Source organism: Oncorhynchus keta, chromosome 36 (assembly GCF_023373465.1).
Source record: "Oncorhynchus keta strain PuntledgeMale-10-30-2019 chromosome 36, Oket_V2, whole genome shotgun sequence".
Lineage (NCBI taxonomy): Eukaryota > Metazoa > Chordata > Actinopteri > Salmoniformes > Salmonidae > Oncorhynchus > Oncorhynchus keta.
In genome coordinates this window covers 21,924,336-22,186,156 of record NC_068456.1, presented here as the reverse complement: position 1 = coordinate 22,186,156, position 261,821 = coordinate 21,924,336, and the positions used below count along the sequence as shown (strand labels likewise).

The following is a 261,821-nucleotide window of genomic DNA, read 5'->3' as shown; positions in this document are numbered from 1 at the left end:
TATAAATACAGGTATGGTGTTAACTATGGATATGACATCAGTATAAATACAGGCATGGTTTTATGGATATGATATCAAAGTATAAATACAGGTATGGTTTTATGACGGTTCATGAATCCACTGCCTCTCTCTTTCTCTTTCTCTCTCTCTCTCTCTCTCTCTCTCTCTCCGTGTTTGTGTGGGCGTGGTTCCCAATCTCGGCCTGATTGTCTGCGCCAGCTGGAACCACTTATCTTCCCTTTATATGTTCTGTAACCAGTGTTTCTTGTTGTCAGATCGTTGTTACTTCCTGAGGTTGTGTCGTGTGTCTGTGCTCTTCTCTCGCCGCCCTTGTGTGGATTATCTGCTGTGCTCCTTCCTACCCATCCGGACACACTCCCTGGATTTCAGCACGCTATCATTGGAAGATGCGCCCTAGTCCCTGGGTCGGATTCCGTCTGAGTACAGTCTGTCTGTCCTGTTGCTGTTGTAAACTGTATTCATTAAACCATCGTTGCTTGCATCTTGCATCCGCCTCTGTGTTGTCACAGAACGATCTGACCAGACCATGGATGCAGCGAGTTCAACGAGTCTGACCGAATTCATTTCCCGCAGTATCACGAGAATGGATCAACAAGAGGAGAACATCTCCAGCACAGGTCGGGCAGTACAAGCCCTTGCGACGCAGGTATCCCAGCTGATCCAACAATTACATCTGAGGGGTTCCGCTGCGCCACCTACACCGGCAGTTCAACCCGCCCCGCCAGAGCCGGATTCCCAGCTAGAGCCACGGCTACCGACACCAGAGGGTTATTCAGGTGATCCTGACTATTGCAGAGCCTTTCTTACGAGATGTTCCATGCATTTCTCGTTGCAGCCACGGACCTTCAACCGTGAACAGTCTAAGGTAGCATTCATACTCACACTGCTATCAGGCAAAGCGGCTCTTTGGGGAACGGCGGTGTGGGCGAACCAGGACCCATGCTGCACCTCTTTCCAGACACTCTCCGAGGAGATGAGAAGGGTCTTCGATCGGGCCGTGGCGGGTAGGGAGGCGGCCAGACTACTCGCTGACCTTCGCCAAGGAGACCGTTCAGTATCGGAATACTCCATCCAATTCCGCACTCTGGCCGCAGAGTGTCAGTGGAACGAGGAGGCGCAGTGGGACATGTTCCTGCATGGGCTGGAGGACCGGATCCAGAAGGAGATTTATGTTCTGGACCTTCCCAGGAGTTTAAATGGACTAGTGGAACTAGCCTTGAGGGTCGACGCCGTCTGAGTCGTATTGGCCCGAGCATGCCCTAACAGACCGTATAACGACACGGAGGGCGGGCATGCCAGCGGCGGGAACACGGCCAGTTCAGCCTCCGCTCACGAACCCATGCAGCTGGGAGAGCTCGCCTCTCCCGGGAAGAGAGGGAGAGGCGGAGATCCCAAGGACTCTGTCTCTACTGTGGTAGAGCGGGCCACTTTATCCACTCCTGCCCGGTAAAAGATCAGGCCCGGTAGTAAACATGAGGCTACTATCGGGTGGTGTCACCACAGAGAAGACCTCATCATCTACTCTCCTCCCGGTAAGACTAAGATGGGCCACCCACACGCACGACACCCAAGCCTTACTGGACTCAGGAGCAGAGGGTAATTTCATGGACTTCAAGCTCGCTCACAAACTCCAGATTCCTATCACCTCACTCACGCACAAGATATCCGTCAACGCTCTCAATGGTCAAGAACTCCCCAACATTTCTCACACCACTGAACCTATCACACTCATCACTTCTGGCAATCACACTGAGACACTATCATTTCTACTCATGGACTCACCCCTTGCACCATTAGTTCTCGGCCACCCTTGGCTCACCTAACACAACCCCAGAGTTGACTGGGGTCATAACTCTATATCCATGTGGAGTAACAAGTGTCTTGAGTCCTGTTTAGTGTCTGCCTGTTCGTCTGTGTCTGATTCTGTGTTTCTAGAGGAGGCAGTGGATTTGTCTAACGTGCCCGTTGAATACCTCGACCTGAAGGAGGTGTTCAGTAAGTCCCGTGCTGCTTCTCTTCCTCCGCATCGTCCCTATGACTGTGCAATAGAATTATTGCCAGGTGAGTCTCCGCCTAAAGGCAAGTTATATTCACTCTCTGTTCCTGAGAGGGAGGCTATGGAGAGATACATCTCTGATTCTCTGGCATCTGGATTCATTCGTCCTTCCTCTTCTCCAGCGGGGCGGGGTTCTTCTTTGTGGGAAAGAAGGACGGATCTCTGCGTCCTTGCGTTGATTACCGTGGGTTGAATAACATCACAGTGAAGAATACCTATCCCTTACCGTTGATGTCCTCAGCCTTTGAAAGGTTACAGGGAGCATCCGTGTTCACTAAGTTGGATTTACGTAATGCATATCATTTGGTTCGCATAAGGGGGGCGAATGGAAGACCGCGTTTAACACCCCCAGAGGGCACTTCGAATATTTGGTCATGCCTTTTGGGCTATCCAACTCCCCAGCGGTTTTCCAGGCACTCGTCAATGACGTGCTGAGAGATATGATTGATCAGTTCATATGTTTACCTGGATGACATACTGATTTTTCTTCTTCTTCTCCAGGAACACGTTCAGCACGTCAGACGCAGTGCTTCAGAGGTTGTTGGAGAATGGACTTTTTTGTCAAGACGGAGAAATGCATTTTTCATGCACAATCCGTTCCATTCCTAGGTTACATCGTCTCGACTGAAGGTATTCGCATGGATCCTGACAAGGTTAAGGCTGTGGTGATTGGCCAAGCCCAGATTCCCGTAAGGCCCTACAGAGGTTTCTGGGATTCGCCATTTCTACCGGCGTTTCGTTCGCAACTTTAGTCAGATAGTCGCTCCTCTTACCGCCTTAACCTCCCCCAGAGTGCCGTTCAGGTGGTCCGATACAGCCGAGGCTGCATTCGCCAAACTCAAGAGCCGCTTTGTTTCGGCTCCCATCCTCATAGCTCCCGATCCCGTCAGTTCGTAGAGAGGTGGACGCTTCAGAGGTGGGGGGTAGGTGCGGTACTTTCCCAACGTTCCTCTTCTGACGACAAGATGCACCCTTGTGCGTTCCTTTCCCATCGGTTATCACCTGCGGAACGCAACTACGACATTGGCAACAGAGAGTTGTTGGCAGTGAAGTTAGCACTGAGGAGTGGCGCCATTGGTTAGAGGGGTTCGGGGTACCTTTTATAGTTTGGACCGATCACAAAATTTGGAATATATCAGAACCGCTAAGCGACTCAACTCCAGACAGGCGCGGTGGGCACTCTTTTCGGACGTTTTGACTTCTCTCCTCGTATCGCCCGGGTTCCAAGAATGTCAAACCCGATTCCCTTTCTCGCATTTTTGACCATTCCGAACGCCATCCACTCCCGAGTACATCCTACCCGGGACCCTAGTGGTATCCACACTCACATGGGAGGTTGAATCGAGGGTCAAAACGGCCTTAGAAGGGGTAACGCCTCCGCCCGGTTGCCCGCCTAATCGGTTGTTTGTGCCGGAGGGGTGTCGGTCCGATGTTATTTGGTGGGGCCATTGCTCCAACGTAGCGTGTCATCCAGGAGTCAGCCGCACTAGCTTTTTGGTTAAGCAACGCTTTTGGTGGCCACTGATGGCTCGTGACATTCACAGTTTTGTCTTGGCTTGCTCGGTTTGTGCCACTGGGAAGACTTCTAATCGACCCCCAGATGGGTTACTCCAACCGCTGTCGGTCCCTTCGAGACCCTGGTCCCACATCGCGCTAGATTTTGTTACCGCCTCCCGCCTCCCAGGGCAAGACGGTGGTGTTGACCGTGGTGGACCGGTTCTCGGCGGCTCATTTTATTCCCTTGCCTAAATTACCATCTGCCAAGGAGACAGCGGTAGCTGTCGGGATCACGTCTTTCGCTTACATGGCCTGCCGATGGACGTAGTTTCTGACAGGGGGCCCCAATTTGTGTCCAAGTTTTGGCAAGAGTTTTGTAGGTTACTGGGAGCGAGTGTCAGCCTGTCTTCAGGGTTTCATCCCCAGAGCAACGGTCAAACGGAGAGGGCCAACCAAGATTTGGAGAGAGTGTTGCGATGTTTGGTTTCTAAGAATCCCTCTTCCTGGAGTCAACAACTCTCTATGGTTGAGTACGCTCACAATTCGTTGCCAGTGGCAGCTACGGGTCTCTCTCCGTTTGAGTGTAGTTTAGGTTACCAGCCACCTATCTTTCCCAGTACGGAGTCCGAGGTCACTGTTCCTTCCGCTCACGCTTTCATCCAGAGGTGCCGTCACGCATGGAGCAGAGCCCGTGAGACTCTTCTCCGGGTGGGGGGCGCGCACCAAGGCTAAGGCCGATCGCCACCGGTCGAAGCCTCCGGTATACGTCGTTGGCCAAAGAGTGTGGCTTTCTACTAAGAACATTCCACTCCGATCCGTTTCGAACAAACTTGCCCCCAAATTTATCGGCCCGTTCAGAGTCACCAGGATCATTAGTCCGGTGGCGGTCCGGCTCAAGCTTCCTCCGGCGTATAGGAGAATTCATCCTACCTTTCATGTGTCTAAAATAAAACCTGTGTTTCAGGCACGCATTAACCCGCCGGTCCCGGTTCCCCCGCCGCCACGACTTGTTGATGGGGAACCCACCTTTTTCTGTCAATTGTATTTTGGACTCTAGAAGGAGGGGGACGGATTCCAGTACCTGTGGACTGGGAGGGTTACGGCCCGGAGGAGAGAAGTTGGGTACCTGCTAGGGACATTCTGGATCACTCCCTTATCGATGATTTCAATCGACAGGTAAATTCGCCTGGGAACGCCAAGAGGCGTTCCTAGGGGGGGGGGTATTGTCACGGTTCATGAATCCACTGCCTCTCTCTTCTTTCTCTCTCTCTCTCTCTCTCTCTCTCTCTCTCTCTCTCTCTCTCTCTCCCGTGTTTGTGTGGGCGTGGTTCCCAATCTCGGCCTGATTGTCTGCGCCAGCTGGAACCACTTATCTTCCCTTTATATGTTCTGTAACCAGTGTTTCTTGTTGTCAGATCGTTGTTACTTCCCTGAGGTTGTGTCGTGTGTCTGTGCTCTTCTCTCGCCGCCCTTGTGTGGATTATCTGCTGTGCTCCTTCCTACCCATCCGGACACACTCCCTGGATTTCTCAGCACGCTATCATTGGAAGATGCGCCCCTAGTCCCTGGGTCGGATTCCGTCTGAGTACAGTCTGTCTGTCCTGTTGCTGTTGTAAACTGTATCCATTAAACCATCGTTGCTTGCATCTTGCATCCGCCTCTGTATTGTCACAAGTAGAGTGTTGGAAGCAATTTTGTAGATGACATCGCCGAGTCGAGGATCGGTAGGATAGTCAGTTTTACTAGGGTAAGCTTGGCAGCGTGAGTGAAGGAGGCTTTGTTGCGGAATAGAAAGCCGACTCTTGATGTGATTTTCGTTTGGAGATGTTTGATATGAGTCTGGAAGGAGAGTTTGCAGTCTAGCCAGACACCTAGGTACTTAAAGATGTCCACATATTCAAGGTCGGAACCATCCAGGGTGGTGATGCTAGTCGGGCATGCGGGTGCAGGCAGCGATCGGTTGAAAAGCATGCATTTGGTTTTACTAGCGTTTAAGAGCAGTTGGAGGCCACGGAAGGAGTGTTGTATGGCATTGAAGCTCGTTTGGAGGTTAGATAGCACAGTGTCCAATGACGGGCCCGAAAGTATATAGAATGGTGTCGTCTGCGTAGAGGTGGATCAGGGAATCGCCCGCAAGAGCAACATCATTGATATATACAGAGAAAAGAGTCGGCCCGAGAATTGAACCCTGTGGCACCCCCATAGAGACTGCCAGAGGACCGGACAGCATGCCCTCCGATTTGACACACTGAACTCTGTCTGCAAAGTAATTGGTGAACCAGGCAAGGCAGTCATCTGAAAAACCGAGGCTACTGAGTCTGCCGATAAGAATATGGTGATTGACAGAGTCGAAAGCCTTGGCAAGGTCGATGAAGACGGCTGCACAGTACTGTCTTTTACATACACTTAGGTTGGAATCATTAAAACTTGTATTTCAACCACTCCACAAATTTCTTGTTAATGATCTATAGTTTTGGCAAGTCAGTTAGGACATCTACTTTGTGCATGACACAAGTCTTTTTTCCAACAATTGCTTACATACAGATAATTTCACTTATAATTCACTGTATCTGTATTTCACTTATAATTCACTGGTTCTGTCTCCTAGAGATGAACGTACTTTGGTGCAAAAAGTGCAAACCAATCCCAGAACAACGGCAAATGACCTTGTGAAGATGCTCGAGGAAACGGGTACAAAAGTATCTATATCCACAGTTAAACGAGTCCTATATAGACATAACCTGAAAGGCCGCTCAGCAAGGAAGAAGACACTGCTCCAACACCGCCATAAAAAAGTCAGACTACGGTTTGGAACTGCACATGGGGACAAAGACTGTGTCCTCTGGTCTGATGAAACAAAAATAGAACTGTTGGGCCATAATGACCATTGTTATGTTTGGAGGAAAAAGGAGGAGGCTTGCAACTTGAAGAACACCATCCCAACCGTGAAGCACGGGGGTGGCAGCATCATGTTGTGGGGGTGCTTTACTGCAGGAGGGACTGGTGCACTTCACAAAATCAATGGCATCATGAGGCAGGAAAACTATGTGGATATATTAAAGCAAAATCTCAAGACATCAGTCAGGAAGTTAAAGCTTGGTCGCAAATGGGTCTTCCAAATGGACAATGACCCCAAGCATACTTCCAAAGTTGTGGCAAAATAGCTTAAGGACAACAAAGTCAAGGTATTGGAGTGGCCATCACAAAGCCCTGACCTCAATCCCATAGAAAATGTGTTGGGCAGAACTGAGAAAGCGTATGCGAGCAAGGAGGGCTACAAACCTAACTCAGTTACACCAGCTCTGTCAGGAGGAATGGGCCAAAATTCACCCACTTATTGTGGGAAGCTTGTGGAAGGCTACCTGAAACGTTTGACCCAAGTTAAACAATTTAAAGGCAATGCTACCAAATACTAACTGCGTGTATGTAAACTTCTGACCCACTGGGAATGTGATGAAAGAAATAAAAGCTGAAATAAATAATTTTCTCTACTATTATTCTGATATTTCACATTCTTAAAATAAAGTGGTGATCCTAACTGACCTGAAACAGGGAATTTTTACTTGGATTAAATGTCAGGAATTGTGAAAAACTGAATTTCAATGTATTTGGCTAAGGTGTATGTCAACATCCGACTTCAACTGTATATGATGGTATGTATAGACATCATGGACAGTATATGGATAGATGATGTAGTATATCTGAAGTATACATGGTTAGAATGGTATATGTACAGCAATAGTTGAATAGGATGGCCTTGACTAGAATAAAGTACTTACATATGAAGTAGGTAAAACAGTATGTAAACCTTATTAAAGTGACCAGTGTTACATGTCTATGAACATAGGCAGCAGCCTCTAAGGTGAATCATAGAGTAACCGGGTGGTTGCCGGCTAGTGACAGTGACTAAAGTTCAGGTCAGGGTACTGGGAGGAGGCCGGCTAGTGGTGTCTATTAACAGTCTGATGGCCTGGAGATGGAAGGTATTTTTCAGTCTCTCGGTCGCAGCTTTGATGAACCTGTACTGACCTCGCCTTCTGGATTTTAGCAGGTTGAATAGGCTGTGGCTTGGGTGGCTGAGGTCCTTGATGATCTTCTTGGCCTTCCTGTGACTCCGGGTGCTGTAGATGTCCTGGAGGGCATGCAGTATGCCCCGGGTGATACGTTAGCCATTCCGCACCATCCTCTGGAGAGCCCTGCAGTTGCAGATGGTGCAGTTGCTGTACCAGGGGGTAACATGTGAGGGATCAATATAGGAAAGTTGTGTGTGTTATTGTAGCAAACATACCCACATATCTACTACTATGAAGATGTTGTACAATGAAAATTTTCACGGCACCTGTCACAAACACTACCCAACAGGATATGAACATTCACATCGTTGAAAAGCACTGCAAAAACACTACAGTCCTGCATTTTTATAATCCATACGCACAGAGGCTTGCTTCTTTGACTCTGCCACTAGTTGTGGTCTACAACACTGGTGTGCAATAGCACACAACAGTTTCTAAGCACATCAAGAACATTCACCCTTTCCCTTTAATGTTGCTTTCTTCCTGTCCCAGCACCTGATTCCCAAAGTGGGGCATCTGTCAGCACAGCACCTGGAGCTGTCATCCCCCCTGGGTCTCTCTGTTGTGGGGGGAGCAGTGGGGGTCCACAGAGATGACAGCCTCACAACAGGGAGATGAAGGTGTGGTTGTCTAGATGGGTGGAGAGAGGGACCACTCTGCAAAGCTGGGCCAAGTGATAAGACACACCACTAAACCCAGTGTTTATGAGGAGGTGATGGTGGGCCAACCAATACTCAGTAATGGGTGTGTTTCTCTCTCTCTCACTTTCAGTGGAACTGCTGCATCCTGGCACTTTCAGAGACACGTCCCAGATGAGTTGAGAGCAGCTGGGACCATCATCAGTCTCTCAGTCTCTCAGTCTCTCTCTCTCTCTCTCTAAACCCCCTGGCTGATATTGGTCATTAGAAGTAGCCTATACTAGAGAGATTTGAAGTTTGAAATGAAATACGTTTCCTAATATGGGTGATAGTTAATGGGACAATTGATGGCTAGAACCATCAAACTACTAGCAGTAGTTTAAAAGATAATAAAATAAGCTGTGGTGCACATTAATGTTATAAACGTATCGTTCTATTTATCGTTATTGCATCAATTCAGGCAATTTATCGCAATATGGATTTTTGTCCATATCGCCCAGCTTTAGAATATAGCTACATTATAGCTACAGCTAGACACAATATAATTCTAAAACATTAATAGGTTTAGGCTATAAGGCCCATGCATGTGACAGAGAGAGAGAGAGAGAGAGACAGAGTGAGACAGAGTGAGACAGAGAGAGAGAGAAATATTATTTTTTGACTGGACATTTTACACTGCTTTGGTGGAATTCTCCACTACAGACAAAACACCAGTTGCAACGTCAACAGTGAAGAGGCGACTCCGGGATGCTGGCCTTCTAGGTAAAGTTGCAAAGAAAAAGCCATATCTCAGACTGTCCAATAAAAATGTAAGATTAAGATGGGCAAAAGAACACAGATACTGGACAGAGGAACTCTGCCTAGAAGGCCAGCATCCTGGAGTCGCCTCTTCACTGTTGACGTTGAGACTGGTGTTTTGTGGGTACTATTTAATGAAGCTGCCAGTTGAGGACTTGTGAGGTGTCTGTTTCTCAAACTAGACACTCTAATGTACTTATCCTCTTGCTCATTTGTGCACCGGGGCCTCCCACTGCTTTCTATTCTGGTTAGAGCTAGTTTGAGCTGTTCTGTGAAGGGAGTAAGTAGTACACAGCGTTGTACGGGATCTTCAGTTTCTTGGCAATTTCTTGCATGGAATAGCCTTCGTTTCTCAGAACAAGAATAGACTGACGAGTTTCAGAATACATTTCTTTATTTCTGGCCATTTTGAGCCTGTAATCGAACCCACAAATGTTGATTCTCCAGATACTCAACTATTCTAAAGAAGGCCAATTTTATTACTTCTTTAATCAAAACAACAGTTTTCAGCTGTGCGAACATAATTGCAAAATGTTTTTCTAATGATCAATTAGCCTTTTAAAATAAACTTGGATTATCTAACACAACCTGCCATTGGAACACAAGAGTGATGGTTGCTGATAATGGGCCTCTGTACACCGAAGTAGATATTCCATAAAAAAAATTGCAGTTTCTGGCTACAATAGTAATTTACAACATTAACAATGTCTACACTGTATTTCTGATCAATTTTATGTTATTTAAATGGACAAAAAATTAGCGTTTCTTTCAAAAACAAGGACAATTGTAAGTGACCCCAAACTTTTGAACGGTAGTGTATATAAATAGGACAAATCTGAAGGGGCATGTGCCCCTGTGCCCCGTATGGGCATGACACCTCTGAGTGTCAGAATGCACTGCTGTATTAAAGTCAATTCAGAACTAACTTGCTGACATGTTCTGTTGCAGATTCAAAGCCAGATTAACTCATTGCAGAATGTATCCATAATCATGAATGAATAAGCATATTTACTTGACAACTATACACCTGCTCACCTATCAATCACGTCAAAAACCTGAAATACAATATCACAATATCAATCATAATAGTAAACAATGCCTTTTATAACATAATATATAAACATCTGACTTGAAGTAAACATTGCATTATTTAATGATCAATGCCACAAACCTGGGACATCGAAGAGTACCATGACTATTATTACTAACCGTGAGCGCACAGATTCTTCTGTTTTTTCCTATTATGCTTCCTTCACTTGTTCTTCTCCTGATTTGATAACATCAAGACTCAGTAAAACGTTTAAAGGTGCTTACACACAGCCAGGTAAACTGGAAATACACCTCAAGAAAATCTCCCTACCATGTGCAGTCCGGGTATTTGTTGTCAGCTCGAATATTGTCATTTAAACATTGTTTGATTGGTTGACAAAATGAACTCTGCTCATTGGTCAACCATAATTCCGTTAATTTAGTCTTTGGCGCCTGGCACGCTGAGCCAGCAGTGCCATTCACGGAGTGTGTGCCACTTGCACAACTGCTTAGGCTTTGCCGCCCTTCTCCCATTCAAGTCTGTGAGACCTTTGCCACTTACTGGGGTCCATATGTAAAAGCCTTAAACGTGTGGTGTTTGTTCTAACTTTCTAACTGTCCTCCTGTTTAATCTGGGTTTCAGACTGAATGCAGTGTTAAATGTACTGCTCACAATTAACAGCAGAAACCAGGACCTGACAAGGGTGTTGATATACAGTGCCTTCGAAAAGTATTCAGACCCCTTGACTTATTCCACATTTTGGTGTGTTACTGCCTTATTCTAAAATTGATTAAATAGTTACCTCCCAATCAATCTACACACAATACCCCATAATGACAAAGCAAAAACAGGATTTTAGCATTTTTGTATTTTTTTTGAAGAAAAAAAAGATGACATTTACTTTACTTAGTACTTTTACTCAGTACTTTGTTGAAGCATCTTTGGCAGCGATAAAAGCCTCGGGCATTCTTGGATATGACGCTACAAGCTTGGAACACCAGAGTTTCTTCCATTATTCTCTGCAGATCCTCTCAAGCTCTGTCTGGTTGGATGGGGAGTGTTGCTGCACAGCTATTTTCAAGTCTCTCCAGAGATGTTTGATCAGGTTCAAGTCCAGGCTCTGGCTGGGCCACTCAAGGACATTCAGAGACTTGTCCCGATGCCACTCCTGCGTTGTCTTGGCTGTGTGCTTAGGGTCATTGTTCTGTTGGAAGGTGAACCTTTTCCCCAGTCTGAGATGCTGAGCGCTCTGGAACAGGTTTTCTTTAAGGATCTCTCTGAACTTTGCTTTGTTCATCTTCGCCTCGATTCTGACTAGTCTCCCAGTCCCTGCCGCTGAAAAAGATCCCCACAACATGATGCTGCCACCACGATGTTTCACCTTAAGATGATGCCAGGTTTCCTCCAGAAGTGAAGCTTGGCATTCAGGCCAAAGAGTTCGATCTTGGTTTCATCAGTGTCACGAACCTCGCTGAAGAGGGTGCCTCTTCCTGTTCGGGCGGGGCTCGGCGGTCGTCGTCACCGGCCTATTAGCTGCCATCGATTCCTTTTCCGTTTGTGTTGGTTAGTGGTTAATTGGGTACACCTGTTTTGTATTAGGGTTTGTTTGTAGGGTATTTAAGGGCACTAGGCCCGCTGGGTATTTTGTGCGGGCTTGTTTTTTGTTACTCTGTGTTTGATGGTGTGATTTGTTTTCTTATCTTTATTCTCTGGTCTATTTTGTCCAGTTGTTTTGGACTGGCAACCTATATACGCCCTGTGTGTTGGCGTGATCATTTTTCGGTTGCACCGGTGTAATAAATTTGATAAACGACAGAACCCTGCTCTCTGCGCCTGATTCCATCCACCACTCTTAGTTTTTCGTAACAATCAGACCAGAAAATATTGTTTCTCATGGTCTGAGAGTCCTTTAGGTGCCTTTTGGCAAACTCCAAGCGGGCTGCCATGTGCCTTTTACTGAGGAGTGGCTTCTGTCTGGCCACTCTACCACAAAGGCCTGATTTGTGGAGTTCTGCAGAGAAGGTTGTCCTTCTGGAAGGTTCTCCCATCTCCACAGAGGAACTCTAGCTCTCTGTCAGAGTGACCATCGGGTTGTTCGTCACTGCCCCGACCAAGGCTCTTCTCCCCCCATTGCTCAGTTTGGCTGGGAGGCCAGTTCTAGGAAGAGTCTTGATGGTTCCTAACGTCTTCTGTTTGAAACCACCAAGACTGTTTTTGCTTTGTCATTATGGGGTATTTTGTGTATATTGATGAGGAGTTTTTTTTATTTGATCCATTTTACATTAAGCCTCTAACGTAACAAAATATGTAAAAAGTCAAGGGGTCTGAATATTTCAGAAGGCACTGTAGCTGTGTTGACCTAGTACTTTATATTACACAGCAGTTGTTTCTCCATTTGTAACTCACACACCAAAAATCACAACATTTTGTGTTATTTGTTTTACATTTTGTGTTATTTGTGCTGGTTTAATTCCTAAAACGGAGAATGATTGAAGGTATGGTGGTTTTATAGAGATAAAATGGAGAGTTTGTAAGTGTCCTAAATTGAGGGACAATGGGGCATAAAAGGCTTAGTGTGGATTAAGGAGTAGGTAGAGAGATGGCTGGCCATGGAATAAACATAAAATGGAGTGCCGATGTGCTTCTGCATGCCATTTTAGGTCACAAATAACTGGCCCATGTCCAGTCATACTCGAGATCCTGGTGTGTCCATCAACGTCATTTAATATTGGTTGCAGTATACAAATTGTATTCATTGTGTGTCTGTGAATCACAACATTAAAGACGATGAGTGATCACAGCATTTCCACAAATTGAGCCATAGACAATGCAACTTATTTATTAAGGACAGCATTTTGTTGACAACATGGTGGTTTACACTATGTCTACCTACTGTGTGTGAATGGTGGCAGAATCTTACCCCAGCTGTAGGTCCATTTGAGTGTGTGTGGTCACTTAGGCCTGCACATCAACCAGTACTGGGACCATTGGAAACTTGGAATGCTTGCTGTAAAAGTGCTGCTTGAATGTCTTTGGGGTCTGTGTCTGTAAAGGTCAAATACAAAATGGAGGATGTTAACAACCTGTGGCTTAGATTGAATTCAAAGAAGACACAAATTATGAACTAGAAATACAATATATACATACGAGTTGGGTAAAACAGTATGTAAACATTATTAAAGTGACCAGTGTTTAATGACTCCATTTACATAGGGCAGCAGTCTCTAAGATGAGGACAGCTAGTGGTGACTATTTAACAGTCTGAAGGCCTGGAGATAGAAGCTGTTTTCAGTCTCTCGGTCCCAGCTTTGATGCCAAGGTGGCGACTACTAAGAAGAAGGGAGCAACTGCGAACCAGAAGACTACAGCAAAAGCAACACTGGTCCACACCTGCCCTGTCTGTCGGGTAAGTAGCATTGGTTGGTACTGTATGTGCCTTTGTGTTCCTCTCAATTTGTAAGCTATTGTACTGGCATGTGTAGTTTTCCCTTACCCTAACCCAAAGCTTAACCATTTTAAAGTTCAACTTCATGGGGTAACATCCGAGTTTGAACTTTTTGAATTGGTCTGTTTAAAATACAAGTTTGAGGTGGGTTTTTTGTTTTGAAGCGTCTTTTTCTCAATTTTATGCTTTGGCCACAAATACAAGTATATGATGAGTCAACAACATTATTTGGGTATGAGTTAACAGAATATTAACTTTTAAAAGTGAGATTTTCACTGGAAAGTTACTTTAAACCCCATAGGGCGGCGCACAATTGGCCCAGCATCATCCAGGTTAGGGGAGGGTTTGGCCCAGGTAGGCCGTCATTGTAAAATAAGAATTTGTTCTTAACTGACTTGCCTAGTTAAATAAAGGTAAATTAAAATGTAAAAAAATGTAAAATGAAAGTTAATCAGATGAGCACAGAGTGCCTTCATTATTGAGACATTTTAAGTTAAAGCTGTTCAATCAGCCATCAGAATATTGCCAACACTTGTCTTAATAACTTAAAGGTTTGCTGTGTTTAGGTAACATGCTATAGATATTTTAATAATACATTTTCTTCTGTGTCAATGCAGGCTTTCGGCAAATTTCCCAGGCTGTTTTCTCATTCCATAGACTCTCCTCTCTGGTCTCCTGTGGAAAACCATGTCCTCCATTTATTTTCTGCCCTTAAAGGTGGTCTAATGTCAGTTTGTTGATTTACTTCATAAAGTTCAAGGTAATGCTGATGGTTTCAGGGGAAAAGACTATATTGCATTTTAGTGGGTAAGATGCTCGCCATCTTTAGAACCACACAAATTAGCAACCTGTCAATCTAATTAATATATTTATATAGCAAGATAATCTTGTTCAATTTACAGCACTATGGTTGTTCAACAGATACCAGCATTGAAAATAACATTTTGTGCTCTATATTAATTTAATATGGTCTGTTTAGCTATCACTCCCATATAGAACCATAAGGTATGACTGTACTGTACATTATAAACACGGTGATTTGAGCCTTGAATGCTGATTGGCTGAAAGCCGTGGTACAGTATATCAGATCGTATTCCATAGGTATGACAAAACATACATTTTTACTGTTCTAATTACGTTGGTAACCAGTTTATAATAGCAATAAGTCACCATAGGGGTTTGTGGTATATGGCTAATATACCAAGGCTAAGGGCTGTCTCCATGTTGCTAGTGCCTAAGAACAGCCCTTAGCCATGGTATATTGGCCACATATCACACCTACTCGGGCCTTATTGCTTAAATATATATCCTCAGCTGGTTTGGTTAGCATGGAGGTTGAGTGGAGAGAGTAGAAGTGAGATCTAGACCACCTTTACTCCACACATAGAGACGTGTACAAAGCTCTCCCTCGCCCTACATTTGGCAAATCTGACCATAATTCTATCCTCCTGATTCCTGCCAACAAGCATAAACTAACGCAGGAAGCACAAGTGACTCGGGTCAATTAGAAAGTGGTCAGATGAAGCAGTTGCTAAGCTAAAGGACTGTTATGCTAGCACAGACTGGAATATGTTCCAGGATTCTTCTGATGGAATTGAGAAGTACACCACATCAGTTAATGGTATCATCAATAAGTGCATTGATGACATCGTCCCCACAGTGACTGTACGTACATACCCCAACCAGAAGCCATGGATTACAGGCAACATCCGCACTGAGCTAAAAGTTAGAGCTGCTGCATTCAAGGAGCGAGACTCTAACCCGGAAGCTTAAAAGAAATCTCGCAATGCCCTCCGACGAACAATCAAACATGCAAAGCGTCAATACAGGATGAAGATTGAATCATACTGCACTGGCTACGATCCTCGTCAGATGTGGCAGGGCTTGCAAACTATTACAGACTACAAAAAGATGCACAGCTGAGAGCTCCCCAGTGACACAAGCCTACCAGACGAGCTAAATTACTTCTATGCTCGCTTCGAGGCAAGTAAGACTGAAGCATGCACGACAGCATCAGCTGTTCTGGACAACTGTGTGATCACGCTCTCCATAGCCGATGTGAGTAAGACCTTTAAATAGGTCAACATACACAAGGCTGCAGGTCCAGACAAATTACCAGGACATGTTCTCCGAGCATGCCATGACCAACTGGCAATTGTCTACACTGAAATGTTCAACCTGTCTGTAATACCAACATGTTTCAAGCAGACCACTATAGTCCCTGTGCCCAAGAACACTAAGGTAACCTGCCTAAATGACTACCGACCCGTATGACTCACATCTGTAGCCATGAAGTGCTTTGAAAGGCTGGTCATGGCTCACATCAACACCATTATTCCAAAAACCCCAGACCCCCTCCAATTCGCATACTGCCCCAACAGATCCACAGATGATGCAATCTCTATTGCACTCCACACTGCTCTTTCCCACCTGGACAAAAGGGACACCTATGTGAGAATCCTATTAATTGACTACAGCTCAGCGTTCAACACCACAGTGCCCTCAAAACTCATCACTAAGCTAAGGACCCTGGGACTTAACACCTCCCTCTGCAACTGGATCCTGGACTTCCTGACGGGCCGCCCCCTGGTGCTAAGGGTAGGTAACAACACATCCGCCACACTGATCCTCAACACCCTTAGAGGTGCATGCTCAGTCCCCTCCTGCACTCCCTGTTCACTTATGAGTGCATGGCCAGGCATGACTCCAACACCATCATCAAGTTTGCCGATGACACAACAGTGGTAGCCTGATCACCAACAACGAAGAGACAGCCTATAGGGAGGAGGTCAGAGACCTGGCCCGGTGGTGCCAGGACAACAACCTCTCCCTCAATGTGATCAAGACAAAGGAGATGATTGTGAAAAAAGGACCGAGCACGCCCACATTCTCATCAACGGGGCTGCAGTGGAGCAGGTTGAGAGTTTGAAGTTCCTTGGTGTCCACATCACCAACAAACTCTCAATGTCCAAACACACTAAGACAGTCGTGAAGAGGGCACGATAAAGCCTATTTCCCCTTAGGAGACTGAAAAGATTTGTCATGGTCCTCAGACCCTCAAAAGGTTGTACAGCTGCACCATCAAGAGCATCCTGACAGGTTGCATCACTGCCTGGTATAGCAACTGCTCAGCCTCCAACCGCAAGGCACTACAGAGGGTAGTGCGTACGGCCCAGTACATCACTGGGGCCAAGCTTCCTGACGTCCAGGACCTCTATACCAGGCGGTGTCAGAGGAAGGCCCATAAAATTGTCAAAGACTCCAGCCACCCTCGTCATTGACTGTTCTCTCTCATACTGCATGGCAAGCGGTACCGGAGCACCAAGTCTAGGTCCAAAAGGCTTCTTAACAGCTTCTACCCCAAGCCATAAGACTTCTGAACAGCAAATCAAAGGGCTACCCAGACCCCTCTTTTATGCTGCTACTCTCTGTTTATTATCTACCTACATGTACATATTAGCTCAATTGCCTCAACAAACCGGTGCCCTCGCATATTTACTCCTTACCGGTAAACCCTGTATATAGCCTCGCTATTGTTATTTTACTGCTGCTGTTGAATTATTTGTTGCTTTTATTTTCTATTTTTTTCTTTTTTCTTAACTTCTTAAAGCATTGTTGGGGGCTTGTAAGTAAGCATTGCACTGTTGTATTTGGCGCATGAAACAAATACAATATATATATATTTTTTGAGATCTATGTGAACACAAGGTGCTTGGCTGATGCAACAGGGACTTTGAAGCTGTACAGGAAATGGATAGGAAAGCACTAACAGCCCTGCATCATGAAAACATCTGTCTGTAGACGTTCCAAACCTCCAAACAGCTGCAGCTCATCTGCTTATTGGTCTGGTAATCAATCACAGATTAAAGCCAAGCCAGCAGTTCAGAGAAATCATGGGTGGATTCACGATTATTAAGAGGGAGTGAGCGCTGAAGCATGGGAACTATGGAAGCTCACTAGGGTAATCCCAATGCACTCACTTTGTGTTTACCTTCTCAAACACTTCAGTTCATGTAGAACTTAGAGTAGAGTTACAAATCACATGTTAAGCTTAGGGTGCTTAACATTTCCTACAAGCTCTGCCATGTTGGTGTGAACGCAGCCAAAATCAAAATTATGTCACATACTGTCTTTGATTCGTGTATCATTGTTTCTAAAATCCATGTACATGACATAAATTGTACAGAACACCATACAACTTCTTATTGCACCTCTTTAGGAAGTAATACAGACTAAATATACAAGGATGTGCTTAGACTACTGTTTCTCAACCAGTGTGCCGTGTCATATTAATACCACTATTTAGATTAGATTAGGTAAGATTAGGTTATTGTCTGCTGATCACAGAAATTGTGCTTGGTGTACAGAAAATGCAAAGGATCAAAACCCAAAACAGGATTGACAGAGGACTACCATTTCTTAAAAAATATACTGAAATAGAACATAAAGTACAGTAGAGCATTGTGAGGGCTGATTCACGGCTAAATGTTTTCACAGTTAAATGTTTTAAGAAAATGCACACGTCTCCACAGTGCTGTGCTCAATCTTTTATGCGTATTGACACTAGGCTCCAGGGAGAATCTCGGCCATCTATATGTAACACGCTCTGGCTCAAAGAAGAAATTGAATAGAACTTAGCCCTTGTTTCCAATGTCCTCTCTGACATTGTGATCAGTCAAATCCCTGACCGGTAGAATGCATGGCTTTATCCCCCTCTGAAATCCATCAAAAAATATGAAACTTTCTCTCTCTGTGTGTGCGTGAGTGTGTGTGTGTGTGTGTGTGTGTGTGTGTGTGTGTGTGTGTGTGTGTGTGTGTGTGTGTGTGTGTGTGTGTGTGTGTGTGTGTGTGTGTGTGTGTGTGTGTGTGTGCTCTAGCAGACCTGCCTCTGAGCATAGTAATCCTTTCCATGTGCTTTACACAGCTCTCAACCCTGTCTCTCCATCTCAATCTGCTTCAGGTCTCGTTTCGTGTTAGAAAACAGAATCAAACATCCTGTGGCAGGAGAAAAGCCAAACACACCACACACTGAGTCCCACATGCCAAAAGGGAGAGAAGGGTACCTATCAGCATGTCATTCCTTACCAACCTGTCATCACTCAGATTTCAACGTAGCCAGTCTGCCAGGACATATGAGAGCTGCTGAAAGCAGGTGGACATGATGCAAGTTGTTTCCATTTGGAGTTGGGCTCCAAACAATGCTCCTCCTAACAAAGTGTTACATATGGACACATGTCTGCTACATATGTAGGATCTTTATTACATTTACATTTACATTTAAGTCATTTAGCAGACGCTCTTATCCAGAGCGACTTACAAATTGGTGCATACACCTTATGACATCCAGTGGAACAGCCACTTTACAATAGTGCATCTAAATCTTTTTAGGGGGGGGGGTGAGAAGGATTACTTACCCTATCCTAGGTATTCCTTGAAGAGGTGGGGTTTCAGGTGTCTCCGGAAGGTGGTGATTGACTCCGCTGTCCTGGCGTCATGAGGGAGTTTGTTCCACCATTGGGGGGCCAGAGCAGCGAACAGTTTTGACTGGGCTGAGCGGGAACTGTACTTCCTCAGTGGTAGGGAGGCGAGCAGGCCAGAGGTGGATGAACGCAGTGCCCTTGTTTGGGTGTAGGGCCTGATCAGAGCCTGGAGGTACTGAGGTGCCGTTCCCCTCACAGCTCCGTAGGCAAGCATCATGGTCTTGTAGCGGATGCGAGCTTCAACTGGAAGCCAGTGGAGAGAGCGGAGGAGCGGGGTGACGTGAGAGAACTTGGGAAGGTTGAACACCAGACGGGCTGCGGCGTTCTGGATGAGTTGTAGGGGTTTAATGGCACAGGCAGGGAGCCCAGCCAACAGCGAGTTGCAGTAATCAAGACGGGAGATGACAAGTGCCTGGATTAGGACCTGCGCCGCTTCCTGTGTGAGGCAGGGTCGTACTCTGCGGATGTTGTAGAGCATGAACCTACAGGAACGGGACACCGCCTTGATGTTAGTTGAGAACGACAGGGTGTTGTTTATTTCAGCCAGTTTGTTACAGCAGGAAAACAATCCTGCAATAACAGGAACTGTGAATAATTATGTGGATTATAATTAATGGCCATTTTTTGTAAAGGTTGATACATTTTCCATATCAAGTCTGACATTTCAAAGTGGAAAATACAAACTTTAGAAGCCGTTTTAAAATGTAAATACACTACTAGTTTGCATTTCTCAGCAACAAAATAGTGATTAAATGAAGATCTTACATCTGTATTCAATCTGTATGGGAATAGCTAGTTATGGGAAGACAGTGAGGGGGAGGGGGTTGGATTAATGTACTACCGTAAAGCAGTAGAGTGGCTGGATTTGGGGGAAACTGATGGACTTTCCTTAGTTACTCGGCCTCCATACCATCACTTCTCATCTAGCTAATTTACAAGGCATTCTCAGCATCCCAAGTCAGACACAAAAGGAGTAGGAGGAAAAGAAAGACCAGGAAGTGGGAGAGGAGGGTGGGAGTTGAAGGTGTGAGTGTGAGATAAAACAGCTGTCATATTCACACACTTCCACTCCTGAACTCTGTTTTGTATGTTGGGCAGTCATATTCAATATAATTTATCTGTCTCTTTACTGAAATCCATTTACTTTGCCAATAATGTTTAGCTACTATCTGTAAGGCTTTGTCTGGGGAAAAATACATCCGTAACTGTTACAGGGATCTTATCGTCCTTCCTCGGCTAACCTTTGTGCACTCGAGGAGTTAAATAGTTTGTTGTATTTTTTAAAATTAAAACAGTTATTATCCTGTGTGATCTAAATTATGATCTGGAAATGCAGGCTTCAGACAATCTAAAAGACATGTGTAATGATCTAAACCTAACCCAGCTGGTAACTAAGCCGAATCATGCTCCCTTGGAAAAAATAAGGGTTAAAAGTCGATTGAATGCCTGGTACACTCCGGAATTATCAGAAGTCATTCATAAAAGAGATAATGCTTGTGTCAAGGCCAGGAACACAGGCTTAGGACCGGACTGGTAAGCTTTTATGCAACTGAGGAATCATTGTGTAAGACAAATCAGAAAGGCTAAATCTGATTATTATGTAACTGCTCTATCGGATTGTAATGGGAACCCGACAATTCTGGAAAACTGTAAATCTCTGAAGGATTCTACTTCCTCTTCTCTGCCACAACAAATTAATTCAGAGACTGGCCTCATTATGGGAAAAAATGGCATCATTGAAGCATTTAATCATCATTTTATTTCAGTGGGCTATCTCTTTGAAATAACTTCTAAGCCAATTCACAATGATATTAGACTGGATGCTGATAGGGGAAACTTCCTGAATGATCAGAATTATAGTCAAAGCTTTTATTTTAGGCTATTTAAAGAAAGCAATAGACAACCATAAATCCACAGTGGCCCACCAATTGTTGGCTTAATAACCACATTTTTAATTTAACATTGTTATCAGAAAACATTCCAAAGGTATGGAAATCCGATCTTGTTTTGTCAATTCATAAGAGAGAGGATAGTAGTGATCTTAATCATTATAGCTCCATTTCAAGGCTTCCTTGTCTAGCAAAGATTATTGAATCCTTGGTAAATTTACAACTTTGTTCTTTTTTTATCTGAGAAATTGTCATGCCCTGACCTTGGAAAGCCTGTTTATTTCTCTATTTGGTTAGGTCAGGGTGTGATTTGGGTGGTCATTCTAGTTTTCTATTTCTTTGTTGGCCGGGTATGTTTCCCAATCAGAGGCAGCTGTCTATCGTTGTCTCTGATTGGGAATCATACTTAGGCAGCCTGTTTTCCACCTGAGTTTGTGGGATCTTGTTAGTTTCTTTTGCACAGAATCTGTATTAGCCCTGCAGAACTTTATCTTTTGTTTGTAGTGTAGATGTACACTTTCCATGCTGCACTTTGGTCTCATTCTGACAACGGACGTAACAGAAATGTATTTTGAATGTAAACCAATCAGGCCTGGGCGTAGCACTATTACAGCAACCACTTAGTTGTTACTGATCTTGTCAATACTTTAGACATTAAAATGAAATGTGCAGCTTTGTTTGTGGACCTGTCAAAAGGTTTTGATACTGTTGATCATGATATTTTATTGAACAAGTTGTCCTCGATAGGCCTGAGCTCTGACGCCTGTTCATGGTTTCATGATTATCTAAGTGACATAACTCAGGCCATCGTGATTGATCGAGTTAAGTCTGAATTTCCTGAAGTACATAAAGGTGTACCACAGGAGTCGATTTCAGGAACTATTTTCTTCACTATTTATATTAACAGCATTGGTCAATCTGTTAAAAATGGATAACTTAATCTATATGTATGCTATTATGTATGCTATTGCCCGACTGTTGATCTGTCTGTGTCAAAACTACAGTCAGATGTTATAGCAATGCTGGAATCCCTTCGCTGATTTAAAATGTATGCTTAATAATATGAGCAAAACAAATTACATGTTGTTTTCAAACTGTCCTTAGATGGTTCTCAAATTGAAATTGTTCCCTCGTATAAATACTTAGGCACATTTGGATTGATATGGATGAGCTGGTTAATAAGAAGCTATGTTGTAAAGTTGGCTTTTTCTACAGAAACAGATCGTGCCTTCCTCTAAGCAGTAGGAAGCAGATTATTAAGCCTACGTTTTTATCCGTTCTTGATTATGGTGATATTATTAATCAAAGTGCAGCTACTACTAATCTTAAACCTTTGGATGCTGTCTACCATAGTGCCCTTTGTTTTGTTACAGCTGACAGTTTTGATATTCATCACTGCATCCTGTATCAACAGGTAGTCTGGACTTCGCTAAAGACCAGTAGATCTCTATATTATTTCAAAATATATTTTATCTTAATGTTCTGGTGCTGTTTGGGCAATTTAAAGCATTGATTAGGGACTTATTTGCGAAGGAATGTAACTTGTTTTTCTGGGTGATTTGTGATGTTTTATCTGTGATTCCCATGACTGTGTTGTTTTTTTCGTGTGTGTATATACACCGTGTATAGGTTGGGCATAATGTGTGTATTTATGTTGTGTATATACAGGGTGCATGTGTTAAATAGACCTACAGTGAATTCTGAAAGTATTCAGACCCCTTGACTTTTTTTCACATTTTGTTACGTTACAGCCTTGTTCTAAAATTGATTAAAATGTTTTACTCCTCATCATTCTACACACAATAATCCTTCACGACTGTAGGTCTCAATATGTAGGATCTTACACTACATCACCAACAGTATGTGGACACCCCTTTAAATTAGTGGATTCGGCTATTTCAGCCACACCCGTTGCTGACAGGTATACAACATCGAGCACACAGCCATGCAATCTCCATAGACAAACATTGGCTGTAGAATGGCCTTATGAAGATTTCAGTGACTTTCAACGAGGCACTGTCATAGGATGTCACCTTTTCAACAAGTCAGTTTGTCAAATTTCTGCCCTGCTAGAGCTGCCCCGGCCAACTGTAAGTGCTGTTATAATGAAATGGAAGCGTCTAGGAGCAACAACTGCTCAGCCGCGAAGTGGCAGGCCACACAAGCTCACAAGAACGGCGAGTGCAAACTGTCTCAAATGAAGATCCTACATCCTACATGTTTTCAGAAGTTTTGTATCTAAAAAAATATTTGTTATATTTTATATTTTTGATGCAGACTCTGTGTTGTCAAGCCCTACTGGATGATTTGGAATGTCTTTGTGACTGTGACTGATTCATTATCTCAAATTGGCGTGTGGGGGAGAGCACAGACCATCAAGCACACAAACCATCATAGACGACATAGGGAATGACAGATCTAGAACAAACATGTTAGTTAGGGTAGTGAAGCCCACACAATTTTAATTCATCATTTCAGAGAAGAAGAAAGAACAAGTTCAGCATGACTCAGACCTGCCATCCTCCCCAACCTCCTACCTACTCTGCAACCCACCCCCCATCCAAACTTCTTTCTGTGGCCGACAGTGTCCTACTCAATCATGTCTTCCTTTGCTGTCACTTCCCCACGCTACATCCCACCATTGATGCAGGCAAAACATGCTCTCCTGCTTTTGCACTCTCAAGCAACATAACAAAACCCCAGAAAAAAATTCTCACCGTGAACACGTTGCAAAAGTACATCATTCATGATGTGCTGTATTATTGAGGAATTCCAAATATTTTTGCGGGGTAGGGGCAAACTAAAATGGAGGCACTGTAATTGTGTTTAGCTCTTATCTTCATTGTCAGAGACAGAGGTGAGGCACAGCAAAGTGTCAACAGTGTTTAGAGTGGAGAAATGTACATGGGAAATCAGCAGGCTCACAAAAGCCGCTATTTGATGTAATTTGGGGATAAGGAGAAGTGGTGTTTTTCTGTCGTTTGAAAAATGACTCTGATTTAATGAAATTCTTCTCTCATTACTTTCCGCTATCTTGCTTTTATCAAGGTGCTCACAAATGTTTATGTTGCTCTTAGCAGCCGCACTCGCAAGCAAAAGTCGGCTTTATGTGTGCAGTAAAGAGTGAGCAAATAGAAAGGCTATTTATCTAATTCTATCATTGCTTTACTCATGGAACACACTGTTTGCCCCCTCAAGGCTTCTAAATTGAGAACTGGAGTGGATGAAAAGCAGTTGCCTTGTTGTGTTGTAGAGCTGTGACTGGTGTGGGGTTTAACATTGTGTTGGTGCTGCAGGTTAATGTTTCCTGTGTGTTTATTTCACTTATTCAGATCATTCTTAATGTTTTATTGTCTGCCTTGATTGCTATAAGCCTAAACAAGGGGTTCTATAGGGTCAATTGTGTCATCAAATTGTGTGCCTTAATTATATACATTTAGGCTGGTGCTACTGTTCCATTCGAATAACACTGTGGATACAAATGTAGATATTTTCTCAAATTGATCACCATACATAACATCACTACTGAGCATGTTCATAGGGAAAAAGTCAAAGGGGGATTTAATTAATGCAGACTGTCTTTTGTCCCAACTTTGCTTTGTTGCTGAATTGCTTTCTTTCTTAGATAGTGTGTTTTCTCCAACAAGTGCTCCTGCATAGAGGATTAGCTAGTGTGTTTTCTCCAACAAGTGCTCCTGCATAGAGGATTAGCTAGTTTGTTTGCTCCAACAAGTGCTCCTGCATAGAGGATTAGCTAGTTTGTTTGCTCCAACAAGTGCTCCTGCATAGAGGATTAGCTAGTTTGTTTGCTCCAACAAGTGCTCCTGCATAGAGGATTAGCTAGTTTGTTTGCTCCAACAAGTGCTCCTGCATAGAGGATTAGCTAGTTTGTTTTCTCCAACAAGTGCTCCTGCATAGAGGATTAGCTAGTTTGTTTTCTCCAACAAGTGCTCCTGCATAGAGGATTAGCTAGTTTGTTTGCTCCAACAAGTGCTCCTGCATAGAGGATTAGCTAGTTTGTTTTCTCCAACAAGTGCTCCTGCATAGAGGATTAGCTAGTTTGTTTGCTCCAACAAGTGCTCCTGCATAGAGGATTAGCTAGTTTGTTTGCTCCAACAAGTGCTCCTGCATAGAGGATTAGCTAGTTTGTTTGCTCCAACAAGTGCTCCTGCATAGAGGATTAGCTAGTTTGTTTGCTCCAACAAGTGCTCCTGCATAGAGGATTAGCTAGTTTGTTTTCTCCAACAAGTGCTCCTGCATAGAGGATTAGCTAGTTTGTTTGCTCCAACAAGTGCTCCTGCATAGATGATTAGCTAGTTTGTTTGCTCCAACAAGTGCTCCTGCATAGAGGATTAGCTAGTTTGTTTTCTCCAACAAGTGCTCCTGCATAGAGGATTAGCTAGTTTGTTTGCTCCAACAAGTGCTCCTGCATAGAGGATTAGCTACACTGCAAAAAGTCAGCTCTCAAAAACAAGAAAAAAAAAGAAAATGGGGAAAATATTACTTTAAAAAAAGATCTGCCAAATATTTCACTTGCCAAGATTTTTTTAAATATCTAGTCTCAAAGACTGCACTGATATCTTAAAACTAGTGTGGCTAGACTACAAACAAGTCATTTGTCTGGATGCAAAGAAAATATTTAAAATCATTTTCTCTATGTAGAAAAACGTGCATAAATTTAGAAAATGCTAGTGCCATTGTCACGTTCTGACCTTTATTTCCTTTGTTTTGTCTTTATTTAGTATGGTCAGGGCGTGAGTTGGGGTGGGAGGTCTAGCCAGGAGCCACCAGAGTCGCCTGTCACCCCGGCAATGCCGGAATTGCCTTTCACTCCGGAGCTGCCGGAGCCTCCCGCCTGTCCGGAGCTGCCGGAGCCTCCCGCCTGTCCGGAGCTGCCGGAGTCTCCCGCCTGTCCATTCGGGACCCATGGCTAGGGTCCCCAGTCGGAGGTTGGCGGCTAGGGTCGCCGCTCATAAGAGACCACGGTGGCGGTTGAGGAGGCAGACAAAAACTGTGGTGAAGTGGGGTCTACGTCCTGCGCCAGAGCCGCCACCGCGGACAGACGCCACCCGGACCCTCCCCTATAGGTCCAGGTTTTGCGGCCGGAGTCCGCACCTTTGGGAGGGGTACTGTCACGTTCTGACCTTTTATTTCCATTGTTTTGTCTTTATTTAGTATGGTCAGGGCGTGAGTTGGAGTGGGCAGTCTATATTTGTTTTTCTATGTTTGGTTTCTGTTTCAGCCTAGTATGGTTCTCAATCAGAGGCAGGTGTCGTTAGTTGTCTCTGATTGAGAATCATACTTAGGTAGCCTGGGTTTCACTTTTGTGTTGTGGATGTTTGTTTTCCATGTGTGTGTTTGTTGCCACATGGTACTGTTTCGGTTTTGTTCGTTTCACGTTTATTGTTTTTTAGTGTTCAGTTTATGTCTTTTAATAAACGTTGTGGACACTTACCACGCTGCGCATTGGTCCTCCGATCCTTCTCGCTACTCCTCCTCCTCCTCAGAGGAGGAATGCCATTACAGCCATCATCTTGAAATAAGGCTATATGTTGAGTAAACATATCTTAACACCAGTACAGCTACACTAAACACAAGTACATTTGTCTGGATATAAAGAAAGATTATTTTCACAATTTGTAGGAAAATGTGCTTAAATGTAGAATCCAATGCTATTGCAATTGTCTTGAAATAAGGCTACATACACTGGAATTTATAGAAAAATTGCATATTGTGCTTAAAATAAGTAATCCTGACTAAGGTAAATGTACTTGTACTACTACTAGAAATTAGATTGGCTTGCTTATAAAAATAAATAACGAATCTAATTTCTTTTCACTTCTTTATTGAGGACTCAGTATATCCAAAGGCTGATATGGGCAGAACAAATGATGCAAAAACAACAACAACAAAGCCCATTGGTGGTCAAGGTGAAAGGGAAAATGTAAGACCTATGGCAAGATAACAAACGTAGCAGTGCTTTAAACCTTCATATAATAAACAACAAACGCCCTGCCTATTTATTAAAGGTTATCATTTCGGCCGATACACACAGTTCTGTTATCAGGACCGGAAATGAAAGAATTGTATCGTGCAACCCCAGTCAGTAATGAACTTTTTCCACTCGGCCATAGCCTTTTTACATGAAGAAGTCATGTCCTGGTCGTGGATGGCGTCCGAGAGGACTTCTGTCTGCAGCACAGAGAGGAGTGTCACAACGCACTTAGGATATGTGAGGTGAAAAGGCGTAATAACACGCCATGAGATACGTTATGCTGGCATAGATGTTCTCTTTTGGGAAGGTCACCACAGGCATGGTACCAAAAGCCAGTATGCATTTGGTTTCGCAGACAATCACGACAGGGCTGAAGAATGGTCTTGCCTGAGGTGTTGGGGTCTTCTGCAGACTGACACAAACACAAAGAGAAAATCAAATATGACCACAAAAACAATTCACACTCTTTTTATGTTATGGTCAAGTAATATGATTTTCTTATACATGCACACATTTCTTACCTCAAGGATGTGAAGTGTCATGACTGTCCTGATCAGATCAGGTTACAGGAGACCACAACCCTACAGATTATCTCTCAACCCCAACAGAGGAGGAGAGATCTAGGGGTTTGAAGATGTGGGGGTTTTATGACCCCTCACGCCCCTGGTAAATCTTAGGCCACAGACAACATCCCTTTGTCCCCTCACTATGGAGAACCAGCCTCAGAACATTAAACATGAAATAAAGGGACTTTGGAACAATGGTTTCCGTCAGGCACAATGGTGGTCATGACGATTGATGGAATATGAAAAAGTATGTAATTTTTGTTTTGTTATTAAAGGTTAATAGATTACGTTATTACGGAAACATTGTAACTGTAAGAGTTTTCCTAAGATATGCTTGGTAGGATATGCTTACATTGTACGCTGTGTGGAAAATGTCCAAATCAAGGAGAATGTTTTGGTAAAGATGAAATGTGAAGTTAGTTGTCTAAAATTGGATTTGAGTAAAATCTAGACATTGCCTCTTAACTTGGTACGCCCAGAGAATTGCCCTAAAGGTGGTTTGACCCCACTTCTGACCCGAGGGTATAAGACATGTGAGTTAAGAATTAACATATCAGACTAAGTGACCCGAGCTGCAGCCGAGGTCTAAAAAGTCAACGAACCCAAAACTCAACCCAAGGTTGAAGACAAAGAAATCTTTTTCTACCCATGCTACTGATGAGTAGCTGCATCTAAGCAGGTGAATTCAAGTCGGACCGCCTAACCTCCACTCTCCATCGAATCGTGACATCTACACTGTTTCATTCCTACGCTGTGAGCTCTGAGCTACAGGGCTTTCTGTCCTCAGAAGACCCCTCCCAGAGCAAGGGCGAGGAATCAGACCAAAAGGACACTGACATCGTGAGGACAACCAGACAGTTGCGCCGGAGAAGTGAGTCATTGAGAAGCCTAAACGACCCACGCGGAGCTTCCCATCTGAGACCTCCAGCACGTAATTACATCATTATATTCTGACCCATATGAGCGGCAGTTTGCTCTTATGGGTCAGGGTTAGGGTAGGGTTAAAATAAGCATAGCTGACAAATGCACCCAAATGTATATTTCTCTCGTGTACTTTCTCTTTTTCTCTCTCTTTTAAATCCCCATTTTGGGTAACACGCGGCATAATGTGTTGGCCTGTTATACTAAGTTCTAATCAATATCCTAGAATGTGTTTTTGTGTATGTGTATCTTTTATCATCATTTTAGCTTTCTCGTAAATAAATACTCAACTAAGATTGGTGTGGTATGAACTCATTGGTGAGACCCGGGTCCGTGCAGATTCCCGGATTATGCGAAGTTCAGAATGAGACTGTAGAGGAAACGGATTAATTAGCGACTGTTGTAAAATCGATATTCTGATATTCTTTGAGTTAATTTGGGAAATAGAAACTCAATAAAACTAATTTTCCCATGTTGCCCCAGGTTAATGAGTTAATAATTGCTTGATTCAGTTAATCACGCAATTAGAAACCTTTAATCATTCAATGAGCAACAGTAGTCACATGAACAAATCCAACGTCACGACAGAAGCATAGTCTCACTTGCATGTCCTAACTTCTTCGGTGGAGCCACAGCTGATGGGACATGTCTGGTGAAGCCTTCATCATTGTGATTGATTGCTTCACTTAAAAAAAAAAATGAAAATAGTCTCATTTGATTTACAGCAGCCAGTTATTTAAACAAACATTCTCCATTGTCAACAGAGCCAGTTATTACCTTTGTCCAGCAGCGGTGGCTTCATGACCTTTTTGAACACTCCATAAAACTGTGCCTTGTTGTAAAAGGTCCCCCAGCAGGTCTTCAGTTCAGGTACGAAGCGGGAGTTCATCCATAAAAAACACACACACACACACACACACACACACACACACACACACACACACACACACACACACACACACACACACACACACACACACACACACACACACACACACACACACACACACACACACACACACAGAGAGTCTTACACTATCCAGCTGGAGGGTACGGACTTGTAACCGGAAGGTTGCAAGTTCAAACCCCCCAGCAGACAAGGTACAAATCTGTTGTTCTGCCCCTGAACAGGCAGTTAACCCACTATTCCTAGGCTGTCATTGAAAATAAGAATTTGTTCTTAACTGACTTGCCTAGTTAAATAAATAAAAAATATTTAAAAAAAATAGAAAGCATTAGCCTGGTTACTTACTTCCAGACCGAATTCGCGCGAGCTCACTGTTTTACATTTGCCCGAAGTAGTTTACCCCCGTCCCCGCTATGGCTTTTCACGCTGCTCAGTTCCACATTGTATCTAATTTGAGATTTGGTCTGGTGTTAACCAGGCTAAGGAAGCATAGGCCTACTTAAAAATAATACATTTGCTTGCATGATACAGTTCTCTGAAGCAGGGATACGCTTGAATTATCTTGGTAGGCCTGTCCTGCTCCTTAGCATTAGAGTCGATAAAGGCCCGTCTGGCTTGGAATTCAAGGTCCAGGAGCTGGGAAACATCCTTCTGGTTGGGTCTGACCTTGGTTTTGTAGAGTTTTATAATGTCTCGCCTGGTTCTGTAGGCTGTCAGTAGTTTCTGATGCCAGAAAACATAACAAACACAACCAATTAACATTTAAAAATGTAGACTGAAATTAAGACCAATGTGTCCGCTGGGACTACCCCACCAAACCTCTCATTCCACATGAAACACTGAAGACTAAATAGTAACTTTGTTTCTAGTTCCTCGTTTAGAGTAGTAGTAGATGTTGCATTTATACGGAAACACTATCCACCATTTCAATTTTTGTACTTACCCCCCCAACTGTTCAACCTCTGGGGTGCCGCATCTAGATTGTGGGGATCTCACCAAGATCGAAGTTGAGAAGGTGTACTCGTCAGTCTCATCAGTGGACATCTCCTGGCTGCTCTTACAGCTAAGGCTTCGTGTCCTCTTTCTTGAAGGGGTCACTCCCTGCTTCTTTTTGGGGGTTGTCACATTCTGAATATTTCAAAAGCTCCTTCTTCACAGATTCCTAACAAACAACAACAAATTGTTTGTGTTATAAATCACATTAAACAAAATCAAACCCAGAAGTGAAACGATACAAGCAGACACATGTTGCCCTGATTGATCTGGATGAAGCACATCCCTCCTATTTTGAGTGTCAGATGTTTGCACTTTGTCTGCCAGGTATCCAACAGCGCTGCATTTGGAAACATGTGTTGAACACCTGAGTTGTGACTTACCCACTCAGCTCCACTGGTTGCAGATCTGTCCCGCTGCATTGGGTAGTATTCTATGAGACGCTTTTCCATTACAGTGAGTTCACGGCTGTATGGATACTGGAAGTCATCCCCTGCTGCTCTCTTAATGGAAATCATGCTTGTTACTGTATTCCTGATTCATCGACAGCGAAGATCTTTGCAAAGGATCTTTGGAAAGGGTGCTTCTTGATTGCTCCAACTCTGTGTTTGTGTATAAGACATACTCTGGGCTGACAAGCTGTATGGTTCTGGTGGCACCATGTTGGTCTCTTGGGTTTGGAGATGGGGGGGGGGGGGGGGGGGGGGGGTGGAAGAGGTGGAAGGGGTGGAAGAGGAGGAGGGAAAGAGGGTGGGAGTGGGGCTGAAATCACAGGTCCCAGAGGAGGTGTCTGGTCTACACAGGTCTGATTCTTCACCCTGTGTAAGATGTATATTTATTCAATGGTAATTATAAAGAAAAAGGAACACCACAACCTAACAGCCAACACCAAAACAACTACATCTTCAGATACATGTGTTGCAATGATGGCTAGGAAATGCTTCTTTGATAACAGGAAACACTGCCTGCATGGCGAGATTAAATCTCTCCCAAATGTCAAAATCTAACATGACCTAATTTTCACCATGAGTAAGTCTCCAAATGGTTCTCCTTCTGAAGAAGTGCTCTGGCCCGGTAAAGAGATCACGTAAACCCTCCTTAAAGAGCATGTCTGTGCTTATATTAGCAGCTGAAAAAAAACATTTAACCACATAGTTAAATAGTTAAGTAATTAGCAATTAATATATAGTTTATAGATGCAAAGTGTCAGATTGATATAGGTTATGAGACATTAGCACACTGTCTTCCCTTTCCAGTTAATGCAGGAATGATTTACCTAGCTTGTCACACCCTGATCAGTTTCACCTGTCCTCTTTATTGTCTCCACCACGTCCAGGTGTCGCTTGTTTTCCCCAGTGTATTTTTCCCTGTGTTTCCTGTGAGTTCCTCTTGTATGTGTAACGGCGTTCGTCAGTTGAAGGAGAAGCGGACCAAAATGCAGCGTGGTGGTTGCTCATGTTCTTTAATGTAGAATCGACGATACATGAAATAACATAATATACAAAAAACAACAAACGAAACGCGAAAACCTATTACAGCCTATCTGGTGAACACTACACAGAGACAGGAACAATCACCCACCAAAACACTCACAGAATATGGCTGCCTAAATATGGTTCCCAATAAGAGACAACGATAAATCACATGACTCTGATTGAGAACCGCCTCAGGCAGCCCTAGACTAATTAGACACCCCACAAAACCCCAAGAACAAAAAACACACCACAATAGCCCATGTCACACCCTGGCCTGACCAAATAAATAAAGAAAACACAAAATACTAAGACCAAGGCGTGACAGAACCCCCCTAAGGTGCGGACTCCCGGACGCACCTCAAAACCATAGGGAGGGTCCGGGTGGGCGTCCGTCCATGGTGGCGGCTCCGGCTCGGGACGTGGACCCCACTCCATTAATGTCATAGTTCCTCCCCCTCGCGTCCTGGGATAATCCACCCTCGCCGCCGACCATGGCCTAATAGTCCTCACCCAGAACCCCACTGGACTGAGGGGCAGCTCGTGACTGAGGGGCAGCTCGGGACTGAGGGGCAGCTCGGGACTGAGGGGTAGCTCGGGACTGAGGGGTAGCTCGGGACTGAGGGGCAGCTCGGGACTGAGGGGCAGCTCGGGACTGAGGGGCAGCTCAGCACTGAGGGGAAGCCCAGCACTGAGGGAAAGCCCAGCACTGAGGGAAAGCCCAGCACTGAGGGAAAGCCCAGCACTGAGGGAAAGCCCAGCACTGAGAGGAAGCTCAGCACTGAGAGGAAGCTCAGCACTGAGAGGAAGCTCAGGCAGGTAGTTGGCTCCGGCAGATCCTGGCTGGCTGGCGGATCTGGAAGAGTCTGGTTGACTGGCAGATCTGGAAGAGTCTGGTTGACTGGCAGATCTGGAAGAGTCTGGTTGACTGGCAGATCTGGAAGAATATGGCTGACTGGCGGATCGAGCTGCTCTGGCTGCTCCATGCAGACTGGCAGCTCTGGCTGCTCCATGCAGATTGGCAGCTCTGGCTGCTCCATGCAGACTGGCAGCTCTGGCTGCTCCATGTAGACTGGCAGCTCTGGCTGCTCCATGCAGACTGGCAGCTCCATGCAGACTGGCAGCTCTGGCTGCTCCATGCAGACTGGCAGCTCCATGCAGACTGGCAGCACTGGCTGCTCCATGCAGACTGGCAGCTCTGGCTGCTCCATGCAGACTGACAGCTCTGGCTGCTCCATGCAGACTGACAGCTCTGGCTGCTCCATGCAGACTGACAGCTCTGGCTGCTCTATGCAGGCTGACAGCTCAGGCTGCTCCATGCAGACTGGCAGCTCAGGCTGCGCTGAACAGGCAGGAGGTTCCGGCAGCGCTGTAGAGGAGGAAGGCTCTGGAAGCGCTGAACAGGCGGGAGACTCCGGCAGCGCTGGAGAGGCGAGGCGCACTGTAGGCCTGATGCGTGGTGCTGGCACAGGTGGAACTGAATAGAGAACACGCACAGGAAGCCTGGTGCGGGGAGCTGCCACCGGAGAACTGGTGTGTGGAGATGGCACTGGATAGACCGGACCGTGCAGGCGCACTGGAGCTCTTGAGCACCGAGCCTGCCCAACCTTACCTGGCTTGATGCCCACTCTAGCCCGGCCAATACGAAGAACTGGTATGTACCGCACCGGGATATGCACCCGCACTGGAGACACCGTGCGCTCCATAGCATAACACGGTGCCTGCCCGGTCTCTCTAACCCCCCGGTAAGCACAGGGAGTTTGCGCAGGTCTCCTACCTGGCATAGCCATACTCCCTGTAAGCCCCCCCCCAATACATTTTTGGGGCTGACTCTCAGGCTTCCATCCGCGTCGCCGTGCTGCCGCCTCATACCAGCGCCTCTCCGCTTTCCCCGCCTCCAGTTCTTCCTTGGGGCGGCGATATTCTCCAGGCTGAGCCCAGGGTCCTCTTCCGTCCAATATCTCCTCCCAAGTCCAGAAGTCCTTTGATCGCTGCTCCTCACGATTAACAGGGGGAGTTGGCTCAGGTCTGAACCCTGACTGCCACACTCTCCCTGAGCCCCCCCCCCCCAATAAAGTTTTGGGGGTGACTTTCGGGTTTCTTTCTGCGCCGCCGTGTTTTCTGTATTCTCCTGTAGCCCTCTTCGCACTGCTCCAGCGAATCCCAGGCGAGCTCCGGCACTCTCTCTGGGTCGACCGCCCACCTGTCTATTTCCTCCCAAGTCATATACTCTATACTCCTGCTGTCCATCACGTCCTCACATGTCCATTCCTCCTTTCGCTGCTCCTGCTGTCGCTGCCTGTTACCACGCTGCTTGGTCCGGGTGTGGTGCGTGATTCTGTAACGGCGTTCGTCAGTTGAAGGAGAAGCGGACCAAAATGCAGCGTGGTGGTTACTCATGTTCTTTATTGTAGAATCGACGATACATGAAATAACATAATATACAAAAAACAACAAACGAAACGTGAAAACCTATTACAGCCTATCTGGTGAACACTACACAGAGACAGGAACAATCACCCACCAAAAACACTCACAGAATATGGCTGCCTAAATATGGTTCCCAATAAGAGACAACGATAAATCACCTGACTCTGATTGAGAACCGCCTCAGGCAGCCCTAGACTAATTAGACACCCCACAAAACCCCAAGAACAAAAAACACACCACAATAGCCCATGTCACACCATGGCCTGACCAAATAAATAAAGAAAACACAAAATACTAAGACCAAGGCGTGACAGTATGTTTCCAAGTCAAACAGCGTTTTTCCCGTTCGACTGCTTTTTGCATTCTCCTTTTTCTAGTCCTCCCGGGTTTGACCCTGGCCTGTTTCTGGATTTTGCACCCGCCTGCCTGACCGTTCTGCCTGCCTTGACCACGAGTCTGTCTGCCACTCTATACCTCCTGGACTCTGATCTGGTTTTGACCTTTTTGCCTGTCCATGACCATTCTCTTGCCTACCCCTTTGGATTAATAAACATTGTAAGACTCCAACCATCTGCCTCCAGTGTCTGCATTTGGGTCTCGCCTCGTGCCATGATAAAGCTAGCTAATGTTAGCTAACAAAATTAGAATACCAGTATATCTTTGACGTTAATTACTTTAAACCAAAATATAGTGCAAGCTTATGAAACTAACATTAACTCTAAATTGGCGGCCATATTGAAAATCTTAGTTATGTTAATCTTTGCTTGCCTAGCTTATATTGTAGACAATGACTGATAATTTAGCTTCGCCATCTTTGGCGCCCTTCCTATATATTTTCTATTGTCAACAGAAAGGGCGCCAAAGACAGTGAAGCTAAATAATCGACGGTGTCAGTCATTAGGGCACATTTACACCTTATTAACACTACTTTAGGCCATAAACACTATCAATCAAACCAAAGTTCAAGTGTTTTCAACAAATGGCATATCTGCCGTTATTAACTGCTAACAGTCAACGTTGCCTCGTTAAAATTAGCATTCTAACTTGGTTTGCCAACTTTCCAATTCAAATGAATGTTAGCTAAAGTTATCTTGCTAAGGAGAAAGGTAGACGGGTATAAACAAATGAACTTGACCTTTTAATACTGCGGTTGATATATGATTCATGCCCGAATATGTGTCATCCATTCCATCTTCATTCATGGTGTTGTTAGATGACTCAAAGATTTGGACCGTCTTTGACTTTTTATTTATAGGCCTCCCTTATGTAGCTAGATAATGTGATGACCGTACATCAGTTAAGCAATATCACACGAGAGGGAGTGCTGAACATCAGCACTGCTGTGATTCAGACGTAGGTCCGAGGCCGCAGGCCGAGTGCCGAAGATAATAATATTCAGTATAACAGCACGACCTCGAGTGTGATATTGCTTTTATGCAACAGTTCTACAACAGATTATGATAAGCGACAACAGATTATGATTTGTTTATTTATTCAATCATTTATTTGGCTCTGCCAACATACATATTTCCCCAACTGGACTGGGGCAGGACTGTTGCCAAGCACCAAATAAACATTTTCCTGCACACTAGCTTGCTACTTTGTGTAGGTCTACACGTTACCGTCCTTTCCTGATGACCATTCATCATTTAACTCAAATGTTATTTGTGGAAATATGTTCATCTTTGCGCTGTGAAGTTTGTTACAATCTAAGATAGATAACGATCGTTAATGTAATTAACGGTTCTTGGAACACCTGTAAAGCGGAATGATACATGCATAGTCAAAAGTGCGAGTGCTGTTATACTCTACTCCAATCAAATAACTTGGTTGTATTATAAATACTTGTGAACATAATTTTCAGTTCTTTCCGCCCTTGTCATCGAAAGCAGTGGGAACGTTTTACTTGAGTTTGCTTTTCGTAACGTTCAAGATGCTTTGGCGGTTTATCTGCTGCGTATTTGTTACTTTTTCATTGAAACTGTTATTGAGCCATATCAATAGATTGCACAGCCCTGATTTTAGGTTGCTCTGTGGTGTTGAAGGATGCACTGAGGAATATAGCGTGTACAATTCCTTCTATCATCATGTAAAGAGAAGGCACCTGACCAGGTGAACAGCCATCGGAGGAAAGCCAAGTACCACCGGAACAAGTAAGTAGCTAGCTAGGATTTGATTTTGTTTTCTGGATTAAAAAAATTATAATTATGAATGGACGGTACACGAACCAAAGTCATACTGTCCATAGGCTATTTGATTATTTTAGCTATAATGACTCTTATGGCTAAAGCTGGGTTAATGTGAAAATAATCAACGATAAATAGGATATATGGTACACAGGACAACATTCAACCCGATTAGCTTCTAGCTAACTCCAGCATCACTGATCAGCAACTCCATACACCTGACTCAGATGAAGGGAAAAGGTGCATTGACCAACATGGAGCTGTCACAGGGCAACATAATGTACCATTAGTCAATCTTACTTAGATTTCAATTTTTGCAGTGTAGTTTGTTTGTAGTTCTCTTGCATAAACGATTGGCTAGTTTGATTGTCTCATCCACAACATCTCCAACCTTTACATATACATTTAATATTAAACACACATGGATGTTCACGACCATGCTCACATGCACACACAGACACTCTGTTTCTGCCTCTCTCTCTCCTTTACTGTAAAATGTATCTAATTGGAATGCAACCTGAAAAAACGTGTGGTTTGAGATGAATCAGACATGGTTTTTGGACAAGTGTGACATTTCACAATAATTTTTCACAAGAAAAAATCACGTGAGTCAGACACATGGTATTCAGACACGTGTACATTTCACGTGCATTTTTCATATGTACATTTTTCACGACTCAGGCACATTGTTTCCCAACAATTCACATGTGATATTATAAGTTACACAGGTGTGCTTTTGTAACAGCCAGAATCAGAAGTTAGAAAAGTTTGATTTTCAGATGTGAATGTTTCATACATATCAAATCAAATGTTATTTGTCACATGGGCCGATTACAACAGGTATAGATAGACCGTACAGTGAAATGCTTACTTACAAGCCCTAACCAACAATGCAGTTTTTTTTTAATCAAAAAATTATAATAAATAAATAAGAAAATATTGAAATAGCAGCAGTAAAATAACAATAGCGAGGCTATATACAGGGGGTCCCGCTACAGAATCAATGTGCGGGGGCATCGGTTAGTCAAGGTAATTGAGGTAATATGTACATGTAGGTAGAGTTATTAAAGTGACTATGCATAGATAATAACAGAGAGTAGCAGCAGTGTAAAAGTCTGGGTTGATTAGATGTTCAGGAGTCTTATGGCTTGGGGGTAGAAACTGCTAATTTGATTTTCACCTGTGAACTTACAATTTCACATGTGGAGTTCTTACATGTGAAACTGCAAATTAGATTTTCACTTACAGTATGACTGTTTTTCACATGGGAACTTGCAATTCCACATGTGAACGAGTGATTTTCACATGATTTTTAAAAAAAATGGCTAACTACAAATTTGATGTGTTTTTTTTGTAAGGGTGTGACTACTAATTGATCAGAGTATGAACAATACTCAACTTTTGTCACGTTCTGACCTTTATTTCCTTTGTTTTGTCATTATTTATTATGGTCAGGGTGTGAGTTGGGGTGGGCAGTCTATGTTTGTTTTTCTATGATCTGGGTATTTCTATGTTTCGGCCTAGTATGGTTCTCAATCAGAGGCAGGTGTCATTAGTTGTCTCTGATTGAGAATCATACTTAGGAAGACTGGGTTTCACTGTGTGTTTGTGGGTGATTGTTCCTGTCTCTGTGTTTGTACCAGATAGGGCTGTTTTAGGTTTTCACGTTTCTTGTTTTATTAGTCTGTTCATGTGTAGAGTCTTTATTAAAGAACCATGACTAGAAACCACGCTGCATTTTGGTCCGCCTCTCCTTCAAGTCAAGAAAACCGTTACAACTTTACAGTTCATTCTCCTCCCCCTCCCCTATCCCTCTCCTCCAACGCAACATGTTAGCATAAACGCACGGATGCTCAAATCCATGTAAATATACTCACACAACGACAGGGAGGTAAAATATTTCTGTTATTCTGGTGAGCTGAACTTTTTATTAGGGGGGCCATCAATGATCCCCTACTGTTGTCCTTCCCCAGTTTAAGTAAGGCAGCTTTTTGTCAACTTCATGTCTTTCCTTCTTATCAACAAGGAATCTTGCATTTGTGCCTGATTCGCTTTGTGATATAAGTGGATCTTTTAAAGATGTTTGAAAGTAGTGCAGATCAACTCAAAGGCGCCTTTATAGAGAGATAAAAAACAGCTTGTTCAAATGGGAAATGTCGTGTAAATACGGGAGTGCGTGTAGACGTTGCTCATCCTTGATCCTCAGCAGCCTGGACTTTATGGTTTAGGAGATAAGAGAGAGAAGGGCAATCGTTACTGACAAGCTCACCTTGAGGCGGTGAGCATCTCACGATAAATCCTCTGGCTCCTCATGTCGTGGCAAGTAGATGTTGGCATCTTTAAGTGAAATGAATGGAAGCAATTATGACTGGATGAGTTTGGGTTTTTCCCCCCTCAAAATGTTCAAAGGACCAGGTAGTTTAGGGAAACCAGCCCCTCATGGTTAAAACATGTCTTTTTAACTTTTCGTTTGAAGGGTCTGGTTTTGTTAATAACCATACAGTGTTTTGATTGGCCTGAGCTGTGTCAGGATATGATATTCCTGGAGTGATAGACCACAGCAGTGCAGCACTAGATTAATTGCCAACAGGCATTACATAGGGAAAAGAAAGCCCAAGTAGCCTTCAGAGGCCTACAGTCAGAGTTCAGGGAATGGAGGGATCATTTTGGGTCGTAGAGTTTATATAATTATTTTAAATCCCATTGACTTAAATATTTAGTGGTCTCTTGAGCCACATCCCCTCCCCCTCAAAAGCATAACGGTAAGCAAACACACACAAAAGCATTTAGATACCCAGATGCACGGATGTAAGAGAGCACGGTCGGTCTCCTTTCCCCGACCAGAAGCGTCTGAATGTACCGTTGCCAGTTATTGATTTTTTTTTAAAGCGGCCAAGCACTGCTATTCTGGTCTGAGAGGAGTTGTCAATACAAATCTTATTGCTGCATTGACAAAGCAAAATAATTTCATTCAATCTACGGGAAAGCAGAAGGGAGAGCAATCTGCTCTGGCCCGAGTGTGGACAGAGCAGTGTGTTTTCACTCAGACTGACCATTATCTGACTGGTTGTGTAAGAGGGGAAATTCTGCAATCTTGGCAAGATAAATGATTAGAGTGAGGATGTAAATTATCCAATAAATACCATTCTTAACCAACAAATGTTCTATATCAGAAGTGACAATAACACAAATATGATTAAAACACCCATTATTGGGGCCTCATTATTGGTATTAGAGATCACATGTGAATATTAATAGGATTTGAAGCCAAGCTTATGATATTTCCAGTGGCTTTAGGGTGCTATTTTTATGCTCCAGTTGATATCAATGAAATAAATCAGTCATTATACCACTGCTGCCTCCTTTGGATGCCTGACCTGGATCGCATAACCATTGGTGTTGAACTGATAAATACCAAAGTGCTTTCAGCATTTGAGGAAATCACAATCATTTCAGGAGTTTTGTTTCATTTAATTTCCTCTGAGAGGCAGTTAATTTAGGAAACAGATTTGGTCTCCTTTAACACACAAAACCCAGTTGTCAGGCTTAACATTTCTAAAACCCACAGATACAACTGTCTCCAAGGACACTCCAAGGACACTGTAAATTACTACATATAACTGCCATAGTTTAAACAGTGAATAAACAGTGAATAAACAAAGTTTGAGTAATAGCGGTCCTTCAATGAATTGAAGGTTTTGCAAGTAAATCCAATCTCTCAAAGTATCATAATGTCAACCGAATCATGTCACTGGTAAGCCATGTTTGTGACATGGGACAATATAAATGGTTTGATAGAGCTAACAATTATTAATGAAAAACAAGTTTATGATGGGAAGTGGGAACTGTGGTGATTTGAAAGACAACAATATTAATAGCAATTCCAGGATTGAGAGTGTGCTCAACTCATATTGACTGATCATTTTTTCAAGGCTAGTATTTTATTCTCATTAGCGTCCTTCCATTAAATTTCCCTAAAAGAACGTTAATGCAAAAAAAAAGTGTCCAGCTGTGATGGCTCGATAGCTGTGTCAGAATTGTAGTCAATTTGAGAAACACATTTTTTTCCAGAGATTTGAGTCTCACTACTGTATTGGTTTAATGAAACAAACAACATCCATTTCCCTTCCCTTCTCTCCCCCTCAAACCCCAAGCTATTCACACTTTCAACACCCCCCCATCTGATCCACCCTCTTTGCAGCTTTACTGCTAGTACCCATGGAATGTCCTACCTTGGTAGCGCTGAGCCAATTAAAACCTAGCTGGACAGGGGAGAGCACAGAGTAGTGCTAGGGAACAATATAGGGTCAGCAACTCTGTCATAGTCAGCCAGCTACTCACTCATAGTCAGCAATCTACTCAGTCATAGTCAGCAAGCTACTCAGTCATAGTCAGCAAGCTACTCAGCTGCAGTCAGCCAGTCAGCCTGATTCTGCTAGGTACTGTATTGGCTTGTATGTCAGCCCTGCTCCAAACTCTCCACAACACCCAGTCATTAGCCACACACTGAGTAGAATGAACTCCTTGTTTACAATCCTCTCAATAGCAATGAGTTAGCTGATTTACACACAACACTCAGGACTCCTTCATAATTGACACATACTGGATATATATATATATGGAATGTGTTACTTGATCAGAGATAATGTTAATGTAGGTACTACTGGTAGGCAGGGCAAACCCTTTTTTGTATATTTCTGGTATATCATCAAAATAAATAAATCGCAGCATGTTTTTACCTGATTAAGTACAATACTATTGGAAATGAATGTTGAAAGTTCCATTTACATGCCTAAAACTCCTGTTGAACATGATGCTGTCACTGCTTCCTGTTGACAAGACATTTTGATAAATAGCCCAATGTAAGACAAAGTTTTAACTTGTCCAAATCAATAACCAATAAACAGAAACAGTTTGTGATATATTGAAAACCTAAACATGACATGTATTATCTACACATACAAATGCAACAATAGTAATCATATTACGTAAAAAATAGTTTTATATGTGCACCTTATAAATTGCACATGCATAAAAACCCTGTTGTTTTGACCAGTGGTGTGAAGTGCTAAAATAAAAATACTGTAAAGTACTACTTAGGTAGTTTTTTTGGGGTATCTGTACTTTACTATTTATATTTTTGATTACTTTTACTTTTACACCACTACATTACTAAAGAAAATATGCAACTTTTTACTAGTTACATTTTCTCTGACACTTAAAAGTCTCATTACATTTAGAATATTCAACCAGGACAGAATTAGGGCACCTATCAATATAACACTTTGTTATCCCTACTGTGGAGAAATCGGGTTGTACGAGCTGTTGAAGCTAATGCAAAAAAAAAATAGCATGGGAACTGGAGATATTTTTTTCACAACTGGTTAGAAAACAACCTGTATAAGACAGTGAGCTACATTTTGGAGTGATGCATTTTGATTTGGGGGTCACCAAAACGGAAAGATAAATGCAACACTTATCTTCCCGGTTACGACCTGCCCTGAACCTGAGCCTGCCTGCCGTTCTGTCCCTTGTTGACACTGCCTTGGATTACGAGCCACAAACGTGCTCCTTATTCCAGGGCCTGGTTGCATAAAACATCTTAAGTGTTCCCCTTTACCTCAAGGAATAATGTTCCCATACCTAAGGGAATTGTTTAAGGGTGTTGCATAGAGCCACTCAAACACTTCCTTAGGTAAGGGCATAATTTAAAGTGGAACTGACAGCGTATTAGCAACATGAAATATGGTTAAACTCATATATACTTTTTTAGTTTTTTTGTCATTTTCTGACAAGTGAGTGCATAGATATGGTCATTTTCACGTTTTCATAAATTCATAGAATTACATACATCCTAGTTAGGCTACTAAGGCATTTGAGAAAATTCTATAGCAATATAGAGTGGGAAAACGGAGGTGCGTTTTGACAAATAATATTTACACTGCAGAAAATACAACCGAATAAAAACATGTCTGGTCCAGGACCGGTGTCTACGCAGACCGGTGCGCCATATGCAAATAAGCCATTTGCCACATGCATATAAGCCATTTGCCTTCCACCATTCACTTTGAATTGGACTGTGTGTTTACAGGCAGTACAAACTGTGCAACTTTAGATCATTAGAAAGCATTCACCAAAAGCCACAAAATACACCTGAGTGGATTTCTGCAAATATGTAAATACCACGGGAGTCCTCTTACATTTGGGAACTTCACAATCCTATTGATCAAACAACCATGAAAGGGCTTGATATCTCCCTCAGTCGCCTATACACATCAACAAGATCAACTAATGCTAGCCATGCTAGAGTGAGATGAGCTAAAAATCTAACGAGGGAACACTAGATAAACCCTCAAAATTGCACTGATAAATAATGGTGAATGGACTGTTCGTCCTTCTGCAGTTTGCCTGCCAATGCATGCTTTTCCTAACCCATGTTTTGACAACTGAATGGGAACTTGCCTGCTTGCCAAATACATTTGAGTGACAACTAAGAGATACATATGCTAACTGGATAACGGTCGTTCAATTCAGCATAGCTAGCTAGCTAACCAAGCGATTCACATTTCTGGCTCGCTAACCAAATGACACCTGCATCTCTAGCCACTGAAAAAACATATGAAGGGAAAAAGTCAGTCACCCCAATGACATGAGTGGCCTACATGTTTCTCCTTTGCATGGTGTTTTGAAGAAAGGTTTAGGTTTTCGGTTATTAATTGTCAGGCTTTAATTTCAAAGCTAGACTCCAACATTTTAGTAGCCTAACTAGGATGTGTCTGTACACTTTCCCTCCGCTGCGCGCTATGAGCAGGACACACGAAAGTTGAATTCACCAATGCGAGCGCATCAGGCTGTAAATTCATAAGAAGATGACTCAACTGTTGACACAATTACACTCACTTGTATGTCCTAATTGGCTCACGGACATTGTGTTTGACACATGTGCAATAGCCTATTAGCCACGTTGTGCCAGACTTGTGATCAAATCAGATCAAAGTTTATTTATCACGTGCGCCAAATACAACAGGTTTTGGTAGACCTTAGAGTGAAATGCTTAATTACAAGCCCTAACCAACAGTGAATTTTTAAGTAAAAAATAGGTTTTTAGGTAAACAATTGATATGTAAAGAAATACAAAAGAAAAAGAAAACAGTAAAATTAAAGTGAAAATAACAGTAGCTAGGCTATATACAGGTGCTACCTGTACAGAGTCAATGTGCAGGGGCACCAGTTAGTCAGGCTAATTGAGGTCATATGTACATGTAGGTATAGTTAAAGTGACTATGCATAGATGATAAACAGAGAGTAGCAGCAGCGTAAAAGAGGTGTTGGCAGGACACAATGCAAATAGTCCGGGTAGTCATTTGATTACCTGTTCAGGAGTCTTATGGCTTGGGGGTAAGTAAAAGTTGTTGAGAAGCCTTTTGGTCCTAGACTTGGCGCTCCGGTACTGCTTGCCATGCAGTAGCAGAGAGAACAGTCTGTGGCTGGGGTCTTTGACAATTTTTAGGGCCTTCCTCTGACACTGCCTGGTGTAGAGGTCCTGGATGGCAGGCAGATTAGTCCCAGTGATGTACTGGTTCGTATGCACTACCCTCTGTAGTGCCTTGCGGTTGGAGGCCGAGCAGTTGCCATACCAGGCAGTGATGCAACCATGCTCTTAATGTTGCAGCTGTAGAACCTTTTGAGGTCCTGGATGGCAGGCAGCTTAGCCCAAGTGATGTACTAGGCCGTATGCACTGCCCTCTGTAGTGCCTTGCGGTTGGAGGCCCGAGCAGTTGCCATACCAGGCAGTGATGCAACCATTTTTACATTTTACATTTAAGTCATTTAGCAGACGCTCTTATCCAGAGCGACTTACAAATTGGTGCATTCACCTTATGACATCCAATAGAACAGTCAATTACAATAGTGCATCTAAATCTTAAAGGGGGGTGAGAAGGATTACTTATCCTATCCTAGGTATTCCTTAAAGAGGTGGGGTTTCAGGTGTCTCCGGAAGGTGGTGATTGACTCGGCTGTCCTGGCGTCGTGAGGGAGTTTGTTCCACCATTGGGGGGCCAGAGCAGCGAACAGTTTTGACTGGGCTGAGCGGGAACTGTACTTCCTCAGTGGTAGGGAGGCGAGCAGGCCAGAGGTGGATGAACGCAGTGCCCTTGTTTGGGTGTAGGGCCTGATCAGAGCCTGGAGGTACTGAGGTGCCGTTCCCCTCACAGCTCCGTAGGCAAGCACCATGGTCTTGTAGCGGATGCGAGCTTCAACTGGAAGCCAGTGGAGAGAGCGGAGGAGCGGGGTGACGTGAGAGAACTTGGGAAGGTTGAACACCAGACGGGCTGCGGCGTTCTGGATGAGTTGTGGGGGTTTAATGGCACAGGCAGGGAGCCCAGCCAACAGCGAGTTACAGTAATCCAGACGGGAGATGACAAGTGCCTGGATTAGGACCTGCGCCGCTTCCTGTGTGAGGCAGGGTCGTACTCTGCGGATGTTGTAGAGCATGAACCTACAGGAACGGGCCACCGCCTTGATGTTAGTTGAGAACGACAGGGTGTTGTCCAGGATCACGCCAAGGTTCTTAGCGCTCTGGGAGGAGGACACAATGGAGTTGTCAACCGTGATGGCGAGATCATGGAACGGGCAGTCCTTCCCCGGGAGGAAGAGCAGCTCCGTCTTGCCGAGGTTCAGCTTGAGATGGTGATCCGTCATCCACACTGATATGTCTGCCAGACATGCAGAGATGCGATTCGCCACCTGGTCATCAGAAGGGGGAAAGGAGAAGATTAATTGTGTGTCGTCTGCATAGCAATGATAGGAGAGACCATGTGAGGTTATGACAGAGCCAAGTGACTTGGTGTATAGCGAGAATAGGAGAGGGCCTAGAACAGAGCCCTGGGGGACACCAGTGGTGAGAGCGCGTGGTGAGGAGACAGATTCTCGCCACGCCACCTGGTAGGAGCGACCTGTCAGGTAGGACGCAATCCAAGCGTAGGCCGCGCCGGAGATGCCCAACTCGGAGAGGGTGGAGAGGAGGATCTGATGGTTCACAGTATCGAAGGCAGCCGATAGGTCTAGAAGGATGAGAGCAGAGGAGAGAGAGTTAGCTTTAGCAGTGCGGAGCGCCTCCGTGATACAGAGAAGAGCAGTCTCAGTTGAATGACTAGTCTTGAAACCTGACTGATTTGGATCAAGAAGGTCATTCAGAGAGAGATAGCGGGAGAGCTGGCCAAGGACGGCACGTTCAAGAGTTTTGGAGAGAAAAGAAAGAAGGGATACTGGTCTGTAGTTGTTGACATCGGAGGGATCGAGTGTAGATTTTTTCAGAAGGGGTGCAACTCTCGCTCTCTTGAAGACGGAAGGGACGTAGCCAGCGGTCAGGGATGAGTTGATGAGCGAGGTGAGGTAAGGGAGAAGGTCTCCGGAAATGGTCTGGAGAAGAGAGGAGGGGATAGGGTCAAGCGGGCAGGTTGTTGGGCGGCCGGCCGTCACAAGACGCAAGATTTCATCTGGAGAGAGAGGGGAGAAAGAGGTCAGAGCACAGGGTAGGGCAGTGTGAGCAGAACCAGCGGTGCCGTTTGACTTAGCAAACGAGGATCGGATGTCGTCGACCTTCTTTTCAAAATGGTTGACGAAGTCATCTGCAGAGAGGGAGGAGGGGGGGGGGGGGAGGAGGATTCAGGAGGGAGGAGAAGGTGGCAAAGAGCTTCCTAGGGTTAGAGGCAGATGCTTGGAATTTAGAGTGGTAGAAAATGGCTTTAGCAGCAGAGACAGAGGAGGAAAATGTAGAGAGGAGGGAGTGAAAGGATGCCAGGTCCGCAGGGAGGCGAGTTTTCCTCCATTCTGCTCGGCTGCCCGGAGCCCTGTTCTGTGAGCTCACAATGAGTCGTCGTGCCACGGGGCGGGAGGGGAGGACCGAGCCGGCCTGGAGGATAGGGGACATAGAGAGTCAAAGGATGCAGAAAGGGAGGAGAGGAGGGTTGAGGAGGCAGAATCAGGAGATAGGTTGGAGAAGGTTTGAGCAGAGGGAAGAGATGATAGGATGGAAGAGGAGAGAGTAGCGGGGGAGAGAGAGCGAAGGTTGGGACGGCGCGATACCATCCGAGTAGGGGCAGTGTGGGAGGTGTTGGATGAGAGCGAGAGGGAAAAGGATACAAGGTAGTGGTCGGAGACTTGGAGGGGAGTTGCAATGAGGTTAGTGGAAGAACAGCATCTAGTAAAGATGAGGTCGAGCGTATTGCCTGCCTTGTGAGTAGGGGGAAGGTGAGAGGGTGAGGTCAAAAGAGGAGAGGAGTGGAAAGAAGGAGGCAGAGAGGAATGAGTCAAAGGTAGACGTGGGGAGGTTAAAGTCGCCCAGCACTGTGAGAGGTGAGCCGTCCTCAGGAAAGGAGCTTATCAAGGTATCAAGCTCATTGATGAACTCTCCGAGGGAACCTGGAGGGCGATAAATGATAAGGATGTTAAGCTTGAAAGGGCTGGTAACTGTGACAGCATGGAATTCAAAGGAGGCGATAGACAGATGGGTAAGGGGAGAAAGAGAGAATGACCACTTGGGAGAGATGAGGATCCCGGTGCCACCACCCCGCTGACCAGAAGCTCTCGGGGTGTGCGAGAACACGTGGGCGGACGAAGAGAGAGCAGTAGGAGTAGCAGTGTTGTCTGTGGTGATCCATGTTTCCGTCAGTGCCAAGAAGTCGAGTGACTGGAGGGAGGCATAGGCTGAGATGAACTCTGCCTTGTTGGCCGCAGATCGGCAGTTCCAGAGGCTACCGGAGACCTGGAACTCCACGTGGGTCGTGCGCGCTGGAACCACCAGATTAGGGTTGCCGCGGCCACGCGGTGTGGAGCGTTTGTATGGTCTGTGCAGAGAGGAGAGAACAGGGATAGACAGACACATAGTTGACAGGCTACAGAAGAGGCTACGCTAATGCAAAGGAGATTGGAATGACAAGTGGACTACACGTCTCGAATGTTCAGAAAGTTACGCTTACGTAGCAAGAATCTTATTGACTAAAATGATTAAAATGATACAGTACTGCTGAAGTAGGCTCGCTGGCAGTGGCTGCGTTGTTGACACTACACTAATCAAGTCGTTCCGTTGAGTGTAATAGTTTCTGCAGTGCTGCTATTCGGAGGCTAGCTGGCTAGCTAGCAGTGTTGTTTACGTTACGTTGCGTTAAAAGAACGACAATAGCTGGCTAGCTAACCTAGAAAAATCGCTCTAGACTACACAATTATCTTTGATACAAAGACGGCTATGTAGCTAGCTGTGTAGCTAGCTACGATCAAACAAATCAAACCGTTGTACTGTAATGAAATGAAATGAAAATGTGATACTACCTGTGAATGCGACCGGGTTGTTGAGTCCTATTCGGTAGACGTTGGCTAGCTGTCGGCTAGCTGTTGGCTAGCTGTCGGCTAGCTGTTGGCTAGCTGTTGGCTAGCTGTTGGCTAGCTAGCAGAGTCTCCTACGTTAAGGACGACAAATAGCTGGCTAGCTAACCTCGGTAAATTAAGATAATCACTCTAAGACTACACACTCTAAACTACACAATTATCTTGGATACGAAGACAGCAAGACAGCTATGTAGCTAGCTAACACTACACTAATCAAGTCGTTCAGTTGAGTGTAATAGTTACTACAGTGCTGCTAATCGCTGGGCGTTTGCTAGCTGGCTAGCTGGCTAGCTGCTGGGCAAATAGCAGTGAAGACTACGTTAGGACGACGAAATACGATAATTATGCAATTATCTTTGATACAAAGACGGCTATGTAGCTAGCTAAGAAGAAATTGCTAAGATTAGACAAATCAAACCGCTGTACTATAATGAAATGTAATGAATGTAATGAAAAAGTTATACTACCTGCGGAGCGAAGTGCCGATGCGACCGCTCGCTCCAACCCATACAACCATGCTCTTAATGTTGCAGCTGTAGAACCTTTTGAGGATCTGAGGACCCATGCCAAATCTTTTCAGTCTCCTGATGGGGAATAGGTTTTGTACGACTGTCTTGGTGTGCTTGGACCATTCTAGTTTGTTGGTGATGTGGACACCACCAAAGAACTTGAAGCTCTGAACCTGCTCCACTACAGCCCCGTCAATGAGAATGGGGGTGTGCTCGGTCCTCCTTTTCCTGTAGTCCACAATAATCTCCTTAGTCTTGATTACGTTGAGGGATAGGTTATTATTCTGGCCCACCCGGCCAGGTCTCTGACCTCCTCCCTATTGGCTGTCTCGTCGTTGTCGGTGATCAGGCCTATCACTGTTATGTCATGTGCAAACTTAATGATGGTGTTGGAGTCAGGGATCATTGCCCTTGCTAGCATGATTGTATTGACATTCCAAGCCTTAGTTGCAGCCATCCGTTTTTGTTCAAAATATTGATTCATTGAAATGGAAACAGTGCATTCCGAATGGGTGGAGGCAGAAAAAAATGTACCAGGCCAGCTATGATTTACAACCTGATAGCAATATTTTTGGGACTACCAAGAAATGTATTGGTGAATTATATTAATCATGCATTGAACTGCATCCACCTATTCTACCAACAATGCCTTACTATATGTCATTGAATGTTGAGTAAAATATCACCTATTTAATAAAAATAAAAAAACGTATTAAATAGTTTTTGTAGAATAAACTAGGAATTTTATATTTCTGACTGATATTGTGATTGTCTGTTTCATATCTGCCAAGTAGTTAAAACGCTGTCAGTTCCACTTTAAGAGTTTATGGTCGTTGGAAGGCATGCATGGCAGAAAGAGTCTCTTGTTAACATGGAGAGGACCTGATTCACTGAGTGAATAGCTAGTCAAAGAGATCTCATTTATGGAGATGGCAGATGAATGCAACATTCACCTCCACAAATGCTGTTTACATTGAAATGCATACTGAATGAAGCCGTTAAGGTACCTCATGGGCACCCTTAACTGTTTCACTTAATTTAAGGGGGAAATTCTCCTTAAAAGGTTTAGTGCAACTGATTTAAAGTTAAGGAAAGGGGAATGATTATCTTAAGGTGTTTTATGCAACTGGGCCCATTACTTTAGCGACTTCTATCTTGATTTTGACCTCAGCACATTGTTATCGCCAAAGAAATATAAGTTAGGAGCCAAAGTCTACGCCCCTTCATCGGTGATTGGTCAGCACTAGGGATTCTTCAGTCTTTGTTGTCATTCAACTATAGACAAATTGTTATCGTACACATGTTTTCATTGAGAAATACTGCATCAAACGTCTTAGTTAGATGTAAAATTGTGTGACTAAGATCTCCTCTGCAAAAACGTCAAAATGAATGACTGTTCCTAATTGAAGCATGCTGACGCCTTAATGGATTGACTGGCAGCCATTTTGAGTGTACTCATGCCTAGGTTGAATAGTTATCAACGACGCCATGAATTTGTTATTTTTTAACGCTGCCTCATGGAATCATTACATTGTCTTAACCTGTACTTTTTCAACCTAGACCCATGACAGGAAGTAAATGCTGTAACGATTCTCCTCTTCTTCTGACGAGGAGTAAGAGAGGTTGGAGCAATGTGCAGCGTTGTAACTGTCCATTTTAGTTTATTAAACTGAACCCTAAAGAATACAAAATAACAAAGTGAATGATACAAACGAAAACCGAAACAGTCCTGAAATGTGAAACAAACATTACAACAGGAAACAATCACCCACAACTCAAAAGTGAAACCAGGCTACATTAGTATGGTTCTCAATCAGCTGCCTCTGATTGAGAACCATACCAGGCCAAACACAGAAAACCCAAAACATAGAAAAAGGAACATAGACAACCCACCCAACTCAGGCCCTGACCATACTAAAACAAAGATATAACAAAAGAACTAAGGTCAGAACGTGACAAATGCAGTAAGTGTACCCTTCAATCTGTGCTGTGATTTGTCGAGTCAACTAAACTAATGTTACAAAAAACAAGGTGTTCATGGTATTCAACTTGTCAGTTGGAGCTGGAGTTGGACCCTGAAAGTGACGAACTTCCAAAGGTGTGTAGAACACTTTATTCTTCAAAATAAAAGGCATACACAATGCATCTTAATTTGCTATATCATTGCTATATCATTGTTGAACAGCCTGTTTGCAGGGTGGAGAATCCTGGCCTCTATACCTTGTCTTCCGTCTATTCATTGCAGAATGGAATGATTATCTGCAGGCAGACTATAGTATACTTAGTATTACTTGCTGTGTTTGGCCTCTGAGATGCAATGGCCAATGGTATAATCTTCAGTACCATCACAAAGTCTAATTAATAATTTTGCAAAGTACACTTTGTGATGATACTGGAGATGATAACTTATAAAATAAATTCTAATGAGTAAACAGTCTTGAATTCTGTTGTTGAAAGTAAATAAAGAAACCAGACTGCAATGAAAGGTTGTTGTCATTCTTCATAAATTCTCGTCAGTTATTTACATAACACAATAAACAGATGCAATGCAATTTAGTTTTCTTTATTGCGGTAGCGGTGCGTGGGTAAAATCACTGGGGAAGCCAAGCCAGAAAATAAAAGCCATATTACAATGTGTTGTGATAATTGTGTTTTTTGCTCTATAACCTGTTAGTTCATATGACTTGCGACCGTGATATATAGGCCTAAGGCAGAGACAATAAGAAGACACAGTGGTAGAATAAATTCAACCACACCTTTGTTTTATCACAAGACCGGAGAGCAACATCTGTCCAGCGAAGTCCACAAAGCACTTTGCATGTTAACAAACAGTTAATCTGAATCCATGCTTCAAGATTGTTTTGATCTCAATCAGCATGAAAAAGAAGGGTCAACACTGCAAATATTGACTCTTTGCATCAACTTTATGTAATTGTCAATAAAAGCCTTTGACACTTATGAAATGCTTGTAATTATAATTCAGTATTCCATAGTAACACCTGACAAAAACATCTAAAGACACTGAAGCAGCAAACTTTGTGGAAATTAATATTTGTGTCATTCTCAAAACTTTTGGCCACGACTGTTTAGGGGATGTTGTTCCTCCTGCGATGACTAAAACCTATCCAAACCAAAAAATTAGATAGATGGCAGCATTCACGCAAAATTGAAAGTGGGAACCACCACATTTAACCAGTGCAAGGTGACTGGGAATATGGTTAAGTACAAACAGTCCAGTTATACCCTTCGTAAGACAATCAAACAAATAAACTGTCAGTACAGAGACAAAGTGGAGTCACAATTCAATGGCTTGGACACTAGATGTATGCGGCAGGCACTCCAGACAATCACAGGAAAACCAGCCATGTCTTGCTTCCGGACAAGCTAAACACATTCTTTGTCCGCTCTCGTGGACTGTGAGCTCTCGTTCTCTGGGGCCTATGAGTAAGACATTGAAGCGTGTTAACCCTCACAAGGCTGCCGGCCCAGTCGACATCCCTCGCTGCGTCCTCAGAGCATGTGAAGACCAGCTGGCTGGAGTGTTTGAGGACATATTCAATCTCTCCTTATCCAAGTATTTTGTCCCCACTTGCTTCAAGATGTCCACCATTGTTCCTGTACCCAAGAAAGCAAAGGTAACTGAACTAAATTACTTATGTCATCATGAAGTGCTTTGAGAGGCTAGACGACACAACCATGGTAGACCTGATTACCAACAATGATGAGACAGCCTACAGGGAGGAGGTGGCAGGAACATAAGCTCTCCCTCAATGTCAACAAAACGAAGGAGCTGATTGTGGACTTCAGGAGAAGCATGACACCATCCACATCGACGGAGCCGCAGTGCAGAAGTTTAAAAGCTTAAAGTTCCTTGACGTACACCTCACTGACCATCTGAAATGGTCCACCCACACAAATGCTGATGCTCCAGATAAATCACAGTCATTGTCAACAGCAAGCACAACATCACACCTCTTACATGCTTGACGGTGGGAACCACAAATGCGGAGATCATTTGTTCACCTACTCTGTGTCTCACAAAGACGATGCGGTTGGAATCAAAAATCTCAAATTTGGACTCCAGACCAAATTATAGATTTCTACCGGTCCAATGTCCATTGCTCGTGTTTCTTGGCCCAAGCAAGTCTCTCATTTTATTGGTGGCATTTATTAGTGTTTTGTTGCAGAAATTTGAACATGAAGGCCTGATTCACACAGTATCCTCTTAACAGTTGATGTTGCTATGTGTCTGTTACTTGAACTCTGTGAAGCATTTATTTGGGATGCAATCTGAGGTGCAGTTCATTCTAATGAACTTATCCTCTGCAGCAGAGGTAACTCTGGGTGTTCCTTTCCTGTGGCGGTCCTCATGAGAGCCAGTTTCATCATAGCGCTTGATGGTTTTTGCGACTGCATTCGAAGACACTTTCAAAGTTCTTGAAATGTTTCTGTATTGACTGATCTTCATGTCATAAAGTAATGATGGACAGTCATTTATCTTTGCTTATTTGAGCTGTTCTTGCCATATTATGGTCTTGGTCTTTTACCAAATATGGCTATCTTCTGTATACCACCCCTGCCCTGTCACAACATAACTGATTAGCTCAAACACATTAAGGAAAGAAATTGCACAAACTAACTTTAAACAAGGCACACCTGTTAATTGAAATGCATTCCAGGTGACTACCTCATGAAGCTGGTTGAGAGAATGCCAAGAGTTTGCAATGCTGTCAAGGTGGCTACTTTGAAGAATCTAAAACTTTTTTGATTACTACATGATGTGTTATTTCATAGTTTTGATGTCTTCACTATTATTCTACAATGTAGAAAGTAGTAAAAACAAAGAAAAACCCTTGAATGAGTAGGTGTGTCTAACTTTTGACTGGAACTGTATATATATACGAAAGCTCCACAAATGATTATGTTAGGTCACCACCAACTCACAGAAAAACACAGCCATTTTTCCAGCCAGAGGAGTCAAAAAAGCACAAATAGAGATAAAAATGAATCACTAACTTTTGATGATCTTTATCAGATGACACTCATAGGACTTCATGTTACACAATACATGTACGTTTTGTTCGGTAAAATTCCTATTTATATCCAAAAGACTAATTTTACATTGGCGTGTTACGTTCAGTAGTTCCAAAACATGCAGTGATATTGCAGAGAGCAACATGAATTCAGAGAATACTCATAAATGTTGATGACAATTCAAGTGTTCGACATGGAAATATAGATTTCTCCTTAATGTAACCGCTGTGTCAGATTTCAAAAAACTTGACAGAAAAAGCATAATCTGAGAACGGCGCTCAGAGCCCAAACCAGCCAGAGAAATATCCGTCATGTTGGGTAGTCAACATTATTCATAAATAGCATTATAAATATTCACTTACCTTTGATGATCTTCATCAGAATGCACGCCCAGGAATTGCAGTTCTACAATAAATGCTTGTTCTGTTCGATAATGTCCATAATTCATTTATTCATTTGTTCATTTATGTCCAATAGCTTCTTTTGTTAGGGCGTTTGGTAAACAAATCCAAAAGCGCAATCTGGTCCAGTCGCACAAAAAGTTTAAAAAGTTATATTACAGGTTGAAGAAACTTGTCAAACTAAGTATAGAATCGATCTTTAGGATGTTATCATAAAAGTTCAATAATGTTCCAACCGGGAAGATTCCATTGTCTGTAGAAAAGCAATGGAACGAGTGCTACCTCTCATGTGAAAGCGCGTGACTGAGAACGAGGCTGCAGGCAGACTCCTTAGTCAAACAGCGCCCATCTGGCCCCTCTTCACATGAGAAGCCTCAAACTAACCCATATCCCACTGTGTATTTGATAGGGGTGAGGTCAAAAACGGCAAACCTCAGATTTCCCACTTCCTGTTTGGATTTTTTATCAGGTTTTTGCCTGCCATATGAGGTCTGTTATACTCACAGACATCATTCAAACAGTTTTAGAAACTTCCGAGTGTTTTCTATCCAATACTAATAATAATGTGCATATATTAGCATCTGGGACTGAATAGGAGGCAGTTTACTTTGGGCACGCTATTCATCCAAAAGTGAAAATGCTTCCCCCTATCCCAAAGAAGTTTTAAACAGGTCAAGGCAGACAGGGGTCAATTATCCAGAGAGGGTGTAAGGCACCGGAACAGCAGGTGGGCTCAGGGTCAGGTCAGGCAGAGGTCAGTAATCCAAAGTAGTTGGGCAAAGGTACATGACGACAGGCAGGCAGGCTCAGGGTCAGGGCAGGCATAACGGTCAGAACAGGGAAACTAGAAAACAGGAGTAAGGAACAGGGGAGAGCAGGGAAACAAAAGGCTGGTAGGTTCTACGAACAAAATAAACTGGCAACAGATAAACAGAGAAGACGGGTAAAAAAATACACAGGTATAAATACACAGGTGATAATGGGGAAGATGGGCGACACCTGGAAGTGTGGAAGGGGGTGGAGACAAGCACAAACAGATCAGCGAGTATGTACTGAACAAAATATAAATACAACATGTAAAGTGTTGGTCCCATGTTTCATGAGCTGAAATTAAAGATCACCGAAGCTTATTTATCTTAAATTGTGTGCAGACATTTTCTGACATCCCAGTTGGTGAGCATTTATCTTTTTCCAAAAAATCCACAGGTATGGCATATCAAGAAGCTGATTAACTTCTTGTGTAGGGGGCAGGATTTTCGTTTTTTGCTAAACAACGTACCCATTTGAAACTGCCTATTTCTTAGGCCCAGAAATTAGAATATGCATACAGTATAATTGATTAGGATGGAAAACACTCTAAAATTTCCAAAACTGTCAAAATATTGTCTGTGAGTATAACAGAACTGATATTGCAGGCAAAAACCCAAGGAAAATAAAACCAGGAAGTGCTGTTTTTCCTGAAAGCTCTCTGTTCCATTGGATGCCTTGCCTCCATTTAAAGGGATATCAACCAGATTCCTTTTCCTATGGGTTCCTCAAGGTGTCAACAGTGGATAGCTGGGTTTTCGTATAGTTTTGCTTGCGCAACAGAGTGGGGCAGCCATTGTCTCTCCCTCTCCTATTGAAAAAGAGACAGTCCTGGTTGATATATTATCAATGATATATTTTAAAAAACAACCCGAGGAATGATTATAAAAAATGTTTGACATGTTTCTGTGAACATTACGGATACTTATTTGGAATTTTCATCTGCGATGTCGTGACCACTCGAGCCTGTGGATTTCTGAACATAACGCGACAAACTAATGGAGGTATTTTGGATATGAAAATCATCTTTATGGAACAAAAGGAACATTTATTGTCTAACTGGGTGCAAACATCCGAAGATCATCAAAGGTAAGCGATTTAATTTATTGTTTTTCTGACTTTCGTGACCAATCTACTTGGCTGCTAGTGTTTGTAATATTTTGTCTACTGAGAGAGATGTTCATACATAAACGCTTGCTTTGCTTTCGCCCGAAAAGCTGTATTGAAATCTGACACGCCAGGTGGATTAACAACAAGCTAAGCTGTGTTTTGCTATGTTGCACTTGTGATTTCATGAAAATTCAATATTTTTAGTAATTTAATTTGAATTTGGCGGGTTTTGATAAAAATGATCCCGCTAAAGGGATGGGTGAGTCAAGAAGTTAATCAGAATGATCATTACAAAGGTACACATTGTGCTGGGGAAAACAAAAGGCCACAATAAAATGTGCAGTTTTGTCACACAACACAATGCCACAGATGTCTCAACTTTTGAGGGATCTCCTCCAGAGCTGTTGCAAGATAATTTAATGTTAATTTCTCTACCATAAGCCACCTACAACACCATTTTTTGAGAATTTGGCAGTACATCCAACCAGCCTCACAACTGCAGACCACGTGTAACCACACCAGCACAGGACATCCACATGCAGCTTCTTCACCTGCGGGATCCTCTGAGACAAGCCACCCTAACAGCTGATGAAACTGAGGAGAATGTCTGTTTGTAATAAGGTCCTTTTGTGGGGAAAAACTTTTTCTGATCGCCTGGGGATGTGGCTCCACTGTGGGTGGACCTGGCTCCCAAGTGGGTGGGCCTACGCCCTCCCAGGCCCACCCATGGTTGTGTCCCTGCCCAGTCATGTGAAATCCATAGATTAGGGCCTAATGAATTTATTTCATTTGACGGATTTCCTTATTTGAATTGGAACAATCGTTGAAATTGTTGCGTGTTGATTTTATATTTTTGTTCAGTATATATATATATATATATATATATATTTATATATATATATATATATATATATATATATATATATCAGGTCGCAATTGTAAATGAGAACTTGTTCTCAACTTGCCTACCTGGTTAAATAAAGGTGAAATAAATAAATAAATATATTTTACTCTGGACTCTGGACTTTTACTCATTGCTCATCCTAATATTTCTAAATTTCGTGATTCCATTCTTTTACTTTTTAGATTTGTGTGTATTGTTGTGTATTGTTAGATATTACTGCACTGTTGGAGCTAAGAACACAATCATTTTGCTACGCCTGCAATAACATCTGCTAAATACAGTGCCTTGCGAATGTATTCGGCCCCCTTGAACTTTGCGACCTTTTGCCACATTTCAGGCTTCAAACATAAAGATATAAAACTGTCTTTTTTTTGTGAAGAATCAACAACAAGTGGGACACAATCATGAAGTGGAACGACATTTATTGGATATTTCAAACTTTTTTAACAAATCAAAAACTGAAAAATTGGGCGTGCAAAATTATTCAGCCCCCTTAAGTTAATACTTTGTATCGCCACCTTTTGCTGTGATTACAGCTGTAAGTCGCTTGGGGTATGTCTCTATCAGTTTTGCACATCGAGAGACTGAATTTTTTCCCCATTCCTCCTTGCAAAACAGCTCGAGCTCAGTGAGGTTGGATGGAGAGCATTTGTGAACAGCAGTCGTCTGTTCTTTCCACAGATTCTCGATTGGATTCCGGTCTGGACTTTGACTTGGCCATTCTAACACCTGGATATGTTTATTTTTGAACCATTCCATTGTAGATTTTGCTTTATGTTTTGGATCATTGTCTTGTTGGAAGACAAATCTCCGTCCCAGTCTCAGGTCTTTTGCAGACTCCATCAGGTTTTCTTCCAGAATGGTCCTGTATTTGGCTCCATCCATCTTCCCATCAATTTTAACCATCTTCCCTGTCCCTGCTGAAGAAAAGCAGGCCCAAACCATGATGCTGCCACCACCATGTTTGACAGTGGGGATGGTGTGTTCAGGGTGATGGGTTGTTGACAAACATAACATTTTGCATTGTTGACAAAAAGTTCAATTTTGGTTTCATCTGACCAGAGCAGCTTCTTCCACATGTTTGGTGTGTCTCCCAGGTGGCTTGTGGCAAACTTTAAACAACACTTTTTATGGATATCTTTAAGAAATGGCTTTCTTCTTGCCACTCTTCCATAAAGGCCAGATTTGTGCAATATACGACTGATTGTTGGCCTATGGACAGAGTCTCCCACCTCAGCTGTAGATCTCTGCAGTTCATCCAGAGTGATCATGGGCCTCTTGGCTGCATCTCTGATCAGTCTTCTCCTTGTATGAGCTGAAAGTTTAGAAGGACGGCCAGGTCTTAGTAGATTTGCAGTGGTCTGATACTCCTTCCATTTCAATATTATCGCTTGCACAGTGCTCCTTGGGATGTTTAAAGCTTGGGAAATCTTTTTGTATCCAAATCCGGCTTTAAACTTCTTCACAACAGTATCTCGGACCTGCCTGGTGTGTTCCTTGTTCTTCATGATGCGCTTTTAACGGACCTCTGAGACTATCACAGTGCAGGTGCATTTATACGGAGACTTGATTACACACAGGTGGATTGTATTTATCATCATTAGTCATTTAGGTCAACATTGGATCATTCAGAGATCCTCACTGAACTTCTGGAGAGAGTTTGCTGCACTGCAAGTGAAGGGGCTGAATAATTTTGCATGCCCAATTTTTCAGTTTTTGATTTGTTAAAAAAGTTTGAAATATCCAATAAATGTCGTTCCACTTCATGATTGTGTCCCACTTGTTGTTGATTCTTCACAAAAAAATACAGTTTTATATCTTTATGTTTGAAGCCTGAAATGTGGCAAAAGGTCGCAAAGTTCAAGGGGGCCGAATACTTTCGCAAGGCACTGTATGTGCATGCGACCAATACAATTTAATTAGATTTTGATTTACAGCATGGCCAAGACAGTTAATGTTTCCGACATTTTTGGACTACTAAACAACCATTATTTAAAGCCATGGAGAGTTACCGCAACTCGAAAAGAAAACAGAAGCTGCCTCCACTATTCCAGTAACATTTTAACTTCAATATTTAAATATAATCAAATCAGGGCCTCCGGGGTGTCGCAGTGCCACCAGAGACTCTGGGTTCAAGCCCAGGTTCTGTCGCAGCCGGCCGCTACCGGGAGGCCCATGGGGCGGTGCACAATTGGCCCAGTGTCGTCCGGGTTAAGAAGGGTTTGATAGGCAGAGATATCCTCGTCGTGCACTAGCAACTCCTGTGTCGGGCAGGGCGCAGTGCACAACGAGGATATCTCTGCCGGCCTGCTCACTAACAGGGATGTCAGAACATTTCTGCACACAATTTAAGATAAATAAGCTTCGGTGATCTTTTATTTCAGTGTTTCCCCCGACACATCGGTGTGGCTGGCTTCTGGGTTGGATGTGTGTTGTGTCAAGAAGCAGTGCAGCTTGGTTGGGTTGTGTTTCGGAGGACGCATGGCTCTCGACCTTCGCCTCTCCCGAGTCCGTACGGGAGTTGCAGCGATTTGATTGATTGCACCAAAACAAATTACAGAAAGCATTGAGTCAAATAAATCAAATCAAATCAAATCAAATTTTATTTGTCACATACACATGGTTAGCAGATGTTAATGTGAGTGTAGCGAAATGCTTGTGCTTCTAGTTCCGACAATGCAGTGATAACCAACAAGTAATCTAACTAACAATTCCAAAACTACTGTACATAAGGATATATGAATGAGTGATGGTACAGAGCAGCATACAGTAGATGGTATCGAGTACAGTATATACATATGAGATGAGTATGTAGACAAAGTAAACAAAGTGGCATAGTTAAAGTGGCTAGTGATACATGCATATTACATAAGCATGCAGTCGATGATGTAGAGTACAGTATATACGTATGCATATGAGATGAATAATGTAGGGTAAGTAACATTATATAAGGTAGCATTGTTTAAAGTGGCTAGTGATATATTTACATCATTTCCCATCAATCCCATTATTAAAGTGGCTGGAGTTGGGTCAGTGTCAATGACAGTGTGTTGGCAGCAGCCACTCAATGTTAGTGGTGGCTGTTTAACAGTCTGATGGCCTTGAGATAGAAGCTGTTTTTCAGTCTCTCGGTCCCAGCTTTGATGCACCTGTACTGACCTCGCCTTCTGGATGATAGCGGGGTGAACAGGCAGTGGTTCGGTGGTTGATGTCCTTGATGATCTTTATGGCCTTCCTGTAACATCGGGTGGTGTAGGTGTCCTGGAGGGCAGGTAGTTTGCCCCCGGTGATGCGTTGTGCAGACCTCACTACCCTCTGGAGAGCCTTACGGTTGAGGGCGGAGCAGTTGCCTTACCAGGCGGTGATACAGCCCGCCAGGATGCTCTCGATTGTGCATCTGTAGAAGTTTGTGAGTGCTTTTGGTGACAAGCCGAATTTCTTCAGCCTCCTGAGGTTGAAGAGGCGCTGCTGCGCCTTCTTCACGACGCTGTCAGTGTGAGTGGACCAATTCAGTTTGTCTGTGATGTGTATGCCGAGGAACTTAAAACTTGCTACCCTCTCCACTACTGTTCCATCGATGTGGATAGGGGGGTGTTCCCTCTGCTGTTTCCTTGAAGTCCACAATCATCTCCTTAGTTTTGTTGACGTTGAGTGTGAGGTTATTTTCCTGACACCACACTCCGAGGGCCCTCACCTCCTCCCTGTAGGCCGTCTCATCGTTGTTGGTAATCAAGCCTACCACTGTTGTGTCGTCCGCAAACTTGATGATTGAGTTGGAGGCGTGTGTGGCCACGCAGTCGTGGGTGAACAGGGAGTACAGGAGAGGGCTCAGAACGCACCCTTGTGGGGCCCCCGTGTTGAGGATCAGCGGGGAGGAGATGTTGTTGCCTACCCTCACCACCTGGGGGCGGCCCGTCAGGAAGTCCAGTACCCAGTTGCACAGGGCGGGGTAGAGACCCAGGGTCTCGAGCTTGATGACGAGCTTGGAGGGTACTATGGTGTTGAATGCCGAGCTGTAGTCGATGAACAGCATTCTCACATAGGTATTCCTCTTGTCCAGGTGGGTTAGGGCAGTGTGCAGTGTGGTTGAGATTGCATCGTCTGTGGACCTATTTGGGCGGTAAGCAAATTGGAGTGGGTCTAGGGTGTCAGGTAGGGTGGAGGTGATATGGTCCTTGACTAGTCTCTCAAAGCACTTCATGATGACGGAAGTGAGTGCTACGGGGCGGTAGTCATTTAGCTCAGTTACCTTAGCTTTCTTGGGAACAGGAACTATGGTGGCCCTCTTGAAGCATGTGGGAACAGCAGACTGGTATAGGGATTGATTGAATATGTCCGTAAACACACCGGCCAGCTGGTCTGCGCATGCTCTGAGGGTGCGGCTGGGGATGCCGTCTGGGCCTGCAGCCTTGCGAGGGTTAACACGTTTAAATGTCTTACTCACCTCGGCTGCAGTGAAGGAGAGACCGCATGTTTTCGTTGCAGGCCGTGTCAGTGGCACTGTATTGTCCTCAAAGCGGGCAAAAAAATTATTTAGTCTGCCTGGGAGCAAGACATCCTGGTCCGTGACTGGGCTGGGTTTCTTCTTGTAGTCCGTGATTGACTGTAGACCCTGCCACATGCCTCTTGTGTCTGAGCCATTGAATTGAGATTCCACTTTGTCTCTGTACTGACGCTTAGCTTGTTTAATAGCCTTGCGGAGGGAATAGCTGCATTGTTTATATTCGGACATGTTACCAGACACCTTGCCCTGATTAAAAGCAGTGGTTTGCGCTTTCAGTTTCACGCGAATGCTGCCATCAATCCACGGTTTCTGGTTAGGGAATGTTTTTATCGTTGCTATGGGAACGACATCTTCGACGCACGTTCTCCTAATGAACTCGCACACCGAATCAGCGTATTCTTCAATATTTTTATCTGACGCAATACGAAACATGTCCCAGTCCACGTGACGGAAGCAGTCTTGGAGTGTGGAGTCAGCTTGGTCGGACCAGCGTTGGACAGACCTCAGCGTGGGAGCCTCTTGTTTTAGTTTCTGCCTGTAGGCAGGAATCAGCAAAATGGAGTCGTGGTCAGCTTTTCCGAAAGGGGGGCGGGGCAGGGCCTTATATGCGTCCCGGAAGTTAGAGTAACAATGATCCAAGGTTTTACCACCCCTGGTTGCGCAATCGATATGCTGATAAAATTTAGGGAGTCTTGTTTTCAGATTAGCTTTGTTAAAATCCCCAGCTACAATGAATGCAGCCTCCGGATAAATGGTTTCCAGTTTGCAAAGAGTTAAATAAAGTTCGTTCAGAGCCATCGATGTGTCTGCTTGGGGGGGGATATATACGGCTGTGATTATAATCGAACAGAATTCTCTTGGAAGATAATGCGGTCTACATTTGATTGTGAGGAATTCTAAATCAGGTGAACAGAAGGATTTGAGTTCCTGTATGTTTCCTTCATCACACCATGTCTCGTTAGTCTTACATATGATATGGAAAGACATAAACAAGTAATATAATAAGTAATATAATATTACTATAACAAAAACTAATAAGGATAGGGGAATACATTGTCTCATTCAAACTTGAAAACAAAGTGTAAGTTACCACACAAATAAACCACGTCATATTCTCCTTTCTATCTTTCCTTTAACAAAGCCAACAATTTCTAGAGTAGTCCTCAAATACATTTAAGTCTCACTCTTTCTGTTCTGAAAATCTGCCAAATGTTAGCTTGGTCTTTGGTCTGTTTTTGTTATATAGCCAACTAGTATGTATAGTCAAGACAACTGCTATGGTAACATGGCATGACAACTATCATGCATTAGTAGTTAGCAAGACAACATAAACAGTTCTGGGACCAGGTTATCACATTTCTATGAACTTGCCAACATACAGACTCAAATCTCTGGCTACCTTAACACATTTAATAAATAGATTTAATAAAGGTATCACTAGTCACTGTAAATAAAGCCACTTTATTTATGCCTAGATATCCTACATTACTCCTACATTATCATATGTATATACTGTATTCTATACCATCTACTGCATCTTGCCTATGCCGCACGGCCATCGCTCATCCATCAATTTCTATGTACATATTCTTATTAATTCCTTTACATTTGTGTGTATAAGGTAGTCGTTGTGAATTTGTTAAGATTACTTGTTAGATATTACTGCACTGTCGGAACTAGAAACACAAGCATTTCGCTTCACTCGCATTAACATCTGCATGTGACAAATTCATTTTGATTTGATTTTGACTTGCACCACCAGCTTCGTATGTACAGCAACCACCAGCAGCATCAACTGGGTTAGGGGGGGAACCAGTTCAGCTGCTTCTCTGCAAGTCGATGTTCACCTATCTGTCCTGTCTGTGTGTGTGGGTGTGTCTTATACTCTTCGTCCTAGTCTTCACCAAGTAGCTCCTCATCAAAAGCATCTTCCTCCAAGAAGTCCATAACCTCATGGTCCTCCTCATCCTGCAGACCTTCCTCAGACCTCCCTGGCCCTTTAGCACATAAGAAATCATCATGAATGGAAGGAAATTGTCTAACTACAAGGTATCAACCTGTGGGCAAGGTGACAAAGTTATATTGCAAAATTCTAATTCATGTAGCAAAGTCAAACCAGCTAGATCTCCAGCCTGAGCTTTCATAAGTCATATGAACTGTCATAAGGCTTATACATGTATTATTGCATTTAACAGCCAAAATGCTTACTATTTCATAGGAATCATATCACAGATAAGCATACACTTAATGAGATATCTAGCTAGCCAATACTAATAATAGCTTCTCTCCTTCTTCTGGCTGGCAGGCTAGTAGCTACAAATCTAATCACAAGCTAGTTCGTTTCAGCTCGAATACCTAATTCCAAATACTCTTCAAATTGTCAATATGAGCATTTTATTCAATTTTGTACAGTCGTCAAAGAGAACACAAACATAAAAAATACAAGACACAAACTAAATCAAGTAGGCTACCATGTTCCGTTTTGGGTGACTGATTAATGTAGCTTGAATAACAGTCAACAGGCTAGCTACCATTAGTTAGCTCACAGACTTTGGTAGCTAGCAATCTAGTTAACATTATCTGAGGAGACACCATAGAGCCCTGCAAATACAATGGCATTGCTAAAGTAGGCAAGTAATTAGTAGAAAACAACTTTGCGGTCAAATTTATTTTAGAGAGATGGCAATTGCCATAGCTGGAAAAGTTAGTAAAAAATAGCTTGCTAGCAATGCTAACGTTAGCTAACTAAAATCAGGTCCTGTCCCTCAATCTTAGCTAGCTAGCTAAAGTTATACCCCATCTAAAATCAGTCTGGCAACATCACAGTGATGACAAAAGGTTTTCCTACTAATGATTTGCCTCCTTTAGAAATGTCATTGTTTTTCCAAGTCGATATAATCACTTTAGACTAAATCTTCATCAGCACATGGCCGCTCAGAGAATGAGTAGCCAGTAGAATGTTCATTCGGGCAACAATCTTCAATAGAATGTTCAGAGAAATATTGTGACGAAGCATGTAACACATGAATAGCATGTCCTTTACTTATAATTAAAACAATAACTAACTTACTTCATGAATGGTTGCTGCTGGCGATTTCAAAATCCATGCGATGCTTGATGGAGCTGCTGGTAAATCCACGTGTACTTACATTGCCTGATTTGCAATGTAGTCTGATGCAAAGTGTCCTGTGCAGGAGGTTCGACTGAACTTCTCTGACAGTTGATTATGAAAAACAAATTGCAGCCAAATCAGACAAAGTGATTGTTCAGCTGGAATACAGTGCAAAAGCAGTCATACTGCAAAATTACGCTTGCTTTAGGGTGGGACCAGTACCAAAACTTGGAGGGAATATGTAAATAAACTATAAACGTTAATTGGTTGTTAGATGAATTTAGTTATTATGTGTTCATTTTGGGGATAGGGCTGTCTACTGCCCCCGCTGGAGTAATTGCGTGCCCATAGTAAACTTAATTTGTTTTTGTCAAAAGTTGCTAATATATGCAAATAAAAAAATATTATTGAATAGAAAACACTCTAAAGTTTCTAAAACCGTTAAAATTATGTCTGTATGTAAAGCAGAACTCTCAGGGCAGTCATTCTCCCAAACTCTCTCTTGTCATCAGAAAAGTTGGCCCAACTTTGACGTCATCGCCCCACCCTTCCCAAGCACTTACAGGTCTGGGAACAGTCTCTTTGTCTTCAGCGCGATGTCTGCTTTCAATGGGGCTTCTCATTGTGAGAATCGCGCGCTCATGAGAGTTTTGGCGGGCCGAAACCTTTCGGTCACACGAAAAAACAGGTCACTCTCATGCGCGCTCTGCTCCGGTCCTGTCTTTTTTCCAAGATCGATTATACAATGCATGCGTTTCTGTTCGTCCTCACGATTGCTGTACACCTTTATAACATGTTAAAGCTTGATTATGAACTTAGTTTGACAAGTTTAGTCGACAGATAATATGTAAGTTCGACGTTTTGGTGCGCATCCACTTGACTTTTGGCTACATTTCAGCCGAAATGTGTCGTGTTTGAGAACCGAAAGACAGACTGCAAAACTAAACGCTGTTTTTGGTAAGTATAGTTCCTTCCAGGTCTTCTGATGGAAGAACAGCAAAGGTAAGGGAACATTTATGTGGTAAATTTGGGTTTCTGTGGACTCCAAGATAGAGGAGCCATAATGCTACTTTTTGAGCGCCGACTCATAGTATAGCCTAGTGAACGAAACCTGTAACGTTAAAAATAAATGTAACACAGCGATTGCATTCAGAAGAAGTGTATCTAACTATATATATGTAGAACATGCATATTTAGTCAAAGTTTATGATGTGTATTCCTTGTTAGCTGACGTTATCTGCCAGAGCTATCGTCATTTCTCAGGACATTTGAGTAGCATTTTTTGAACATGCATCATTGTAAACAGAGATTTATGGATATATATAGCATATTATTGAAAAAAACATAAATGTACTGTGTAACATGTTATATTACTGTCATCTGATGAAGATTTCAAAAGGTTAGTGCATTATTTTTCTTTTAATCCTGCGTTTGTTGATTGCATATTTTTTTCAACTTGGCTATGCAAATTAGCTGTGTCTTCGGTGGTGGTTTGACATAAATATGTGCTATGTTTTCGCCGTAAAACATTTTAGAAATCTGACTTGCTGGGTAGATAAACAAGGTGTTTATCTTTCATTTGAGCCATTGGACTTGTTAATGTGTGGAGGTTAAATATTTTTAGGAATATTTTTGCGTTCCATGCGCCACCTTCCAGCTGAACGTGGGGGGTGTTCCCAAATTGGAACCCTAGTCCCCTTCTGGTTAACCAATTCAATTTAAAATACCCTGTCTGTTTCTAAGAATTTGTAAGATCCTTATTTGCATAAAATGGACAGAGACCAGTCAACCGAAATTAGCCAATAGCATTTATTCTCGAGAGCGCTGCTCATAATAAAATGTACATTGGTTTATATATCTCACATTTCATTATAGCGTCTTGAAGGCTCCTCCTTCTCTCCGACAAGGACAAAGCTACTTCTAAAGTCCATTCCAACCCACTAGCACACATACATGACACACTATATCTGGCTTATCTCCTGAAGTCTCATCACAGTTTATTACCACTTAGCTGACAGTTCCAGTCCCCCCCAGATGCGGAAAACCCGGAGGGGCTCATGCTGTCTTATTTTATCGCCACAGAGTTATAGCCGGGTAGGTTCAAACATAGGTTAAGGATTCTCTTTGCTTACTTTAGACATACACATACATTCCTTCTTCCACAATGGTTATCATTTCCAATTACCCCTTGTCCATGCCACATAACCTCTTTCTAACATTAATCAGATATAATAAAACAGGGTCAAATTCAATTAGTTATAGTTAAATGTATATATTGTTTCGTCATTATTCATCAAATTCACAGCATTGATCTATTATAATCAGATCGCCAGGTGATGTTATGCGGTGGGAGAAAATGACATCTTACCAGAACAGGGAACAATTCCAGGCGTCTTTTTCTTTTCAAACAACGTTTACACAAAAAGGCCACTGTCATCATTTCATAGTTTTAGAGTTTTATTTCAACCTCATAGTGTGGAAATATCATTAAAAACTATAAATGAACTGTACTGCCCCTTTAAAGCATTCTCAAAATATTCTCGATGACCACACTTTCCATGTTTGTCTTTCACCCTCCGAGTTCTCTCTTCACTGGTATTATTTCTGTTTGTGACAGTGTTAGGTTTTCCCCTTTTCTGTAAGCCCGGCTGGTACAGTATGTAACATTGTGCTGTGTTTGTTTCTATTTCTGACAGGGTTAGGTTCTAGCCCTGTCGGTTCTGTCAGAATGGGCAACAGCACCCAGTAGCAGAAGCCAGTTTATGACGGATGTTTTATAATCCAGAGAAATAACCATATTGCAGTAGAGTGAGTGGTCTGAAGACAGAAAGGAAAATGAGATCGCTTTCCTGACAGACTAACTAGAGAGGCCTTTTCCACAATAATGAACTGTCTATAGCCTACAGGTACAATAAAATAGAGCTCACGAGACTGACATTGCTGGGCTCACAGAATCCATTCAGATACACCAGAGAGAAATAAGACAAACCAGCAGAGAGTGTAAATTGTTGGTGATTGAGCATTCCCCTCAAATGAAGAGAATTGAAAAAGTTATTGTACATTATTAATGTACATTATCAGCTTCATTGGCTTTACACAGTTAGGCAAAAAAAACATATCCCAGCCACTCTACCCATTTCAGATCAAAGCCATGTTTGAAAGTGGTACAGCAGAATGGATGAATTATTCTTGTGTAACAGCTCTTCTGGGCTATTACAGGCTTTAGTCTGCAGTCTGAGGCAAGTTGTTGTGCTGTCATAAAACATGTCCAGGGATGTTCTCTCCATTGGCTGTATGTAGCCTACAGGTGTTGAGCTTGTTATCTTTTGTTGTCAACTATTTTAATGGCCTGGTATCATTTGAACCACACTGTAAAACGTTTCCCTTTAACTTTATAGCATTATACTGGCACCTCTGTTGTCAGTTTAATACTGTAATTTTGTTTCACAGCAGTGATGCTGTAATATAGTTTACAGTATGATTTTCCTTACTGTAAAACATATTACAGCATCCCTGCTGCAAATTTATAGGGAAATAACTACAGTAATATACAATAATTTTACAGTACTAAGCAGGATTGCAGGTTGTCTTTAGAACATAGCTCCCTGAAATGCAATATTGTAAGAAAAACAAGGTGTGTAAATATATATATATATATATATATATATATATATATATATATATATTCACATTCATTAGCTGCATTTTTCATGAATTGCACTTTAACCACAAAGAACAACACTTGAAAAGAGCAACATTACAACTCCAGATAGTAGGGGAGAGAGAGACAGGGAGAGATATAGTGATAGGAACATTGATAAATACTGGCCAATAATGTACCTCACCATACACAAACCAAGACATCAGAATAGGTAATTCTTGAAAATACAGGATTATTTTAAATCTAAACAGATCAATGAAAAATCGGAAAATAACAATTGAACAGGGAGAAATATTTACAAAAAACTATAAGAAGAACTGCTTGCCTGCCTGTCTTTGAGAGAGAAACAAGAGAGAGATCGAGAGAGAAAGGGGCTGAGAGAGAAGGATGGATAGAGAGGAGTGAGCAGGGCTAGATTGGAGCCAGAGAAGCAGGCTACCTCAAGCCAAAACAGGCTCCGGGATGGCGCAAGCAGATCATTTGCTCAACCAACCCGTATGGCAGGATTTCTGAGAGAATGACAGATGCAAACAAGTCTAGAATAAATCTCAATGGCTTGCAGATTATCACCCCAATCTTTGAATCTCTGATCCTCCTTAGCTCTGATATGTCAACTAGGACAAACATGGACATAGAAAGAATAGAAAGAGAGAGATTACTTGCTGTGTAGAAAGGCAGATGACAACTGACAAATAAAGTTTGTGTTCATTAGGTGTGTGTTTTTGTACTTACATGTTGTAGTTTTTCCACTCGAGCTCCTTCAGGTCAACCAGAAAAACGTGTAACGTGTGGGTTAATTGGCAATGGCTTCCTCTGAACGACCTTTCCGGTCTTGCGGCTCACTCTTGCTTTTGCTGTGCAGTTTGGTTCCTTCAGGGAACCCTTCCTTATTCAAACCAGGAACCTGCACAACCCAACATAGAATATAATAAATCAGTTTAGGCATTGAAAAAAATAACAATTTGTATTCATTTATTTATTTTTCATTTCACCTTTATTTAGCCAGGTAGGCTAGTTGAGAACAAGTTCTCATTTGCAACTGCGACCTGGCCAGGATAAAGCATAGCAATTCGACACATACAACAACACCGAGTTACACAGAGTTACACATGGCATACAGTAGAAAAAACAAAAGTATATATACAGCGAGTGCAAATGCGGTAAGATATGGGAGTTAAGGCAATAAATAGGCCATGGTTGCGAAGTAATTACAATATAGCAATTAAACACTGAAATGGTAGATGTGCAGAAGATGAATGTGCAAGTAGAGATACTGGGGTGCAAAGGAGCAAGATAAATAAGTAAATACAGTATGGGGATGAGGTAGATAGATGGGCTGTTTACAGATGGGCTATGTACAGGTGCAGTGATCTGTATGCTGCTCTGACAGCTGGTGCTTAAAGTTAGTGAGGGAGATGTGAGTCTCCAGTTTCAGTGATTTTTGCAGTTCATTCCAGTCATTAGCAGCAGAGAACTGGAAGGAAAGGTGACCAAAGGAGAAATTGGCTTTGGGGGTGACCAGTGAGATATACCTGCTGGAGCGAATGCTACGAGTGGTGCTGCTATGGTGACCAGTGAGCTGAGATAAGGCGGTGCTTTATCTAGCAAAGACTTGTAGATAGCCAGTGGGTTTGGCGACGAGTATGAAGCGAGGGCCAACCAACGAGAGCGTACAGGTCGCAGTGGTGGGTAGTGTATGGGGCTTTGGTGAGAAATCAAATAAAAAATTATTTGATTTGAAAACGGATGGCACTGTGAAAGACTGCTTCCAATTTGTTGAGTAGGGTGTTGGAGGCTATTTTATAGAGGACATCGCCGAAGTCGAGGATCGGTAGGATGGTCAGTTTTACGAGGGTAGGTTTGGCAGCATGAGTGAAGGATGCTTTGTTGTGATATAGGAAGCCGATTCTAGATTACATTTTGGATTGGAGGTGCTTAATGTGAGTCTGGAAGGAGAGTTTACAGTCTAAGCAGACACCTAGGTATTTGTAGTTGTCCACGCATTCTATGTCAGAGCCGTCCAGAGTAGTGATGCTGGAAGGGCGGGCAGGTGCGGGCAGTGATCGATTGAATAGCATGCATTTAGATTTACTTGCATTTAAGAGCAGTTGGAGGCCACGGAAGGAGAGTTGTATGGCATTGAAGCTCGTCTGGAGGTTAGTTAACACAGTGTCCAAAGAGGGGCCAGATTTATACAGAATGGTATTGTCTGCATAGAGGTGGATCAGAGAATCACCAGTAGCAAGAGCGACATCATTGATGTATACAGAGAAGAGAGTCGGCACGAGAATTGAACCCTGTGGCACCCACATAGAGACTGCCAGAGGTCCGGACAACAGGCCCTCCGATTTCACGCACTCTATCAGAGAAGTAGTTGGTGAACCTAGCGAGGCAATTATTTGAGAAACCAAGGCTGTATAGTCTGTCAATAAGAATGTCGTGATTGACAGAGTCGAAAGCCTTGGCCAGGTCGATGAATACGATGGTGGTTATGATGTCGTTTAGGACCTTGAGCGTGGCTGAGGCACACCCATGACCAGCTCTGAAACCAGATTGCATAGCGGAGAAGGTACGGTGGGATTCGAAATAGTCGGTAATCTGTTTGTTAACTTGGCTTTCAAAGACCTTAGAACAGTGGTTCTTAACCTGGGTTCGATCGAACCCCAGGGGTTCGGTGAGTCAGTCTCAGGGGTTCGGCGGAGGTCAAGACAAACATCCGATTCATATGATTCGTGATGACACGCTCCGCTTGGCCATCATTGGCTGCAGGTGATCACGCTACATCGCTTGGCCTATCTGTGCTGCAGGGAATTTGATGCGCTCAGTAGTCGACATGTGACTGTCGTGATGGTATGTCTTGTGATTTCTTTCTTAATATTTTAATCCCTTCATACTTACTATGTCGAGCAAAAAAAGAAAGTGGTCGGACGAATATGTACAATATGTATTTACATGTATAACCGAACGTGATGGGAGTCAGTGTCCTAACTGCATGATTTGCAATGCCAAGTTGAGCAATTCTAGTCTCGCACCGGCAAAACTAAGAGAACACTTCCTTATGCTGCATGGAGATGGAAAATACAAGAACACAACGCTCGCTGAATTCAAGGTGAAGAGAGCCAGATTCGATGAAAAGGCTACTCTGCCTGTTCTCGGCTTTGTACCCATCAACAAACCGAACCTCACAGCATCGTACGAAGTTGCTTACCTGATCGCAAAGCAGAGCAAACCACACACCATTGGTGAAACACTCATAAAACCAGCTGTGTTGAAGATGGCGAATAACATGCTGGGTAAAGAGGCCGAAGTTAAGTTATCCCAAATTCCTCTTTCAAATGACACCATCAGCGACAGAATAGAGGACATGAGCAAAGACATCTTGGCTCAAGTAGTTGCAGATCTGATTTCAAGCCCGGCAAAATTCAGCCTTCAACTCGACGAGACCACAGACGTTTCCAATCTAAGCCAGCTTGCTGTATTCGTGCGATATGTGAAAGACGACGTGTTAAAGGAAGATTTTTTTATTTTGTAAGCCTCTTACAACAACAACTAAGGCAGCCGATGTGAAGAAACTTGTGGATGACTTCTTTAAAGACAACAATCTTTCGTGGGATATGGTTAGCGAACATGGCTGGTATCTTCGCAGCTCTCAATCATCTCAATCAAAAGATGCAGGGCGGTGGAGTCAACATCATCGAAGCGGAGGAAAACCTGAAGGCTTTTCAAAAAAAGCTACCGTTATGGAAACGATGAACAGAGAACAATAACTTCGCAAACTTTCCCCTGCTGGACGACTGTGTAAGTAAGATCGAAGATGTATCTGGAATCTGAGACATTTCTGTACCCGCGGAACTGAAGCAAGCAATTGCCACGCACTTAGATGAGCTTGCAAAGTCTCTCGACGGATACTTCCCTACAAGAGAGTCATATCCAGCATGGGTGAGACAGCCGTTCACGTTTAGTGTTGAGACAACAGATGTCAATGATGAATACCTCGATGAAATCATTGAAATTCAGCAGAGCCAGGTTAAACAGCAACACTTCGGAACCAACAACGCTTTCAATGTTTTGGTGTCAACAAATGGTAACGTACCCTGTTATTGCCAAGAAAGCTCTGGAGATTTTCATACCGTTTGTTACAACATATCTTTGCGAGCAATCCTTTTCGAGGATGCTGGACTTAAAAATGAAGAAAGGGAACAGACTTTGTTGCGAAAATGACATGAGAGTGGCACTTGCCAAGGTGAAGCAGCGCATTTCTGAACTGGTCTCTGAAAGGCAACAGCAGAAGTCACACTGATTTGCAGTAAATATTCATTATTATGTTTTTGTTTTTGTGTGAAAATGATCATCTGTGTGAAAATGTTTTGATGATTTTGTTCTTTGAACACAGTGATGTTGATGCACGGTTCATTTTGTGCACCAGTCAAATATATACCTATGTTTTGAATTTGATTTTTTTTTTCAATTAAGAAGGGTTCGGTGAATGCGCATATGAAACTGGTGGGGTTCAGTCCCTACAAAAAGGTTAAGAACCACTGTCTTAGAAAGACAGGGTAGGATAGATATAGGTCTGTACAACAATAAGAAATATCATTGCAATGTAACTAACAAATGCTAAATGTAAGTGTCGGATCAGTGAATGTTCAATGCTTGCCTCTGTATCAGCTCCAAGGTTGCAGAGCCCGACCCCTGTTAAGGTAAGTTAAAAACATAGAGCGTGTTGAAGAACACAGAGGGCAGCAGCAAAGTTGGACTCACTGTCCAAAACACAGACCACTCTCCCCTCGATTGATACCATTCATTTTGAGGAATATAATAGAGTATTTCCTGAAATACACAAAAGTAAGGGTGTTAGTGCATTCCTACTAGATATTTCTAGATAGGTACCACAATACTATATATTTCTGTTCCTCCTTAAATCAAATAAATGCATTACTAAGCATTATCAAACTTGGTGTGTCTGGCAAAGGAATTTACGCCTCTACATCAACCCGAGTTGCAGTGACCTAAAACCACAAAGCATACATATAAAACATATTCAAATCATATGTAATAGTACAGTATAAACACCATTAATCATATAAACGTTCTAAGTATAAAAACACTATTCATTACATCTGCCAAGAGGAACAGAGATTCGTCCTTCTCTTTGAAGTGGGTCATCAACAAAAGAATGGCAGCAGTGGCTGTTAGATCGTCCTTGCCTTTGATGTAACTGTCGATATCATTCAGCAGGCACTGGATCTCTCTCCGCAACTTGGTCTTTTTTTATGTTGACAATTATCTTACCTTTATTCAGGAGAGCTTGAGTCAGGCGACTGTCAATCACGATGCCAGTGAGGGTATTGAAGTGGTCTCATAGTCATAACTTGGTGAAAAGCTCTGGATAAGAGCGTCTGCTAAATGACTTAAATGTAAATGTAAAAGGAAAGGCCACTGTTCCTGATGTCACTGATGCTTGGAGGAGAACAAGTGTCCTATCTATTGTTACAGATCCTATCCATTTTTTATTTTCTTAAAATACATTTTTTAAAACTGTTTGGCTGTGCTCTGCACTCCATACCAGCACAAGAGGACAAACAAACGATTTACAGATACATGAAAGTACAAAAATATACAAATGTATTTTTGTCATTACTGTCCCTTTTATTGCATATGCATCGGTCCCTCATAGAATAAACCATTTATTTTGAGGGCAAACAAATAAACTATTTACATAACCTTTTTAACCTTGTGTGTGTGTACACTTTTAGAAAAAAGGGTTCCGAAAGGGTTCTTTGGCTGTCCCCATAGGGGAACCCTTTTTGGTTCCTTTCCTCTGTGGAAAGGGTTATACATGGAACCCAGAAGAGTTCTACCTGGAACCAAAAGGGTTATACATATACCTGGAATCAATAAGGGATCTTCAAAGGGTTCTCCTTTGGGGACAGCCAAATAACCATTTTAGGTTCTAGAGAACACCTTTTTTCATAACTATGACATAAATATGTTACATTTATCAATCCAGATCTCACCTCTTTGCTTGAAGGACTGAAGCAATTCCCGGCACTGTATTGGCGTCAAATGGTCTTTTATGTCCTCTGGCTGAACATATTCAAGGTCTTTAATATTCTCCACTCCAACATTTGTCCTCAGATTCTTCCGACAAAGATCTCACCGTCTCGGTCTCCAACTCGGGCAATTGTTGTTTAATTGCATCTTGGTTAGAGTACACTGGTTAGAGTAAAATACTACTTGAGTCTAAAAGTATTTGGTTTTAAACACACTTACGTATCAAAAGTAAATGTAATTGCTAAAATATACTTAAATACAAAAAATACAAGTAAAAGTACAAATAATTTCAAATTCCTTATATTAAGCAAACCAGATAGGACATTTTTTTAAATATATTTTTTTAAATGGAAAGCCAGGGGCACACTCCAACACTCAGACATAATTTAGAAACAAAGCATGTTTGTTTAGTGAGTCTGCCAGATCAGAGGCAGAAGGGATAACCAGGGATGTTCTCTTGATAAGCACGTGAATTGGACTCTTTTCCTGTCTTGCTAAGCATTCAAAATGTAACGAGTACTTTTCGGTGTCAGGGAAAATGAAGGGATTAAACATTACATTATTTTCTTTAGGAATGTAGTGAAGTAGAAGTACAAGTTGTCAAGAATATTAATAGTAAAGTAAAGTACAGATACCCCAAAAGACGAAATAAGTAGTACTTTAAAGTATTTTTACTCAAGTACTTTACACCACCGACAATAGGGAGTAATGAGAAACATGACATGTTTATGAAGAGTGACACCTATGTCACATACACTGTAATCTGGAACAACTCAAGTCAGTGAGTAGCCAATGGTACACAATATCTTGAGGCTTGAAGAGAGACACACAAAGACATTCAAGGCTCAAATGACAGACCCTCACAAACAGTTTACAGTGATCTTTAGACGGTTCTTTGTTCTTTTGACATTTCCCTCAGTGTCTCATGAATGCAGAGCCTTTTTCTGAGCCTCCAAGCAAATCAAGATCTCCAGCCGGTGCAGCAGGGGAGCCTCTGTGGCCTCTTTAAAGATGGTGGATCAGTAGGAGTGTAAGAGCGGACATGCTCCTGAACGTTAATTATGGTGATTGGTAGAGATTAATAATGCATGACCCTGGAGCTGCAGACCCCACCGTCAATGCTACGCTAGCTGTGTGCTGGCTAAATGTAGTGTGATCTCTTATAGTCCTACAGCAGCATATTGTACTGTACACACTATAGACGTAGAATACACACATATGGACAAGCTCACGCACATATGCATGTTAGACACCCAGCATAGACGGAAGTGAGTTCAACGTGAGTTGACACGCAAAAGGAGACTTATTGTCATCAACCACCTAAACAGCAAGACGTGGTAAAAATACAAGAACAGGACAATGACAATGTTTCGGAACATGATTCATGATCTGCTGCTTCCTGTGTGATCAATAGGCTAATTATTCAGTCAATTAAACCTCCACCTTATTGGCTCACTCTCTCTGCTGCTGATGCTCCCCACTGGGCACAGAGGTCAGTTCAACGACGAGCTTTGATTTACATTTGGTTGAGTTTTCAACTAATGTGAATTCAAATGTGAAATCAACACCAATGTCACCATTTTAGATTACATTTTTCCCCAATTGTTAAAACTTCTTGACGCACCCATCCCTTTAGTGGGATCATTTTCATCAACACCCACTGAATTGCAGAGCGCCAAATTCAAATTATAGACTCAAAATATTTAATTTTCATGAAATCACAAGTGCAATATAGCAAAACATGTTGTTCGGACATCAGGTTCTGTGAGGTGGAAGGAATTCCTTTGTTCTCTATGACAATTCACTCTGTCTCTATACTGCAGCCATGAGGAGATCATCTCCTCCAGGAATTTACGACCTCTCTCTGACCACAGCAGCCTGTGTGTAGGGGACAGGGAGAGGGGAGGTGGGGCTTGCCAAAGCACGTCATGACAAAGCACACACAAACTAACTGCCACGACTTCTGCTGAAGTCGGTTCCGCTCCTTGTTCGGGCGGTGTTCAGCGGTCAACGTTACCGGTCTTCTAGCCATCGTCGATCCATTTTTCATGTTCCATTTTGTTTGTCTGATTGTCACACTCACCTGGTTTCAATTCCCTAATTACATGTTGTAAATGTTCCCTCTGTTTCCACAATGCCCTTGTAGGGAATTGTTCATTGTAAGTAAGTGTGCCTTTTGTGACTGGTGCGAGATGGGTTTTGTGCCCATGTGTTTTTTGTGATTTTTGTAAGCCGGGAGTTATGTGCGTTAAACGGCTCCGGCCATTTACCAAGTTCTGCTCTACTGCTTTTGACTTCCATGCCACCAGTTACGCACCAGTCACAAAAGGCACACATACTTACAATGAACAATTCCTGACAAGGACATGGGGGACAACTATAAATGGGCAGATAATCGAGAATTTCAATAAGATTTTTTCTCCTGATGGCCATGCTTTCCGCCTGGCTATCCCTACCCCCCACAGCAACTTGCCCAAGCCTCCCCACTTCTCCTTCACCCAAATCCAGATAGCTGATGTTCTGAAACAGCTGTAAAATCTGGACCCCTACAAATCAGCTGGGCTAGACAATCTGCACCCTCTCTTTCTAAAATGATCTGCCGCAATTTTTGCAACCCCTAATACAAACCTATTCAAACTCTCTTTTGTATCATCTGAGATCCCTAAAGATTGGAAAGCTGCTGAGGTCATCCCCTTCTTCAAAGGGGGAGACACTTTAGACCCAAACTGTTACAGACCTATATTTATCCTACCCTGCCTTTCTAATGTCTTCAAAAGCCAATTTAACAAACAGATCACCAACCATTTAGAATCCCACCGTACCTTCTCTGCTATGCAATCTGGTTTCCGAGCAGGGCATAGGTGCACCTCAGCCACGCTCAAGGTCCTTAACGATATCAAAACCGCCATCGATAAAATACAATACTGTGCAGCTGTCTTCATCGACCTGGCCACAGCTTTCGACTCTGTCAATCACAACATTCTTATTGGCAGACTCAACAGCCTTCGTTTCTCAAATGACTGCCTCGCCTGGTTCACCAACTACTTCTCAGACAGAGTTCAGTGTGTCAAATCGGAGGGCCTGTTGTCCGGATCTCTGGCAGTCTCTATGCGGGTGCCACAGGGTTCCATTCTCGGGCCGACTCTCTTCTCTGTATACATCAATGATGTCGCTCTTGCTGCTGGTGATTCTATATATAATATAATAATAATATAATAATAATAATAATATATGCCATTTAGCAGACGCTGTCATGTGTGCATACATTCTACGTATGGGTGGTCCCGGGGATCGAACCCACTACCCTGGCGTTACAAGCGCCATGCTCTACCAACTGAGCTACAGAAGGACCACATTCTCTGATCCACCTCTACGCAGACGACACCATTCTGTATACTTCTGGCCCTTCTTTGGACACTGTGTTAACAAACCTCCAGATGAGCTTCAATGCCATACAACACTCCTTCCGTGGCCACCAACCCCTCTTAAATGCAAGTAAAACTAAATGCATGCTCTTCAACCGATCGCTACCCACACCTGCCGGCCCGTCTAGCATCACTACTCTGGACGGTTCTGACTTAGAATATGTGGACAACTACAAATACCTAGGTGTCTGGTTAGACTGTAAACTCTCCTTCCAGACTCACATTAAGCATCTCCAATCCAAAATGTAATCAAGAATTGGCTTCCTATTTCGCAACAAAGCATCCTTCACTCATGCTGTCAAACACACCCTCGTAATATTGACTATCCTAACGATCCTTGACTTCGGCAATGTCATTTACAAAATAGCCTCCAACACTCTACTCAGCAAATTGGATGTAGTCTACCACAGTGCCATCTGTTTTGTCACTAAAGCCTCATATACTAACCACCACTGCGACCTGTATGCTCTCGTTGGCTGGCCCTCGCTTCATATTCATCGCCAAACCCACTGGCTCCAGGTCATCTATAAGTCTTTGCTAGGTAAATCCCTGCCTTATCTCAGCTCACTGGTCACCATAGCAGCACCCACCCGTAGCAGCGCTCCAGCAGGTATATTTCACTGGTCATCCCTAAAGCCAACTCCTCCCTTTGCCGCCTTTCCTTACAGGTCTCTGCTGCCAATTGCAAAATCACTGAAGCTGGAGTATTATATCTCCCTCACTAACTTTAACCATCAGCTCTCAGAGCAACTTACCGATCATTGCACCTGTACACAGCCCATCTGTAAATAGCCCACCCAACTACCTCATCCCCATATTGTTATTTATTTTGTTGCTTTTTTGCACCCCAGTATCTCTACTTGCACATTCATCTTCTGCACATCTATCACCAGTGTTAATGCTAAATTGTAATTATTTCGCCACTATGGCCTTTTTATTGCCTTACCTCCCTAATCTTACTACATTTGCACACGCTGTATATATGTCGATTCTTCTATTTTGTTATTGACTACGTTTGTTTATCCCATGTGTAACTCTGTGTTGTTTGTGTCACATTGCTTTACTTTATCTTGGCCAGGTCGCAGTTGTAAATGAGAACTTGTTCTCAACTGGCCTACCTGGTTAAATAAAGGTGTTCTCAACTGGCCTACCTGGTTAAATAAAGGTGTTCTCAACTGGCCTACCTGGTTAAATAAAGGTGTTCTCAACTGGCCTACCTGGTTAAATAAAGGTGAAATAAAAAAATGTTTTAGTAAGTGGTGTGGTTACGGGACGTTTCCAAGTGTCCCTAAACATCTCCAAAGTGGTATATTTCTGTAAATTAGATCATTTCAGTGCTATTACATATTTACAATCCCTAAATGCTATTTGTTCAGTATAAAAACACAATTTCTAACATATCAAACTCACTCAAACGTGGTGATGTTACAGGGTATCCAGGGTACATTCAAGTTTCCTTTCATCCTCTCCAAAGTGTCAGAATGTGGTAATTGCACTGGTTTTGCACACGGGATGTGCCTATTGTTCACTATACAAAAAACATTTTTACAACACCAACCTCTCTCAAACATTGTGGTGGTGTCGGGGACAGACAGGGGATATGGATGCCTACAGCGCGTAAGGAGGCAACATCATATTTTTAATGCGCAAAGATCACAGGTAGACATTCGATGTTGCCATTAAGTCATACATCATCAGATAACATTGGCAATAGGCTAGAATTTGTTCCTACCAACCTAAGGATTAATTTCATACTCGCCATGTAGCTATAGCTCAAACACAGACCGAATCGAAGCTTACCTTGTAAGATGTTTCCTGTTTGGTGAAAACCTTTGGTGAAAAAATAAAATAAATATTTTCACTGTTGGAGCTGGTGATCAATAACGGTAGATCACAGGCAGACAAATAAGATATCCTCATGATGTGTGGACTCCCGGGTTTTGGTGTGTATCAATGTATTCCGTGTTTAATTAGTTTATTCTTCACAACGCTAACCGGAATGTAGGTAGCAGCCATCTTGAAACGAGATCATCGTATGCCCATGTATAGTAATAAGTCATACCAAAGATTTGAAGGCACCAATCAATAGCCAAGTGACTCAGTTTCCCGCAGACACCCTGCTTTTCTCATACCAGGCTGAATTTAATAAAATTTTAAAAAGAGGGTCCCCAAATATGGGGACTTTACATTTAAGAGGCTCGCTTGCTAGCTAAGATTTTGAAAGTATGATGTTGATATGATCAGTCCAATCAAAGCTACGGTATAACGTGATTTGACTTAAATTTATCTGTGATTTTGCAGTGACATAGTGTCCCCATGAGTGACAGAACATTGAGCCAATCACAGAGTAACTAGAGAACATGAACCCCTACGCCCTGTATTTTCTGCTGGCTGCCCCACCAACACAGAAAGCACTGAGCTAGGCTGGAACACCTGCATTTGGAGCTGCCTTACTCAAGAAAGCAACATTTTTAAAATAACATGCGAAACAGGCAACAACAACTAAAAAACATAAACAATTTTGCTAAACAGGTGGGTCAGAGCTTCACCTGGCCTGAATGATGGGTTGCCACTGTTTGTACTGTTTGTACTACTGTACTGCATGTTAAACCAATTGTACTGAATAAATAAATAAACTGTCAAAATACAGTAAAATCTAAATCATAAGTCAAGAAACAAATGCTCCATTGCAAAAACAGGACTCTGCTGGAATGTCACCTCAGGCCTCCACCATTACCTGGAGAAGGGCCATACGGTCATGGGGTTTGCGATCATACATCTTCCACTGCCATGCTGGAAATATCTTGAGAAATGGGGAATATGGTGGGAGATGGATAATCGTAAACCTGTCATGATCATGGAACCATTTGCAGACCTGAGCAGCACAATGGAAACTAACGTCCCAAATTGGAACATACATTTTCTGCTCAGGATCACCTGACCCTCTCTGCTCTGGCTGAAAAACATTGTCATGTAAGATGTTCAGGGAATTAAGGAGATGGGCAGTGTTGTATGGTTTTAGGGTGGCATGGGGGTGGCTCATAGCTGGGCATATGGTGACATTTCTACCACACTGACTAGGTACCTCAATGATGGCGCGTTGACCAATGATGTTCCTTCCTCTCCTCCTCTTCGCTAAATTGAATCCAGCCTTATCTATGAATATGAGTTCCTGGGGGATGGGACTTGCATCCAACTCCATGATTCTCTGAAATGACACTAAATACTGTAATTGCTTTATAATAAAGTTTAATACTAGTACATTTACTTACTTGCACATATCCATATTGTTTATCCTTCACTCTTTGAAAATTCCTTTCAAAAGGGTCTCTGTAGATTTGCTTCATCCAGAGATGGTGTTTCTTAAGGATGCGGGCTGTGTTTGATAAGCTCACTCTGATGTTATGGAAGATGACAGGGTTTTCAATAATTTGTTGTATGATTTCCCGCAGTCTTATGGCGTGGCGTGGTGGTCGTCTTTCAGTTCTATAAAAACAAAATAGGATACAGTACAGTACACACTACAGTAATGCAGTATACAAGATAAACATGTTATCAAAGTAGTATTGCTCCCAATTTCATACATACAGTAAGTAATACATGAAACATTTACTTTGTTTCCCCTTAGTGTGTATTGGAATCGACAGTCTTCACTGTGCTTTATGTTGTACTACTGTCAAGTAGTAAAAGTAGTAGAGCCAATATCTGCAGTACATACTGTACCTATTCTCATTTTGGAACGATCCAGATGATGGATGCTACGGTGAAGCGGCTCAGATTGGGCTGCACTCTATGCCCAGCCTCTCTCATGGTCAAACCATGGTTGAGATTGGGCTGCACTCTCTGCCCAGCCTCTCCCATGGTCAAACCATGGTTGAGATTGGGCTGCACTCTCTGCCCAGCCTCTCTCATGGTCAAACCATGGTTGAGATTGGGCTGCACTCTCTGCCCAGCCTCTCTCATGGTCAAACCATGGTTGAGATTGGGCTGCACTCTCTGCCCAGCCTCTCTCATGGTCAAACCATGGTTGAGATTGGGCTGCACTCTCTGCCCAGCCTCTCTCAAGGTCAAACCATGGTTCAGATTGGGCTGCACTCTCTGCCTAGCCTCTCTCAAGGTCAAGCCATGGTTGACCACATGGTCCACCACAGTCACCCAATTTCATCAGAGATTAGTCTTCTTGTTCTTGGTTTTCCTCCACCTCCACCTCTCTTTGCCTAGTTTGCTTCCATTATTTTCCAAACACAGGAGTACTCACCTGTGACCTTTTTATCCATACCAAAGATCTGATTGCAAAGTGAACATTTACGCAATTAGTGTTTGCATAGTGAAAGTGATCAATTTGTAATTGAACTTAGCTTGTTGAACAGTGTTGCTTTTCATTTGCACACAAGAGATTTTAGTTGTGAAGGTTATGCCAACGGTAGAGAATTGTGTGTTGTGTTTGGCCAAATGCTTGTTATAGAATTGCAATATGAGTGTAAAGCAAAATATGTGCCAGTAGTATTACAGATTTGATGTATGTTTCTGCTAAAGGAGTTACAGGTTTGTGTCATTGTGCCTCATGGGCCAATTTTAGTGTGGAAACAATTGGGAAAAACTGTAAAAGAAAGAAGACGAAATTCCCTTACGTTGATTACTTTTTGCAAATCCAATCAGTTTTCATGTTGATTCAATGACATCGCACTGATTACTTTAGTTGAAATTACGTGGAAACAATGTTGATTTGACCAGTTTTTGCCCAGTGGGTTGTGAAATTTCGAGGACAATTGTGAGGGTGTCTGGACTTATCTCTGTGCCGAATACGTCACTGAATGTCACAGGACAGGAGCGCTCTTTATGAGGATGAATTGAATGGCAGTAAGGGATCGACCATAAACAAACAGAGAGGAATTGATTTTGTCTATGAGGAATGTCAGGCTATGTATGTCTGTTCGCTTGAAAATGCACTGTGACAAGCCAGGGGACTGATGTGGTTTTAATCACATTTATATACCACAAAAGTTATGTTTATAACTTAAATCACAATCGGTTGGTGTCAATACGTAAGAACTTTTCTGTGTCCACAGTGCAGTATATGGGAATGTAAGATATGTCTTTTAATCTGTACTGTAGAATCATCACCTAACCAATCAGCTCAGTGTATATCAGGTCATTGTTGTTTAGATCATCCTTTAGCTGTGTTCAATCAGATTAAAGGCCCAGTGCAGTCAAACATGTGATTTCCTGTGTTTTATACATATTTCCACACTATGAGGTTTGAATAATACTGTGAAATTTAGGAAAATTACCATAATGCCCTTTTAGTGTAAGAGCTGTTTGAAAAGACCACCTGAAATTTCTGCCTATTTTAATGGGATGGATATTTGGCGTCCTATGGTGATATCACGAGACTGCCAAAGTGATAAATTAGTTAATAGACCAATAAGAAAGCGAGTTCCAAACCTAGTTTTCAGTTTTCCCCTCCCCACTCAGACCACTCCCAGACAGTCCTAGCAAAATTCTTGCTTGAGAAATCTCTGCTAACAAGCCATTTTTTGTTGTTGAAAATGTTTATTTAAAACAATCACAGTAAGGCACTTAATTGGTACCCAGAAATTATTTGATATTGAGATAAAAACAAAACAGCTGCATTGGAACTTTAAAATATTTAAGGCTGCAATTTTACGTCCCTCTCCTCCCATGATGTTGTATGTTAGCTGTTTGGTTTCATTGTACTGAGGGAGACAGTGAGAGAGTGGTGGACAGAGAGAAAACAAAAGAGAAAGCAAAAGAAAGAGATAGATAAAGAAAGAGAGAGAGAAGGAGAGCAATCACAGGCAGTAACATAATACATTTACATATCAAGGGAGATGGGAATGGTTGAGAACACCCTCCTTCCATCTTCAATTTAGCACAGATGGGGTGGTTGCTGAAACCGGCAGTGCGGTTTATTCTCTCTCCCTCTTTCTCCCTCCCTCTCTCTCTCTTTGTGCCATCATCTCTCTGTCCCCGACACTCCCCCCTCCCTGCCTCTCTCTCTGTCTCTCTGCAGTATCTCTCTTCCAGTACAGAGGATCAGCTTGGGTTCACAGTGCTCTGTGGGCATGTCCATTAAAAAGTAGTGGTGCCATTAGCGATGCGGTTCATTTACTATGGCAGGGCTGTAAATCAGCCGTCACAGATGCCAGAGTCTATACAGAGTTTCAGTTCCGGCCATTAGACCAAGTCCTAGAGCCCATCCCTCCCCTGCTTTACTGTATGCCTCTCTCTATTGCTCTCTGTCCCCCCTCTCTCGCTCTCTGTCTAGGGCACTGAGATTTACCTAGCGTTATGATCCGTTTCCTCCCTTCTTTGCTCTGCTGAAGCCTGATTACTATGCCAGTACACCGGGTGGCGCTGTAATTCTTGTATTGTGTTACCCCTGAATCCCTCCAGTGAACAGATCTAATGGTGTCTACGTGTGGTAATGACTCGCTCTCATCATACTTCAATAGACCTTTATTGAGACAAACATAAATATGTCACCCCCTGTGATGCAATCATAGTAGCATCAGTAAATTAGTAATTTGACCTTGAGAATCTCAAAACAAGAAGAATAGTGTATGTATTCGCCTGGCAATTTTCCTGTTCTCTGCAGACATAATTATTTGATTTCTGAGTAACAATAAAGGATGAATGTATACAGAGGGAGTCAGTGTTCTGGAGCCGCTGAAGGTTACCGCTGGAGTGTCTGCTTGATTTACAGCGTGGTTTGGCAAAGAGCTATTGGCACTGCCAGCCCACCTCTCCATATGCACAACCTTCTCCCTCTCCCGTTCTAAGCCCAGGGACTGGCCGTTCTGCTCTGTTCCTCACCACTCACTTCATTATAATTTTGCTCAGCGGTCGATGCGGCAGTAAAGCAGTTGTGAATATATGGAGTACAGCTATGACCGGAAGTGACTTTTCGTAGCAGGTAGGGTAGCCTTTTAACTAAGCTTAACCTAACCTTAACCTAATTTCCCTGACCTGACACATTAATTTCCCTAACCTGCTGCTTAAGTTCTCCTAACCTGCTACAAAAAGTCACTTCCAGTCGTAGCTGTATACCACGTAGTCAAAACCAAGTGGGGCGAGGCACGTTGGAAAGGTGAAGCACGTTGAAGAAGACGAGCTGCAGACTGATGGCTCTGTGATCAGGTGCTCTGACCTCACTGGTTAGAAGCCCCTGCCAAAGCAGATGCCACTGCCATGAATCACACTCATTTGGGATGGTTGGCCCCACTCTCTGTGGTTACGTGATTAAATCAGAGCCCCGCAACAGCTTGTTTGAAACTTAGGCCCATTGGAGAGGCAGGCAGGTATCTGGCTCACAAGTTTGTACACACAGGTATGAACAGATGCCTTGACTTCACATGTGTTTGTTTTGGCATAGGGGTCCTCCAATATCAAAAGCTGTTAGATGGAATGGCTGCCCTGATGGTGATGCCTGCCATCTATCACCTTATCCCTTACCTGGTCAGTGATGCTCTTCAACACAGATGGTACACTCAAACAATGAAGCATTGCAAGGGGCATGGCATAAGAACGTGTTCATACCACCCCACCTGTTACATAGGACCAGTCAGTATCAGTCTTATTAAAATACTTTTTTACGCTGATCCTAACTTTTTTTTACATAATGTCTCCATCGTCATTACCTATGAACGAAAGCATCTTATGGAGATCGGAACAGCGATCACGATTTGGATAACAATTTCAACTTCAATGAGTCGGCAACTCTAGATCTTCTGCTTACTCCGGACCAGGCCCTAATCCCTGGGACTCGAAAGAGGAAGCGACGGTGCAGAAAAGGCGATACAGAGGGTAGTGTGTACAGCCCAGTACATCACTAGGGCCAAGCTTCCTGCCATCCAGGACCTATACACTAGGGTGTCAGAGGAAAGCCAAAAAAAACGTCAAAGACTCCAGTCACCCAAGTCATAGACTGTACACGGCATGCGGAACCAGAGCGCCAAGTCTAGGTCCAAAAGGCTCCTTAACAGCTGCTGCCCCCAAGCCATAAGACTGCTGAAAAATTCATCAAATGGCCATATGGACTATTTGCATTGACACCTCCACCCTTTGTTTTACACTGCTGCTGCTCGCTGTTTATTATTTATGCATAGTCGCTGTCTGTGTGGGTGGACCACTTCAGTTTGTCCGTGATGTGTACGCCATGGAACTTAAAACTTACCACCCTCTCTACTACTGTCCATTCAATGTAGATAGGGGGCTGCTCCCTCTGCTGTTTCCTGAAGTTCCTGACACCACACTCCGAGGGCCCTCCTCCCTGTAGGCCGTCTCGTCGTTGTTGGTAATCAAGCCTACCACTGTAGTATCGTCTGCAACTTGGTGATTGAGTTGGAGGCGTGCATGGCCACGCAGTCGTGGTTGAACAGGGAGTACAGGAGAGGGCTGAGAACGCACCCTTGTGGAGACCCAGTGTTGAGGATCAGCGGGGTGGAAATGTTGAGATCAGCATATTTGTCAATGTTGTTGTTCGCCACAATTCCTCACATATCACAGTCCACATGATCGAAGCAATCTTGAAGCGTGGAATTCGATTGGTCGGACCAGCGTTGAACAGACCTGAGTGCAGGTGCTTCCTGATTTAGTTTCTGTCTATAGGCTGGAAGCAACAAAATGGAGTCGTGGTCAGCTTTTCCAAAGGGAAGGCGGGGGAGGGCCTTATGTGCGTCGCAGAAGTTAGAATAACAGTGGTCTAGGGTTTTGCCATCCCTGGTAGCACAATCGATATGCTAGAATTTGGGGAGCCTTGTTTTCAGATTAGCCTTGTTAAAATCCCCGGCTACAATAAATGCAGCCTCAGGATATGTGGTTTCCAGTTTACATAGAGTCCAAGGAAGTTCTTTCAGGTCCGTCGATGTGTCTGCTTGGGGGGAATATACATGACTCTGATTATGATCGAAGAGAATTCTCTTGGTAGATAATGCGGTCGGCATTTGATTGTGAGGAATTCTAAGTCAGGTGAACAAAAGGACTTGAGTTCCTGTATGTTGTTATGATCACACCATGCCTCGATAATAATAAGGCATGCACCCACGCCCTTCTTCTTTCCAGAGAGATGCTTGTTTCTGTCGGCGCTGGTGTTGTTAAGGAAGTCTCACGTTTTTGCTTGCCCGAGTTAGAGTACCTCATGATAAGCTGCAGACCATACTATTTACCAACAGTTTTCAACTATAATGTCAACACGTTTTTAGACATTTTTACAAATTCATTAAACATTTAAAGTTGAAATGATTTTAGTCAATAAGTATTCAACCCCTTTGTTATGGCAAGCCTAAATAAGTTCAGGAGTAAAAATATGCTTAATAGTTCACATAATAACGTGCATGAACTCGCTCTGTGTGCAATAATAGTGTTTAACATCTCTATACCTCACACATACAATTATCTGTACGGTAGCAAATAACATTTGATTTGATTAGCAAAAAGTATTTGGGTGCCGGGTTCAAAAAGCATACGCTGAAATATTCTTTACAGTTCTATGACTTTTTTTTAGCAGTAACAGTTGTCAGAGAAAATGGACACATTTTGGTGACAGCCTTCGTCAGCATTTCATCCATACGCTAATGAAGGCTGTCACCACAAATCACGACCGTTTGCTACATTTAAAAAAAATGCCATTTATTGGTGGATACTTCCGTCTTAAAGGCTCTGCGTGGTCAATCCAAGGTCTGAAGTAGCAGTACAGCATTTACTGCAATGCCGCCTTCGCAGACTTCAGGGTTTTCATACATGCACTTACAGTAGCATAGCAGAACAGAGCTATTGTGAAGTAAGTTGTCAATGAAGTGAGTTTGTGTTTATACAGGACGTACCGCACTCACCTACGTTCAACCAATCATGTGAATGTGGAGCGGAGAATATACGGAGCCCTCCGCATTGTTATGGAATTTGAGAGGCACATGGCAATGCAGTACGGAGATTGATTGGGCCTCTGCATGCCCCCGGAGGCTCCGAAATTGTGTCATTCCCTCCATTTGAAGCCTCCGGACACGGTTTTGTATCAAGCATAAATTGTGTTTATGACAGAGCTCTCCAACCCTGTTTCTGGAGAGATAATGTCCTCTAGGTTTTTGCACCAATCTAGCTCACCTGATTATAATAATTAGCTGGTTGATAAGATTAATCAGGTTAGTTACAGGTGTAGGAGCGAAAACCTAGCTTTCCAGGAACAGGGTTGATATTGTATAAATGTGATCTTGTTGTGAATCACACTGCAATACTCATGAAATTGAATGACAGTTTTTTATAAAGGGGTTGTGAATGTCTTACTGTATGCTCAAGGACAGACAATTCCAGGAAGATGCTATTATATTATAATATATGCTATTAAGTATAAACTTTTAACCAAAGCGACTTACAGTCATGCGTGCATACATTTGACGTATGAGTAGACCCGGGAGTCATACCAACTACCCCGGCGTTACAACTACCATGGTCTACCAACTGCACTAAAAAGGGACTCCAAAAGGACCACAAAGACCTCAATGTTAGTAGACAACAGGATGCCTATTGAAGTATAAAACATTTGTATAACAATCGAGCAGGAAATGCAGTGTTAAGGTCACAGGAAGTGTAGTCATGACGTATAGTCATGACTATTAAACAGGGCAAGGGGTCCCGGGGAGCACAAGCATATAGTTCAAAGGGTTTCCTGTTTGTTGCTCCTGTTGGATGTGTGTCTGCTTCATTATCAAACCCACTAATTATCCAAGAGAGACACCTCTTTGTCTCCCTGTGAACTGGAGCAGTAAGGACTGTTAGGGATGTGTGCACCCCTCCCTAATTAACAACAGACTGACTGACGGTTAACTCGCTCCTTTGTTGTTTGCAGACTCTCAACTAATGCGTCTGTCTCGGCACTCAGCATTCATAGCTCATTATTATGCTCCGTTTGAAGAAAAAAACATTATCAGGGGTTCACAGCTAAGCTGTAAAACCTATTGTTATTGTTAGATTTTTTTTTTTTTTTACTTTCTAATTTGGCACATAGAAACTAGAGGCCATGAGTAACTTGGTTGAAAAGAATGGCACCGAAAAGTGGCACTGTTATAAGCAGTCTCACTTTAAACCCTCATATCTGCCGCCCAGTTCGGTGTAGGACCAAAAACATGATGAGCCATGTTAAGTTTGACATTGATATCTTAAAAACTAAAAACAATGATACATTTAGACTATAACGCTAATGCTTAAAATAATCATAAAAAAATTCTCATGGACAAAAATTCACTCCAAATTTGGTCTTTGGACTCATCACAATAGTCCCTAAAGAGTTTGAGAAAATCACATTGATGCATTCAAAGATGGCCACACTATTCCATATGCTAATATAATAAAGTATGCTAAAAATACTTTGCTGCAGGACATGTGTTTTTGGAAGATGCTGGGTTATTGCAGTAGTTACCACCAACTTTAATGACAGTTAACTTAAAATTTAAAGACAAATCTAACATTCCCACATTTCAATAACATTGGTGCTGAGGAACAGTCGAGCTACAGTGTTTGAGTCGTCTCAGATGTTTTCTTGTAAAACAGCTCAGCTAACTAGCGAAATGCTAATTCACAACGCTAGCTAGCTAATGCGTTAGCTAGAGTGCTTTTTGACTCTGGAGCCCATGGGGGCTTCAGGAGTCAGTTGGCTAGATGATTCCACCATGGGCAACAACTACGGCCTACTGGAACTGAACCGATGGACATGGGGCAATGAAATTTGGTATGTTAACATTATGTATATGTCCTTAGAAGCTGTGTGAATAGAATGTCACTGAAACATTAACTGTTGCCCAATTATGTGGTCTGAACATAGTGAAAATAGGCACAACATTTTTTTATCTGTAAAATGAAAAACTGTAAGTCCTGCCGGCTGTGCAGTCAGTGTATTACAGATGTGAGAGTGTATTGAAGTATTTTGGAATGCTAATGTGGAGTGTAACAACTGACATTGAAATCAACATGGTAATGCTTTCATTTATTTACATTTTTGCTGTTGCTGACTTTCTAGAACCCTGAAGTTTTGAACTAAAGATATAGAGATTTCTGAGCATGTGCAGGATCTTCTGCATGCCTCCCCCTCCGAGTCCTTTCAGCTGCTGCTCAGTTCTCACTCAATCTGTGACTCTGCTGCCTTTTGTTCAAACAAACTTAGTTATTTGTCTGTTGTTGGAGTAATCAAAGCAAACATAAGCACGACACAACAGCCAGTCTAGCGATTTCATGTATTTTTTTTAGTAGAGGAGGTAGCCTACATGCAGATATGTAGGCAAGCTATATGTACACAGTACATCAACAAGCAAGATAGGGCGATTCCCTGATCCACCTCTACGCAGACGACACCATTCTATATACTTCCGGCCCGTCCTTGGACACTGTGCTGTCTAACCTCCAAACGATCTTCAATGCCATACAACACTCCTTCCGTGGCCTCCAACTGCTCTTAAACGCTAGTAAAACCAAATGCATGCTTTTCAACCGATCGCTGCCTGCACCCGCACGCCTGACCAGCATCACCACCCTGGATGGTTCCGACCTTGAATATGTGGACATCTATAAGTACCTAGGTGTCTGGCTAGACTGTAAACTCTCCTTCCAGACTCATATCAAACATCTCCAATCAAAAATCAAATCAAGAGTCGGCTTTCTATTCCGCAACAAAGTCTCCTTCACTCACGCCGCCAAACTTACCCTAGTAAAACTGACTATCCTACCGATCCTCGACTTCGGCGATGTCATCTACAAAAAAAAAAATCTACTCAGCAAACTGGATGCAGTTTATCACAGTGCTATCCGTTTTGTCACTAAAGCACCTTATACCACCCACCACTGTGACCTGTATACTCTAGTCGGCTGGCCCTCGCTACATATTCGTCGCCAGACCCACTGGCTCCAGGTCATCTACAAGTCCATGCTAGGTAAAGCTCCGCCTTATCTCAGTTCACTGGTCACGATGGCAACACCCACCCGTAACACACGCTCCAGCAGGTGTATCTCACTGATCTCACTGATCATCCCTAAACCCAACACCTCATTTGGCCGCCTTTCGTTCCAGTTCTCTGCTGCCTGTGACTGGAACGAATTGCAAAAATCGCTGAAGTTGGAGACTTTCATCTCCCTCACCAACTTCAAACATCTGCTATCTGAGCAGCTAACCGATCGCTGCCGCTGTACATAGTCATACCTCATCCCCATACTGTTTTTTTTAAATTTTATTTTCTGCTCTTTTGCACACCAATATCTCTACCTGTACATGACCATCTGATCATTTATCACTCCAGTGTTAATCTGCAAAATTGTAATTATTCGCCTACCTCCTCATGCCTTTTGCACACAATGTATATAGACTCTCCTTTTTTCTACTGTATTATTGACTTGTTAATTGTTTACTCCATGTGTAACTCTGTGTTGTCTGTTCACACTGCTATGCTTTATCTTGGCCAGGTCGCAGTTGCAAATGTGAACTTGTTCTCAACTAGCCTACCTGGTTAAATAAAGGTGAAATAAATCAATAAAAAATAAAATAAAAAGTAAATTACGATTTAATGTGCAAACATTGGCTATTGTGAGGCAGACAGATTTTTTCAGCAACTCTGGCTACAGTATATGGCAGCATATAAGGATAAAGATTACATCACCACAAAACACTGATTGTGTGTAAAATGTAATTAAATAGCACATTCGGATCCTTCATTTTGAGGAATACATTTCCAGAGGGGAGGGACTGGGGCGGGATGGGGAGGGACTGGGGCGGGATGGGGGCGGGGCAGGCCGCAAAAACGACGTATTCGTAGCCTAGGCCTTCACTGATTGCACATAAAGGAAGATAGTTCATACATGATAGTGGTTGCTTTGTTATTCAACTGATCTTGAGTCCTTTCTGTCATCCTATGAACCCCGTTCACTGCTGCTCGCAGCTATATTTTGGGAGATGTTACTCTTTTCATGTCCAGGCTCTTTACTGATCTGTCCCATTGTAAGACATTGGGGGCTCGACTTCCCGTTTGTGCTCCAATAATACTTTGCATCTTATGTGATTGAAATTCTGCCTTTAATGCGGGTGATGTTGTCTGACCCAATGGTGGTGTAGAATTTGTTGTGCTTTCCGAGTTCATCATTAGCTGCCGCTCTGCCTGATATAAATCGCTCGACTCTGAGGCTCTCATTTGAAGCTGAGAGGCAGAAGAGGGATAATCCCGGGCTAGCCAGAGCTGCTCAGATTAAAGTGATGCTCCAGAACCTTTGTTCCAGTAGTTTTGAAAATCAGGGCCGGAATAATGCAGGAGTTTACAGGGCTGAGGCCCCTGGGCCCAGGCCCGTAGGGGACCCGAGAGGCAAAAAATAAATTAAATAAATAAATATATACCGTATACACGGAGTGTATAAAACATTAGGAACACCAGCTCTTTCCATGACAGACTGACCAGGTGAATCCTGGTGAAAGCTGTGATACTTTATTGTTATCATTTGTTAAATCCATTTCAATCAGTGTAGACTAACGGGAAAGTACAGGTTAAAGAAGGATTTTTAATCCTTGAGACCATTGAGACTTACTGTAGATTGTTTATGTGTGCCATTCAGAGGGTGAATGGACAAGACAGGAGTTTTAAGTGCCTTTGAACAGGGTATTGTACAAGGTACAAGGCGCACTGGTTTGAGTGTGTCAAGAACTGCAACGTTGCTGGATTTTTCACGCTCAACAGTTTCCTGTGTGTATCAAAAATCATCCACCACCCAAAGAACATCCAGCCAACTTGTCACAACTGTGGGAGGCATTGGAGTCAGCATGGGCCAGTATCCATGTGGAACGCTTTCGACAACTTGTAGAGTCCAGCCCCAACAAATTGAAGCTGTTTTTAGGGCAAAAGGGGGTGCAATTGAATATTAGGAATGGTGTTATTAATGTTTTGTACACTCAGTGTATATTTCAGGAATAGTACAAGTCATACAAAATGCCTTGTGAACTTCCATTGATACATGGCAATAGATATGACAATTAACCTTAAATCTTTCTTCTGAAAAGTGAATTTGTTTTAGATACAAGGTTTTTCCAGGACGCCGACAATATGCCTGGTAAGTTGTAAAATTCCATGTCAGACATTGTGGAAATCAACGTTTCGTCTGGTCAAATTAGAAGGACTGTGGCTGCTATTCCATGCTATAGTTAAACAAAATAGCAATGTGATACACACGCACATCACAATGAAAATATTGTTTTTATTGTTGGGGAGCATGAAGTCATACATGCCTATCTAGTCACACTTGATCTGTTTAGTTTGCTGTCAGAAGTAACATTATTCATTTTAGGGATACACAATGTAAGCAAAAGATTATGAAGAGAGAGCTGAAAGTGGCTGGAATAGGCCATCACACTGGGACTCTTGCCATGGTGTGTGTGTATTTGTGTCTTTGTGTTTCTGCATTGTGTGCATGTGCGTACACATCTGCATGTGTGTAAAGCTCACTTTTTTTGTAGTGATTTGAGCCCAGTTGAATGTCACATCTTCAGCTATTAGTAGATATCAACTCTGACAGTGGCACGTCATCCCTTAAAGGAGATGAGAGAAAGGGGTGAGCCATTAGGAGATAGGGGGACAGTGGCACGTCATCCCTTAAAGGAGATGAGAGAAAGGGGTGAGCCATTAGGAGATAGGGGGACAGTGGCACGTCATCCCTTAAAGGAGATGAGAGAAAGGGGTGAGCCATTAGGAGATAGGGGGACAGTGGCACGTCATCCCTTAAAGGAGATGAGAGAAAGGGGTGAGCCATTAGGAGATAGGGGGACAGTGGCACATCATCCCTTAAAGGAGATGAGAGAAAGGGGTGAGCCATTAGGAGATAGGGGGACAGTTGCACGTCATCCCTTAAAGGAGATGAGAGAAAGGAGTGAGCCATTAGGAGATAGGGGGACAGTGGCACGTCATCCCTTAAAGGAGATGAGAGAAAGGGGCGAGCCATTAGGAGATAGGGGGACAGTGGCACGTCATCCCTTAAAGGAGATGAGAGAAAGGGGTGAGCCATTAGGAGATAGGGGGACAGTGGCACATCATCCCTTAAAGGAGATGAGAGAAAGGGGTGAGCCATTAGGAGATAGGGGGACAGTGGCTGAGTAAGAGCTGGGACTATGGAGCCTTGCGTGCTACTCAATCCTGTTCTGAGGGGACCAACTGAGAGAGAAATCAATGTCTCTTTGTTCAAAACCCTGGATACTGTGCACACGGAGAACAAAGAAACAATGATGTACTTGACTTAGCTGCAGGTTCATAAATGGGAAAGGTACTTCCAAAAGAATCACCTAATTTTATTTTGGTTTGGTTTGATAATGTATTTCAGCTGCCTTCCCCAGAACAGAATGTGTTTTTTGAATGGCGTGACTTTTGATAGATGAAAGTATACTGTACCTCACCCTCATCTGTATTCAATTAAATTACTAAAAAGTTTGTGGCCAACGTCTACTAGCACTGAATTCTCCCTCTCATTTCACACCTATCTGTCTGTCCTGATGGTGGAGGCCGGTTGGATGTACTGCCAAATTCTCTAAAACAACATTGTAGTCGGCTTATGGTAGGAAAATTAACATTCAATTGTCTGGCAACAGCTCTGGAGGACATTTCTGCAGTCAGCATGTCAATTGCATGCATCCTAAAAACTTGAGACATCTGTGGTTTTGTGTTGTGTGTCAACGGAAAATATTAGAGTGGCCTTTTATTGTCCCCAGCACAAGGTGCACCTGTGTGGTATGCCACACATGCCAGGTGGAAGGATTACCTTGGCAAAGGAGAAATTCTAACTAACAGGGATGTAAACACATTTGTGCATTTAAACATTTAAAATAAATCATATTTTTTTTGCATATGGTACATTTCTGGGATCTTATATTTCAGCTCATGAAACATGGGACCAACACTTTACATGTTGCATTTATATTCTTGTTCAGTGTATATAATGTATACATACATATGGGGAATAGTCAGGTGCAATCTAGCAATCTATCAATCTATGTTGGTTTATCTGATTATGCGTGACCCTCAGCACAGTGTTATTACATTGGCTTATTACTCTCGGCGGCAGGAGCAGGTGTTGCAGTTGGGGATGTAGGGAGTAAGAGCCATGTACACATTTGGGCATGTGTGTGCGCGCCCCACCCACACGCACAAACACACACACAGTGGATCTTTTCAGAACTTTTTGCCATACAAGGATTCACCAGTGGAAACCATAGCTAGCAAGAGAAGGAAAACATTAAATTGAATCAATGATTACATCACACATACTGTACTAGTAGCTACACCCATAGAGGGGTGAGCCCGTATCACAGAGAGAGTGTCCATCCTGACTAGTTTATAAAGGTAGAGGGAGGCAAACAGCCGTTAATGAAAAAAGGCAGCTGCCGTATCATCAATTACGGCTGTGTTCTGCACCATCTCCCAGACAGAGGCGGTAATAATATACATTAAGCCACCACACGTTTGGGAGTTTCCCAATTCACACTCGGCCCAATTGCCGCGCATTTGCATACTTGGGAGGGTCCCGTTCCACAAAGTGGCCCTGTGCAAAACAGATAAGGACATTAAAAAGCCAGAGAGCCAAGGTTCCTCTCCCTCTCCACACATGAATATTTCCAGGCCTTTTCATCTCTTGACTGAACCATGTGTCTGGGGATAGGGGTATTAAACTTATCTCCACAATTACCACTGAACCCCCCGAATTGTATCATTTCTCAGAGTAATAGAGAGCAGGCGGAGGAAATCTCCAGAGTTTTTTTGTGTGCATATTCCTGCAGTGTAATACCTTGGGGTGCGGAAACATGAATGCATTAAAGCATATATCCTTATGAAGACATCTGTGCTTAACCCCAATACCTTCCAGCCTCTCCAGAACCACACAGGAGCACAGGATGGGTCACTGAGGGGGAGCCAGGCCATGTATAGTGCCTTCAGAAAGTATTCACACCCCTTGACTTTTTCCTCATTTCGTTGTGTTGGATGAAAATGCATTTAAATTGTAATTTTTTTTGTCAATGATTTACACAAAATATTATGTAATGTGGAAGTGGAAGAAGATGTTTAACGTTTGTAAATAATTAATGAAAAATAAAACACTTGTCACACCCTGACCTTAGTTATCTTTGTTCTCTTTATTATTTTGGTTAGGTCAGGGTGTGACGAGGATGGTATGTGTGTTTATGTATGTTTTGGTATGTCTAGGTATATGTAGGTCTATGGTGGCCTGAATTGGTTCCCAATCAGAGACAGCTGTTTAATGTTGTCTCTGATTGGGGATCCTATTTAGGTTGCCATTTTGATTTTGTGGGTTATTGTCTATTTGTAGTTGCCTGTCAGCACTTGTGTTATATAGCGTCACGGTCATTTTGTTTAGTGTTCTTCGTTTTAATAAAGAAGAATGTATTCACATCACGCTACGCCTTGGTCTCCTCGTTACAATGAACGTGACAACACTAATATATCTTGATTAGATAAGTATTCAACTCTGAGTCAATACATGTTAGAATCACATTTGGCAGGGATTACAGTTGTGAGTCTTTCTAGGTAAGTCTACACCCGGATTGTGCAACATTTCCCCATTACTCTCTTCAAAATGATTCAAGCCCTGTCAAATTGGTTGTTGATCATTGCTAGACAACCATTTTCAGTGCTTGCCATAGATTTTCAAGCAGTTTTAAGTGGAAACTGTAACTCGGCAACTCAGGAACATTCCCTGTCTTCTTAGTAAGCAACTCCAGTGTAGATTTGGCCTTGTGTTTAGGTTATTGACCTGCTGAAAGGTGACTACATCATCCAGTGTCTGGTGGAAAGCAGACTGAAACAGGTTTTCCTCTAGGACTTTGCCTGTGCTTAGCTCCATTACTTTTATTTTTTATCCTGAAAAACTTCCCAGTCCTTAATTATTACAAGCATACCCATAACATGATAAAGCCACTATGCTTGAAAATATGGAGAGTTGTGCTTAATAATGTGTTGTATTAGATTTGCCCCAAACATAACAATTTGTATTTTGGACAAAAAGTTAATTGCTTTGCCTCATTTTTTGCAGTTTTACTTTAGTGCCTTGTTGCAAACAGGATGCATGTTTTAGAATATTTGTATTCTGTACAGGCTTCCTTATTTTCACTTTGTCAATTCGGTTAATATTTTGGAGTAACTATAATGTTGTTCATCCATCTTCAAAGTTCTCCTATCACAGTCATTAAACTCTAACTATTTTAAAGTCACCATTGGCCTCATGGTGAAATCCCTGAGCTATTTTATTCATCTCCGGCAACTGAGTTGGGAAGGACGCTTGTATCTTTGTAGTGACTATGTATATTGATACACCATCCAAAGTGTAATTAATAATTTCACCTGTTCACTAATTTCACCATGCTCAAAAGGATATTCAATGTGAGTCATTCAAAAGTATTAACCCTTGCAAGACTGCTGGCCCGGACGGCATCCCTAGCCACGCCCTCAGAGCATGTGTAGACCAGATAGCTGATGTGTTTTCTGACATTTCTCTCTTGCTCAGGCCATTATCCCCACTTCCTGACAGGCCACCCCCAGGTGGTGAAGGTAGGCAACATCACCTCCTTCACACTGGTCCTCAACACGGGGGCCCCACAAGGGTGTGTCCTCAGTCCCCACCTGTACTCAAATCAAAAATCAAATCAAATGTATTTATATAGACCTTCGTACATCAAAGTGCTGTACAGAAACCCAGCCTAAAACCCCAAACAGCAAGCAATGCAGGTGTAGAAGCACGGTGCCTAGGAAAAACGTCTTAGAAAGGCCAAAACCTAGGAAGAAACCTAGAGAGGAACCAGGCTATGTGGGGAGGCCAGTCCTCTTCTGGCTGTGCCGGGTGGAGATTGTAACAGAACATGGCCAAGATGTTCAAATGCTCATAAATGACCAGCATGGTCAAATGATAATAATCACAGGCAGAACAGTTGAAACTGGAGCAGCAGTATGGCCAGGTGGACTGGGGACAGCAAGGAGTCATCATGTCAGGTAGTCCTGAGGCATGGTCCTTGGGCTCACGTCCTCCGAGAGAGAGAAAGAAAGAGAGAATTAGAGAGAGCATACTTAAATTCACACAGGACACCGGATAGGACAGGAGAAGTACTCCAGATATAACTGACCCTAGCCCCCGACACATAAACTACTCCCTGTATACCCACAACTGCGCAGCCTCACACACTTCCAAATCCATCATCAATTTCGCTGACGACATGACAGTAGTAGGTCTGGTTACCAACGATGAGATTGCCTACCTCCTCTCTGTAGGCTCTCTAACGGAATGGTGCCAGACGAACAACCTCTCCCTCAACTTCAGAAAAACAAAGGAGCTGATTGTGGACTTCAGGAAAAACCAGGCTCAGTACGCCCCCATCCTCATCAACGAGGCCACCGTGGAGACCATCAAAACGTCAAGTACTTTGGTGTACACATCTCAGAGCAGCTGAACTGGTCAAACCACACAGACACCGTAGTGAAGAAGGCACAACAGGGACTCTTCAACCTATTACAGAGGGTGGTATGCTCAGCAGAACGGACAATTGGGTGCACATTGCATGCCCTCCAGGACACCTACAACACCAGGTGTTGCAGGAAGGCCAAGAAAATCATCAGGGACCTCAGCCACCCAAGGCACGGCCTGTTCTCTCCGCTTCAATCACTCAGACGCAGACAGTATAGGAGCATCATGGCAAAAACTGACAGACTGGCCAATAGCTTCTAGCCACAGACCATCAGGTTGCTGAGTAGCCACCACTAGTCAGCTACCCGCTCCCCTCCCTGAAGTCAACAATCAACTCCTTTGTTTTGCTGATGTTGAGGGAGAGGTTGTTGTCATGACACCACAATGCCAGTTCACTTACCTCCTCTATATAGGCTGACTCGTCATTGTTGGTTATTAGGCCTACAACTGTTGTGCCATCAGCAAACTTGATGGAGTTGGTGTCGTGCAAAGCCACGCAGACATGGGTAAACATGTTAAGTAGAGCAGCACAGGGGAACCCAAGAGCAGACTCAGATAAGGAAACAGATGAATGAAACAATGTATTTATTGTAACACAGGGAGATATGGAGTGCAGATCCGGGGAAGCTTGGATGAGTTGTAGGAAACCAGATGTGGAGGCTGAAGTTGGAGTGTGCTGGGTTGGGACAGGGTAAACGGGTCTGAAGGGGAACCCAAGGGAGTGGTGGTGTGGTGTGTCCAGAACAGGGCAGCAGGGTGGTGAGATGTGGAACAGGAGACAGGAGCCAGAGTCAGGGCGGCAAAACTGCATTGAGAGGATAAACAGTGTCACTCAGGGAAACAGGTACAGCAGGGTAACAGGATCTTGAATAATAATAATGGCTAAAAGCATAAACTGACTGAGCAGAGATTACGATCTGGCCGAGTGGAAGTGGCAGAACTGAGTATTTGCAGAGGTATTGATAGTGGAAAGAGTTACAGATGGTAGGGATCTGCTCTGACTCCAACACACCTGTCTCCAACCACACAATCACACACAAACAGAAAGGGAGGGGAAGAGAGAGAGAGAGAGAGAGAGGATGTACTGGGGGAATGGCTGCAGGTCAAGCACGCACCGGATGACCACTAGGGGTGTGGCAGGAGCAGATGTGACAAAACAGGGAGTGCAACAGAGGACTAAGGTAACACCCCGGGTGGGCTCTGTGTAAAGATTCAGTGTGGAGGCGGTGTTGTTGCCAATCCTCACAGCCTGTGGCCTGCCCTGTCAGGAAGTCCAGGATCCAGTTGCAGAGGGTGGTATTGAGCTTGGAGGAAACAATAGTGTTGAATGCTGAACTGTAGTCAATGAACAGCTTTCTCACATACTGTAGGTGTTTATTTTGTCCAGATGTGTTACGGTCATGTGAATAGTGATGGAAATGACATCTTCCGTGGATCTGCTGGAGTGGTAGGCAAATTGGCATGGGTCTAGTGTGCTTGGCATGCTGGCCTTGATGTGGGCCATGACTAGCTTCTCGACACACTTCATAATGACAGAGGTGAGCGCAATGGGGTGATGGCGGTCTTCTTAAAGCAGGTGGGGACTACAGCCTAAGACAGGGACAGGTTGAAGATGTCCCTTTCTGGGGTTATTGTCGGAAGGCACCACAGTGTCTCCCGACCCTTCCTGTCTCAGCCTCCAGTATTTATGCTGCAATAGTTTGTGTCTGGGGCTAGGGTCAGTCTGTTATATCTGGAGTATTTCTCCTGTCTTATCCAGTGTCCTGTGTGAATTTAAGTATGCCCTCTCTAATTCTCTCTCGCTTTCTCGCTCGCTCTCCAGCTCTCTCTCTATCTCTCTGAGGACCTGAGCCCTAGGACCATGCCTCAGGACTACCTAGCCTGATGACTCCTTGCTGTCCCTAGTCCACCTGGTCATGCTGCTGCTCCAGTTTCAACTGTTCTGCCTACGGCTATGGAACCCTGACCTGTTCACCGGACATACTACCTTAACTCTCTAGAGACAGCAGGAGGGGTAGAGATATTCTGAATAAACGGCTATGAAAAGTCAACTGATATTTACTCCTGAGGTGCTGACCTGTTGCACCCTCTACAACCACTGGAATTATTACTATTTGACCCTGCTGGTCATCTATGAACATTTGAATGTCTTGACCTTGTTCTGTTATAACCTGCCTGGGAACGAGGTTCCGCTAGCGGAACCCCTCGCCAACAGCCAGTTAAATTGCAGGGTGCCAAATACAAAGCAACAGAAATCTCACAAATCTAATTTCTCAAACATTCAAGTATTAGGCACCATTTTAAAGATAAAATTAGTGTTAATCCAGTCTGATTTAAAAAATGCTTTACAGCGAAAGCTCCACAAAAGATTATGTTAGGTCACCACCAAGTCACAGAAAAACCCAGCCATTTTTCACAAAAGGTCACAAAAGGCACAAATAGAGATAAAATGAATCACTAACCTTTGATGATCAGATGACACTCATAGGACTCCATGTTACACGATACATGTATGTTTTGTTCGATAAAGTGCATATTTATATCCACAAATCTCCTTTTACATTGGCGTGTTATGTTCAGTAATTCAAATAAAATTATATAAAAATATAACTTTCATTAAATCACACATGTATGATACTAAATTAAAGCTACACTCGTTGTGAATCCAGCCAACATGTCAGACTTTAAAAACGCTTTTCGTCGAAAACATAAGAAGCTATTATCTGATGATAGCACAACAGTAAACAAAGAGGGTAGTATATTTCAACCCTGCAGGCGCTACACAAAACGCAGAAATAAAATATAAAACATGCCTTACCTTTGATGACCTTCTTTTGTTGGCACTCCAATATGTGCCATAAACATCACAATTGGTCCTTGTGTTCGATTAATTCCGTCCATATATATCCAAAATATCAATTTATTTGGCGCGTTTGATCCAGTAAAAAACAGCTTCCAAATTGCACAACGTCACTACAAAATATTTCAAAATGTGCCTGTAAACTTTGCCAAAACATTTCAAACTACTTTTTTAATACAACTTTAGGTATTTTTAAACGTTAATCGATCAAATTGAAGACGGGTCTATCTGTGTTCAATACAGTAAGACAACAAACCAAGCTACTTTTCAAGTCTTGCACAACTCTCAACAGTGTTACGCAGTTCCTAGATGGCAATACTTCTTCATTGCACAAAGGAATAACCTCAACCAAATTCCAAAGACGGGTGACATCCAGTGGAAGCGGTAGGAACTGAAAACAAGTTCCTAAGAAATATCGTTTCCCAATGAGATCTCACTGAACAGACAGAGACATCAAAAAAATACATTCTGAACGGTTAGTCCTCGGGGTTTTGCCTGCTACATAAGTTCTGTTATACTCACAGACATGATTCAAACAGTTTTAGAAACTTCAGAGTGTTTTCTATACAAATATACTAATAATATGCATATCTTATATCCTTGGCTATTTGTCCAAAAAAGCATAACATGCAATAATCTAAGTACGGAGCTCAGAGACCAAACCAGCCAAAATAATTATACGCCATGTTGCGCAGTCAACATTAGTCAGAAATAGCATAATAAATACTTACATCAGAATGCACTCCCAGGAATCCCAGTTCCACAATAAATGTTTGATTTGTTTGATAGTTCATAATTTATGTCCATATACCTCCTTTTGTTAGGGTGTTTGGTAAACAAATCGAAACGCGCGTGAAACTTCCAGCTGTAAGGTCGGAAGAAAATTCCAAAAAGTTATATTACTGGTCGTAGAAACATATCAAACAATGTATAGAATCTATCTTTAGGATATTTTTATCATAAATGTTCAATAATGTTCCAACCAAAGAATTCCATCCTGTAGAAAAGCAATGGAATGGGAGCTACCTCTTATGTGAATGCGTGTGACTGAGCTCGTAGCTGCTGGCAGACCTCTGACTCATTCCCCTCTTATCCAGCCCCCCTTCATAGTAGAAGCATCAAACAACATTCTAAAGACGGTTAACATCTAGTGGAAGCCTTAGGAAGTGCAACATAACCAATATCCCACTGTATCTTCAATATGGGCTGAGTTGAAAAACTACAAACCTCAGATTTCCCACTTCCTGTTTGAATTTTTTCTCAGTTTTTTGCCTGCCATATGAGTTCTGTTATAGTCACAGACATCATTCAAACAGTTTTATAAACTTCAGAATTCTTTCTATCCAATACTACTAATAATATGCATATATTAGCATATTGGACTGAGTAGGAGGCAGTTTACTCTGGGCTTTTCGACGCTTTTCATCCAAAAGTGAAAATGCTGCTCCCATAGCTCAAATCGGATAATCTCCACACGGCACAGCCAGAAGAGGACTGGCCACCCCTCATAGCCTGGTTCCTCTCTAGGTTTCTTCCTAGGTTCCGGCCTTTCTAGGGTGTTTTTTCCTAGCCACCATGCTTCTACACCTGCATTGCTTGCTGTTTGGGGTTTTAGGCTGGGTTTCTGTACAGCACTTTGTGACATCAGCTCATGTAAGACGGGCTTTATAAATACATTTGATTGATGTCCGAGAAGACATCTGCCAGCTGGTCAGTACACACTCTGAGGACGTGGCCAGGGATTCCATCTTGGCCGGTGGCTTTGTGAGTATTCACTCTTTTAGAGTTTTCCTCACATCAACCTCAGAGAGCGAAAGCACCTGGTTGTCCGGAGCAGCAAGAGTCTTCCGGGTGGCATGGTAATATTTGAGGCGGCAAGGAGCCTAGTGGTTAGATCATTGGACTAATAACCACAAGGTTGTAAGATTGAATCCCCGAGCTGACAAGGTAAACATCTGTTGTTCTGCCCCTGAACAAGGCAGTTAATCAACTGTTCCTAGGCTGTCATTGTAAATAAGAACTTGTTCTTAACTGACCTGCCTTGTTAAAACATTTTTTAAATATATATATTTTTTAAATCTGCCTCTTAGCGGGCATATAATGTGTTAAGCTCGTCTGGGAGGGAGACTAAGGTGGGTGCTGGATTTGCCTTCATAGTCTGTAGTCCTTGCCACATGCGACGTGAGTCTGAATTGTCGAACATCAATTCAAGTTTGAGTCTGTATTGTCTTCTTGCATTCCTAATGGACATTGAATGCTGCAGAACGGGCTCTCAGCATTGTACAGATATGTCCGTTCTTCTAGGGATTTTGGTTTGTGTATTTCCGAATTGTTATTGTGGGTACAATATCAACACATTTCCTCATGAAACCTGTGACTGAAGATGTATGTTCCTCAATGTTGATGGATGAGTCCTGGGTGGATGTATCTTTGAACATATTCTAATCAGTGTTCTCAAAACAATCCTGCAGCATTGAGTCTGCCTCCTCTGTCCAGCCCCTTACTATTCTCTGTGTTGGGGGTTCCCTCTTGAGCTGCTGCTTGTAGGCGGGGAGTAGAAAAAATGATCTGATTGGCCGGAGAGGGGGCGGGGGATGGCTTTGTACGTGTCACGGATGTTTGTGTATACATGGTCAAGCACGTGGGATCCTCTTGTGGGGCAGGATAGGTGTTGGGGATATTTTGGAAAAATGTGTTTTAAACAGGCTTGGTTAAGTCACCCGTGACATTAAAGACTACTTTGGAGTGAGTGGATTCTTGCTGGTTAATGATTTTTCCTTTGTCTTCTTCGTCGCTGGCGTTGCCTTCGGTCATCTCGGCCAGGAGTAACAGGTAGGCCCGCTATGCGGGGAACAAAGTAGCTGATGTAAGATTCCAGATCTGGGAGGCTGAGAGAGAAGTGTGTAGCTTCCGATTCTTGATCCAGAAGTGTTTATCGGCAGTAAGACATTATTGCACGAATATTCTGAGCAAACAGATTAATAATGAACGCAAAGATAGTTGAGCAGGAACCGACAAGAAGCGTGCACTCCTCATTGCCGCCATCTTGTGTTTTTTCACAGGTTGACATAAGCTTAAAGATAATTTGTTAAATTCACACAGGACACCGGATAAGTTAAAGGAAAAAAAATGAGCAAACACATTTGGTGTTTGCCAAAAGGCATGTGGGAGACTCTCAAAACATATGGAAGAAGGTACTCTGGTCAGATGAGACAAAAATTGGGCTTTCTGGCCATCAAGGAAAACGCTATGTCTGGCGCAAACCCAACACCTCTCATCACCCTGAGAATACCATCCCCACAGTGAAGCATGGTGCTGGCAGCATCATGCTGTGGGATGTTTTTCATCGGCAGGGACTGGAAAACTGGTCAGAATTGAAGGAATGATGGATGGAGCTAAATACAGGGAGATTTGCGACTGGGACGGAGGTTCACAGCAGGACAATTACCCGAAGCATACTGGTAAAGCAACACTCAAGTGGTTTAAGGGGAAACATTTAAATGGAATGGAATGGCCCAGTCAAAGCCCAGAACTCAATCCAATTGAGAATCTGTGGAATGACTTAAAGAGTGTTGTACACCAGTGAAATCCATCCAACTTGAAGGAGCTGGAGCAGTTTTGCCTTAAAAAATGGGCAAAAAATCACAGTGGCTAGATGTGCCAAGCTTATAGAAACATACCCCAAGAGACTTGCAGCTGTAATTGCTGCAAAATGTGGCTCTTCAAAGTATAGAATAGTTATGCACACTCAAGTTTTCTGTGTTTTTGTCTTATTTCTTGTTTGTTTCACAATAAAACTGATAGAGGAATTTCTAAATTCCTTATTGTTTTACAGCCAAAACCAAATTCGCACTTGTTTCTAATTCATTAATGAGGTGTAAGTTCATTAATTATGCATGAAGTAGATCGAGACCAGTCTTAAAAGTCAGGTAAGAGCGTTTAATTCCAGAGAGTACTAACTACATACACAGATTTCCACAGGTTATAAACTCAAAATGACATCATCAGTTTCCCACGATAGCCCCGTTGTTTTTTGTTTAGGTCCGGAGATGCTTTCTACTCCCCTCATAAACCAGACATTCCAATCTGTCTAAAACATATACTTTTCTCCCACCAATGGAACATAACCCAAACATTCTTATCTTGTCTGAAAAGCTATATCATCTCTCCCCCTTAAACTCCCAAGAGGCACAGACAATTAATTCGTTCTGCTTACATTTTCAGTAACAGCTCAACCAAAAACTCATACTTTTCATACCATAACATAATAGTATTAGTATAAATGGTTCTAATCAATAATGTATACATCATTAATAATTTCAACTATAATTTCCTCTATCAAAAACATATTTTGCATCTTCAAAGTGGTAGGCATGTTGTGTAAATCAATCGATACAACCCCCCCCCCCAAAAAAAATCTATTTTAATTCCAGATTGTAAGGCAGCAAAATTGGAAAAATGCCAAGGGGGTGAATACTTTTGCAAGTCACTGTATGTTACATGAAGCCGTTATAAGTTGTGGTTCGTGGGACCCCCCTACAGCAGCGGTACTTCAATTTGAAAAAATAAATGCTTATCTGGTTGCACATTTATTCATTTATTTCCTATGTTTTTATTTTCAGACAATGAGGTCGTATTTTTGTATTCACTATAGGCAAAAAATAAGAACTTTAATATCAGTTGAATGGCATGTCAGTTTTAAAAGCATTAATATCATATTAAGTACTGTACGTACAGTATATGGTCAGTGAAAACTCTAAGTTTATACTTGTGAAATGTTTGCACGGGTATGCTATTTCCAGAGGGGAATGACAGCCTAAAACAAAGATGAACCTATCTATTTTTAGCTTTGTTTGAAGGTCTTTTCCTCCCTTCATCTGTACTTCACCTTTGTCCGCTTCCTTTCATTTGAATTCCTTCAGGATAATAAGTGCTGCGAACTTCAGTTGTATTTTATAAATCAGGCCCTATGTGCACCATAGCTGTCATGGATCCCTCCTGAACTGTGTCATTACGCACACCTGGTCCCCATTTCCCTGATTGTAATTGTATAAATGGTTCACCATTGGGCTGTCCATAATTGTTCCCATGTCCGTTGGTCGTGTGAGTACTTATGTGTTGTCGCAGTCTGTGCTGCCTGTTTTGTGCATTGTATATTACTGGTCTCGTTTCATTCTGCGAGGTTTACCCTCGCTCTTTTGTTGTTTGGGTACATCCCAGTGTTTTGTAGGCGTGTTTGTTTGGGTTTTTTAAAAACCCAGATGATATATCTCTGCGCCTGTCTCACGATCCTTTATACCAACGTGACAGAATAATCAACCATTGGCCCATCTAACGACGCTGCGACTGGTCCGTCCGGGCCCGCCGCAGCTTCAGCAGTATTAGACGTGTATTAAAAACCCCAGATGTATTCTTGCGCCTGTCTCCAAATCCTTTATACCAGCGTGACAATAGCAAGCCTATCAGAATGATGGTGAATCACTGTACCTTTCTGTGTTTTCTGCGATGCCTGACAATGTGAATCTGCTATGCTAAAGTAATCACAAGGCAATTTTGTGCCTATGTCTTGATTCCTTTGACGATAACATAAAATGAAGTAATGAGAGACATGGGATCTGTGCAACGTACAGTATTTGCAGCACTACGATGTCCTCAGTCAATACGATTCTGTGATAACTTCACAAGGTCAGCAACAAGGTCAAGGGAAGCAACTATGTATCTTATTCAATCTCAGTCTATTGATTTGTGTCTATCCTGTTGTAATGGGGACAATTTTAGTCACAAGACCAGGAGAATTCCAGCTGAAATGGAAGCTATGAAACAGTCACAAAACAGTAAAAAAAAAAACATAAATACTTTCAATTGAATACCCCATATTGTACTGTAACTCTTAAGCTGTTATCTACTTAACAAATCCTCACCTGGACACAATTCAACTAGATGTAATTTGTATATAAACAAATTATTCAAATGTATTTTAGTTGACTCCATAAAATTATAAGCACTGTGAAAACTAATGTTAGGCTATGAGTTATAGTTGACTAAAGTTGTGTTCCTCTGTAGCTCAATTGGTAGAGCATGGTGCTTGCACTGCCAGGGTTGGAGATTTGATTCATGGGCCACCCATACGTAAAATTTATTTACGCATGACTGTAAGTCGCTTTGGGTAAAAGTCTGCTAAATGGCATTATATACAGTGCGTTTGGAAAGAATACAGACCCCTTGACTTTTTCAACATTTTGTTACTTTACAGCCTTATTCTAAAAATAGATTAAACATCTTCGTCCTTATCAATCTACACACAATACCCCATAATGACAAAGTGAAAACAGGTTGTTTGATAAAAAAAGAAACATACAATATTTACATAAGTATTAAGACCCTTTGCTATGAGATTCGAAATTGAGCTCAGGTGCATCCATTTTCCATTGATCTTCATTGAGATGTTTCTACAACTTGATTGGAGTCCACCTGTGGTACATTCAATTGATTGGACATGATCTGGAAAGGTACACACCTGTCTATATAAGGTCCCACAGTTGACCGTGCATGTCAGAGCAAAAACCAAGCCATGAGGTCGAAAGGAATTGTCCGTAGAACTCCGAGACAGTATTGCATCGAGGCACAGATCTAGGGAAGGGTACAAAAAGGATCTGCAGCATTGAATGTCCCCAATAACACAGTGGCCTCCATCATTCTTAAATGGAAGAAGTTTGGAACCACCAAGACTCTTCCTAGAGCTGGCTGCCCGGCCAAACTGAGCAATCGGGAGAGAAGGGCCTTGGTCAGGGAGGTGACGAACAACTCAATGGTCACTCTGACAGAGCTTAAGAGTTCCTCTGTGGATATGGAACAACTTTCCAGAAGAACAACCATCTCTGCAGCACCACACCAATCAGGCCATTATGGTAATGTGGCCAGAGAGAAGCCACTCCTCAGTAAAAGGCCCATGACAGCCCGCTTGGCGTTTGCCAAAAGGCACATAAAGACTCACAGACCATGAGAATCAAGATACTCTTGTCTTATGAAACTAAGATTGGCCTGAATGCCAAGCATCACATCTGGAGGAAACCTGGCATCATCCCTACGGTGAAGCATGGGTTATGGCAGCCTCATGCTGTGGGGAGGCTTTTCAGCGGCAGGGACTTGGAGACTAGTCAGGATCGAGGGAAAGATGAATGGAGCAAAGTACGGAGAGATGCCTGATGAAAATCTGCTCCAGAGCGCTCAGCACCTCAGACTGGGACGAAGATTTACCTTCCAACAGGACAACGACCCTAAGCACAAGCCAAGATAACGCAGGAGTGGCTTTAGGACAGGTCTATGAATATCCTTGAGTGGCCCAGACAGAGCCTTGAACCCGATCGGTCATCTCTGGAGAGACCTGAAAATTGCTCTGCAGCAACGCTTCCCATCCAACCTGACAGAGCTTGAGAAGGTCTACAAAGAAGAATGGGAGAAACTCCCCAAATAAAGGTGTTGCAAGCTTGTAGGATCATATCCAATGACTCAAAGCTTTAGACACTATCATAGGTGTTTCAACAAAGTACTGAGGAAAGGGTCTGAATACTTATATAAATGTAATCTTTCAGTTTATTTTTTTATACATTTGCTAAAGTTTCTTAAGACCTGTTTTTGTTTAGTCATTATGGGGTATTGTGTGTAGATTGATGAGTGATTTAAAAAAACATCTATTTTAGAATAAGTCTGTAACGTAACAAAATGTGGAAACAGTCAAGGGGTCTGAACACTTTCCCGAATGCACTGTACAGGGGGCAAAATATTATTTAGTCAGCCACCAATTGTGCAAGTTTTACCACTTAAAAAGATGAGAGGCCTGTAATTTTCATCATAAGTACAATTCAACTATGACAGACAAAACGAGAAAAAGAATCCAGAAAATCACATTGTAGGATTTTTAATGAATTTATTTGCAAATTATGGTGGAAAATAAGTATTGCAAATATTAACATTGTAAAAGGCATTAATTCCAATATAGGCAAAATAATAATGTTACAAGGCAAGGCATGAAGCATTAAATCTATGGTGATAGCATGAAGCTTTAAATATAGGGTGAAACAGGGTGCTTGTCTATCATCATGAATAAAGACAAGGAGAGGCATACTGTGGCCAGTGGCCGAGTAGCCTAGAAGAGAAGAGTTTATCATACAACCTTTCTGAGAGTTTATATAAACTGAGACTCAAAAAAGAGGTGACCAACCACAAACCGATCCAACCAAGACATCCATTCAGATCAAATCAAGCAGCTTCTTCTGGGAGTGATAGCCTGAGATGGTGGTCTGAGGAGGTTGCCTGAGTACAATACACTCTGAACAAATACAAATTAACACAGAGATATATTACATCCAGCGGTGAAAATAGATTTAGTTTCTTACTGGTACGGGACCATTTTTCATAGAATTACATATACTGTAGAATCCCAAGTCATTTACATAGGATGTCTGTGGGCCTAATAGTAAAGATCCGTCATTTAACTTTTTAAATGCATTATCTTTTAATGTAGCTTGTGGCATAAACTTAAACATTTGATTGTCAAACAACCACTTCAAAGGTCACAAAATGATTCCAGCATTCAAACAGTGCACTGCGCACCAGCAAGTTGATGAATGGGAAAAAAAAACATCTGTTACGAAAACACCAAAAAGTGTAATGACATTCAGCGATTGTCATTAGGCATGCGTAGCCTGAATTGATGCGTCCACTGCTGTCCGTCGCGTCTTTGTCTCGGCCACGCATCTTTGCCTTATTCTTGTGATACCACACTGCATTTTGGAACGTACACCACCCGTTATCAAGCCCAGTCTCTAACTTTTCATGCACCTGACATTTTATTTATCCCTTATTTTACCAGTTAAGTTGACTGAGAACACATTCTCATTCACAGCAAGTATTCTGCTGACATGTGGTAATGATAAATACAGTTTTCTTGGCAATTTTGTATTTATTATTGTTTTGGCTCATGTATGGCATACGCACACTATTTATTTTGCTGGTACGCCGTACCAGACAGTGCCAGCTTAATTTCACCCCTGATTACATCCATATAGATGACATCAAATATCTCCTCAGTGAACAAGGAAGGATGCAATATAATTATTCTAACACACATTCATGTTGGAATGTACTGTAAGTGAGTTCAAGAGACCACTTATTTTCTGTTTGGCCATTTGCCATTTAGCCCCAGGTCAAAGAGCACGTACTGTAGGTGGGGGCAGGGCCTACACCTCTGTCTGATTCCCTCTTCTACAAGCAACCACTTTATGACAATCACTCTGAAACTATCCCTATGTAAACATCAGTGTACTAATTAAAGATTAACTCAGGGTAAAAAAAACATACCAGCATCAGCAGTAGACACAGAGGTAATTGGTTTTGAGCCCATATTGTTTACCCATAGATCTCATTGCCTCAGATTCTTCCTAGATCGTCCCCTAGAAAGAAACAGGGCTGTTAATTAAGACTTAAAGATGCATACTGGGATCTTAAGCACATCAGATTCACAACATACCATACCAATTGCGAGAAAAAATAATGGATGACGTAGTACACAATTGGATATCGTGGTACACAAAATACAGGGACCCCGTTTTGGCTCATGAGCAACACTTTTAAACAAGGCTGGATTAACATATCATAGACCCAGGGGCTTTTGTTTTCTAAATTGAGATGTTTGCCACCGGCATACACACAATACCCCATAATGTCAAAGTGGAATTATGTTTTGCGAAATGTTTACAACTTAATTAAAAATGAAAAGCTGAAATCTCTTGAGTCAATAACTATTTAACCCTTTTGTTGTGGCAAGCTTAAATTAGTTATTGAGTAAATATTTGCTTAACAAGTCACATAATATGTTGATGGACTCACTGTGTGCAATAATAATGTTTAACATGATTTTTGAATGACTGCCTCATCTGTGTACCCCACACATACAATTAGCTGTAAGGTCTCTCCAGTTGAGCAGAGAATTTCAAACACAGATTCAACCACAAAGACCAGGGAGGTTTTCCAATGCCTCGCATAGAAGGATACTTATTGGTAGATGGGTAAAATAAAAACATGGTGAAATTATTAATTACACTTTGGATAGTGTATTAATACACCCAGTCACTACAAAGATACAGGTGTCCTTCCTAACTCAGTTCCCAGAAAGGAAGTAAACCACTCAGTGATTTCACCATAAAGTGAAGTTAATGGTGACTTTAAAAACTTTTAGAGAGTTTATTGGCTATGATAGGAGATAACTGAGGATGGATCAACAACATTATTTTTACTCCACAATACTAACCTAATTGACAGAGTGAAAAGAAGGGAGCTTGTACAGATTAAAAATATTCCAAAACATGCATCCTCTTTGCAATAAAGCATGAAAGTAATACTGCAAAAAATGTGGCAAAAAAATTAACTTCTTGTCCTGAATACAAAGTTATGTTTGGGGCATATCCAGTACAACACATTACTGAGTACCATTACATATTTTCAAGCATAGTGGAGGCTGCATCATGTTTTGGGTACGCTTGTAATTGTTAAGGACATGGGGAGTTTTTCAAGATAAATAAGAAAAATAATGGAGCTAATGTCACGGTTGTTGGTGGTGGAAGAAGGCGAGGACCAATGCGCAGCGTGGTAAGTGTCCATCTTTTAAATAAAGTAAATGAACACTGAACAAAAACAACAAAGTGAACGAACGAAACCGAAACAGCTCTGTCTGGTGCAGATACAAACACTCAACAGAAAACAATCACCCACAACTCAAGGGTGAAAACAGGCTGCCTAAGTATGGTTCTCAATCAGGGACAACGATTGACAGCTGCCTGTGATTGAGAACCATACCAGGCCAAACACAGAAATACTAAATCATAGAAAAAGGAACATAGACAACCCACCCAACTCACGCCCTGACCATACTAAAACAAAGACAAAACAAAAGAACTAAGATCAGAACGTGACAGCTAAGCACAGGAAGAATGCTAGAGGAAAACTTGGTTCAGTGTGCTTTCTACCAGCCACTGCGCGATCAATTCACCTTTCAGCGGGAAAATAACCTAAAAGATAAAGCTAAATCCACACTGGAGTTGCTTACTAAGAAGACAGTGAATGTTGAGTGGCCAAGTTAGTTTTGCTTGAAAATCTATGGAAAGACCTGAAAATGGTTGCCTAGCAATGCTCAACAACCAATTTGACAGAGCTTGAAGATTTTAGAAAATAATAGCAGGTAAATGTCAGACAATCAGGTGTGGATAACTCTTAGAAAAATACCCAGAAAGACTCACAACTAATCGCTGCCAAAGGTGTTTCTACAAAGTCTTGACTCGGTGGTGTAAATTAGATATTTCTTTGTCAAGATGGGTGATAATAATATTTTTAATCCATTTTGAATTCAGGCTGTAACACAACAAAATGTGGGAAAAAATCAAGAGTTATGAGACTTTCAGAAGGCACTGGTAATTTAACTACATTTTGCAGTAGCTTGGTGGTAGTTGAACTAAATTCAAATCTAGGTAGTGTTTTCAGTCGTTCACTTTTTTGCCGTGTAGCTAACAATTGGAACTACACACCATACTTTTTAATATAAAAATGAAATATGGTTGACCAAGGAAAATCTTGTCATTTCTTTTTCTCGGTGTCAGACCTGCCTAATTCTCACCTGAAGCATTTTTGTGTTTGATAGACTAAATTGCACAGTCTGTTTAAATACGACCACAATGTGATCTGTTTTTGCAATTCGTAGTCATTGACTTTGCAGATTTACATACAACGCATTCAGAGAGAATTTAGACCCCTTGACTTTTTCCACATTTTGTTGTTACAGCCTTATTCTAATATCAAATAAATTATTTCTCCCTGTTTTCAATCTGCACACAATGCCCCAGAATGACAAAACAAAAACAGGTTTTAGACATTTTTGCAAATTTATAATAAAAAAAACAGATCACATTTACATAAGTATTCAGACCCGTTATTAAGTACTTTGTTGAAGCACCTTTGGTAGCGATTACAGCCTTGAGTCTTCTTGGGTATGACGCTACAAGCTTGGAACACTTGTATTTGGGTAGTTTCTCCCATCCCTCTGTGTAGATCCTCTCAAGTGCTGTCAGGTTGATTGGGGAGCGTTGCTGCATAGCTATTGTCAGGTCTCTCCAGAGATGTTGCTTATCAAGACTTGTACCGAAGCCATTCCTGCGTTGTCTTGGCTGTGTGCTTAGGGTTGTTGTCCTGTTGGAAGGTGAACCTTCGCCCCAGTCTGAGGTCCTGAGAGCTCTGGAGCAGGGTTTCATCAAGGATCACTCTGTACTTTGCTCCGTTCATCAACTCCCTCAACCTTTGACTAGAATCCCAGTCCCTGCCACTGAAAAACATCCTCACAGCATGATGCTGCCACCACTATGCTTCACCTTAGGTTTCCTCCAGAAGTGACACTTGGCATTCAAGCCAAATAGTTAAATCTTGTTTCTCATGGTCTGAGAGTCCTTTAAGTGCCATTTAGTAAACTCCAAGTGGGCTGTCATGTGCCTTTTACTGAGGAGTGGCTTCCGTCTGGCCTCTCTACCATAAAGGCCTGATTGGTGGAGTGCTGCAGGGATGGTTGTCCTTCTGGAAGGTTCTCCCATCGCCATAGTGGAACTCTGGAGATCTGTCATTGGGTTCTTGGTCACCTCCCTGACCAAGGCCCTTCTCCCTGGATTGCTCAGTTTGACCGGGCGGCAAACTATAGGAAGAGTCTTGGTGGTTCCAAACTTCTTCCATTTTAGAATGATGGAGGCCAGTGTGTTCTTGGGGACCTTCAATGCTGCAGAAATGTTTTGGTACCCTTCCCTAGATATGTGCCTCGACACTTATAAAGACAGGTGTGTGCCTTTCCAAATCATGTCCAATCAATTGAATTTACCACAGGTGGACTCCAATCAATTTGCAGAAACATCTCAAGGATGATCAATGGAAACAGGATGCACCTGAACTCAATTTCGAGTCTCATAGCAAAGGGTCTGAATGCTTTTGTAAATAGGGTATTTCTGTTTTTGCTTAGTCATTTTGGGGTATTATGTGTGGATTGACGAGATTATTATTTTAAATCCATTTTTGAATAAGGCTGTTTTACAATAAGTAGTTTGAATGTAGTGAACTACTTTTGTCAATTAAACAGTTTTTAAGGGTAGCTTTAATGTAGCTTAACTCATTCCATTGTGAGGTAATTGGTAGCTTTGCAAACTTTACTGAACAAAAAGATAAATGCAACATGCAACAGTTTAAAAGATTTTACTGAGTTACAGTTCATAGATGGAAATCATTCAATTGAAATAAATTAATTAGGCCCTAATCTATGGATTTTACTTGACTGGGCAGGGGCGCAGCCATGTGCCTGGGAGGGAATAGGCCCACCCCCTTGGGAGCCATTGTCACACCCTGGTCTTAGTATTTTGTGTTTTCTTTATTATTTTGGTCAGGCCAGGGTGTGACATGGGTTATTTATGTGGTGTGTTTTGTCTAGGTTTTGTAGGTCATGGGATTGTGGTTAGTGGGGTTGTCTAGAAAACTCTATGGTTGCCTGGAGTGGTTCTCAATCAGAGGCAGGTGTTTATCGTTGTCTCTGATTGGGAACCATATTTAGGCAGCCATATTCTTTGAGTGTTTCTTGGGTGATTGCTCCTGTCTCCGTGTAGTTTCACCAGATAGGCTCGATCACTTTGGTTTTTATTTTTACTTGTTTTGGAAGAGAAGAGAAGAGAAGAGAAGAGAACGAGCGCCATTCTCCTTGCGGAGATGGTGCTAAATACATCAACACGGTCGGTCCCTGGGATTGGGCTGGCCAACACGATTCGTTTTGCTTGGAAGGAAAAGGAGTTGGAGCCTTTAGGAGGGGAATCTTTTGGAAGGATAATATTGATGGGGATTCTAAAGCTGACGGTGAAGGATGTGTTTTGTTTCCAAGGCAACTCGTTGGAGGGAGCATACGACGTGGCACTATATACAGAGGAACAACACGATGATATCCTGAGAAGGGCAAGAGCAGTGGGAGGTGAGAGGCCGATGTGCCACTACGAAATAACAAGCCTGGCGAAGAATAACTTTAGGGTTGTAACTGTCAACACTCATCGGGGGTAGGGATTTTGTGTGGGCACAGGGAGGTAAAAGTGGAGGATTATTTTGTGGTAATGCAGGGGAGGGTTATAGGGGTGGATGTCACGATAAGGGATTGTAAATTTAGATTAGTGGTGGTGTATGGGCCACAGGTGGTGGCAGACGGGGGAGATGGTGGACTGTCTGACGCCCCTGTGTGTCACAAATAGGAAATTAGTGATAGGGGGGATGTTAATACAGATTTAGGAAGAGGGGGGGATAGCAGTGCGGGCACCATTGCCGGGCTAATGGCTTGCCATGGTGTGGTAGATGGTGGTCTGCACACTACTCCGAAAATGGACGGTCCTACATGGCGCAACTCCAGGGGGGTTGAGCGGAGGCTCGACTATTTTTGTACCCAGGTCTTTGGGTAAGTTGTCTGGGCGGCTGTTGCCTGTTTTCTTTTCGGATCACAACGGGGTGCTCCTGCAGGTGGGGTCGCCAGTCTGCCTCTTTGGTACGGGGTACTGGAAGCTAGATCGGGATGTGATGGAGGAGCAGGCTTTTGTTGACGGGTTTCATGGTTTATTTTGGAGGCTTGAGGGCGTCCGGTCCATGTGCGAGGGGGTGTTAGAGTGGTGGGAATTAGTTAAGGTGAGGATTAGGGCTTTTATAATAGGGTATTGCAAGAGGAAAAAAAGGGAGGAGAGGAGGGAGGTGGATCGTATCCAAAGGTTAATTGAACTCGAATACGAGGCAGGCAACCTCGGCGGGTCGTTTGACTGGGAGAGACCGCAACCCTAAAGGCGCAGCTCAGGGAGTTGCAGGAGCGGAAGGCTCGAGCTTTCCTGGAGCGTGCGCATAGTGGCTTTCTAGAACATAATGAGACTTGTTCTGCTATGTTCTTTAAGTTGGTTAGGGCAAGACAGAGTAGGAAAGTAATGCATGGTGTTAGGGAAGAAAATGGTAGTATAGTTAGAGAACCAGAGGATATGGTCAGGGTGACAACTGATCATTTCCAAGGTTTATTTAAGGAAAGGAAATAGATGTAGAGCAGGGAAATGTGTTTTTAGAACACTTGTCCAGGCGGTTGCCGGAGGACATTAGAGAAGTGATGGAGGCCCAGATCTCACTAGAAGAGGTTGAGAGCGCTCTTAGGAGGATGGGAAAAGGGAAGGTGCCTGGGATGGATGGGCTGCCGGCTGAGTTTTAGCTCAAGTTTTGGGGTATACTTGGACCAGTGGTCCTCGAAGTCTTGAAGGCCATCCTTGACACGGGGGTCCCGGGGGGATCAATGGCTGTTGGTGTGCTGTCACTTTTATATAAGAAGGGGGAAGTAACAGACCTTGGCAACTGGCGGCCGTTGACCATGCTGTGTGTAGATTACAAGCTACTTGCAAAGGTTTTAGCAGACCAGTTGCGCACAGCCCTTCCCTATGTTGTTCATGAGGATCAGACGTGCGGGGTAGAGGGCCACTCTATTAGATCGAACCTACAGTTAATCAGGGACAACATCGCTTGGGTTGAATATAGAGGACTGCCTTTAATGGTAGCAGCGCTAGATCAGGCGAAAGCCTTTGATCGCGTGAATAGATCCTTTTTATTCAGAGTGTTAGGTCGATTAGGATTTGGGGAGAAGTTTATAGGATGGATTCGTACATTATATGTCGGAGCGGGGTGCCGAGTTAGTGTAAATAGTCACTTGGGTGACGTTTTTGACCTCTCGTCTGGGGTCAGGCAGGGGTGCCCACTCTCTGCTCTCCTCTTCGTTCTGTACATGGAGCTTCTGGGGGCTGCCATTAGGGCAGACACAGGGGTGGAAGGTTTGCTGATCCCTGGAAGTGGTGGGCTGCGTGTTAAGATGACGCAGTACGCCGACGACACTTCCTTGCTGTTGTGCAAGGACTCGTGCCTGACAAGGTCCCTTGCCATCTTTGGGGATTTCAACCGAGCGTCGGGAGCAGTTCTGAACCATGCAAAGTCTTCCGTCAAGTTTTTCGGGAGATGGCGCGGTAGAACGGATGTGCCTGGGGGGTTATCTCTCTGTGAGGGGGCCCTGAGGATTCTCGGGGTCCATTTTGAGACCTCCGGCTCAGCGACGCTAAACTGGAACATGCGTATCGCAGTGGTACAGAGGAAGCTAGCAATGTGGAAGGCTAGGTATTTGTCTTTTATGGGCAAAGTCCTGGTCCTAAAGGTGGATGTGTTGCCGTCTGTATTTGGCCGTCTTTTGTATTTGGCGACATCTACCCATTGCCGGCTTGTCTGAGGAGGCCTCTAGTGAGGCTTGTGTTTCAGTTTATGTGGAGTTGCAGGTGCGAGTGGGTTGCCAGGGCACGCATGATCTGTCCCATCGGGGAGGGAGGTAGGGGGGTACCACATTTCCCCCTCAAGCTGGACACAATTTTTGTTTCTTTCTTGTTAACGGAGCTTGCTCAGCCAGTGATACACCCGTCCGGTTACCTCCTGCGGGTGTTTTTCTCGTATCAGGCGAGAAACATAATGGTGTGGTCTAACACGGGTCCTCGGGCGGAACAGCTGCCGTGGCACTTTGGTCATGCGGTCAAGTGGCTGCGTGCGCACCCTAAGGTTGAAGTTGCCCGAGTAGGTTTAGATCATAGGCACCTGTACGAGGAGGTCAGAAGGGCAGGGAGTGTGTAGTGGGCATCTCGGAAGTGGTCTGGGAGGGAGTGCAGGCGCGGGGTCTGGACAACAGGCTCAAGGACCTGAATTGGTTGAGCCTTCATAAGTGTTTGCCGGTACGTTCCATCTTGTACCGGTATAGTTTGGTGCAATCCCCCACCTGTCCAAGATCCTCTTGTGGCAGAGAGGAGACTGTGCGCCATGTCTTTTGGGACTGTGCCTTTGTCGGAGTAGCATGGGCTAGGGCATGGGTGTTGTTAGGTTTGGTAAAGGGGGATTTTGTATTGACGTGGGCCAGGTTAGAGAGGGGTGTAGGGAGAGCGAGAGGGACGGATAGGGACAGGTTTCTGCTCTGGCTTCTCATGAGTCTCTTTAAACGGGGGCTGTGGGAAGCAAGGCAGAACATGGTGAAGACAGGGAGAGACTGGGGGGTGGAAGGGATAGTGAGGAGGGTGGAAGGAGATTTGAGGGGGAGGATGAAGAGGGAGGAGAGGAAGTGGGGGCAGCATGCTGCTCGGGAGAGGTGGAAGGGGGGTTTACGGCTGGGTGTCATTTAGATTTCTAAGAGGATAGATTAGGGACGGGGAGATGCTCCCCTGAGGTTTTGTTTGGGGTTTATGTTTAGTTTAATTAGTTTAATTAAAATACCATTATCTGAGTATGTATGTAAATTATGAGTTGTAAAGAATGAATGGTATTGAAGATAATAAATTATTTTTTATTTAAAACAAAAATAGGGCTGTTTCGGTTTTTCACGTTGTGTTTAGTATTGTTCGTGTATATCTTATTAAAGATGCATCGAAATAACCATGCTGCATTTTGGTCCTCCTCTCCTTCATCGGAAGAAAGCCTTAACAGCCATGCCTATCTCACTGGGGAGCCAGGTCCATACAATCACAATTATATTTTTTCCCCCACCAAAGGGCTTTATTACAGACAGAAATACTCCTCAGACGACCCCGCAGGTGAAAGGCGGCTGTGTGGAGGTCCTGGGCTTGTGTGGTTACACGTGGCCTGCGGTTGTGAGGCCGGTAGGATGTACTGCAAAAATTCATTAAATTGTCGTTGGAGGCAGCTTATGGTATAGAAATGAACGGCTCTGGTGGACATTACTGCAGTCAGCATGACAATTTCACTCTCCCTCAACTTTTGTGGTATTTTGTTGTGTGACAAAACTGCACATTTTAGAGTGGCCTTTTATTGTCCCCAGCACAAGATGCACCTGTGTAATGATCATGCTGTTTAATCAGCTTCTTGATATGACACACCTGTCAGGTAGATGGATTATCTTGGTGAATGAGAAATGCCGGCCACCGCCCGGTACTTTGCCCAGCACTTTAGACACTGAAACTAGCACCTTAATAAGACTGCTCCCCCATGTATATAGAGACATTAAACACTGGTTACTTTAACATTGTTTACATACTGTTTTACCCACTTTATATGTATATACTGTATTCTAGTCATGGCTCATCCTATATAACTACTGCTGTACACAACCTTTCGATTAAAATACTCTCTATACACACCATTTGTTTATATATACAGTGGGGCAAAAAAGTATTTAGTCAGCCACCAATTGTGCAAGTTCTCCCACTTAAAAATATGAGAGAGGCCTGTAATTTTCATCATAGGTACACTTCAACTATGACATACAAAATTAGAAAAAAAATCCAGAAAATCACATTGTAGGATTTTTTATGCATTTATTTGCAAATTATGGTGCAAAATAAGTATTTGGTCACCTACAAACAAGCAAGATTTCTGTGTCTCACAGACCTGTAACTTCTTCTTTAAGAGGCTGTATTAATGGCACCTCTTTGAACTTGTTATCAGTATAAAAGACACCTGTCCACAACCTCAAACAGTCACACTCCAAACTCCACTATGGCCAAGACCAAAGAGCTGCCAAAGGACACCAGAAACAAAATTGTAGACCTGCACCAGGCTGGGAAGACTGAATCTGCAATAGGTAAGCAGCTTGGTTTGAAGAAATCAACTGTGGGAGCAATTATTAGGAAATGGAAGACATACAAGACCACTGATAATTTCCCTCGATCTGGGGCTCCATGCAAGATCTCACCCCGTGGGGTCAAAATGATCACAAGAACGGTGAGCAAAAATCCCAGAACCACACGGGGGGACCTAGTGAATGACCTGCAGAGAGCTGGGACCAAAGTAACAAAGCCTACCATCAGCAAGGGCATTGAAAATTAAACATGGCTGGGTCTTTCAGCATGACAATGATCCCAAACACACCGCCCGGGCAACAAAGGAGTGGCTTCGTAAGAAACATTTCAAGGTCCTGGAGTGGCCTAGCCAGTCTCCAGATCTCAACCCCACAGAAAATCTTATACCAGCAACAGTGTGTGAAAACCTTGTGAAGACTTACAGAAAACGTTTGACCTCTGTCATTGCCAACAAAGGGTATATAACAAAGTATTGTTATAACTTTGTTATTGACCAAATACTTATTTTTGCACCATCATTTGCAAATAAATTCATTAAAAATCCTACAATGTGATATTCTGGATTTTTTTTCTTCTCATTTTGTCTGTCATAGCTGAAGTGTACCTATGATGAAAATTACAGGCCTCATCTTTTTAAGTGGGGGGATTTGCACAATTGGTGGCTGACAAAATACTTTTAGTCCCACTGTATATTCTGGAATCTAACATTGCTTGTTCTGATATTTCCTAATTTCTTGTTTTTTACTATTTGAATTATGTGTTTATTGTTACTGTATTGCTAGATTTTTCTGCACTGTTGGAGCTAGTAACATAATGATATCTCTAAACCTGCCATAACATCTGCAAATCTGTGTACGTGACCATTAAACTTTGATTAGATTTTGTTTTGAAATAGCAATTGTCTGCAATTCTATTACAAGAACAGGATGGACCCTTTCATTGATTTCACCACTCGGTCAACATTAGAGGAGCAAATCTATAGACCTGATAAAAGAGATGATGAAAATCTAATGGTGAAATCATTATACTTTCTTTGTTTAGTCCGTTGCAAATCTATGGTCTTACTTGAAAACTCTTGGCATCTATCACATCCATCAAATGCATCATCATGATTAGAGGCTGTGAACTGTTGCTCTCAGGGTAGCACACTGTATTCATATTATGTTCACACAATCAGTGGCCTTAAAATCTATTTTCAAGATGTTTTCGGGGAAATAAATGTCCCAAGGAAGAAAACAATTAACTTTGTCCAATTTTACCAATACAAAAAAGTTCTTTTTTTGAACTAGCCAAGTCAGTTATGAACAAATTCTTACTTACAATGACAGTCTACCAGGTAACAGTGGGTTAACTGCCTTGTTCAGTGGCAGAATGACAGATTCATACCTTGTCAGCTCATGGATTCCATCCAGCAACCTTTACGGTTACTGGCCCAACGCTCTAACCACTAGGCTACCTGCCGCTCCCATGACTCAATTACGTGGTTGAAGTGTTCTTGTGGTTGAATTGGAATTTCTTAGCAAAACACCAATTCTGTGACATCCAATTTTCTGATGTAATAATGCAGACAGATGATTCATTATTCAGATAAGAAATGATGCCTTCCTAACACATTTTGGAATACATGACATGGCCAGTATAGGAAACGATACAGTGCCATTTGACCACAGCACCAATCTTTTTGCAGCGTCAAAGTATCTCTAAATATGTGCTGAGCTGCTCCTAAAACATCCATTCAAATCAGAAGCCAACACTGCTTTTCATCTTCAGAAACACTTATTAATTTGTATCTGCATGAATCTGTGGCAGACTATGTGACGGTTTGTTTTGGATGGCTTGGTCTCTTCTCGTCTGCAGAGTGTGGGGCTTTACTTGATCAGCATTCCTGCTGCTATCTCATTAACTCTAGAGCTGCAGGGGCTGCTGATCCACCCCACAGGACCATGGGTAACAGCAGGCCTGCAGAAGTGATTTCCATCTCCCTGCCCTGCTCTGTTCCTGCTGGCCAAGGCTCTGCTGCTGCATGTGGCTTCTGCTCAGGCTCCAACCCAACGTGTGGCTACATTAACCCTCAGGCAATGAGCCTCGCCACATGTTAACATTGGCATATGTAATGTGTAGGATTATATGGGCAGTTGTATTTTTTATTCAGGGTTTAGTTCCTTACAATGTAGGTTTGAGCATGTCCACCACACCATTATGAGTACATTAGTCATGGCTGAATAGAGAGCCGACAGCTAGAAAAAATCCACAGAAAAATACAATTTATGTGCGTATGTAATTTTGTTTTCCCCTGTTTGCCACATTCTGTGCTTCATTTCCAATGTTATGTTATTGGACAAGTTGACATAGTACCACCCCTAATTTCAGCCCGTTTGCCTCTTTTTTTTTTTTGTCTGGGGAATACAACCCTGTCCCTGGGATTTCATGCAGTAATCCCCACGCTTGCTGTGATAGGTGGATTAACTTTTCAGTCACAGTGGTATCCTAGCTACAGCCTACAGAGCCTCATCAACCACACCTCCGAACAACTATGTTTGGTTGCACCAGCACCTCATTGTTTGACTCTGCACTTGGTTTCTTTCTTTGCCCAATTGATCCAATCTATAGCTAGCTAACAAAAATATTCATGCTAGTTTTACTAGCCTAGCTAGAGCGCTAGTTAGCTAACATTAGCTAGTGAGATTGATGCAATCATGCAGGCAGCAGCTAACTTTAATAATTTAGACTCACTGAATAAATGTGTTTGGCAGAGGATTAAGAAGAACAAACGAGCTGCTGCTGCTACTCAAGGCCAACGGACACTGAAGTTCCTGAAAAGGTTAGTCAGTCAGTTTGTTAGTCCAGTAATGTCGGTATATTATTTTATTTCCACTGCTAGTGATTATTTACAAATGTTTTTGGCGCAAATGTCAATGTCTTAAAAGTAAACCTACAAATCCCACCACAAAGCAGTCTACACAGACAATATGAACACATTTGTCCAACCATAACAGATGGATGGCTAATGCAGAAAGAGAGACTTGATGGCAACAAAATACATTTAAGAAATGTAAGAATCTAGCACCACCATACATTTTTATAAATGCAGAGACAGGCAGCCATCATGGTGTCAGTCTTTTTCGACTAGCTAGTATTGCATAGTGACACCTACTGATATGAGCTGGTTATGCAGTTTTGGTTAGAATTAGGTGCAATGGAATGACTGACATTCAATAAAATCTACTTCATGCAATGGGGGATATTATTTTCAGTTAAACTGTTGAAAGTACACTGAACAAAAATATAAATTCAATATGTAAAGTGTTGGTACCATGTTTCATGAGCTGAAATGAAAGATCCCAGCAATGTTCCATATGCACAGATTTTAGTAAGAATGTCTTCTTTGCTAAGATAACCCATCCACCTGACAGTTGTGGCATACCAAGAAGCTGATTAAACAGCATGATCATTACACAGGTGCACCTTGTACTGGAGACAATAAAAAGCCACAATAGAATGTGCAGTTTTGTCACACAACACAAGCCACAGATGTTTCAAGTTTTGAGGTAGCCTGCAATTGGCATTCTGATGTCAAGAATATCCACCAGAGCTGTTGCTAGAGAATTGAATGTTAATTTCTCCGGCTCCAACATCATTTTAGAGAATTTGGCAGTATGTCCAACCTGCCACACAACTACAGACCACGTGTATGAAGTTGTGCGGGCGAGCAGTGTGCTGATGTTAACGTTGTGAACAGAGTGCCCCATGGTGGCGTTGGGGTTATGGTATGGGCAGGCATAAGCTATGGACAATGAACACAATTTCATTTTTCGATGGCAATTTGCATGCACAGAGATACCATGATGAAATCTTGAGGCCCATTGTCGCACCATTCATCCGCCACCATCACCTCATGTTTCAGCATGATAATGCACAGCCCCATGTCACAAGGATCTGTACAACATTTCTGGAAGCTGAAAATGGCCTGCATACTCATCAGACATGTCACCTATTAAACATGTTTGGAATGCTCTGGATCAACGTGTACGACATCGTGTTCCAGTTCCCGCCAATATCCAACAACTTCGCACAGGAGAGGAGTGGGGCAACATTTCGCAAGCCACACTCAACAGCCTGATCAACTCTTTGTGAAGGAGATGTTTCGCACTGCATGAAGCAGATGGTGGTCACACCAGATACTGACTGGTTTTCTGATCCACACCCCTACCTTTTTCTTGAGGTACACTATACTGTATATATACAAGTATGTGGACACCCCTTCAAATTAGTGGACTCGGCTATTCCAGCCTCAATTGTTGCTGACAGGTGTATAAAATCGAGCACAAAGCCATGCAATCTCCATAGACAAACATTGGCAGTGGAACAGCCTTACTGAAGAGCTCAGTGATTTTCAACGTGGCACCATCATAGAATACCACTTTTCCAACAAGTCAGTTCTTAATATTTCTGCCATGCTAGAGCTTCCCCCGGCCGCGTAGTGCGTAAAAATCATCTGTCCTTGGTTGCAACGCTCACTACCGAGTTCAAAACTGCATCTGGAAGCAACTGTTCATTGCGAGCTTCATGAAATCAGTTTCCATAAATTAGTTGCGGCACACAAGCCTAAGTGCACCAAGCTCAATGACAAACGTCGACTAGTTCAAGCTCGCCGCCATTGGTCTCTGGAGCAGTGGAAACTTGTTCTCTGAAGTGATGAATCACGCTTTACCATCTGGCAGTCTGAGGTTGTTTTTCATGGTTCCGTGTAGGCCCCTTAGTTCAAGTGAAGGGAAATCTTAATGCTACAACATACAAAGACATTCTAGAAAATTCTGTGCTTCCAACTTTGTGGCAACAGTGTGTGGAAGGCCGTTTTCTGTTTCAGCATGACAATGCCCCGTGAACAAAGCGAGGTCCATAAAGAAATGGTTTGTCGAGATCAGTGTGGAAGAACTTGACTGGCCTGCACAGAGCCATGACCTCAACCTGATCGAACACTTTTGAATTGGAACACTGACTGCGAGCCAAGCCTAATAGCTCAACATCAGTGCCTGACCTCACTAATGCTTGTGTGGCTGAATGGAAGTCCCCGCAGCAATGTTCCAACATCTAGTGGAAAACCTTCCCAGAAGAGTAGAGGCTTTTATAGCAGCAAAGTGTGGGGGGGCAACTCCATATTAAGGCCTATGATTTTGGAATGAGATATTCAACGAGCAGGTGTCCACATACTATTGGTCATCCAGTGTATCTGTGACCAACAGATGCATATCTGTATTCCCAATCGTGAAATTTATAGATTAGGGAGAAATTATTTCCTAATATGAACTGTAACTCAGTAAAATCTTTGAAATTGTTGCATGTCATGTTTATATTTTGGTTCAGGATAGTTAATTTAATGATTGAATATATGGATTTGACAGAAAATCAGTCACAACAGTGACTGCCAGGATACCAACCGGGCCAGATGAAGACCAGGACAACTACACATGGTTAGTGGTTTTATGAATTACACATTAAAAAAAACATTACAAAGTCTACTCTGTATAGTGTTAAATGTTTATTTTTTTATTTTTATTTATTTCACCTTTATTTAACCAGGTAGGCTAGTTGAGAACAAGTTCTCATTTGCAACTGCGACCTGGCCAAGATAAAGCATAGCAGTGTGAACAGACAACACAGAGTTACACATGGAGTAAACAATTAACAAGTCAATAACACAGTAGAAAAAAGGGGAGTCTATATACAATGTGTGCAAAAGGCATGAGGAGGTAGGCAAATAATTACAATATTGCAGATTAACACTGGTGTGATAAATGATCAGATGATCATGTACAGGTAGAGATATTGGTGTGCAAAAGAGCAGAAAATTAAATAAATAAAAAATAAAAACTGTGGGGATGAGGTAGGTGAAAATGGGTGGGCTATTTACCAATAGATTATGTACAGCTGCAGCGATCGGTTAGCTGCTCAGATAGCTGATGTTTGAAGTTGGTGAGGGAGATAAAAGTCTCCAACTTCAGCGATTTTGGCAATTCGTTCCAGTCACAGGCAGCAGAGTACTGGAACGAAAGGCGGCCGAATGAGGTGTTGGCTTTAGGGATGATCAGTGAGATACACCTGCTGGAGCAAGTGCTACGGATGGGTGTTGCCATTGTGACCAGTGAACTGAGATAAGGCGGAGCTTTACCTAGCATGGCCTTGTAGATGACCTGGAGCCAGTGGGTCTGGCGACGAATATGTAGCGAGGGCAAGCCGACTAGAGCATACAAGTCGCAGTGGTGGGTAGTATAAGGTGCTTTAGTGACAAAACGGATGGCACTGTGATAAACTGCATCCAGTTTTCTGAGTAGAGTGTTGGAAGCAATTTTGTAGATGACATCGCCGAAGTCGAGGATCGGTAGGATAGTCAGTTTTACTAGGGTAAGCTTGGCAGCGTGAGTGAAGGAGGCTTTGTTGCGGAATAGAAAGCCGACTCTTGATTTGATTTTCGATTGGAGATGTTTGATATGGGTCTGGAAGGAGAGTTTGCAGTCAAGCCAGACACCTAGGTACTTAAAGATGTCCACATATTCAAGGTCGGAACCATCCAGTGTGGTAACCCTGCCTTGTTATTAAGTCTATTGTGTATAGTGTTAAATGTAACCCTGCCTTGTTACAACGTCTACTGTGTATAGTGTTAAATGTAACCCTGCTTTGTTAGTCTACTGTGTATAGTGTTAAATGTAACCCTGCCTTGTTACAAAGTCTACTGTGTATAGTGTTAAATGGAACCCCGCCTTGTTACAAAGTCTACTGTGTATAGTTTTAAATGTAACCCTGCCTTGTTATAAAGTCTACTGTGTATAGTGTTAAATGTAACCCTGCCTTGTTACAAAGTCTACTGTGTATAGTGTTAAATGTAACCCTGCCTTGTTATAAAGTCTACTGTGTATAGTGTTAAAGGTAACCCTGCCTTGTTACAAAGTCTACTGTGTATAGTGTTAAATGTAACCCTGCTTTGTTAGTCTACTGTGTATAGTGTTAAATGTAACCCTGCCTTGTTACAAAGTCTACTGTGTATAGTGTTAAATGTAACCCCGCCTTGTTACAAAGTCTACTGTGTATAGTGTTAAATGTAACCCTGCCTTGTTACAAAGTCTACTGTGTATAGTGTGAAATGTAACCCTGCCTTGTTATAAAGTCTACTGTGTATAGTGTTAAATGTAACCCTGCCTTGTTATAAAGTCTACTGTGTACAGTGTTAAATGTAACCCCGCCTTGTTACAAAGTCTACTGTGTATAGTGTTAAATGTAACCCTGCTTTGTTACAGTCTACTGTGTATAGTGCTAAATGTAACCCTGCTTTGTTACAGTCTACTGTGTATAGTGCTAAATGTAACCCTGCTTTGTTACAGTCTACTGTGTATAGTGTTAAATGTAACCCTGCTTTGTTAGTCTACTGTGTATAGTGTTAAATGTAACCCTGCTTTGTTAGTCTACTGTGTATAGTGTTAAATGTAACTCTGCTTTGTTACAGTCTACAGTGTATAGTGTTAAATGTAACCCTGCCTTGTTACAAACTCAAATCAAATCAAATTTTATTTGTCACATGCGCCGAATACAAAAGGTGCGGCGGACCTTACCATGAAATGCTTACTTACAAGCCCTTAATCAACCATGCAGTTCAAGAAATAGAGTTAAGAAAATATTTACTAAGTAAACTAAAGTAAAAAATCAAATTAACAGGTAAATTGTCCAGGTGGCCAACTTTGAACATTTCTTCAATTGCAGTTGCAAAAACCATCAAGCGCTATGATGAAACTGGCTCTCGTGAGGACCGCCACAGGAAAGAAGACCCAGAATTACCTCTGCTGCAGAGGATAAGTTCATTAGAATAACCTCAGATTGCAGCCCAAATAAATGCTTCACAGAGTTCAAGTAACAGACAAATCTCAACATCAACTGTTCAGAGGAACATTGCGTGTTTTTATAGAGTGAAATGTATATTTAGAGACATTGTAACCATTCTTTGCATAATGCTCAGCCCTGCTATAGTAGTTCACTAAACTACAGAGTATGTTGTCCTATGAAGTTGTTGTCTCTGGCTCTTTTGATATCAGATTCAGAATGAATAGTAACAAGGTTTGTGATGGTTTGATCCACCTTAGGCCAGGAGTCTTTCCAATTCACATGACCCGACAATAACAAAAACAGACCTGTAGTCATAACACAGAAGAAAAGGGAAGCGATCTATAATAATAATATTTTGTCATTGCCTACGAATAGGACAAGATATTTACCTGACCAGGCCATGAGATCAGGAAAAACTCCAGGCCTTACACATTTTGACAAACCACTTTTGAACCTGTGGTGCCACCTGTGGTGTGTGAGTGTGTGCAGACCTGTGTCTGAGTATTAACCTTCAGGTTAAACAGATTGCCCTGTCTTATAAAACCCTTTCCAGGTCATTACAGCTGATATTTAGGAGGTGGACAGAGCCCATATGTGGTCATTACAGTAATATCCTCCAGATCGAGCCTGTATATTTTCTTTAACCACCAGCCAGCAGCAGGGCAACGCGAGGGAGCTGGCAGAGGGCCACTCTCACAGAGAGTGAGTCCAGCAAACTTATTATGTGGCTTGTTAAGCACATTTACACTCCTGAACTTATTTACCATAACAAAGGGGTTGAATTCTTACAGTATGGACTCAGGACATTTCAGCTTTTTAATTAATTTTAAAAATGTCAAAAAACACAATTCCACTTTGACTTTATGGAGTATTGCGTGTAGGCCAGTGACCAAACACCTCAATGTAATCCATTTTCAATTCACACAATGTGGAAACACAATTTGGAAAAAGTCAAGGAGTATGAATACTTTCTGTTGGCACTGTAGATTAATAACCTTATTTATTTGTCCTTTTTTTAACCTTCTAACACTGTGTATGTTAAAACCACTTGCCGCTCAGATTCCTTTAGAGGGATCATTTTTGTCAACATCCGGTGAATTTCAGAGCGCCAAATTCAAATTAAATTACTAAAAATATGTAATTTTCATGAAATCACAAGTACAATACACCAAAACACCGCTTAACTTGTTGTTAATCCAGCCGGCATGTCAGATTTCAAAAAGGCTTTACGGTGAAAGCAAACCGTGCGATTATCTGAGGACAACTCTCAGCAGACAAAACATTACAAACAGCTAGCAGCAAAGTCAGAAAAGCAATAAAATGAATCACTTACCTTTGATGATCTTCGTATGTTTACACTCACGAGACTCCCAGTTACACAATAAATGTTTGTTTTGTTCTATAAAGATGCTCTTTATATCCACAAACCTCCATTTGGTTGGCGCTGAAGTTTTTCAGCCAAACATCAAAATACTGCCCCCTAGCCTAAAGAGGTTTTAAGGTATATGTATATTGCTATATTCATTCACTCATTTTTCAGAGACCTTTCATTGTCATTGGGGATGGTATACTCTTGGGAGTTTGTTAAGCTAGTGGAAGGTAGAATGAAATCACTGAAGAAAACCTACGTCACTAATGAGTATGTTCTTGAAAGTTTGATCAATTCCCATGTTTGAGATTTTATTTTAGTGTACATACTGTATATGTTCCATTCTTCAATAACTAGACTTTCAGTTTCCAGCTTCCCTCTCCCTTTTTATCACATTGTGTGATGCCCTGACCTTCGATATCTCTGTTTTTATATATATTTTGGTTAGGTCAGGGTGTGACTAGGGTGGGTACTCTAGTTGTTGTCTAGGGGTTTTGTATGTCTAGTGGGATTTGTATGTCTATGTTGGCCTGATATGGTTCCCAATCAGAGACAGCTGTTTATCGTTGTGTCTGATTGGAGATCATATTTAGTTAGCCATTTCCCTCATTCGTGTTGTGGGATCTTGACTATGTTTAGTTGCCTGTCTGCACTAATTTGTATAGCGTCAAGGTTCGTGTGTTGGTTTTGTTGTTTTGTTAAGTGTTTCATTCATTAAAAGGAGAATGTACGCATACCACGCTGTGCCTTGGTCTCACTCATACGACGAACGTGACACATTGCCACTTTTCTTCTTCCATCTTCCCTATCTATCTTACTCTCTCCACCTTCCATTGAGAAAGTGCTGTAATTAATTTCTCTTCCTACATCAAAATGGTTTAGAATTAGAGTGCTCATCCCTGAAGATCCCAGAGGTGCTGCCGCAAAGTCATAAACCCCATCAGAGGGTCGTCACTAGTTCCCACAGCCACAAAGTCATAAACCCCATCAGAGGGTCGTCACTAGTTTCCACAGCCACAAAGTCATAAACCCCATCAGAGGGTCGTCACTAGTTCCCACAGCCACAAAGTCATAAACCCCATCAGAGGGTCGTCACTAGTTCCCACAGCCACAAAGTCATAAACCCCATCAGAGGGTCGTCACTAGTTCCCACAGCCACAAAGTCATAAACCCCATCAGAGGGTCGTCACTAGTTCCCACAGGCACAAAGTCCTAAACCCCATCAGAGGGTCGTCACTAGTTCCCACAGCCACAAAGTCATAAACCCCATCAGAGGGTCGTCACTAGTTCCCACAGGCACAAAGTCCTAAACCCCATCAGAGGGTCATCACTAGTTCCCACAGCCACAAAGTCATAAACCCCATCAGAGGGTCGTCACTAGTTCCCATAGCCACAAAGTCATAAACCCCGCCTATTTCTACAATTGATCTTCTTAAAATGTGACCTAACCTTAACCATGTTGCTAACCTCAAGTACATTTTTGTTTTCATGAATTTGTACTATATTTAGCCAATTTTGACTTTGTGGCCCTGCTATCTTGTGGAAACCGGGTCAGAGGAGATGAAAAAAAAAAAAAAAGAATTGCACACACAATCTCTCTATCACAGTTGTAAGTCAACAGAAGATTATGTAACTTGTTTATTGACATAGAAAGTGTAGTTACTGTACTTCCTATTTCAAACATCTTGGAAGACAATGGTGGTTAGTTTCTAATGAGGCTGTTGTTCATAAACAATATTTTCTGGGTCACGTGAGACTCTGCAAGTAAAAGAATCTCATACTTTGTAAATGTAATCAATATGCAATGATGAACTTCATACATGGGAAGTAACTGTTTGTAGTCAGTGTTGTCAGATGCAGCGTGATATACATCACATGTAAATGTAATAAAGAATGAAGAATGAGTTAAACATGTATTTTTCATGACAACACGCCTGGGAAAGAGGTCATCATTTGGTTGTTATCTGTTTAGAGCAACGGCAGATCACAACAATGTAAAGACAATTTCTATATTTATTAACAGCATAGTAAATTGGCAGCTCTCACTAATGTCAACACACAGTATTTAATGCTTAACCTGTCAATGGGTCATTTTAAAAAGGTAGGTATCCCCCCCCCCACACAGACTTACTGTGAGCACTCAGAGAGGCATCTCTGTACTTTGTATGACAATTACAACATATTATTTATCGTCTGGGGAACATGCAGATGTAAAGAGGATGTACTCTATATTGCATTTCCAACGTTCTATGAGAGCAGCATACATATTGTCAGGACCTGATATACCAGGCATGCAGAAGAGATGTAACCGGAGATTTAATGAAACCATTCGTTTTGAACCGAAGGATAAATATTAATATACCCTAATGTGAAATAGTGCATCTCACCTTCCACTGACTGCAATTCTCAGAAAGCAAAAGGTACTATAAGTGATTTTGTGTGAATAATGTATAAAACAGGTTATATTGACTGTGCTTAAGAAAACATTCAAAGCAAGAAAGCACATGAAGTGGCAGTTATGTAAGGGGTCTAGGTGCAGCTACTTACTGCAGTGTGCTTTCTGCTAGAGAGTGTGAAACACTGGTATGCTGCTACAGTAGCATCATAAAAAATAGTAAACAGTGCAGGTCAACGTATAATATCTTCCTCTATGCAAAAATGAAACAGTTCTATATATTGTTTTTTATGACTTTAGACACAGCATTACATTAAAAGTTTGAATATGTTTTCAGAAAAATAGTTTGTATCTTTGTTGACTCTCACTTCCCACCCTCAAGAAACTAAGAGGATTAAGTAAGTAAGGCGATAAATGGTTCCAGTTTCAGATAGTAATGACATCACACAGACTCCCTGGTCTGACCTTCATCTCTCCAAATACCTAAATGGTCTGACTTCCAAAGCAGGCAGGCAAACGTTGTGGGGAAAGGTCTGACACAAGTCGGTCACAGATTAAGACTGAGGAGTTACTTCACTTCCTGGCTCACAGGAGGAAGGCTGACTCTACAGGCTAGAGGTTATCTCAAAGTCCAGTAACTTTGAGGCGGATGACGACTGGAAAAGACACAGTGTCCCTTTTATGCCTATTACACAGCCTAATGCTGTCCCATCCACTCCTCTCTGACAGAAGAAACCTATCACCAAGAGAATCACCTAGAGAATCATCTAGAGAATCACTTAGAGAGGTGTGTATTTCCTCTCCACTTACTAAGCCATATCGTAAGGGAACATAACCTGCCTAGCTGGTGGCAACAGCTGTTGGGCATAGAGTAGTGACAGTAGCAAGATTGCCAAAATTGCCAATTAGTTGTCCAGAAATCAGGCCTGAAATTGGAATGATGTAGAAATTGACTTAATACTTGATGTGATTTCACACATGCCATCAGGGAAAGTAGCCATCCAGCCAGTGTGTGTTTTTGCCTGTCTTCAATCAAGGTGAATTTGTTATTTTCGGTTATGGTCAAGATTAGCTATTTGATGTAGCCTACTGTTCAGTGCTTGTAACACTAATGTGTGTGCAATTGGGCCATAATATTGGTCAAGTGAATTTGAACACCAAGGCTTGTAATCTTCCCATATTCACTAATGCTGTTTTTTATAAAACGTGCTTCTGAGCTTTCGTTTTAGTGCACATATAGGATGTATGTGAATCTCTAATGTTAATAGCAAAGTCCTAATGGTCACCAAGCCATTCAGATGACCATTAACAAACTCATGGTGAGAGATATCATCATGAAAAGAGGGGAGAGAGAAATAGCGGGAGTTTTCAGTGCTGATTAACTTGATGATAGCCTCATTAATTCTCTGGTCCATTCACACACCAGCCCATTCCAAGTCTGCGGGGGGATGATTGTTGAAGCATTTTGCATTTGGCTCAGTCAAAACCATGCCTAGGCCCTGGAGAGAGAGTCAACCCAGCGCTGACCCCGTTTAGCACAGTGGGGGAGTGCAGTGACAGGATGGATGTTCTATGCCACCCCCCCCTCCCCCAACCCCCCAGCAATGCATGGAGCTGGCTGAAACAGTCAGCAACCACCCTTCTCCCCATCCACAATGTGTCAACTTCGTATGTCACTTTATAGGGACAGTGGGCGGGTCCTTGTCGGGTATCGCTTCCTGTGCCTGTGTCATATTTGAATGGGAGTGGCGACCCTGTCAAAGTTCAAAGGCCGTCTAGAGCTGGTCCATTGTGTCAAAGTATATATTCCACATTTCCCATCTGTTTATCTGTTTGTGATATCATAATGATGATCAGAAACAGTTACCTTGAACTTTGCTTCAGAATATGTGATTACATCTGTCATATTCATTCATGATCATCATTCATATAATTTTCATATAACATGTATAACATCTAGATACTAGCGTCTGTACAGGAACATCAAGTACACAGTTATTTCAACACCACCCAGTGACATTATTTCAGTGATAAGGTTGTAAATAGAAAATCTAAATCTCTTCAACATTCATATTCAGGTATCTCATCACCATCGCAAAGGGGAAGAGGGGTTGGAAGTCAGACATGAGCATTTGGGCCCTATGCTGATTATTATTTGTCCATTCGGGATTTAGTGTACAGCTTGTGACACACTTCTCATTTGTGTGTGTGTGTGTGTGTGTGTCTTTGTGTCTATGTGTGTACAATTGACAACTCCTGGGAGGAATTCTCAACTGTCACTCAACCACTATCAACCTCTCTAATGGGTGACAGAATGACAAGTGTTTGGAAGAAGAGGAGGGTGGATGGGGGGGGGCAGAGGATGTTGTAGAGAGCACAGATGAACCATCAGCTGGAACAGGAGACTTGTCACTTAGCCCTGTGTAGGCAACACCTACTAAGGCACGTTATGTTGGTGTTTCCTTTATTTTGGTAGTTACATGTAGACCTATACGTGTATACTGTCCACCTTGCCAACATTAGAATGAATCATTCATCAGAATCTAAAGGATATTCACACATCAATGTCACAATTCAGAGTACAGTTGTACTATTGTGGTCTAAAGCAAAATGTCACATGTGATTAATAGCATAGTTACAAATAAGTTTTTACCTAATGAAGTTTTATTGCTTTGTCCACCGAGGCAGCTAACTCCATGTCCACAACAAGTCTTGGTCTCCTGCGTGCACTGTTCAATAATATACTTTAACAATTGCATATATATTTTGTCTCTTCCAGGGAATACAATATAAAATAGGTTCTGCTTCTATATTCACTTTGATATGTAAAATAATTTGTTCTAAGTTACAGTTGTACACTTGACACTTGTTGAGTAAGCATACAAACATTTTAAATTCAACCTAGCTCTTTCAATTCCTGCAGCGTAATCTTCTCTATGCACAAAGACTAATCCTGTCCTCATTGTAGGAAGTGCACCGAACATGCTTGTCCTTATTCAAGAAGTTTGCTCTTGTTTACGTCTGAGCGTTGATGTTTTATTTATTTCAAGGAGTACTGCATGTCTAATATATCCTACATACTCCATTCATAATAGTTGCTGTGATTGTTGCAATCACCTTTCCTTCCCTCACACACTGCAAGGTAGATGGGCTGCTCTGCAAATATGCCACCTACACAGTAGTCTTGAATCTATCCACATTCTGCCCTAATTGTAAGGTGAACAGAATGTGACACAGGATTCACAGTGCGTTATGTCTTGTGAAGTACAGTATATTATCTCTGTGTGTGATTTGTGTGGTTCCCTGGCTCTTCCCTCAACCATATCAAATTGATATGCATAAATGTTTTCCTACCCTTGTGGAGATGCCTTGGTCCCTCCGGGGAGCCCGTGTGTGTCCGTGAAAGAGAGAGACAGAGAGAGTTCCAAGCTCTCCAATCACTACTCTGTATGTGCCCGTGTGTGTGTGTGTGTGTGTTGTGAAGGGGGCTGACGTACTCTCTTCTCCCTGAGGGACAGCAGCAGCAGCAGTGATGCGTAAAGAGGTCACGCGTGTCCAGGGCTTTGCCCCTCCACGCTCTCCTTCTGGCAGACATCCCAGGAAGCTGGCACTCAACCCACGTCACAGCTGGACTCACAAAGAGCAATGGAGGACGGGGTCCCATGACCTTTGACCCTACATAATACTGTCCAAATCCAAAAGATGACAGAACACATACAGGCCTCCAGGAGACAGAGGATCACTGGCTTTAATCCACATGCAGCAGTTCCTGTTATTATGGCGTCAGGATCACTGCACTTGTTTGTTTTTCATCTCTTTTTATATAATCACAACATTATACGTAAGCAAAACAATATGATTAGTGAATTGGGAATCATACGAAGAAGTTTTAGAAACCGCTGAACTGACATTGAGGACATGAGGCCATAAAGAATTCATGCATTTTATCAAGTAAAATAGTGCCATTGTCGTTTCCATGGTATACTGTAACTGCCAAGCATTAGAAACCTGGATGAGTACTGTTAACATCTTGCTCATGTTAACAGAGGGTGTACAGTATACAACAACCCCCATGAAGTTGTGACATTTTAGCAGAATTCCTGTGGAATATGTTCCATCTGTCTGCCATCTGTTTTTAATCTGGTAATTGTTACTTTTAGGATGGCCTGTATTACAAATGTTCTCATGTAATGGCAGGAGACTATTAAGAACCACTGAGAAAGGTTGGTATGAAAGCTCTAGCACATTCCAAGTTCAGAACTGTCGCGGGAGTTCAAGTGTTAGTTATTATTATAGTATAGATGTAAGATCTTAATATGAGCCAGTTTTATACAGCAGGAAATTAATCCTGCAGCAACAACAAATGTGAAATATTTTGTAGGGTTTGATACTTAACTTTACTTAATTATTAACTTCAGAAGCCATTTTAATACCTCAAATACACGACACGTTTAAAATGTCCTGCATTTCAGTAAAGTTCTCCTGCAACAAGGTGATCCAATTAAGATCCTACATATGTACTCCTTTCTATGACGTCAACTGCTGATGTTCAACACCAGGGTCCTCTCAAACATAACTGAACATGGTGTAGGTTATGCATATTGTGGTACTGGGCATTCATTTAGGAATGGAAGGCCACATACTGTATTTGTATTTATTATCGAACCCTATTAATTCCTGCCAAGGCAGCAGCTAATCTTCTTGGGGTCCAGCCAATATTAAGGCAGTTCTATACAAATCAAAACATTACATTACACAACGATTTGACAACACATTAAGTGTGTGTCCTCAGGCCCCTACTCTACTACTACATATCTTTAACTCAAAAATAACTAAAAAAGTGTGTGTGTGTGTATAGTGCGTATGTTATCATCACTGTGTGTGTCTGTGCCTGTGTCTTTTCACAGTTCCCGCTGTTCCATAAGGTGTATTTTTATCTGTTTTTTTTTATTCTGATTTTACTGCTAGCATGAGTTACTTGATGTCGGTGGTGGAAAAAGTACACAATTGTCATACTTGAGTAAAAGTAAGATACCTTCACTCAATAAAAGTGAAACTCACCCAGTAAAATAGTGCTTGTCTAAAAGTATTTGGTTTTAAATATACTTAAGTATCAAATTAAATATAATTGCTAAAATATACTTCAGTATCAAAAGTAAAGGTCTAAATAATTTCAAAGTCCTTATATTAAGAAAACCAGACAGCACAATTTGTTTTATTTTATTTACAGACAGCCAGGGGCACACCCAAAAATAATTTCTCACATAATTTGCAAACAAAGCATTTGTGTTTAGTGAGTCCGCCAGATCAGAGGCAGTAGAGATGACCAGGCATGATCTCTTGATAAGTGTGTGAATTGGACCAGTACTTTTGGGTGTCAGGGAAAATGTCTGTAGTAAAAAGTGCATTATTTTATTCAGGAATGTAGTGAAGTAAACATTTTCAAAAATATATAGTAATGTAGTAACCAAAAAAAGTGATAAACAAATCTAAATATATTTCATATTTGAGATTCTTCAAAGTAGCCACCCTTTGCCTTGATGACAGCTTTGCACACCCTCAGCATTCTCTCAACCAGCACACTCTTGGCATTCTCTCAACCTGGAATGCATTTAAATTAACAGGTGTGCCTTGTTAAAAGTTAATTTGTGGAATTTCTGTCCTTCTTAATCGTTTGAGCCAATAAGTTGTGTTGTGACAAGGTATGGGTGGTATACAGAAGATAGCCCTATTCGGTAAAAGACCAAGTCCATATTATGGCAAGCACAACTCAAATAAGCGAAGAGAAATGACAGTCCATCATTACTTTAACACAAAAAGGTCAATAAATATGGAGCATATGCATATCAATATGGAGTTTCTTCAAGTGCAGTCGCAAAAACCCTCAAGCGCTGTGATGAAACTGAATCTCAAGAGGACCGCCACACGAAAGGAATATCCAAAGTTCATTAGAGTTTACTACACCTCAGATTGCAGTCCAAATAAATGCTTCACAGAGTTCAAGAGACATCTCAACATCAACTGTTCAGAGGAGACTGTGTGAATCAGGCCTTCATGGTCGAATTGCTCCTAAGAAACCACTACTAAAGGACACCAATAACAAGAAGAGACTTGCTTGGGCCAAGAAACAGGAGCAATCGACAAATCTGTCCTTTGGTCTGATGAGTCCAAATTTGAGATTTTTGGTTCCAACCATTGTGTTTTTGTGAGACGCAGAGTAAGTGAACGGATGATCTCCGCATGTGTGGTTCCCAATGTGAAGCATGGGGGAGGAGGTGGGATGGTGTGTAGGTGCTTTGCTGGTTACAGTGTCAGTGATTTATTTAGAATTCAAGGCACACTTAATCAGCATGGCTACCACAGCATTCTGCAGCAATACGCCATCTCATCTGGTTAATGTTTAGTGGGACTATCATTTGTTTTTCAACAGGACAATGACCCAAAACACACCACCAGTCTGGGTAAGGGCTATTTGACCAAGGAGAGGGATGGAGTGCTGCATCAGATGACTTGGCCTCCACAATCACCCGACCTCAACCCAATTGAGATGGTTTGGGATGAGTTGGACCGCAGAGTGAAGGAAAATTGGCCAACAAGTGCTCAGCATACTTTGAAGAATCTAAAATATATAATATATATCTAATTTGTTAAGAATTTCTTAGGGCTGGGATCCCGCTAACGGGATCGATATGACAACAGCCAGTGAATGTGCAGGCGCCAAATTCAAAACAACAAAAATCCCATAATTAAAATTAAAATTCCTCAAACATACAAGTACAGTATTTCACACCATTTTAAGGATACACTTCTTGTTAATCCCACCACAGTGTCCGATTTCAAATAGGCTTTACGGCGAAAGCACCACAAATTATTATGTTAGGTCAGAGCCAAGTCACAGAAAAACACAGCCATTTTTCCAGCCAAAGAGAGGAGTCACAAAAATTAGAAATATAGATAGAATGAATCACTAACCTTTGATGATCTTCATCACTTGACACTCATAGGACTTCATGTCACACAATACATGTATGTTTTGTTCGATAAAGTTCATATTTATATTTAAAATAAATCTCAGTATACATTGGTGCGTTATGTTCAGTAGTTCCAAATGCATCTGGTGATTTTGCAGAGAGCCACATCAATTTACAGAAATACTCATCATAAATGTTGATGAAAAGTGTTATACATGGAACTTTAGATACACTTCTCCTTAATTCAACCAGTATGTCTGATTTCAAAAAAGCTTTATGGAGAAAGCAAACCATGCAATAATCTGAGTACGGCGCTCAGAGCCCAAACAAGCCAAAAAGATATCCGCCATATTGTGCAGTCAACAGAAGTCAGAAATAACATTATAAATATTCACTTACTGTGGGGAGAACAAGTATTTGATACACTGCCGATTTTGCAGGTTTTCCTACTTAACCTCTTCAGACTCTAGGGGCAGTATTTCATTTTTGGATAAAAAGACGTGCCCGTTTTAAGCGCAATATTTTGTCACGAAAAGAAGCTTGACTATGCATGGAATTAGCTTTGGAAAGAAAACACTCTGACGTTTCCAGAACTGCAAAGATTTTCACTGTGAGTGCCCTAGAAAAAAAGCTTCAAGCAAAACCAAGATGTTTCTGCAACCAGGAAATGAACAGGATTTCTGAGGCTACGTTTTGCATTATCTCCTTATATGGCTGTGAATGCGACAGGAATGAGCCTACCCTTTCTATCGTTTCCCCAAGGGGTCTGGAGCATTGTGACGTATTTGCAGGCATATCATTGGAAGATTGACCATAATAGACTACATTTGCCAAGTGTCCGCATGGTGTCCTGCGTGGAAATTGGTGCGCAAAACTCAGCTGCTGGTATTTTTCCATGGGATTCTGAGAAAAACCATGTTTCCACGAACGGCATATCAATGAAGAGATATTTGACAAAACACCTTGAGGATTGATTCAAACAACGTTTGCCATGTTTCGTCGATATTAGGGAGTTAATTCGGAAAAAAGTTTGACGTTTAGGTGACTGAATTTTCGGTTCGTTTCGGTAGCCAAATGTGTAGTAACAAAACGGAGCGATTTGTCCTACACAAAGAATCTTTCAGGAAAAACTGGACATCTGCTATGTAACTGAGAGTCTCCTCATTGAAACATCTGAAGTTCTTCAAAGGTAAATTATTTTATTTGATTCCTTTGCTGGTTTTTGTGAATATGTTGCGTGCTAAATGCTACGCTAAATGCTAAGCTAGCCATCAACACTCTTACACAAATGATTGATTTTCCTATGGTTCAAAAGCATATTTTGAAAATCTGAGATGACAGTGTTGTTAAGAAAAGGATAAGCTTGAGAGCAGGCATATTTATTTCATTTCATTTGCGATTTTTAGAAATCGTTAATGTTGCATCACATTTTAAAATGACATTTTAACAAAATGGTGGGCTGGGCCAAGACTGATCAGCTCAACTAACCATTAAAAAGAATATTGTAAGAAGAGAATAGTTTCAGTCAATATATGGTCAATGCAAACACACAATATGAAACTAATGAGCTTGAGGCTCTAGTCACGATACCGGATCCGGGATGGCTAGGCGCAAGAGGTTAAAGAGCATGTAGACGTCTGTAATTTTTATCATAGGTACACTTCAACTGTGAGAGACGGAATCTAAAACAAAAATCCTGAAAATCACATTGTATGATTTTAAGTAATTGTACCTTTGATGATCTTCATCAGAATGCACTCACAGGAATCCCAGTTCCACAATAAATGTTTGTTTTGTTCGATAATATCAATCATTTATATCCAAATAGCTCCTTTTGTTAGCGCATTTGGTTAACAAATCCAAACTCACTAAACGCGTTCACTAGGAGCAGATGAAATGTCAAAAAGTTCCGATACAGTCCGTAGAAACATGTCAAACGAAGTATAGAATCAATCTTTAGGATGTTTTTAACATAAATCTTCAATCACGTTCCAACTAGAGAATTCCTTTGTCTGTAGCATCACGAGCTCAAGGCATTCTGCCAGACCTCTTGACTCATTCCCCTCTCATTCGCCCCCACTTCACAGTAGAAGCATCAAACAAGGTTCTAAAGAATATTGACATCTAGTGGAGGCCTTTCCCACTGTATTTTCAATAGGGAAAGAGTTGAAAAATGACCAACCTCAGAGTTCCCACTTCCTGGTTGGATTTCTTCTCAGGTTTTTGCCTGCCATATGAGTTCTGTTATACTCACAGACATCACTCAAACAGTTTTAGAAACTTCAGAGTGTTTTCTATCCAAATATATGAATATATTATTAGTACTGTATATTTGGATAGAAAACACTCTGAAGTTTATATATACTAATAATATGCATATATTAGCAACTGGGACTGAGTAGCAGGCAGTTTATTCTGGGCACATCTGGGCACCGTATTCATCCAAGCTACTCAATACTGCCCCCAGCCATAAGAAGTTAATATTTTTTAGGTTATCTCATGATTCCATATGTGTTTTTCCATTCAATGCAGAAATAGTACAAATAAATAAAAACCCTTGAATGAGTAGGTGTGTCCAAACTTTTGACTGGTACTGTAAATGGTAAAGTAAATTACAGATACCCCCCAAAAAACGACTTTAAAGTATTTTTACTTAACCTCTCTGCGCACCGAACCTGTTAGCGGGATTAAATTCGACAACATACGGTGATGGCTACATAAATAGTCATATTAAACATTTATGAAAATACAAGTATCTCACATGGTTCGAACGCCTATAATCTTGCTAATCCAACTGCATTGTCAGATTTTTTAAACGATTTATTGCGAAAGAATACACTGTGATTATCTGAGCACAGACCCCCATATCAAACTACTTATTCAACCAGCACTTGCGTAACAAATTCAGATTGCATTGAAATAAATCGTTTGAAGATCTTGCTCTGGTTGCAATCCCAAGGCTCATTGTTACACGATGAATGGTCTTTTGTTCAGTTAAATCAATTTTTTATAGCCTAACACGAAACATTTTTTGCTTATCTCATTGAATTTCGTGTCATTCAATTTTCGACGTAACATCCAACGTAAAATAGACAGACTTTCCCTAACTTTATCCAGTCATGTTTGGTTTCCTTACAATCAACTGTTTGTTTGTAACACAACCAAAATGATGGGTGATTTTGCAGGACGTATTGACCCGGAAAAAACGATTGGAAGACAACAAGTGACAAGCCCATTGTGCACCAATTATATCACCACTGTCTCGTTGATTGACTGTATTTTAACCCAATGACTACTGATCGTCTTGAAATCTAGCTGGGTAGATATCCAATGAGCAGAGGTAAACGGCAATATCCCATGGTTCTTTGTTGTAAGACAAACCTTTCCATTGAACGCTGGCGTAAGGACCGTTCTTTCGCCATTGCCAATTCAACTGTGAAGGAGCGACGCTTATTACGCACAGCAGTATTTGGGTGACTTGCACCTTCAGCTGTTTATTTATCCAACATCATGGCGATTAAGTCAAGGAGAGCTAATTCTAAGACTAGATATACGAATGTAGAAACAATTTTAGAGGAAAGTGAGACAGATCTGCTTTTTGAAGACTCCATGTTGAAGACTCTGAAACTGAGGCATATTTTTTGAACGGAGAGGACATTGTTTTGGACTGGTAAGTTGCTCTCATGCTAATGCCGTTGTTTGAAATGAATATAAAATATTATTTGTGATTGTTTTTACATTTTATTTGCAACATATAAAGATGTAATGAAATGGGTAAAGTACACGTTAGCTAGTCATTGTGAGTGAGGGTCTGTTTGTTTGTATGAGAACGACCATAGCCTATGTGTGTGTGTGTGTGTATGTATGTATATATATATATAAATGGTATGGTGTAGAATTTGTAGAATGCAAACCCATACATCTCAACACATCCAGCATGCTTCCTCCTATCAATCTACATTAGAGGGAGCATCAAGGATCTTGCTGGCTATAGCACCACTGCACCAAGCCCTGTCCCTTCTGCTCCTGCCACAAGTGTTCATCTGCCCAAATATATGTGTGCAGGCATGGATGTGCCTAAGGGCACAGTATGGAGGTGTTGTTGTGTTGTTTGCAAGATGAAGTCTTCCATCACATACACCACATGCTCAGTGACCCTCTGCTTTACATCAGAAAGTTGGTGGGGTTATATGGCAAAGTGGGTGGGGGCTAGGGTCAGTATGTTATATCTGGAGTACTTTTCCTGTCTTATCCGGTGTCTTGTGTGAATTTAAGTCTGCTCTCTTTCTCTCCTTCTTTCTCTCGGAGGACCTGAGCCCTTGGACCATACTTCAGGACTACCTGCCATGATGACTCCTTGCTGTCCAGTCCACTGTGATCTCCACCCGGCACAGCCAGAAGAGGACTGGCCACTCCTCATAGCCTGGTTCCTCTCTGGTTCCTCTCAAGTTTTTCCTAGCCACCGTGCTTCTACACCTGCATTGCTTGCTGTTTGGGGTTTTAGGCTGGGGCTATATAAATAGATTTGATTTGATACAGGACTGAGGGTCTTCCAAATATTGAACGTGTGTAAATAGTTTCCCATGTTATTTTGTAAATGTATATATATTTTTATTTATTTATTTTTTAATCAATAATTTAAAAAAAATGTTTTAGGGTGGGTGGGTGTTAGAATACCATTTTGGTATTTTGTATATAGTTATTTGTTTCAAAATGTATACCGTCACCAATTTGGCCACTTGGGTACATTTGCGCTACTTGTGTGGGACACCTGGGTGACTTCATGATAAATGTCATGTAAGCACACTCATTTTAGAAGTTATCATTCTGAAACTTTGCACAAGTACTGTTGCCCTCTTATATTTTTCACTAAAATTGTCACCATCATCCTATCTGAATGTTTGTTTTATCTTGTTCATTTTAAAGATGGGGCGACAGGGTAGCCTAGTGGTTAGAGCGTTGGGCTAGTAACCGGAAGGTTGCAAGTTCAAATCCCTGAGCTGACAAGGTACAAATATGTCGTTCTGCCCCTGAACAGGCAGTTAACCCACTGTTCCTAGGCTGTCATTGTTCTTGTTCTTAACTGACTTGCCTGGTTAAATAAAGGTAAAATAAAAATAAAAAGATGATGATATAAAATTTAAAAAACGTATGTTTTTTTCCATTGATTTATCTAAACTATTGTGTTATATTCTCCACATTCAATTCACATTTACACAAACTTCAGAGTGCTTTCTTTGAAATGGTACCAATAATATGCATATCCTTGGTTCTGTGCCTGTTCTGTGCTGTTAGATTTGGGTATGTCTTCAGGTGGAAAATGCACAAAGTAGGGGGAGCTCTAAGAGGTTATTAAGTATGTTAAACCACTGCTTGATGTGGAATAGAGTTCCATGTAGACATGGCTCTATGTAGTACTGTGCACCTACCATAGTCTGTTCTGGACTTCAGGACTGTGAAGAAACCTCTGGTGGCATATCTTGTGGGGTATGCATGGGTGTCTGAGCTGTGTGCTAGTAGTTTAAACAGACAGCTCGGTGCATTCTCACAAATAAAAGTAGTGATGAAGTCAATCCCTCCACTACTATGAGGCAGGAGAGATTGACATGCATATTATTAATGTTAGCTGCCCTGTTCTGGGCCAATTGTAATTTTCTTAAGTCCCTCTTTGTAGCACCTGGCCACACGAGTGAACAGTAATCCAGGGTTACTGCAAGCAGTTTAGTCTCTTTAACTTGCTCAAGTTGCACATTATTCATTACAATATTTAGTTGAGGTTTAGGGTTTACTAAACGACTTGTCTCAAATACAATGCTTTTCGTTTTTAAAAATATTTAGACTAACTTATTTATTGCCATCCATTCTAAAACTGACTGCAGCTCTTTGTTAAGTATTGCAGTGATTTCACTTTCTGTGGTATCTGACCCTGACACACAGGCTTTAGTCAGAGCCAGTGGCAGTTCATTAGTAAAGATTGAAAAACTAAGGGGCTTTGAGAGCTGCCCTGGGGAATGCCTGACTCTACTTGGATTATGTTGTCTTCCATTGAATAATACCCTCTGTGTTCTGTTAGACAAGTAACTCTCGATCCCCAATATAGCAAGGAATGTTTTAGTAATAAGGCACGAGGGGGTGTGGTATATATATATTTTTTAAATTTTACCTTTATTTAACCAGGCAAGTCAGTTAAGAACATATTCTTATTTTCAATGACAGCCTGGGAACAGTGGGTTAACTGCCTGTTCAGGGGCAGAACGACAGATTTGTACCTTGTCAGCTCAGGGGTTTGAACTCGCAACCTTCCGGTCACTAGTCCAATGCTCTAACCACTAGACTACGCTGAAACCTTGTATATAAGACCGTATACCACGCTTATGACAAAACATGTATTTTTACTAATTACATGGGTAACCAGTTTATAATAGCAATAAGGCAACTCGGGTTTGTTGTATATGGTCAATATACTACAGCTAAGGGCTGTTCTTAAGCGTGATGCAACGTGGAGTGCCTGGATACAGCCCTTAGCCGTGGTATATTGGCCATATACCACAAACCCGAGTTGACTTATTGCTATTATAAACTGGTTACCCATGTAATTAGTAAAAATACATGTTTTGTCATAAGCGTGGTATACGGTCTTATATACCACGGCTTTCAACCAATCAGCATTCAGATCTCAAACCACCTAGTTTATACAAAGCCATAACACATACATTTTTTTCAGCAGCATATTGTGATCAATAATGTCAAAAGCTGCAAAAGAGGTCCCACAATCTTTTTATTATACATTTCTCTGAGCCTATTAATTATCAGTCATTTGTGTAAGTGTTGAATGCCCCTCCCTATAAGCTTGCTGAAAATCTGTTGCTAATTTGTTTACTTTGAAAATGTATTGCATCTGGTCAAACACCATTTTTTTGACAAAAGTTTACAAAGGGTTGGTAACAGGTTGATTGGTTGGCTGTTTGAGCCAGTAAGGGTGCTTGCTATTCTTGGGCAGCGGGATGTCTTTTCCTTCCCTCCAGGCTTGAGGGGACACACTTTCCTGTAGGCTTAGATTGAAGAGATGGCAAGTAATGTTTCATCCAAGTTGTCAGACGATGGTGACTTGTTAGACAACAATCATTTTTTCACCTCTTCCACACTCACTTTACGGAATTCAAAATGACAATGCTTGTCTCTCATAAATTGGTCAGTTATGTATGGATGTGTAGGTTCATAATTTGTTGTTGCCATGTCCTGTCCAAATCCTCATTAATCCACAAGGATGAACCGTTTTTACAGTCATTTTCTTAATGGATGCTGCTTATTAGTATCTGGAGTAAGCTATTTCATAAATGTGTCAAGCACAGCGTCTGGTTGCTAGTCATTACACACCACAGACCAGCAAACTTAGGAATCAATATAAAATGTATTGTATGACTTCTTATACACTGTATTAAGGTTAGCTTTAGGAACTTTGGTTTTCCTAGATATGGCTACTTTATTATGATCACGACATCCGATGGATTTGGATACTACTTTAGAGCACATTTCTGCAGCATTAGTAAGATGTGATCAATACACGTGGATGACTTCATTCCTGTGCTGTTTGTAAGTAGTTTTATTGAGTGGGCCGCTTGATGAAAGCCAGTCAATATTTTTCAAACATTTTATTTAACATTTATTTAACTAGGCAAGTCAGTTTAAGAATAAATTCTTATATACAATGAGAGCCAAAACCTAACCCAGACGATGCTGGGCCAATTGTGCGCCACCCTATGGGACTCTCAATCACAGCCGGTTGAAATACAGCCTGGAATCGTACCAGGGTCTGTAGTGACGCCTCTATCACAGAGATGAAGTGCCTTAGACCACTGCGCCACTCGGGAGCCCATATTTAGGTTACCCAGAAAATGTACCTCTCTGTTGATATCACATACATTATCAAGTATTTCACACATTATCCAGATACTGACTGTTAGCTCTCGGTGGTCTACAGCAGCTTCCCACAAGAATGGGCTTTAGGTGAGGCAGGTGATCCTGTAGCCATAATACTTCAACAGCATTTGACATGAGATCCTCTTTAAGCTTTACAAGAATTTGACTCAGAACATCAACTGCAACACCTCCAGTATTGTATTCCTGTCTCTTTTGAAGATGTTGAAACCATGTATTGCTACCACCGTATCATCAAAGGTATTATCCAAGTGAGTTTCAGAGATAGTAAGTATATGCATGTTGTGTTACTAGCAACTTATCGATGTCATGAACCTTGTTTCTTAGGCTGCATATGTTAATGTGGGCTATTTCTAGCACTTTTCTGGGATTCTTGATTGTATTTATTGCTTTACTTGGAGGCTTATCAGAGGTAGACATGACAGTGATGTTTATGTATCAGCTAATGGGATATGCTTAAGAAAATAAATAGCTTTAACTTATAAAGGAATGAGGAATGGGATATGATAACTGTAGTTGTATGGATTGTATCTGTAAATGTGAAGAGTGTCTTGATGTGCTTGGTATAGAGTCTTTATACAGTTCAGTTCGGTATAGGTGAATGTTAGTAAAAAAAATGCTCCTGGGAATGATTCAAACTCTTTCAAAGTCCAAGGTGCTGGACTATACTCATTCACCCTGAAAGACGTGATCCTGTTGAATGTCTGTACAGACAGACCTCCCCACACTCATCTACAGCCATTCATTATTCATTCCACAAGGGGGCACACTTCAAAACAGCACAGTTAAACTGAATAATACATAAAACAAATTTGGAAAATATGATTCATAACAAATTCAGTATGAAGTTGTCTGATGTCTCTGATGAAGGCAGGTAAAAGACAAAGTATACCCAGATTCCAAATCTGGCGCCCTGTGGAGAGGCTGAATGGGCAGAGGGCAGGAAGTGTTGCATGATAAACAGAGGGGCTCTGAGTCAATGGGGTGTAAGTGTGTTCATGGTTGGGAGTGGAGCCTGTTTCCTCGATGCATCTTCTGTACGGAGCTGAGCTAGACTGTATACAGATGAGGTACTGAATGCAAAGCTAGTCAAATTGGATCAAAGATGCACCCCATAGACAACCCATCAATATTCTCATCACATCACCCCGTCTACCAAATTTCAGACTGCCAGCCAAAAGCTCCCCTGTGAACAACCATCAAGCAAAGGGTAAGGTCTCTCACTCTCCTTGCCTGACACGCACATATGCATGTTGATACACACACACACACACATCCTGTTTTGTGGAGTTTAAAAGTGTTCCAGGAGGTGTGCCAACATGGTTAAATGAATTCATGATGTACATATCCTTAGTCACTGTTTAACTAGAGGCAAAAGGTACGTAACCAGGTTTGCTATACATATACAACCATGAATCAGTTGCCCCAAAACCACCCCCTGGGCTTTTTAAGGAAATAAACAACAAAACATGTGCCGCTTTGTAGCAGACCTTGGTTTAAATACTATATTTAGGGTATTGAAATTACTTTCAAAGTAATTTGGAAGTAAGTAGTTTAATATTTGAATGTATTTGGAAATAGACTTGGAAAGTACAGTATAGGCATATATTTGAAAATACTCAAATACATAGTATTTATACAATTACTTGAATTCTCCCATGCATTTGGACCAGGTCTGTTTGATATTTGAAGTAATGTATTTGGAAAATACTAAAATCTACAGAAAATACATATTTAAATAACAAATACACATGTATTGAACCCAGATGTGGTGAACCCAGGTCTGCTTTGGTGCCATGTTGTGGTTTGGTTTGAGAATGTGATGTAATTTGTGTGTGCCAGAAGTTTTATTCTAACATACCGCACTCCCATGTTTTCTACGTTTCAGTTCAGTCTTTCCTGCTCCTTCACCTGATGTTGGGAGCTGTGAGAAAGATGTAGTCGGTGACTGCAGAGAAGACTGCCACAGCGATCACTAATGACTTTTGTATGCATACCTGTGGGATAGTGTAGGCTCTATGTGGGAATGTTACAGAGAAATATTTCCCCAATAAGTTCAGAGTCAGACAGAACCTCAGGAAGGTGCCAACATGGAGCAAACTGGTGCAGATCTGTGTGTGACATACCACACACCAACATCGCTGTGGAGTTGGATCCATGCACACTGTTTACTGATCTGGAATGCCTTGATGCTAGAGTGGCTCCCATCTGTCTTTGAAATGCTAATTTCCCTTGACACTGATGCTATTGACCTGTATAGGGTTAGTCACTACTCAGTAGTTTCAATATAACAGGAAATGACTGTCATCTTGAATAGCATATAGTAATAATCTGTGGTCATTTCAGTTGTATTCAAAGGTTGGCAGTACACGTAAAAGGCTATATGTATGTCAATTGAAATGAGTCCTTTCAGAAGAGCAGGTGCTCTCCTATCCTCCTTAGCAACATTTGTTCTATAAATGCTACATTAATCCCTACAACACCATATTTAGTGAACAAGCTCAACGCAGTATCACAGATTACATTTACATTTAAGTCATTTAGCAGACGCTCTTATCCAGAGCGACTTACAAATTGGTGCTTTCACCTTATGACATCCAGTAGAACAGTCACTTTACAATAGTGCATCTAAATCTTAAAGGGGGGTGAGAAGGATTACTTATCCTATCCTAGGTATTCCTTAAAGAGGTGGGGTTTCAGGTGTCTCCGGAAGGTGGTGATAGACTCCGCTGTCCTGGCGTCGTGAGGGAGTTTGTTCCACCATTGGGGGGCCAGAGCAGCGAGCAGTTTTGACTGGGCTGAGCGGGAACTGTACTTCCTCAGTGGTAGGGAGGCGAGCAGGCCAGAGGTGGATGAACGCAGTGCCCTTGTTTGGGTGTAGGGCCTGATCAGAGCCTGAAGGTACTGAGGTGCCGTTCCCCTCACAGCTCCATAGGCAAGCACCATGGTCTTGTAGCGGATGCGAGCTTCAACTGGAAGCCAGTGGAGAGAGCGGAGGAGCGGGGTGACGTGAGAGAACTTGGGAAGGTTGAACACCAGACGGGCTGCGGCGTTCTGGATGAGTTGTAGGGGTTTAATGGCACAGGCAGGGAGCCCAGCCAACAGTGAGTTGCAGTAATCCAGACGGGAGATGACAAGTGCCTGGATTAGGACCTGCGCCGCTTCCTGTGTGAGGCAGGGTCGTACTCTGCGGATGTTGTAGAGCATGAACCTACAGGAACGGGCCACCGCCTTGATGTTAGTTGAGAACGACAGGGTGTTGTCCAGGATCACGCCAAGGTTCTTAGCGCTCTGGGAGGAGGACACAATGGAGTTGTCAACCGTGATGGCGAGATCATGGAACGGGCAGTCCTTCCCTGGGAGGAAGAGCAGCTCCGTCTTGCCGAGGTTCAGCTTGAGGTGGTGATCCGTCATCCACACTGATATGTCTGCCAGACATGCAGAGATGCGATTCGCCACCTGGTCATCAGAAGGGGAAAGGAGAATATTAATTGTGTGTCGTCTGCATAGCAATGATAGGAGAGACCATGTGAGGTTATGACAGAACCAAGTGACTTGGTGTATAGCGAGAATAGGAGAGGGCCTAGAACAGAGCCCTGGGGACACCAGTGGTGAGAGCGCGTGGTGAGGAGACAGATTCTCACCACGCCACCTGGTAGGAGCGACCTGTCAGGTAGGACGCAATCCAAGCGTGGGCCGCGCCGGAGATGCCCAACTCGGAGAGGGTGGAGAGGAGGATCTGATGGTTCACAGTATCGAAGGCAGCCGATAGGTCTAGAAGGATGAGAGCAGAGGAGAGAGAGTTAGCTTTAGCGGTGCGGAGCGCCTCCGTGATACAGAGAAGAGCAGTCTCAGTTGAATGACTAGTCTTGAAACCTGACTGATTAGGATCAAGAAGGTCATTCAGAGAGAGATAGCGGGAGAGCTGGCCAAGGACGGCACGTTCAAGAGTTTTGGAGAGAAAAGAAAGAAGGGATACTGGTCTGTAGTTGTTGACATCGGAGGGATCGAGTGTAGGTTTTTTCAGAAGGGGTGCAACTCTTGCTCTCTTGAAGATGGAAGGGACGTAGCCAGCGGTCAGGGATGAGTTGATGAGCGAGGTGAGGTAAGGGAGAAGGTCTCCGGAAATGGTCTGGAGAAGAGAGGAGGGGATAGGGTCAAGCGGGCAGGTTGTTGGGCGGCCGGCCGTCACAAGACGCGAGATTTCATCTGGAGAGAGAGGGAGAAAGAGGTCAGAGCACAGGGTAGGGCAGTGTGAGCAGAACCAGCGGTGCCGTTTGACTTAGCAAACGAGGATCGGATGTCGTCGACCTTCTTTTCAAAATGGTTGACGAAGTCATCTGCAGAGAGGGAGGGGGGGGAGGAGGATTCAGGAGGGAGGAGAAGGTGGCAAAGAGCTTCCTAGGGTTAGAGGCAGATGCTTGGAATTTAGAGTGGTAGAAAATGGCTTTAGCAGCAGAGACAGAGGAGGAAAATGTAGAGAGGAGGGAGTGAAAGGATGCCAGGTCCGCAGGGAGGCGAGTTTTCCTCCATTTCCGCTCGGCTGCCCGGAGCCCTGTTCTGTGAGCTCGCAATGAGTCGTCGAGCCACGGGGCGGGATAAAAGTGACATTTTTTTGTGTGCAGTACACAATTTTGTACACAGTGCATTTCGATCACAGATCAAGACAGTGGGTTACTTAAGACAGAACCGATAGGAGGTTGGTCAGGGAGGATGGGTGTGTGTATAACATGAATGTCTAGCAACCCGAAAGTTGTGTGTTTTAATCTCATCATGGATAACTTTAGCTAATTAGCCACTTTGAAACTACTTACTACTTTTTGTCTACTTTGCATCTACTTAGCATGTTAGCTAACCATTCCCCTAACCCTAACCCTTTAACCTAACTCCTAAATGTTAGCCACAACAAATTGGAATTTGTGTAATGTACACAAATGAGTTATGAAGAAAGAAAATTGAGTAATACACACAAAATTATTTCTGATGAAAATCATGTAATACACATGGGCCTTTCATGAATTTCGAATAAGTAATTTGTGTCTATTTCACATTATGTTGTGATAGTGTGTTGAGGAGCTAGTTACTTGTCTCAATGTCAACTTAAGACTCAACAAAAGACTAATTTTCTTACTTAAAAATAAATATGACCAGATCTAGTTGTCCAATGTGTGCATAGGCCTGAGGAAGAGTATATATATATATATATTATATACTTTTTTTTCTGTTGATAATGGGGATTCAAAAGCAAAATGGCTAATAGCCCGAGGACACACAGCAGAGGGGTCAACATTAAAGTATCCATGGGAGGAAAGCCCCCTCAGCCATTCCCTGCATAGCTATTGAACATAGTGTATGTCTGTAAATCAACCAGGATACCTATCATTCAGCTTCAGAGAATTGAGAAGCCAACACTGGATTCCATAGACAGTGCCTTCAGAAAGTATTCATACCCCTTACTGTATTCCATTTCTTTTGATTCAGCCTGATTTCAAAATGGATTCACATTTTTTTTAAATGCTCACCCATCTACATCTGAGTCAATACATGTTAGAGTCAATCTTTTTGGGAAAGTCTGAGAGCTTTGCACACCTGGATTGTACAATATATGCACAGTAGTTTTGACTTAAATCAACTTGGAGCCTTCAAATTCTTCAAGCTCTGTCAAGTTGGTTGTTGATCATTGCTACATAGCCATTTTCAAGTCTTGCCATAGATTTTCAAGTCGATTTAAGTCAAACACCTGTATAACTATGCCACTCGGGAACATTCAATGCCATCTTGGTATGAAACTCCAGTGTTTATTTGACCTTGTGTCATTGTCCTGCTGAAAGGGGAATTTGTCTCCCAGTGTCTGTTAGAAATCAGACTGAAGCAGGTTTTTCTATAGAATATTGCCTGTGCTTAGCTCTAGTCTTTGCCGATAACATTGCGTGACAACCATTTTCAAGTCTTGCCATAGATTTTCAAGCAGATTTAAGTCAAAACTGTAACTCGGCCACTCAGGAACATTCACTGTTAACATCCATCACTGTCATTTTGTGTGTACGTGTATACTTGTTTCATGTACAATACCATTTTCACCCAAATTGTTTTTCAATGGCAATTTAATGGATATCGACTGTTTATGAGTGTTAAAGGGATAGTTTGGGATTTTGGCAATGAGTCCCTTTATCTACTTCCCCAGAATCAGATTAACTTGTGGATACAATTTTTTACGTCTCTGCATTCAGTTTGAAAGGAAATTGCTAATTTGCGTTAGTGCAATTGCAAACAAGCCTTAGCGCAATGACTGGAGATAGCATGCTAGTTGTTCCTGTAGACTTCCAGTTATTGAGCAAATGCTGGCTAGCACTGGCTCGCAAAATGATCTCTAACTTTCTTCATACTGGACGCAGATACATAAAAGGTGTATCACTGAGTTCATCTGATTCTGGGGAAGTAGATGAAGATACGATACAGAACTATCCCTTTAATGAATGTTTGAAGTGCAAATACTATGAACACATTCTAAAGATGTGTTCATACCATGTAGACTAAAATGGAATGGTACTTTTTTGTTGGATTTGCATCTGAGAATTGACAAGCAAGAATTGACAAGCAACAAAAGGATAATGGAAAGAAGTGAAGAGAGGACACCAGTGGGAATACCAAGTCTGTCAAAAAAAATCATATTCAAAAAGCAGTTGGGGACCATTCTGAACGTTTGTCCTTTTTGTTGTTGTTGCTATCCTAAAGTAAAGGTGCAGAAAGACAACAAGAAAGGGCTGGCATGGAGGCTTACCATGACAACAAGAACAACAGACAATGTCAGCTAGAATAGCTTGTTATGTTTGTAATGCTCTGTTGATTTGAATGGGAAGCAGAGCTCTCGCAAAGCCATCAACAGAGAGCATTCTCTATTCTTTTGTGCTTGAAAAGGAGTTTCTTCGTGGTTTTTGAATAGCACTCAGTCGTATAGGCTAAGCTCCACTAGCTAGAAGATAAGAAAAGAGGATCAATGCAGGTGAAATAGAAGGATAGAAAATGTTTTCTATTTCTTCAGATGCAAGACGTTGAGTCAATGATTTAAAGGCCTTAAGGATAACGGCCTTTATGAGGCCTTCCTATCATTGACTCAGCGTCTTGCATCCAAAGAAATAGAAAACATTTTATGAGAGCTGAATGGCACCTCGCGGAGGAGGGAACAATTGCCCATGACTTAGCCAAGACTGAAAACCCCTAAAGATATTCATCATCCAGAAAGAACAAATGCTGGTAAACAGTGTACTGCAGGCTACGATGGAGAGAGCGATGCAAACTCCACATATAAGTGTGCAGATTAGTCATGGATGGTATAAAATCCAAGGACCTTTCTTTGCTTGCTTTCCACATTGAACTCATTCAGAATGTATAACTTGAATGTCTATCGCTGTTTGCTTTATGGCCCGTTATTGTTGGCTGTTATTGTTGGCTGGTCATCAAATGTGAACGAGCCTAACTGTACACTTACTGTATACACTGTCTGAATGAACATAGGCTCAGAGAGAGGATCATGGAGAGGTCAAGAACGTACAGACACACCTGGGACGACTCACATGCACCAGGAATTATTCTCGAGAGATACTCAATAGAAGACTTGGTACTATACAATGGACATTCAGGATGTCCCCTTGGGTATGTAATGCTTTCATGTTGTCAAGGCAGCATATTTGAAGGCAGGTCTATGAAATAACAGCGCAGGGATCACGGAAGCATACAGCTAACAGCAGCATGACCAGCTTTATTTCCTACCTTTTCTTTCATTGTGGAAACTAGGCCCCACTCCTCTGTACCTGAATGTCCCTGCAAGGGCTCTGGAGAGGAGAAGCAATTTTTTTGTCCCCATATTGCTGTGCTGCCCTGTGCCTGCTTGATTGACAGGTCAATGTGAGAGTGGCATATAGGCCCAGTCTCACCCCAGGACAAGCTGCCAATCAGAGCTGTGGAGCAAGACAACCCGTCTGGTGTTGCTGAGCATTGAGCTGCCTGTTGTCTGCCCACACCACCAATACCGTATGCCTTGACTTTCCTCACTGGAGAAATACACACAGTACATGTCCAGCAGAAAAGCCTGCATTTGTTATTGTCTTATTCTGTCATTGATCTGTATGGCTGACCGTGTAAGACAACACATTTCACTGCACCTATCTGTTGTAACCTTTCTAAGATATGTTCTGTTTAATGTGTAACTGATGACTGCTAGTCCAAAACAGACAGTCCCTCATAACGGTAAAGCAGTGAAGGAGAACTGCAGTTAGTCAGGGTTGCCAGGTACACTCTTGAGTGGAATCTGAGATCTCAGTAATTACTGATGCTCAATTGCCTTATTGAAATCAATTACATCAGAAGGATGGCATGAAAGTTTTGAGAATTACAGTGATGGGACCTTTTGGGGCATTCATCAGGACTCAGTGAATATCTGAAGGGCAGGTTTAGACAGTACACCTTGGAAATGGCTGCCCTCCCATTTCAGCCTGTCTAGACTGTCCCCTCGCATTATTGCCAACATCTTTACAGAGGGCGCCAGAAAGGGAGCTGCATTGGCATTAAATATTAACAATGTTTTCAGGAATTGGTCAATGTGGCAGGGGGAGGTGGAGGGCAAAATGATTTGTCTTCCTTTTTTAAGTATGGGAAGTTTGAAAGTGGCTCAATTTATGTAAACTGCTATTCATCTTTCTGGGGACATTGTGCAGAATGATTTTCCTGCATTGCCCAGAGATTTCAAAGATCAAAGTGGGTAAATGTGTTTGCTTATTAAATGGGTTTATTAAGCAAAGTAAGCAAAGCATACTGACTTTGGGTGCTTCAACATCATGGCTTGCTTTTTCACCACCCCAATCGAAATGTTATTGAATATTGTCAATATTGTCAAACATTCCAGGATTTTTTTCCCGATAAAAAATGGGGTTTAAGGGGTTGGTGTGCCAGTGGTGTGGCCATGGGTGTGGCCAATGGTGTGGTCATTGATCTAGCAGAGGCCCCCCTGTTGGCCACGGTGTAGCTGTTTTAAAGCAAAATTCCTGTAATTCTACACATTTTGCCATGGCTTATACTATCCGAGCGACAAGCCAAGAATTTTAGATTCTTCCTGACTGTCTAGCTTTTATTTTGGTGATTGTTTGTTCTCAAATATGATCTTATTTCAAAATATATATGGTAGGTGTAACGTCGGGTGAGTGATGAGTGAGGAGTCAAATGCAGAGAGCGAAGTGAACGGGAAAAACGCTTTAATGTCCTTCAAAATGTAACAGGTCCTAACATGGGTGAATGCCCTAAAACACTGGCGCTAAACAAAACCCAAAACCTAGTTACAAACACTGGACAGCGAAAACCCAAAACAAACACGATACATCACCAAATGTAACAAACCAACAAGCCCGCACAAACACCAGCGGGCAAAACTAACTTAAATAACACCCATCCCAAAACCCCAACAAGGAACAGGTGAAAACTATTAGACAAAAACAAACGAAAAGGAAAAAGGGATCGGTGGCAGCTAATATACCGGCGACGACGACCGCCGAGCGCCCCCCGAGCAGGAAGGGGAGCCACCTTCGGTGGTATTCGTGACAGTAGGTCCATTATCTTTTCTACATACTTTTTTAATCTGGTTTCAGTAACTTTTTAGAAAGGAATAATGTGAGTGAACACATGTGCATACTTATGTGCTTGCTTGGGTGTATTTGTGTATACTTGTGGTACAGAAGTCCCTAACCCTACATGACTCCTTGCTAGGGTGGATTAGTTGAGCGCTTCCTGAATCTGATGACATGAGCTTTCTGTACCATGGCTTATGGCCAAGTAACATCTCTAAGAGGGAAAGGAAATGCTTCAAGGAATGGCTTATCAGAATATGGAACTTTGACTCATTCAGATAAGAGTTCGTTCAATAAGTTTCAAAGATTCCCCCAACAAACTAGGACAAAAATAAAATAAGCCCTTATAGTAAGGTGTGAAGACATAGGACCCTGCAGCCTATTTAGTTGGTGTGGGGGAAAAAGCTGTTCAATTGTTGTTGTTGAATTTGTTGAATTGTGAATTTATTTGACAGTGCAAGTGATGATGAAGACTGGATCCAGAGTTTGTATTTACAACCTGAGAGAAATGAAGCAAAATTATGAACTTACTTACTTCAACTAAATTCATATTATAAAGCCCTTTTAACATCAGCAGTTGTCACAAAGTGCTTTACAGATACTCAGCGTAAAACTCCAAAGAGCAAGTAGATGCAGAAGCACAGTGGTTAGGACAAACTCAGTAGAACAGTGGTTCCCAAACTTTTATAGTACCCCTTCAAACATTCAACCTCCAGCTGGGTACCCCCTCTCGCACCAGGGTCAGCACACTCTCAAATGTTGTTTTTGCCATCATTGTAAGCCTGCCACACACACTATACAATATATTTATTAAACATAAGAATGAGTGTAAGTTTTTGTCACAACCCAGCTCGTGGGAAGTGACAAAGAGCTCTTATAAGACCAGGGCACAAATAATAAAATAATAATCAATCATTTTGCTTTAAGCCATCTTACATATAAAACCTTATTTGTTCATCAAAAATTGTGAATAACTCACCACAGGTTAATGAGAAGGGTGTGCTTGAAATGATTCACATAACTGCAATGTTGGGTTTTATTGGAGAGAGTCTCAGTCTTAAATAATTTTCAAGACAGTCTGAGTTTAGTTTTAATGCTAGTGAGGGCTGAGAATCCATTCTCACATACAGTAGGTATGTGGTTGCAAAGGGCATCAGTGTCTTAACAGCGCGATTTGCCAAGGCAAGAAACTCTGAGCACGGCCCTATCCAGAAATCTGGCAGTGGCTTCTGATTAAATTACATTTCCACAGAACTGCTTGTTGCAATTTCAATGAGGCTTTCTTGTTCAGATATCGATAAGTGGACTGGAGGCAGGGCATGAAAGGGATAACGAATACAGTTGTTTGTGTCATCCGTTTTGTGAAAGTACCTGCGTAATTGCGCACCCAGCTCACTCAGGTGCTTCGTTATATCACATTTGTCATTGTCCGTAAGCTTGAGTTCATTTGCACACAAAAAAGAGAAAAACTTCTTAATCATAGCCTCAATTTTGTCCCGCACATTGAATATAGTTACAGAGAGTCGCTGTGATACTAGATTGAGATCATTCAGGGGAGAAAAAACATCACCCAGATGGGCCAGTCGTGTGAGAAACGCGTCATCATGCAAGCAGTCAGACAAGTGAACATTATGGTTAGTAAAGAAAACTTTAAGCTCGTCTCTCAATTTAAAAAAGGTGTTAATACTTTGCCCTTTGATAACCGGCGCAATTCTGTATGTTGTAGAAGCGTTACATGGTCGCTGCCCATATCATTGCATAATGCATGAGTTCAGGTGCCTTGCTTTAACAAAGTTAATCATTTTCACTGTAGTGACCAAAACATATTTCAAGCTGTTAGGCATTCCTTTGGCAGCAAGAGCCTCTCGGTGGATGCTGCAGTGTATCCAAGTGGCGTCGGGAGCAACTGCTTGCACGCACGTTACCACTCCACTATGTCTCCCTGTCATGGCTTTTGCGTCATCAGTACAGATACCAACACATCTTGACCACCAAGTCCAAAGCTGTCCAGTACTTTGAAAATATACTCTCATGTTGTCCTGGTTTCCAGTGGTTTGCAGAAGAGGATGTCTTCCTTAATTGACCCCCATAAACGTAACGGACATATACCAGAAGCTGTGCCAGAATCGCCATGTCTGTTGACTCATCCAGCTGTAATGCTGTTACGCAGGAGGGAACGCAACACCCTGCTACTCTCAACTCCCCGTTAAGTGAAAGAGGTATGGGATTGCAGGTGCGGGTAAGGATGACAAAGGCAGAGCATTTTACCGTTAACAGGGAATTTATTCATTCACTCAGTAATTTTGGGAGAAAGAGGCTGGATGGAACCAAAGCAAAGAAAGTTAAAGTTAAAGAGCCCCCTCTCCTACCTACCCACCCACAACTTATTTAACTAGCACCGACTGGCGCACTAACCAAAATACAGGGGATGGTCCGCCCAGTTCTTACAGAGTGTACATAGACAGGGTGCATACTACGGGTATATGTATGCCCGCAGGCCTCTTGCCTAAGCACTCCCAAGGTGACTTCCCCTTCCCCCTGGGGACAAAAACAGAATAATTACAGCCGTAAGTAAACAATTTCAATAATCAAAACAATTGTTTTGGCATACACGTCTGCAGGACCTGCTACAAAATACTTCACAAAACCTGTCTCTGAGTAACAACCAACATAGGACATCCAAGCCGCGCTCTCTGCACAACAACCAACACAGGACATACCAATAAGCTCTCTCCCTGAGCAAAGGAACACTGGCTTTTATACAGCTGGAGAAGGAGTCTGCAATTGAAGACAGCTCTATCCCTTAACGAGAGGACAGCGTCAGCTCCAATCTGCCATGGGGCCGACCAATCAGCTGCTTGGGGGAATCCAGGAAGCCATTTCCTGAAATACATACACATACTGTACATACAAACCCACAACAACACAGAAACTGGGGAGCGTATCACGCCCACCCCAAAACCTGCAAACTCCCAGTTTGCAACAACAAAATCCAACACACATCCTCAGTTACTAAACACATGGCAGCGCATCAGCGATCACATTCGTCGAACCCTTCACATAGTGAATCTGTACATTGTATCCTTGTACAAACAGAGCCCACTGCATAAGGCAGTGATTCTGATTGTACATTTGCTTCAAAAATACCAAAGGATTATGGTCCATGAAGACCAGTACAGGCAAGGCACTAGAGCCCACATATACTTCAGAATAGAGTAGAATAGAATTCACTGGCTTGTATGTGAAGCAATAATTGTTTCAAAACATCTCCTGCCATGTCACTGATGCGTCATGAAACAGTGCAGGTGTAGTACTGCTGGTAGTAGCAGTACTACCAGTAGAGCTGGTATGTCGGTCTATGGACGGTGGGCCTTGCTCTTACTTTTTTTTAACCATTTATCAATTTTCGAGCAAACGGAATGAGCAGCAGCTACATTTGGCTACATATGGACCGTTAATGGAATTTCCCGCAAGAGAGTAAGAGTTAATGTGATTGGATGTTAATTATTTGCCTAGGCTACCTGTATTTGACATTGTGTTGTTATTTTGCTGAACACTAGATTTTATTTTTAGTAGAGAAACAAGGCTACCCAGGTGAGAAAAAAACATTACCCACATGTATGGCCCTGTTGGAAAATCTAAATGTACTGTTCGAAAATGTGAATCACATTTCTATTTGGCGTACTCCCGATGGCATTGTGTGTACCCCTGACTCCAGGACACAGGCAAAGTGCTTCAAAACAGGACAAAACATCCATAAACTCATATGTCAGGGTATATGGCAGAGCTAAAGTTGACCTGGACAAGCAGCTCTCCCTCAATGAGGAGAGAGGGTATCCTAAAAGTAATGGGTTTGCAAACGAAGGGTGAAAGAGCCGTTCATTTGCATACTAGGCCTAATATTCTGCTTTTTGAGTTCCAAATACCGGTTATCTGCAGATATGTTATAAAATCATTGGACGTGTCCATTTTTGCATAGCCCGGTGCCCAGGTGGGTGGAGATATCATTTAAAGGGATACTTTGGGATTTTAGCAAGGAGGCCCATTATCAACTTCGCCAGAGTCAGATTAACTCTTTGATATAATATTTATGTCTCTGCGTCCAGTTTTAAGGAAGTTGCTGACTATCACTAGCTTAATTGCTAACTAGCGTTAGCACAATGACTAGAAGTCTATGGATACCTGCTAGCAGATACCCATAGACCTCCAGTCATTGTGCTAACACAAGTTGGCATTGGCTCACAAAACAACCTCTAACTTCCTTCATACTGGATACAGAGACACACAAATGGTATCCATGAGTTCATCTGACTCTGGGGAAGTAGATAAAGGGCCACATTGCAACGGGCCATGCACAACAAACTCACACTCTCTGAAGTTGGTGAATCCTCACTGCAGGAATAATAAATAGGGAGGAGAGCGCCGCAATCTGGTCCACGCTAATTTTTGCAGTGTTAAAAAAAATGGAATTGGGTCCAAATAAAATGTATTTGAACTCACATTCCACAATCTGACATAATGGTAGGCTACTTTTAATGCCTCATATTCGATATTTGCAATGTTTTCATGGATCTAGGTACATTTTTATGCCCTACTGAATAAAGAGCTGTTTGGGAGCCACATGAACAGCTCTTTTAGGTGAGCAGAGACAAATGATACTGGCTCACTGAAAAGGCTCTGAATGCCCATCACTACTTCACATAAGTTACAGGAACATCATCACACACATAATGTTGTTCTCTACCATAGGTTATGAACAAGAAGAGTTTTGATTTTATATACCAGATTACACTGACTCGACACTTTTATTTTCATACAGCAGTAGTGATGGGTCGATCGCAAACAAACAACTCTTTGAACAGATATTTTGGTGAACGTCGCGAACCGTATTGCATCTATTAAAGAACCATTCATTTGGCTCCCCAATTTGCATACTGCTATTTCCGCTTTTTGATCTCCAGACAACCATCACCTGTAGATGATGTAGAAGTTATAAAAAAAGTATCTGGTAATTCCTCACTGCAGCAACAATAGGTAATAGGGAGAGAGCCTCATTCTTGTCAACACTCATGTTTTCAGTGTGCTCACACTAACAATGACACCGTGGTAAAAAAGGATCAACAGCGCCTCTACAACCTCAGGCTGTTGAAGAAATGTGGCATGGCCCCTAAGATCCCCATGCATTTTTACAGATGCATCTTTGAAAGCATTCTTTCGGGCTGCATGACCGCCTGGTAAAGCAACTGCAGCCCCCTCAACCGAATGGCTCTCCAGAGGGTGGTGTGGTCAGCCAAACACTTCACTGGGGGCACGATGCTTGCCCTCCAGGACATTTATAGCACTTGGTGTCAAAGAAAGGCCAAGAAGATCTTCAAGGACCTCAGATACCCGAGTCACAGTCTGTTCACTCTGCTACCATCTAGCAGACAGAGTTGGTATTGTATTTGACACCTTTAAAGGTTTAGTCACGTTGATTGACAGTTAGTGTTCTATGTAGCTACACTGGAAAAGTAGTTTACTTTGCAAATCAAATTGCTACTTACACAGATTTGCATGTGTTATAGCAGTTGCACATATGCTACTGCAGTGAAGTAGAATGTCTCACAAAAACAATACAAATAGACAAATCAGGAGACTGTTACATTATATTTTGCACTGTTAATGAATCAACATGATGATGAGCTTGTAGGGAAGTTAGGCGGGGGTGCAACCCAATATTAGGAAAGTGTTCCTGTTGTTTGGTGTAACCGAGTCAGGTTTGTAGGCCTCCTTGATCGCACACGCTTTCTCAGTTCTGCCAACACATTTTCTATAGGATTGAGGTCAGGGCATTGAGATGGCCACTCCAATACCTTGACTTTGTTGTCCTTAACTTAGCCATTTTGCCACAACGTTGGAAGTATGCTTGGGGTCATTGTCCATTTGGAAGACCTATTTGCGACCAAGCTTTAACTTCTTGACTGATGTCCTGAGATGTTTCTTCAATATATCCACAAATTTGCCTACCTCATGACGCCATCTATTTTGTGAAGTGCACCCGCCCCTCCTGCAGCAAAGCACCACCACAACCTGATGCAGCGATCCCCGTGCTTCACGGTTAGGATGGTGTTCTTTGGCTTGCAAGCCTCCCCCTTTTTCCTTCAAACATAACGATGGTCATTATGGCCAAACAGTTCTATTTTTGTTTCATAAGACAAGAGGACATTTCTCCAAAAACGATGATCTTTGTCCCCGTGTGCAAACCCGAGTCTGGATTTTTTATGGTGGTTTTGGAGCAGTGGCTTCTTCCTTGTTGAGTGGCCTTTCAGGTTATGTCAAAATAGGACTCGTTTTACTGTGGATGTAGATACTTTGTACTTGTTTCCTCCAGTATCTTCACAGGGTCCTTTGCTGTTGTTCTGGGATTGATTTGCACTTCTCACACCAAAGTACGTTCATCTCTAGGAGACAGAACGCATCTCCTTCCTGAGCGGTATGACTTCTGCGTGGTCCCATGGTGTTTATACTTGCCTACTATTGGTTGTACAGATGAACGTGGTACCTTCAGGCATTTGGAAATTGCTCCCAAGGATGAACCAGACTTGTGGAGGTCTACAATTTTTTTTCGGAGGTCTTGGCTGATTTCTTTTCATTTTCCCGTGATGTCAAGCAAGAGGCACTGAGTTTGAACGGGGGCCTTGAAATACATCCACAGGTACACCTGCAATTGACTCAAATGATGTCAATTAGCCTATCAGAAGCTTCTAAAGCCATGACATCATTTTCTGGAATTTTCCGAGCTGTTTAAAGGCACAGTCAACTCAGTGTATGTAAACCTCTGACCCACTGGTGCCATTGTCCTGTTGTAGTAGGAAATTGGCTTAAATTAAGTGCCGTCCACAGGGTATGGCATGGCGTTGCAAAATGGTGTGATAGCCTTCCTTCTTCAAGATCCCTTTTATCCTGTACAGAGATCCTACTTTACCACCACCAAAGCACCCCCAGACCTTCACATTGCCTCCACCATGCTTGACAGATGTCATCAAGTACTCCTCCAGCATCTTTTCATTTTTTCTGCTTCTCACGAATGTTCTTCTTTGTGATCCGAACACCTCAAACTTAGATTTGTCTGTCCATAACACATTTTTCCAATCTTCCTCTGTGCTTTGTCTGTGTTATTTTGACCATCTTAGTCTCTTCCTTTTATTGGCCTGTCTGAGATATGGCTTTTTCTTTGCAACTTTGCTTAGAAGGCCAGCCCTCCAGAGTCTTCTCTTTACTGTTAATGTTGAGACTGGTGAACAAACGGTGTACTGCAGTATCGCCTTATTTAACCATGACTGTTGAGTGAGTGTTTGAACCTGTTGCACACTCTATTTACTTTTCTCTTGTTTTTTTGCTCTTTTTGGCGCCTATAAACAAACAAACAGGCAAATAGCCAATGCTACAAGCAGATTCAGCACAAAGGACATTGATTGGAATCACCACAATTTGACAGTTAGGTCTAAAAGGTAAAAGTAGAAGAAGATATTTTTTTTACTAAATTATCACAGAAAAACGACAAGCACTTTATTGTAATAATTTGATGTTCCTAAAAAAACTTCATACAGTCAATGACACCTTTCACTCAATGGGCATTGCACAGAGATCAAATGAGTCCAAACCTTTCACAGAAGCTGCATGGGCAAAAATAATGTCCACTATAAAGACAAAATTGCAATGTCTGTTGACTGTTTTACTGCTCGTTATATTTGAATAAAACATTGATTATAGGCTACTAATTAGGCTACCATGAGCCTTCACTGGCAAAATCGATGACATAACCAATTGCGTTACCAGTTGTGCTGCTTGAAATTGACACATTCACACACACGTTTTATAAGAACACAGCTCAAATATTTCCACCCCTCCCATTTCAGTGCAAGCATACTGATTGATATAAGACATAGCAGAGCATTGGCTTTTACAGTCTGTTTGCCAGAAAGTGTGCATTTGACACTAGCGCCGCCTTAACGCCAGACGGAAATAGAGCCCTGAGGGTGCTATGGCAACCACAGCAGCACATCAGTGTGTGTTGCATGAAAGAGAGAGGGAGAGAACAGAAGAGAGAGAGAGTGTTGTTAATTGACTACCTATGAGGATTCTTTCACTGATCAATAGAAGCGATCAGTCATCACCAAATGCCAGGAGTCTCTGTGATGTTAATTAATCAACTACTGTGGTAGTCTAGAACTCACCACACCCTTATTACAATCCAGCCTCGTTCTCATGTCACTGGCTGTGTCCAAAATCTGGCTTGCCTAACAGTTATTTACTGTATACTGTGTGCTAATAGTACTACTAGTATATATAGTACCTACAGAAAGTATTCACACCCTTTGACCTTTTCCACATTTTGTTGTGTTACAGCCTGAATTTAAAATGGATTAAATTGACATTTTGTGTCATTTTAGACATTTTTACAACTTAATTAAAAATGAAAAGCAGAAATGTCTTGAGTCAATACGTTTTCAACCTCTTTGTTATGGCAAGCCTAAATAAGTTCAGGAGAAAACATTTGCTTAACAATTCACAGAAGTCACATAGTTCTAGTGTTGTCACAATACCAACATTTTACTAACGATACGATACCACAGGGGAACATTTTCTGAGTGGCCAAACATCTTGTTTGTCCCAGTCCCCCAGACACTTGTTCTCGTTTTCTAAGTTATGTGCATGTGCTCCCGAAAAAAACCTGTCACTGATATTCACACTTCTACTCAGTACAACACATTGAATTAACTTCACACTTTTCACTGTATAATAGAATATTGCATAGAATGGCTGATTTTCTCATACTTGCAAAGGCCTACCTGTGATTTGGCTGGAGGAATGGGAGAAAGGAATATGCTGTGCATTCGGAAAGTATTCAGACTCTTTCCATATTTTGTTTTTTACAGTCTTATTCTAAAATGTATTAAATTGTTTTTTTTTTCCCCTCATCAATCTACACACAACATCCCATGATGAAAAATAAAAAACAGGTTTTTATCATTTTAAGCAAATGTAAAAAAAGTTCAAAACTGAAATATCACATTTACTTAAGTATTCAGATCCTTTACTCTGTACTTTGTTAAAGTACCTTTGGCAGCGATTACAGCCTTGAGTCTTCTTGGGTATGACGCTACAAGCTTGACACACCTGTAGTTGGGGAGTTTCTTCCATTCTTCTCTGCAGATCCTCTCAAGCTCTGTCAGGTTGGATGGGGAGCCTCGCTGAACAACTATTATCAGGTCTCTCCAGAGATGTTCAATCGGGTTCAATTCCTGGCTCTGGCTGGGCCACTCAAGGACATTCAGAGACTTCCCCCGAAGACGCTTTTGCGTTGTCTTGGATGTGTGCTTAGGGTTGTTGTCCTGTTAGAAGGTGAACCTTCACCCCAGTCTGAGGTTCTGAGCACTCTGGAGCAGGTTTTCATCAGTGATCTCGCTGTACTTTGCTCCGTTCACCTTTGCCTCGATCCTGAACTAGACTCCCAGTCCCTGAAAAACATTGCATGATGCTGCCACCACTATTTTTCACCTTAGGGATGGTGCCAGGTTTCCTGCAGACGTGATGCTTGGCATTCAGGCCAAAGTTCAATGTTGGTTTCATAATACCAGAGAATCTTGTTTCTCATGGTCTGAGAGTCTTTAGGTGCCTTTTGGCAAATTCCAAGCGGGCTGTCTTTTACTGAGTAGTGGATTCCTTCTGTCCACTCTACCATAAAGGTCTCATTTGATTGGTGGAGTGCTGCAGAGATGGTTGTCCTTCTGGAAGGTTCTCCCATCTTTACATAGGAACTCTGGAGCTCTATCACCTCCCTGACCAAGGCCCTTCTCCCCCTATTGCTCAGTTTGGCCAGGAGGCCAGCTCTCGAAGAATCTTGGTGGTTCCAAACTTTTCCACTTAAGAATGATGGAGGCCAATGTGTTCTTGGGGACATTCAATACTGTAGGCATTTTTTGATACCCTTTCCCAGATCTGTGCCTCAACACAATCCTGTCTCAGAGCTCTGTGGACAACTCCTTCAACCTCATTTATTTGAAAAGGCAAGTCAGTTAAGAACAAATTCTTATTTACAATGATGGCCTACGCTGGCCAAACCCTAAGCCGGACGATGCTGGGCCAATTGTGCGCTGCCCTATGGCACTCTCAATCACGGCTGGTTACAATACAGCCTGGAATCGAATCAGGGTCTGTAGTGACGCCTCTAGCTCTGAGATGCAGTGCCTTAGACCGTTGCACCACTCGGGGGGCCTCATGGCTTGGTCTTTTCTCCGACATGCACTGTCAACTGTGGGACCTTACATAATATAATATATGATAATATATATAATAATATATTCCATTTAGCAGACGCTTTTATCCAAAGCGACTTACAGTCATGTGTGCATACATTCTACGTATGGGTGGTCCCGGGAATCGAACCCACTACCCTGGCGTTACAAGCGCCATGCTCTACCAACTGAGCTACAGAACCACACATGTATATCATTTTACAAACTATGTTGTTTTAATAAAATCCTGGGTCGCTAATTATTGGTTTGATAACAAACAACGTTGTTCAGTCATTTTATCTAGATAGCTACCAACCTGCTAACTTGACAGTAGGTCTAGGTAAATTTGATTTGACACAGGATGAAAGCAAAAGGGTCTGCTACTCATAAGATGTGCTTCAAAAGGTAGGATTCATATAGGCCTAATATAAGTCTAAACTATATCAAAAATCTATTTCTGGTGCTCCTTAAATTCTGCTTGGTGCCTAACGTTTTAAATGTTAGGAGCATTGCTTGCATTCGTTTGTGGGAGAGAGATAGAGAGGTTTGTGTGTGTGTGTCTATGAGAGAGGGAGACAAAGAGAGTCAGTGAAGTGTGTGTGTGTGTGTCTGTTTTAACTGAAGAGTGAAGAAGGTTTGATGCAGTGTTTTCCCCCAATGACATGCAGATTATTATGCATGTACAGCGCATTTGGAAAGTATTCAGAACACTTGACTTTTTCCACATTTTGTTACTTTAAAGCCTTATTCTAAAATGGATTGAAGAAAACATTTCCTCATCAATCTACACACAATACCCCATAGTAATAAAATGAAAAGAGGAAATAAAAACAGCCATCTTCTTTGCTGTAACGCTGTAAGGATGACTGTCGCTCAGAGACTGAGTGACAGTGAATTTGCAATTGCAAAGTCTACTCAGACTGGCCTGTTTTCTTGGTTTAAACAGGTGATTAAATAATAGCTTTTGGTTTTAACAGGCAATTAAATTATACAATTGATCAACTTTGCTCGCTCTGCTCCAATCTATCGAATGTACATGTAACAGCAGAAGATTCTGCATCCCCGCTCGCCATCACATCAACATTATATTTTTTAAACTGATGGAGAAATGGATGCGCAGGAAGAGCAGATGGAAGCAGGTGAGTGATGGCTGGAAGGGAACGTGGCTGGCTGATCATAGTCGTCATACATAAGATGCGCGTGAAAGTGAAGTCGACATTATTGGACTGGCACACAAGAGTCTACTTTCTGTAGCTTAAAACATTTAACATAATATATAAATATAACTAACTTCAAAAACATTGTATAACAGGCACCAGCTGGTTTATTTTGATTGATAGGGATGAACATTTGGTAGTATCATTTGAAACGCTTCTATTGTATTCTAAAATGTTGTCGTAAGAATCATAACGTTTTGGTACCGTAATATCACCATATAGCAGCAACACTAATAAGTTGCATGGACCCAACATATAAAATTATCTCTATGGTCCATCAGATGAGCTGTGAATTTCAAACACAGATTTAACCACAAAGACCAGAGAGGCTTTCCGATGCCTCTCAAAGAGGTGCACCTATAGGTAGAAGGGTAAAAGGGTAAAAGGGTCAAATACGATAAAAACAGACATTGAATATCCCTTTGAGCATGGTGAAGTTGTTAATTACACTTTGGATGGTGTATCAATACACCCAGTCACTACTCAGATACAGGCATCCTTCCTAACTCATTTGCCGGAGAGGAAGGAAACCACTCAGGAATTTCACCATGAGGCCAATGGTGACTTATAGCTGTGATAGGAGACAACTGAGGATGGATCAACAACATTGTCGTTCTCAACAATACTAACCTAAATGACAGAGTGAAAAGAATGAAGCCTGTACAGAATAAAAATATTCCAAAACATGCAATAAGGCAAAGAAATTAACTTTATGTCCTGAATACAAAGCATTATGTGTTGGGCAAATCCATTTATTTTTTTATCTTTATTTAACTAGGCAAGTCAGTTAAGAACAAATTCTTATTTTCAACGACGGCCTAGGAACAGTGGGTTACCTGCCTGTTCAGGGGCAAATCAACAGATTTGTACCTTGTCAGCTCGGGGATTTGAACTTGCAACCTTTCAGATGCTAGTGCAACGCTCTAACCACTAGGCTACCCTGCCGCCCCACTACATCACTGAGTACCACTCTATATTTTTAAGCATGGTGGTTGCTGCATCATGTTATGGGCAGGTTTGTCATCGACAAGGCCTAGGGAGTTCTTTTTAAGATAAAAATACATTCAATAGAGCTTAGCACAGGCAAAATCCTAGTGGAAAACCTGCTTCAGTCTGCCTTTCAGTAGGACAATAACCTAAAACACAAGGCCACATGTACACTGGACTTTCTTACCAATATTACATTGAATGTCCCTGAGTGGCATAGTTTATAGTTTTGACTTAAATCGACTTGAAAATCTATGGCAAGACTTGAAAATGGCAATTGTTTTAATAATAATGTGCAAATATTGTACAATCCAGGTGTGCAAAACTCTTAGAGACTTACCCAGAAAGACTCACAGCTGTTAGGTGATTCTAACATGTGTTGACTCATGGTTGTGAATAGTTAGATATTTCTGTATTTCATTTTCAATAAATGTGCATACATTTCGAAAAACATGTTTTCACTTTGTCATTATGGGGTATGGTGTGTAAATGGGTAAGAAAACAAATGTATTTAATCCATTTTGAATTCAGGCCGTAACACAACAAAATGTGGAACAGTACTATTTAGAACATACTGTTTAGTAAAAAATAATGCAGAAAGCAAAAAATAACAACATACTAGGCTCACTTCGACTATGACAGACAAAATTAGTTTTTTTTTCTCCAGAAAAACACATTGTAGGATTTTTTTATGAATTTATTTGCATATTATGGTGGAAAATAAGTATTTTGTCACCTACAAACAAGCAAGATTTCTGGCTCTCACAGACCTGTAACTCTTCTTTAAGAGGCTCCTCTGTCCTCCACTCATTACCTGTATTAATGGCAACTTGTTATCAGTACAAAAGACACCTGTCCACAACCTCAAACAGTCACACTCCAAACTCCACTATGGCCAAGACCAAAGAGTTGTCAAAGGACACCAGAAAAAAAATTGTAGACCTGCACCAGGATGGGAAGACTGAATCTGCAATAGGTAAGCAGCCTGTTTTGAAGAAATCAACTGTGGGAGCATTTATTAGGAAATGGAAGACATACACACTACGCCGCCAGGGACTCAAATCCTGCAGTGCCAGATGTGTCCCCCTGCTTAAGCCAGTACATGTCCAGGCTCGTCTGAAGTTTTCTAGAGAGCATTTGGATGATCCAGAAGAAGATTGGGAGAATGTCATATGGTCAGATGAAACCAAAATATAACTTTTTGTTAAAAACTGAAATCGTCGTGTTTGGAGGACAAAGAATGCTGAGTTGCATCCAAAGAACACCATACCTACTGTGAAGTATGGGGGTGGAAACATCATGCTTTGGGGCTGTTTTTCTGCAAAGGGACCAGGACGACTGATCCGTGTAAAGGAAAGAATGAATGGAGCCATGTATCGTGAGATTTTGAGTGAAAACCTCCTTCCATCAGCAAGGGCATTGAAGATGAAACGTGGCTGGGTCTTTCAGCATGACAAACACACCGCCCGGGCAACGAAGGAGTGGCTTCGTAAGAAGCATTTTAAGGTCCTGGAGTGGCCGAGCCAGTCTCCAGATCTCAACCCCATAGAACATCTTTGGAGGGAGTTGAAAGTCGGTGTTGACCAGCAACAGCCCCAAAACATCACTGCTCTAGAGGAGATCTGCAAGGAGGAATGGGCCAAAATACCAGCAACAGTGTGTGAAAACCTTGTGAAGACTAACTGAAAACGTTTGATCTCTGTCATTGCCAACAAAGGGTATATAACAAAGTATTGAGAAACTTTTGTTATTGACCAAATACTTATTTTCCTCCATAATTTGCAAATAAATTCATTGAGGATTTTTAATGTGATTTTCTGGATTTTTTTTCTAATTTTGTCTGTCATTGTTTAAGTGTACCTATGATGAAAATTACAGGCCTCTCTCATCTTTTTAAGTGGGAGACCTTGCACAATTACCACGTTCATTTTTGCCCCACTGTGTATGTTGTTAAGCAGTTCATAATAGCAACAAGGCACCTCTGTGGTTTGTGTACAGTTGAAGTCGGAAGTTTACATACACTTAGGTTGGAGTCATTAAAACTAGTTTTTCACCCACTCCCCAAATTTCTTGTTAACAAACTATAGTTTTGGCAAGTCGGTTATGACATCTACGTTGTGTATGACACAACAATTGTTAACAGAGATTATTTCACTTATAATTCACTGTATCACAATTCCAGTGGGTCAGAAGTTTACATACACCAAGTTGACTGTCCCTTTAAATAGCTTGGAAAATTCCAGAAAATTATGTCATGGCTTTAGAAGCTCTGATAGTCTAATTGACATAATTTGAGTCAATTGCAGGTGTACCTGTGGATGTATTTCAAGGCCTACCTTCAAACTCAGTGCATCTTTGCTTGACATCATTGGAAAATCAAAAGAAATCAGCCAAGAACTCAGAATGAAAATTGTAGACCTCCACAAGTCTGGTTCATCCTTGGGAGCAATTTCCAAACACCTGAAGGTACCACGTTCATCTGTACAACCAATAGGACGCAACTATAAACACTATGGGACCATGCAGTGGTCATAACGCTGAGGAAGGAGATGTATTCTGTCTCCTAGAGATGAACGTACTTTGGTGCAAAAAGTGCAAATCAATCCTAGAACAGCAATGGCCAATATACCATAATAAGGGTTGTATCCAGGCACCTGCCATATACCACACCCCCACAGGCCTTATTGCTTAAATAACTACTGCTGTACACACCTTTTCTATATATATTGCCCATAATGTCTATACACACCATCATATACATACTGTATACTGTATTTTTATATTCCGGACTCTTACATTGCTGTTTCTGATATTCATTATTTGAATTTTTGGGGATTTGTGTGTATTGTTTTGTATTGTTTTGGTATTACTGCAACGTTGGAGCTACAAACATTTGCTGCACCTGCAATAACATCTGTAAAATATGTGTATGCGATTAATCAAATTGGATCGATATGATCCTTCTGAGAATGCATAATCTAATGTGCAATTGCGTTTATTTTTACCATTCGTTCATTTTGGTACAACGTGTCCCGCTAGCTGATAAACCATGAAGGGTTCACACATAGGCCTAAAGGAATCATTCTGTACCACAAACATGTTGGAGTGATAAAAAAAGATGATTGACATTTATCAGAGGCTTTGTGAGAAAGCCTGCCCCCTGTTGTTATTGCAGTACCATTGCACTTGTCTGAAGTCCCCTTGCAGCCATGTGTTTAGGAGGCAGAAATGTGAGACTGCTGTTAGAATATACTTGTGCTGTTTACTGAGAAGTTGGCAGTTGCCTTTCTACTGTGTGCTTCAGTGCAAAAGAAACTAGTAACGGCCTTGAGAATACTGTTAAGCCTTGAATATACCATCAATGTGGAATTCAATTTTCTTTTTCCGGAGGAAAAACTAGGCTAACCAGCCTTCTCCTAAGTCAGATACATTTACTAAAGCCCCTTAGTAAAGACTGTGACTTAGGTTGGATTCCGGGCAAATGGAAGCTATAGAGAAACATTTCTGTATCCATATACTTCTCCCTCATATTACACATTTATTGGGTAAGGTCCATATCATGTAATTCGATTTCTAATTATATGGTCCATATGTCCTTGTGGGTTATTGTGGGTTTATTGCCACCCATAGCTGTGTTAGCAAAGCATCAGTACATGGCTGTATTTGTCTGCTCTTGCAAAACTCCTTACATCCTCAACTGCTCTCTCTTCTTCCTACCATCTGCCTTCACTTAGCTCCTCCTTCTGTGTGTCTGTAAAGACATATGTTCATTCGATGTTACTCCATTTTGCTTAGTCCGTATCTATCTTACTGGTAAGTCATTAATCAGGTTGTACAGATTGCAAAGCGCACAGGTCAGCTATTCATTAAGAACTGATCTGATTGAACTGCTGATTATTTATTCAGGGCTGAATTAAAAATTACTTTGAAAAGGGCATATTTGTTTTTGGTAAGGAGATTAAAATCTCTGTATTTCTCTCCCCACCAAAAGGACTTGTTTTACCTATGACTTTGCATCTATTTGCATGCGAGGGGTTTCACAAAATGGTTCCAAAACCACTGATGGCATTTTAGTTTTAGCTTGTGAGCTGTTGATTGGCAAATAGAGTAAATGAAAAGAGATGATTGATTGTGAATAGCTTGTGAATGCCAGGTTGCATAAACCAAGGGGACGGTCTTTCATCACGGTACATTCACATGGCTTAAACAAATGATTAAGGAGTTTCAGAGAGAGAGAGAGAGAGGAACATATCCCATAGATCCAATTTTCCATTTTAGAGTGTCTAATCAGAGATACAATAATAATAGTGACTTCAGGCATCATCAGTGTTCAGGGCTAATGAGATAAGATGAGATAAGGACAAATATACACAAACACGACCATCCAATGAGGAAAACTGTTGAGATGCTACAAAACAAACTCAGAAGTCCTGAAAATGCATAATCAGCAATAACTTTGCTTGGCAGAATAATTGCCTATGTCTTTTAAAGAAATTGTGATGTGCAGTAAATAAATGAACAGATAGTTAACAATAAGAGGAGTTTACATGGGCCAGAATATGTTGCATAAGATTTATGCAAGTGTTTACGTGGGAACCTTACCTAACACAGCGTCAGTAAGTGTGGCTGAGACCCCTGCATCGTGTCTGCTTTCACATGGCTTCTCACCTCAAAGTAAACCTTCTACTGAAAGGTGTTTCAGCATCATGCATACAAGTGCTAATGTGGGTCAGGGAAGGTGCAGCTTCAGTGTACAATAAGCCAAAGGCATACACTAAGGCCTCATGTTGTACACATCTGTTGAGACATCATGCACATGCTCCACAAACATTCTTTGCTTGCAGAGAGAGAGAGAGAGAGAGAGAGAGAGAGAGAGAGAGAGAGAGAGAGAGAGAGAGAGAGAGAGAGAGAGAGAGAGAGAGAGAGAGAGAGAGAGAGAGAGAGAGAGAGAGAGAGAGAGAGAGAGAGAATTATTTGGCATGGAATACTAGTTGTAGATCAGTGATTCTACACCTCACCTGGCTCAAGCTGATCTTCCCCAATGGACTTGGAAGTTGTAGCTAAACAACAACATTAGGGGCAGTTAAAGGGGAGGGTCAATGAAACCAAAGATTATATATTATATTGGCAAGATGGCCAACTGAACCTATTTATGACCTATCTTCTCTCGTCCATCTTTGTTATATCCACCTACAGAGCCATGGCAGTTACCTCAGTGTTCTCTGGGCCTTGGCCCTCTGTGAACTTCTGTGACCTTGTCATAGTCCCACTCCTTAATTCAGAGATAGATCACATTTTAACAGTGGAGCTGAATAGTGTTAATCTCTCATCCCTAGGGCTATAACTTCAATGAAATGTAATTATCTTATCTCTTCTAGCTTATTATTACCATTGTAATATGTATCTTTGCCATTCCAGATAAATTATATATTTTTTTGTCGTTTCTCTCATGATATGACCATCTTCCAAAAAAGATGACTGTAAGCTATGGGAAAGGCGTATGCTTGCTCACACAGGGTCAATAGACCAATGACACTTATTGTCATTAGTGTCATTTCAGACACTTTGAAGTGTATACCTCTTGAGGTTAATGTTGTTTGCTGCTCAAGCTGCAATGTCACTCAAATTATTTCAAAATAACTTGAACATTTTAGGCACATTTGTAGCACCACAGCTGCATTACTGTTTTGACAAATGATCTAATGGGATCTTTGGAGAGCTAACATTTGCTTGAGTTTTCCTTGTCGGCTTTTGATTTGGGGCAGGTTTCCGCTTGAATGCACCAGCAATGTGTTTATGTGCATTGTCAAAAGATATCTAGGCATCAGCGGGGGCAGGACTGTGTGAAATGCCTGTTACTGTGTCTGCTGCTGGACAAACTATTTGTGTGTGTGGTGTGTGTGTGTGTGTGTGTGTCAAAGTCAAATGAAATGTTATTTGTCACATGCACCGAATACAACAGGTGTAGACATTAATGTGAAATGATTACTTACAAGCCCTTAATCAACAATGCATTTCAAGAAATGGAGTTAGGAAAATATTTACTAAATAAACTGAAGTTAAAAAAAAATAAAGTGACTATGTATACATAATAAACAGCGAGTAGCAGCAGTGTAAAAACAAAGGGGGCGCCTTCCTCTGACAGCCTAGTATATAGGTCCTGGATGGAATAAAAAAAAATATATATAGGTCCTAGATGTCAGGAAGCTTGGCCCCAGTGATGTACTGGGCCTTACGCACTACCCTCTGTAAGGGCCTTATGGTAAGATGCCGAGCAGTTGCCATACCAGGAGGTGATGCAACTGGTCAGGATGCTCTCGATGGTGCAGCTGTAGAGCTTTTTGAGGATCTGGTGGCCCATGCCAAATCTTTTCAGTCTCCTGAGAGGGAAAAGGTGTTGTCGTGCCCTCTTCACGACTGTCTTGGTGTGTTTGGACTATGGTAGTCTGTTCGGCCCTCCTTTTCCTATAGTCCACGATCAGCTCCTTTGTCTTGCTCACACTGATGGAGAGGTTGTTGTCCTGGTACCACACTGCCAGGTCTCTGACCTCCTCCCTATAGGCTGTTTCATCATTGTCGGTTTTCAGCCTACCACTGTTGCGTCGTCAGGAAACTTAATTGTGGTGTTGGAGTCGTGCTTGGCCATGCAGTCGTGGGTAAACCGGAAGTACAGGAGGAGACTAAACACACACCCCTGAGGGGCACCAGTGATGAGGATCAGTGTGGCAGGTGTGTTGTTGCCTACCCTTACCACTTGGAGGCAGCCCGTCAGATAGTCCAGGATCCTGTTGCAGAGGGGGGTGTTTAGTCCCAGGGTCCTTAGCTTAGTGATGAGCTTTGTGGGCACTATGGTGTTGAACGCTGAGCTGTAGTCAATGACATAGGTGTTTCACATAGGTGTTTCTTTTGTCCAGGTGAGAAAGGAAAGTGTGGAGTGCGATTGAGATTGCGTCATCTGTGGATCTGTTGGGGTTTTCTTGGGCACAGGGACTATGGTGGTCTGTTTGAAACATGTAGGTATTACAGATTCGGTCAGGGAGAGGTTGAAAATGTCAGCGAAGACACTTGCCAGTTGGTCCACGCATGCTTTGAGTACGCGTCCTGGTAATCCGTCTAGCCCCGCGGCTTTGTGAATGGTCTTGCTCACATCGACTACGGAGAGTGTGATCACAGAGTCATCTGGAACAGCTGATGCTCTCATGCATGCTTCAGTGTTGCTTGCCTCGAAGTGAGCATAAAAGTCATTTAGCTCATCTGGTAGGCTCGCGTCAAAGGGCTTCCCTTTGTAGTCCGTAACATTTTTCAAGCCCTGCCTCATCCGACGAGCGTCAGAGCCGGGGTAGTAGGATTCAATCTTAGTCCTGTGCTGAAGCTTGCCTGTTGATGGTTCGTCTGAGGGCGTAGCGGGATTTCTTATAAGCGTGTGTGTGTGTATAGTATGTGTATCTGGCTGGTTAATTATTGAGTTGATGTAAACTGGCAGCTTGATGCGTCCTAAATCAGACAGGTACAAATACGTAGCGTACTGTCAGCTATTAATGAGCAGCATTAGGCTAGATACATGAGTGATGAATAAATAGACGCTGGGAGGGTTTGCACACACTTGTGTTTAGAATGAGGAATGGGCTCAACTTATCCCCTTGCTTCTCCCATTGGCTCTCTGTGGTGGATCGGGTTAAAAGACACAACTTCGTAAATATCGTTCTAGAGCAATTTTTCGCAAGATCTTCATACATTAAAGCTATGCTGTGCCATCAAGGACATAATTTGAATCATTAAACTGGATCGAGAAATCATTTTTAGCGCTCAAATAATCTTTGTGGAAAGTCGCACCCTAAAGAGACTTCATTTGATATTAGCTGCAATAAAATATAATAAAATTTGATGAGATGAGATGCCTTTATTGTCAATTCACATGGTACTTCATCTTGCTCAGATAAGCATATCCAATTGTAATGCAACGAAAAACGCTTCAACAAATGCAACCAACACATTGACATATTTCTCTGGCATGATGCTACGTTTTCATGACAGTACAGAATGCAGTACGCATACTTGACTGTTAGGTTGTCTTGGTAATTCAAGATGGCTGTTGTAATTATTGAGAGAATGAATGAAAATAAAGTTGAAGATATACATTAACAGTCTGAATAGAAAACGACAGACAGTATGTTGGGGAGTTGTGTACTGGATAACATGTTACAATGACTCATCGACTGAAGACAGAAATAAAGTAAAGAACACACAGACTTTTTTTGATCAACACCCAGGGCACTACGTAGTTGATCAACAGCATATTACATACTACTTAAACCTGCATTTTACTATGTAAGTCATATAGTTGAATTAATAATTCATTATTATTTATTACCTGAAAGTGTTGATAGGTCTGTATTGTGCTGTGTCCGTTTTATGTATGACAGTGTCAGTATTGACATTTGTCTCTGCAATGGCGTTTAACAGCCTTTGTTTGACAACGTGATGGTATATGTGCATGTCTGAGAGGTGTAAAACTTATCTCTCCACATTCCCCTGGGGACCCATAGGAGGAGCCTTGTGACTGGTTGTTATCGTTGCCCTGTGAAAGAGGAGGCATGATGGGGATAGCAGGACAGACATCGTAACAACATCTAACTGGAAATATAGGCTTCTGGTCTATCCCCAAAACCACCATCTCCTAGATAACCACTGATCAATGTTATGATGCTTTTTAATTCATGTCACAAACCTTTCTTCTTCAATGCTTTTCTATTGAGCTATATCCCCCCCTCTTACCCTCTCAGCCTCATCCTTCGTTCCTCCTCTCTTTAATTTCAATTCCCTCTTTGTTTCAGAGACATAACTGGGAGGCCTATGTGAGTGAGTGACAGGTCCTGTATTGTGACTCTGCTCTGCCGGTGTTGCTGATACTAAGATGCAGCCTGTTCTGTTCTGGTAACATGCGTCAGTCTGCTAATACTGCAGAGCTTTGCCCAGGATTTGTGCATGCATTCTTCATCTCTCTCTCTCTGTCTCTCTCGCTCTCTCTCTCTCTCTGTCTCTCTCTCTCCTTCTCTCTCTCCTTCTCTCTCTTCCTCTCTCTCTTCCTCTCTCTCTTCCTCTCTCTCTTCCTCTCTCTCTTCCTCTCTCTCTTCCTCTCTCCCTCTGCCCCTCCCTCTTTCTCTCTCAGAGGCGGGCAATCTTCCAAATGCTGGTGGAGATAGCAGGTGCAGCCTCGTTTCTCTCTCTCACTTCCCTCCCTCTCTGTCTCTCTCTCCCTCTCGCTCTATCAGTGTGCACATTCTGCTCAGTCCCTGCTTTTTTCTCTCTCTCTCATTTGCTCTCCCTTTCTCTCTCTCAGCATCGGCAGCAGCAGGGCAGGGAAGCAGCTGTCTCCCTGATTCGAATACCAGAGCCACCGGTCTGCTGGATCAGCATCCTTGGCTAAAACCACAGGAGGGTCAGGCTGTAAAGCCGAAGAGTCTGTTCTGGAGATCTCTAATCATCCTGAAGCAATCCCTGGAGAGACAAAAACAGCAAAAACTGCAACAAATCCCAACATTGACTGGAAGGCTGCCATTCCTCATACAGGGACCTGAAGTAGAGGAACAGGGAGAGGAGTGGTACAGGGTGGTTTTCAACGGCTCCCTCTCTCTTTCTACATCTCCTTTACTGTCTTTTTCTGAGAGGATCCTTATCGTCTCTCTCTCTTCTTCTCTTTTTCTCAGTACGCGAATGTAGTTGGCGGATAAGGGACAGGTTACCTAGCTCTCTGCTGCATTAACAGGCAGTGCACAGACACGGCGGGGCAGAGAGTGGACAGCTTGGAGAACCTGAGCTATGGTAGGAGAGGAAGGGGACAACGCATCGCAAATGACAGAAACACCCTTATTCTGCCACCATTCACCCATCCTTTTCTCTCTCTCTCTCTAAGCTCCAAGGTTGTTTTTTCTCCTCGTTGTCATCAATGGATTCTGTCTTTTTTTCCCACTGGAGAATAGCAAACAACTCAGTGCTGGGAGTTGGCTTGGTTTTGCTCCAAAACTGAAGAAAAAAAGCATAAAAAGAGAATACCTTTGCGGATGTTGTAGAGAGCGGGTGGTCTGAAGAGGGAGCAACAGCGCACCCAGGGCAAATCTCTTTTCTCTCTGACGGGAGGGACAGCTTTCTGTATCTGGGGCTGAGAAGCTGACTCAGCTACGGTGAGATAGCTGCAGAAACTCAAGGATCCTGTCTGCCTTGCCTACTTACTGTAGGTGAGGGATTCAGAACAGCCCCTGTAAGTTTTTCTCATCAGCATCAATAACTCAAACGCCCCATCTTGGAATATTGACCGAGGGAATGAGAAAGGGTGTGAAATAAAGAGGGCTATTCTATTCTCCTCTTATCTATTTTGTCTGGATCGTCCTCAGAGTTGGAAATCTTGGTCGCTTTTGGGCAGGATTTCAGTTGGACTAAAGATCATTCCAAGTTCCAACGCATCTACATTGGCTTTTTCCACCTCTGTTGGGCATCTCTGAGTGTGTCTGAGTGTGTTTGTTTGTACGTATCTGTATGTGTGTGTTATTGTGTGTGTGTGTATGCGTTTGTGAGCATCTTGTTGCGTGTGTTTCCTTCTTGATGTCCAGCATTGTCGGTTGCCATTCTGCCTCGTGCTGCCCATGCCCGTCACGCGCCTGGCCCCAAGGTTAACCCTTGCTAAGCCGCGTGCAGGATGAGCGAGAGCTCCGGTGCAGTCACATCCGGGGCGGTGATCCTGGAGGAGTGTCCAGAGGGGAGTGGGGAGCGAGAGCAGGTCCAAGCCCAAGAACCAGGGCGCCTGCGCTGTGGAGGCTGCACCCTGTGGCCCCGCCAGCAGACATGGCTATGTGTTGTCCCTCTACTCATAGGCTTCATTGGCTTGGGACTAAGCCTGATGCTGCTCAAATGGATTGTGGTGGGCTCTGTTAGGGATTACGTGCCCACAGACCTGGTGGACGCCAAGGGTATAGGACAGGACCCCATGTTTCCCCCCCATCTCTCCAAGCCCAGCGCCTTGCCTAAGAACTCAGACACCACCAGTACTACCATCACGGCAACCATTACTACCGTGGCCAACCCCACCACAACCACCATCACGGCAGTAAGGGGCAGAACTCGAACTGTAGTCTCCAACCACCCTGGTGGCACCACTACTACAGCCAGGGTGGGTAGTGCATCAGGCAGCCAGGTTACACCTCGCAGCACCACACAGCGCCAAGGCAACTCTGGGGGCGGAGGACCACAAGGCCCCCTTATTACTACAACCACCGCTGCACCAGTCGCCGCCTCCACTTTTACCACCTCCATTCCTAAACCTTCTAACCCCACTGTGCTGCACGACTCCACACAAATGTGGACCCATGAACACACGACGGAGAGGCCTGCCTCCACTCCCACATGGACCCATGTGAACCGAAAAACACGTGAGTCACCACTATCTGTAATTACTGCTTGGTTTGAGAAGAAGCTAAGGTACTGACTAGTCACTATTTCTTTCTAATTTGCGATTAACTATTTTTTTTTATCAAGACATTTAAATGCTTCCAGACATTGGCTGGTTTTGTGTTGCAAATCTAGAAAAAACGTCAAATGTGACTTGGTTGGGTGATTTACCATTAATTTATATATATATATATTTGGAATGAGATGTATGTGGGCACCAGCCCGTCACACATCTCATTCCAAAATCATGGGCATTAATATGGAGTTGGTCCCACTGTTCTGGGAAGGCCTTCCATTAGATGTTGGAACATTGCTGCGGGGACTTGCTTCCATTCAACCACAAGAGCATTATTGAGGTCGGGCACTGATGCTGGGCAATTAGGCCTGGCTCACAGTCTGCATTCCAAATCATCCCAAAGGTGTTCAATGGGGTTGAGGTCACGGCTCTGCGCAGGCCAGTCAATTTCTTCCACACCGATCTTGACAAACCATTTCTGTATAGACCTCAGTTTGTGCACAGGGGCATTGTTATGCTGAAACAGGAAAGGGCCTTCCCCAAACTGTTGCCACTAAGTTGGAATCACAAAATCATCTAAAATGTTATTTTATGCTGTAGTGTTAAGATTTCCCTTCACTGGAACTAAGTGCCTGAAATGAAAATCAGCCCCAGATCATGATTCCTTTTCCACCAAACATTACAGTTGGTACTATGCATTGGAGCAGGTAGCATTCTCCTGGCTTCTTCCCAGATTCGTCCATCGGACTGCCAGATGGTGAAGTGTGATTCACTGCTCCAGAGTCCAATGGTGGCGAGCTTTACACCACTCCAGCCGACCCTTGGCATTGCGCTTGTGTGCGGCTGCTCGGCCATGGAAACCCATTTCATGAAGCTCCCGACAAACAGTTATTGTGCTGATGTTGCATCCAGATGCAGTTTGGAACTTGGTAGTAAGTGTTGCAACCGAGGACAGACGATTTATACACGCTACGCGTTTCAGCACTCGATGGTCCTGTTCTGTGATCTTGTGTGGCCTACCACGTCGTGGCTGGCCGTTGTTGCTCGTTGACGTTTCCAGGTCACAATTACAGCACTTACCGGGGAAGCTCAAGCATGGCAGTGTAGCTAGCTACAGTAGCATGCTAACCTTATCTAGATTTAGATGCGAGCTGTCTTGCCAACCTTATCTAGCTAGCTAATATTATCTATTGTTGCTGGTTTTTTTTTAAACTTACATCATATTCAAATGATTAGCTAGCTGGCTCTGTGGCTGGTTCTGGAGTTAATGTACCTGTATTTGGAACTGGATTTGTCGTACGTATTGATTTAGGGAAAACTTTGCCACAAATGGAAACCACTGGCCTATCTTTGACTTATCTCCAAAGTTTTGGCATTTTCTATGAATTGCAGCTGCGAATCTGCTGTAGAAATAATAAGTTGTAGCTCTGGTTATATGGGTAACTTTTGAAAGATAGCTGATATGCATTTTTCTACATTGTAATGGACACAGTGCAATCTTTGGTAGTTTGCTGGCAGGCTTTGGCTACGGTACAGCAAAGTCAATTCAGCCCATATTCATGGTTCTTACAGTGGAAGTGGCATGATAGACTACAATTATTTTTGCATGGATGGCATCATGCATGGCACAAATGACAAGTTCCTTGAATTTCCTTGAATTTTCATTCATGGGTTCCTTTTCATTATCTGGATAGATACTTGTGATTTCTAGCTAACGTTACACCAATCAAATCAATGGAATGTGTAGTGAAACAAAACTTTAGTGGTCAAAACCATTCATTTTGGGGTGATGGGGGAGCGGGTTTGCAAAATGCTATCATATCACAAATTATACCATTTATAAAATTGTTATATAGATTTTTTTAAATACAGACTAGCTAAAAAATATGTCAAAATGGACAAATTATCCAATATATTACGATCATTTTCTGGCAGAAAAATTGAAGGTGAAAAATCATATGTTTGCACCCCCTATTTTTATTAGCTCCATGGCTCAGGCGGCCAAGTGGACAGACGGCTATTTGGCTCATCTCAGTCACGTAGAGGAATAACTTTGCAGCTGTTTCTGAAATAAACAATGCCATGCTTGTGGGTGGTAACAGTCATATAAAACCCAGGCCTGAAACAAATGTGGGCTGAAAATTATTTGAATGTCATATCATAGGAAAAGACACCACATTAACACGGATTTGCACATAGACATCTGCCAACTGATATTTACACTTGTAGTTTTGTAGAAATGTTTCTGCCTTCTGTAAGTTTAGGAAACATTGCCTTGAGCCTTGAAATTCTCCCTCATGGGGATGGTCCCGTGTGGCTCAGTTTGTAGAGTATTTCCCACAGGGGACCAGTACGAAAATGTATGCATTCACTACTGTGAGTCACTCTGGATAAGAGCTTCTGCTAAATTAGTCAAATGTAAATGATGGAGGACAATGAAAGTTCACAAAAGTAAAGGTAGACACATCAATTATATAGTTAGTGTTTTTACTGATACCAATTCCGTTACCAAATCGGAATTCGAATTTCTGAAAAATCGGTAATAGGATTTCTGCATTTGAATTGGCTACAATGGGAAGTCATAGTAGTCACACACCACAGCTTGGTTCTCAAGTTTGGACAGCTCAGTACAGAACAGTAAAGTAGAGTTCAGTACTGTACACAGTAGAGCACACTAGAGTTGTGTACACTATACTCTACTGTGGTCTACTGTACTATACGTAACTCTACTGTACTCTACTGCACTGAACTCTACAGTTGGCAAAGTGTCATGTCATAGTTGACACTTCATTCTTTCAGCAGACCTCGTTGAATCTTAGAGTTTTTGGAAAATTTGGACACAAAAAAATGAGGTAGATTTTACCAAAATTCTGTTACCAAACTTTGCATCTGCACAGTAAATGTGTTAAAAGTTAAAAGTTGTCCTTGTGCATAGAATGGTAGGGTTTGTTAAATTTTGAAATCAATGTTTTTTGTTTGGGATACATTTTAAGTGAAAAATCTGAGCAATTCTGTTACCATGAAACTGCCTATTTACTAGGGCTGTGACAATACCAGTATCGCAATATATTTTACTTTGCAAAATTATGAAAACACGAAGCCGACCAAACCATTTGGTCCTTTAAAATCCTGCTGTATGTAAAATATTGTGTGCTACAGCTTGGAAAATAAATACATGTGAGTTTCTTTTCAACATTAGTGCTGTTTCCTAAATAAGTTAAATCCACTTTGTGTTTAGTTTCCTTGCAATGGTACTAACGAGGATTATGATACTGGTATTGTCTTGGTCTTACTATCTACTGTATCAAGACTGGATTAATCTGAAAACAACAATGTTATGCTCTTCCAGTTCTATCCACTGCTGTCCTAGACTCCAGTCATTGGATCACCATAGCCTATTGATTTGTGCAGGAGGGATTTTCTTGCAGTGATCAATCAACTTTGTACCTATGACTCCATTACTCCAATGATAGATATCATTTTTCCATCACATTGTCTATTATGATCCTTGAATTACACAAAGCTGAGGCATACATCAAATTAGCAATACATACAAACTCAATTCCCTTGTCTGTCTTCTGATGGTGTCCAAAGTAATCAGAATTTACTCGATTAGAATTAAGTGTGCTCTTTGATCATTAGAGTCAGTAAAAATGTTGCATTATTTCATAAGCAAAGAAAACACCAGGTGCCATTCATCACACATTAATTTATTAATTAACCATTTTAAGAATGCCATTTCGGAGCAAGTGCTCCTGAAAACCATTAGGCCCCAGTGATGGATATCCCATGGAATATGTCACTTCTCCAGCATGCTGCAGCAGCCAACTCTAATCCCACCCTCCCCTCCTTCCTGTATCCAATCTTCCATTCTCCCACACATTGTTTGCAATTTCAAAAGGGCATATTTTCCTTAACTATCAATTACATTTAGATTTGCTTTAGGTATTTATTGAATTATCCTAATTAATGTACTACCTATCTTTACTGAATTATCCTAATTAATGTACTACCTATCTTATCACTTATGAAATAAATGATACCAGACATTTCATTTACACAAAAAGCTTATTTGTCTCACATTTTGTGCACAAATTTGTTTACATTCCTGTTGGTGAACATTTCTCCTCCTTTGCCAAGATAATCCATCCACCTGACAGGTGTTGCATATCAAGAAGATGATTAAATAGCAGGATCATTACACATGTGCACCTTGTGCTGGGGACAATAAAAGGCCACTCTAAAATGTGCAGTTTTGTCATACAATAATCCCACAGATGTCTCAAGTTTTGAGGGAGCGGGCAATTGGCATGCTGACTGCAGCAATGTCCACCAGAGTTGATGCAAGATAATTGAATGTTAATTTATCCACTATAAGCTGCCTCCAACGTTCTTTTAGAGAATTTGGCAGTACGTCCAACCGGCCTCAAAACAGCAGACCACGTATAACCACGTGTCACGCCCTGTCCTTTGTTATCTTTGTTTTCTTTATTATTTTTGGTTAGGTCAGGGTGTGACAAGGGTGGTTGGTTTAGTTTTTGTTTATCTATTGGGTTTTAGCATGTCTAGATATATGTAGGTCTATGGTGGCCTGAATTGGTTCCCAATCAGAGGCAGCTGTTTATCGTTGTCTCTGATTGGGGATCCTATTTAGGTTGCAATTTTCCATTTTGTTTTGTGGGTTATTATTCTATGTTTAGTTGCATGTTTGCACTAGTCATATTGCGTCACATTTTGTTATTTTGTATAGTTTTGTTCAGTGTTGCATTCATTTAATAAAATAGAATGTACGCTTTTCATGCTGCGCCTTGGTCTCCTCCTTATGACAACCGTGACAAAATAACCCACCAAACCAGGAGCAAGCAGCGTGAAAAGGAGAAACAGCGCTTTAATGGGGAAATGGACCTGGGAGGAGATATTAGATATCGCCATCCTAAGGAGGAGATGGAGGCAGCGAAAGCGGAACAGCGATACTATGAGGAAAAATACGTGAGAATCGGTACAAGGCTAGCACAGAATCCCGAGAGGAGTAGGCAGTCTGAGACCTGAGCCTACTCCTTGTGCTTACTGTGGGGAGCGTGTTACTGGTCAGGCACCTTGTTATGCAGAGATGCACACGGTGTCTCCAGTGCGCTATTCTAGCCCTGTGCGCTCTATTCCAGCTCCTCGCATTGGCCGGGCTAGAATGGAAGGAGGGTGCCGGCTCAGCACTCCTGGTCTCCAGTATACCTCCTTGGACCAGGATATCCTGCGCCAGCTCTGCATACTGTGTCTCCGGCGATAGTACCCAGTCCATAGCGTCCGGTGATAGTACCCAGTCCAGAGCGTCCGGCGACAGTACCCAGTCCAGAGCGTCCGGCCACAGTACCCAGTCCAGAGCGACAGTACCCAGTCCAGAGCGTCCGGCCACAGTACCCAGTCCAGAGCGTCCGGCGACAGTACCCAGTCCAGAGCGTCCGGCGACAGTACCCAGTCCAGAGCGTCCGGCGACAGTACCCAGTCCAGAGCGTCCGGCGACAGTACCCAGTCCAGAGCGTCCGGCGACAGTACCCAGTCCAGAGCGTCCGGCGACAGTACCCAGTCCAGAGCGTCCGGCGACAGTACCCAGTCCAGAGCGTCCGGCGACAGTACCCAGTCCAGAGCGTCCGGCCACAGTACCCAGTCCAGAGCGTCCGGCCACAGTACCCAGTCCAGAGCGTCCGGCGACAGTACCCAGTCCAGAGCGTCCGGCGACAGTACCCAGTCCAGAGCGTCCGGCGACAGTACCCAGTCCAGAGCGTCCGGCGACAGTACCCAGTCCAGAGCGTCCGGCGACAGTACCCAGTACGCTTTTCACGCTGGAACCTCCAACGACGGGCCACAGACCGGAACCTCCAACGACGGGCCACAGACCGGAACCTCCAAAGACGGGCTACAAACCGGAACCTCCAACGACGGTCCCCAGCCCAGGATCTCCAGCGATGGTCCCCAGTTCGGGGTCTCCAGAAAAGGTCCCCAGTCCAGAACCTCCGACAATGATCCATGAGACAGTGCTACAAGAGCAGACTCAGTGTAAAGAAGGGGCCACCGAGGTTAGATGCCCAGCCAGCCCCTCCCATATAGGTTTAGGTTTGCGGGCGGGAGTCCACACCTTTGGGCGGGGGGGTACTGTCACACCCTGACCTTAGTTGTCTTTGTTTTGTTTATTATTTTTGGTTAGGTCAGGGTGTGACGATGGTGGTATGTGTGTTTTTGGCTTGTCTAGGGTTTTTGTACATCTATGGCGTTTTGGTATGTAGGTCTAAGGTGGCCTGAATTGGTTCCCAATCAGAGGCAGCTGTTTATCGTTGTGTCTGATTGGGGATCCTGTTTAGGTTGCCATTTTCCATTTTGTTTTGTGGGTTATTATTCTATGTTTAGTTGCATGTTTGCACTAGTCATATTGCGTCACATTTTGTTATTTTGTATAGTTTTGTTCAGTGTTGCATTCATTTAATAAAATAGAATGTACGCTTTCCACGCTGCGCCTTGGTCTCCTCGTTAGGATGAACGTGACACCACGCCAGCCCAGGACCTCCACATCGTCTGATACCAGACACCTGGACAGCTGATGAAACTGAATTTATGTCTGTAATAAAGCCCTTTTGTGTGGAAAAACTCATTCTAATTGGCTGGGCCTGACTCCCCAGTAGGTGGGCCAGGCTGCCAAATTGGTGGGCCTATGCCCTTCCAGGCCAACCCATGGCTGCGCCCCTAGCCAGTCAGGTAAAATCCATAGATTAGGGCATAATGAATGTATTTCTATTGACATATTTCCATACATGAGCTGTACTCTAACTCATTTTAACTGTTGAAATTGTTTCATGTTGCGTTTATATTTTTGTTCAGTATAAATAAAACTATAAAGAACACAACTTAAGTCAGTGCAGTTCCTGCATAAGTCTTGATCTGGTTATTTTCCAGTTCTCGAAGGATGTGCTACCCACAGAGGGACATGTTTCTATTGACTTGACAAGAGTGTATATTTGCTAGGATTACTTGTCAGGCCCAATTACCTCTGCCATGCAGATGGTATATATTCAGGTGGCCTTTCTACAGTAGGGGAGAGTAGGTTAAATGTATTACAGTATTCTTTCTAACAAAGAGATCTAAATATATTTTCAGCAGGATGTGTATCCCTGGAAAAAAATCAGAGTTCATGTAAACGTTACAGTTTTTATAACACAGTTTGTCCCCAAAATTTGGACTCTTGGCACAATTTACCCCATGTATAGGGAAACATTTAGCCATGGGAACAGGGTAAATTAAGCTGCCTACAAATGTCTGTACTGAATTAAATATTACCACTACCTTTTTAAAACCAGGTATATCTTTATTTCCCAAATGCAATTTACCCCAAGGCAAACATTTTGACTATATTAGCCCACACTGCTACAAGGATACACGTTCATGCTAGGTTGAGGACCTCATATTAAAACTGATAGAGACCCCAACTGATGTATGGAACAATCTTAAAAATGTAAATTAATTTAACTTGTTGAAAATCATTTTTTGGGGGGATTTAACTTGCTTACTATTTTTTCCATGTGGTTTCTTCCTTCACAGACTCTATGAAATGATGACCTCTTCCTAAATATTTGGCCATAAAATACATTTTGTGTATAGTTTCCTAGAAACAAGGGTGGCTCAATTTATCCCTTTGGCTCAATTTACCCCACTCTCTCCTAATACAATTTGAAAGGGATGTTACTTTGTCTCAGGCATTGAGTATTGAATAAGGGTGTCAAGCAGCCATGCTTTAGCATCGTTCAGTGGCACTATGCTAGATTACTTTTTACTCAAGCCATCCTTAATCCAGATTAATTTCTCATCACTCTGGAGGAGCACATAAACAGAATTATGCACCTATCATTAGTCACACACATGATGCGGATCCAAGCATCCCAGTGATTGGGATTGTATTGATAGACAGTATTCTGTACCGTATAAGACTGGGTAATATGTTCATTGAAATGTTGTCACTTATTAGATTCTATGAATAAGCCATTTTTCATACAATACTCATCAAACAAGTGTGTTGTTTTTCAAGTGAAATACAAACGTGTTTGTTTCACATATAAAGTTTCAAGTTTTAATGTCACATGCACAAGTACAGTGAAATGTCTTTCTTGCAAGGCCCAATGTATCATAAAAAATAACATATAGTAGAACAAAAACAATAAATAAAAAGACCAAGAGAAAGCAAGAAGTTACACACAGGGTCAGTTCCAACAGCATATTTACTATGTGCATGATACTGGAGTGATAGAAATAGATATGTAGTGGCGTAATGTGACTAGGTATCAGGATAAATGATAAACAGAGTAGCAGCACCGTAAGTTATGATTGTATGTGAGTGTGTGTGTGTATGTCTGTAGAGTCAGTTAAAATGGGTGTTCATGTTATGTGTGTGTTAGTGTGTCAGTATGCGTGAGTGTTTAGAGTATTGTGAGTGTGCACAAAATACAAATAAAATACAATGGTCAGCTCAGAAAGCAGCTACTTAGCGGTCTTATGTCTTGGGGATAAAAGCTGTTCAAGAGCCAGTTGGTCTCAGACTTGATGCAGCGGTACCTCTTGCCGTGCATAAACCAGAGAGAACAGTCTACGGCTTGGGTGGCTGGAGTCTTTAACAATTATCTGGGCCTTCCTTTCACAACACCTGATATAGAGGTCCTGGATGTCAGGGAGCTCGGCCCTAGTGATCTATTGGGCTGTCCGCACCCCGCTCTGTAGCGCCATGTGATCGAGAGCGGTGCTGTTGCCATACTAAGAAGTGATGCAGCCAGTCAAGATGCTCTCAATGGTGCAGCTGTAGAACCTTTTGAGGATATGAGGGTCCATGCCAAACGTTTCCAACCTCCTGAGGGGGAAGAGGTGCCTTCATGATTTAACATGACCCAGTCACTACAATGATACAGGTGTCCTTCCAAACAAAGTTGCCGGAGAGGAAAGAAACCGCTCAGGGATTTCACCATGAGGCCAATGGTGACTTTAAAACAGTTACAGAGTTTAATGGCTATGATAGGAGACAACTTAATGGCTGTGATAGCTCAACAACATTGTAGTTACTCCATAATACTAACCTAATTGACAGAGTGAAAATAAGGAAGCCTGACATAATAAAAATATTCCAAAACATACATCCTGTTTGCAATAAGGCACTAAAGTAAAACTGCAAAACAATTGGTAAAGCAATGAGCTTTATGTCCTGAATATAAAGCGTTACGATACAGTATGTTTGGGGCAAATCCAACACAACACATCACTGAGTACCACTCTTCATACTGTATTTTCAGGTATGGTGATGGCTGCATCATGTCATGTGTATGCTTGTCATTGGCAAGGACTAGGGAGTTTTTTTAGCATAAAAATAAATGGAATAGAGCTAAGCACAGGCAAAATCTTAGAGGAAAATATGGTTCAGTCTGCTTTCCAACATGCGCTGGGAACAAATTCACCTTTCAGCAGGACAATAACCTAACACACAAGGCCAAATATACACTGCAGTTGCTTACCAAAATGATATTGAAGGTTCCTGAGTGGCCTACTTACAGTTTGTCTTAAATCAGCTTGAAAATCTATGTCAAGACTTGAAAATGGCTGTCTAGCAATGATCAACAACCAACTTGACAGAGCTTGAGTAATGTTTTTGAGAATAATGTGCAAATATTGTACAATCCAGGTGTGCAAAGCACTTAGAGACCTACCTAGAAAGACAGCTGTAATCGCTGCCAAAGGTGATTCTAACATGTACAAGTGTAAATACTTGTACATGTGTAAATACTCCAGAAATACTAATATCCATATTTCTGGATTTCATTTTCAATAAATTTGCAATATTTGTTAACTTTGTAATTAGGGTGTATTGTGCGTAGACGTGTGAGAAAAAACATATATTTAATCCATTTTGAATTAAGGCTGTGACACAAAAAAATGTGGAATAAATCAAGGGGTATAAATACTTTCTGATGGCACTGTAGGTGGGTGAGAGCAGTGTGAAGTGCAATTGAGATTGCGTCGTCTATGGATCTGTTGGGGCGGTATGCAAATTGGAGTGGATCTAAGGTGTCTGGGATGATAGAGTTGAGATGTGCCATAAAAACAGCCCAGCCACTTCATGATTACAGATGTGAGTGCCACAGGGTAGTAGTCATTGTGGCATGACGTCATCTTAAGACATGTGGGGATTACAGATTGGGACAAGGAGAGGTTGAAAATGACAGTAAATATGCCTGCCAGCTGATCTGCGCACGCTCTGAGAACGGGCCCTGGAATACCTTCCATTAGCCCATGTTTCATTGAGATCATTTACTGCTGTATTCTATTGATTTGACAGTCCGAAGTGGAATCAGAGCCATTTAGGATCTGATGGGGGCTATAAACAAGATTTATTAGGAATTCTTCAATCCTGGTGCCTCTAGTCTAAGATTAAAGTGAGCCCATATCCATGTTTGGCGGGCCTATTCCCTTTCATGAGGCCTTAGGCAACTCAATGCACTGTACCACACCCAGCTACAGTACAGCGATAGTGAACATTGACCTATTCAATAAATGACATTAATTGATGTGTTGTCTGTCTGATTTTAGGTCATATTTAAGAGTGTACTGTGCATGCTTGCCTATTTATGTGTGTGTGTGTGTGTGTGTGTGTGTGTGTGTGTGTGTGTGTGTGTGTGTGTGTGTGTGTGTGTGTGTGTGTGTGTGTGTGTGTGTGTGTGTGTGTGTGTGTTTGCGTGTGTGTTTGCGTGTGTGTTTGCGTGTGTGTTTGCGTGTGTGTTTGCGTGTGTGCCGACAGGGTGGGGATGGGGTGGCCTAGATGTGACCCAGTTGTGACACCCAGACTATTGAAAGCTGGGATTCACTGCTCATCCTTGAAATCTGATTGCTTCCCACCTCTAAGAGGATTTATGGGCAGAATTACAACTCCTGGACATGCCCCTTGTTTGGGGTTTGGCGGTCAAATCATCATGTTATGTTTATCAGTATATTACTAGAATCATGTCCCAAAATATTTTGGTCCTTGGTATTAAATATCAATGCAATAGCTTGTATTGCAGTATTCAGAAGGAGATGTTGAAAGAAGGTTTGCATGGGTGAAGTCATTGCCAAAGTCAGAAATTCTAAGATTCTTCCCAGACTGCTTTTCAAAATGTGACACACTGTGAATTTGCACAGAGATTTTGGAATTAGATCAAAGTACAAGTTGAATCAAAGCTGGGCCATCAGACATGGCTTCAGTCTCATCTACCACTGAGCTAGTTCATCAGTTAGACTAACAATATATGATTATTAACTGGTATGCCTACCTATCTCTGTTAGTTATTGATAGTAGGCTATATAAGCCTAGCTCAAGGAGTGTTTAGATGGGTGGTTGCTACACTGGAACTAGAGAACTATGAGTGAGGTGTGGGGACATCATTCAGGGTGACACCAGATGTAACATGTGTATAGTGCACTCAGAATGTATTCAGACCCCTTGACTTTTCCACATTTTGTTGTTACAGCCTTATTCTAAAATGTATTAAATTGTTTTTTCCCCCCTAATTAATCTACACACAATACATTTTTATTCAAATGTATTAAAAATAAAAAGCTGAAATATCACATTTACATAAGTATTCAGACCCTTTACTCAGTACTTTGTGGAATCACTTTTGACAGCGATTTCAGCCTCAAGTCTTTTTGCGTATGACGCTTACAAGCTTGGCACACCTGTGTTTGGGGAGTTTCTCCCATTCTTCTCTGCAGATCCTCTCAAGCTCTGTCAGGTTGGACGATGAGTGTTGTGCACAGCTATTTTCATGTCTTTCTGGAGATGTTCGATTGGGTTCAAGTCCGGGCTCTGGTCAAGGTCATTGAGACTTGTCCAAAAGCCACTCCCGCATTGTCTTGGGTGTGGTCGTGGTCGTTGTCCTGTTGGACAATTCATCCCAGTCTGAGGTCCTGAGCGCTCTGGAGACGATTTTCATCTGTACTTCGCTCCGTTCATCTTTACCTCGATCCTGACTAGTCTCCCAGTCCCTGCCGCTGAAAAGAATCCCCACTGCATGACGGTGCCACCACCATGTTTCACCTTAGGGTTGGTGCCAGGATTCCTAAAGACGTGACACTTGATATTCAGGCCAAAGAGTTGGTTTCATCAGACCAGAGAATCTTGTGTCTCATGTTCTGAGAGTCCTTTAGGTGCCTTTTGGCAAACTCCAAGTGTGTTGTCATGTCAGCCTTTTACTGGCTTCCGTCTGGCCACTCTACCATAAAGGCCTGATTGGTGGAGTGCTGCAGAGATGGTTGTCCTTCTGGAAGGTTCTCCCATTTTTTATTTTAATTTGACCTTTATTTAACCAGGCAAGTCAGTTAAGAACATATTCTTATTTTCAATGACGGCCTGGGAACAGTGGGTTAACTGCCTGTTCAGGGGCAGAACGACAGATTTGTACCTTGTCAGCTCGAGGGTTTGAACTCGCAACCTTCCGGTTACTAGTCCAACGCTCTAACCACTAGGCTATGCTGCCGCCCCATCTCCACAGAGGAACTCTAGAGCTCTGTCAGAGTGGCCATCGGGTTCTTGGTCACCTCCCTGACCAAGGCCCTTCTCCTCCTATTGCTCAGTTAGGCCGGTTGGCCAGCTTTAGGAAGAGTATTGGTGGTTCCAAACTTCTTCCATTTAAGAATGATGAAGGCCACTGTGTTCTTGGGGACCTTCAATGCTGCAGACATTTTTTGGTACTCTTCCCCAGATCTGTTTCTTGACACAATCCTGTCTCAGAGCTCTACAGACAGTTCCTTCTACCTCATGGCTTGGTTTTTGCTCTGACATACACTGACAACTGTGGGACCTTATATAATGTAAACAGGTGTGTACCTTTCCAAATCATGTCCAATCAATTGAATTTACCACAGGTGGACTCCAATCAAGTTGTAGAAACATCTCAAGGACGACCAATGGAAACAGCATAGGGCCTGAATACATACCGGTTTTCAAGGAAAATATTGCAGACAGCTAAATAAAGTTTAAAAAGGAATGGCGTATATACTGACAAGTATATTCAATTACTGTATTAAGATTTTCTCAATCACCAAGTCTTGAAAATGGCTCCCCAGTAACAGTCATGATGGCAAATCAAATGGCAATTCACATGATTTATCATCACTAGTCTAGCAGGGGTTATCAGAAAGCTGTTTTGGATTTACATTTCAATCAATTTGAATATTTCTGACCCTGCATCTCTAACAGAATGCAGAAATACATTCTCATGCATTGCCATTAGATTGAATTCCTCTCTGAAGCATTCGCAATAAAGCCTCATGTTACTTTGATTTATCCTGGTGAAATGTCCTAAGGAGGGAAGAGCCTTTAAATATGTATGTGCAGAAAAGGAAACATGTTCAATATGTAGAGGAAAATGTGAATAATTGACGATGCCCTATGACAAACTCAAAACCAGAGTGAAACATGGCTTATGCTTCATGAATTGGATAGAAGAGATACAGACATAAGCCAGAGATACAGGGTGACACAGGGTGAAATGCTAACGGTCGAAGAGTTGACAAGGTGTGTTCTTGAGACTTTTCACCAGGAGATGCTCCATTGCTTCTTGGAAAGTGGGGCAACCCTGGGTAGCCTAAATGGAACACAGAAACGACCTCCCTCGGTCCAGTAACATGTCTCGCAAACCCATTGCTCCCAAAGGTGACGGAGTACAAAGTGGCTGAATGCTAGAGATGTATCCTTTTTATCAGAGGGGCTTTTGATAATGAATTCCGTTGTAAGCAGGCCTGAGATGAGGTTCCTTAGATGTCTATGGCGGGGAGATGTGAGATCAGTTTATATATTTTGGATTGGCTTTCAGACCCCAGCTCCACTTGTCCTCCAGAGATGGATTGCCACTTTACTCAGAACATGGACGACACATAAGTGTTTAGTCCTTGCTGATGACAGTATAAGGACTTGCATTAATAGTTACCTACAGCAAACTGGCTTGAACTGATTCAATAAGTGATGCAATGAAAAATGCGAGCACTTGCCACCTGTCACTTCGAACTTTGCAGAACGAAACGATTTGTCTAGCATTCCTGGAGCCACCAAACCTCATATTCTTCTTGGGCAGCAAAATGTCTGGTTTGAACTCCAATTCCAATACCGATCTCCATTAAAAAAAAGCCTTGCTATACACAGGAATGACAGGGACATTTATGAGTTATTGTCCTATTATCTACAGCAGGCATTATTAATAATGAAATGCTTGCGTTTGCGGTGCAGTAGTTCATGTGATTTGGTTGAGCAGCCCATCATTAAATAAGATAGATACAGTATAATCTTTATGTAATGGGTATCATGCTTCTATGGAGATGGTATAGGGTTTGTCAGAATGTGTAGAATGGAGGCTTGACTTAGGAGCTTGTCTTCATTATCAGCATATCGGTCTATGTCACAGCTGCTCTCAGCCAAAATATGCCTTACACTGAATCATCACGGGCAGTATAACACATCCATTATGTGCTATTTTGTAGATATTTTGTTATCTGACATTTCCCTCATCCTGCAATTCAATTGTTCTTATGAATGACGACACCCAGGAAAGGTAATGTACTGATGTTCCACTAGACCTATCAATGTTCACAGAAATGTAGCATGTACAGTACATTCCTTAAATATGTTCTCTAATGTGTTGTATATATAAATTCATTCTAATTGATTTAAGCTTGAAAAGGAGTGATTATCATTTTGCCAACTCTCCCTTGCGCCTCTCTTTTCTATATCCTCTTGCAAGTAAACTGCAAACCGTTTATTAACATCAGTGAGCAAACAAACGTCACAGCGCTTTGATTTTAGCCACGGTCAGTAGCTGGTGCTGTGGTTTGTAGCCTATTATTCTGTAGCAGCTTCAAAGGAGCTGAGCAGTGTGACAAATGTGGGCCATAAACCTCCAGCAGCTTGGCAGGACGGCCGGTGGACGCTGGCCAAGATCAGACCAGAGAAATAGCCTACTGAGGAGGAGGAAGAATCCTCTGGTGGCAGCCAGACCTTACCCCAAAACACACCCCAAAACACACCCCAAAAGGAAAAACACAAGTCTAGGTAGAGCTCATCAAGGCAAAACATGGCACAGTATGTTCTGTCCATTCTGGCTGATAACCATCCTGGCTGATAACCATGCTGCTAAATACAGAATACAGCTGCTACCGCCATTGTTTAACCTACAAAGAGGGGATTATTTAATTGATTCAAGTCAAAGGCAAGTCCATTTACGCTCTGCATTGATTCAGTATCTCCCTCAAGGTCAATTTAGGATTAAATTCAGTTTCCTTTGATTCCACCACTGAGTAGAATGTCACCTGACTGGAGAAATTGCTTCATGGTGTGTGCACGGAATGTTTTGGCATGGTGCATGAGAGAGTAAGTGTGCACATTTGAATGATCACTAATTAGCAGTGTATTTGTGTTGCAATGGCAGTCTTCTGGAGGTTGACTGTCTCCCCCCTTCTGTTTCCCCACTAATATGGTTCTCCCCTGGGACTTCTTCTCTAACGAACAAAAATATAAACACAACATGTAACAATTTCAAAAATGTTACTGAGTGATAATTCATATGAAGAAATCAGTCAATTGAAATAAATAAATTAGGCCATAATCTATGAATTTCACACGACTGGGAATACAGATATGCATCTATTGGTCAAATATATATTTTTAAATAAAAAGTAGGGGCGTGGATCAGAAAACCAGTCAGTATCTGGTATGATCACCATTTGCCTCATGCAACACAACACATCTCCTTTGCATAGAGTTGATCAGACTGTTGATTGTGGCCTGTGGAATGTTGTGGCACTACAATGGGCCTCAGGATCTCGTCACAGTATCTTTGTGCATTCAATTTGCCATTGATAAAATACAATTGTGTTTGTTGTCCGTAGCTTGTGCCAGCCCATTCCATAACTCCACCATGGGGCACTCTGTTCACAATTTTGACATCAGCAAACTGTTTGTCCTTACACCGCCATACACGTGGTATGCGGTTGTGAGGCCGGTTGGACATTACTGGCAAATTCTCTAAAACGACATTGGAGGCTGGTGACGGTAGAGAAATTAACATTCAATTCTCTGGCAACAGTTCTGGTGGACGTTCCTGCAGTCAGCATGCCAATTGTATGCTCCCTCAAAACTTGATAAATCTGTGTGTAACAGTACTCTTCTGGCGTTGTGTACATCAGTCATCGACACGGAACTCCAATATGTAGCACCAATCATGTAGCTTTATTCTGATAAGAACGACACAAGATTGCACGTCATGCAATGCCCGTCTCACCATCCAACTCTGCACTCACGCACTGTACAAAATATATGAACCCCCCCCACCAGACACAGTAAGTTGCTAGCTAATACTGGCGTGAATTCTCTACAACAAAATGCACAACAAATATTCTCCAAAAACCCCTGCATCTTATGTGTGATGCTTGAATAACATTTACGAACTATTTGATATAAATTGTACATTTAAATCATCACTTGAGAGCATAAAATCACTTTTGACGTACGGTGCTTTGCAACCAACAACTTACCGCTGGTTTGGTGCTTGTTCACTGGGACGATTCTAACTGGAACATCCCCCCTCGTAAGCAAGCTACGCAAACCAGCCAATAAGATGCCATGTTGAGTAGGTGAAGGCAAGACAAACTCAAACCAAAAACCCATTGGCTTGACAATAAAGTGGCAAGGGGAATCACCAATATAACCCTGTTACATGTGGCATTGTGTTGTGTGTCAAAACTACACATTTTTGAGTGGCTTTTTATTGTCCCCAGCACAAGGTTCACCTGAGTAATGTTCATGTTGTTTAATTAGCTTCTTGATATGCCCCACCTGTCAGGTGGATGGATTATCTTGGCAAAGGAGAATTCCTCTCTAACAGGGAATTTGTACACAACATTTGAGAAATACGGGTTGTATATGTATGAAAAATGTCTGGGATCTTTTATTTCAGCTCATGAAACATGGGACCAATACTTTACATGTTATGTTTATATTTTTGTTCAGTGTATTTTAATTCTGTATTCCCATTCTCCCTGTTTCCCAATCATCATCATCTTCCATGGACACCACATGTTCTCAATGTGTAATGACATGCCCTGAACTATTGAGAAGCATCGTAAAATGTGTTTTTGCTACCAATCATTTAAATGTTTTATTTCAACCATGCAGATTCAATTGCTGTTATCACGAAGATACTGTACATGTCTTCCATTAACTGAATGTGCGTGTGTCTGAGTGCCTGAGTGCCTGCATGCTTGTTTGTGTGAGTGTAGGTGCATACCAGAGGAGGCTGGTGAGGGGAGGACAGCTCATAATAATGAATGGAATGATGCTACAGTATCAAACACATGGAAGGGGTTTGATGTGTTTGATACCATTCCATTTTTCCCTTTCCAGCCATTACTATGAGCCCGTCCACCCCACTTGAAGTGCGACCAGCCACCACGGCTGCATACTCATCTTTGGGTATGTGTTTATACACATTATGTGAGCCATCTGAGGAAGAGAAGGGCCATCTTGTGTCCCGCATGAGATATTGATTCCAGTATTATTTTGCCTTTTTTCCTCTCAGCAGTTTAGCAGAGCCCTGTGTTCATGCGTAGGCTCTGATTATCTAGGTGCAGAGCGTTTGGCTGCTGTTATTTTTAGCTTTTAAGATCCGTTTGAGCTGTGCAGGCTGTGGGGGCCTGGTTTTCTGGCACAGGACTCCTTTCCTTCATCTCTACCACACATCTCCCTTTCTGTCAGCCAAAACCCATTAAGTCCTGATCAGAAAACTGGCTTGATTGGTGCATATAATGTCTTAATTGTTATTTCTGCAATACATTTTTGATATCAGTGTGTTGAGCTGATTCAGAAGTATGTTAAACGGTTGGTATGTCAGCGAGCACTCTGAGCCTCATATACACACCCATTCCACTCTCTTGGTGTCATTGAAATGGCTGATGTAAAATTTCACATAAGGGCAATGCAACCTTGATGGAACCCCCCCCAATCTACGACAAAGAGAGAGAGAAAAAAACCAAATGCTTAAGTGCAATGCTCTGCTACACAATAGCGCTCCGGGCCCTGCCCTTGGGTAGTCTGTTACATGGCTTTACTCTCTAATCATGACATGGAACAACCCGCTCAGAGTGTGCCAGGGTACTCTCACAGAGTGCAATGTTAGGCTATCAACACTTCCCCTTTCTGTCCCCTCCATGCTTATTACGGTGGCACACGTCTCAGAGAGACACTCTCTCTGGTTGTGACAGGCCTCAGCCCTGTGGCTCTCTGCTCCATGGCAGAGTTGCGGTGGAGAGTGACTCTACACAGCCACCGAGAGGAGAGGCAGTCATCCATCTGCACTGGACACTATCACTTCATCGTCCCTTCCACAGCCTACTCAATGCATCTACATTTATATTGGCCCTGCTTCGAGAAATCCACCAGAAGGCATTTAGATTGAAGGTGATGTATAGTGGATGTGTGCTGTAGGGTAGGATAGGAAGAGGTATGGTCAGCTTTTTGGTAGCTACTGCATTGAGGAACGTGGGGCCAGTCAGACATGCTTGGTTTACACTGAGATGAACATGTCTGTGATGAAGCTGTCAGAGGCCTGTCCGCCACCTGTCAATAGTGAATGATGGCTCTCTGTTTCTCTAGCTTTAGGCGCAGGCATACAGGCAGACTTTAGGCTCTGTTCAATCAAATCCGCTTTTGTCGATTTTTCAATTTGAGCGTAATAATTATTTTTTTATATAGCCTACACTTTCTCGTTCTGAACACCAGTGGGAGGGATGCGGCTTCCTGATAATAATCACAAGAGTAGCTGCTCACCGATGTAACAGCTCCAATGCAGTTCCACCTCCTACACCACCAAAACATCAGGCTTTCGCCTGTTAACGCTTGATCTGATTCAATCTAGGCCTTAGTGGAGGACACTGAGACAAGGAGTCATGGTGGCAGTTTAGTATGAAGTACTGTACAGCTATCTTTCACCAATATACCAGGGCTGTACTCGGTAGTTGTCTCATGTTTCACATATTTTATTATGCGTAATCTCAAGTAAGATATTGCTGACCCTGTTTTAGAGTCAGGTCAAGGTAGCTGTGGGCTAATTGTGGTGTGATCTCAGCAGGTGTGAAGACAGCTCTGCCTGTTGAGCCCCACAAAGGAGGTGTTATAATACCCATAAAACCTAGCGGTCAAACAGGGAAATGGTTCCAATTGCTTTCCTTGAAAAAGAAGAAGCTCCGATGCAATCATTTAATAACCAACGTTTCGACAGACAAGCTGTCTTCATCAGGGTATAATTGTTTTTCTAACATTCATTTTTACCATAGAAGATTTTAGAAACACTTAAAATAAGGGTTGTTTCGGGTAGGCTTACCCTGGCATAACATTTTGATAAAATGTAAATCTCTTTCGGACAAGTTTACTTTTATCAGTATATTCGGCTCTATTTACTCTAGACTCAAATGATAATTAGCATCAAAGTAGACATCATGCAAACTACAAGTCCCTGTAAGCTCCTGCAAGTCATCTTTAGCTGACACCTTTTTAACTTTTCAGATAGTTAATCCACATTCTTATCTTTACCTCGATTTGGCAGTCTCGTCCAGATTATCATGGCATTTGTAGTTATTCATGATAGGCACGTTAGCAGTTAATTAGCATTTCATTTTGGGGAGTAAATACTGTCACGTCTCGTCGGAAGGCATGGACCAAAGCGCGTGGTAAGCCGAACAGTTCTGTAAGGCAAATTAACTATACAGAAAACAACTACCCACAAAACACAGGTGTGAAAAGGCTGCCTAAGTATGATTCCCAATCAGAGACAACGATAGACAACTGCCTCTGATTGGGAACCACACTCGGCCAAAAACAAAGAAATAGAAAACATAGAAATAAAGAAACTAGAATGCCCACCCTAGTCACACCCTGGCCTAACCAAAATAGAGAATAAAAGCCTTTCTATGGCCAGGGCGTGACAAATATAGGCGAATATATTGATAAAAGTCACCTCGTCCTAGAGGGATTTACACTGTTATCAAAACCTCATGCCACGGTAAGCCTACACGAAATACAGCCCTTATTTTAATTGTTTCTAAAATCCCGTATTGGAAAAATGAATGGTGGAAAAACTATTGGAACCATTTTACTGTTTGACCCCTAGGTTTTATGGGTATTATGACTCGTACTGTGGTACAAGCCAGTTTGAATTATACATCAAATGTATGTGCACAGCTTGGACAAATACCTTTTTTTTCCACATTTGATAACGCCCTGTTAACAATTGATATTACGCTTGCGAAGAGTGGCATTGTACAGGCGAGCTGTCTAAAATATAAGTGAGAGCATTGCAGGCAAGTGACGGAGCAATAGCAATCGTGTCATGGCAGATGTGAATTACAACCCTGGCACTCTCTGCTGTTATGTGCTATTAAAGCGCATCAGAGCGCACACAAAGGTTACATACTACACACTGCTGTTCTATTCAAAATGGTGGCTGTGCAGATAAAGTACTGCTGAGAGAGATGGAGAGCATTTTAGATCTAATTCTTTTGTGTGTGTGCTTGTGTGCCCCTATTTATATGTTTAAGTTGGATGTTATTTTCAGAGGGTGGTGTTTCATACAGTGGAAGGAGCAGCGATAGAGGAAAGGGACCTTGTTGGCCTCACCCTTCTACTGGACGTGGATGACGCATCCCTCGTATTAGAGACAACTGCCATTAATGCACAGGCTTGGGTCTCTATGGGATTAATGGGATTTAGACTCTTTTGCCCTCTTTATCTCTCTGCCTCTCTCTCTCTCTCTTTCTCCCCCTGTCGCTCTCTGTCCTGCTCTCTTTTAATATATATATATATATATATATATATATATATATATATATATCTCTTTCTCTCACTCTCTGTCTCTATCTCTCTCTGTCAACACACAGGATTGCGTCAGAAAATCTACTCATTCTCTCAAAGCTAAATCCACATAATGGTATTGGGAGTTTATCAGTCTCTAAACTCCCTCCCCTATAACATCTGTCACTCTGTCACGGAACTCTGTCTCCCCTTCTGTCAATCATCCCCCATTCCCAGAGTAGTGGTACTCTCTCTACCACTCTGGCAGTAAGTAAGATGGGCTTCCACAGTCTCTGTGTAGTTGACTTGCCTCCCTCTCTACTCTAGTCTATCACTGAATAGTGGGTTTCTCTCCCTTACCTTAACTGTTCTATTCTGAACTGTCACTGCAGTGGACTTTGTAATGGACTTCTCACCCCACTGTCCCTCTGGGTACTGGATTTTTCTCCTCTGCCATTAGAATTCAGGGAAAATGCCATCCACTTCTGGAACCTTCTCACCCTCATTAATGCGGCCGGACCTTCAGGCGTCCAGATCTAAACACATATTAACCTTTAGCGAAATGCTTTCTTCCAAACCTCCAATTTGCTGTGCTTTTCCGCATACATTCAGCGCCAGATAGCATTATTTTGGGCGGTGTGATGTATGGCCCTGCATACAGGCCTAGCCGAGGCAGTTATTGCTCCTTTGTGACAGAGAGGAAAAAACTGCTCAGGTTGTGCCCATATCTCAGGACCAACACGTTAATAAATAATGAGTTTACAATGATATATGGGTGTACAGGTGTGCATAATGGGAAGGCTCTCATTGGATATAGGATGTGTTTTTGTCTGGGTTCGCGCTCATAAACCACTCTAATTACTATGTAAATGCTATAAAGACTTTATATTTATTTTTGCTATGTTGTAAATTACACTTGTTTGTACCGTCCAAATTGCTTACACATAGTAGTTTACCTCTTGAACTGACTGGAGATCAGTGGACTTCTCTGCGTCTCCATCCTCCATTTTGAGGGTATTGTGCGCATGTGGCTGGATCTGTTCACACAGACAGCTAATATTTGCCTTTGATCCCTGCAGGACATCTTGCAGTTCTGATGCATCACACATTGTAATGGGCTTGCTGCAACTAGGCAACTATCACGTACATATTTTTACTGAAGTCTTTAAACAGTTTTTTTATTTAATTAGGCAAGTCAGTTAAGAACAACTTATTATTTATAATGACGGCCTAGGAACAGTGGGTTAACTGCCTTGTTCAGGGGCAGTTACCTTGTCAGCTTGGGGATTCGATCTAGCAACCTTTCTGTTACTGGCCCAATGATCTAACCACTAGGCTCTCTGCCGCTCTTAAGTGTTGGCTGGCTTTGGTCATGTGTCTTTGCTACAAAAATACCCTACATCCAATTATAGTGAGGTCCTATCTAGATCAACAACAACAGACCCTTTAGTCAAAGACGAGATTGGGGACTAAATGTAGTCTAGATGTTGCTATAAGGAATGCATACAACATCTTCAAATAAAATTCAGCAGATGTAAGGTTATGCTGTGGATCTAGATAATAAGTTCCAAGTTCTGCTTAGTAAGGATGTTTGGTCCTGGATGTGAATGAATGTTACTTGTGTACTTGTGAACCAGCTCCTCTCCTGGGCTTTCTGCTAGGAGATAAATGAGTTTCAATCCCTGAGTCATTGTTTACACTGGCATTATTCCTACTTAGTCCTGATTGAGTAGAAGAAATTAGGAACCTACCTTAAATCCCTTCAAGATATATTGGGAACACTTTAGCGAAGGACACTGTTTAAACTATTAAAACCGTGTTTTATGACAGTAAATTCTCCAACTCTGGGAGACACTAGTGGCTGTTCTCACTGTAAATTGTCATGTTTTCAACAACCGATATGAAGGATTTCAAGGTATTTTTGATACAGTGCATTTATCGCCCATACTCTGCTCCCAGTAGTACATGCCTGAGTTGTAGCTAAATTGCTCTAGCCAAGCTGTCTTGACCACTGTTTTCTGGGCTGGACTGTGGAGATTGAACTGTCAGACTGGACAGTAATGGACTAAAATCCTCCAGAGGAGAGCCCCTCTACCTTCTCTCCTCTCACGTGCCAGGTTATATTGACCCTACCTCGGGCGTGGCTGTGCTTCTATACAATCCTTATTTGTGAGTGTTTTTCTGCATGGCAGTGGAAGGGTCCGGGCCATGGTGTGATGGATGGCAGGACCGATGCCCGTTCCTCACTCCTGGGCCCAGCTTTACCGGTAATGGGTTGCAACACGATAGCAGTATAACCTGAGGACAACCCGGGGGGAAAAAGGAAGCCCAGGCTATTCCTCCAAAGCCCAAATCCGACAGAATAAAGCACAGAGGTTTTCTGAAACGTGAAGGTGATTTACAATCTCGCAGTGAGGGAATGGAATCATGGATCATTTCCAGGTACCTAAAGTGTTTCTTTCTTCAATTGTTCAAACAAAGATGCATACACTTGCTTTCACAGTATCACGGTGCAAGGCAGCCAACAATCCTCAGTAAATTGTTTTGTCCCATGATGACCTAGAACTTCCTCATACCCCTTAGTATTTACAGTATGTGATTAGCCTATAGGGAGACGGCAGTGGGCATTAAAATTCATGGACCGAGGACACTGCAGATTTACATAAGAGTGTGCTTGACAGTTTAATTGCATCATGAGTAGAATAACAAATGTCATGGAAACCACTTAGCATGGAAATAATGCATTTCCGTTGACCTATCAACCCCTCCTACTATTGGTTGTATGAGTTTTACTTTTTCATTCAAACCACCCCTTTTGTGTTCTGTGTCATATGTCCCTTCTTTATTGAGTACAGGTTAGGGAGATTGAGCTGTATTTTGAACAGGAAGGCACAGAGGAAGGAGAAATAAACACGTGAAAAGGAAGTATTGACGTGCTGAAAGTTCAGCCAGTTAACACACAGCTTACATCCCCATACATAACCCACAAGACATGCAATCAGGGGTCACTTCACAATTCCCAAGTCCAGAATAGAGGCTGGGAGACGCACAGGTTCTTTGGTCATGGTGTTCTTTGGTTGTGATATTCTTTAGTCGTGGTGTTCTTATTTTGGATGTGTGTTGCTGTTCCTGTCCATTAGAGTTCTGTATTTTGTCATGTTCTATGTTTTGTGTGGACCCCAGGAGGAGTAGCTGCTGCTGCTTTACCAGCTAATATGGATCCTAATAAAAATAATCAATCGGAAATCATAAAGGCTTGATAAGGAGCACTAGAGGAGTATACACAAAATGGGTTGAAGAGGCTCGGTTGGAGATTGGGTAACAATGGCAGACTGGTCGGTGAATGGTAAACTGGAGACTGATTGCTCTTACTGTGTACCAGCACCTCACTGTGGGATCTCATATTGTTCCTGTGTGTGAGAGGAGATGACTGTGTCTGTGTTAGTATTTTTCACAGTATCTGATTGGGTCTATCCAATTTGACACCAGCAGGCTGAATGAACAACCCTCGTCCAGCACTTTATCATGAGCTGTAATTATATTTAACATACAGTAGAACACCTACTATGGGGGTTTGTTGGACTCTATATATAGTATAGCATATCCATGACGGATATCTCTAACCCTAGCTTTGTTGGCTATCTCTTTCCCTAGCTTTGAGCAAAGGGTTTTATTTTATATTTTCCTATAGAGTGATATAGAGTTTTCCTATAGAGTGAAAAGAGGACTATGGGCAACCATGGACACATTCAATATTTAGCTAGACTTGTGTATGCACATATGCACATACACCCATACACAATACCCAAACCATTGTGGACACTGATTGTCTTATTGAATGTGCCGTTTTGTCTCTTCCATGAACTGAATGTCTGATGGTTGTTGTAGCTTAAGCAGTAGAGTGGAAGACAGGGGATTGGCTATGCAGGTAGCTATATCTATAGATGTAGGATCTTAATTTTATCAGCCTGTTGTTGCAGTAAACTAGTGTATTTGAGGTTTAAAGTTATAAAGTGTGTAATTTCCACTTAAAAATGTCAGACTTGATTTGCCCTACAAAAATGTCCATTAATTATGATCTACACAATAATGAACATTTCCTGTTTTCCAGCTGTGAGAGACTGGTCAAATTAAGATTGTACAGTTCAGATCCAATCATTGGGCTAGTTTGAGGGAAGGCAAATTGGAAAATGGAAGCAGCAGGGCAACAAACAAGCTATTTACGCCAGGATTATTCCCCATCACAAAGACGCCTTCTGTCAAAATGTTCTATTTTCTTTGGTGTCAATTGTCATGTTTCTCCCATTTCTACAGCCCCTCTATCATGAGGGACTAATATTTTTTTCCCAAATTGTCAAATCATTACAGTTTTGTGTGAACATGCATTGTATGCCTGAATCAGCTCTCTTTTGTTGACTCGTTCTATTTTAAGACGTGTCACGTTGTATAAATGATTGGAGGCAGGCACAGGAATACTTAATAGGGGGTTTTAATACTCCACCCAAAAATACAACATGCAATGAATAGGCACAGGGAAGAAGTCCAAAACAAACACGTATACAAAACCACAGGGATGTAACCCAAACAAAAGAGGGAGGTTAAACCTCTAATAAATACACGGGACGAGAACCATAATAACAATACACGGGACGAGACCTGCAATACACTTACACTGGGCGAGACCCATAATGACAATACACGGGACGAGACCTGCAATACACTACACTGGGCGAGACCCATAATGACAATACACGGGACGAGACCTGCAATACACTACACTGGGCGAGACCCATAATGACAATACACGGGACGAGACCTGCAATACACTACACTGGGCGAGACCCATAATGACAATACACGGGACGAGACCTGCAATACACTACACTGGGCGAGACCCATAATGACAATACACGGGACGAGACCTGCAATACACTTACACTGGGCGAGACCCATAATGACAATACACGGGACGAGACCTGCAATACACTACACTGGGCGAGACCCATAATGACAATACACGGGACGAGACCTGCAATACACTTACACTGGGCGAGACCCATAATGACAAGTGCACAATACACGCAGCACGAAAGCCGAAATAACAAAGCACAGGTACTCACAAGACCAACCTACATGGGAACAATAACCCGACAAGGACAATGGGGAACAGAGGGCACATATATAACATACTAACAAGGGGGAATGTGAACACGGTGTGTGTAATGAGACAAGACTGTCCGGGGTTGGTGGTAATGACTCCAGTTCAGTGACGCCCAGAAAGCAGGTGACGTAGACCTCCGGAGCTGGTGCACTGAATGAGCAGCAGTACCGGAGGAATCCGGGACATGTTTTTTTGTTTGAGATCATCTTATAAAGCTACTGATGAATCAGGAATGTGCTGCTCTCTACAGGTACCCAACCACAGGTCCTCAAACCCTTCTCTCCATTAGCTAGGACAACTGTATCAGCTCTGCAGTTAGGACTAGAATCAAAGTTTAATCAATGATCATTAGAGATTTACCATTCAGAGTCTATGGAGAAGCCCTTGTTTTATAGTCAATGTTTGTCTCATCTAACACAGCCAGCTTCAACCTAGCAGAGTAGGACACACAATCCCTTTCTCCCTCTCTTGGTCATAGTGAGATGACTGTGATAGGATCCATATTGAGACATATTTCCTGATTCTTAATCAGCAGCAGCTGTAGTTGTTTTAGCTGTGGTTATGGATGTTAGAGGATGAGGTCAGATTGTATGGTGTATCATGCTCCAGATTTCAATGTCTGGGAAAAGATCCACATCGGGCAGCAGGTGAGTGTGTCCGAGAATGTGGTGATGAGGCTTGTGGAACCTCACGTTGGCAAGAGGACAAATGTCACCATGGACAATTTCTTCATTTCACTGTTATTTCGGCGAACAAGTTGTTTGCCATGAACAAAGTGAGACGGGAGCTCCATCCCTCAACATAAGGCACCTGCACAGCCGCTGTACTCCGCAATGGTGCTGAAGAATGACAAGATGACGGGGACACAATAACAACCAGAGGTTATTACACACAACAATCAAACAAAGGTATGTCAAAGTGTGTTAAGCAAATGAAAGTTATAAATATTTGGGTCAACTGTTAGGACAAGGCATAACAGCTAAATTAAATCCAACTGATGCCCTTGGGTGAAGACGCACACAGTGCAAGCACGAGCTGACAGTAATTGACTATCTTTGACAATCAAAGCATTCATTATAATGCCATTGTTGTTTTTCTGCCGAGTTTCACTATTTGTCAAGGCCACATGGCACTTCTAAGGATGTTTAGGCTACTGATGTTTTCATCATTTGACCATGCGTCTTCTTGACCGTACGTCTTGGTGATTGGGGTCTTCATTTTATTTTGTCATTTGAAAAATAAGCTGTTACCGTGTTCCAACACAAATGTTTTCCATTTCATAGTTGTAACAAAGGCACCCCCACAAATAACTTTATGAAAACACTTGAATTTTTTAATATATATTTTTACATACTATAGCCTACAGTAAAATAAACTAATGAACATGCTATTGTGTTATTTGAAATAAAATAAAAATCGTATTCTAATGTTACCCAAGGCCTTCATAAACACAACCAAATGATTATTATTGTGATAGCTTTTACATGAAATGTATTCATTTCACTGTTAGAATGGGGGGGTCCCTCAAGGCCCAGTGGTACCAGTGTTAATGCCTGCTCTACATGGGTGAATCAGTCAAGAATCACTCTGCAGTGGTGGCTGAGGCACATACTGTATGACGCATCAGGTACACTAAGCCTTCACTTTAGCTTCTCTTATGGAAGACCCTCAACAGACGTTTCTGTACAGCCCCTCCCTCCCCTGGTCACAACGCTGTACACACGTAGTGTGTATATACACACACACACACACACACACACACACACACACATGGGGGTTGTTGAGGGCATGGGATACTCCAGTACAGGCATCTATGACCAACTGATTCCAGGGATCAGGGGGAAGAGCTACTGTAGCAGAGCAGTAGTCTCATTACAAATCCTGCCATCGCACATCAAAGAACGCACTTACTGTTCTGGAGAGAGCTTGGGGATGAGGGAAAATAATTGTGTGCAAATATTCTGCACACACACACCCCTGGATGTTGACTGCACAAATTGTGTGTGTGTGTGGTGTGAGTCCGTGATTGCATGTATCGAGCCTATATGAGTACATTCAATGTAAGTTTGCGGCGTGGGTGACCAATAGAAATACCCCATTCTCCAGTCTATCAACACAGTAGTGTTCAACCAGGGCTCAGACACACCAATAGCGTTTGCTGGCCAAGAGTACTTAGCACCTCTGAACGTAATTAGCGAACCGAGTGTGCACCAATTTTACATGTAGATGTCAGCAGTCAGATGTCTACAGCGGGTGGTCCCTAAAACACAGCGCACTGAACGACAGAAGAACACTGGATCCACATTTGATGCGATGTGTGCAAGCCTTAAAAGCATCAGGAAGTTATCTCACATAGAGCAGTAGAGGTGGACCCTCTTGGGTCCCAGTACATTACATCTCCAGCCTTACCCTCTGTCTCTCTGTGTAATCTCCTGATGTCTGCTACTTTAGACCAAGACTGGCTCTGAGAGGGTCAGGCATTAGGTTAATGAAATACTCTTCCCACTGCTGAAATGCTTAGATAATATATTTTTTTGTTAGAGATGTTTTTCACAATTTTCCTGCTTATCAACCATTCTGTTTTAAATGTCATCAGGCATTTGCTTTGGGCTAGCCCGGCAAGACATTTTAAGTTTGAGGGATCAGAAGCGTTTACATTTTGCTGCTAGTTGTCTGTGTAAATTCGGTATGGGTTAATCTCTCGTGGGCAGATGTGACCGGTGTAGATTGCCTCTGTGTTGTGTTTAAATCGGCTTACATATAACCATAGGATCAGAGTTGGTGTTGATCTTTTATTCTCTGATATTGACAGGAAAAGCAAATGTTCTGCTGGCCTTTTACGCCAATTCCTCTCTTCCACATTTCTACAATAGAAATTAACAACAATGTTTTTTCACATAACAATGCAAATGCAATGTACAGCACTACATGTCAGTAGAGTATTACATGTCAATGTACAGTTTTACATGTAAATGTACAGCATTACATGTCAGTAGAGTATTACATGTAAATGTACAGCATTACATGTCAATGTACAGTATTACATGTCAGTAGAGTATTACATGTCAATGTACAGTTTTACATGTAAATGTACAGCATTACATGTCAATTTACAGTATTACATGTCAGTAGAGTATTACATGTCAGTAGAGTATTACATGTCAATGTACGGTTTTACATGTCAATGTACAGGATTAGATTCGGCATTAGGGTTAGTAGTGTGGGTAAGGTTAGGGTTACAGTTGGCTTTAAAATCTGATTGTTTGACTTTGTGGCTGTGCCAGCTAGTGACCACTCCAGAACAAGATTAATAACTATAAAACGCTAACCTGCTGTTGAACTTTTTGGGCATGGTATATTTTCTGGATGGAAGTCATTCCATGTTCTTAATAAACCAGGGGTTTTGATGTATTTGGTCACAGTTTGGTATCGCAGGCCAATTCATCAATTCCTCCCGCACCCTCGGCAGGGAAGCACAACACACAAATCTCTCCCCTTCCCCCAGGAAGTGGTGCTGACGGCAGGGGCCTACGTCCAAATGCCGAGATTTATGGGGCGTAAAACATCTTGGGCGCACTACACATCTTCTCCATTGGGTTTGGGCAGGGGGCAGGAATGTGGCATTCAGGCAGCTACTGACAGGCTAGATTCCCCTTTAGAGGCTGGAGTCTGTGTTTAGTGACTGATAGTCCGCTTAGCTGCTCAGGTGCTTGTGCTCTTACCGGCACCTGTTTTTGTAGGGGTGCCTGACTGGGACTCAAGAACAATGTGGCTGCTAAGTAGTTTGTGTGTGCGTCAGTAAACTTGAAATTTGTCATCATTCTGTATTGCCTGTTGTACTGGAGGACAAATTCAAAAGGGGTTTGGGTGGGTTTTCTTTCTCGTCTTGAGAGTTCAACCTCTGTGTCTCCCTGGTGTTTTTTTTTGTCGGAGTAGAGATTTATACTAACTAACGAAAAACTTAAATTAAATGCAGGGTCTTGAACAGACGCTCATCCCTTTTAATAGCCAAGCAATGGCACACATTTCAGAAAATAAGCGGCTGTTTCAAATAAACACGGGGTCCAAATGAATTGTTAACGAGGTTAGCGTGAATTACCATTCATTGTTTATGAGGTTTAATGTTTGGTTTGTTACATTAAATAATTCAGTAATGACTCAAAAACATTATGGCAATCATCTGTTTTTATCGCCAGTAAGAAACTGCTAGCCATTGGCAGCTAACAACTGAGCACTGCGAGCTAACTGACAAGCACAAAAACAGTCAACAACTTTGGGAGTACAGACCCCCAGAAACCGTGACAAAGTAAGAACCGCCGAAAATACACCGTCAAAGAGAGAATAATTATTCTGTCAAGGAAGTTTTACCTTTTTAAAAAAAAAAGCATACTAAGACAAAATAAATGTGACTGTGTTTTAAAAATTGTATTTTATCTTTATTTAACAAGGCAAGACAATTAAGAATAATGACTGCCTCGGAGCAGCGGGAAAACTGCCTTGTTCAGGGGCAGAAGGACTTTTACCTTGACAGCTCAGGGATTTGATCTTGCAATCTTTCAGTTACTAGTCAAACACTCTAACCACTAGGCTACCTGCCACAAGGTAGGTGTAAATGATAACACAGCGCAGGGAATTAAGAAATTGATTCAAATGCTGTTAGTGAATGCTGGAATTAAACATTAAACTATGCAAATGAGCCAAAGATGTGTGTATTAAGGAAATAGATGCCTAGCTCCAGTAGAAGCATGTCTCTAACATATTCCTGTTGTTTTCAATGATTTAAGCAACTAGCTATTAATTGAACCAAATCAAATCCAAATAAAATTTTATTAGTCACATGCGCATAATATAACAGATGTTGACGTTACCGTGAAATTCTTACTTACAAGCAGTTAACCAACAATGCAGTTTTAAGGACATAGATCTAAGAAAATATTTACTAAATAAACCCAAGTAAAAAATATTTTTTAAAGTAACAAAATAAAATAAAAATAATGAGGCTATGTACAGGGGTCCCAGTACCAAGTCAATGTTGGAGGGTACAGGTTAGTCCAGGTCATTTGTACATGTAGGAAGGTGTAAAGTGACTATGTATAGATAGTGAACAGCGAGGAGTGGCAGTGTAAAAACAATGTAAATAGTCCTTATAGCCGTTTGATTGTTCAGCAGTCTTATGACTTGGGAGTAGAAGCTGTTATGGAGCCTTTTGGACCTAGACTTGGCGCTCTGGCACAGCTTGCCGTGCGGCAGCAGAGAGAACAGTCTATGACTTGGGTAATTGGCGTTTTGGACCATTTTTGGGGCCTTGGGGCCTTGGGGCCCTGACACTGCCTGTTATATAGGACCTGGATGACAGGAAGCTTGGTCCCAGTGATGTACTGGGCCGTACGCACTAACCTCTGTTGCGCCTTACGGTCAGATACTGAGCGGTTGCCATACCAGGTGGTGATGCAGCCAGTCAGGATGCTCTCGATGGTGCAGCTGTAGAACCTTTTGAGGATCTGTGGACCCATGCCAAATGCTCTTCTCGTTATCCCCATCAATCAGAGCTGATTAGAAAACTAGTACTGCTAGATTATCAAATCTTGGCAATGCCATTTCTGAGGAAAAGCCATAGGTTGTGATCCAAAACTGATATAGGATGTTTCTCTCATTGACATCAAGTGTTAATTTACATAAGAGCATTTGTAAAATTCAAAGTTAAAGGATGTGCACCAAAGTACAAGGTATGTCCGAACTTTAGGTTCTAATTCATGGCTACAGTAGCTCAAACCTGTAACTGATTTAAACAGTAATTAAACAGGAACTTATTCTCATAGACCAGCGGATAGACTGGTTGGTTGGTTCTTTTTTCATTTTATTCACTACAAGAAACACGGGGAGACATGACTTTGAAAGTTTGTATTTTTCTTATAGTGTAATATGTGACATTTCTGCAATCCAGTTGGAAAATAGGGCACATTAGTTATTTCTGCTAGACACAAAGGAACCACTCAAACAAGAAAGGAGACAAGATAAATGCCATAGTGGACTTCAAATGAATACTGTAAGTTACTGGTGATGACTTGTAATGAAATGCTGGTGCTGATTAGCTCATCAGTTTTTGCATTTAAGAGGTTTGAGATGGTAGTTGAGTTGAATTGAGTTCAAATCGAATCAAATCATATTGTATTTGTCACATGTGCCGAATACAAGAGGTGTAGTAGACCTTACCATGATCTGCTTACTTAAACCTTAACAAACAATACAGTTTAAGATCATATTTACTAAATAAACTGAAGTAAACAATAAATAATTGCTTATTGAACAAAAGAAGAAATTAGAAAAATAACAAATAATTAAAAGCAACAATAAAATAACAGTTATGGGGCTATATACAGGGGGAACCGGTACAGAGTCAATGCGCGGGGGCACAGGTTAGTCGAGGTAATAGAGGTAATATGTACATGTAGGTAGAGGTAAAGTGACTATGCATAGATAATAAAAAGAGATTAGCAGCAGCATAAAATATGTGTGTGTGTGTGTGTGGGGGGGGGGGGGGTCAATGCAAATAGTCCGGGTAGCCATTTGGTTAGCTGTTCAGGAGTCTTATGGTTTGGGGGTAGAAGTTGTTAAGAAGCCTTTTGGACCTAGACTAGGGTGGCTGGAGTCTTTGGCAATTTTTAGGGCCTTCCTCTGACACCGCCTGGTATAGAAGTCCTGGATAGCAGGAAGCTTGGCCCCAGTGATGTACTGGGCCGTATGCACTACTCTATGTAGTGCCTTGCGGTCGGATGCTCTTGATGGTGCAGCTGTAGAACTTTTTGAGAGGACCCATGCCAAATGTTTTCAGTCTCCTGAGGGGGAATAAGCGTTGTCGTGCTCTCTTCACTATTCTTTTGGTGTGTTTGGACCATGCTAGTTAGTTGGCGATGTGGACACCAAGGCACTTGAAGTTCTCAACCTGTTCCACTACAGCTCCATCGATGAGAATGGGGGCGTGCTCTGCCCTCCTTTTCCTGTAGTCCATGATCATCAAAAATTGTCTTGATCACGTCGAGGGAGTTGTTGTTTATTCTGGCACCACACTGACAGGTCTCTGACATCCTCCCTATAGGCTGTCTCATCATTGTCTGTGATCACACCTACCACTGTGTGTCATCAGTAAACGTAATGATGGTGTTGGACCATGCAGTCATGGGTGAACAGGGAGTACAGGAGTGAACTAAGCACCCACCCCGCGTTGAGGATCAGCGTGGCAGATGTGTTGTTACCTACCCTTACCATCTGGGGGCGGCCCGTTAGGAAGTCCAGGATCCAGTTGCAGATGGATAATTGATGCAAAGAAAATCTAATTCAAGAATTGTAAAATCAGAAATAAATTGTATTAATTAGGAAATTATTGAATGGGAATTTTTGTTCTTCTCCTGAGTTGACCTAATTTAACTGGAATTGGACCCCCACTGTGCCAGATGGAAGACCCTCAGCGAGAACACCATGTGCTTTCCGATTGATATGTTTACATGTGCAGTGTTCTCTTACATGTATTATTATGTTTGACTTCAGACACACGGTTTTGTCTGGACGTGTTTCTATGTGTCTTTGTGTATTAGTCTGAGGTTTTAGCATTTATTGAGTTTCAGCATCTACATCTGTCCTCCCCGCGCCATTAGATTTACTGCGGGTTTCCTCATCAATGCTACAGTATTCTGCCTGTCTCCTGCAGCCACTATCTCTCTCCCTCCCTATCCCACTCCATACAGAGAGAGAAGTGTGCTGCTCTTTAGAACACGAATAGCAGCCAGTCAGTCTCTCAAACACTGACACTGAAGTATTAATGTGACCTGCCTCTTCTCAGCCCCTCAACTTCCAATAAAAATATAAAGAATTCTCACAGTATTTGCACTTTCAAGTAAACTGCAACCAATGGAGGTCTGTCCTGAACAATGATTGGCTAGATCATTCTGACCCCCTGCAACTACTTAGTGATCTACACTTCGGTACCAAACAACATTCTTGGAGCTGTCTGATAATAGGCATACTAAACCATGGGATTTGTTGCATGAAACAAAAACAAGTTTGCATCTGCTTGATAAGGAACAATAGAGTATTCTGAATGATCTTCAAAACAAGTCTGTACACTCTGGGAAATATATGTGAAGAGATATCTTCTCTGAGAACCACCAATGTAAGTAAATTGCATATTAGTCGTCTGTCATTCCGTTTATATTGCTTTCTGCCTATTTCAGACATTTTGCTCTTCTGTCTCAGCATACATGTTGCTTTTGTTGTCCCCCATGATGAAATGGGGGAGGAGACTCTGGAGCTGTATCCGTCCGGCCGTACGTTTGTTTGTACGTTAGTCACATGCGATATCTCAAACAGCACTGGCCCGATTTTGACGTAATTTGGGTGAATGATACGTCTTCCCATAGAGATTGGCCAGATGGTGGCGCTATAACAAGAGATTGAAAATGAAAACTTTGAAAGGTCAGGCCCCTCGCCCCGTTTGACTTCAAGTCAAGACATTTGATACATAGGTCCCTATCCTCACAAGGAACACATTTTCCTAGGTACACACATAAGGTCTGCCATTTAGAATTTTGTGATAACACTTAAAACGCTACTCTTCTAGCACCGAATGACCGATGTGCACAAAACCTTATATGTGGAATCTATAGACAAAGGTCTCTCTACACATTTTTTCTGACTACTACCTAAAACACCATGGCTGATATTGACCGACAAACATTCACGTGGGCGTGGTCTGGCACATAAATGGATATAAATCAGTCAAGGATATTCATATTGCAATACAATATGGTACACATGTTGCAAATACTGTCAAGACTCAACTTATGCAATAGTATTTAGATCTACCACACAGTGGCGCTATAATGGACACATTTATATATCTCTTGATCTGTTACTCTGAAATTTGGCACACGTGCTCTGTATACAGTAGTGACTATGATATTATTTAAGATTTTTTAAAAATATATATATAAAATAGATATACAGTACTAGTCAAAAGCTCGGACACACGTACTCATTCAAGGGTTTTTATACATTTTTATTATTTTCTACATTGTTGAATAATACTGAAGACATCAAAACTATGAAATAGCACATATTGTCACGCCCTGACTTTAAATCAAATCAAATCAAATTTATTTATATAGCCCTTCGTACATCAGCTGATATCTCAAAGTGCTGTACAGAAACCCAGCCTAAAACCCCAAACAGCAAACAATGCAGGTGTAAAAGCACGGTGGCTAGGAAAAACTCCCTAGAAAGGCCAAAACCTAGGAAGAAACCTAGAGAGGAACCGGGCTATGTGGGGTGGCCAGTCCTCTTCTGGCTGTGCCGGGTAGAGATTCTAACAGAACATGACCAAGATGTTCAAATGTTCATAAATGACCAGCATGGTCGAATAATAATAAGGCAGAACAGTTGAAACTGGAGCAGCAGCACAGTCAGGTGGACTGGGGACAGCAAGGAGCCATCATGTCAGGTAGTCCTGGGGCACGGTCCTAGGGCTCAGGTCCTCCGAGAGAGAGAAAGAAAGAGAGAATTAGAGAGAGCATATGTGGGGTGGCCAGTCCTCTTCTGGCTGTGCCGGGTGGAGATTATAACAGAACGTGGCCAAGATGTTCAAATGTTCATAAATGACCAGCATGGTTGAATAATAGTAGGCTCCGGTAGATCCTGGCTGGCTGGCGGAACTGGAAGATTCTGGTTGACTAGCAGATCTGGAAGATTCTGGTTGACTGGCAGATCTGGAAGAGACTGGTTGACTGGCAGATCTGGAAGAGACTGGTTGACTGGCAGATCTGGAAGAGACTGGTTGACTGGCAGATCTGGAAGAGACTGGTTGACTGGCAGATCTGGAAGAGACTGGTTGTCTGGCAGATCTAGAAGATCATGGCTAACTGGCGGATCCTGGCTAACTGGCAGATCCTGGCAGACTGGTGGATCCAGGCTGACTGGTGGATCTAACTGATCCTGACAGACTGGCGACGCTGGGCAGACTGGCGGCGCTGGGCAGACAGGCGGCGCTGGGCAGACTGGCGGCGCTGGGCAGACTGGCGGCGCTAGGCAGACTGGGAGCACTGGCGGCGCTGGGCAGACTGGCGGCACTGGCGGCGCTGGGCAGGCGGGAGACTCCGACAGCGCAGTAGAGGAGAAAGGCTCTGGCTGCGCTAAACAGGCGGGAGACTCCAGCAGCGCAGGAGAGGAGAAAAGCGCTGGCTGCGCTGAACAGGCGAGGTGCACTGCAGGCCTGGTGCGTGGTGCTGGAACTGGTGGTACTGGATCGAGGACACGCAGCCTGGTGCGTGGAGCTGCTACCGGAGGACTGGAGTGTGGAGGTGGCACAGGATGGGCTAGACCGTAAAGGCGTACTGGAGATCTTGAGAGCAGTGTTGGCACAGGACATGCAAGGCTAGGGATGTGCACAGGAGGCTTAGTGCGTGAGGCTGGCACATTTTTCACCAGCCGACTAACACGCACCTCAGGACGAGTATGGAGTGCTGACCCAGGTGCCATTAAATCCCCGACACGATCCGTCGGTCGAATATCGTATCTATAGCACCATACTAGCAACTCCCTCATTACTCTCTCCTCCACTTTCCCCATTAACTCCTTCACAGTCTCTGCTTCGCTCACCTCTAACACCGGCTCTGGTTCTGGTCTCCTCCTTGGCTCCTCACAATAAACAATGAGAGTTGGCTCAGGTCTATCTCCTGACTCAGCCATACTCTCCCTGAGCCCCCCCCCAATACATTTTTGGGGCTGGTTCTCAGGCTTCCATCCGCTACGCCGTGCTGCCTCCTCGTATCTGCGCCTCTCAGCTTTTTCCGCCTCCAGTTCTTCCTTGAGGCGGCGATATTCTCCAGGCTGAGCCCAGGGTCCTTTACCGTCCAGTTCTTCCTCCCATGTCCATTTCTCCAGGTGGTGCAGCCTCTCCCACTGCAGCTGCTCTTCACAATTAACAGGGAGAGTAGGCTCAGGTCTGACTCCTGACACTGCTACTCTCTCCCTGAGCCCCTCCCCAATAAATATTTGGGGGTTACTTTCGGTTTTCGCTCTGCGCCGACGTGTCTTTCTTTTTGACTCCATTCGCCTATAGCCCTCTTCGCATTGCTCCAGAGAATCCCAGGCGGGCACCTGCACTCTCTCTGGGTCGGCCGCCCACCTGTCGATTTCTTCCCACGTCGTATACTCCATGCCTCTGCTGTCCATAACGTCCTCCCTTCGCTGTTCAAGCTGTCGCTGCCTGTTAACACGCTGCTCGTTCCAAGTGTGGTGGGTGATTCTGTAACGGCGTTCTTCGTTTGTCAAAAGAGAGTCGGACAGCGTGGTAGTTACTCATGACTTTAATGAATGAAGAGCGTAACATGAAATAACTATAACATATACAAAAACAACAAACGGAACGAGAAACCTATTACAGCCTATCTGGTGAACACTACACAGAGATAGGAACAATCACCCACAAAATACACAGCGAAACCAGGCTACCTAAATACGGTTCTACCTAAATACGGTTCCCAATCAGAGACAACGAGAATCACCTGACTGATTGAGAACCGCCTCAAGCAGCCAAGCCCATACAACACCCCTACTCAGCCGCAATCCCAATAATACAAAAACCCCAATACGAAATACAACAACATAAACCCATGTCACACCCTGGCCTGACCAAATATATAACGAAAACACAAAATACAATGACCAAGGCGTGACACACACGTGGAAATGATCCTTTCACCTACTCTGCGTCTCACAAAGACACAGTGGTTGGAACCAAAAATCGCAAATTTGTCCACCAGTCTAATGTCCATTGCTCGTGTTTCTTGGCCCAAGCAAGTCTCTTCTTATTATTGGTGTCCTTTAGTAATGGTTTGTTTGCAAAAATTCGACAATGAAGGCCTGATTCACAGTCTCCTCTGAACAGTTGATGTTGAGATGTGTCTGTTACTTGAACTCTGTGAAGCGTTTATTTGGGCTGCAATTTCTGAGGCTGGTAACTCTAATGAACTTATCCTCTGCAGCAGAAGTAAGTCTGGGTTTTCATTTCCTGTGGCTATCCTCATGAGATCCATTTTCATCATAGCGCATGATGGTTTTTGAGACTGCACTTGAAGAAACTTTCAAAGTTCTTGAAATTTACGGATTGACTGAAGTAATTTAAAGTAATGAATGACTGTTGTTTCTCTTTGCTTTTTTGAGCTGTTCGTGCCATAATATGGACTTGGTCTTCTGTATACCACCCATAGCTTGCCACAACACAACTTATTGGCTCAAATGCATTAAGAAGGAAAGAAATTCCACAAATTAACTTTTAACAAGGCACACCTGTTAATTGAAATGCATTCCAGGTGACTACATCATGAAACTGGTTGAGAGAATGCCAAGAGTGTGCAAAGCTGTCATCAAGAAAAAGTGGCCACTTTGAAAAATCTCAAATATAAAATAAATGTTGATTAACAATTTTTGGGTTCCTACGTGATTCAATATGTTTTTTTTCATAGTTATGTTGTCTTCACTATTATTCTACAATGTATAAAATAATACAAATAAAGAAAACCCCTGAAATGAGTAGGTGTGTCCAATCTTTTGACTGGTACTGTATATTTAAAAAAATTCACTTTCAATAAACTGGTCAGTGATGTCATTTGGCCTGTGTGTTTGTGTGTGTGCCTATCTGTGTGTGTCTGTGCCTATCTGTGTGTGTCTGGGCCTATCTGTGTGTGTCTGTGCCTATCTGTGTGTGTCTGTGCCTATCTGTGTGTGTCTGTGCCTATCTGTGTGTGTCTGTGCCTATCTGTGTGTGTCTGTGCCTATCTGTGTGTGTCTGAGCCTATCTGTGTGTGTCTGAGCCTATCTGTGTGTGTCTGGGCCTATCTGTGTGTGTCTGGGCCTATCTGTGTGTGTCTGGGCCTATCTGTGTGTGTCTGGGCCTATCTGTGTGTGTCTGGGCCTATCTGTGTGTGTCTGTGCCTATCTGTGTGTGTCTTTGCGGTGATGCCTGCAGTGTGTGGTGTAGCGTGGGCGGCAGCAGTGCATTAGGAGTGCATATGTGACACAGTCCCCCACAGCGCATGGCAGTTCCAGAGTTACTACTGCCAGGCACATCATCATTGAACATCTCACCCTTCAATGACTGTGGTACAAATGATCACTCAGGAAGGGAGAGCAAATGAACGTTAAGGGAGCAGTGGAGTGGGAGAGAGAGGGAGAGGGGGGGGGGAGGGAGAGTGAGAGAGAGAGGGTACCCACACATCAACAAAAAAAACTCTGTGATAATGGATGGGTAGGCCTGTAACTCCAATGCACTTAAATATTGGGTAAATGTGACTGATGGTGATGATTTAGTCAGTGATTACGCAGGCCTCCATGCCCACACTAACACCTCTGGTTTGGCATTGTCAGGGCTTGGTGGGAGCCATAGGCTCCTCTCAGGATACCTCCAACTAGCATCATCAACCATTCCAGCCTTAATACCTACTGTGTGTTCATGGCATGGGTGATATATTGCTAGAGCTATTGCCATAGGCATTGTGCATGGGACAAGACCCCTCTGTTACGCTGGTAATGCTTTTGTTAATGGAATTCTGACCAAGGGTCATACACTTAATACCCTCCTGGTTGTGTTTTGTTGTGTATGTCTTATGTGTGGCCACGTGTTGTGTGTGTGTGTGTTTGGGTGGGTGGGGCGGATTCTGCGGTGGCTGCCGCTGCAGCGTCCCATAGTTTGGTGCTTGTCAGTGGGCCCCTGCTGTGTGAGTTATAGCCGTGCTGGCACGCAGGAAGAAGTAATCGATATGCGCACAACGTTCACTCCATTACAGCCTAGGCGCGGCGGCTTAAAAAAAACATTGATCGATTTACAGCAAATTTTTATTCCAGATTTCTGTTCCTACTGCTTTCCCTTCCATTCTCTCCTGATCTAGCGATCCATTTTCTCCTTGCTTCCCCTGTTATCCTCTTTGTCTCTCTCTCTCCTTCCCTCCTTCTCTCTCTTGCTCTCTCTCCCTCCTCCCCACCCCCACTCTCTCTCTGTCATTCTAACACATCCATACTGTAGTTTTTCTTCACCAGTAAGCCCAAATGGTTGAGATAAATAACGAGAAAATATGCACCTGCTGTGTTCCGCTTTAGAATTGAATATTGTTTATGAGAAGCGTGCTGAAATCAGTAAACTGATATAATCTGAGGCTCTGCAGTTTACTGAGAATTTGTCAAACATCGACCAAAATAGACTAAGAATGAGGGATATCGGATGAAATTAGATGACAATTAATATATATTGCACAACATCTGCAATAACAAATCCAGGACATCACTTGTTGCGTGCAAATGATGGTAAATGTTATGATTACACAATAACTAATTCAGAGATCAGAAAATCCCCAGAAAAGCCCTTGTCAGTGGAAAATCACTTGTAGATTTTCACTAGAAGCAGCCACTCTTCACATTAAGTCCAGATTTGGACGGTTTGCTTTCATGTCAAAATTAATCTTTGCTATTGCACTATGTTGAATATACAGTAGCTTTTGTGACATCTGATAGCATAGATAGTGTTTTTCTGTACTGGTATGCGTGCATGTCAAGCCGTGTATGTAACAAATCCTATCACTGTGCTCCAAACCTAAAGCCAAATCCCATACTGAACCAGGTCCCACAATATAATTTCAGAGCAGAGCTCTCAGCCATTGTCATGTCAGTGTTCTAATCAGGGATAAGCTAGCTAGAGGTTAAGTGGAATGGGATGCCAAATATGGTTGATTCGAAACAAGATACCCCAAAAATGGAATACTGCAAGCCTAAATGGCTATTAGTGCTAAAAGCATGTCGAGGAGCCATCCCACTGGGCACAGATGTCAATTCAACGTCTATTCCACGTTGGTTCAAAGTAATTTCATTGAAATTACATGGAAACAACGTTAATTCAACCAGTGTGTGCCCAGTGGGAAATTACATTGGATTTGCAAGAAGTCATCAACTGTTGTTTTGAGGGTGTAATTATGTCATCTGCTAGCCAATTTTCAACGTAGACAAACCTTTTATAAAATATGTTGAATTTGTACCTTTTGAAATAACATCAGATCTTCAATGTTACATCCACTATCAGAAGAATATACTATAGGCTGGGCTCCACCTCCTACAGGAGAGTTGATTTATCGACAGATGTCCCTTTGGTCTCCCATCCAGGGTTTTAACCAAGCCAAGCTTAACTTTAATATTTGTCACAGACTACTACCAATATGCTATCATGAGAATGGTTATTGCAAGATCGTTTAATAACTAAATAGATTCACTGTTGCAACCTAAGTCATTCCAAATGGTATGTTTAACAGAGCAAATGAAATGTAACCAGACTTTATCAATCATATATCATCAATAATACTATTTAGGTCTATATAGCATTTACAAAGTCATCAACAGATGTTGTTTCAATTAAACTCAGAATTCAACTAAACATAGACACATATAAGCCTAGGGTTTCAATTCAACTAAACAGAGACACATATAGGCCTAGGGTTTCAATTCAACTAAACATAGACACATATAGGCCTAGGGTTTCAATTAAACTAAACAGAGACACATATAGGCCTATGGTTTCAATTCAACTAAACATAGACACATATAAGCCTAGGGTTTCAATTCAACTAAACAGAGACACATATAGGCCTAGGGTTTCAATTCAACTAAACAGAGACACATATACTCATAGGGTTTCAATTCAACTAAACATAGACACATATAGGCCTAGGGTTTCAATTCAACTAAACATAGACACATATAAGCCTCGGGTTTCAATTCAACTAAACAGACACATATAGGCCTAGGGTTTCAATTAAACTAAACAGAGACACATATAGGCCTAGGGTTTCAATTCAACTAAACATAGACACATATAGGCCTAGGGTTTCAATTAAACTAAACAGAGACACATATAGGCCTAGGGTTTCAATTCAACTAAACAGAGACACATATAGGCCTAGGGTTTCAATTAAACTAAACAGAGACACATATAGGCCTAGGTTTTCAATTCAACTAAACAGAGACACATATAGGCCTAGGGTTTCAATTCAACTAAACATAGACACATATAAGCCCAGGGTTTCAATTCAACTAAACATAGACACATATAAGCCTAGGGTTTCAATTCAACTAAACAGAGACACATATAGGCCTAGGGTTTCAATTCAACTAAACAGAGACACATATAGGCCTAGGGTTTCAATTCAACTAAACAGAGACACATATAGGCCTAGGGTTTCAATTCAACTAAACATAGACACATATAAGCCTAGGGTTTCAATTCAACTAAACATAGACAATATATAGGCCTATGGTTTCAATTCAACTAAACATAGACACATATAGGCCTATGGTTTCAATTCAACTAAACATAGACACATATAAGCCTAGGGTTTCAATTCAACTAAACATAGACAATATATAAGCCTAGGGTTTCAATTCAACTAAACATAGACAATATATAGGCCTAGGGTTTCAATTCAACTAAACATAGACACATATAAGCCTAGGGTTTCAATTCAACTAAACATAGACTATATATAAGCCTAGGGTTTCAATTCAACTAAACATAGACAATATATAGGCCTAGGGTTTCAATTCAACTAAACATAGACACATATAGGCCTAGGGTTTCAATTCTACTAAACAGAGACACATATAGGCCTATGGTTTCAATTCAACTAAACATAGACAATATATAGGCCTATGGTTTCAATTCAACTAAACATAGACACATATATAAGCCTAGGGTTTCAATTCAACTAAACATAGACAATATATAGGCCTAGGGTTTCAATTCAACTAAACATAGACACATATAGGCCTATGGTTTCAATTCAACTAAACATAGACACATATAAGCCTAGGGTTTCAATTCAACTAAACAGACACACATATAGGCCTTTGGTTTCAATTCAACTAAACATAGACACATATAAGCCTAGGGTTTCAATTCAACTAAACAGAGACACATATAGGCCTATGGTTTCAATTCAACTAAACATAGACACATATAGGCCTAGGGTTTCAATTCAACTAAACATAGACACATATAAGCCTCGGGTTTCAATTCAACTAAACATAGACACATATAGGCCTAGGGTTTCAATTAAACTAAACAGAGACACATATAGGCCTAGGGTTTCAATTCAACTAAACAGAGACACATATAGGCCTAGGGTTTCAATTCAACTAAACATAGACACATATAAGCCTAGGGTTTCAATTCAACTAAACAGAGACACATATAGGCCTATGGTTTCAATTCAACTAAACATAGACACATATAGGCCTAGGGTTTCAATTCAACTAAACATAGACACATATAAGCCTCGGGTTTCAATTCAACTAAACATAGACACATATAGGCCTAGGGTTTCAATTAAACTAAACAGAGACACATATAGGCCTAGGGTTTCAATTAAACTAAACAGAGACACATATAGGCCTAGGGTTTCAATTCAACTAAACAGAGACACATTTAGGCCTATGGTTTCAATTCAACTAAACATAGACACATATAGGCCTAGGGTTTCAATTCAACTAAACATAGACACATATAAGCCTCGGGTTTCAATTCAACTAAACAGAGACACATATAGGCCTAGGGTTTCAATTCAACTAAACATAGACACATATAAGCCTAGGGTTTCAATTCAACTAAACATAGACACATATAGGCCTAGGGTTTCAATTCAACTAAACAGAGACACATATAGGCCTAGGGTTTCAATTCAACTAAACATAGACAATATATAAGCCTAGGGTTTCAATTCAACTAAACATAGACACATATACTCCTAGGGTTTCAATTCAACTAAACATAGACACATATAAGCCTAGGGTTTCAATTCAACTGAACATAGACACATATACTCCTAGGGTTTCAATTCAACTAAACATAGACACATATAGGCCTATGGTTTCAATTCAACTAAACAGAGACACATATACTCCTAGGGTTTCAATTCAACTAAACATAGACACATATAAGCCTAGGGTTTCAATTCAACTAAACATAGACACATATACTCCTAGGGTTTCAATTCAACTAAACATAGACACATATAGGCCTATGGTTTCAATTCAACTAAACAGAGACACATATACTCCTAGGGTTTCAATTCAACTAAACATAGACACATAAGCCTAGGGTTTCAATTCAACTAAACATAGACACATATAGGCCTAGGGTTTCAATTCAACTAAACAGAGACACATATAGGCCTATGGTTTCAATTCAACTAAACATAGACAATATATAGGCCTATGGTTTCAATTCAACTAAACATAGACAATATATAAGCCTAGGGTTTCAATTCAACTAAACATAGACAATATATAGGCCTATGGTTTCAATTCAACTAAACATAGACAATATATAAGCCTAGGGTTTCAATTCAACTAAACATAGACAATATATAAGCCTAGGGTTTCAATTCAACTAAACAGAGACACATATAGGCCTAGGGTTTCAATTCAACTAAACATAGACACATATAGGCCTAGGGTTTCAATTCAACTAAACATAGACACATATAAGCCTAGGGTTTCAATTCAACCAAACATAGACACATATAAGCCTAGGGTTTCAATTCAACTAAACATAGACACATATAAGCCTAGGGTTTCAATTCAACCAAACATAGACACATATACTCCTAGGGTTTCAATTCAACTAAACATAGACACATATAAGCCTCGGGTTTCAATTCAACTAAACATAGACACATATAAGCCTAGGGTTTCAATTCAACTAAACATAGACACATATAAGCCTCGGGTTTCAATTCAACTAAACATATACACATATAGGCCTAGGGTTTCAATTCAACCAAACATAGACACATATACTCCTAGGGTTTCAATTCAACTAAACATAGACACATATAAGCCTAGGGTTTCAAGCTTTGGTTGATTTCAGTCAATAAGTTAATAATTTATTTGTAGGATTCACGTGTTTAAAGTATCCAACCATTGGCTACATCTCCTTTAAATGTTGATATTTGGTTTGTCAACCTAACACAATTCAATATGGCTTTTGTAATACAGTAAATCACCTAAAGTTAAGGCTGTCTTACAAACTAATGTAACTGTTTTTATTCAACCTTGAAACAAGTAACACATCCATGGCCACATGTTGAGGTTACTGTCACAGTAAAAGTCTTCTTATGTAATCATAGAAAGTTCAAGATAGCATGCAAAGGTTGCAGGTCTGTGGAGATCTTCACTATATAAATATATGCACAGAATTACCAACAGCATTTATGACTTGAACTATGTACTTTTAATGTAATCTCAACTACAATCCTGGCCATTTGACTGTTCTATTAGATGAAGCACAGTGAAAACGCATTAAGTTGTTGTATAATTTTTACATTTTTACATTTTTGTCATTTAGCTCATGCTCTTATCCAGAGCGATTTATAGTAGTGAGCACATACATTTTCATACTTTTTCGTAATTTAAAATAGCTGACTTTGTATTTCCATTGGAATTTGGTTGTGCTTTTAGGTGGGTGAAAGCATAGTGATAAAAATGTGTGAATTCAACAAATTTCTGGCTGTCTTTTTGAGTGGACGAATAAAGGCTGAAATCGAATTGATCACCATCTCACCCAAAAATTACACACATTTCCATGTTAAAATGATTGGGTTTGCCCAGTGGGATGGCTCAGTATAAAGGAAACATGCTTATCCGGGAGCAACAAGTTACTAGTTTGGTTTCATAGAAAATGTAGGCCTAGTATTTTGAGAGTGCATATACATTAGAATTTGAATAACAGTAGACTATGTCTCACTCCTCCTTGTCCTAGGATTGGGCTTAGATCTAATCTGCATATTGTGTGGGATTAGAATCAACTAATCTCTACTGTACAAGCCTGGTTAATTTTACCGCCCAATTATGATGTGTTGTGTCATGCTAGTGATGTTGCATGAATATCCAGATGATTTAATCAATTGCCGGAAGTGCCTTGCAGCTGTGCCACACATAATGTTTAATTTCCACTTTGTGTTGAATCATTTCACCTTCAAGCAGATTTCATCTTCTATTTCTTGTAGGTAAGTGTGGGCATGAACGTGAATGTTAAAAGAGTTGTGAGATGAAATGTGGATTGCGAAGGTCATTTTCCCATTGAACATAATGGACACATGTGGGAATATTATGTTTAATGAGCCATCAACAGAATCTTGTATGTGGTGATTTCAAGTGGTTTGGTCTACCATTTCCTTTTGTTTGAACACTGCGTATCTTACTATAGATTGCCTTGTAGTTACCATAGGGATAATCAACTCTGTCTACCTCACCATACTGGGCGCTCTCAGATGTAGAATCAGAGAGGTGTATAGAGCTAAAGGCAGGCTTTCTTCTTATCCCCTCTATCTCCGGTCGAGGTTTTAAAATGTGCTCTTTGAATGTGTTGTCGGGGATGAAAGGGTATTAGTCATACACAGGTTTCGCTCACACTCATGACTCCGCTCCAGAAATGGTTCTCCATAGGTAGTGGGTGGAAACAGGGTAGCGATGTGGGTGGTTTTCACCCTTGGATAACGATTGCATGCTTAAGTGTTTTATATGGAAAATGTGTGAATACATGCCATGCACTAACAACATTCATGTTAAAATATGCGGTATGGTACCACATAGCTGACTACTGTGACATGGTATGGTCAGCTTATATACAGCACATGTTACAGTACATGACATGAGGCTCATATGAAATCTGATTCGTACCGATAATATATTAGGCTCCTGCAGTGCATATGGAGGTAGCATGTTGTGAGAGAGAGCCACTAACGTATAATAGATTTTAATTAGGAGGTCTGGGTCGGTTTCATCCCAAAACAGGAATAACACATTCTTGGTCATTGACTGATGTATATTCGTCTGAAGTTTAGGGATTCACACCCTTCATAAACACTAATATGTACTGTATACAGGCAATTCCGCAATGAGACTCCGATATTTAACTTAAAATGTATGCCAAACAAAAACCATTGATTTCGAAGTTTAACAAACCACACAACTCTATGCACAAGGACTACTTATACGAATTTACACTGAACATTTTGAAAAAACACATTTACTGGATGTGACGTAGAAGTCCGTCACTGGCCGCGGGCAGCATTTGGTTCTTTAACGCACACACATATTCATCACTCCTCCCTGCGCCATTATAAGATAAGTTAACAATGTGGGTCGACACACAAATTAACTTCTGTCTTGGTGCATGCATTTCACACTTGTCAATGTTCATATTTGAGAGATACAATAATTATTATACTTATCAATGTTGTGGATGAGCGCATTGTTTGTTTGTTCTGTTCCTCTCTCTCCATCTCTGTAGCTTCCGGGTATGCTGGAAAAGGACCCGAGCTAAGGGAATTTGGTTGGCTTTATAGTGCCTGTCACAAATGGCTCATTAATGCATATGGGCATATTGAAAGATATTGTCAGTAGTGATGTAATGTTGTAAATGTTATGTTGTGATATTGTTTAAAATCGTGTTGCAATGTATATCCTTTAGTATGTTTAGTTCATGGAAAATGTAGGTTTGTATTGTTAATTGATTAATTAACTAGGGTTAATTGTTCTGAGGGGAGGGGCTAGCCCTACAAAAGGAGCCTCTCTTTCAGTCATGGGAAGTATTTTTTTTTTGGATTGAGCTGTGGATGGGGCAGCATTGTTTTTAAGCTGTCCCATAAGGTAGACGTGGATGGCAGTACTATTGTTTTTTTGTTCCGGAATCACTTGTAAATAAACACCTTTGCACAGAATAACTTTTGCGGCTCCGCCATCTTTTTATTTTTGATAGAGGTTAGGTTATCCAGTTTAGCCTTCTGGCCTACTCTACGTGACAAGAACTGTGCAGATGCAAAGTTTAGCAACAGAATTTCGGTAAGATCTCCCATAGTTTTGTGTCCACGTTTTCCAAAAACTCTTCTAAATATCTGCTCTGAATTAACATTCGATGATATCTGCAGTAAGAATGGGGTGTCAGCTATGACATGACACAATGACTTTGGAAAAAATGCTTTTGGTTATTGAACTACAGTAAGTGAGTGGATTTACACCTGCTAATGGAATTGCGGTAATGGAATTTCATCATGGGTCCCTGATCTGTACTACACAGAAATGCATAATAATCATAGTGATGTATCCTGAATAGGTACACAAAGGTAGAAATATGTAATATCCTCCTTTGCATTTTGGGGTATTATTCTACACACTGGATATTATTTTAATGACCTAAATCCCCAAACAAGACCAAATTTGATTGGTCTGGACCGGAACAAATATGAACCAATCATGTCTATGTTTCACAAGTTTGGTCATCAAAGTACAGCACAGTAGATATCAGTAGAGTGAATTAAAGTACAGCACAGCCCATAACAGTAGAGTACAGTTCACTACACTACAGCATAGTTCAGTTCAGTGCAGTTGAATAGAGTATAGTTCAGTACAGTACATTATAGTGTACTCAACTCTAGTGCGCTCTACTGTGTACTGTACTGAACTCTACTCTACTGTGCTCTACTGTACAACTATACTCTACTTTCTTTACTGTACTCTAATGTGCTATATTGTGCTGTCCTTTGCTGGGCTGTACTGAACTACACTCTATTTTGCTTTACTGTACTTTACTGTGCTGTGTTTTCAAAACTTGTGAACCCAACTGTGGTTTGTGACTATAATTTCCCATTGTAGAAATTGCAGAAATCTTGATACCGATTTTACAGAAAATATGTTACCAATTTGGCAACAGAATTGAGTTAACGTCTATGTTTCACCAGTTTGGTCGTCAAAGTACAGCACAGTAGAGCTCAGTAGAGTACATTAGAGTACAGTAGAGTTGTCACAACTTCTGACGAACATCACCGGTCTTCTAGCCATCATTGATCCATTTTTCATTTTCCATTGGTTTTGTCTCGTCTTCCTACACCTGTTTTCAATCCCATTCATTACCTGTTGTGTATTTAAACCTCTGTTTTCCTTCATGTCTTTGTCAGAGATTGTTTTTATTGTCAGTGTTGTTTATTTGTTGTGTTGGTGCGCGACGGGTCCTCGTACCCATGTTTGTTCATGTATGTACTTTTAGTGTTATGGAGCATGTTCCGTGGACATTTATTAAAAGACTCCATTTACACTCCATTTTGACTCTCCTGCCACCTATTCACACTGCGCTGACAAGAGTACAATAAAGTAGAGTAGAGTATAGTTCAGTCGAGTGAAGTAGAGTACAGTAAAGTAGAGTAGAGCTCAGTGGAGTACAGTAGAGTAGAGTAAAGTAAAGCACAGTAGAGTACAGTAGAGAAAGTAGAGTAGAGCACAGTACAGTACAGTAGAGTCCAGTATAGTAGAGCTCATTCGAGTACAGTAGAGTCCAGTTGAGTCGAGCTCAGTAGAGTACAGTAAAGTAGTTGAGATTGAGTAGAGTAGAGTAGAGTAGTTGAGCTCAGTAGAGTAGAGTAGAGTATTTGAGCTCAGTAGAGTACAGTAGAGTATGGTAAAGTACGGTAAAGTAGAGTAGAGCTCAGTAGAGTACGGTAAAGTAGAGTAGAGCTCAGTAGAGTAAAGTAGAGTAGAGCTCAGTAGAGTACAGTCGAGTACAGTAAAGTAGAGTAGAGCTCAGTCGAGTACAGTCGAGTACAGTAGAGCTCAGTAGAGCTCAGTAGAGCTCAGTAGAGTACACTATAACTAACTGACATGTCTACCTTTGCTTATTACTTCTGGGAACCTTCATTATCCCTCCTCCTCATGAGGGAGAGAAATGAGAAAATATCTTGAGGAAATGTGGGTTTTTGGTAACGGAATTAAGGCACAAGGCAATGTTTCCTAAACTGACAGAAGGCAGAAACTAAATATGTGTTGATATTAGTTGGCAGGGGTCTTTCAACATTCTTGTGTATTGATTCATTTGTAATTCCTTTTAAGACTTTTTCTGGCAGATGTTTTCTAAGACGCTGTTTCCGTCTGTTTGACCAGAAATCAAAGCCTTTGCTTATAAAAGATTTTTAAGATGGAAAATGTATATGTATGCCTTCATTTCTAAAACATATAGACTCTTAGCTTTTATTTGACACTCAATTTGACATGTTCCTATGAACTTCACGTGTTGGTGCTCATGGGTCCTCATGGAAATGACCATAGCTGCCTGTCTAGCGAGCTGGACCTTTTTATGCCACTTTAGACTGCTGTTGTGCAGCCTGAGCATAGAATAAAAACAGCATTTCTAGGCGAGTTGAAGTAAATGAAAATGCGTTTTTGCCAATGGGGGATTTTATATCAATGCGGCACTATGGCAACGCCATCTTGCCAAGGACAGTGTGAGCCCTAGATACAAGCCTGGTGTTAAGAAGCGTGTTGGAGTAGTCCTATTTGTGGAGGCGTTAAGTTAAGGGGGCCTGGGTATGTTTTCTACATTGGCAGCAGGAGAAACAGGTTGGGGAGCTCACAGAGAGCCTTACTATAGCTCAGCTTGATATCTGTCCAGGAAAGCAGCAACTCCCTTTTTGATTTATTCATGTGCATTTATAACTGTACGTGTATAACCATGAAGTCTTTAGAGGGCGGCAGGGTAGCCTAGTGGTTAGAGAGTTGGACTAGTAACCGAAAGGTTGCAAGTTCGAATCCCCGAGCTGACAAGGTACAAATCTGTCGTTCTGCCCCTGAACAGGCAGTTAACCCACTGTTCCTAGGCTGTCATTGAAAATAAGAATTTGTTCTTAACTGACTTGCCTAGTAACATAAATGTAAAATAAAAAAAACAGGAGCTCAGAACCTATATTTAGTTGATTTGTAAGTTTGTTTATGCATCATGGCAACATTGCCAAATGGATGGGAGAGAACACTTGGCATAATACAGGCAACAGCAACATAGAATAGAACGACGATTTTACAGGCCAAATGTCATTTGCAAACCTTTCAAAGTCCTTCCTCGACTAGAGCAACAACCGCAAATCAGGCCACCAGATCAAGAAAATTGCAGATTGACACTATATTGAGTGGAAGTATTGCTCAGAGCTCGTGACTACATGGTGTGAATAGTGGAGCGGCGTGGTAGCCAGCACGTGAAATGTCATCTCGTAGGCAGAGGAGTTGTGGGTGACGGGGTGATACTGAGGAGATGGGATCCCTCCTCACTCCCTCTGCTTCACTCATGAACTCCCAGCTGAAAATCTTTCAGGCAAATAAAAAGTTATTTCAATCGTCTGTCTCTCTGAAACAAGAAATAAGAAACTGGGACCTACTAAATAACGTAGGTAGAAAACAGCACACAGTGCAGAAGAAATATAGCACACAAGTATACGACATGTGTGGCAAGGTTAATCGCCTGTTAACGATTTCATTCATTCAACCCTAATTACCACTGATCCATTTTCTCAGAGGGGGTGATTCAGCAATACTGTGCTGTGTGACTTCGACATTGGGCCACCTGCTATTGATGCAAAATTGGTCTATTGTAGTCATAATTGTGTGATAGAAAGGCTCTAATGCATGTTTGAATTCATACTGTGTATTTTGCTGTCATAATGAAGTAAATTGAATAATATCTCCCTCTAGCTTGCGTCATACATTATGTGATTGTTAGATTTGAGGTTGACTTCACATTTACCTGTGCTGTCGATAGCTAATCCTTATTTTAATTCTCCTGGTATTATTATCTTGAATCTATTGACTGTGATGCGTGCATGCAACGATTGGAACACATGATTAGAATCTAGTGGTCTAATCGAATCTATATTGCTTTGTATTGGCACATGCTCTGTCAACAACTGCTGCTCTACCAATTAAGATTGGAAGCTGTTAAAAGGCTTTGCAAGATAGAGAGAGTACAGGAAATAAGAGCTGAAATTTAAGATGCCACAAATTTTCTATACGGACAAATCTTATTTCGCTCATTTTGTGCACACATTGTTTACATCCCTGTTAGTGAGCATTTATGCTTCGTGAAGATACTCAATCCACCTGGCAAATGTGACATATCATTACACAGGGGCTTCTTGTGCTGGGGGAAAACAAAATGCCACAGATGTCTCAAGTTTTAAGGGAGTGTGCAACTGGCATGCTGACAGCAGGAATGTCCACCAGAGCTGTTGGCAGAGAATTGAATAATAATTTCTTTACAATGCTTTGCCTGAAATGTCATTTTTGAGAATTTATCAGTACGTCCAACCTGCCTTACAAGCGCAGACCACATGTAACCACGCCAGCCCAGGACCTCCACATCTGGGTTTTTCACCTGCAGGATTGTCTGAGACATGACACCTGGACAGCCGATGAAACTGTTTGTTTGCACAACCAAAGAATTTCAGCACAAACTGTCAGAAACCGCTTCAGGGAAGCTCATCTGCATGCTTATCATCTTTACCAGGGTCTTGACCTGACTGCAGTTTGGAGTCGAAATTAACTTCAGTGGGCAAATGCTCACCTTTGATGGCCACTGGCATGCTGGAGAAGTGAATCCCGGTTTCATCTGTACCTGGTAGATGGCAGACAGTGTGTATGGTGTCATGTGGGCGAGCGGTTTGCTGATGTCAATGTTGTAAACAGAGTGCCCAATAGTGGCAGTGGGGTTATAGTATGGAAAGGCATAAGTTACGGACAACAAACACAATTGCATTTTATTGAATGCACAGAGACAGTCACGAGATCCTGAGGCCCATTGTCATGCCATTCCTCCACTGCCATCATCTACTGTTTCAGTATACTAATGCACTGCCTCATGTACCAGTTCTTCCATGGCCTGCATACTCAACAGACATGTCACCCATTGAGCCTGTTTGGGATGCTCTGGACGGACGTGTACAACAGTGTGTTTCCGCCAAGATCCAGCAACTTTCCACAGCCATTGAAGAGGAGTGGGACAACAGATGCGTATTCTCAGTCATATGAAATCCATAGATTAGGACCTGATGAATGTTTTTACATTGACTGATTTTCTGAAATTAACTCAGTAAAAGTTTTGAAATTGTTGCATGTTGCATTTATATTTTTAGGTAGTAAGTAGGAGAGAAAGAGGGCTCTGTGCTTGGTGGAGTTCCTCTGAGTGCTCAGCTGTGGTAGATGATGCCAAGAGGGTGAGAAGCCCTTGTTTCAATTGCAGATTAAATAGCTTCCCGTCTCATCTCTGGTGCTCTCTACTCCATTTGCCATGTTCTCAAGGTCAAATCCTTGATCTACGATTTGCTCTATCTCTCACTCTCCCTCGCTCCCTGTGGAAATATATCCTTCTGCTGTTCTCTATCCTCTCTCCTTCCCTCTCTGCCTCCTCTATCCCTTTCTATCTCTCATTTTCTCTCTCTTTTTGTTGTTGCCTCTACATAATGATACAGGCTCAGCGTCTCATGTTAAATTAGTCTGAAAGCTCGCCACCAAATCTCTTCCACCGCACACACGGTGGCTGTTGTTTCTGGGGGCGTGTTTGCATAACCTGCCTTGCTGTAAACTCACAGCTCTCTCATGGTGTTGGAAAGGCTGTTGTTTGTCTCTTTATGTGTTTGTTCTTCCCCTCTCCCCACTCTTCGCTATCTTTTTTCTCTCATTGAGTGTGCTCTTAAGGGATGATGCTGCTTGCAGGTCTTATGTGTTTGGTGGCCCCTAGCCCAGTCAAAAGACTGTGTGAAATGTTGAGGGAAATATTTTATAAACACTTCCTCATACATGCGCTCCCGACTGTTCTATTGGTTTTCAAATCAACTTTATTTCATTGTCTATCAGCCAAAGGCATTATCCCAGTCATATTAGCAAAGCATGATAGTTGTTGCATCTTTAGATCTCTCCCCTGTACATTTCTAATGGATTTATTCCATCTTTGTCCATGAAACCGGTGTGGTGCACATTTTTGGAACATTCCCACATAGGGCCTACCTCCTTGTGCACATTGCAGTGCTTAAAATGTGAATAAATAATCGTTTATCAACATTTTTAGCTAAACATTATGATATGTTCAATCAGCCTCATTCATTGCTATGCCTTAGACCTCCACTACACTACTTTGATACTCATCAGTTGGTATTATGCAGTGACTATTGCAATGCCCATTGAAATAAAAGTGGGTATACAGCGTACAGCATTGTGTGTTTGTGTGTGATTTGTTTTGCCTTAATACTCTGTGTGTATGTGTTTCAAATGTTTTTTGTGTTAGCTCTATGAGCTTGTTTTGTTGTGTGTTTGTATATTGGTTAAGGTTAGTGTTGGTGTCCTTACAGAGAATATAGTGATGCTGAATGTGAGAGGACAGCCACAGGGAGCTGTCCGATGTAGTTGGTAACAGGAACACACAGGCCTGTCCGCTGTCCACGGATGACAGTGCTGAATCAGCAGGGAGGCAGACGGAGCAGTCCAAAGGCCCTAGTGCTGAATCTCTCTAAGGCTCTAATGGAGCTGTCCATTGAGGGTGGTGCTGAACTGTTGGCTGTACAGGGAATTAATTCATTTGTGCAGCTGACTTTGGGCTAAGTAATACTAAATTCTCAGTTCTCAAAACACATGTTCTTCTGGACTACTGAGATACTACTATCACTACTATTTTTTAACGATGGATTAGAATTTTCAAAACTGGGATTGCTATCTGTTATTAGCTTTCAGTTGCTGGCATTTAAGTCCATGGCTGGTGTGCCATAATCCATGATTGGGTATCAATTCCAACTACAAGTTAAGAGGCTTTGACCTAGTATCAACATCGACTCTCCTCTCTGGCACGACGTCTAAGAGTCTAGCTGCTTGGGTGCTATGATCTAGCTGCTTGGGTGTTTGGCTGGAGATTTGTCCTCACCAAGAAACCAAGACTGTCTTCGCCAATCCTTAATTAAATGAATAACATTGTGAAAGTTCTCTTTAGCTCCCAAGGTCTTCCTGAGTGTAGATGTGACCCATTAGAAGGGATTGACGGCCTTATCCCCAATTCCCTCTGAGACTGGGCTTGACTGGGCTTGGGAGAGGCATGCGCAGTGTTAGTGTGGGTATTTATCTTTCCTCCCGGGGAAGAGGGAGAACAAAAAAGAGAGAGAGAGGGGTAAGAAGGGATGGCTTGTGTTGAGGGTGAGCACATTTGGATTTGCTGCTTCGCTGCTAGGCTCAGCCTGGCTCCAGAAGCAAATGACTGTCTAACTTGCTCAGTGTTGCAGGTAATTTTTTTCATTCACTGGGTTTGTGCTGATCTGAAAGTGGCTGGAGGCTAATCAATCCAGCTTAAGATCAAAAGAGACCCTACAACAGGTCGGGTTTGTGTGTGCGTGTGTGGCTGTGTGTGTGTCCGTGCGTGAGTCAGGGAGATCAAAGAAAGAGCAAAATAAGTAGGGGTCATTTTAGGTAAAGAGAAGTTCAAGACACTGAGCCCCAAGGGATTGTGGTCAGTAGTAGTGCATCATGGGAAATAGCCTTGGAGCAAACGCTGGAGCATGTGGCCAAGAGAGAATGTACATGTGAAGCAGCAGGACTAAAACTTCTGGACTCCTCAGAGCTGCTGGGCTGTTGGCAGTGGTGGTCTGCTCTCCCTAGTGGTTGACTTCACCCACCTGGCAGCCCTTACAGCGTGAAGAAATCATATGCACACACAGTGTGGAGCAGAGCGTTCGACATGCAATTAAATATTAATGAAGTTGCAGCCAGTTCTCTAATAGCCATCCTTTACTATTCTTGGCAGGCTATTATTGTGTCGCTCTGGTAGCTGCAGGCAAGGAAATGGTTAAAGGGCAATTGCACCACTTTTTAAACTCATTTTCATTATCTCCAGCAGAATACAAGTGTCTACATATGTGAAAACGGCGGTTTTCAACTTTTTGTAGAAAAAAGTTTAAAAGTTTAAACATTTTAAAAACAGTGATTTTTAAACACTATGAGATTTGAGGTGACGAGGGGAGCAGAAAAATACCTCCCTCTGGCTAGAAACGACCCTTTGATGTCACAGAGAAGCACTTTTTTAGGACTTTTCTTCTTATCTTTTTGACCGCAGATCATAGAAACACGTTTTCACATGCACTACATTACCAAAAGTATTTGGACACCTGCTTGTCAAACATCTCATTCCAAAATCATGGACATTAATATGGAGTTGGTCCCCCCATTACTGCTTAACAGCCTCCACTCTTCTGGGAAGGCTTTCCACTAGATGTTGGAACATTACTGCGGGGACTCCCATTCAGCCACTAGAGCATTAGTAGGGTTGGGCACTGATGTTGCGTGATTAGGCTTGGCTCTCAGTCGGTGTTCCAATTCACCACAAAGGTGTTCGATGGGGTTGAGGTCAGGGCTCTGTGCAGGCCAGTCAAGATCTTCGACACAAATCTCGACAAACCATTTCTGTATGGACCTCGCTTTTTGCACGGGGGCTTGCTGAAACAGGAACGGACCTTTCCCGCAAAGTTGGAAGCACAGAATCATTTAGAATGTCATAGCATTAAGATTTCCCTTCACTGGAACTAAGGGCCCAAGCTTGAACCATGAAAACAGATCCAGATCATTATTCCTTCTCCATCTAACTTTGCAGCTGGCACTATGCATTGGGACAGGTAGCGTTCTCCTGGCATCTGACAAACCCAGATTCATCCGTCGGACTGCCAGATGGTGAAGCGTGATTCATCACTAAAGAGAAAACGTTCCATTGCTCCAATAGTGGTGAGATTTACACTAATTCAGCCGACGCTTGGCAATGTGCATGGGGATCTTAGGCTTGTGTGCGGCTGCTCGGCCATGGAAACCCATTTCATGAAGCTCCCGACAAACAGTTATTGTGCTGACGTTGCTTCCAGAGGCAGTTTGGAACTCGGTAGTGAGTGTTGCAACCGAGGACAGACGATTTATACACGCTACGCGTTTCAGCACTCGATGGTCCTGTTCTGTGAGCTTGTGTCGCCTACCACTTTGCAGCTGAGCAGTTGTTACTCCTAGATGTTTCCACTTCACAATTACAGCACTTACAATTGACCAGGGTAGCTCTAGCAGGACATACATTTGACAAACTGATTTGTTGGAAAGGTGGCATCCTATGACATTGAAAGTCACTGAACTCTTCAGTAAGGCCATTCTACTGCCAATGTTTGTCTATGGAGATTGCATGGCTGTGAGCTCAATTTCAAACACCTGTCAGCAACGGGCATGGTTGTAATTTGAAGGGGTCCACATACTTTTGTATATATAGTGTATGTAGACATGGTATGGTGCTGGAGATAATGAATATGAGGTTGAAAGTGTCAGGAGTTGCCCTTTAACAACCACACATATCCCCTCAGTGCTGACATGGATCGGACTGCCTCTTCATCTTATTCTCCTTTCACTGGTCACATGATGTGTCTCTCCTGTGGATTTAACTGCATTAACACATAAACGTCTAAGCCCTGTCTGAGCCGGGGGGGGATGTATGGAATTGTTTTAAGAAGGTCATACCAAGGATCATTTTGCTATTTGAGTTAGAATTTTAAGACCCTTTGAATTATCCCCAAAATATATACTTTTTGGGGGGGTGAAAATGTTTTTGGGGCTTACTGCTATTAGCCCATACAAACACATTGAATAACCGATTCACAACATGGACCTACAGATAGTCCCCCCAAAAATCTAAAGGAAGTTTGTTCTGATGTGTCTGTCCTATATCTGAGAGACATAAGAAAGATCAGAAACATTTGTTATTTTTTTCCCAACGCAAATAAACAGATATCTCTAGCTTAAACTGACAGATTTCTATGGGGATTTTTTTATTATGCTAATTAGATTCCCGCGGGAGTGCGGACATCAACTCTAGACGTTATCCTAATGAGTTTCCTCTGAGGAAAAATGTTAGTCAGAACCAAAGATAATTTGATGGGGAAAATATTCTGAATAAGACAAACAACCCTGATTGCTTTAGTAGGAGGTGCTTTCGTTATAGCACGGCTGTTAGTTTGTCATGTATCGATGTCTACGAAACATATATAACGTCAAAGTGTAAGGATCAAAGGTTAGATTAATGTGGGCTCACAGGATTTATAAGTCTGGCATGAGTTAGGTCAGAGTATTTCATGCCATCGCAGAGAGACAGGCTGAAGGGAGATTATGTGACATATGTGAAAAAGCTGAAGAGAACATTGTAAATAAGAATTTGTTCTTAACTGACTTGCCTAGTTAAATAAAAGGTCAAATAAAATCTCTGCTGTGACTAAAACATCAACACCCCACCTTTTAAGTCCAGCTAAAGAGGAATAGAGCAGTTAATGTTTCTTTGGCATGTTTGGTAAACATAGTGCCAACTCAAAGATACCCTTCAATAGTCAGGGTCTATTTGTAGGTTTCTGACACAGAGCCTGTCCATGGGAAGCTATCGATGTTGTGAACATGTCAAGTGAAGCAATTGTTGTTTTTATGCAGCCCTCAAAACAGGGAAATAGAATACAGGAAGTAAAGGGCTGATCAACCAACAAGAGAGCTGAATCAGGTGAGAAAGGCTTTGAGGGCATGATGATTGGAGAGGAACAACACCTGCTGACAACTTCAGAAGCATGACGTAACCAATATGCTGAAAACATCCCTGCACTGTCCTCTCCACATTATTTCCTAACAATGGCTTAGAAAGAGAAATGAATAACGTTCTGAGAGGTAAGGTCAGGTGCTTTAGCTCTGCTTCTCTCATCTGTAATTAGAAGTGGAAACCTCAGGCCATTCGTCCCAATAGAGATAAAAGAAAAACTCAGTGCAGTCATAAAAAGAGACAGAGAGAAAAACCTAACAGTCTTTCTGTATGAAGACACCAGACAGAGGCACGGCAGACATCCTGCTGGACATTACCAGGGGGTTATTACCAGGGGGTTATTACCAGGGGGTTATGGGCTAGTAAATACTCTAACCATAGTCTACGTGGGCCAGAACTCCTAGGAGGAGGAAAGGGGCAGGAGGCCTTAGGTTCATTTTCTCCCCCCTTAACATAAATTGTCTTCTCTTCTCACTGGTTCATGACCTTCACCAAATATCAATACATTAGCCAAGCTGAAATACAAAGGATCTTTAATTTGTATGTCATTAGCGGGACCAATACTTATAATCAGCACAAAAAAACACTGAGGCTCCGGCAAACACAAATGCGCACACACTCTTGGGTGAATAGGCACACAAGAACAAACCAAGTCCTATAATGCCTTTTAACAGCTTTCGAAATGACTGTATTTTCCAATTGCAAACCTTGGAAGACAAATGGACTGTGCCATACACAGGAGTGTCTGCTGAGAGGTAATTATTGTCCCCCACGGTGAAATCGGGGAAGGGACTGTGGATCTGTCTCTGTTCGTCCATTAGTTTGTATGTTAGTCACACGCAATATCTCAGACAGCACTGGACAGATTTTGACAAAACTTGGGTACAAATGCGTCTTACCATAGAGATCCAGCATTTACAAAATTACATTGGTTGGCCCAAGGCAGGAGCTACAGTAATTAACTGAAATTTGCTAGTCACACGTTATCTCAGTTGGCCCAAGGCAAGGGGGTGCATAATTGTGGGGGACGACATGTTAACTGTTGCCTTGTTAAATTACTGAACCAGTCAGGGTATTTAAAGTTTCATAGCCAGGCATTAGCATCTTAGACAGCAGGCCTGGTGCACTGGCTAGCAGGGGGGCTGAGGGACTTGCGGCGAACACCAACACATACAGTATCTGACCTAGATAGAAGCCCAGCACTGCACCACTCCAACTCCAACCGGACTGCACAGGTAGAGCAAAGTCAAGGCCAATAGGGATTTGGAGAATAGAATATTACGTCAACCTAGGAGCAAGTTAGGCACAACAGTTTCCACATGCCTGCCAGCTTCACACGCAATAGCGAGGCCAATAGAACGGACAACATAGGGAGGGCTGTTGATAATTAATGACCATGCATGAGCGTGTATAGGGACAAGGGGTGTAGGTCGAAGGGTGTCATGAGTGTAAAAACATGTTCTTATTATGGTGTTGAGGTCTAGATGCCATCACCTTGTTGTGGAGATGACTGTGCCCTAAAATAACGTATGCACTCCTGCTCTCCACTGTTTAAGCACTTAATAATGGAACGTAGAAGGGAAGTATGACATCACCCCCAAACTCTGCCTCACTCTAACACTCTCTGCAGGATAACCTTTTCAGGTTTAACTTGCGCTTTGACACTTTAACCAGTCACATTCCAAAGGCCTCTCAGATTCCGACTACAGAAAACTCAGATTATGCACCATCCATTCTGTCTGACCGTGTTTGTGCTTTTCTGAGGTCTGCTCACTTTGCTATTATTTTTGTATCCTCCAGAAAACGCCCTCCCTGTCTCTCAACCTAATAAACAGTGTCGGAACTAGATCCAAAACTACTTGTTCCTCTTGCTCCTTCTATTTACCAGAACTATCCATCCCTTCCGACTTTATCTCTCTCCTTTTCATTTATCTCTCCTGCAGTCTATCTCTTCTTATTTATGCCTGTCTTTCCCCCTCTCTCTCTCTTCCTCTCTTACCCACTCTCTCTCTCACACACTCTCTCTTTCCCCCTGCCCTCTCTCTCTCTCTGTATGCCTGTCTGTCTTCCTTCCCATCTCTACCTTGCCTTGTAGCTGCCTTGTAGCTGGGCGTGCTGAATACAGAGCAGGGCGCCTCTCATCTCAGTGCTGATTGGTATGCAAAACATACAGCAATGCAGGGAGAGAGGGATCCACTGTCATTGGGGAGGAAATGGATAGCAGGGATTTGGGGCTTGACTGACACGGATAACTGTAATAAATGGCCTCAGTGCCACCTGATGAATGAGCAAAGGGCCATAAATACACCGCTCAAACAGATAAACACAGACAGAGCAGGTAGCCCGACAGCACGTCCACAAATACATCCCCCGCCCGGGACCCAGCCCAGACGCCTACAGGAAAGGACCGGACAGACTATCAACATGTACATACACCGAGTGTACAAAACATTAGGAACACCTTCTCTTTCCATGACATATTATTATATTATATAGACTGACCAGGTGAATCCAGGTGAAAGCTACGATCCCAGTGTCACTTCTGAAATCCACTTCAGTCAGTGTAGATGAAGGGGAGGAGACAGGTTAAATGATTTGAGACAATTGAGACATGGATTGTGTGTGTGCCATTCAGAGGGTGAATAGGCAAGACAAAATATTTAAGTGCCTTTCAATGGGATATGGTAGTAGATGCGAGGCACACCGTTTTGTGTCAAGAACTGCAACTGTGCTGGGATTTTCACGTTCAACAGTTCCCTGTGTGTATCAAGAATCCACCAACCAAAGGACATCTAGTCATCTTAACACAACTGTGGGAAGCATTGGTGTCAACATGAGGCATTATCCCTGTGGAATGCTTTCGACACCTTGTAGAGTCCATGCCCTGACGAATTGAGGCTGCTCTGAGGGCAAAGGGGGGTGCAACTCAATATTAGGAAGGTTTAGTCACCATGATTGACAGTTATGGATGGATCATTTATATACTTGTTGAGAAATAATCACTTATTTAGACAAGATAAGTGTTACTATTTTAAACAGCTTGATTGTGCCACATGGCAACGTTGAATGGTAGATTGGCAAACATGCATGTATCACTTCCATAACTGCCAATGTAAAGAGATCGCAAGGGTTTCAATTACTGGTTATGTCACACCCCAGCTTGTACCTGAAGGAGGAGGCAGTTATTCACACCTTATGTGTGTGTTTAGGTGTGTGTGTAGGTGTAGGTGTGTAGGTGTGTTGGTATAGGTGTGTGTAGGTGTGTTGGTGTAGGTGTGTGTGTGTAGGTGTGTGTAGATGTAGGTGTGTGTGTGTAGGTATGGGCAGGTGTGTGTGTAGGTGATTGTGTGTGTTTGTGTACATAGCATGTGAAATGTGAAGAGTTCAGGTGGTGACGAATGCATTGTGCTGCTGCTCCTCTGGGGCCATTATTCAGACACCACCTGGGTTCTACTACAGCAAGAGGAGGACAGGGAGGATGGGGTTGAAGGCCAGGCCAGCTGGGGGGGTTGTGTGTGTATGCATGCACTTCAATGTGCAGGGGCACGTGTCCTGTCCTCTCTCATAGTTCTTCATGTTGGCACTGCCTGGGTGGCAGCAGTGGACACCCCAGTTACTTGCCTTCCTGCTTCCCGCAACGGCACCAGGCACAGCTTAGCGAACTAACCCATAATTTCACATCATCCCAGCATGACATGCTAACCCAGCCCGGTACTAACTGAACATTGCGCTAACAAGCTCCCAAATTATAGCAGTCACTGCTGTGACTCTACAGGCCAAGACCCAGGTGCTCAGCAGTGTAAGATATGTTAACAGTCAAACAGGCTGATGTTGTTATAGACTCCCATAGTTTTGTAGACCTTTGCTATTTCATTCTATTATTTCAAATGGGTCCTGAATAATGGACACTTGCAGTGGGCTTTTCCAACAGTGTGCTGTTCCACCTACAAGGTTCATTCAGATTGCACATCATAGGGAGGACAGATGATAATGATGAGAGGTTTTTTATATGATAATTATAAGGGATTTCTCCATGGCTACGAGGGGATTTCTGTCCTTGTGATTGGAAGACTGAAGGGTATCCACATGCGTACGCACACACGTATACATGATCTTTGTCAACAAGGTCTTGGATGGTTCACTGGTGTAAGAGAAAAATGGTGGTGACTCAGCAGAGCTATTTCTGTGCTGGCTCCTCAACAGATTACAGCACGGACCATGGACAAAGGAGAGGTAGGGGCGGGGGGTCGATGAGATAAGAAAAACACCGGCCCTATTACAGGAACAAAACATTAAAGCATTTGAGGAACTCTGTGGACTTTTGTCTCCTGTTTTCCTGAACAGCTCCTGGTGAATGAATATGTCTCTGCTACTTGAATTGTGGGACCATTGTTGTTTTAGTGTGGACGAGCTCAAACCAAGCTGAAATACAGTACAGTCTTGCGATAGGCAGGCTCAGTAAAGCTCCAGTGTCTCTACCCTACAGTAGTAGCGTTTTATGGAGCTCCTAAGCCTTTGGCCTAGAATAGCTTGGCATACAACGTTTCCATATCTCTGTCTGAGAGTAGCCAACCTTTGCAAAGTCACAGTTATAGTAGCCTAGCTAAGAAAAGCTTTATCTTTGGCCCTAGGTCAAAGCAGTGATGGGTTCCTTGGCATTGCTTTCTTCCTCCTAAGGACATGTACGTGTCCTCCACATCCGCCTATCCCCCTGAAGATACTAAGGACATGTACGAGTCCTCCACATCCTCCTGTCCCCCTGAAGATCACATCTGTCACCCCTCCAACACTCACAAACACACACATACAAAGACAACACTGTAGAGAGTGTTAATGCAACGATAAGCTTGTGAGAGCTGCAGGTTAAGCAGCTTTCAGACAATACCGAGGAGGTGGCTCGGCAACCAAGGCGCCGCGGCAACACTATCGCTGTGCCACATGAGTAACCCAGATGTGCTGTGCACGTCATATCTGCTCCCTCCATCCCACAAGAGAGTGAGTGAGTGAGTGAGTGAGTGAGTGAGTGAGTGAGTGAGTGAGTGAGTGAGTGAGTGAGTGAGTGAGACTATCAGTATCACCTGAATTTGAAATACCTACCTCTTATTGTTACTTTTCTGTTTCCAACCATGTCTGTTAGACATTCACCCCATAATTCACCCCTTCACACATTACTTGTTCCGGGCTCTGTGGTGTGCTGGTCTGGTTGGTGGTGCAGCACATGAGCTAACTGTGCTAGCAGTACAGTAATGATAGCGTTAGCATCAGTCTCTATGGCTTGACAGCCACAGCTGTGTGCATTCGCCTGAGTGGGAGCAACCTGACTCCAGAGTGGGTGGCTATACTAATGCCTGCTTCACTGACTTGTTCTCATCTTGTTTCCCGGTAGGGGTATATACTGTGTGCGTGTGTGTGTGTGTATTCGTATAAAAATTGCATATGCATCCTGTGCCACAAAATTCATTGTGCATGAAGGGGCCGCCTGAGAGAATCATTCTCAAAACAAATTCACTTTTAATTCATTTCGATTAGAGTTGGACCATGTGTCGTGCTTCTGTTCCTTCTGGTTCGGTATGAAATGTGTGCTTGGTTAATATTAATTACTTTTCTGTCTAACAAAGTTATGCTAACTCTGCTTCTTCATGAATATTGGCATGCATCTGTGTGCCCTAACCTCTATGTGCTTATATGACTTACTATATATTAATAAGTGTGTTTGTGTGTTATAAGTATGCAAAGATGTGTCCTGGCATAGAGGGGAGAGGGAACAATGAGAAAGAAAGAGATACTGTCAAGAAATGGGGAAGATGAAGTTTAGCAGAGTCACCAGGAGTGGCTGGTGTGATGTCACTGCGAGAGGGTTTTCATTAACACAGAGACCTTGTCCATATACCTATTACAGGATGTTACAGTTTCTATAAGATCTATAACATTTCTATAAGCTGGCTTGAATCCTCAGATGGAGAGACACAGAGAGGGAGAATTGTCAAGAGCCACAGTCTTGGAGAAGGAGACATCACTTAAAGAGATATGGGTGACTATAGGTCATTAGTCCCAGATGAGGAACGAGCCAGACGGGCCCGCCCCTAATGGTTCCTACCGCAAGAAGAAGCCAAACCAATGGCTCTCCGTTATAGATGAAATCATTATTATGTTTATACATTGATCTTGCCCGCTCCAATATTGCCTGTTTGCAGCTACCTTGGTGCCTCCGCTGTCGGCACGCCAAAAAAAGGACCAAACTTGACCCGTTCGTCAAGAGCTGATATGCTGACAATTCTGTAAGTGTGTCTTCACTTGAGCAAATAGCACCGCAATGAAATGCTGTACGTTTATTTTGCTTCACAAACTGGGGCTGTCATGCCAAATAATGTCCCCCAGACAAAAATTTGGGACAGGCCCTCAACTGTTTATAGACTATTCCTTTCTCTACAGAGAGAGAGAAAAAAAACTAGTGAGACAGACAGCTACAGAGGGGGATAGGGAGAAACACCCACTCAATGTGATTCAATCTCAATCTTTCCATCTCGCTTTCCTTGCAATAAGAACAGCATTCAACGTTAAGTAATGAATCCACACCTGTGAAGGAATATGAGCTGTATGTACTGCTGTGGTAAAGCAACCCTATATTATCAAATCAGGTAGGAGGTGATCAGAACAGGGGGGCCTGCAAGCTAACAGCACAGCTCCAAATGTCATCCTGACTGTCGTGTTAGTGCTTTTTGTGAATGATTCTGTAGTTGCCACGGTAATTTAGCAGACAAAGAGACCTTCCACCTCCTCCATTGGTGTCTATGGCAACTGCTTAGCCTTCACAGCTGTCCTCACAACTTAAAGTTATTTTCATAGTTCTGGTTAATCACAGCAAATTAAAAATAATGTTTTTCTCATTTTGTCATCCATTTCAATTGACAAGGGTGTGTTGTGCACCTACATGGTACACTGTCAGTCCAAGGCAATGTACGCACATCCAGTCACTTTCAAAGGTGGAGAATAACATGCTCCCAAAGTTAGAAACATTCATTGTTAGCAGCAGACACACTTGTGAACACCCGCACACCCACCCAAGCACCCCAATAACATAAAAAACACCCACAAGACATTTCTCTATGCTTTTGTACCCGAGTTCTTGACCTTCAGTTCCTCACTGTGCTGCTTTAGACTCAATAAACTCCTTTGACACAAACACGCTGCAGACATCCTTACATATCTGAGTAAACGGAGTTAAATCCGAGTTGACAGTTTAAATTTAAAAAACACACTAGTCTGAAATGGGGGAAAGATCTGAATTGGTTGACCTTACCAAATTGAGAGATAACATTGGCACCTTCCCTTTTAGTACAAATGACTTATTTAAGAATATCTTTAGGAATCTTAATTGTAGCGCGGGCTTTTGTTTGAGAGCGGTGAGCCGGAAACTTGTGGCTTCGGCTGTATTTTCCTCCAGATTCAATTAAATCTCAAATACTTGATTTATCCCGCAGGGGGCAATTATGTATACAGGAGTGGAGATACGTAAAAACAACATACAAGAACATACAACATAATTACAACCACACAGCACCAATAGTTATGAAAAGCATGACAAGTAATGATTTGAGTCTGGTTCCTAGAAGAGAGGATTGTCAAAACAGATGCATGAATATGATTATACATATAACGTGACAAAGTACCCATCTAGATGTAGTGGATCGCTCCACGATGGGTGCTTTATGCGTCCCTTTGATCTTTTAAGTAGAAATTGTGCACCAATATTGATTTTTAAAAGCATGTTATATTAAATGAAATGCCATTTAATACAGACCACATGGAGAGTTCAATACATTTTTTAATTTGAATTAAAACGTGTCCCTCTGTCAACCCTGTGCCACCTCTAAGAATATTTGAACACACTTAACCCCAACATTTCTCCAAGTTTCCACCATCATTGTAAAGCCCTAGTTATTTTGTTGCTTTTATTTACGTCTGTCTGTCATTCAAAGGTCAACCCTGTGACTTAATTCTCCTTTTAATATGGTGAAACTGAAAGCACAAGCTACAGCTAGCTAGCACTGCAGTGTATAAAATGTGGTAAGTAGTTGTTTCTCAAAGAGAGAGAAAGACAATAATTGAACAGTTTTGAAGGAGAAGGAGATAGAGAAATGTCATATTTTTCACTTTCAGTTTATCTTACTTATCTAGCAAATGCAGCTGGCTAGTTTAGTTACTAAAACACCTGGCTCAAACAGATGGATGCTACGTTAGCTAGCTGGCTATGACTAGTCAACACAACACTGGAACTCTTCAAGGTAAATCGAGGTAAGCTCAAGGTAAGCTCTTGTTTTTATTAAATTATTGCCACTGGGGCATGCTGGTGTAAGTGCTTACTGATTGTACACAGTAAAGTTACTGCATGATTGTAGTGGGTTTACTAACGCATTAGTTCTATTAGCTATGTTGACGAGGACGTTACTTTAGCTAATATGGTGACAATGATGTAGGCTGTGTGTAGTGGTTATGATATGGTTTGGCTTGGAAAGTTTTTTTTTAGCCTGGTCACATACAGCTGATGTGTTGTTCATTGAAGTCCACAAACAAAAGGAAAATGTCAGAGGAGTAGAGTGCCTTGAGGCGAGAAGGAATACAAAGTGGCTACTATAATAATAATAATAATAAGTGAATTGTGTTTATGCGTGATCAGGGGTGTATTCATTCTGCCGATTGTGTTGAAAAATGTTTCTTAAACGGAAGCAAACGAAACTGTGATAAAAATACCTGAATTTGTCCAATAGAAACTCTCATTTGCAACTGTTGGACTAATGATTACATCCTAGATACCCAAGATGCAGGCAAGAGTGTGAAAGGCAGTATTGAAAGTGTCACTGTCTGTCATCTCAAATTTTCTCTCAACCTACGTTGTAAACTTTCATTCATAGGCTAGATTGTAGCAAACTGCTGATGACTACACGGGAAATGTGAGTATCATGTAGAAAGCCTAAACCTATCGATGTTGAACTGGGTGAATGGAACATGAATGACAGCCAATGACAGTCATCCAACATGCTGTATCAGAAAAATGACAGCATACAGCATGTTGGCCATGCTCATGAAAAAGAAATCATCAGAAACTGTACTGACCGCCACTGATTCTGGTCACATCTCGCTGAGAAACAAATCATTCCAATTGTAGAGATGGGAGAGCTATATACTGATTGCATTAGCAATTATCTCTAATAACGAAATATAAATGTTAAATCAATGTTTGAACACCAGTACAAATGTAAAGCCTATTTCAACAGTGGAAGAAATACCTATGGACAAACTCCGGAAACTGAAATGTATTGGATGACCAGAGACTTTATGACATGCCCATCTCTATTTTGGTCTTGACTCTTTGCCTGTGCCAGCAGGCAAAAGCCATTTTATGAGCACTAAATGGTAGTGTGTTACCCGTTCACCCCTGTGAATAAAAGAGGAGGGATGCTTGTCTCCCTGCAACAGACCATTACTCCTCCATTGTTTGCCAAAGCTCAATGTCGTAAATAATATACAATGGCTTAATGTACTTCCAGCGTGTCTGACACAAGGTCATGCCCACCAATGGGAGTAGTCCTCTCAGTGTGAGAAGCCAATGAGGTGGGGGCAGGAGAGCTGTATCATTGTGGTTTCAAAGCGACAGTATAGTTTGTTTGAGGTTACCGCACTACAATGCATACACTTTTTGAATGTATAGTCCTGGCTATAGTCTGATATTGATGCACCTTCCACATTTCAATGGGATATTAATACATTTGTAGATGAAATCAATAATATGTTTATACATCAATCTTGCCCGCTCCAAGTTTGCCTGTTTGCAGCTAGCCTGGCACCTCAGCGGCTGGCACGCCAAAAAAAGGACCTGTCAACCTCAACCCTTCCGTAAGGGGCTGATATGCTGACCAATCCGTAATCCCGTTGGAGTGTGTCGCCACTTGAACAAATCTCTCTTTCTATTTACATTAGATCTTGATATGACCACTATAGGTGAAAATGGAAGTCTCTACTTGTGGAAATTGCCGGACCTAGCTACTCCATTCTGTTTGGTATTGACTGTCGGCTGTCGTCCTAATGTAGAGTGGAGTGGTCTGCATGATGCCCCTAGAGAGTAGGAGCAGGGCACAAAGGTCCAGGCCTTTATCCTGGAAAGCAGTACTCCAGAGGCAGATTAGCAGTCTTGCCTCTCCGCTCACACTTATATTTCTTTCCAGAGCAACACCACCCCCCTCTGAGTTTTTCCTTACAGATAACGAAAAGCAATTATTACGAGTCTGGGCATAGTGTATTTGTTTAATGATGGTAAATGTGCAGGTGCTCTCAAAATGATGGCCTTTGTATAGAACATGGTTGTTTGTCAGGATATTTTCTTCTTAAACCTCTGTGATTTTTTTCACAAGATGCAGACAGAGTCCCATGCTTACTAATATTATTTAAATTGCTACTTTCCATTCATATTTCACTTGTACACAATTGAGTCTGATGCTGATGTCAGTTAGCACCCATCTTGTGTTCATTACTGAGGAACCACAAACTTCGCCCAGTTGCCAGTTTGTCCTTTTCCATAAGGCTGTTTCCTGGTCTAAGGTAATTGTGATCTCCACAACCAACAGACTGTCCTTCCACATGGCCTAGCTAGTTCATCTACAACAATATGTAGGCCAGAGACACTTGATGGATTAATTCAACCTTTTAATCACTTCACCTCCCACTGATATCCAAGCCCTAGGATGACAGACATAGCCACACATTATACAGCCACATTATACACCTATATTATACAGCCACATTATAAAGCCATATTATACAGCCACATTATACAGCAATATTATACAGCCACATTATACAGCAATATTATACAGCCACATTATACAGCAATATTATACAGCTTTCTTATACAGCCACTTTATACAGCCACGTTATACATTCATGTTACACAGCCACATTATACAGCTATATTACACAGTTAAATTACACTGCCACATTATACAGCCACATTATGCAGCTTTCTTATACAGCCACTTTATACAGCCACTTTATACAGCTATTTTATACAGCCACATTATACAGCTATTTTATACAGCCACATTGTACAGCTATTTTATACAGCCACATTATACAGCTATTTTATACAGCCACATTGTACAATGACAAAGAAGGGAAGGAGGCAGAAGTGGCACATTCTTAGCAGCCTGAAAGCAGCTTTTTGATGGGCGTTGTTGATACTCAGCATGTCACTCGCTAACATACAGACATGAACACGTTGCTGAAATTAAACAGTATCAGAACAAACTGTGTGAAAAATCCATTTTGCAAGGCAAATGATGTGTCTATTGGGAGCCTACCGTGGCACAGACGCATAATGTAGCCAAATTATCTCTGGTATTTTCTTATTAATGCACGTTCAATTTTTAAACGCATTTTATTCATCTCATGCATATTGATGCTACAGCATGTGAATCACTGAAGTGGTTGGTAAACACACTAAACCAAAGATGTGTATGTTTTCTACCAAACAAGAAGGGTGGGTAAACTTTCACATGAGGCACAATGTATGCCCTATGCTACTGGTCCTCTGTATGCCCTATGCTAGTGGACCTCTGTATGCCCTATGCTACTGGTCCTCTGTATGCCCTATGCTACTGGTCCTCTGTATGCCCTATGCTAGTGGTCCTCTGTGTGCCCTATGCTACTAGTCCTCTGTATGCCCTATGCTACTAGTCCTCTGTATGCCCTATGCTAGTGGTCCTCTGTATGCCCTATGCTACTAGTCCTCTGTATACCCTATGCTACTGGTCCTCTGTATGCCCTATGCTACTGGTCCTCTGTATAGCCTATGCTACTGGTCCTCTGTATGCCCTATGCTAGTGGTCCTCTGTATGCCCTATGCTAGTGGTCCTCTGTATGCCCTATGCTAGTGGTCCTCTGTATGCCCTATGCTACTGGTCCTCTGTATGCCCTATGCTACTGGTCCTCTGTGTGCCCTATGCTACTGGTCCTCTGTATGCCCTATGCTACTAGTCCTCTGTATGCCCTATGCTAGTGGTCCTCTGTATGCCCTATGCTACTAGTCCTCTGTATACCCTATGCTACTGGTCCTCTGTATGCCCTATGCTACTGGTCCTCTGTATGCCCTATGCTACTGGTCCTCTGTATGCCCTATGCTACTGGTCCTCTGTATGCCCTATGCTACTGGTCCTCTGTATGCCCTATGCTACTGGTCCTCTGTATGCCCTATGCCAGTGGTCCTCTGTATGCCCTATGCTAGTGGTCCTCTGTATGCCCTATGCTAGTGGCCCTCTGTATGCCCTATGCTACTGGTCCTCTGTATAGCCTATGCTACTGGTCCTCTGTATGCCCTATGCTAGTGGTCCTCTGTATGCCCTATGCTAGTGGTCCTCTGTATGCCCTATGCTAGTGGTCCTCTGTATGCCCTATGCTAGTGGTCCTCTGTATGCCCTATGCTACTGGTCCTCTGTATAGCCTATGCTACTGGTCCTCTGTATGCCCTATGCTACTAGTCCTCTGTATGCCCTATGCTAGTGGTCCTCTGTATGCCCTATGCTACTAGTCCTCTGTATACCCTATGCTACTGGTCCTCTGTATAGCCTATGCTACTTGTCCTCTGTATGCCCTATGCTACTAGTCCTCTGTATACCCTATGCTACTAGTCCTCTGTATGCCCTATGCTAGTGGCCCTCTGTATGCCCTATGATAGTGGACCTCTGTATGCCCTATGCTACTGGTCCTCTGTATGCCCTATGCTAGTGGTCCTCTGTATGCCCTATGCTCGTGGCCCTCTGTATGCCCTATGCTCGTGGCCCTCTGTATGCCCTATGCTAGTGGCCCTCTGTATGCCCTATGCTACTGGTCCTCTGTATGCCCTATGCTACTGGTCCTCTGTATGCCCTATGCTACTGGTCCTCTGTATACCCTATGCTACTGGTCCTCTGTATGCCCTATGCTACTAGTCCTCTGTATGCCCTATGCTACTAGTCCTCTGTATGCCCTATGCTAGTGGTCCTCTGTATGCCCTATGCTAGTGGTCCTCTGTATTCCCTATGCTAGTGGTCCTCTGTATGCCCTATGCTCGTGGCCCTCTGTATGCCCTATGCTCGTGGCCCTCTGTATGCCCTATGCTAGTGGACCTCTGTATACCCTATGCTAGTGGTCCTCTGTGTGCCCTATGCTACTGGTCCTCTGTATGCCCTATGCTACTAGTCCTCTGTATGCCCTATGCTACTGGTCCTCTGTATACACTATGCTACTGGTCCTCTGTATGCCCTATGCTACTAGTCCTCTGTATGCCCTATGCTACTAGTCCTCTGTATGCCCTATGCTACTAGTCCTCTGTATGCCCTATGCTAGTGGTCCTCTGTATGCCCTATGCTACTAGTCCTCTGTATACCCTATGCTACTGGTCCTCTGTATGCCCTATGCTACAGGTCCTCTGTATGCCCTATGCTACTGGTCCTCTGTATGCCCTATGCTACTGGTCCTCTGTATGCCCTATGCTAGTGGTCCTCTGTATGCCCTATGCTAGTGGTCCTCTGTATGCCCTATGCTACTGGTCCTCTGTATAGCCTATGCTACTGGTCCTCTGTATGCCCTATGCTACTAGTCCTCTGTATGCCCTATGCTAGTGGTCCTCTGTATGCCCTATGCTACTAGTCCTCTGTATACCCTATGCTACTGGTCCTCTGTATAGCCTATGCTACTTGTCCTCTGTATGCCCTATGCTACTAGTCCTCTGTATACCCTATGCTACTAGTCCTCTGTATGCCCTATGCTAGTGGCCCTCTGTATGCCCTATGCTAGTGGACCTCTGTATGCCCTATGCTACTGGTCCTCTGTATGCCCTATGCTAGTGGTCCTCTGTATGCCCTATGCTAGTGGTCCTCTGTATGCCCTATGCTAGTGGTCCTCTGTATGCCCTATGCTCGTGGCCCTCTGTATGCCCTATGCTCGTGGCCCTCTGTATGCCCTATGCTAGTGGACCTCTGTATGCCCTATGCTAGTGGTCCTCTGTGTGCCCTATGCTACTGGTCCTCTGTATGCCCTATGCTACTGGTCCTCTGTATGCCCTATGCTACTGGTCCTCTGTATGCCCTATGCTACTAGTCCTCTGTATGCCCTATGCTACTAGTCCTCTGTATGCCCTATGCTAGTGGTCCTCTGTATGCCCTATGCTAGTGGTCCTCTGTATGCCCTATGCTAGTGGTCCTCTGTATGCCCTATGCTCGTGGCCCTCTGTATGCCCTATGCTCGTGGCCCTCTGTATGCCCTATGCTAGTGGTCCTCTGTGTGCCCTATGCTACTGGTCCTCTGTATGCCCTATGCTACTGGTCCTCTGTATGCCCTATGCTACTAGTCCTCTGTATGCCCTATGCTACTAGTCCTCTGTATGCCCTATGCTACTGGTCCTCTGTATACCCTATGCTACTGGTCCTCTGTATGCCCTATGCTACTAGTCCTCTGTATGCCCTATGCTACTAGTCCTCTGTATGCCCTATGCTAGTGGTCCTCTGTATGCCCTATGCTAGTGGTCCTCTGTATGCCCTATGCTAGTGGCCCTCTGTATGCCCTATGCTCGTGGCCCTCTGTATGCCCTATGCTAGTGGACCTCTGTATGCCCTATGCTAGTGGTCCTCTGTATGCCCTATGCTACTGGTCCTCTGTATGCCCTATGCTACTGGTCCTCTGTATGCCCTATGCTACTGGTCCTCTGTATGCCCTATGCTACTGGTCCTCTGTATGCCCTATGCTACTGGTCCTCTGTATGCCCTATGCTACTAGTCCTCTGTATGCCCTATGCTAGTGGTCCTCTGTATGCCCTATGCTAGTGGTCCTCTGTATGCCCTATGCTAGTGGTCCTCTGTATGCCCTATGCTAGTGGCCCTCTGTATGCCCTATGCTCGTGGTCCTCTGTATGCCCTATGCTAGTGGACCTCTGTATGCCCTATGCTAGTGGTCCTCTGTGTGCCCTATGCTAGTGGTCCTCTGTATGCCCTATGCTACTAGTCCTCTGTATGCCCTATGCTACTAGTCCTCTGTATGCCCTATGCTACTGGTCCTCTGTATACCCTATGCTACTGGTCCTCTGTATGCCCTATGCTACTAGTCCTCTGTATGCCCTATGCTACTAGTCCTCTGTATGCCCTATGCTAGTGGTCCTCTGTATGCCCTATGCTAGTGGTCCTCTGTATGCCCTATGCTACTGGTCCTCTGTATACCCTATGCTACTGGTCCTCTGTATGCCCTATGCTACAGGTCCTCTGTATGCCCTATGCTACTGGTCCTCTGTATGCCCTATGCTACTGGTCCTCTGTATGCCCTATGCTACTGGTCCTCTGTATGCCCTATGCTACTGGTCCTATGTATGCCCTATGCTACTGGTCCTCTGTATGCCCTATGCCAGTGGTCCTCTGTATGCCCTATGCTAGTGGCCCTCTGTATGCCCTATGCTACTGGTCCTCTGTATGCCCTGTATGCCATGCTAGTGGTCCTCTGTGTGCCCTATGCTACTAGTCCTCTGTATGCCCTATGCTACTAGTCCTCTGTATGCCCTATGCCAGTGGTCCTCTGTATGCCCTATGCTACTAGTCCTCTGTATACCCTATGCTACTGGTCCTCTGTATGCCCTATGCTACTGGTCCTCTGTATAGCCTATGCTACTGGTCCTCTGTATGCCCTATGCTAGTGGTCCTCTGTATGCCCTATGCTAGTGGTCCTCTGTATGCCCTATGCTAGTGGTCCTCTGTATGCCCTATGCTACTGGTCCTCTGTATGCCCTATGCTAGTGGTCCTCTGTGTGCCCTATGCTACTGGTCCTCTGTATGCCCTATGCTACTAGTCCTCTGTATGCCCTATGCTAGTGGTCCTCTGTATGCCCTATGCTACTAGTCCTCTGTATACCCTATGCTACTGGTCCTCTGTATGCCCTATGCTACTGGTCCTCTGTATGCCCTATGCTACTGGTCCTCTGTATGCCCTATGCTACTGGTCCTCTGTATGCCCTATGCTACTGGTCCTCTGTATGCCCTATGCCAGTGGTCCTCTGTATGCCCTATGCTAGTGGCCCTCTGTATGCCCTATGCTACTGGTCCTCTGTATGCCCTATGCTACTGGTCCTCTGTATGCCTATGCTACTGGTCCTCTGTATGCCCTATGCTAGTGGTCCTCTGTATGCCCTATGCTACTAGTCCTCTGTATGCCCTATGCTACTAGTCCTCTGTATGCCCTATGCTAGTGGTCCTCTGTATGCCCTATGCTAGTGGTCCTCTGTATTCCCTATGCTAGTGGTCCTCTGTATGCCCTATGCTCGTGGCCCTCTGTATGCCCTATGCTCGTGGCCCTCTGTATGCCCTATGCTAGTGGTCCTCTGTATGCCCTATGCTACTGGTCCTCTGTATGCCCTATGCTACTGGTCCTCTGTATGCCCTATGCTACTAGTCCTCTGTATGCCCTATGCTACTGGTCCTCTGTATACACTATGCTACTGGTCCTCTGTATGCCCTATGCTACTAGTCCTCTGTATGCCCTATGCTACTAGTCCTCTGTATGCCCTATGCTACTAGTCCTCTGTATGCCCTATGCTAGTGGTCCTCTGTATGCCCTATGCTACTAGTCCTCTGTATACCCTATGCTACTGGTCCTCTGTATGCCCTATGCTACAGGTCCTCTGTATGCCCTATGCTACTGGTCCTCTGTATGCCCTATGCTACTGGTCCTCTGTATGCCCTATGCTAGTGGTCCTCTGTATGCCCTATGCTAGTGGTCCTCTGTATGCCCTATGCTACTGGTCCTCTGTATGCCCTATGCTACTGGTCCTCTGTATGCCTATGCTACTGGTCCTCTGTATGCCCTATGCTACTGGTCCTCTGTATGCCCTATGCTAGTGGTCCTCTGTATGCCCTATGCTACTAGTCCTCTGTATACCCTATGCTACTGGTCCTCTGTATAGCCTATGCTACTTGTCCTCTGTATGCCCTATGCTACTAGTCCTCTGTATACCCTATGCTACTAGTCCTCTGTATGCCCTATGCTAGTGGCCCTCTGTATGCCCTATGCTAGTGGACCTCTGTATGCCCTATGCTACTGGTCCTCTGTATGCCCTATGCTAGTGGTCCTCTGTATGCCCTATGCTAGTGGTCCTCTGTATGCCCTATGCTAGTGGTCCTCTGTATGCCCTATGCTCGTGGCCCTCTGTATGCCCTATGCTCGTGGCCCTCTGTATGCCCTATGCTAGTGGACCTCTGTATGCCCTATGCTAGTGGTCCTCTGTGTGCCCTATGCTACTGGTCCTCTGTATGCCCTATGCTACTGGTCCTCTGTATGCCCTATGCTACTGGTCCTCTGTATACCCTATGCTACTGGTCCTCTGTATGCCCTATGCTACTAGTCCTCTGTATGCCCTATGCTACTAGTCCTCTGTATGCCCTATGCTAGTGGTCCTCTGTATGCCCTATGCTAGTGGTCCTCTGTATGCCCTATGCTAGTGGTCCTCTGTATGCCCTATGCTCGTGGCCCTCTGTATGCCCTATGCTCGTGGCCCTCTGTATGCCCTATGCTCGTGGCCCTCTGTATGCCCTATGCTAGTGGACCTCTGTATGCCCTATGCTACTGGTCCTCTGTATGCCCTATGCTACTAGTCCTCTGTATGCCCTATGCTACTAGTCCTCTGTATGCCCTATGCTACTGGTCCTCTGTATACCCTATGCTACTGGTCCTCTGTATGCCCTATGCTACTAGTCCTCTGTATGCCCTATGCTACTAGTCCTCTGTATGCCCTATGCTAGTGGTCCTCTGTATGCCCTATGCTAGTGGTCCTCTGTATGCCCTATGCTACTAGTCCTCTGTATGCCCTATGCTACTGGTCCTCTGTATGCCCTATGCTACAGGTCCTCTGTATGCCCTATGCTACTGGTCCTCTGTATGCCCTATGCTACTGGTCCTCTGTATGCCCTATGCTACTGGTCCTCTGTATGCCCTGTGCTACTGGTCCTATGCTACTGGTCCTATGTATGCCCTATGCTACTGGTCCTCTGTATGCCCTATGCTAGTGGTCCTCTGTATGCACTATGCTAGTGGTCCTCTGTATGCCCTATGCTACTGGTCCTCTGTATAGCCTATGCTACTGGTCCTCTGTATGCCCTATGCTACTAGTCCTCTGTATGCCCTATGCTAGTGGTCCTCTGTATGCCCTATGCTACTAGTCCTCTGTATACCCTATGCTACTGGTCCTCTGTATAGCCTATGCTACTTGTCCTCTGTATGCCCTATGCTACTAGTCCTCTGTATACCCTATGCTACTAGTCCTCTGTATGCCCTATGCTAGTGGCCCTCTGTATGCCCTATGCTAGTGGACCTCTGTATGCCCTATGCTACTGGTCCTCTGTATGCCCTATGCTAGTGGTCCTCTGTATGCCCTATGCTAGTGGTCCTCTGTATGCCCTATGCTAGTGGTCCTCTGTATGCCCTATGCTCGTGGCCCTCTGTATGCCCTGTATGCCCTATGCTCGTGGCCCTCTGTATGCCCTATGCTAGTGGACCTCTGTATGCCCTATGCTAGTGGACCTCTGTATGCCCTATGCTAGTGGTCCTCTGTGTGCCCTATGCTACTGGTCCTCTGTATGCCCTATGCTACTGGTCCTCTGTATGCCCTATGCTACTGGTCCTCTGTATGCCCTATGCTACTGGTCCTCTGTATGCCCTATGCTACTGGTCCTCTGTATGCCCTATGCTACTAGTCCTCTGTATGCCCTATGCTAGTGGTCCTCTGTATGCCCTATGCTAGTGGTCCTCTGTATGCCCTATGCTAGTGGTCCTCTGTATGCCCTATGCTCCTCTGTGGCTAGTGGTCCTCTGTATGCCCTATGCTCGTGGCCCTCTGTATGCCCTATGCTAGTGGCCCTCTGTATGCCCTATGCTACCTAGTCCTCTGTATGCCCTATGCTAGTGGTCCTCTGTATGCCCTATGCTAGTGGTCCTCTGTATGCCCTATGTCCTCTGTATACCCTATGCTACTGGTCCTCTGTATGCCCTATGCTACAGGTCCTCTGTATGCCCTATGCTACTGGTCCTCTGTATGCCCTATGCTACTGGTCCTCTGTATGCCCTATGCTACTGGTCCTCTGTATGCCCTATGCTACTGGTCCTATGTATGCCCTATGCTACTGGTCCTCTGTATGCCCTATGCCAGTGGTCCTCTGTATGCCCTATGCTAGTGGCCCTCTGTATGCCCTATGCTACTGGTCCTCTGTATGCCCTATGCTAGTGGTCCTCTGTGTGCCCTATGCTACTAGTCCTCTGTATGCCCTATGCTACTAGTCCTCTGTATGCCCTATGCTAGTGGTCCTCTGTATGCCCTATGCTACTAGTCCTCTGTATACCCTATGCTACTGGTCCTCTGTATGCCCTATGCTACTGGTCCTCTGTATAGCCTATGCTACTGGTCCTCTGTATGCCCTATGCTAGTGGTCCTCTGTATGCCCTATGCTAGTGGTCCTCTGTATGCCCTATGCTAGTGGTCCTCTGTATGCCCTATGCTACTGGTCCTCTGTATGCCCTATGCTAGTGGTCCTCTGTGTGCCCTATGCTACTGGTCCTCTGTATGCCCTATGCTACTAGTCCTCTGTATGCCCTATGCTAGTGGTCCTCTGTATGCCCTATGCTAGTGGTCCTCTGTATGCCCTATGCTCGTGGCCCTCTGTATGCCCTATGCTCGTGGCCCTCTGTATGCCCTATGCTAGTGGACCTCTGTATGCCCTATGCTACTAGTCCTCTGTATGCCCTATGCTACTGGTCCTCTGTATACCCTATGCTACTGGTCCTCTGTATGCCCTATGCTACTAGTCCTCTGTATGCCCTATGCTACTAGTCCTCTGTATGCCCTATGCTAGTGGTCCTCTGTATGCCCTATGCTAGTGGTCCTCTGTATGCCCTATGCTACTGGTCCTCTGTATGCCCTATGCTACAGGTCCTCTGTATGCCCTATGCTACTGGTCCTCTGTATGCCCTATGCTACTGGTCCTCTGTATGCCCTATGCTACTGGTCCTCTGTATGCCCTATGCTACTGGTCCTATGTATGCCCTATGCTACTGGTCCTCTGTATGCCCTATGCCAGTGGTCCTCTGTATGCCCTATGCTAGTGGCCCTCTGTATGCCCTATGCTACTGGCCCTCTGTATGCCCTATGCTAGTGGTACTCTGTGTGCCCTATGCTACTAGTCCTCTGTATGCCCTATGCTACTAGTCCTCTGTATGCCCTATGCTAGTGGTCCTCTGTATGCCCTATGCTACTAGTCCTCTGTATACCCTATGCTACTGGTCCTCTGTATGCCCTATGCTACTGGTCCTCTGTATAGCCTATGCTACTGGTCCTCTGTATGCCCTATGCTAGTGGTCCTCTGTATGCCCTATGCTAGTGGTCCTCTGTATGCCCTATGCTAGTGGTCCTCTGTATGCCCTATGCTAGTGGTCCTCTGTATGCCCTATGCTACTGGTCCTCTGTATGCCCTATGCTAGTGGTCCTCTGTGTGCCCTATGCTACTGGTCCTCTGTATGCCCTATGCTACTAGTCCTCTGTATGCCCTATGCTAGTGGTCCTCTGTATGCCCTATGCTACTAGTCCTCTGTATACCCTATGCTACTGGTCCTCTGTATGCCCTATGCTACTGGTCCTCTGTATGCCCTATGCTACTGGTCCTCTGTATGCCCTATGCTACTGGTCCTCTGTATGCCCTATGCTACTGGTCCTCTGTATGCCCTATGCCAGTGGTCCTCTGTATGCCCTATGCTAGTGGCCCTCTGTATGCCCTATGCTACTGGTCCTCTGTATGCCCTATGCTACTGGTCCTCTGTATAGCCTATGCTACTGGTCCTCTGTATGCCCTATGCTAGTGGTCCTCTGTATGCCCTATGCTAGTGGTCCTCTGTATGCCCTATGCTAGTGGTCCTCTGTATGCCCTATGCTAGTGGTCCTCTGTATGCCCTATGCTACTGGTCCTCTGTATAGCCTATGCTACTGGTCCTCTGTATGCCCTATGCTACTAGTCCTCTGTATGCCCTATGCTACTAGTCCTCTGTATGCCCTATGCTAGTGGTCCTCTGTATGCCCTATGCTACTAGTCCTCTGTATACCCTATGCTACTGGTCCTCTGTATAGCCTATGCTACTTGTCCTCTGTATGCCCTATGCTACTAGTCCTCTGTATACCCTATGCTACTAGTCCTCTGTATGCCCTATGCTAGTGGCCCTCTGTATGCCCTATGCTAGTGGACCTCTGTATGCCCTATGCTACTGGTCCTCTGTATGCCCTATGCTAGTGGTCCTCTGTATGCCCTATGCTCGTGGCCCTCTGTATGCCCTATGCTCGTGGCCCTCTGTATGCCCTATGCTAGTGGTCCTCTGTATGCCCTATGCTACTGGTCCTCTGTATGCCCTATGCTACTGGTCCTCTGTATGCCTGTATGCTACTAGTCCTCTGTATGCCCTATGCTACTGGTCCTCTGTATACACTATGCTACTGGTCCTCTGTATGCCCTATGCTATGCTACTAGTCCTCTGTATGCCCTATGCTACTAGTCCTCTGTATGCCCTATGCTACTGGTCCTCTGTATGCCCTATGCTAGTGGTCCTCTGTATGCCCTATGCTACTAGTCCTCTGTATACCCTATGCTACTGGTCCTCTGTATGCCCCTATGCTACAGGTCCTCTGTATGCCCTATGCTACTAGTCCTCTGTATACCCTATGCTACTGGTCCTCTGTATGCCCTATGCTACTGGTCCTCTGTATGCCCTATGCTAGTGGTCCTCTGTATGCCCTATGCTACTGGTCCTCTGTATAGCCTATGCTACTGGTCCTCTGTATGCCCTATGCTACTAGTCCTCTGTATGCCCTATGCTAGTGGTCCTCTGTATGCCCTATGCTACTAGTCCTCTGTATGCCCTATGCTACTGGTCCTCTGTATAGCCTATGCTACTTGTCCTCTGTATGCCCTATGCTACTAGTCCTCTGTATACCCTATGCTACTAGTCCTCTGTATGCCCTATGCTAGTGGCCCTCTGTATGCCCTATGCTAGCTAGTGGACCTCTGTATGCCCTATGCTAGTGGTCCTGTATGCCCTATGCTACTGGTCCTCTGTATGCCCTATGCTAGTGGTCCTCTGTATGCCCTATGCTAGTGGTCCTCTGTATGCCCTATGCTAGTGGTCCTCTGTATGCCCTATGCTCGTGGCCCTCTGTATGCCCTATGCTAGTGGCCCTCTGTATGCCCTATGCTAGTGGACCTCTGTATGCCCTATGCTAGTGGTCCTCTGTGTGCCCTATGCTACTGGTCCTCTGTATGCCCTATGCTACTGGTCCTCTGTATGCCCTATGCTACTGGTCCTCTGTATACCCTATGCTACTGGTCCTCTGTATGCCCTATGCTACTAGTCCTCTGTATGCCCTATGCTACTAGTCCTCTGTATGCCCTATGCTAGTGGTCCTCTGTATGCCCTATGCTAGTGGTCCTCTGTATGCCCTATGCTAGTGGTCCTCTGTATGCCCTATGCTCGTGGCCCTCTGTATGCCCTATGCTCGTGGCCCTCTGTATGCCCTATGCTAGTGGACCTCTGTATGCCCTATGCTAGTGGTCCTCTGTGTGCCCTATGCTACTGGTCCTCTGTATGCCCTATGCTACTAGTCCTCTGTATGCCCTATGCTACTAGTCCTCTGTATGCCCTATGCTACTGGTCCTCTGTATACCCTATGCTACTGGTCCTCTGTATGCCCTATGCTACTAGTCCTCTGTATGCCCTATGCTACTAGTCCTCTGTATGCCCTATGCTAGTGGTCCTCTGTATGCCCTATGCTAGTGGTCCTCTGTATGCCCTATGCTACTAGTCCTCTGTATACCCTATGCTACTGGTCCTCTGTATGCCCTATGCTACAGGTCCTCTGTATGCCCTATGCTACTGGTCCTCTGTATGCCCTATGCTACTGGTCCTCTGTATGCCCTATGCTACTGGTCCTCTGTATGCCCTATGCTACTGGTCCTATGTATGCCCTATGCTACTGGTCCTCTGTATGCCCTATGCCAGTGGTCCTCTGTATGCCCTATGCTAGTGGCCCTCTGTATGCCCTATGCTACTGGTCCTCTGTATTCTTTATTATTTTTTTTATTTCACCTTTATTTAACCAGGTAGGCTAGTTGAGAACAAGTTCTCATTTGCAACTGCGACCTGGCCAAGATAAAGCATAGCAGTGTGAACAGACAACACAGAGTTACACATGGAGTAAACAATTAGCAAGTCAATAACACAGTAGAAAAAAATGGGCAGTCTATATACAATGTGTGCAAAAGGCATGAGGAGGTAGGCGAATAATACAATTTTTGCAGATTAACACTGGAGTGATAAATGATCAGATGGGCATGTACAGGTAGAGATATTGGTGTGCAAAAGAGCAGAAAAGTAAATAAATAAAAACAGTATAAAACAGTATGGGAATGAGGTAGGTGAAAATGGGTGAGCTATTTACCTATAGACTATGTACAGCTGCAGCGATCTGTTAGCTGCTCGGATAGCTGATGTTTGAAGTTGGTGAGGGAGATAAAAGTCTCCAACTTCAGCGATTTTTGCAATTCGTTCCAGTCACAGGCAGCAGAGTACTGGAACGAAAGGCGGCCAAATGAGGTGTTGGCTTTAGGGATGATCAGTGAGATACACCTGCTGGAGCGCGTGCTACGGATGGGTGTTGCCATCGTGACCAGTGAACTGAGATAAGGCGGAGCTTTACCTAGCATGGACTTGTAGATGACCTGGAGCCAGTGGGTCTGGCGACGAA

The 261,821-nt window shown here is 42.7% G+C and overlaps 2 protein-coding genes across 3 annotated transcripts in view; one reads left to right on the top strand and one right to left on the bottom strand.

Annotated features, from left to right (window-relative positions):
• Positions 1-27,150: 27,150 nt before the first annotated feature.
• On the bottom strand, positions 27,151-149,368 carry LOC127916468 (uncharacterized). Its single transcript, XM_052498249.1, has 4 exons — positions 149,053-149,368; positions 44,417-44,827; positions 29,867-30,039; positions 27,151-27,334 (listed from the first exon to the last, which is right to left on the bottom strand). The coding sequence occupies exons 1-4, from the start codon at positions 149,311-149,313 to the stop codon at positions 27,151-27,153; spliced, it is 1,029 nt and encodes a 342-aa protein (XP_052354209.1). The 5' UTR covers positions 149,314-149,368.
• A 27,966-nt stretch (positions 149,369-177,334) lies between these two features.
• LOC118369806 (pro-neuregulin-3, membrane-bound isoform) overlaps positions 177,335-261,821 on the top strand; it is a 423,343-nt gene continuing 338,856 nt past the window's right edge. For both annotated transcript variants that reach the window (XM_052498660.1, XM_035754513.2), the window contains exon 1: positions 177,335-179,420. In XM_052498660.1, coding sequence (XP_052354620.1) covers positions 178,691-179,420 — 730 coding nt within the window. In that variant the 5' untranslated portion in view covers positions 177,335-178,690. The remainder of the gene's footprint in view (positions 179,421-261,821) is intronic.

What these genes read in the sequence shown, in the direction of transcription:
- LOC127916468 (XM_052498249.1), bottom strand. Translation starts at nt 149,313, where the DNA reads ATGACGGATCACCACCTCAAGCTGAACCTCGGCAAGACGGAGCTGCTC. An exon ending in TCCCTCACGACGCCAGGACA is followed by an intron (nt 30,040 to 44,416) that starts GCCGAGTCAATC and finishes TTCTGGCATCAG; the next exon opens with AAACTACTGACAGCCTACAG. An exon ending in CCTACCAAGATAATTCAAGC is followed by an intron (nt 27,335 to 29,866) that starts GTATCCCTGCTT and finishes TGTTTGTGTCAG; the next exon opens with TCTGCAGAAGACCCCAACAC.